The sequence below is a fragment of the Castor canadensis genome, chromosome 11, assembly GCF_047511655.1.
Source record: "Castor canadensis chromosome 11, mCasCan1.hap1v2, whole genome shotgun sequence".
Classification (NCBI taxonomy): Eukaryota; Metazoa; Chordata; class Mammalia; order Rodentia; family Castoridae; genus Castor; species Castor canadensis.
This window is the reverse complement of record NC_133396.1, coordinates 106,954,564-107,236,928: the sequence shown is the minus strand read 5'-3', so window position 1 is coordinate 107,236,928 and position 282,365 is coordinate 106,954,564. Positions and strand designations below refer to the sequence as shown.

Genomic DNA, 282,365 nt, shown 5'->3' with positions numbered 1-282,365 from the left:
GCCAATTTAAGTCCCCACTCCTCAGAAGGATTCTTCTGAGGGAAGGAGACACTCCACCAGTCTCTCCCTGCCCTGAAGGAGGAGATGAGACTGATGGGGAGGCTCTGGGCAGGCACCGCTTAGCCTTCTCTGTGGCTCCCACATCCCCAACAGCATGGCCTCATGAGGACAAGCCCCCTCCTGTGCTTTCCTCCCGCTGATGACCTACCAGCGCAGGGTAGATGAGATGAGATGCGATGAGATGTGGGCAAGGTCTGTTCAGGAAGCAACAGGAGAGGAACATGAAGATCTTTCTGGCCTCAGCTGCAAATGACATTCTCGGGTCCATGGCTGGAATTTGGAGCCCTGCTTGATTTTTTTTTTTTTTTTCCAGAACTCTAAAAGGAAAAAGGTACAAATAATCAGCACCCTCCAAAACCCCAACACTCCAGTCTCTGCCTTCTTGGCCCCTCGGTTACCATCTACACCACTGGTCATTCCTCAGGGGGATGTGGTCAGGAACAAACCACTTTTTGTGTCCCCAACCTCTGACCACCAAAACCACTATTGTGTCCTAGTGAAAGTCAGACAAAGAAGCACCATGGTACTCCCAGATGGCAGAACATACAGAGGTCACTGGAAGGTGGCACACACAGAGGGCATGGAAGCTCTGAGCCCCTTGCCCTATGCATTTCTTTTTGGGGTATTTTGTTTGTTTGTTTGTTTGGGTTTGGGGTTTTGTTGTTTTGGTTGGGGACATTGTCTGTTGGTGGTGGTTTAAAGAGACTCAGGGTGGTCTCGAATTCCTGGGCTCAAGCCACCTTGTCTCAGTCTCTCAAGTAACTGGGACTACAGTATGCACCACCATGCCCAACTGTGCATCTCTCCATCTGCATCCTTTGTAATTAACAATAAAGTGAAGCAAAGGAGAATGGAAGAAGTAGAGAGTCTTGAAAGTATAAAAGAAGAATGGGTTTGTGAAATAGGGTCTGACAAATCACACATAGTGATAATCAACAGATTGTGAATATTTCATGGACCATCTTTTTTGAGGAAGCTCAGAATGCTGGTGCCAAAGCCTTGTTCCCCACTGAACAGAAAAACAGCTAGATGTAAGCATGAAATTATGGGAAAGTGGGTTCACAGTCAACAATGATCTCAGAAGTTATTCCACTTATATAAATCCACAGTTTGTTAGCACCATCAAAAAGGGAGAACTGGCAGGCATAATGATACATACCTGTAATCCCAGCACTCAAGAGCTTGAGAGGAAGGATTCAAAGTTCGAGGCCAGCCTAGGCTGCATAGAGGCCATGGCTCAAAAAAAAAAAAATGGGGAGGGAGAATTACTTTCAGAATCACACAGAATTTTTCATAAAGAGAAAGTGGATGTTACAGCCAAAGATAAGAAAAATGAAGTATGAAGCCAGGTATGGTGGTGCACACCTGTAATACCAGCTACTCAGGAAGTAGAGACAGGAGGATTACAGTTCGAGGTCTGTCCAGGCAAAAGTTATCGAGACCCTATCTCAAAAATAAGATGGGGCCTCCTTGGTGCTTACCACAGGCTGTGTTCTTATGCTGACCGTACAGAAAGAGAAGGCAAAGTATACCTAGCCCATGTGTACCTCAGCCCAGGCCCTGTGCCTGGTCTGTATTGTGAATGGGGGACATGGGGGGATAAAAATAAGATGGAGTATATGCATGCATTAAAAAATCAAAACGAACCCCTTTATACAATTAATATATAAAACAAATGTGTAATATTAATAAATGCATAATATTATACTCACATGATTATATTATACAATACTATGTGTTATATATCATAATACATTATAATATTAGTTATTGTAACTTAGATACAATCGAAATGCAGAAAGGGTCTGTTTTATCCACAGCTATGGTTAAACCTTAAAATGCTCTTGGTTTTCATTCTATAGTGGCAAGAATGTTAATTTGGCTACAGTATCTAAGATGGGTGGGGTTTTTTTGTTTGGGTTTTGTTGTTTGTTTGTTTGCAGTGCTGGGGTTTGAACCCAGGGCCTCACACATGCTATGCAAGCAACTCTGCCACTGAACCACACCACAGACTGAATTTGCACTAAGAATGAAATTGTGAAAAAAAAATGAAATTGTGTAGTTTGGTATGATATCAATATTAACCTCTCTATTCACATTTTTACACTTTTTTTTTTTTTTTGCGTTACTGGGGTTTGAACTCAGGGACTAAACCTTGAGCCCCTCCACCAGCCCTTTTTCGTGATGGGTTTTTTTGAGATAGGGGCTCTCAAAATATTTGCCCAGGCTGGCTTTGAACCAGGATCTTCCTGATCTCTGCCTCCTAAGTAGCTAGGACTGCAGGCATCAGTCAACCACCAGCGCCTGGCTAACATTTCTTTCTTTCTTTTTTTTTTTTTTTTGTAGTACTGGGACTTGAACTCAGGGCCTACATCTTGAGCCACTCCACCAGCTCTTTGTGTGTGTGTGTGTGTGTGTGTGTGTGTGTGTGTGTGTGTGTTAGGTATTTTCAAGATAGGGTCTCATGAACTGTTTGCCTGGGCTGGCTTTGAACCTCAATCTTCCTGATCTCTGCCTCTGGAGTAGCTAGGATTACAGGTGTGAGCCACTGGTGCCCAGCACATTTCTACACTTTCTAAAAGAATAATTGTTTTAATTCTTTTCTCTCCTTTCAATTTTATTTCCTTTCAACATAGGGACATGTTTTTAGATAACATCTGGGGCTAGCCATTCATTTTCTACCATTCACTTAGAACCTAATACCTGTGTTGCCAAATTACTAATTAACCAATATTTTTTAATGTGCCCCATAAAATATGGTTTTCTATGCCACACATTCAAGTAAACTGTGTATACACTCAAGGATTATTATTAAATTCTGGTGTCAACAAGAAAAACATATTTTGTTGCCTAGGCTAAAACCAGTTAGATTTCAATATTTCACTGTCAGATAAAATCTCCTTGCCTAAAAAAAATAGCCAAACATGGTAGCGCACATCTGTAATCCCAGCTACTAAGCAGGCAAAGATTGGGAGAATCATGGCTCAAGGCCAGCCTGAGAAAAAGTTATCTAGACCCCAGTTCAATCCATAAACTGGGAGTGGTGGCTTACATCTGTAGCCACCCAGCTACTATTAGGGAAGCAAAGGTAAGAGGATCTCAGTCTGAGACTGGCCCTAGGCAAAAATGCAAGACCCTCCTTAAAAAAAAAAAAAACTAATTAAAGCAAAAAAGGGCTGGGACATGGTTCAAGTGGTCGAGCCTGCCTCACAAGCCTGCGGCTTTGAGTACAAACCCCAGTACCACCAAAAGAGATGGAGCAGAAGAGGGAAAAAAAAAAAAAAGGAGCATAACCACTTTCTAGACCATTTCCCTATACTGTTTGATGTCAAAATTGGGGACTTGCCAGCCCAGCTTAGTGGTACACACCTGTAATCCCCGAACTGGGGAGGCAAGAGCAGTAAAATTGTGAGTTCAAAGTCAGCCTGGGCTCATAGCAAGTTCCAGGCTAGACTGGGTTATATAGTGAGACCCCTTGTTCAAAAAAAAAACAATTGGGATCTGCCTCCCCAACCGCCACTCCTTAGAGATAGTCAGTGTACAGGGCCCCTACTTCCTAAATTCTGACACCTGGTGCCTGAATCAAGAGCTCGGGATTCTTCTACCCTGGCTGCCAACTCCTCGTGGACTCCCACAGTTAGAGCTGGCTGCCATCCCAGGAAATACATGGGCCTGGGTGTCAGGCAGACTTGAGTCTGAAGCCAGACTCCACTACTTGCCAAAACAGAGGGCCAAGAATGGACAGTGTCACTTGGTAAAACCGGTGCTAACAAGAATTCACATAAATCAGAGTGATTAACAATCTTCCCAGAAACACCCAACTTGAAAAATGTGTTCTGATGTGTTCTAACAAACTCAGAGAGCCTCCTAAATCCCAGAAAGGCAGCTTCAGATAAAGAAAGGTGACTCAGGAGAGGGAGCAGTGGTTTTGAAAATTACAGGGTATTGCTCATGAGGAAGTAATTTAAAGAAAAACATTTCAAGAGATCAAACATGTAATACTAAGAAACAGTTGATGCAGAAGAGTTTAAGACTTTGAGTTCTGGATTTGAATCTTTACCCCACCATATTTTAATTCTATTAATCAAGATCTTTCAGTATTAGATAAGCTCAATTCAAGCTCACTCAAACAAACAAAAAAAGAGTGTTGTGTTACATAGCATAAGATCACTCTGATAACTCATAGGATCCATGAATCAGCCTTGAGGGGCCAAAATAGACAGCACAACACTATTCATTTTTTTTTCCTTTTTCTTTTATTATTCATATGTGCATACAAGGCTTGGTTCATTTCTCCCCCCTGCCCCCACCCCCTCCCTTACCACCCACTCCACCCCCTCCCTCTCCCCCCCACCCCCTCAATACCCAGCAGAAACTATTTTGCCCTTATTTCTAATTTTGTTGTAGAGAGAGTATAAGCAACAATAGGAAGGAACAGGGTTTTTGCTGGTTGAGATAAGGATAGCTATACAGGGCATTGACTCACATTGATTTCCTGTGCGTGGGTGTTACCTTCTAGGTTAATTCTTTTTGATCTAACCTTTTCTCTAGTACCTGTTCCCCTTTTCTTATTGGCCTCAGTTGCTTTTAAGGTATCTGCTTTAGTTTCTCTGCGTTAAGGGCAACAAATGCTAGCTAATTTTTTAGGTGTCTTACCTATCCTCACCCCTCCCTTGTGTGCTCTCGCTTTTATCATGTGCTCATAGTCCAATCCCCTTGTTGTGTTTACCATCACCCATCCGTCCATCCATCCGTCCATCCATCCTTCTCTTATGCTGTTTGGCTCTCTTTGTATATTGGTTTCACTCTTACTGTGGCAAAGCAGGGCCCCTCTATGTAAGGAATGTGACCACATGTTCCTCCAGCTTTGTAAACCCAGCATCTATAGACTAAACCAGGGAAGAGCCCTGATTGGCTCTGTTTGGTTCATGTTCTCTGCCATGAGCCAATCGCTGTTGCCAGGGAGACAGGGTGCTCTGAGTGGCCAGGGGGGATCAGATGCTCAGCCTCTGTGGTTAAAGGTCTCTTGGTAAAGGAAGAAAACAAGGTTTTGCAGTCACAGCACTCACCATGTGACCTGACAAGTGTACTAACTCCCTCCCAGCTCACTAACACAGGCATACCACTGCCCACCTCAGACAAATGAGATAATGTACATGAAGTACACAGCAAGGACTCAGTGGATGTTATCAGATGTAGCAATAGAAAAAGAAACCATGATATATAGTTAGAACCCAATGTCATGATCAAGATGAGGCTATCTCACACATTTTAGCAACATAAAACCATAATCAAACCCCACACATCCACTGAAACTATAATCTACTCCTGATTTCCCTGTCAATATTTATTTATCATTTGATCCCTCTCTTTGTTATCAGCTAGGTGTTAACAGTTTAAGAAAAAATAATAAAGAAGGGCTAGGAGTGTTAGTACATATCTGTAATCCCAGCTACTCAAGAGGCAGAAACAGGATGACCAACGTTCAAGGGCAGCCCAGGAAAAAGTAAATTAGACCCTATTTTAAAAACAAGTCAGGCATGGTGGTACACACCTATAATCCCAGCTACAGAAGCAGAAGTAAGAGGATTGTGGTCTAAAACCTGTCCTGGTCAAAAAGACCCTATCTCAAAAATAAACTGAAGCAAGCTGGGTGCCAGTGACTCACACCTGTATAATCCATCTACTTGGGAGGCTAAACTCAGGAGGATCACAGTTTGAGGCAAATAGTTCATGAGACCCCATCTCCAAAAGTAACCAAAGTAAAACAGACTGGAGGCATGGCTCAAGTGGTAGAACATCTGCTTTGCAAACAGGAAGTGCTGAATTCAAACCCCAGTCCCACCAAAATAAATAAATAAGCTAAAACAAAAAGGGCTAAGGTTGTGGCTTAAGTGGCAGAATAGTTGTAGGCCCTGAGTTCAAATTCAATATTGTCAAAAAACAAAAAGAAGAGAAAAAATAGCAAAGAAAACCTTAAAATGAGAAAATTCTGCTCATTTGCTTCATTCTTTCTTCCAGTTTGGAAATGAGCATATTCATCCTATTAGCAAAATACCTTGGTCCAGCTTCAAAGATAGTGGAGTTTGCCAGGCATTGGTGGCTCTCACCTGTAATCCTAGCTACTCAGGAGGCAGAGATCAGAGGATCACAGTTTAAAGCCAGCCCAGGCAGACAGTTCACAAGACCCTATCTCAAAAAAATCTGTCACAAAAAAAGGGCTGGTGGAGTGGCTCAAGGTGTAGGCCCTAAGTTCAAACTCCAGTAGCAAAAACAAACAAACAAACAAATAAATAAATAAATAAAAAACAAAGATAGTGGAGTTTGGTAAGAACCTGACTTGATCCAGGTTAGTGTCTCCCTGTTTCAGCATATCAATTTAAGGGCAGGCACCAGTGGCTCACATCTGTAATCCTGGCTACTCAAGGAGGCAGAGATCAGAAAGACAGTGGTACCTAGCCAGCCCTGGGCAAATAGTTTGAGAGGCCCTATTTTGAAAATACCTAACACAAAAAAGGACTAGCATATTGGTTCAAGTGGTAGATCACCTGCCTAGCAAGTGTGAGGTCCTGAGTTCAAGCCCCAGTAACACCAAAAAAAAAAAAAAAGAAAAGAAAGAAAGAAAGAAATCAATTCAACTCCCTCTGTGGGGAGAGATACACACAGCTTTATCCAGCTTGCTCGTGCAACCTTTTATCATCATCCCTATGACCTTCCCTTGCTGTCTATTCACCAACCAACCTCTGGCTTGTATTTGCATTCACAAAGGGACTTTCCTTCTGGGAAAAAACAGGACTGATTCCTGGAATGCTGGACTGTTTGGGTTAATCACACAATCGTAAGAATGAGTCTCTCAGAAAAAGATCATCCCCGAGTGAAGGGATGAAGAATGACTTTCTGGCCAGATGAACATCTGTGGCTGAGAAGGAAGGAAGGGACAGGAAGGGAAGCAGGAAGAAACTAAACTGTACTGAGTCTTGACTCTACACCTAGCACTAAATACTCTGCACATATTATCTAATTTAATCCTCCCAACTGCCTTAGAACTCAGGTAGGGTCTGTGACTAGTAGATCAAGAAACAGAAGCTCAACGAATTAAGAGTAGATCCAGGGTTTGAATTCAGATTGGCCTGACTGCAAAGCGCCACTCCTAAACCACCCTGGCTCTGCTACTTCTTTGCCTGGAAATTCCTGTCCTGGACACTTCCCTGGTTCCTTTTCTTCTCCCTACCTCAGCTGGTAAGGCTACCATTGGTCCTCTAAACATTTCTCTCTTGTTTGCTTCCTTCTGTCTCCTTCTCTCTCTCTCTCTCTCTCCCTCCTTCTCACAGCATCGTCACCCCTCAGTTTAGACAACTCCTAAAATTGAAGAGTTTGAGCCAGCCCCAGGCTCTATTGGGGACTTGATTGCTACCCCCCTCTTCACCACCACTCCCCTCGCCGTAAGCCCAGTATAGGCTTTATCTCTGCCTTGTCCTGTAGAACCCAAATCTGACAGAGCACCATGACAACCACAAATCCTCACTAAGCACACATCATGTGCCACCAGGTTTTCCTTGGAGCCTCACCTAGTTGGCCCTTCCTCCCTACCTATTGCCTCGCCCCAGCCTGTCCTGGAACAGCAGCCTTCTAGCCAGTCTCCTCCTGAACTCCAGTCTCTCCCTTATTCCACCATCATGATCAGAGCTGTCCATTCTGTCATTCACTTGCTTAGAAGACCAGAGGGTCTTTTACTGACCACCACATCATATAAACTCTTCAGTGTGGCTTTCAAAATATATCTCTCAGTAGGACACCAGAGGCTCATGCCTATAATCCAAGCTACTTGGGAAGCTGAGATCAGAAGGATCATGGCTTGAGATCAACCCCAGCAAAAAAAAAAAATTTCAAGACTCCATCTCAATGGATGGGATTGGTAGTGTATGCCTTTCATCTCAGCTATAGTGGGAAACCTAAACTTGGAGGATCACAGTCCAAGCCAGCCTGAGCAAAAGTGAGAACCTATCTCCAAAATAACCAGAGCAAAAAGGGCTAGAGGTGTGCCTAAGCAGTAAAGCCCCTGCCTAGCAAGCACAAAACCATGAAATCAAACTCTGGGACCACAAAAAAAAAAAAAAATGCCAGGTGCTAGTGGCTCACACCTGTAATCCTGGCTACTTGGGAAGCAGAGATCAGGAGGACTGTGATTTGAGGCCAGTCCAGGTAAAAAGTTCTCGAAAATACCCAACACCAAAAAGGGCTGATGGATGGAGTGGCTCAAGTGGTAGAGAACCTGCCTAACAAGCATGAGTCCCTGAGTTCATACCCTAGTAACGCTAAAAAAAAAAAAAATGCAATTCTTCAATTCATTCTTTTTTCTCTCTGTGTCTTAAGAGATAGGGGTCTCACTATGAGGCCAGCTTGGTCTCAAACTCATGGGCTCCTGCCCATGGCTACCTAAGTAGCAGGAACTCAAGCACACACCTCCATGCCTGGATCCAACTCATTTTTTATTTATACATTCAACAAATGTACTGACACTGCACTAACCCTTACAGATCGATTGATGAATAAATAAGACAGACATATTTCCTTTCCTGCCAGATCATATAATCAAGAAAGGGAAGACAGGAAATAAGTTTATAACTACAAATTATAACAAGTGCTGTAGGCAAAAACAAATAAGTGCAATGGTAGAGAATCATAGGTGGAGGGCATCCAGCCGTGTGCCACCGTAGGAAAAGGCTTGATGAGGAGGTCTTGCATGTGGGATCTGAAGAATGAGGAGTTACCCACACAGGGAGGGGGGCATGTGAGCCCTCCAGGCAGTGGCTCCAGAGATGGAAGAGTTTGAGATATAAAGGAAGCAATAAAAGGTGGGTGGAGTATGGATGGCAGGGAAGAGAATGGCAGAAGGTAGAATTGGAGAAGTCAGCAGGAGTCAAATCGTGCAGAGCCTTGTGGGCCAATGTAAGGGCTTTGGGTTTTATTCTAAATCCAACAGGAGGCTGGGAGTGATGGAACACACTATAATCTATAATCCTAATTACACAGGAAGCAGAGATAGGAGGATCACAGTTTGAGACCATACCCTGGCAAAAAGTGCAAGACCCTACCTGAAAAATAAACTAAAGCAAAAAGTGCTGGGGGGATGGCTCAAGTGGTGAGCACCTGTCCAGCAAGCTCAAGGCCCTGAGTTCAAACCCCAGTACCACAAAAACAAACAAATAAATGATTAAATAAATCCAACAGGAAGACATCAGAGGATTTTAAGTAATGGACTGACATAATCTGAGTTAAGGTTTAAGGATGACTCTTAAAGATGACTCAGGATTTCCAAACAAAAAATAGTAGAACAGAGGAGTTTGTTTCTCCATTTTTGAACCTCATCAACAATAACCTAACAGAACAAAGTAAAGAGAGGGTAAAAGCTCATGTTTAATGAAACTGCTACAACTTCAAGCCTCTAATCATGAAAAGTATCTGTGCATCTAAACTAGGGTGCTAAATTCAAGCAAAACATGCAACCCAAAACCTTGGGCAGAACACCCCCAAGATCACCAATGTCCCTGTAGCAGAAGCAATAATATTTGAGGTTGAGACCAGGCTGGGGGAAAGTTCTCCTTGGGCAGACCTAGTCTGACACCCCGAGATAGAAGGGAAGGGATAGCTTAAGAAGAAACCAAGTTGGCATGACACTCCTGTTGCCTTATGACAAGGTCTCCTAGACAGGGATGCCACCAGAGGAGGCAGACAATGTCAAACCCTTTCCACCAAGTCGGCCAGTGATACAACTCAATCTACGAAGCACCAAAAACTGAGCAGAGATGTATTCCCTACTTACCTCAGTTACCACACAAGCCCATCCCACTCTACCACACCTGCCTTCAGGATACACCTAGTTCCATTCAAAGTAAAGAACAATAAGAAAGGAACTAACCTAGGAATTTGGCTTTTTTTTTTTTTTAGGGTCTTACTGTGTAGCCCAAGCTGGCCTGAGACTCTCAATGCCCCTGCCTCAGTTTCCCAAATTCTGGGATTAAAGATGGGTACTACCAAGCTTGGCAGGAATTTTGCTTTTATATGCACTTTATAAACTAAGAAGAATGAAAGAAATAAACATAAGTAAAAACTGAAGTATAATTGTAAAAAGAATATCCAAAGAAACTTGAAAGAATTCTTACAAATGTTTCTCCATGATATAAAAAAGACCTCATATAACATGATCCATTTTAAAAACTACAAATTTTTAGAGATGCAAAGTTTTCAAAGAAAAAAATATTGGGGGGATGGGAAGGAGGTGGCCCAAACAATGTATGCACATATGAGTAAATATAAAAATGATAAAAAAACAAAATAAATAAATACATTTAATTTAAAAAATTAAAAAGATGAAGGGAGAATTAGCAAATTTAAGACAAGAAATAAAATGGGAAATTAAAATATTGCAAAGCTGAAGTCTGTGTTTTAAAATAGAATATATATAATGGAAAATAAATCAGGAACATAATAAGTTTTAAAAAATCATAAAAATGGAATGGAAAAAAAATGGACTGGGGATATAGCTCAGTGGTAGGGCACCTGCCTACCATGTGCAAAGCCCTGAGTTCAAACTTCAGCAACACACATACACACACACACACACACACACACACACACACACACACACACAAATTCTGGCATGGTAGTGCATGCCTGCAACCTCAGCACTCAAACCTCAGTACCACAAAAAAAGACCGCTTGGGCAAATACTTCAGAAGACCCTACCTTGAAAATACCCAACACAAAAACAGGACTGGCAGAGTGGTACAAGTGATATAGTGCCTGCTCAGAAGTAGAAGGTCCTGTACCATCAAAAAAAAAAAATTGGCCAGGCACCAGTGGCTCATGCCTGTTATCCTAGCTACTCAGGAGGCAGAGATCAGGAGGATCTTGATTCAAAGCCACCCCAGGCAAATAGTTTGCCAAACCCTATCTCAAAAATACCTAACACAAAAAGAGCTGGTGGAGTGGCTCAAGGTGTAGGCCCTGAGTTCCAAGCCCCAGTACCGCAAAAAATTAAAAATTAAATGGAAGAGCACAAGGAAATATTATGAAAAGAATGAGAAATGTGGAAAACAGAAAAATTCAATTACTATATAATTGGTATTCCTAAAGAAAAGAGCAAAGCATAAAATAATAGAACAAAATAATCTAAGATAAGTAATTCATTCTTCAGGCACACCATAAAAAAAAAATCCAGATTTAACACAACCAAGACATATTCTGAGGAAATCATTTTGTTACAGGAGAACAGTTAGACTTTCATTTCCATCTGGTTAAAACATGATAGTGATTTTTTTTTTTAATTCATAACTAAGCTCACAAGAAAATAAAGGAAATTATCCAAGGCCCAACCAAAGGGGCAAATAAAAACCAAGTTAAGCATGAGTTAATTCTACAGCTGTCTTTGGGAAGGATCAGTTTCTAGTCTCAGGAACAAAGGGCTTCAGTTTTTAAGGGCCAATGGGGAAGAGATGAGTCCTTATGTCCACAGGCAGCTGGAACTGGGAAACTCCCTACATGATGCAAAAATCCTCAACGTTTTAGTGAAAGATTAGATTAAAGGAAAGTCCCCCACCAGCAAGGATGGTATTCCTTGGCCTGTACTGTGGTTGGGAAAGAACAGTCTCCTAGAGATTTTTTTTTTACTATTTTTTATTAGCATACATTAATAGGACAAGGGAGTTTCATTGTGATGATTCCATAAATGTGTACAGTGGATTCCCAGAGAAATTTTAACCATGGACCTGCCTTCATGCAAACAGATTTTTTTTTTTTTTTTCAGACTGAGATTTTAGTTTATGTGACTGGCAGTTCAGGAAACCCTAAACCCAGAAACTAAAGTAAAAAGTGCTGAGCTGGTAGTGACCTTGTAGCACTTGGGAAAACCAAAAACAAAACCAAAATTACTTTGAAGGCCCACACTCCCAAACCAGATTGACCAGTTTTCTCTAAATAAAGCTGAAATTGAAATTGTTTAAATTATACAAAATAAGCCGCTTTGAAGAAAAAAATATATAACTGACCAACATTGACTAACAGAAAATCTGAAGACTAATAACCATTAAAGAAATTAATTAGTAGTATAAGTCTACCCAAGAATGATAAAAATTAAAAATAAAATAGCCCCTGATGGTTTTCATAAACTAGTTTGCCAAATAATTAAGGAAAAATCTTTTATAAACTTATATTTCCAGAAAATAGAAAAAGAGAAATACTGCTCAACTATATTACAGGTAGAAAATGACCTTTGTAGTGGGAACTGCTAATCACCCCATTCCGGTTCTCCCCTTCTCTCTCATAGCAGAAGTTGACCCACAGCTCCAGTCCATTTTGCTCTGATTATTTCGGAGATGGGGGTCTCTCTCATGAGCTATTTGCCCAGAATGGACTCAAACCTCAATCCTCCCCAATCTCAGTTTCCCAAATAACTAGGATTGCAGGCGTGATCCTAGTGGTGAAGCCCAACTTTTAAGTTTAAGTAAAAGCCATACTTTCCAACTTTCCTTGGAGGTAGATACATTTATATGCCTAAATTCAGACCAAGAGAATTTGGTGCAACATTGATTGATACCCTTAAAAGCAAAGGACATGCCTTTCCTCCACCATGCTGTGTAGAAAATAGATGAGTGCTGGAGCATGGTGTGGAACACCTGTACTCCAAATACTGGGAGGCTGAGGTAGGAGAATGGGAAAGTCACAAGTTCAAGGCCAGCTGGAGAAGGGAAAGAAAGGGGAAGACAAAGAAAGGGGGTGGGGTGGGGTGGGGGGAGGGCAGGCCAGCTACAGTAATAGTTTGTGAGACTCCATTTCCAAAAAATAACCCTAGCAAAATGGACTGGAGGTATGGCTCAAGCAGTAGAGCACCTGTTTTGCAAGCATGAAGCCCTGAATTCAACCCCTGTCCCACCAAAAAAAATAAAATAAAAAGGAGGGGAGAGCTCACAAAGTACTAAATAGGGTAACTAAGAAAAAAATGTATTCAGAATCATTATATTGAAATTGAAGAACATCAAAGTCAGATCAAATCCTAAACACTTCAAAAAGCAACAGATTACCTACAAAAGAACTCTGAGCTCTGTAAGCACTGCACTCTGGTTACCAACTTGTCTTAGAGAGACAGAATGTGCATGCACACGTGTTGCATGAAGAGATTTTATTACTTACAGATTGGAAGGAAGCAAAGAACAGCAAAGCCTATGATTCATGGTAAGCCCATCCCCCAAGGCTCAGGAAAGCTACCCAGGGCAGATGGAGTCTGTACTGCCTGTGTCCCACTGGCACTACAGCTGAAGCACCCTAGAAAGTATCCTGTCTTGGGCTTTATACCCCAGGGGCAAGGTAACAGTTGGCTCTTTACAGAGTTTCACTCTTCCAGATGGTGCTGGCACTGACAATGCCACACAGAAGCTAAAGCCACACTACCTGCATAGTCCCTCCTGCCAGCAAAAGCCCTCAGATGAGAGCTGCACCCAAGCTAGCACCAGCAGCATCCCCATCTGCAACAGGTTCTCCTCCTGCTGCAGCCCAGCAGTAAAGCCTGATGGTCCACATGGTGGGCCCTGCAGCTGCCAATGGCTGTGGACTCTGTACCAGCCACACGCTGGGCTGTGCCATCACTGGGGGCTTCAGTGGAAGAGGTAATGCTGAGCCCTCAAGGTCTGACATTATTACCAGGAGTCCCAGGGAACTCAGCCAGCGCAGCAGCAGCAGCTTGGTGGCCCGCGCTTCTATGAAATAAAAAGTTTTTTAGTGTGCCCAGGGTGGTACTGAGACGGTGCAGGCTTGCAAATGGATTCATCTCATCAAGTTCAAGTTGAAGAAGTGGAAAATTTGGCTCTCACAACTAAGTTACTTTAGCATAAAAATGTAAGTGGTAGCCAAGAGCTGGTGGGTCACATCTGTAATCCTAGCTACTTGGGAGGCTGAAATCAGGAGGATCACAGTTTGGGGCCAGCCCTGGCAAAAAGTTCAAGAGACCCCCATCTCCAAAAAAAACAGAACGAATGGACTTAAGGCATGACTCAAGCAGTAGAGCACCTGCTTTGCAGACGCAAAGCCCTGAATTCAAATTCCAGTCCCACCAAGAAAAAAAAAATGTAATTGATGGTGAAAGTATAAAGTCTAAAACCATCAGTGAACATTCTTGCAAGGAAGTTATTAATAGCTTCCTTGCTTACTAATGGCAATGAAAGAGAGTATTCTCACTATATAGAAGTTCATTGAGATCCTATAGAACTTGAGGCTGGGCAAATGTTTGTGTGGCCTCCTAAAACTATCTGCTTTACTGAGCTCAGGTGGCTCACATCTATAATCCTAGCTACTTGGGAAACTGAGATCAGGAGGAATGAGGTTCAAGACCAGCCCAGGCAAAAAGTTTGTAAGACCCCCATCTCCGAAACAACCAAAGTGAAGCCAGGCGCCAGTGGCTCATGCCTATAATCCTAACTACTCAGGAAGTGAGATCAGGAGGGTCACAGTTCCAAACCAGCCCTGGAAAATAGTTTTCGAGACCCTATCTCAAAAAACCCATTACAAAAAAGGGCTGGTGGAGGGGTTCAAGGTGTAAGCCCTGAGTTCAAACTCCAGTATTGCAAATAAATAAATAAAAGAGAAAATAAACATTCTTCTCTAGCACATGTAGATCATGTGATATTGAATATGTTCAAGACCACAAATGAAGCCTTGAAAAATTCCAGACTCACTGTTGAACGCATTATGTTTTTTGACTATAATGAAATAAAATTTTAAATTAATACATAATACAATAGTTATTAAATAAATTACCACTCCCAAATTAAAAACAGACTAAATGTCCATCACAGAAATATGGATAAATAAATTAGGGCATATTCAAGCAATAAAACATGATAGAGTAGTGAAAATGAATGAACTCTATCAGCAAATGGCGAAATTTCATTTTAAACAAGAAAGGTAATAGCAGCCCTTGACAGACTGAGACAGGAAAATCATGAGCTAGAGTAGTAGACTATGTAGTGAGTTCAAAGCTAGCCTGGAGTATATAGCAAAACCCTCTCTTTAGAAGAGAGAGAGAGAGAGAAAGTTGTGCTATGGTATGATATCATTTATAAGTACAAAAACATCCAATGCTAGATAATATATTGCTTAGGAATATGTAAATATGTAATTTAAAAAATTGATCAAGGGAATCATAAGTACCTAACTCAGGATAATAGTGACAGTTATAGAAAAGGTGAGTACAGCACAGAATTGTACACAGAGGCTTTTAACTGGATCTGTGTTTTATTTATTCACTGTAAGTAATCTAAAGCAAATATAGAAAAATGTTCAAATTCAACAAAGCTTGTGTTTAGATATTGTTTTATTTTCTAGACTTTTCTGAATACTTGAAATTTCTCATTGTTAAAATAGTAGGAAAAGAAAAGGAATTTAAGAAAAAATAGAGCATCCATGAAGAGAAAGCAAGTCACATATAAGGGAGGAGATTTTCCCATGGCACACGAAAGGGAAATAAAACAGTGGAGCAATGTCTACAGGACTTGGAGAAAAAAAGGAGTGACCCAAGAATTTTATTCCCTGCCAAGCAGCAAGTCTTAAACTGAAAGAACTCAGGGAATACATGAGCCAAAAGCCTTTTGAAATCCAACCAACCAAATAATGATTCAAATAAAGGATGCAAGAATGAAGAAACCAGGCTAAAAGTCTGTTTGTGAACATTGAATCGTAAGATTCAGAAAACTAAGGTTTAATGTGCTTGGAAGTCATAGTCATAAAACAGAATGTAAATAGCATATACTTCAACACTTTTAAATTAACTCAGATAATGATAAGAACTTGGTAGACTGGAGTGGGGAAATGGGAGTAAGTATAAATGTACTATTTTCCTCACCCTTCTGGAAGAGTCCACAGATCACTGTCTAAAATGAAAACGTGAAAGCTGGAGAAGTGTAGTAGAGGACCTGCCTAGCAAGTATGAGGCCCTGAGTCCAAACTCCAATGCCACCAGAAAAATCAAAAAATGTAAAATGAAAACATGGGCTAAAGGAGTTGTTTTTCATCTGTTAGATTTTTCAGGAATTAATATTTCTCATGATGAAAAAAATATGTGCAGTTCAATAATTTGTTCATTTTTCCCTCTGTCTAGGTACAAGTAAAATTTAAATAGCGCTTTTTTAAGCAATAACATGGATCGTGGTCTCACTTTTGTAATGTGTTTTGTAAATCTATCTCAGGTTTTCTAGTTGTATACACTCATCGCTTGGTACCCTCAGGGGATTGGTTCCAGGACTCCTGGAGGATACCAAACTCCATAATGCTCAAGTTCCATATATGAAATACAAGAGCATTTGCATATATCGTGTATACCTTCACTAATACTTTAAATCATCACTAGATTACTCATAAGAGCCAATACAATGAAAATTCCATATAAATGGTTGTCATATTGTATTGTTTAGGGAATAATGATAAGGAAAAAAGTCTCTACAAGTTCAATACGACAAAAAGAAGCTTTAATACTTCCAATACGTGGTTGGAACCCTAAGAGGACCAACTGTATACTCAGAGATATATCCAAACATAGGACCAAAAGCCTCCTCTCAACCTTACTGGCTTAGGTGTTTAGCCAGAGGGAGGGTCAGTGGGGTTCTTGTCTCACAAACTGTCAGACAAGAAAGGGTGAGCATAAAAGTACGAAAGGTTATTAAGGGAAGGAATGAAAGCTCCCATAGGAAGGGAGAGGTCTGACTGGGTTGCCAGAAGAGTGGTTTGAAGTTTTTATCCCTTTTCTCCAGGGCATTGCCCAATCACTATGCTAATTAGATGTTGCAGAAAGCAGAATTCTGATTGGCTGTGCCTGCAACATTCTGACTGGTCGTGTCCTAATCCTCATATTGTCCTTATTCTGATCTGTCCTGTTTTTTCTTCTTTCCACCTTAAAGGTCACAGGGAGGTCATAACAGAGGTTTTTAGAGACCCTTCTGTCTCATGTCCAGTGATAATGCTCATTTCTGGGTAGTGGGATACCGAATAATTTTTTTCTTCCTTTTCTGTACCTTGCTGGATTGCTTAATTTGTTGCTGCTGCTGTTACTAAGGGACATGGGTCATGAGAATTGCACAGAAAAAGCAGAAAAGGTGATCTTGGCAGTTACTTCTAAGACATTGAAGTAAGCGGTTAGAAATTATGAAAGTGGTCTCTTGCAGAGGGGAAAGACAGTGGTTTAAAATGGAATGGGGACAGTAAAAAGGAAAAGAAGAAAACAGATTTGAGATTTGTTTTTGAAATAGAATCAACAGAACTTGCTGATTGGCTGGATATTGGCAGTGAGGAAAAGGAAAAACCCAGGAAAATTCCTAGGATGTGACTCGAACAACTAAGTAGCTGGTAACCCCGTGAAGGAGTCAGCAAAAAATATCAGAAGTGGAAGCATGGATTTGGAGGGGAAAGCAGGAGTTTGTTTTTTGGACATGGTTAATTTCAGATACTTCCACATGGAAGTTAGTTTATTCAACAAATATTGAGCACTATGTGCTAGGCACTGGCAGCACCACAGTGAACAGCAGAGTGAAATCTTCTCTCATGAAGTCTGAATTGTAAGGAAAAGCAGTAAACAAGTAAAACACATAGTATTTTAGCAGTTATAAGAGCTTGTTAAAACATAAAACAGGAAAGGATAGGTAAGGCATGCCAGCTGGCAGGGAGGTTTTATGTTGTGTGACTTTGTTGTTGTTTTGTTTTATTTTGTTTGTGATGTTGAAGATCAAACCCAGGGCTTCACATATTAGACAAGTGCTCTACAACTGAGCTAAGGGAGGCTCAAATTTAGATAAAGTTGTCAAGTTTTCACCTACAGTAGGTGAAAGAGGGGCTCTGGGAATATCTGAGTAGGAAGGAAGCAGGCAGAAAGAACAAGTGGAAGGGACTTTTAATAGGGCCAAGATGACTGAATGAGGGGAAGGGCATAGGCGAGGAAGCCAGAGATCTGACAGAGGCCGTGGAGCATTTGGAAGGACTTTGGCTTTCACTCTAAGGGAAATGGGGAACCACTGGGAGATTTTGAGAAGAGGAGGGACATGATCTGAGGTACACTTTAAAAAGAATCACTCTGTCTGATGTGTGGTCATGTAAGGTGAGTATGTAGCACATAAATCCCTTAAAGAGACAGGAGAAACCCTGGGAAATCATTAGAAAACTATTTTGAAAATTTAAGTGAGAAATGACCTTGATTCTGATAAATATGGTAGCAGTGGAGGTAGAGAGAAGGAACTGGATGCATTTTGAAGATGTAACTGGCAGGATTTGAAAACAGACTAGCAACAAGGACTAGGAACAAGGGATTACTCCAGGTTTCCGTGCTGAGCAGCCAGGAGAATGGAGTTGACATTGAATCAGAGGAGCAAGAATAGGATGAGGTGCAGGCACTGGTGGTTCACACCTGTAATCCTAGCTACTCAGGAGGAAGAGCTCAGGAGGATCACAGTTTGAAGCCAGCCATGCAAATAGTTCACAAGACCCTATCTCAAAATCCATCATAAAAAAGGACTGGTGGAGTGGCTCAAGGTGTAGACCCTGAATTCAAGCCCCAATACCGCAAAAAGAAAAAAAAAAAAAAAACAGGATAAGGATAGAGAAGGGCCACCAGGAATTTGCATTTGGACATGTTAAGTTTGAGATGCCTTTGTAGACAGAACCTCTTCTCTTCTCACACCATGCTCTGTCCCCCGACAACCCATCCATGTCCAACACCTAGGTGGTTACCATCTAAATGTTCCTGACTCCCAAACTGCTAATCCAGCCCTTCTCTCTGAACTCTTACATGTGGATATGCAACTTCCTTTTTGATATCACCACGTGACCAAGACTAAACTTGCAAAATCTGTACCCTCCCACAAAAAGAAAAGTATCTCAGCCTCTTCTAATGTTGTTTATGTCAGTGAATGGTACTACTATTCTAGTTGTACAAGTCATACACATGGGATCCCTAGACACATTCATCTCCCTGGTCCATCAGATCCATCATTAAGGCCTGCTCATTTTATCCCCTATGTCACCTCTCACAAATCCTTCTCCTTCTCACATCTCCCAGCCAGTCCTCACTTCCATAAAGATATTCCCTGCATCAAGACTAAGTCAGGTTGCTTTGTTAGAAATTCCTACTGGGCTGGCTCAATCACTAAGGCACCTGCCTAGCAAGTGCAAAGCCTTGAGTTCAAACCCTAGTACCGCAAAAAAAAAAAAAAAAATCCTACCAATGTAATCCTTCAGAAGTTATCCACTTATTTGTGTGATCATGTGATTATTTGCTGTCTTCTCCTCTAAATTTTGAGCCCCACAAATCAGGAAACACCTTCTCTTACTCTTTGTTGTGGCCTGTACTGAGTCTGGCACATATGAGATACCATATTCTTACCACCATGCAGGGCCTGGAAGGGACGCTTTTGGCCTTCCATTGTAGGAGGACCAGGACATGGACAAGAAACTCTGGTGACCTAAGTCACCAAGCTCCTGGCCACCAGCAGTGTGTCCTTAGATAAGTCACATCTCTGAACCTTGATATCTTCATCTGTGAAATGTGGGCACTGATTCCTGCCTTACAGGGCTGTCAGGAGGAACTAGTGAGCCTTGGACATAAAAGTGTTTTTAAACTCTTTTAACATTGGACAACAGATTGTTTAGTTTTTTCAAAGGAACTTTACCAGGAATCTAAACAGAAAACAAAAGTACTCCATTTTATATTAAACTTCCCCACTGTTGAAATGACAACAATGAAGGAGATGGAACATCAGATTAGAAACACAGTACTGGTTTTGTTCCGAAAACTCTCCAGATGGCCTCAGCTGTGAAAGAAGATACATGTTAGAAGAGGTAGAAGAGTGGCAGTGTCATACTATTAACTGCTGAGCAAAGAAATAGCTATGCACTTAACAACACAGCTCAAAAACAAGGACGGAGGCGGTATGCAGCCCGGGACTTTACACACTCTGTTCTTTAAGTCAGCTGCTGTCTGAGGTACCCCAGCTGCCACCCTCACAAACTCAGGTCATGATTCCCTTATCCCTCATTCTCTTCTCTCCTTTCATTTATTTATTTTTATAAATGTATTTTAGTGACTAAACAAACTACAAGTCAACAGAGATGCAATGAAACAAATCTGAAATTTAAAAGAAGGAGCCAGGCACCAGTGACTCAGGTCTGTAATCCTAGCTACTTCAGAAGGCAGAGAGCAGGAGGATCGGGGTTTGAAGCCAGCCCAGGGAAAATAGTTCCAGACACCTTACCTCAAAAAAAAAAACTCAACAACAAAAAAGAACTGGTGAAATGGCTCAACGTGTATGCCCTGAGTTCAAACCCCAGTGCCAAAAAGAAAGAAAGAAAATCCAACAAATGTACAAGAACTACAAAAGCTGGCACAAGTGGTTTTAGGTTATTTATCCTCATATAAGCCAAGTTCTCATCCTAAAGAATGTCGAGTCTTGCTGGGCGCCAGTGACTCATGCCTGTAATCCTAGCTACTTGGGAGGCAGAGATCAGGAGGATCGGGTTCAAAGCCAGCCTGGGCAAATAGTTCATGAGACCCTATCTATCTTGAAAAAATTCAACACAAAACAGGGCTGACATAGTGGCTCAAGTGGTAGAGTGTCTGCCTAGCAAGCGTAAGGCCTTGTGTTCAAGCATCAGTACTGCCAAAAAAAAGAAAAAAGAAAAGAATGTCAAATGGATTTGACAGGCACAATTTCCTAGGCACCCTCTATCTGTGAAGACCTGCTGCTGGGCTTGTCTTCTCTTCTCAGCTCAGGCTGTCTGGTCCTGCCCTTCTCTCACCCCTGCTCTCCAGGGAGGCCTCAGCTTGAGCCACTTGACCCTGCAGTGGCTGCTTTTTTGCTTCTCTGAAATCTCCCTGGCACCAGGCCCTGGGTAGCAGTGAAGTTCTCAACCTCCACAGAAGTTCAGCTTCCTTCAGGAAGCTACTCCACTTCCTAGCTCCTCTCAGCTGAGTTTAGATCTCCTTCCCCAGCAACAGGCTAACTGGGGTCCCACCAGCTGTTCTAAAGTTCCAGTGAGGTGGAAGGGCTAGCCTCCACCAACTACAGCAGGCAGTGAAGGAGCAGAGCCCACCATTTCTCTAGGAAACAGAAGTGGTCCTGGGGAACGGTATGGGGATGGCCCTCCTAAGAGACCCTCTTTGGTCTCTGATACTGAGATAGCATCTCCCTTCCTTAATTTCCCTCTCACTTTGGGAGGAAAGATGGGAATTCTGAGTTAATGGTGTGAGGGGAACAAGTACTGTGTGAAAGGTTGAAAGTGACTGAGAAGCTGGTCATTGGAAGGAAAGGACAAGAAGCACAGCTATATTCTGAATTGCCTCTGGGATTTCCCATGAGATCCTACAGCTTGGGCTTTAAGGATTGCCATAGCTTGGATCTAAAATGTGCCACATAGGCCCATGTGTTAAAGATTTGGTCCTCTGTTTGGGACGTGGTAGATACTTTAAGAGATGGGACCTAGTTGGAGGTTTAAGGTCACTGAGGATGTGCCCTTAAAGGGATTTGTGGGACCCCAGCCTCTTTCTCTTTCTCGTGTTCCAGCCATGAGTTAAACAGCTTTAATGTGCCCAGTGTGATGTGCTGCCTTGCCACAGGCCCAAAACAACCAGGCTTGCTGACCAATGCTGAAACCTTCAAAGCTGTGAGCTAAAATAAACCTTTCTTCTTTATAAGTAGATTATCCCAGTTACTTTGTGACAGTAAATAGAAATCCAACTAACACAAAGATCCACCTCCTCTATCATCCCAAGGTCTGACACCTACCGTCATCCCTATTCTATCTTCCAAGAAGCTCTGTGCCCCTTTTCCTCCCTGTCATCACCAGTCCTGCTCCTCCCCTGCTTTCTGTTCCAACTCAGCTCATCCCTCCTCCCGAAAGTTTTCCTAGATAGTACCCAACCCTGTACTGTTGCAACACTGCTGCTCTCTAAAGTCTATCTACAAATGTGCTCCCTGAAGGAATTTTTTTTTAACTCTGTACTGCCTTGCATATTTTTCAAGTCGACAGCTAAGATTTTTCATCATGTTTAAATCATTGCAAAGGGTGTAATTTCTGAAATGTTTTAGATATTATAATACTTCTAAGTAAAATTATTAAGACACTGTGTTTTATTTTGTTTTTTGGTTTTGTTTTGTTTTTTGTGGTGCTGGGGTTTGAACTTAGGGCCTATACTTTGAGCCACTCCACCAGCCCTTTTTTGTGAAGGATTTTTTCGAGATAGGGTCTCGCAGAACAATTTGCCTGGGCTGGCTTCAAACCATGATCTTCCTGATCTCTGTCTCCTGAGTTGCTAGGATTACAGGCATGAGCCACCTGTGCCCAGCTTAAGACACAGTTTTAAATGTGCATATGATGAAATCTAACCATCATCCATTTAAAATATATATGTATGAGTGAACAACCAGAAAGAAAAACGATAAAGAAACAGAGGACTTGAACAACACTACATAGACATTCGATCTGACAGGCATGGTATTAGTCAGCATTTGATAGCTATAAAGAAATACCTGCAGCATCATACTCCATAAAGAGGAAAGGTTTATTTAGCTCAGTTTTTTGTTTTTTTGTTTTTGGGGGTTTTTTTGGTGGTCACTGGGGTTCAAACTCAGGGCTTCACACATGCTAGACAGATTGTTTACCATTTGAGCCACACCTCCAGTCCTATTTAGCTCAGTTTTAAAGGCTCAAAGTCCAAGACTGGATGGAAAGACCTTACTTGTTGGCACCTGATGAGGGCAGGGATAGATGTACATCATGGTGGGAGTTCACATATGGGCAAGCAGTCACATCTCCAGCAGAGGAAAGTATGGGCAGGGGTAGGCTTGCTCCTTTTATAAAAACCCTCTTCTAAGAACGACCAAAAGGGTCATAAGAGAAATTCCTAATGCCCTCAAAAACTGAAGGACCTCCCACCAGGCCCCACCTCCAAAAGGTACTACCACCTCCTTACAACACCAGCACCACCCTGGGGACCAATTCTGTAATACAATAGACCCTTAGGGTCACAAACCATGTTTAAACCATGGCAGACATATACAGGACACTCCACCAACAGCAGAAGAATGCACATTCTTTTCAAATGTTCCCAAACAGAACATTTTCCAGGAGAGATCAGATGTTAGGCAATCTAACAAATCTTTTTTGATCATAATGAAATAAAACTAGAAATTAATAGTAGTATGAAAACTGACCAATTCACAAATATGTGGACATTGAGCAACATCTTTGTACAAGGTCAAAGAAGAAATCACAAGAGAAATTAGAAAATATCTTGAGAAAATGAAAACAAAGACACGTTATACCAAAACTTATGATATTTAGCAAAGATAGTACAAGGAAAGAAGTTTATAGCAGTAAATGCTATGCTTAAAAAGAATAAAGATCTTACCAGGTGCTGATAGCTCATGCCTGTAATCCTGGCTACTTAGGAGGCTGAAATCAAGAGGATCGAGGTTCAAGTCCAGTCCAGGCAGATAGTTCTTGAGACCCCCCTCCTTGTCCAAAATAACCACAGCAAAATAGACTAGAGGTGTGGCTCAAGCAGTATAGCACCTGATTTGCAAGTGTGAAGCCCTGCGATCAAACCCCATTCCCACCAAAAAATAAAAAGAAAATAAGTAAGATCTCTAATCAACAACATAACTTTAAACCTCAAGAAACTAAAAGAAGAGCCAGATGCCAGTGGCTAATGCCTATAATCCTGCTTTCAAGACTGAGATCATAAGGCTTATGGTTCAAGATCAGCCCAGACAAGAAGTTTGCAAGACCCTATCTTGACCAATGATTGGGCACAGTGGCAAGCATCTGTCATCTCAGCTGCATAGGGAAGCAAAAATAGGAGAGCAGTCCACACAGGCCTGGGGAAGAAAGCAAGACCTTTTCTCAAAAATAACCAATGCAAGCCAAGTGCGAGTAGTTCACGCCTGTTATCCTAGCTACTCCCCAGGAAGAGATCAGAAGGATCACAGTTCGAAGCCAGCCCAGGCAAACAGTACACAAGACCACATCTTGAAAAAAAACCCATCACAAAAATAAGGCTGGTGGAGTGGCTGAAGGTGTTAGCCTTGAGTTCAAGCCCCAGTACTGAAAATAAACAAATAAATAAATAAGTAAATAACCAGTGCAAAAAGGACTGGCAGAGTGTCTCTAATGGTAGAGCTGCTGCCTAGCAAAAGCAACACCCAGAGTTCAACCCTCAGTACTGCAAAAAAAAAAAGTATAGAATGTATAGAATTGTCACAATGAAGCCCCTCATAATAATGTATGCAAATTCAAAAATACAATGTACCCCCACCCAGCACAATAAAGAAAAAATTCAAAAATAAGAATTAAAAATTCAAAAAAAAAACCCAGAATATACCAGTGTTGATGAAGATATGGAGAAATCAGAACCCTTATACACTGTTTGTTGATGGGATTATAATATAGTGCAGCTGCTATGGAAAGCAGTATGGAGAGTTCTCAAAAATTAAAAATAGATTTATCATATGACCCCACAATCTCACTGCTAGGCATATATCTGAAATAAGTATAAACAAGATCTTGAAGAGATATTTTTACACCCATGTTCACTGCAGCATTATTCACAATACCAAGAAATGAAAGCAGTCTAAATGTCCATCAGCAGTTGAATGAATAAAGAAAATGCGGTAAGGGCTGGGGGAGTAGTTCAAGTGATACAGTACCTGCTTAGCAAGCCCAAGGCCCTTAGTTCAACCTCAGTACCACAAAAAATAAAATGTGGCATATACGTGATTACTCAACCATAAAATGGAAGGAAATCCTGTCATAATCTATAATATATGGATGAATCTACAAGACATTGTACTAAGTGAACTAAGTCAATCACAAAAGACAAACACTTTACCATTCAACTTATGAGGTATCTAAATTATTTAAACTTATAGAAACAGAGTGTAGAATGGTGATTACTGTGGGGAGGGGAAGATAGAGCTGTAGTTCAGTCAGTATAAAGTAAGAGTTGTGCAAGATGTAAAAGTTCTATTAATCTGTTGTAGAGCACTGTGCATATAGCCAGCCATGGTGGTATGCACCTGTACTGTGGACTGCTTAGGAGACTGAGGCATGAGGACCACTTGAACCCAGGAGTTCAAGGCCAGCCTGGGTAACATAGCAAGATCCCACCTTTTTAAACAAAAAAAATAAAAAAGCAATGTGAATATAGGTAATGTACACTCAAAAATAAGGTAAACTTAAGGATTTTAAAAATCATGATAGATAGATAAATAGATAGATAGACAGATAGATAGATAGATAGAAGACCCCCACAAAAAAAATGTGATCAGATTCTTTAACACTCAGTCAGGGCAGAATAGTAGTACTAAGGACATGCCTTTCATTTTAACTGGGATAGTGTTATTGTGATGTGGAGAAAGGAAAGCCAGTGTTAAGTAGATTCCAGTTAAACTCTGCACCTGTTTCTTTTGTTTCTTAAATCTTAAATCTTGAGTATACTGCTATCATTTGAAAACCTTTGACCCCAAGCTCTGCAGGCTGGGTTTCTTGCCATGTTCCCACTGGGGGCTCACTCAGTGCAAGAGCAGGGAGATTGGAGAAGCTGTCACTGTCCTCTTCAGCAGCTAAGCCATGGTTCCTTTTCCCTCTCTGGCCCCCATATCTCTCTTTCCTCACACTCTTCTCTGTATATTGAACTCATCTATTGATGAGGAATCAGGACCTTAGTGCTATTTATGGCTTGAGATTGAGAGTCATAGCCCATCTCGTAGAATTGCAATGAGAACTGAATGAGACCGATCACGTGTTTGGAAGTTGAATTTGAGTTGGAGTCTGGGTTATGACAGTGCCATGTGGCCTCTGGTCCTTCATAGAACAAGAAGGGGTGGGGAGGGGGAGCTTCTGACCCAGGACTGACAGCACCTTCTGGGATCTAAGAGTTCTTGCTCTGCCTCTGGAGTTGTTTTCCTGTGAGATTCCTCCAGGCCTCAGAGTCCAGTTCAAAGATTGCCAAGGCAGGAGAAGTTTCCCAGGGTGTGAAGGGTTTAATGACCATCACAAAGGGACTGGGTTAGGGGGTACAAACTCTGAATCCAGCTTTTATTGTCATTATTTCAGTGGCTGAGCTGAGGGAGGGGGTTCAACCCAGCTTAGCTCATTCCCAGACAGAGGCAGCTGGAAGGGAGGCCCTGGAAGTGCTTTCCCACCCAGCTGAGGGGCTGCGGAGCAGGGGTGAGGATGGGGCAACTGCTGCTGCTGCTGTTGCTGCTGCTACTAAAAAACAGGGAGACTTCAAGCAACAAGCTGACCTCTGGAGACCAGGACAGACCCAGAATCAGACGGGAGCATACAACTTTGGAAGGAAATGGACTGAACAGGCGAGAAAACTCTTAGGGTTCCCAAACAGCACTGAGAGCTCACAGAGGGGCCCTAAGGCCTGCCTGCTCCAAGGACTGAGACCCTCAGGGAAGCACCCCTAAACTGAGACACTCACAAAAGGACCCTGACATCTCCTCTCTGCTGTTCAGCAAGGGTCAGGAGCAGGTGTGGCAGGACAAGGGAAGAAAGGGGCTGGGAGGGCACAAGAGGCTGAGGAGAGAGCCTGGGAAAGGCACCCAGGCCAGGGTCTGGGTCAGGGCCTGGAAGTGGTAATGAGAGGGGGACCTCTAGCAGCTGCCTTGCTGTTCCTGCTGGCGGACAAGGTTGGCGATAGGGCTGGTGATGCCGCCTATCATGGTCCAGTACTCATCAAAGCTGATGCGCCCATCATGGTTGGCATCCAGGTTCTGAATGAGCTTGTCGGCAGCCTTCCGATTGCCCGTGTCCTGCAGAGGAAAGAGGGGTCAGTGATGTTGAAGGCGACAGCCCCAGAAAATCCCCAGACAGGACTCTAAACAGAGTTCCAGAATAGAGCTTGGCAGTGTTTACCCTTGGAAAATGCAGTCTGCACTGGCTAGGCCTGGGCACTTTGAGAAGACAGAGGCCCGTGGGGGATGGGAAGGGGCTTTGGAGGGAGTGACTGAAAGAGCAGAGGCCTCAGTGGGGCAGGTGGGGAGAAACCAGGCCTACGGGTGGGAGCCGCACCGTCAGCATGTGGTTCAGCTCCTTCTGGAGCATCTTGCGGAAGCTGCTCTTGCTGATTTTGTTCTTCACCAAGCTGTGCTTAGACACATATTTGTAGAAGTTTTCCACCAGGACGACGACTGCCTTCTCCAGCTCCGTGTAGCTGTCAGCCATCTCACTGGCTCAGCACCTCACAGGGCCTGGGCATCATGAAGAAGGGAGATGGGAAGAGACCCCATGAGTCCCCAGTACCCCCAAGCTGCTCATCCTCTTGTGAAGGGAGGAGGCAAAGGGAGGGGAGTGCAGTGGGTGCTGGGGCAGGCCTTAGAATGAGAGCTATGCACTCCTCTAATCCGGTGTTACCCAGCCCAACTGCCTGGACAGGTTCTCCAGGTCCTTCCTCAGCCCCAGGCACCCCTGTCAGAGCCCTAGAAGAGCTAGAGGCTCCCATGGGGAGAGGAGGAGGGTAACTGCCCAGTCTTCCCCATCCTGCTGCACACCATGCATCCAACCCAAGGCCCATACCGTGGAGTTGAGCACAGCTAAGAACTGATGGGGAAAACCAAGGCAGATGGGGACAGGGCTTCTGTCTCCCATCCCCAGGACTTGCTGAGAGGCAACAAAGCAGGAAGTATGCACCTAGGCTCTCCCGCAACCCACCCCCACCACCCCCCACAAGTCCCTTCTGCAGGCTCCAATGAATTCAGTTGCCCATCTCCAAGAAAGGACAAGGTCCTGATCCAAAAATCAGATTTTGTGCAGCTTCTCCCTCCCTGCCACGCACTGCTAGCTTCTCCCCTATATTCACCCCTGATATATACAGCAGGACCCAAGGATACCCCCACCCCATTACCTAAGAAGGAGCCAGGCCCAGTTCTGCTCCAGCTGGAGACTGACTCTGGACACTGCTGCTGCCTGGCACCAGCTACATGCGTCACCCCCTCACCCCAAGACAAAAGACACTCACATTCCAAGCGGATATAGCCTTCTGAATAACAGGATATGAGGGGAACAGGCGGATCTACTCTGTGAGTCGCCGCCCATGCCCAGAGCCCCCCCAAGTCAACCCCGGCAAATCAGACTCCCCTCCCACCCTCAAGCCCAAGAATGAGCTCCAGCCGCCCTCACCCAGCAGGTCGCAGCAAGGGGAGGTGGACACAGCAGAGACACAGTCACCACACAGGCCTGCGCACCCATGGTCTGATTTGGAAGGGAGGTGTCTTCACCAGGCCCCACCACAGTCTCCTGCCCCTCCCACTTGCATTCTAATCCCGCTCCTTGCCATTCCTATTCCCAAGATGGTTGCCCAGTACTCTCCACCTAGCTGAAGCCTGCCCATCACTCTGGCCCTGCCCAAACCGTGCCTTCCACAGGAAGCCTGCCTTGACCCCTGACCTCAGTGCACTCCTCCTGGACTCCCACTGATGTGTCTGTCTTCACTTGTGCCAGCATTGGCTGGGGCCACTAACTGGTTTGGTCACTGTCTCTTCTGGCTCTGGTCTATTCCTTGAGGCAAGAATAGTATTTCTGACATGCAACTGCTGTGTTTCCTGAACCAAACACCAAGATTCATATACATGGGGACAATTCTCTTATGGATATATAACCACCCTCCTTTTTAAATCTCTCTGACTCCCCCAGCCCACATTACCTGGCCCAGGGCCTTGCTCAAAGGAAATATATAATTGTACCATCTCCTTTCAGCTCTGATGCCAGCTCTCCATCTTTCTAAGCTTTTCCTAAAGGAAGGATGTAAGCTTTTTCTAAAACAGGAGGTAGGACAGGATGCAAGAAGGAAGGAGACTTGAGAGGAAGAGGGGTCAGGCTAGGGTGTCTCTGGTGGGAAATCCTGTCTTCCCTCCCTGCCTGACCACTCTGGTCTGTGGCTAGAAGGATGACAGGGATTACAGGAAACTTATTTCTTTCCATACTCTCTATTCGTTAAGTGTGTAACTGTGTGGTTCAATGTTTGTGCCTTTGTAAGACATTCACACAGATTCTCTAACATCTACAAATAAGGAGAAAGAAAATTTTTCAACCCATGATGTATCTGCTCTACTGCCCTTGGGTAGGATTGAGGTGGCCCAAGCCCACAGCCAGTGTTGCTGGGGAACCTAGAAACTGTATCCATTTCAGGAAGGATTGTACCAAGCCCTCTCCCAAACAAGCCATGGCAGTAGAGAGAAAATTTGAGACCTCTCACCCCCTAACCACTCTAGATCTGCATCCTGAGTGAGGAGACCTGTGCAGAACAGGCAAGGAGAAAGAAAGGGAAGAAATAGGTATTTTAGCTAGATATAATATTGCACACCTGTAATCTCAGCTATTCGGGAGGCAAAGGTAGGAAGATTGCAGTCCAAGGCTGGGCCAGGCAAAAACACAAGACCCTATTAAAAAATAACAAAAGCAAAAAAGGGCTAGGGAAATGGCTCAAGTGGTAGAGTGACTGCCTAGTAAGCAGGAGGTACTAGTTCAAATTCCCAGTGCTGCCAAAAAGAAATGGGTGTTTTCAGTGATGTACCTCTGTTTCTTGCCCTGAGGGCCAGCCCACTTCTCCTCCATCTGCCTTCTCAAAGTCTTATTTCTCCCACCAGAGGAGTCTACTCCTGCCCTTCCTCAATTCCATGCTCAACCCCTACCTGGCCTCTTGCAGCAGGCAAGACACAGATGAGCGATTCAGCTGCCTCCGGAGTGCTGGGCAACCCAGAGAGGTAGCTTCAGTGTCCTTCTCTGAGCTTTCTTTCCCAGCCCCTCCTCCCAGGAATCCACCTCCTCCCTACCTTCTTCTTCTAAAATGGACAACTCTGATAATCATCTGGACAAGTGCTTTTCTGAAGCTTTTTCTGAAGGCAGACTATCAGAGTGGGCCAGTCAGGTGTCATTACTGTCCTTCTTCCACCCTACCCTGGAGGCCAAGAGACAGGCTCTGCCACCCCACCCATGCACAGACATCTGTTCTTCCAGCAGCTTCATCATCTCAACCAGCCAGGCTTGAGGACCTCTGGGCATGGAGGAGGGGGCACCCCTTTCTAGGCATGTCAGCCAGGAGGTACTTCCTGCATTGACTTTGCCAAGGGCAGGTCTTGGCCTAAGAAGGGGGTGCTCAATGTATATTGGAGTCTTCTAAAAAAGCTAGAATGAGGGGACCACTGGTATTCCAAAGGGCCTCTCACCTCAGGGCTCCCACCCCTCCCCCAATGTTTTCATTGTCCTCTCCTTGGCTGATTCATCATTGAGCAACCAGGAGGCTCCCACCCCCACCCCCGCCCACCTGAGCACAGCTTGCTGACTTCTCTAAAACCCAAATTGCCCTGACACCATCCCCCTGGATCCCAGCCACTCCAGCCCCACCCTCCCACCCCCAGGTTCTGGGCCCCACCCCCTCCAAGTGCCTGCTAACCCCCCCCCACCTCCCCAGTCTGGAGCCGCCACACCCTTCAAAGTTTACCTTCTCTTCCCCTATCAAACACACTTTGTTTCCAAGTGTTAAAATGTGTCCTCAGACTCCTATCCCTCCTACTCAATGTCCTCTCCAGAGCCCAGCCCATTTTCAAACCTAATTTTGGCATTCTCTGCGTCCCTTCCCTCTACTTCAAATTCATTCCCTCATTTATTCACCGTTCATTTGCTTACTAATTCACTTGCTGCCTGATTTATTCACTCTTTCATTTACTTACTTGTTCAGTAATGCATTCATTCTCTCAGTCATTCAGTAATTCCCTTATTAATTCATTTATTTGTTCCAACTGCCTTCAATATTCAGGGAAAGTACAATCTGAACTGAACTGGTTCTATTTGCAAGAATGTTTCAAATGAATCTCTCCAGGCTCAACAGGCCTACTCTGCTCCCTCATATGCTCTATCCCCAGTTACCAAGGCTAATGGTTCACACAGGAGCTCCTACCTCACCCCTATCTGCCCTCACAGTACTCATGTTATCTCATTCACAAATGAATGAATGGAGGGGGAGAAGAAGAGCTAGGGTAAGGAGACAGGGAAATTAGAAAACATACCAAAATAAGAAGAAGAAGAAGAAGAAGAAGAAGAAGAAGCAGGACCTAAGACAGAACTAGGAACTAAGGCTGAAAAATCACTAGAATAGCAAGGAATTGAATCAGCTGTTCAAAAATGAACAGACCAGCCAGGTGCTGGTGGCTCACACCTGTAATCCTACCAACTTGGGAGACTGAGATCAGGAGAATCAAGGTTTGAGGCCAGCCCCCAGGCAAAAATATTTCTAGAGACTTTATCTCCAAAATAGCCAGAGCAAAATGGGCTGGAGGTGTGACTCAAAGTCACAAGCACGAAGCCCTGAGTTCAAACCCCAGTCCCACCAAAAGGAAAAAAACCAGACAGACCTGCATTCCTTCTATCATGCTCCCTTCTCGCTTAGATGAACAATTGAGTCTGAGATAGGAAGTGCCTGGTTTTTATAAATCTGTGACCAGAAAGAGTAGCTAAAGAAGACCAAAAGAATAGATACCCATGTCTCAAGACCCTTTGATTATAAGGCCAACTCAGCCCCACTGTCTCCATGCTTGGGTGATGGTATCAAACAGGATAATTGGAAAGTTGCTAGGTGACTAACTGGACACCCCCAGGCCAACTAGGGGACAAAGACACCCTGGGATGAAAACTGCCCATTGAGCCTCAGCTCCCATCTTCTGTTTGTCAGAAGGTACTACCTTATTTTCCCCTTACCTTTCTCCTTGTTTTGTCTTCCTACACTAAATAAATATATGCTGGACTGCTATCTTGTGTGCCTCCTTCAAGGATTACTTTGAAATTCTTTTCATCATTAGTACAAGTTCTTGAGTTTTCAGTGGGTAACTAGAAACTGAAGAAAGAGTTTCTCTCTTCTATCAGAGGATATCTCTTTTCCAAATACCCTACCAATGACAAATTCACACAGATCAAGAAATTCTGTCATTCCTGATCCGCTCTGTTTGGGTAACCCATTTACCTCCACCTGCTTTGCTTTCAGACTTCTCTGAAATTTTTTCCAAACAAGTAAAGTTGAAGTTTGTTGTAGATACACACACACACACACACACACACACACACACACACACACAGCTGCCCCTGGCCTCCCCAACACTCAGAGAGCTCTTTTCTAGTCTGTGAGGAAGGCTGAGCCCACCTCCCCATAGCCCCTGGCCTTGCCCCTACCTCAACTCGGCTGGGCAGGAAAATGCTCCTATAGTGCAGGTAGTTCTGCAAAGCAAAGCAAATCAAGCCAGGACCTGTCTGGGTCCTGAAGTGGAGAAGCTGGGCTCTAGGTTAGGCTCCTTTCCCTTTCCCTCACACTCTCCCTCTCCTGGGAAGCTCCCAGGCTTCCCCAGGGCCTCACCCAGGCCACTCCCAAGGAACAGCACCCAAATACAATGGGGCCTGCATCTGGGACCAGGACCTGTCTGGCCCTGGATCCTCAGGTAGAGCGAGAGGCCACCTCAGCCACTGCCTCCTCTTTCTGGGTTCTTGGGCTCCCTGGGCCCTTCCTGGTTCTTCCTGGACCTCATTACCTTTCCCAGGACACAACTCCTAGAGCCCAGTGAGGCCTACGTTCAGGGTCTGACAACCGCAGCCCCTACCAACACACACTTATGTTTTTCTGTTTGAGAGGACTAAACAGCTGTGGGCAAGGCTCCGGACTGCTCTGCCCAGTGTCCTAGGCCCTGGAGATGAGCCCAGTCAGCTGCTGGGCCGGGGAGGGGGGTCTTACTAGCCCATCCACTCCTCTAGAGGCCTCATCCAGTCCCCAACTTCACCAGGACTCCTCATTCCCAAGTTCATAATTAACAAAATCTGCACCTTCTCTGGCAGGTCCCCCTCCCCAGGCCCCCTTCACTGCCCCTTCTCTTGGCCTCCCAAGTCTGCAGGATCCCTCTGGCAGCCCCAGACCTCCTGGGCTAGCCTGGGGTGCTCACCTGCCTTCTCCGTCCACCTTCTCTCCAGCAGGGCTCTGGGGCCTGGGCTCTGGCACTGCCAAGCAGCTCCCCAGCTCAGCTCAGCCAGGACTCCTCCCTGCTGCACTCCCAGAATTTATCCTACTCCCTCCCGGCCCTGCCTGGCTGAGCTGGCTTGGTGGGGAGTTAGTGACTGAGCTCCCTCTTGACTTGGCCCTGGGGTTGGGCCCTTGTTAAAGAGATATACACCTTTTTTAATACCCCTCTATCCCCATCCCAGAGGGAGTGGTAGAAGCTGGCACTCCCCTCCACCCCACCCTCCTAACCCTACAGGGCTGAGCAAAACCTGACAAGGTGGAGAAAGGAAGGGAAGGACTGTCACCTGCCTTCTCACCTGGGTCACTGAGAGCCCAGTTTCAGGGGCCCCCTAACAGACAAGTTCAGTTACCATTCCAGGCCAGTCTAACTGACCACAGAAACTTCCTTGCTACTAGGATTTCAGGAGGAATAGCTGATTTCTGATGGCTTCAGTCAGAAAACAGGCACCAGAAACCAGAAGCTGGTTCTAGTATCCTCCCTGTAGTTCTGGCATTCTGAGCTCTCCTGAGACCCATCCCCAAGATCCTTCATGCACAGCACAGGAGCAATTCTCACCCCTCACCTTTCCCTCAGGTAGCCAAGGAAGCTGACCAGCTTGACCTCTCTTTAATGGGGCCACAGCCAAAACCACAGAAGACCTTGTCACCCACCTCCACAGTGACTTCTATTTCTGGCACTCACAGTGCCTCTGACAAGTATTTCAAGTAGCAGGGAGCCACATCACCCTCCCAACACTCCTTCGAGGGAAGGAATAGCCACATCCCCATTTTACAGATCAGGAAAGATAAGAGCATGTCCAAAGTTTCCAAGATGATGGAGTGGTTCAAGTGGTAGAGCGCCTAGCGAGCATGAGACCCTGAGTTCAAACCCCAGTAAAGCAAAAAAAAAAAAGTAAGTGGAAGAGTTGGGATTCAAACCCAGGTTAGTCAGCCTATTTCTCAGCCCCCATTTCCCTTGCCATTAGTGGGCTGGGCCCCAGGACACCTAGGTTCATGTTTTCCCCACGTGTGCACATGTGCCTTCATCTCCTATCTGAGAGCCAGCCCACTAGCAAGCGAGAGCCTGATCTTCAGAGAGGACTAGGTCCCCCACATTTTAGCCCTGGTACCACCCTCAACCCAAGTCCATGGGAAAAAGTGAACACCTAATCCCATCTACTATCAACCACTCCAACCCTGTATGTCCCACCCACCACTGACTCTATCATTTAACCCCAAAAACCCCTCACCCATTAACCTTGGGGCAGGGGGAGTGTCCAATCAAGACAATCTCTTTTAGGTTTTCCATTTTTTTATTAATCAAATGATACAAAACAACCATCATTCTGTAAATGCCCAAGTACCCAGCTGGTTCTCTCACCCCAAAGTCACTCCCTCTTCAGCCTCTTCCCCCAACCCTGCTCCCCAATCTGCCCTTGCCCAGAGACAGTCCTAAGGAAGAGAATGAGACAGAGCTGGGATGAGACAGTACAGACTTAGTTTAGATTGGAGATTGGGAGGGGTAATTCTCAGAGACCCTTTTTAGTACCAAATATCCAGCCATATTCCCAGCCCCATTCTTTAAATCATTTTCCACAGCCCAGCTCCTATCTGCCCTTCCCCCACTACCATCCTATCTCTCCGGCATCCTCTTGTTCTCCCCAGTCCCAATCCATCCCCTCAGCTTCCCTGGGCTGCAGACTCCTGGACCCATGAGCTCTCCACAGGGCACCCCTGGAGCACCCTGGATGGAGTGCTCAGAGTCCCTGGGGAAGGCCGTTATGAATCTGAGTCTTGCAGAGATGAGGAGAGGTGCAGGCTGGGGATAGGGAGTTGGTGGAAAGAAGTTTTATTTTGGGGTCACGGTCTCTAAGGTCCCCTCTCCCCCAACATCTCCCCAAGAATTTCACAGGGAGGTTTTCAACTCCCTGGGACAGGACTCTCCAGCTTCACACTCTTGGCTGCTTCTCCAATCAGCTCCCAGAAGCTCCCAAACTCCAGTTTAGAGTCGTTACAGTTGCCCAGGTTGGCAATTTTCTCTTCCAGCCCACAGTTGCTCTGAGGGAAGATACCACAGCTCAGCAAGGCAGCACCTTCAGATCTTCCCACCCCACCCTGGCTGAAGGCCAACAGTAGGACTGGAGCCTACTGCACTGTCAAGGGGGCAGGGATGGGGGTTGCCTGTGCCAGTGTGGGTGGGGCCTTGAAGCATGGGTTTGGGAAGTCAGGGGACTAGATGGGGTGGGGTCCACTCCCTCAGTACCGGCATGAGGTGGGGCAGCTGCTGGGTGACCAGGTCCCGTAGTTCAGAGGCAGTCAGCGTCTCCTTCCCACCCTCCACCGAGTACTGGTGGAAGTTCTTGATGAGGGTCTCAATGGCCCTCTCCACATCACTGAATTCCTGGGCATCCTGAGGGCAGGAGACATGACTCACATCAGGGAGGCACCACCACCCCAGGACACCTGTGGTACCAGGAGCGTTGGCAAAGCCAACTGGGCAGAAGACAGCTAGAAGGTACATATAGGCCTCTGCCCACTCCAGAGCCCAGAATCCAGCCCCTCTCCCTCACACCCACCCTGGCCTCTAGGCCACAACAGCCTCTGCCCTGAGCCACAGGTTGGGCAAGAATTCCCTTCCCACCTCCCCCAGGCTCAGGCAGGACAGGTCCCAGCATGTGCCCAGACATCCTCTTCCCAGGACTCCATCTGCATCACCCTGAGTGTGGGGATCAGGAAGGGGGGGGTTCAGGTTTCATTGGCAAGGTCTGGAGGTAGGACAAGACCAAGGTAAGGGGCAAAAGTCAGTAGGAGACATAGAACCTCAGGGTGGAAGAAGGGAGTATGTGAACAAAAAGGCCAGGTGAATGGGCCCACCTCAGCGTTGGCTGACCGACACTGTCCCATGGTGCCTGATGCACTTGGTCCTTTGATGAGAGTTTTGTTGTCCTACAACCTGCCCCAGAGGAGCTGATGGCTCATGATCTGCCTAGAGGAAGGGGAGGCCTGAAGTGAGGGGAAAATTCATCATTCTTTCTCCATGGCCACCTTTGGCACCACCTAAGATCTTTTACCCAGTGGGATGGAGTCAATTCCACAGTCTCAATTTCTGCCCAAATTCCAGGAGCTAAGGCTCCAGGTCCCCAGGCCAATCCTTTTAAAGGGAATCTCTTGGGCCTCATCTCAACCTTATTCCTCCCACCTCCTCCAGCCACCCACTTCACTCGAAACACACATACCCCAAGCTCCAGGACCCAGTCCCCCAGCCCCTGGAAGACTCCAAGAAAGATGGGCACAGGTTGCTCCCTGGACAGGGGCAGACTGTCTAGATGAAAAGCCCTGAGTTTCCTTACCTGCTGGCAGCTGCTGAGACAGGACAGGAGGAGCCAGCTCACCTGAGCTCAGCTCTTATACCTGGGGGAAGGGAGGGGAGACAGCGGGCTGGGCCTCATGCCTCAGCCACCCCTGCTATTGCAGCCGCCTGGGCTGTGAGCCAGCTGTGTGAGCCCCACCCTCCATTGGCCAGAGCCTGTCCCCACCCATGCCATGAGGAGGGAGCCATGGAGGGCTTGGGTTGGGATGCCCCTGGCTCCCAGATCAGCATGCAGAATCAGGGAGAGAAGGGAAGGAAGCTTGAGAAGGGAGGATGAGAGGTTTACAGGCAAAGGGGTCTCGCCTGGGAGGCAGAAGTGCCTGGAGGAATTGTGAGGCAGATAAGCAGAGAGGGATCTGCCTTAGAATAAGGGACTTGGAAGAGGTCCAAGGAGGGGGCTGATGAGAATCTGTTCTCTCGTTCTCTCTCTCTCTCTCTCTCTCTCTCCTTCTAACCAAGGTCAATTTGGATAGTAACGGTCAAGCCTATCCAGATGCAGAGCCCAGACTGATGGCAGACAGATGAATGAAGCGGTAAGGAGGAAGAACCAAAGAAGGGCAACCTGGTAGAAAGCGAGGAAGCCACACAGAGCATGTTGACCTGACTTCCTGACACTCCCAGCAGACGCCCAGAGCGCACATGTGCAAAGCCCAAATGAGTTACCTGGCAGCTAACGACCTCTCCAAACTGGTTGGGCTGCATCTCCTCCCTCCCTCAGAGTCCCAAGTCTTCCCTGACCTAGCAACTACACCTCAGTACCTGCTCTCCAATCCAATACCCAAGATGTCACCCCAGGGAGCCTACACTGTACTTCCTGAGACTGAGCCCAACCTAAGTGACCTTCCGCACCTGCCCAGGCACAGAGGCCTGGAACATAAACTCATGGGGACAGGGTAGAAGGAAGGGCAGTGGAGTCAGCATGGGGTCATCAAGGATAGGGTGAGGCCCAGGAGCAAAGGATCCTTCCCTAAACTCTAAAATCAGAGTGTATGTCCCCATGTCACCTTCTAGGGCTCTCCTATACTTTTGGTTTCAATTAGAGGGTGTCATTCTGAGAGCTCCTCTGAAAGACTTCAATCTGGGGACTTTTCTGAGGAGTTCTCCATATCAGGAATTTTCTAAGTGTCCCTCAGCCTGGGGTCCCACTGAGGACTCTGGGGGCCTTGGATGGGAGGTCTCCATCAGGGACCCTTCCATTGTGTGTAATGGGGAGCTTGTCTCAGCCTAACTGCCCTGGACTGCTCTCTGCCCCATGTGGACACCTTTAGGTACAGCAATGACAGCCCTAGGAAGCAGCCCTACATCGCTGCCCTACCCCTGCTCTCTCTCGTGGCAAGTTGTGTGAACCACATGCCCCTCAGCCCCAGAAGGACAGCAACAGCTGCAGAGCTGTGCACCAAGTGCTGCTCCCTGAAACATCACTGCACCTTCGCCCCACCATCCTCGAGCAGCACCTTCCCAGTCCCTCCTCTTTCTGCATCAGCCCTGCTGTGGAGGAAGGTGCAGAGGAAGGTCTAGTGTTCCCAAATGCACACCAGCAAAGACTCCCCTCCACTCCACAGCCCTACCCCCATAAATTAGAGGCCCTGAAATTTCAACCCAGTTCCAGCTACTTTGTTTGTTTGAGACAGTGTAGCACACACAATCCTATAACTCCTGATTCTTCTGTCTCTACCTCCCAAGTACCAGGATTACTGATCTGAGCCATTGCACTTAGCTCCAGCAGCTCTTGTTTTTGTAACTAAACCACTCTAAAAAATGTTTCCTCATCTTTTGTACAAGACTTAAAAATACTACTTAAAGGGCAGTGAGAATTATCTAAGATAATATAGGTAAAATGTTTAGCCCTGTGCCTAACACATGGTGTGCCCTTCCCCCACTTCCCCTTCGGCAATACTGGGGTTTGAACTCAAGACCTCCAACTTGCTAAGCAGGCACTCTACCATGTAAGCCATGCCCTCAGCCCTTTTTTGCTTTAGTTATTTTGCAGATAGTGTTCCTCGTTTTTGCCTGGACCACAATCCTCCTATTTATTCCTCCTATGTAGCTGGGATGACAGCTACATACCATACCCAGGTTTTTGTTTTGTTTTTTCTTTTCACTTTTGTGGTACTGGGGTTTAAACTCAGGGCCTTGAGTTTGCTAGGCAGGCACTCTACCACGTAAACCCCCCCAGATTACTGATGGAGATGGGATCTCACTTTTATTCCCAGCTGGTCTCAAACTGCCATACTCTGGATCTCTGCCTCCCAAGTAGCCAGGAATACAGATGTGAGCATATGCCCAGCTGTAGTAAACCCTTGAGACATGTTCACTGCTATCATCATCCAGAGGACCAGCTCCAGACATGATAGGAGGAAAACTGGAAAAACTGGGAGGCAGAACCATATAGCCGAGTCCCAGAAGTCACCTAGTGAGGTAGGAGTCACCTCACCTGCCCCAGATTTCTGTATTTTTCACTCATCAACCATTTATTTATTTATTTATTTATTTATTTTTACTGGAGTTACCAGGGTTTGAACGTAGGACCTTATGCTTGCTAGGTAAGTGCTGTACCACCTATGTCACACCTCCAACCCTTCAACCATTTCTTTTTTTTTTTTCAGTATTAGGGTTTGAAAGTCAGGCATATACCTTGAGCTACTCCACCAGCCCACTAGCTCTTTTTTTTTGTGATGGTTATTTTTTTCGAGATAGGGTATCTTGAACTATTTGTCTTCGGCTGGCTTCGAACTTCCATCCCCCTGATCTCTGCCTCCTGAGTAGCTAGGATTATAGGCATGAGCCACCAGCACCCGACTCAACCATTACTTTATTGAGCACCTGAGTAGTACAATATTTAATGCTATGCCTAGCATGCTCAAGACCCTGGGTTCAATCCCCAGCACTGAAAAACAGGGGAGAAGGCTGGAGGCATGGTTCAAATCATACAGCACTTACCTATCAAGCACAAGACCATGAGTTCAATCTCCAACACTGCCCCCCCTCCCAAAAAAAAAGACCTGGTGCTAAATGCTGTAGGATATCTGTACATTCCTTATCTTCAAGGAACTCATAATTTTCACTCACTTCAGTTCAGACCAGTTCACTCCTGGTCTCACAAGAAGAAATCAGTGTGGTGTGTGAATAAGAAATATTTGTGTTTCAAGGGGGAAGCTTTATTTGGGGGGAGTGGGGTTCTGCCTGGCCCTGCCCAGCCCTGCCCTACCCACCCCCATCCTGGCCAGCAGGCTTTACTTCTTCCGGATCTCCAGGGCCTTCTCCTTTCTGATTTCCTTGGCCAGTTCCCCAATCAGTCTCCAGTACTCATTGAACTTGAGTTCCGAGTCCTGATTCACATCCAAGCTCTTCATCTTCTCATCTAAGGAGCCCACATCCTGAGGAGATACAGAAGGAAAGAATAGGGCTGGAAACTGGGGCTCTTGAGACAGGGAGGCAGAGAAGAATTCCCAGTTGCTTTCCCTTAGAGAGCACCAGTACCTGCCCCTTACCTACAGATGAGGCTACAGCCCTTAGAGTGTCTTGCCCCGAGGTCACCACCCCAAGGGGCACCAGCAGACACCATGGCCCATCATGAACTATAAATTTGATAATGAATACAGAGCTAGGAAGGGATGAGCACAATCTGCTCTTACCAGAGATGGTTTTAGCACAGCACTACACCAACCATGAGGCTGCCCAAGAACACTCAAGGAGCCCTTATAGAGATGGATCCAGTCTGACCTCCCCTGGAGCCTTCTTAGGCTACCCTCTTTCTTCACAGTGCTTATCTGTGCACTTGAATAAACCTAAAGACTTCTCTGTATCCAGTTCAGTAACTGCTGGTAGATCAGGGAAATAGCAAACACATAGGGTATCTGATTTTCTAGGGAGCCCTTGATATAGTCTCTCATGGTGGGCTTATGAAATCAAAAGATAATGTAAGTCAGACTTCATGATAAGAGGATTTGTTGCCAGATCAACAATCACAATCAAAAAGTTGATTGTTAGCACAGCACCTTGGCTCAGGCCTGTAATCCTAGCTACTCAGGAGGCAGAGATCAGGAGGATCCAAAACCAGCCCCGCCCACAAAAAGCCATCACAAAAAAGGCAGAGTGGCTTAAGCCCTAAGAATGCCTGCTTAACAAGCATGACCCCCAGAATTCAAACCCTAGTGCCACCAAAATAAAACAAAACAAAACAAATGTTCATTGTTAGCTGGGCGCTGGTGGCTCATAAATGTAATCCTAGCTACTTGGGAGGCAGAGATCAGAAGGACTGCCATTCAAGGACAACACAGGCAAAAAGCCAGACCCTATCTCAAAAATGCCCAACACAAGTCAGGCACCGGTGGTTCATACCAGTAATCCTAGCTACTTAGAAGACTGAAATTGGGAGGATCACAGTTCGAGGCCACCCTAGCAAAGAGTTCTCCTCGAGACTCCATCTCTAAAAATAACCAGAGCAAAATGGGCTGGAGATGTGGGTCAATTGGTAGAGTGCCTGCTTTGCAAGCACCAAACCCTGAGTTCAAATCCCAGTCCCACCAAAATAAATAAATAAATAAAATACACAGCACAAAAAAGGGCTGGTGGAATGGCTCAAGTGGTAAAGTGCCTGCCTAGAAAGCATGAGGCCCTAAGTTCAAATCCCAATACCAACAACAACAAAAAAATCATAATCATGCTTAATTGTAAAATACTATAAGCAGTGCAGAAGGTAAGAATGGCTAGTATAACCATTCCTAATTTCCTAATTCTAGGCATTGCCCTACCTAAAATACATTCTAAGTTTTATTTCATTTGTTTTTCATGATCTACTACAATGAAAGCCTCCAGGAGCATAGGGGCCTTGTCCATCTGCTCACCAGTGCCTGGGAGAAGTTTTGGCACATAGCTAAAGCCTGTCACCACTGTAACTAAAGCCCAGGACAGCATCAGGACAGGGAAGAATAAGTACTCAATAAATATAGGCTAAGGCCAGGTGCTAGTGGCTCACACCTGTAATCCTGGCCACTCGGGAGGCAGAGATCAGGAGGATGGAGGTTCTAAGACAGCCCTGGAAAAATAGTTCAGGAGACCCCATCTCGAAAAACCCATCACAAAAAAGGGCTGGTGGAGTGGTTCAAGGTGTAATCCCTGAGTTCAAGCTCCAGTACCACAAAAAAAAAAAAAAATGAACCACAGAACTGTAAAGGTAAAAAACAAATGTTTTTCTCTCTCCTCACACTCAACACAGGACACTTCTTTGGGTTCTGTTTTTGTTTTGTTTTGAGGTAGGTTCTCACTATGCAGCCCAGGATGGCCTTGAACTCACTCTATAGCCTAAGCTGGCTTTGAACTCACTATGTAGCCCAGGGTGGCACTGAACTCCCAATCCTCCTGCCTCTGCCTTCAGAGTGCTGGGATTACAGGTACTCACTACCACACCTGGATCCAACACAGAACACTTCTTTTTTTTTTTTTTTTTTTCCGGTACTGGGGCTTGAACTTAGGGCTTACACCTTGAGCCACTCCACCATCCCTTTTTTGTGAAGGTTTTTTTCAAGATAACTATTTGCTCCGGCTGGCTTCGAACCACAATCCTCCTCATCTCTGCCTCCATGTTATACAATTAATATATGCTGAGAAATAATTTTAAAAACATTCTCCAAATTTAGCGTATTAAAAAGACGAATTTATTACTAAAATTTTCCTACTGATGCAAAATAGCAGCTTTATTATTTATGTAATTTCCATGTGTATTTTGAGTCTCTGTTTCATTTGTCTATTTATTATTTATCTACAACAAGTTGGCTTAATCACTATAGCTTTATAATATGGTTTAATATTTATAGGATTGGCTCACTCATCATTCTTATATTTCAGAATTTACTAGCAAATCTTACATGTTTAGTTTTCAAGAATTTTAGTAATATTTTATTGTGTTAAAAAGAATCCTGCCAAGTGCCAGTGGCTCATGCCTATAATCCTAGCTCCTCAGGAGTCAAAGATCAGGAGGATCGTGGTTTGAAGCCAGCCCAGGCAAATAATTCAAGAGACCCTATTTCAAAAAAATCTGTCAGAATAAAGGGCTGGTGGAGTGGCTCAAGGTTTAGGCTTTGAGTTCAAACCCCAGTACTGCAAAAAATGAAATTAATAAGTAAAGGAACCTCCTTACTGATTTCCATAGTGCTGCACTAACTTACATTCCTAGTAACAGTATATGAGAGTTCCTTTTTTTTTGTGGGGGGAGGGTCTTTCTATGATGACATAAAACACCCTGGTTGGAGGTATGGCCCAGTGATACAGAATGTGCTTAGCATACACAAAGCCCTGGGTTTCATCTCTAGCATTCCCACACACAGGAAGGAAGGAAGGAAGGAAAGGAGGAAGAGAGGGAGGAAGGAAGGAAATAGAAACTAGTCAGGACACCTAAAAAATTAGCTAGTATTTGTTGCCCTTAACGCAGAGAAACTAAAGCAGATACCTTAAAAGCAACTGAGGCCAATAGGAAAAGGGGACCAGGAACTAGAGAAAAGGTTAGATCAAAAAGAATTAACCTAGAAGGTAACATACACGCACAGGAAATTAATGTGAGTCAACTCTCTGTGTAGCTGTCCTTATCTCAACCAGCAAAAACACTTGTTCCTTCCTATTATTGCTTATACTTTCTCTTCAACAAAATTAGAGATAAGGGCAAAATAGTTTCTGCTGGGTATTGAGGGGGTGAGGGGGAGCGGGAGGGGGCGGAGTGGGTGGTAAGAGAGGGGTTGGGGGCAGGGGGGAGAAATGACCCAAGCCTTGTGTGCACATATGAATAATAAAACAATTAAAAAAAAAGAAAGAAAGAAACTAGTCAGGAAATTTTTGATAGATTTGACTACATGAAAATTTCTTACATTCTACTTGGCAAAAACTAGCAAAACATAAACTCAAAGGACAAAGGGCACTTTGATTTGTAATCAGGAAGACCTGAGTTTAAACCCAAGTACTATAAAAAGAAAATAAAAAAAGGACAAAGGGAAAATCAGAGGGAAATATTTGCAACATATATAATAAACAAAAGACTAATTTCTTATTCTACAAAGAGCTATAATGAACTCTTTGATAAAAGAAACAAACAAAATTGTGGCAACAGGAATGTATTAGTCTCAGAAGCTACTGAGGTGGCCCATTCTATCCTAGTATAGCACAAGCAAAAAAAAAAAGAAATAAAGAAACAAGCAGTTCACAGAAGAAATATAAATGTCCACCAAAAATACTTTTAGTGTAGTATTAAGCCTATAAAATATGATACAAGGCATTTTTTTTGTGTGTGGGGGGATGACCTAGGCTTGAACTCAGGGCTTCATGTGTGCAAAGCAGGCACTCTACTGCTTAAGCCACACCTCCAATCCATTTTGCTCTGGTTATTTTGGAGATGGAATCTCTCAAACTATCTTCCTAGGCTGGCTTTGAACCACAATTCTCCTGCTCTCAGCACCAAGTAGCTAGGATTACTGGCATGAGCCACTGGCGCAGGCTCAGTACACCATTTTTTAAAATGGGAAAATATCCTATATGCATTGCTACTTTTTTTTGGCAGCACTGGGGTGTGAACTCAGGGCCTTGAGCTTGTTTGGCAAATGTTCTACCACTTAAACCATACCCACAACCCACACACTTTTTTTTTTTTTTTAAATTGGTGGTACTGTGGTTTGAACTTAGGTCCTCCTGTTTACTAGGCAGGTGCTCTACCAATTGAACCACTCTGTCAGCCCAACCTTTTTTATTGTTTATTTTTTCAGATGAGGGTCTCTGCTTTGGCCTAGTGGCTAGTTTCAGACCTAAATCCTCCTATCTTGCCTCTAGCTAGGATTACAGAAGTAGGCCACCATACCCAGCTTGTCTTTCTTTATTTCTTGGTGGTTCTGGGGTTTGAGCTCAGGGCCTCATGCTGGCTAGGAAGGCATAGTACCACTTGAGCCACTCCCTCAGCCCTCCCAGCTTGTTTTTCATGATTGGATCTCACTAACTTTTTTGCCCATGTTGGCCTCAAACCAAGATCCTCCTCTATCCACCTCCAGAATAGCTAGGATTATAGATGTGTGATTCCACACCAGCCCAGGATTAGCACCCTTATAAAAAAGACCCCAGGTGGGCATAGTGGTACACACCTGCAATCCCAGCAGTCTGGATGCCAAGGCAGGAGAATATCAAGTTCGAGTCCAGCCTGGGTACCACAGTAAGACCCTATCTTCACAAAAACAAATGTGGCCAGGTTTGGTAGCTCACACCTGTAATTCCAGTTACTTGGAGACAGAGAGCAGGAGAATTGAGGTTCTAGGTCAGGCAAAAAGTTAGCAAGATTCCATTTCAATCAATAAGCTGAGCATGGTAACATAGACTTGTGATCCCACCTATTGGAGGGCATAGGTAGGATCGTGGTCTGAGCCTCAGGAGACCCCATCTGAATACGCAAAACAGGCTGGGGAAATGGCTCAAGTGGTAGAGTGTCTGCTTAACAAGTTGAGGAACTGAGTTCAAACCCCAGTACTGCCAGAAAATAAACAAAGGCCCCAGCATTTTAGCTTTTCCCCCACCCCTAAGGGAGAACACAACATTTACAGCCCATAAAAGGTTCTCAATTTAGCCTAATCATGCTGGTGCCTCCATCTGGGACTTCCAGGCTCCAGAACTGTAAGAAATAAATGTGTGATGTTTATAACCCACTTAATCTACAGCACTTATTTTTTTATAGCCGCCCAAACCAACTAAGACAGTCGCTTAATATTTTACTGAGTACCGACTTACTGCTTCAGACATTGCTTAAACAATGAGGTAAAACAATTAACAAATTCCTTTCCTCATTGAAACATGCATTCCTGGTATATAAGAAAGGTCAAGTTACGAAGGATGAGTTCTGCAGGTAAAGGAAGACAGCCCAATACAGGGGATCTTCGCAGTCAATAGTGAAGTAAGACTATGCTGAGGATTTGCCATTTGAGCAGAAATCTGAATTAAATGAGGAATAAACCCAGCAAGTACCCAGGAGATGAGCATTCTGGACCAGGTGAGGAAAAGTGGAGACAATAAGTATAAATTTCTCTTATTGCTTTTTCAGAGTTTTGCTATAAAAGAGAACAGAAATATATAATATAAATGGAAGGAGATGTAGGGTCAGGGAGTTTTGTTGGATTGGTTGGTTGGGTTTTTTTCTTTTTCTGCAGCTCTGGGGGTTGAACTCAGGGCCAATACCTTCAGCCACTCCACCAGCCTTTTTTTTTGTGATGCGTTTTTTTTTTCGAGATAGGGTCTCTTGAACTATTTTGCTCAGGCTGGCTTCAAACCATAATCCTCCTGATCTCTACCTCCTGAGTAGCTAGGATTATAGGCATGAGCCACTGGCATCCAGCTCTTTTCTTTCTTTCTTTCTTTTTTAAGATGGGAAATACTGAGCTAGTATGGTGGTGGTGCACGCTTGGAATTCCAGAACTCAGGGAGTCAGTCTGAGGCAAGAGGACCATGAGATCAAGGCCAGCCTGAGTTACACAGTGAGACCTTGCCTCAAAAAATAAATAAGATGAGGGGGTGGGGGCAGCGGGGAGAAATGACCCAAGCCTTGTATGCACATATGAATAATAAAATAAATAAATAAATAAGATGAGAAAAATGATGGCATATTTGTAAGTTTATACAAATGATCCAGTAAAGAAGGAAAACTGGATGATACAAGAAAGAGAAGAATCATTGCAAGAGGAAAGTCTTTTAAGTAGGTGAAAGGGGATGGGATTCAGGGCATCAGGAGAGGAGCTGAGACAGATTGATTCATGAAAACAGGAAGGAAGGCAGGGTATGTGCTGATCTGGTTGTAGATTTGGGGGTAGGGGAAGCACAGAGAACTTTCCCAATTGCCTGTATTTTCTCAGTGAGTAAATTCCCAGTGGCAGAGAGAATGTGGAATAAGGTACCAGAATTTGAGGAGGAAGGAAAAGCGGTGAAACGATCATCTAAAAAAGTTGGTCAATACAGTAGAATTGCCAGGCATTGCCAAGGTCCCTTTAGAGTTTGTGGTTATAGATTTAAAATGAGATAAGCCCACATGGCTGTTTGTTTTCCTTCAGCCAAATTCGGCTATCCAAGTGCAGGCATAGACGGTAGTTGTAATCAGCAAGTCAACACAGGTGAAATGTTAGATTTCACCAAGGTTGGGATTCTGCCAAACAACTAGGACAGAGAGAGACAGAATCAAGGAGGTTGAAGGAGCAATTATAATGATGAGTCTTAGAACATGAGCTAAGGAAGAAGAGAAATGAAGAGATGAAGGATGATGATGGAAAATGATGGGGCAAGAGACTGGAAGGTAGGCCAAGCATAGTAACTACATAACAAGAATATGACTCAAAAGAGAGAGCTCAAAAGAAAGAGACAGAGAGAGACTGAAGGAATTGGAATGACAGAAGAGGTCATCTGATAAAAGGAAACTTGACATTGATATGAGATCTTGGTAAACATAAACAAAGGAGCAGGATGCTGAGATGCAGGAGGACAGGTCTTTATAAGTGAGAAGTGTAAGAAGTTGAAATGCCACGTGAAAGCAAAGAGGTCACTTCCTCCTTTTCCAGGCCCAGAGGGATTGAATTTGGAAGAAAACTTAGTCACTCTTCTATGTTTGCTGCAAAAAAAGTAAAGGAGAACTCTAAGAAGTAGGAGGATATAGGGGATTTTGCAGATCAAAGATTATGTTTCAGAGACTCATTTTGTTTTTCAAAAACCCGTATTCACACACTGTTATGTGCCTGTGAATTTTCAAAAAGGATGTAATTAATAGCTGAGAATGAATGCAAACCCAGAGTCAGTGAAATTTCTAGCTCTTACGGTCTGTGAATCTTCTGGAATCCAACTCTGGGTCCAGTCCTGTGTTTGGGAGACCACAGAGGCACAAGCAGACACAAGAATCCAACAGCATCACTGATGGTAGCACAGAGCCCAGTAACACATTCCAGCTTACACAGACAGCATCTTTGCTTACCTGGACACACACACACATGCATGCACTAGTCAGGCAGGAAAACCCATCTATACATCCTCCCATCCTTTCTTAGGGTCACATATTTACTCAGCATATCGCCTCCCACACAGTGTTCCATAATCACTGTCTTACAAAATCTCAGTCCCAGAGACCTCCACCAACCTTGAGCAAGTGCGGCAACTGCTGGGTGACCATTTCCTTAAACTCATTGATGCTAAGGCTGCCCTTCCGGCCTTCCCGCCCTGCAAAAGTGAAGAAGGTGGTGACCACTGTCTCGATGGCTGTCTCCAGCTCTGTCAAAGGCTCGGCTGCCATTAGAACCCTGGGGCTGAAACTGATGTCCTGAGGGCTGACCTGCAGGACAGGAAAGGCAGAGGGGACAAGGGTTGAGCTTGAAACAGGGGACCAGGCAATAATATCTCAGCTTCGTTTCAGTTTCAGAAACCCCTTTTTCACAGTCTGGGTGCCCTTTATAAGTGTCTATCTTAGGTTTGCCTCTGTGGTGATTGCTCAGTGTGCAGACTCCTGTATCTGGGAGGAGGTTTTCAGTCTGGGGTTCATCTTTGGAGTCTTCTAAATATGACAGCCCCACCTCCTCTCCTGTGGAGCTCCTGGGTCCCTCCTTGTTGTCTCTTTCAGTTTCAAAGGGTCAGGAGGTGGTTTGTCTCCAAAGCTTGTTTATGTTGGGACCTGGGTCTCCACCCTCCTGCATTCAGCCCGCCCACACCGACTGCTGTTCCCGGCAGGGCAGAGAAGCCCAGGGTTGGCAGAGACCCAGTGGTCAGGGCTGGCTCAGTCTGGATAGCCCCATCTTCTCTGCTTCCCCACCCTCCTCTCCTCTAGGGCAGCTGAGCCCAGAAACCCACAGACCTTCTCCACTCCCATCTCCAGACAACAGGTCCTGCACTGGGACTTCTCTGACTCCCCAAACCCACAACTGGTCCAGCACTCACAGCCCGAGGGGACAAGGAAAGGCTGGAGGAAGGGGACATGCCCACTGATACCTCTCATTTCCATCCATAGCACCACCACCACCACCACGCGCGCGCGCGCGCGCGCGCACACACACACACACACACACACACACACACACACTCACTCACTCACTCACTCACTCACTCACTCACTCACTCACTCACTCCTGCCAGGACTATCATTTTATCATTTGCTTTCCCAAAGCCACTTCCTGGATCCCTTTTGAACTGGCACTGGGAGAGGGAACTGGGAGCTGAGGGAGAAAAAGGATCCCTAGACTCTCTCCAGGGTCTGGAGGATGCAACTCACCAGGGCAAGGAGATGGGGTGCAGCGAGCAAGAGCCTCTGGGCTGAAGTTTATAAGTGCCAGGGAGAGAGGACAGCCACTCCCAAGCCGAGGTGTCAAGTTCCGCCCGTTGATTCTGAAGAGGGGGACTGTCCAATCAGGCCTCTCCTCCCTGCAATCAGGACTGGAATGCCAGCTGCCCCAAGCCAGTCGCACGCATGCCCCCAAGGGGGCAGGGGCTGCCTGGACGAACCTTGTTCTGCAGGAGTCCTAGGGTTCTCTCCCCCTACAAACACCCACAGCAAATCAGGAGCCAATCTCTTGGGGTGGGGTAAGTACTGACTGAAAAACACAGCCGAGGGAGCTAAGCACTGAGAAGCCCCATCTGAGAAATGCCACAGGGTAATACAAAGGACCCTGCAGACCAAATCCTCCTGAGAACCCCAGACTGAGGCCCCACAAACAGAGGTAGTAACAGCTGGTGTCCCATAAAAAATCCTCAGGGTGAATCCCATTGAGTTCTCAGACAGAAACCCCCTGAGAGAGACTTCTAAAACCAAAGTACTCACACTGAGGAGCCCCTCCCCTGCGCAGTTGCACAACCAGCTTCAGGGGCTGCACAGCAGAGCTGGGGTGAGACATCTCAATGTCCGTCCCAGAACCTCCCTCCCCCACCTCCTTCCTCCTGTGCTCAGCTGCTGCTGTCCAATGGGAGGGGGCGGCAACCAAGGCCAAGGAAGAGACACAAGGCAGCTTGTTCCAGCCCAGGAGACAGAGGGCGCCTCTGTCTGCTCCTGGCCCCTTGCCTCACCGGGTGTCTGACTGTGAAGGGGTGGAGCCGGTGGGGGGGTGCGGGGGCAGGTGGGGGGAAGAACCGCTAAAGACAGGTCTCCCCACACAGCTCCAGGAGCCACAGTTGCAGCCTGTCTGTCTGTCCAGAACCTGCTTCCACCTCAGACGCAGGCCTACTGTGAGTATCCTGCCTAACCTGTGCTAGGTCCCTGACTTGGCCAGCCTGGGGAAAGGGGGACTTCAGAGGGGCTCCAAGATCCAGGGGATGATGGCACTGAGGGTCTGGGAGGAGTTAGTCAGGGTAGGGGCAGTATAGGATCTGGAAGAGACAATTTGGAAGGCAGGAAGGGGAGGCAAGTGAAGGTCAGAGGGAGAGGTGGAAGTCCAGGAAATGAGCACCCCAGTGAGGACCCACCACCCAGCTTCCAGGTCACCAGCCCTCCCACACAGAGCCCCTGTGTGCCCTGCCAAGGCCCCCAGTCTCCCAGGAGTTGGGGAGGGGACACAGCCCTCACTTTACTTCCTTTGGGGTAAGAATAAGAGAGCAGAACAGCTGTTCCTGCCCCCCCCTCCAGCCTCTGTCTCTGTCACCCCCACCCAGCTTTGCCAAGAGCCAGGTCCCAGGAAACTCTGGGGGTGGCAGAGCATGGGCAATATGATATCAGGAAGAGGGGGCCTAGGTCACTGCGCCCCCTCCCCACTGTACCTTCACAGGACCTCCTCTTTCTTTTCCTCCCCTTTCTCAGCCCAGACCCCGACTCCTTTCCCCAAATTCTTTCCTGTTTTCCCATTGCCCAGCCCAGTTCCTCCCAGAACTGCTCCCACAAAAAAAAAAAAAAAAAACCCTCATGCTCCTGGAGGGCTCCAGGGAACCTCCAGGGCCCCTCCTTAACGGCTTTGGTAACCGAACCACGGCATCACCCCCTGGAGCACCGCTTTATCCCTTTCATCAGTGCTGGCTTGAGTTCCATCCCCCTATGTCTCTGTGACAACCACTTCTCATGTCCAGAGTTCAGGTGACACTCACAAGGGCCCCATTGAAGAGCTGGGATGTCATCTGATCAGGACCCATTGTCCGGCCCCCCAGGCCTGGGGAAAGATGGGGACACCTGATCTGAGACACCTGAACTGCCTTCTGGGGCTGGAGAAGGCCCAACTGTCCCAGGGCCAAAGGACAGAGGCCCCCTGACTTGGCAGTCTCCTCTCCTCAACAGACCCCTCCATTCTTCTGCTCTCTCCCAGTCCCTTAAACTCAAAGGCCCTTATGCACTTAGCCCTTTATCTCCCCCAACACATACCAGCCCTATCCTCCTGCTCCCACTGTCCCCACATCAACAGAGCAGCCTGGGGGTGGGAGTGGGCAGCAAGAGGAAAAAGGCCTACAGGTTTCCTCTACCCCCTCCCTGGAAGCCCCAGCTCTAAGGAAACAGCTCAGAGCAGACGTTCCTCTCTCTCTTCTACCTGCTCCTGATGGAAGGGATAATTTTGCAGAAAAGAGGACTCAAATTGGAGGCAATGGGAGGCATAACCCAGAGAAGCAAAATGACATGTTGAAGAGAGAAGGGATTCGAAGAACCAACAGAGGCCCCCAGGCTGCTGGCTAGAAGCTCAGAGGCAGAGTCCCTTGTCCAAGAAGACTTAGGCCTTTCACTTAAGCTGCCACCCTTCTCTCAGGCTCACTACCAGTAACTGACTAACTTCTTACTGAGGTGGGCAGCAGAGTCAAGGCAGTAGAAACCCTGAACCCACCAACCCCAGCAGCAGAGTTTGGCGATGCTAGGTCTAGGGTTAAAAATAGAGTCAGAAGTCCGCCTGGTCCTATGACCACCCCTGCCTGCCCCACCCTCCTCAATCTGCATGCCCAGTCAGCCAGAAGCCACTACAGACATTCACTGCTGTCTTTCTGGAGCCAACCCAGCTCACTCTCCCGACCCAATTCTGACGTCCTCTGGTTAGGGTAGGAATGGAGGAACACAGAGCACAGGAATGGATTTAGGCGTGAAAGATCAAACTGCAGTGGGGCTGCGGTCTCACAGAGCTATGAAACCAGGACCAGGCCTGAGGGGGCTCCCCTCAGCTGAAACCAGATACTCTGTCCTGGACCCCAGCTCACTTCCATGGTGGGGGGTAGGTGTGCTGCTGTGATGGGGTCTGAACTGGAGACTGCGATGGAGACTCTCATCAATGTGTTCCACGCCCACTCGGGCAAGGAGGGGGACAAGTACAAGCTGAGCAAGAAGGAGCTGAAAGAACTGCTGCAAACCGAGCTTTCCGGCTTCCTGGATGTGAGCACAGAATGGGGGGGGGTACAGGATGGAGTGGGCGAGGGGCTGGAGTGCAGGGCACAGTGGGCAAGGGGAGGCCACTCCCTTGTCATTTCCCCACCTCACTCCCAGCTCAGCTCTCCCAGGCTTCTCACCTGGGTTCTTCCAGGCTCCCCTATTCCTCCTGGGTCAAAATGCTGTAGTTTATTGATCACCTGTTAAGTGTTAGGCCCTGTGCAGGTTCATCAATAACAAGACTTACAGTCTAGAAGAGAAATAATGAGTCTTGGAAGTAAACCATGAACTTCAGGAAATATAGAGCCTTAACAGAGGTGCCAGCAAAAGAGTTGTGGAGATTAGTAAAATGACTGAAGTGACATGCTTTTCTGCAGAGGTGGCACTTGATCAATGACTTTCCACTGGAAGATTATGGAGTACATTAAGACATTTGAAGAGATATCTGAATGAACAAACGCATGGGAAAAAGAATGTAGACAATGCCCAGTAGCTTCATTTGACTGGAGGAAGTAAAGAAATAGGCTGCAAATACTAGCAGGGGCCATGTAGTAACGAAACCTTCCAATACAGTAGAAAGCACACTTTTGAGGTTTTAGTAGACTTCACTTAAATTCTGGCCCTGCTACTTTCTGGCTCTGTGATTCTGGGCACATTTATTTAACCACTGTCAATTTGTTTCTTCTTTAGAATGGAAATAGATGCCAGAGTATTTGCATTAGAATTAAACTAGACATGCATGAAAGGTTCCTAGTGTAGTGCTCTTGCCACACTGTAGATAACCAACCTATGAAAACTGATGTTATTAACTCTGCCAAGTTTAGGAGTTTGTTCTGTAGGCAATAGGAGGCCACCAGTTTTGAGGAGGGCTGCAGAAGACTCATACTTACATGGTGCTCTCCTTCTTGTTGATCTCTGACCCACTTTCCTCACCACCCTCCTCACTCCTGACTGAGTAGTGTTTACCTCCCTATATGCCTCCCTGTTCTTCTCCCTCCACAGACCCAGAAGGATGCAGATGCTGTGGACAAGGTGATGAAGGAACTAGACGAGAATGGAGATGGGGAAGTGGACTTCCAAGAGTATGTGGTGCTGGTGGCTGCTCTCACAGTGGCTTGTAACAACTTCTTCTGGGAGAACAGTTAAGCACACAGGCACAGTGTGCAGCGCCCTTCCCCTCCACCCTTCCAACCTGCCTTTCACCCAGCTTTCGCTTCACTCCACCTATCCCTCCCCACTCCCTTTAAAACACACAGGGCGCACAAGTGGCAGTCCAGGCCTGCAGCTCATTTCATTAAAGGCTTCTCTCTCGCCAGCCTTCAGTGTCTGTCTCCTTTGGGGTCTGGAAGTGGTGGAGAAAGGAAGGTTATTCACTCCCAGCTCCCCTTATTTTTAAGAGAATTCATATGCATTACATCTTCCTTCCTGAGGACCACTCAAGGCCCAGAAATGTAGGGGACCAAGGTTCCAGCTGAAAGTTGAAGAGGCATCAGTTTCTCAACGATAAAACCAGAAGAATCTCCTTTCAATCTTCAACCAATGTTTAGTGAGGTCTTACCATGAGACAGATGTTGTGCAGTCAGCTGGGTGAGGTCCAGCAAGGATGCAATACATGTACCCCATACATGTATATTCCCATACATGTAAGTGCCAGTAGAGAAAATGAAAGGGTCCCCGATGCCCGAATGGGGCAGAGGAAAGGTTGAGGATGTCTCCATTCATTCCGTAAACATTTGAACACTTTATTTTATACCCAGCAATAACAAAATCCCCTTTGGGTAGAGGCATGACTCAATTGGTAGAGCGCATGTACTGCAAGTAAAGCCCTGAGTTCAAACTCCAGTACCACCACAACCACCCCAAAAAAAAGGCAAGTGTGGTGGTACACGACTGTAATTCCAGCACTCTTGAAGGCCGAGGCAGGAGGATCTTGAGTTTGAACCAGCCTGGGTACATAGTGAGACCCTGCATTTAAAAAAAAGAAAAAGGAAGGGAAAAAAAAATCCCTTTGTAGGTTTGCATCAAAATCTACATGGTTGGCAGGTGGGAAGGTAATGCACTGGAGGGGGCCAGGGACACAAAGGGTCCCCCTAAATAGGATTAAATGATAGGCCAAGAAGAGGAATATAAAGACGGCTGTGGTGGCTGGTGCAGGATCCGCTAGAGGCGTGAACCCACACTAGCCTCCTGTGCACCTTGGCTGCGGCTTATGCCTCGCACAACTCTGAACAGGGCAAATGGGAATGAAGAGAGAGCCACAGCAAATCACCGAGGTCTGGGAGGTCAGGAAGAGATTGAGGCAAATCCCGCATAAAGATTTTTCAGACATTCTTCCTCAACTTGGGGGTGGGAATACGAGGGAATACATTGTTTTCATCCGGACTGAAGCGGCTTTCTGCAACCCAGATCACGTATACCCCTATCAGGGTGCAGAGCAAACCAGTCTTGAAAGTGAAGCCACCCCAGGAGTAGAGCTACTGACCACGGCCCCCACTGGCGGAGCACATAAGGTAACTTCGAAAGGACACTCCTTCCCTGCAAGGCTCCACCTCTTGCTCCTGCGCAGGCGTAGCACACTTCCCCCGCCCCTAGTTGCGCGTGCATCTGGCGCCTGACGTAAGTACGTCGACGCCATTTTAGCCGGTCCCACTCCGCACTGGGCGTGGCGGCCATTTTGTTTGGAAACCGAGCGGGAGTTGGTGGCGGCAGGTGTGGTGACATAGGCAAAAGCAGAAAAAAGGCAGGCCGGGCAAGTAGGCGGATCGGCCGGTTAGGCACCGTAGCCTACAACAAACGAACCTCGCAATCTACCGCTTACGCATCTAACCAACCGCCCACCTAGTTCACCCGAGTCTCTCCACCGTCAACTCGGGTTTGGCCGGTCCCCGGCCCGCCTGCCGCAGCCGTGGTGGCAGCCCCGGGAGGAGCACTGGCGTCCGTTTCCTTCGGTGCGTTTGGCGGTGAGAAGGAGGGCGACGTGTGGAGGAGCGGGAGAGGCGGCCGGGCGCGGCGTGGGAGGTGGGGGATGTGGACGGAGACGGGGCGGAGCTTGGCGGCGCGGCGCGGCGGGACCTTCGGAGGTGACGTTGGCCGCGGACGCCAAGGAGAGTTGTTAGATGGGCGAGCAACGTCGGGTGTCCTGACGGGGCTCTCAGGACGGTGGGGAGATTAAAGGGAGGCTATAAGAGTTAGCGACGAGTTTAGGGGTTTGTTTTGTTTTGTTTTGTTTCTTCCGGCCTTAAGATTGAACCCAGGGTCTCGCGCGAGCGACGCAAGCGCGCTACCCCTGGGCTACCGTCGCCAACCCTTGCTTACTTGGAGGCAGGGTTTCGCTAAGGTGCGCAGGCCCGCCTCAAGCTTGCCTTTTTTTTTTTTATTTATTTAATGTTTCTACAATTGCGGATCCCTAACCCTCAAGGGAACCAGAGATTGTACTTTAATTGGTCTCAGCCCGGGCTTCTTTTTTTTTTTTTTAATGTTCCTTGGCAAGACCTATGCTGACTAGATTGAAAGCCAGACTCAGACTTCTTTTAGCCGCGTGTAGTTCTGCAATTTTGGAGACTTTGGCAGATTTTTTGGTCCTGTGGCCTTGAAGCTTTTGATTTGAAGCAACTGTCATAAACTTAAAGCACTTGAACTGAATTTTGGTATGCTCTTCAGAAGTCAGTGATACGGACCCTTACATTGATTGTTGGTTTGGGCCTTGCCCCTGATAGAAATGAAATGGCCATTATTTTGAATTGCTCCTTCCACATTTTGATCCTTTGTAGATTCTCGGGATTTGAAGATGGCTGCACAGTCAGCGCCGAAAGTTGTGCTAAAAAGCACCACCAAGATGTCTCTAAATGAGCGGTGAGGCAGCCAACAGCAACTTCAGCTCCTTCCTAAGAAAACATTACTTAAATTGGCCCTGGGGTCCAATGCACAAAAACCAGTTGTAAGCTAATATACCAACAGTAGGCTACAGACCTCTGTTCTTAGTTGCATCTAATGTGGTACACAAAACAAATTGGGCTGTTGTTTCAAAACCCCTTATCAGTAGATTTTTATGTTAAGCTGTCTGAAATATTTGCCTGGTGGGATGTATTTTAAAAAGACTCCTCACACCCTCCCTTTTCTTCAAGTTTTTTTTTTTTTTTTTACATTGATACAGGGGTGGTGCAGCACGGTGGCGTGGTATACCCTGGCTGCAGTAGGTTTGCTGCCCAGTCCAAGGCCAGCAGTGTTGTGTCTGGCCTGTAAGAGGCAGGTAGCAAGCCGTGAATATGTCCAAAGGCCCCCGAATGTCATTCCTGGGCCTTGTAAGAGGCACTTGCTTTGCTCCATTTCACTCTCTTTCCATTCTGCTTTGTTTGTTTTGGATTCTTTTAACAGCTGAATGTTCTTCTCTTTCATTCCATTAAGTTAACAATGACAGGAATAATAGAGGAATGTCTTCACAGGCTTTGAAATCATTAATCTAACTTTCTCAAATTCTCAGTCAGAAAAGGTGATCATTTGAAACTAAGAAGAATTAAGGTATTTAAAGGCAGTTTCTATCTCTGAGAGCTTTGTTCATTTAGTGCTGTTGACCATTGATTTTTATCAAATTGATGTTAGAACTCAAAGAGATCTAATGTCTCTTTTTGCTTTTTCCAAAGCATATGTGCTTATCTCTTAGGATATGATACATGACTTATCTGTATTCACATGTTACTAAGTGACACATATATTTTAAAAGTGATAACACTCCTACTACTTATGTGGGTGTATTATTTCTATGGGCTTTGAAGGTGTTCTAGTCCTTCCTCATATTTGCCCTTAGAATGTGAACCCTTGAGTCTCACAAGGTTTAAGCTTTCTTCGTTTGTCTTTGAAACTACATCTTCTGTCTCTTGTCATCATATCTGCTTATTGCGTGTTTTTCATACTTTCCACCTCTCTTAAGAGCTGTTACCTGAGCCCTTGTTATCACTTTTGATTGAATGTGCTGCACTTAGCTGCATTTCTAAGTTTCTGATTCTTGCAAGTTTGTGGAAACAGAGGAGTCTTTAACCCACATCAGCCTTGATCTAAATGTACCACTTTACTTAAAAGTTCGTGGGATCTGGAGCTCCTGGTCTAGCAAGCCATGAAAATGCCAATAAATGTTTTGTAATAAAGCTTTTATTTAAACATCCATTTTGTTCGACCTTGAAGCTTTACTAATATGCTGAAGAACAAACAGCCGATGCCAGTGAATATTCGGGCTTCGATGCAGCAACAACAGCAGCTAGCCAGTGCCAGAAACAGAAGACTGGCCCAGCAGATGGAGAATAGACCCTCTGTCCAGGCAGCATTAAAACTTAAGCAGGTGAGAGAATGGGTCTTAATGCTCCTGAAGCAGCTGATGGTCTCTGTCAGGCAGTCCACCAAGACTGGCAGGACGTGATGGATGATAACAAGGTGGCTCAGGGAAAAAACTGAAACTTCTCTGAAAGAAAAATTCAGAATTCCAATTTTGTCAGGTACCAATAAGTAACTTTTTTATTATTTTTCTCTTTGCCACCTGTGTGGCCTGATTGTGTTATCAGTGAGTATTAATCTCTCATTTTCTGATCTTTTACCCTTAAAGTAAAGGGATCATTTTCTACAAAGAAACTTTGTTTGGATTGTGAGTGTGACTCAGTGGTGACCTGCCTCACAAAAGAAGGCCCTGGGTTTGATCCCCAGCACTGCCATTTTAAAAAAGGAAACAGAAACTTCGTATTTTTAGGTTTTCAAAGCACTCTTTACTCCCTGTTAAATGATTTACAAGCCAGGGGAATAATTGTTTTTCTTTCTCAGCTCAGGGAGTCTGAAAGCCTTAGTTAAAGGTTTCTGGTGTTAAAATACAGAAAGAGTATGGTGACCTAAAGTTTTATTAGTACAATAGAACAAGAGTGTTGAGTAATCAAGAGTATTTCCAATAAGAGATAATCTTATTCAGACCTGAAATTAAACCTGCTCTTTATTATTCATAGACTTTATATGCAAGTCCGGACAGTGGCTGTGGAAGGATATGTCCAAGCTGTGGCTGGGCGTCTGGAGGGCGATGCCATGCAACTGTAAGGACTTTAACTGGTAGCACTGCATGGCTGTGCATAAATTCAGCAGTTAAATATAACACCCTCCCACCCCCATTCTGAACCATTGGGCTTTCTGACCAAAAATAAACAAGGCTTTCTGCTTCATCTACCTTAAGCCTTGGAGTGACTGGATCCGTCCCTAACTCAGGAAAACAAGCAAAAGACACCACCACTTTCCAAAAGTAAACAAAAACTGCTAAAGATAAATCTCTGGGAGATCATGCCAAAGGACTTTTCAATAAGAAGCTTTTAAGTATAAGGCTATATAGAAAGTCTCTAGAGCAGCACCATCCAGTAGCTGGTGATGGAAACATTCTGTGTCTGCCATCTAATACAATAGCCAGTAGTCACATGTTGCTACTAACTTTAAATGTGACATGGAGGTGTAGCTCAAGTTGTAGAGTGCCCACTATAACTGGGAAGCCTTGAGTTCAAACCTCAATCCCACCCAAAAAAAAAAAAAAAAAAGGCTTTAAATGTGACAAGTACAATTGAGAGGCTTTTTTTTTTTAATTACTTTTAGGCTGGGTATGGTGGCACACACTTGTAATCCCAAACTCAGGAGGCTGTGTGAAACTGTATCAAAAAAAAAAAAAGTGTTTAAATCTTAAATAGCTATGTGTTGCTAATGGCTACCTTATACAGCACAACTCTGGAGTTGAAACTGAGTTAAGGTCAGGATTGGTGGCAATTGGAGATGGAAGAAGAACTCAGCACTGTGTAGTTCTTCCCTAAAGCAAAGAGCTTAGAAGAATTAATATGTTGTACTCAGAATAACAACATGAGGGAAGTAAGGAATGCGATTCTGGCTTCATGATTGTGTGCTAAGGATGTGACTCAGTGATGGAGCACTTGCCTAGCATAGTAGCTATCCCTAGCACCACAAAAATGAATGAATGAGTGCTGATTGGGACAGTGATAGAACAGGCCCTTATTATTGTTATACTTGCCCGTTCTAGGTGTATAATGTTCATAGCCTTTCCTCTGATTAGAAGCAATTTGGTTTTGTGCTAGAAAGCTAATGATGCCTCAGAGCATCTTTTTTGAGGGCTATGATTGAGGGAAAAAATACATACATATACATGCACACACAGACACACATATAGGTGGTCACTTGTGGGTGGAGTCTAAGGACACAAAATTTATTTCCATTCATACTGACCAATGGTTTTATGGAAAAATGGGCTTGCTAGGGCCTTGGTTGTGTTCAAGGCCATTGTCCCTTTTCTTTTGAAATTCTCTGAGGTTTTCAGATTTTCAGAAATTTTTCTCTGAGGAGATTATTGAAAATCTATTTCTGTACTATGTCCTTATTCTCATATGGCCCTTTGTGGTTATAGCTCACCTATCCTAATTCTAACATAAGTTTGGCTGGTTCTCTGAAGATATATTTGAGTTTTATGCTCATTTTCAATTAAAGATCATTATATTGGCTTAAGGGAGCTATTTGCAAGGGTGGACATGGAATTAGGGATTTTTAAGAAATGTAAGGAAAAGAAGTTTGACTTTTTTGTGTTTATTTGCCTCTTAAGGTAAAAACTGGACCATCTGGAGATAGATAAACTCGAAGGAAAAATGGAGCACACTGGCCTCTTGACTGAGAAATCAGTCTTGTTAAGTCACACGAATTCAATGAACTTAAATTTAAATTTTTCCCAGAGTGTGATGAACTTCCTATGGTGTTTGAGTAAGCCTTTGGAGACAGTGGTAGTCCTTGGGCAGGTATGAATTGAGTCACATCATTGTTAATCTGTGGTTCAAACACAGCAGGTGTTCTTAAATCTCAGCTGGCAGTGAATGACTTGTAGCCAGATTAGTAAAGTAATCTGTAGTGACGCTAATTTCATGGGGTCATACTGAAGCTTCTTAAGAGTTTCTGCTCTGGATCAGAATTCATTTATTCCATGTTCTGGGGTAAAGGTTTGTGGTTTATGATCTTTATGATATAGCAGGTTTATTTTCCTTCACACCAGCCATCTCACTTGCTTTTTTCTCTGCACTTTGAATTGCCCCACTGAATTGCTTTTTTGATCTCAATCCTCCAACACTTTTCTTCCAGAAGAGCTTAAAGCAGCGCCTGGGTAAGAGTAATATCCAGGCACGGTTAGGCCGACCCATAGGGGCCTTGGCCAGGGGAGCAATTGGAGGACGAGGCCTGCCCATAATCCAGAGAGGCTTGCCCAGAGGAGGACTACGTGGGGGACGTGCCACCAGAACCCTACTTAGGGGCGGGATGTCGCTCCGAGGTCAGTGTTAAATATGCCTGATTATTATTGGGCCCTACCCCCTTCCTTTTCTCTTGGGCTGCTTATGGACACATTTGTTTAGCATCTTTAATCCGGAATTTGTATTAATATTAATAACTTGAAATCACATTTTTAACGCTGCGTGTCTTTTATCAATACCATTCCTTTTCTGATAATGTGCAATGGTGAGAGGCTATGACTTGCATAACAACAGGTAATTCATGTCATCTCCATTCCATTTTAAAACACCCTGCTGCTGCTTGAATCACAGCACATTTAAGTTCTAGAAGTAAGTCTGAGTAATGGTTAGCATGTGCAAGGCCCTGGATTAAATCCTCAGCACCAAAAAAAGAAGAAAGGAAGAAAAATGTATGGGTCTTTTTTCCTATATCATAACTAGCCATCTCTTGTCTTCCTGATGGTAATGAAACACTGTTTTATCTGGAAGAAAGAGAAGACAAGTTAACCTATAGCACTTACGTGTATCTTACATTTTGGGCACTGTTAGACTGTTCCTTATATAGTTCTTGTTCCCTACAAGAATGTGTTGAGCATTTTAAAACCTACCATAATGCTAGATGTCTCATTATTCAGTAATTACCTATTAAATGTATATACTTAATTAATTTAAATCCCAGCTTTTTTAGTAGATGAATTTGTGTTCAGAATTGTTGAATAAAGAGTAGCTTAACCTGTTCACACTGCCCCACCCAGACTAAAAATTAACTGAATTACTCTTCATTTAACCCTCACCGCCTTCCTTTGGTTAGAATCTACTTTTGTGTCTCTTGGATTTACCTGCATATACATTGTATGCCTCCTCTCCAAGGTCAAAACCTGCTCCGAGGTGGACGAGCCGTAGCTCCCCGAATGGGCTTAAGAAGAGGTGGTGTTCGAGGTCGTGGAGGTCCTGGGAGAGGGGGCCTAGGGCGTGGAGCTATGGGTCGTGGCGGAATCGGTGGTAGAGGTTAGTCAGCTACCAACTTCAGAGAGTAGCTCCCCCTTATTTCCCTCCCTTAAAAACTCAAGAGCCACCTTTCTGCACAGCTTCAAGGCACAGGCAGGCTTGTTTGTTTGTCTTGTTTCGTTTTTTTGAAACTGGCTTATTTTCTAAATTCACATGCTAGTAGTGCAGAAATTTCATGATTTTTCTAAGAATCAGTTGAATGCATATTAGAGCCAGATTTTATGCAGTCTTCTTTCAGACTCTAATGACAAAATGTTCCGTTTGGGATTTTGCCTTTTTCTGTCTCTGCCCCACCACCTCCACTACACACCTACTCCATGGCTCAAAACTCCAGTTTAAGTTAGATAGGAAAAGAGGGATTGGGGATATAGCTTAGTAGTAGAGCACTGGTCTAGCGTGTGCATGGCCCTGAATCAGTTCCCCAGCACCACAGAGAGGGGCGTGGGGAAGCAAAGAATAGAGGAGATAAACGACAGAGGCTGGTGACAGGCTGTGGGTGTAGCTCAGTGGTAGAATTCATGTTTAGCATGCATGAGATCCTGGGTTCAAGCACCAACACAGGCAGTGAGGTATGGGAGGACTTAGAGCCTAGGCATTTGCTCCGAAACCACGTAAATTCAAAATAAAATTTACGTCTATGAGGTACCAAAGACAGTTTTTCTGATCAAGGTAGAAAGTAAGATGGTACTATTGTCAGATAACCAACTGACTCTTGTTGAGAATCTTACCTTTGATGCCTTGATACTTGTCTCGTAACTTTATGACTCAAATTGGAAAAGAGTTTAATGGTGGTGGTGGTGGTAATGCCAAACCTCATGGGAGCTTTCTGGCTTAGAGCTTTAGTGAGAAACTCCCAACAACACCTATTCAGGAGAGGAAAAGAACTATTCTTAACAGCCCCTGAGGAGATTCACTTTAATGCTTTTAAAGTGTATGGTGGGTCTCCCATAACTAACAGCCTTGAAGTTGCCAAGGAAATAAGAACTGTTAGGAAAGCATATTGAATAACCAGAGTTTTTTTCCTTCTCTCCTATTATATGCTACTTAGCTTATTCACTCAAGTGCAAACTAGTCTGGGTTTCAGGATGAAATAAAACGTCTCCAAATTATCTTGACTTGTTTTTTTAGAGCAACAGGGTGAGAAAGACTACAAGTAGCTTTTCGGAAAACTGGATGTATTTTATTAAGTGAATTAAAACCACCTCTCAGATAATCATAGTTGTCTTCAGGTGCCTAGAATCAGAGGTAGAAGTGGCTAGGATGTTTAAGAGATAACTTTCCAGAAGGTCTCCATTAAAGCTTTATTTGAAAACTGTCTTAACTACACACTACTGTTTTCTCTGTGCCCTTTTTACTGCCTCCCTATATTACTAAATGGGATTATCTATAATGTGTTTTAATTGTGAGCTTATAGTCTCAAACTTTAAGTAATTTCTCTGTATGAGGAGAGGTTGATATTTTTAAAATTACATTTGCCAGCTAGTTATTTTTCCTGTGTTGGTAGGGGAAAATTTTTTTTTCTTTTGGCCGGGCATGGTGGTGCATGCCTGTAATCCCAGCAGCTTGGGAGGCTGAGTCAGGAGGATCAAGAGTTTGAGGCCAGCCTGGGCTACATGCTGAGACCCTGTCTCCAAAAAATATAAAAAGAAAAGAAGAAAAAAACAATTAAGTACCATTTAGAGATGAGCATGTAATAAGGGATTCATTATGTGTGCTTTCCATGTGTTGCTTTCTACCCAGTGTGTTTCTTATTTTTCCAGATTTCTCTTTGCCCTGCCCTTCAGCTTTTCTCAGCTAGACCCCACTACTCTAAGGGGCACTTACTCCTATAGCACCCATTAAACCTACTTGTAACTGTTGTCTTTTTTTTTTTTTCTTGGGCCAGGTCGGGGTGTGATAGGTCGGGGAAGAGGGGGCTTTGGAGGCCGAGGCCGTGGCCGTGGACGAGGGAGAGGTGCCCTTACTCGCCCTGTATTGACCAAGGAACAGCTAGACAACCAGTTGGATGCATACATGTCGAAAACTAAAGGACACCTGGATGCTGAGTTGGATGCCTACATGGCGCAGACAGATCCAGAAACCAATGATTAGAGTCTGCCTTGCCTGCCTGACCTCCTGTGAGAGACTGTTAAAGTCACCACATCTGTAAATAACCTTGAGATAACAGACAAGAGGAAACCTGATTTATGCTGGAAGGACCTATCACGATAGGCTGTGGACTTACCTGCCACCAGTTTGTGCATTTAGTGTGTTTTACTTTTTGATACTGTGTTATATGAGACCCTTTTTTCCTTTGATTTGCTTGTTTTTTGGGTGGTTTTCCCTGATTCTCCAGGACTTCTTTTTGAATGTGGATGTGTTGGCTTTGTGGGTAGAACACTTCCTACTTCTGCCTCCCCTCACCTGTCATTAGCTCTGACATTCTAACATTTCCTCTGTTCATCTCTGTGTCCCCATAAAAAGGTCCCAGAAGGAGCCAGTGTTCTCCCTAATGCCTTGGTTTTTAAGATAGAGTTTTGGCTCTACATTCTTTCTAATAGCTTCTTTAGAAGGATTAAGAAAATTTTGGAGCTCAAAAATACATTCTACATTGATAATGTACTATAGTAAATTGGGGACACAGACATTGCTGTAGTGCCACATAACTGGTTACACTTGATGGCAGCTTTGATTTGATTAAAGCTGGTATCATGTATTGACACCACATCGATGGTAACCAGCAATGCTGGGTTGAATGTGCACACATTCTACTCCAAAAGAGACTTTGAAGCTTTCTTCTTGGCTTTGTATAATGGCCACGAAGATTGGGTTGGCTTATATCTGCAATATAGAGGAGGAAGCCATTTGGTTTGGCAGATGGGAGAGTGATGGCAGACCAACTACTGGGAGGGGTTGGGAGCTACTTGTGCTAAAATGCAGTTATCCTCATGTTTGTCCCAAGCCAGTCTTGGGCTTCTTCACTTATTTTACCCTTTTTCCCTTGAAGGTTTAAGTTCAACCATATTGTCAACTGTTCGATTTCAGTGAAATATTGTATTTCTGGTTCATTATAACAAATTGTTCTCTCAAATTCAACCAGGTCTTTTTATTTATTGGGCTCCTTGAAATGTGATGGCCATTTTAATGTCTTGACATGCCCCTTGTATAGTTGAAAGTCCTTGCTCGTATTAAAACTAGAGATGAGGGGTAGGTTGAGGGCAGAAAATGAAAATTTAGCCTTTTTCAGTTAAAATTACAAGATAATCTACCCTTGAAAAGTAATGGGTCAACCTTTTGGCCTCAGGAGGAACTCAAGCAGTATAGCCCTTGGCACTGGTTTCCTTGTGCTGCTTAAGGGAAAAGAAGAACCTAACCCCAACCATCAAGCCGCCTTGCACCCAAAATTGCTGGGAGGTGGTGTGTTGGGGGCCAAGAAGGATGTTTTGGTTGAGACAAAATCTGTTTTGAAGTATGGTATATAAAGGTCCTAGGGGAGATGAGCAGTGGAGGGGTAGCAGAGGTAGTAAAATTGGACAGTGGTGCCAGGCACCAGTGGCTCATGCCTGTAATCATAGCTACTCAGGAGGCAGAGATCAGGAGGATCACAGTTTGAAAGCCAGCCTGGGCAGATAGCTGGTAAGACTCTCAAAAAAGAGTTGGTGGAGTAGCTCAAGTTGGAGGCCCTGTGTTCAAACCCCAGTACTGCAAAAAAAAAAAAAAAAAAAAGATGGGACAGTTATTCAGCAGAGTTGAATCCCCCAGCTCACTCATCCCCCATCTTTTGCAGTGCTAAAGCACAAGGACTTTACCTTCCTCCTCCTGTCGTTCCTCAATTCTAGCAAGCAGCAGAATCCTAGAATCTTCCCACCGCAGAGGAGGCTAACTGATGCTCAAGGGAAAACCTTAGTAAAGTAGGTGACCACCAACCACTGCAGCATTGAACTTGGAATCTTCCTGTCTTGGCCTTCTACATGTCTTCTGGGATTACAGGCATGTACCACTATGTCCAGATGAGCTGGATCTGGAAAGTTTAAAGATAGCAGGGAAGAGTCAGCTGTGGGGGTACAGGCCAGTAATTACAGCACTCAGGAGGCTGAGGCAGAAAGATTGTGAATTTGAGACCAGCCTAGGAAAAAGATGGAGCTAGTATACAGGTGCCTTGTCCTAAAAGGACATGTATGCCAGGGAAAGTGAATGAGGTGGAGCAGAAACAGTTTATTATGTAGATATCCTAGAGCCTAATAGAGTGGTTTGGTCTGGTAGGACTGCAGCCACACTGTTTCAAGCTTGTTTTTGCACAGGCTGGGTTGGAACCGTGATCCTCCCAAGCTCAGCCTCCCATGTAGCAAAGATCAGGGATTGACGAAGTGGCTCAAGTGGTAGAGTATCTGCTTAGCAAGTGTGAGTTCAAATCTCAGTACCGCCAAAAAAGTAAGCAAAATGTGCAATTAAATGATATATATTCAACCAAGTAGCAAGGATTACAGGCTTGAGTCACTGGTACCTAGCAGCTAGCATTTGGATTTTATACTTTGAGCAGTAGGGAGACATTTAAAGATTTTAAGTAGCAAAACACAGGATAGTTGACCGTCCTGGTGGGAGATGGTGTGCTAGAGGTATAAGGCCCCAGCTACCCACTCATACCCTGCTAAGAAGCCTAATGGTGGTGCCTCCTTCCCACCTTGGTTTTCCTGGGGCCTTTAGCACTATCTAATACCCACCTCCTAAGGTGCTAAGCAATACCCAACACTCAGGAAGTGGGACAGGATGGGAGGATAGCAGACTGAGACCAGGGGAGAGCCAGGCCTCTGCTCCCCTTTCATTCAGTCCTCCTACAGCCCCAGGCTTCCATTACCCGGAGCTACCCCTACCATTGGTTGTCCAAGGAATACATGGGAAGGACAAGAGTATCCAAGCCTCATTTCATCCCGGGACCTCTTAATAACTCTTGTTTTTCACCTTGCTGCAAATACATTTCAGAGTTGGTGGTCATAATGAGGGTATATCCTGGCCTCTGACCCTACACCTTTCCCCAGACACTACCCTCTAATCTCCTACTAGGAATTTACATTCCAGACTTGTGATGTTCTGTCTCCAGTTTTAGCTGGATGTGCCAGTGGGAAGAGGTCCAGGTGGCACCTGGCTGCTATGTGCTCACTAGATGGTTGTGTTGACCCACCAGGGATGGGGACAGAGGTTTTCCATTCCTTCTTGGAGTGGGCTCCAACCTGCTCTATACTCTGGCTAGTGACCTGACCTGGGGTCCCCTTGCTGGGGACCTTTACTGATCACATGGCTCAGGGGCAAGGAGGGAGGGATGGTTCTGGGTCCTGTGATGATGGCAGCAGTTGTGGGCCTCACTGTGTCCCTGCAAGTCTGGGACAGGTAAGGTAAACATGGAACCTTTTTTAAGAATTCATTTCATTCTCTAAGGTTAATTTGTCAATCTCCTTACCCTCTAGTCAATTATCAGCTCAAGACATTCATGAGTGGGGAGGGAACATAGTTAAAAAGCTTTCTGAGAGCCGGATGGAGGTGGCTCATGTCTGTAATCCTAGCTACTCAGGAGGCAAAGATCAGTAGTATCAAGGTTCAAAGCCAGCCCAGACAAATTGTTAAGACACCCTATCTCGAAAATACCTATCACAAAAAAAAAAGGGCTGGCAGAGTGGCTCATAGTGAAGGCCCTGAGTTCAAGCCCCAGTACTGGAAAAAAAACTATCTGGAAGCATCTTAGATGGAAGGGGTTCTCCTAAAATGTCCTGAAGCCTTTCGCTTTGTTCTGTTTTTTGTTTTTTTCCCATTAGTACTGGGGTTTGAATTCAGGGCCTCTTGCTTGCTAGACAGGCACCCTTGCCGTTTGAGCCACCCCACCAGCCCAAACCTTTTCCTTTGGATTTCAGCTGAAAGCACATCCTCTAAAGGTCTTTAATTTCAGGGAAAAAGCCAGGCTGAGAAAGAAGATTGGGGAAAGGTAGATGAGAAAGAAGAAAGTCAACCATAGGCCCCCTAATGCTTTCAGCCCTGCCAATGCTAGGACCCCACCATCAGTCTCTGACCCTTTGTGATAAGCAGGAGTCTTGGGAGTCTGACCTGAGAATTCACCCATGGGAACATAGAGGGGTGGCAGCTCTCTAGGGACATTGGTTGATAATACAGCTGGAACAACAGGCCTTCTAACAGCCCACCCTAACCTTCTCCACCCCATCCCCACCGCAGCTCCTGCAGTTCCTCCACTGAAACATTCTAGGGTTCCCCAGTGAGTCCTTGTCTTGAGCAGGATGGATGAGAGATATCCCCATCCCTATCCTTTGGACCTGACAAGTCCAAAGAAGTCTGGTGCTTAAGTCTTCCTCCCCAGATAAAGTTATTTTGAAGGGAACAAACAGAGGGGAATAGATGGCAGAAATGGCTCTGGGAATGTAAAAGAAACAAATGGCAGAAGTAACTGCCTTAGATAAAGGATCATTCTTAAAGACAAACATCTAAAGAGAGAAAATATAAACCCCTTAAGGCAGATTTCAAGGACAAGATAGACTACAAGGCCTTCCTGGAATGCCCAGCCTCATAAGGCAAGGACCTCCTGGAATGTCCAGTCTGATAAGGATGAAGTCAACAAAAAGTTTAATTAGCTGGGCGCCAGTGGCTCACATCTGAAATCCTAGCTGCTCAGGAGGATCATGGTTCGAAGCCAGCCAGGGCAAATAGTTCTCGAGAACCTATGTGGAAAAAAAAATTTTTTAAAAACTGGGCTAGTGGAATGGCTCAAGGAGTAGCCCTGAGTTCAAGCCCAAGTACTGCAAAAAAAAAGTTAATTAGCCAAGTTACAGATCCAGCTTCAAAGTAAAGTAGGGGATGTCCAAATTCTTGGACGTCACCTATTCTAGAGCTTAACTCTTTCACTAAGTCCCACCAGTCAGGGAAAGTTTATCCTTTCAATAAACTTTGTGCTTGCTTTAACTCAACTCCTGGTCCAGTGTCTTCAATCTTCAACTACATCAGGACATACTTAGGAACAACAACAGTATCACTATTACCAGGCATCATTCTTGTGCCCACACCCATACAAAGAAACCTCTGCCATACTCAGGCTCCACAGTGGGTACAGCATGCAGATGGTCTCCAGGCAGAGCGCACCAGGCAAGTGTGTTCCTCCAGAGCTTCCTCATGGACCTACCCAGGAACCCACCTTAAAGCAGAGCACACAGAGGCTGGTCAACATAAGCAAGCACTGTCCCAGGAATGGGGAGAATAAAGCTGGACCAGAGCTTCCAGGAGATGGGGACAGATCCTAAAATCTAGAATAGAAAGGCTTGCAGGCCCTGAAATCCTGACAACCCCAAGAAAATAAGGTGCTGTAGGATTCTGGCAGGGGTGAGGATTGGCATTGTGACTGCAGCTAGATTTGCAGGATATCCTGACTACCAGCCTCCTGCTAGGGGTTCACGTGTGCTAGTTGGTCTATGGCAAACATAGCAGCAAGTGGGCACCATCCCTAGGTCTGATTCTGGGTGAGTTACCCCTGCCATGGTGAGTGGGGAGGGAGGCAATGGACTAAGGTGGTTGGGGGGCTACTTGGGGTACCTGGTCTCATGCAACCAATCAAACAGGAAGTGAGTACTATAAAAATTTTCCTCATGGAGACATGGAAGGAGCAGGGAAATACTTAGACTGGAGGTGGCTTTGGTAGAAGGTCTTGCACCAAGCAGATTTTAGAAATGAAAATACTTATAAATTGCAAAACCCTTATGATGGACCATCATGGGGAAATTGAAAACCAAAGAGGCCCTGAGGACATCTGCAGAAAGTGGGATTGGCTTGCAGAGAACCAAGGAGGAGGCTGTTGGAATGTGAGAGGATCATGGTCTCTGAATTTTCCCATACAACTTCCTAATAATTCTTCCCTTCCTGTCCTTGCCTCGGTACCCTCTTGTCCTTTTGTGAGAGTGTATGTGTGTGTGTGTATGACTGGGATTTGAATTTTGGGCCTCATACTTGGTAGGCAGACTCTCTACCACTTTTTTCTAGCCCTGTCCCCAGCACTTTTTTTTTTCTTTTCAGGTAAATCGTCCTTTTTGCCCAGCACAGACTTGGACCTCAACCCTACCTGTGGCTGGGATTCCAGGCTAAAGCCACCATGTCTAGCTTATTGATTGAGAAGGGGTCTTGCTAATTTTTTTTGGCTTGTGTTGGCCTTAGACTACGATCCTCCTAATCTCTGCCTCTTAAATAGCTGAGATTACAGGCACAATCCACTGCACTGCACCCAGCCTAATTCATTCTTTTTGCCTGTTCTATGAAAATGGTTCTGGGCCCCTTAAATATTTTTCCTTTTCCAACTGGTAATAGAGAATGCTGAAGAAACATTTCAGGAGGAACCATTGCTTTCCAGCTGTGGGTGGATATCCTAGGATTTGACTTCTCCCAATCTCACCTCCTGCAGTGAGGAATTACAAGCAGAACCCAATGGCCAGCAGCTCCTCCTCAGGTTGTTTCATAGCAGGATGCTCAGGTGGACCATCTTCCATAAACAGCCTTCCCAGCATGTATTACCCTGACTTTCTCAGCAAGACTAGAGGGAGGATTCCCATAAACTAAATGCTAGCTTCGCATGCACTTGAAGTTGTTCTGGAAGGCAGTTTTGTTTTGTTTTCCTTTTTTTAGTACTGGGCTTGAACACACGACCTACACCTTGAGCCACTCCTTCAGTCTTTTTTTATGATGGGTTTTTTCGAGATAGGGATTCTCTAACTGCCTCCTGAGAAGCTAAGGTAATCTCCCAGGACCTCCACTACCATGAACACCATCTCTCCTTAAGCCCATTTGGGGTGTTAGAGAATGAATAACTGAACCAGCACTAGCTTTCAACCTATTATCAAAGCTTAGGGTTTCTGAGGCCCTGGCCCAGTTTCCCTCACAAGGATCCAAGGGACAAAGAAGAGATGGATCCCAACCCCCCCACCCTTTTTCTGACTAAAACATTTAATTAACAAAAAATTACAGTATCAGAGAAGATAATAATAAAGAGGAAGTATCAGTAGGAGTCAGGGTAAAAAAGAAATGCAGAGGCCTTGGTCCCTAGAAGACCAGCACTCCAGCTGAGCTGGCCTTAGCCCCAGCCCCTTCTGAATTTTCCTTGGCTGCTGGCTTCTCATCTTCCCCCATAAGATGGAATGTTGTGCTTTTCCCAGGATCATTGAATTGCTTTCTTTTTGCCTGAATTCTAAAATCCTTTTCAATACTAATTTTCCCTGAACAAGGTATTATGTATTCTGGCATTTTATTTGTTTATTTTTGGCAGTACTGGGATTTGAACTCCAGACCTCACACTTGCTAGGAAGGAACTCTACCCCTTGAACCACACCTCCAGCCCCTTTTATGTTGGGTATTTTCAAGATAGGGTCTCAGGAATTATTTGCCTGGGCTGGCTTCACCCAAGTAACTAAGATTACAGATGGGAGCCACTGGCACCCCGGCTCTGACTGGTATTTTAGAGTGTAGATAGACCTGGAAAGAAGACTAGAGACTCAAAGATCAGCCAGGAGCTGTTTGATATGTTTTTTTTAATTTTATTTTATTGTTGTGTTGGGTAGGGGTGCATTGTGGCATTTACAAAGATTCTTACAATGTATCAAATATATCATACTTGAATTCACCCCCTCCACCATTCTCCTTTACCCCTTCTCCCACATTCAAGAAATAGTTTCAACAGGTATCTTTTTTTCGATTTGTTTGATGTGTTTGTAAATAAAGTGCCCCACAAAAAGACTCATGTGTTGCAGGCTTTTGTCCCCAGATGGTAACACTACTGCGAGGTGATTAGATTATGAGGTTACTAACTTCATCAATGGGTTAATCCATTATGGATTCATAATTTGATGACATTATTGGGAAATGTTAGAAACTAGGAGGCGGGGCCTAGTTGGAGGAAGTAGGTAGTTGAAGGGTGTATCTTTAGTTCAGACCAGTCTGTCTCTCTCTGTTACCTGACTACCATAAAGTGAACAGTTTTCTTCCACTGTACCCTCCCACCACAACGTTTTGGTCTTGCCACAGGCCTGAAAGCAATGGAGTGAGCCAACCATGGACTGAAACCTTTAAAGCCATTTAGTGCCATCAAAAGTGTATTCTTAGCCAGGTGATGGCGGTTCACGCCCGTAATCCTAGCTACTCAGGAGGCAGAGATCAGGAGTATCATGGTTTGAAGCCAGCCTGGGCAAATAGTTTGAGATACCCTATCTCAAAAAAAACCTACCACAAAAAAAAAAAAACTGGGCTAGTAGAGTGGCTCAAGGTGAAGGCCCTGAGTTCAAACCCCAGTGCCACACACACGAAAAAAATTAAAATGAATAAAAATAAAAATACATTCTTGGGCTGGGCGCCAGTGGCACACACCTGCAATCCTAGCTTCTTGGTTTAAGAAGGATTGAGGTTCTAGGCCAGCCAGGTAAATAGTTCTTGAGACTCCATCTCCAAAATAATGAGAACAAAATTAACTGGACTTTGACTCAAGTGGTAGAGCACCTGCTTTGTCAGTACAAAACCCTGAGTTCAAACTCCAGACCCACCGAAAAAAAAAAATCCTTGGACTGGGGGTGTGGCTCATAGCAGAGCACCTGTTTAGCAAGTGTAACGCCCAGAGTTTAAACCCCAGTACTGACAAAAAAAAAATTCTTTAAGCTGGGTATAGTGATGTATACCGCAAAAGGTTGAGGCAGGAGGACTGTGAATTCAAGGCCAGCCTGGGCTATATGTGGAGACCGTCTCAAAGGGAAAAAAACAAGATAAAAACCCTGTTTAAAGCCAGAGGTGGTGATGCATGTCTAAAATCTCCTTTAAGTTGTTTTACCCAGATATTATGTCACAGTACAAAAAGGTAACTAACACACTTGCAATATCCTCACAGGAGATAAGGCTAACTCAAGGTGACGAGGAGTAAAAAAGGAGTAAAAAATGAAAGCAAAGCACAGTGATTTTCCTGAGACCTAGCCTTTGTAGTGGGATTACCATATAAAATACTTGTTCTAAAATGTTATTTATTAGCTGGGCGCCCTGATGACTCACACCTGTAATCCTAGTTACTTGGGAGGCTGAGATCCAGAGGATCATGTTTGGAGGCTAGCCCCAACAAATAAAATGAAAAAAAGTGCTCAAAGACCCCATTTTCAAAATAAAACAAAATGGGCTGCAGATGTGGCTCAAGTGCATGAAGCCCTGAATTCAAATCCCATTGTCACCAAAAAAAAAGTTACTGTTTATCTGAAATTCAAATTTACTTGGTGTCCCAGGTTGGTTTTTCAACGTGTTTTCTAAGTCTGGTAGCCCTACTTTAAAGATGTAGGTGAAAGGACTGAAGCCTGACTCAAAGGTTTCTCGTCCAGACACTGGACTACCAACCTCCAGAGCCCGTTTCCAGGCCAGACCAGCCCTGCTCCCTTCCCAGTAGAGGCCACAGGGGCTTGGACCTTTTTCTTTCCTCTTCAGCACTGTCACCACTCTCTATCCCCTGGGCTTCCTCTTCCAAAGGCGTGGCTTGAAGCATGCTGCAGTCGCCTTGGCTACCCCCTTCCTTGCTGATTATTCCCCAAATAAGTCCCCCAGTCTCTCATGAGAGTTTTACCTTTAATCACCTGAGAGAAAGATAAAAATGAAAAACAAACAACCAAAAACAAAGAGTAAGACCGGAGGAGTGGCTTAAGCAGTCGCCTGCTTTGCAAGCGGGTAGCCCTAAGTTCAGACCCTGGTCTTACCAAAAACAAGTACAAGACTTTGCAAGGTCTCCCAATAGAGGACTGAGGTTTCTATCTGCGGAACAGCACGGTGATTTAAAAGTGTTTTCCCTCCTTATTCCTGAAGATAGATCTTTAGACTGCGTGTCCTGTTCCCTTCATTTCTATGGGTCCCTTACTCATCCTCCAGGAGCATTTCTGCACCACACCCTCCCCCATGCCCTGGGGAATTATGAGCGTAAGGGACAGATGCAAACTGGAGCCAGGCCAGTTTTGCTCTGGTTATTTTGCAGATAGGGTCTGGTGAACCATTTGCCTGGCCTGGCCTCAAGCATCAATCCTCCTGCTCTCAGCCTCCCAACTAGTTAGGATTACAGGTGTGAGCCACCACTACTCTTTAGAAACAAAATTATACCATGAACACAATCTAGTTTTCTTATAAATTAACATGGGAAGGCTATGTGCAACTGGGGATATTAGCTCGCACTTCCACTTTTGGAAAAGACAAAAAGCATGCAATTCAAAAAGCGGTTCGTCCAGGGCTCCTGAAGTCTGGGTTTGTTCAAAACCCGGCCCTCAAGGCCTACGAAGAACTACAACTCACAGAGGGCTCTCCGCTAGACCCTTCTTCCCGCCGGCCCTCTCAAAACTCCATTTCCCATCAATCCCGGTGCCACATTTCCCGAGCGCCCCCTCGCGGCGCACTTCGGCTGGCTCCAGTTCCCGGCGGTCTTCGCGGCAGGTTCCGGGCGGCAGGACAGTTCGTGATGGCGGGGTCTGGCTCCGCCGCTGTGTCCGGGGCAGGGACCCCGGTGGCTGGGCCCACAGGCCGCGACCTCTTCGCCGAGGGATTGCTGGAGTTCCTGCGACCCGCTGTGCAGCAGCTCGACTCCCATGTCCACGCTGTCAGGTGCCGGAGAGGGAAGGCTGGGGGCGGGGCCTTTCGAACCTGCTTTGTAGGGCGGGGCTATGGAAGGCGGAGACATGATGAGTTCTAGTTCAGACTAAGAATAAATTTGAAGGCTGGGGCGTGGCTCAAGTGGTAGAGCGCCTGCCTAGCAAGCGCGGAGCCGGGAATCCAAACCCCAGTACCGCCAATAAATAAATTTGAGGCCGGGGGTAACAATGGGAGGCGGCGCGTGGGCGCGTTGAGGCTGGCATGTCCCAGTACTTGAGAAATAAGACTTCGTTTCCTGAATTCCATTAATTGACCGTGTAGTCTTGCACCTCTTTCCAGGGAGAGCCAGGTAGAGCTACGGGAACAAATTGACAACCTAGCTACAGGTGAGTGAGCATCCCTAGATACCCAGAATTCACTTTCAGGACCCTTATGTTCAGGGACCCTCTGGGCCGGGTTTCTCACGTTAGAAGATGAGGACTGCCAATCCATTCTTCCTTCAAGGGATGTCTTAGGACAAAGCACGAGAGTGAAAGACGGGCTGGCGGAGTGGCTCAGGTGGGAGAGTGCCTGCCTAGCAAGCGTGAGACCCTGAGTTCAAACCCTAGTACTGCTTTAAAAAAAAAAAGGGAATGAAGGAAAGGTGTCTGTGACCCAAGAGTGTTTCCCATCCCTTTACTAGCACACTTTCACTAAGAACGAGAAGTAAACCATTAGCTAGATGTTTGTTGCACCTTCTATTCCCCCCCCTCCCAGAACTGTGCCGAATCAATGAGGATCAGAAGGTGGCCTTGGATCTTGACCCCTATGTTAAGAAGCTGCTTAATGCCAGGCGGCGGGTTGTTTTGGTCAACAACATTCTGCAGAATGCACAGGTAAAAAAAAAAAAAGTTCCTAACACCAGTGATTCTTTGCCCTTTATAAATCTCAACACAAAGCCACCCCCCAAAATATTTCGCAGTACTGGGGCCTGAACCCACACAAGTTCTCTACCACTTGAGCTACAAACCTAGCCCCCAAGTTCTTAAAAATGGGGAAAAGGGAGTTGCTAACTAGTATCATAAACTCAATTCTCAATATCCAGTTACTGTCATTTATACTCTTAAATGTACTTTAGAAGACTTAGGATTTTTTTTGCGGTACTGGGCCTACACCTTGAGCCACTCCAACAGCCCTTTTTTGTGATGAGTTTTTTTGAGATAGGGTCTTGTGAACTATTTGCCTAGGCTGGCTTTGAACTGCAATCCTCCTGATCTCTGCCTCCTGAGTAGCTAGGATTACAGGCCTTGAGCCACCAGTGCCCAGCCCTAAAATTCTTTTTTTACAATAAGTCTTTCACAGCAGTTTATTAGATTCCAAATCTTCCTGTCTTGTAGGAACGGCTGAGGCGGCTAAATCACAATGTTGCCAAGGAAACAGCTCGAAGGAGAGCAATGCTGGATTCAGGAATTTATCCTCCTGGTTCCCCAAGCAAGTAACAGAAGATGAGCCTGTGACCTGAGTAGCACAAGTACTGTTCCCAGCAGCTTTGTTTCAACATGAGAAGATTCCAGGAAACAATCCCTATAGACCTTGGGACACCAAAAAGGCAGCCCTATGGTTGGTTTGAAGCACTTCATTCATGTAGCAACCCCAAGAAGCCTGTGTACAGCAGGACTCAGGTTCCTAAAGCTCTTGCTTCCTTCCAAAAATAAGCCTCTGCATTTTTTAAAAGCTGCGTATTTGAGGCCCACCTTTTTCATACCTGATTAACCAGAGCAGAGCATCCTAGTTCATACCTAGTTGTCTGGACTTGGGCAACTTGTCCTCTACCTGTGCTTTCTTTTTCCCTTGTTTACAGAGGATTTAGAGGAGAAGACAAAGTCAAAGTGAATGACTTCTGTCCACCCTCTTTTGTTGATTGCACTAGCTTGAATCATTTAATAAATGCTTAAACAGTATCTAGTATTTACTCTGGTATGCGGAAAGATTTAATTTGAATAGTTTGAGATTATGATCTTAGTATTTATAATAAAATACTCAGACATAATTCTCAATGAAAAGAGTATAGAAAGTAAAAAAGATTGCCACATCCAAGAAAAACAAAACCAGGAACCCTACTAGGAAGTACTTTAATCGTTTTTCTTAGAAAAAAAAATTCCAGACACATAACAGTTCACATTTCAACAAAGTTGAGAGGTTCTTTAGGAGTTGGGAATTCTAGAGGATTAGGAAGAAATGTCAGTATCCTGCTTTATTATCATGGATGGCAGGGGTCATAAATGGGAGACATCTGGCTTCTAAGCCAGTTATCAAAACAGAGGAATGACATTTTTATACAGTCTGTTTTCCTTCTTACTATCTCCACTACCCCACAGAAATGCCACCATATAAAGCCCAGAAGCAGGTGGCTTAGGCTCCAGCCTTCCCCTTGGGTAGCAAAGGGAATGAAGGGAAGGTCACTCCTGAGTCTCCATGCTTTCCTCTTCTTCCCCTTGAGGTGGTTCTTCTGTATTCTCCTCCTCTTCCTCACCTTCCTTCTTCTCAGGGGGCTTCTCATAAGCCTTTTCTGAAGGTGTCACTATCACTCCATCCCAAGTAGATATTTCAGAAGCAAGATCTAGAAGAGAAAAAAAGGACTTCAGAGAAATAGCCCAGCAAACAAGTGATCATATGCACAGTAGAAATATTAAGACATGTGAGTAGTTACAGCTTCCCTATAGATCAGAATAGCTTAAGAAACCCCTGACCCACACCACAGTACTCACAGCTGGCATCACCCTCCTGGCCAAGGATCTTCCTAAAGCCACCATGTGAGAGAATTCGAACCAGAGTCTGAGCTGTGTAGCAGACCATGTCCTAAGGGAGAGCAAGGTGGGCATAAATTAGCAAAGAGAATAAAAGTACTTGACTTAACTAATATCCTTGTGAAAACCATGAGAAGACAAATTTTAATCTCAAGACCAAAGTCCTTGGAGACCTCCACATCTCTGACCCCGTAAGACCATATTCCTTTAGTCTTCTGACCCGGAGTATTCAAGAGTGGGTCTGAACAGACCATTTCTTAGCTGTTCTAATACCTGCTGTTCCAAGGTCATGACCGTGTGTACTCTGAAGTTGCCACTCTCACAGGGATCAGTGATACCCACTGAACCTGGCAGGAACAGTCCTGCAGCCAGAATCTGCAAGCAACGCCTGAAACATAGGGAGGTATTAAAAGTGCACAAAATAGCTTATAGCCCAAATCTAAAGAAGCATGGTGTAGTATGAATATGGAACACTGAAACCTGTTGAAGCCATTTGAAGAAAGAGGGAAAAGGAAGTTGGGAAGGGGATAAGACAAACCGAGTATGTTGTATGCATATATGGGAATGTTAACAAAAACTCCCCACCCCCCACACACATAACTATTACATACTAATAAAAACATTTAAAAGGACAGCATCTAAACGAAAAAACAAAAAAGCATACTGTACCTGTATGCCACATTTAGGGCCAAAGGCTGCCTGGTAGGGTTATTCATCACAGCATAGTGCCCCTGGAAAAGAATTAAGCCTGGTGGATGTGTGGAAACCAAAGTGACAATTCTATCTTCAAATAAACTAAATGAGAAAAATAAGACGTTGAAATACACATTTTAATGTTAAAATTTTCACATTAAAGAATTCTGAGTTGGACACTGGTGGCTCATGCTGAGATTGGAAGGATCACAATTTGAGGACACCCAGGCAAACGGTTCGAGACCATGTTCCCAAAATAACCATAGTAAAATGAGCTGAAAGTGTGGCTCAACCAGCAAAGCACCTGCTTTACAAGGCAAAGCCAAATTCAAACCAGCTGCACCAAAAAAAAAAAAAAAAAAAAATCTGAAATGGCTGCTCATTTCTCTCCAGAGTCACAATAATGAAATTATAACAGTAATGAAAACACACCAAATACTACAAAAATACAATAAATCTTTTTGATTCATTTGAATTTTTTTTTTCTTTTTCTTTTCAGCAGTACTAGGGTTTGAACTCAGGGCCTCACTTGAGGCACTCCACTAGCCTTGTTTTGTATTGGGTATTTTCAAGATAAGGTTTTGTGAACTATTTGCCTGGGGGGCTTCTAATAGATCCTCCTGGTCTCTGCCTCCTGAGTAGCTAGGATTAAAGTGTGAGCCACCAGCACCTGGCCAAGAATTTTTTTAATTTTTTTGGTGGGACTAGGATTTGAATTTAGGGCTTCATGCTTTTAAGGCAGGCAGTCTACCACTCGAGCCACACCTCCAACCTTCATTTGAATCTTACTGAATTACTTGTCTACCAAATTTTTCTTGAGGTATCACTATTTAGCCCAGGCTGGCCTCATACTTTTAACCCTCCTGTCTTAGCTGGGATTATAGGCATGCAGCTTCTAAAACCTTTTTGTTTGCTTTTCTGAGATAGGGTCTTAGTATGTACCCCAGTCTGTCCTCAAACTTAAGATGCTCGTGCCTCAGCCTCCAAGTGGAGGGATGCACAACCAATATCCAGTCCAAATTTCTTTTAAGCATCACCAAATTACTGATTATGGTAGGTTTCAGAGTAACTACTGTCAAGAGGAACTCAGATGTCCTTCTTTACTTACAAGTAGGTCGAGGATCCAAGGAGTGAGGGGTTCAAAGCCAGGAAAACGAATCCTCAAGTCCTTCAGCAATCTGATGAGAACTTTAACTCTAAATGTAAGAGAAACCCAAGGATTAAAAGCAGTGAGATCATATATTTCTAACACCTGAGGAAGAACTGAAGCTGACCATACTATTTATAAAACTATTCTCTTTTGCTCTTAATTTGGATCATGGCCAAAACAGTTCTCTGTTAGAGGAAGTACAGATGCATCCTGCTATTCATTAGTTAGAAAGGTTACCTTTTTCTGTTTGTTTGAAAAAGGTGGGTTTTTTTTGTGGTGTTGGTTTGAATTCAGGACCTTCACCTTGACCCACTCCATGAGCCCTTTTTTTTGATGGGTTTTTTCCATAGAGTCTCATAAACTATTTGCCGGGGCTGGCTTTGAACCTCAAGCCTCCTGATCTCTGCCTACTGAGTAGCTAAGATTACAGGTAAGCCAACAGCACCTGCTTGAAACAGGGTCTTAAGTGACTTGGAACTCACTAAATAGCCCAGGCTGGTCTCTAACTTAAGACCCTCCTGCTTTGGCCTCCCAAGTACTGGAATCACAGGCATGTACCACCACACCCAGCTGTTCAAGGAGACTCACGTAGATTGAGAAGCATTCTCCTCAAACCAGCGAGCATGTCGGATGGCTGCTAAGGCACTCTGCAACACCTTGATATCCACTACAAGAGAAGTATAACAGGCCAAGATGAAACATTCCTATTATTAAGCAAGCAATTCAATCCTAATGCTACAGTCCAAAAACTTGGAAAGAGGGTAGGCTAACAGCAGTTCCTTAAACCATCCCATGTTTTTTACACAAGCAAACCACTTGTCCAAAAACACTATTGCTCCCTCAAACCAAATCTAGAAACACACAAGATCCATTATTTTTTCCAAAAATCTATCCCCTCTACAAGTATTTCTGCAGTCTTTTTTTAAGTCTTCCAACTGTTTTCTTGGTCATCCTATCTTTAAAATTTTCATTACAAAGCTGGAAAATCTTCTCCCAAATATAGGGAAAAAGCAAACCTCAGGGTAAACTTAAGTATTTAAATTTCCAAACAACTAAAGCAAAATCAGCAGCAACAATACATTTTGGGTTTCCCCCATATTTCCCAGCAATGTAAAAAAAGAGACTAACAATGGAGTTCTGGGTCCAGTTTTCGGAGATTGGGTGGCACTGTTGTAATGAGAATTTTCACCGTAGCATCAGAAGAACTGATTTCAAAGCCAGTTTCATTGGTTAGCATGGTCAAAACTGAAAGAACAAAATAATCAAACACTGTTAATTCATTTTCATAAGTTTAAATACAGACAGAGGGAAAACAGTGGGAATTTTTTTCCCCTCTTGAAACATCTCACCATGTAAGTAGCCCAAACTGGTCTTCAACTAGCATTCATTCTGCCTCAGCTCCCAAGTGTTAGGATTGCAGGTATACATCACCACACCAAGCTTAAATGGTTTATTTGTTGGTAGTAGTTTTGTTGTGTTGTTTGTTTGCTTTTTGGTGGGACTGGGGTTTGAACCTAGGGCTTCATGCTGGTAAAGCAGGTGCTCTCTATTGTTTGGCACCACACCTCCACTCCATTATTATCTGATTATTTTAGAGATAGAGTCTCTCAAACTTTTTTGCCCAGGATGGCCTCACACCACAATTATGATCTCAGGTTCCCAAGTAGCTAGAATTACAAGTATGAGCCATCATGCCTGGCTGTTGTGGGCTTTTAAAAACAAAAGGCTAGAGATATTTTGAAAACAAAAATGTACAGAACTTGTCTAGCAGAGAATGGGGGGAGGAGGGACACGACTCAAAATGAGGATTTAGAATAGAACTTTAGAATGAAAATCAAATAGAATTTTGAATAGCTGAGACTCCTGTCAAAAACTTCCACAACATAAAACTCTGCATTTACTCTTCTATCTAGCTTGATTTCACAGTGTATTTATACTGACAGGACCCAGCTTCTTTTGCCGCTAAATGCATATTCAGCAACAAACTCAAACCTTCAGAAGGATCCTGTGCTCTCAGGCTTTCCACAACTTTGTTTCCCAGGGCAGCAACAGCTTCCACTAGATTGAGAGAAAAGCAGACAAAGAATGTTATAATAAATCTATTTATGTAGACTTTCTAAATATCTCTAAGCTATTCAGCATTCTCATTTCTACCCCATATTCAAGAGTACAGCAAAGGCTGTAACAGAATACAACACTTTTTTTGGGGGGGTGGGGGGGGTTGGGCAGCACTGTGGTTTGAACTCAGGGCCTCATGCTTGCTAGGCAGGCACTCTACCACTTGAGCCACTCAATCAGCCCTTTTTGTAATAGTTTGTGAGATAAGGTCTCACAAACTATTTGCCTGGGCTGGCTTGGAACCACAATCCTCCTGATCTCTGCTTCCTGAGTAGCTAGGATTATAGGCATGAGTCACCAGCACTTGGCTAGAATAAACACTTTTACAAGGGGAAGTTAAGGCCTGGGCAGAGGTTCAGGGAATAAGACACCTACTAATCTCTCACATCTTTTTAAAATTTTTTAAAAATACAGAGTGCTTCACAAATTTGTGTGTCATCCTTGAGCAGGGGCTATGTTAATCTTTTCTGTATCCTTCCAACTTTAGTGTAGGTGCTACCAACTTGAGCACTTTTATATCTTTTTTTGTTGCTGTTCACTGTACTAGTGACTGAACCCAAGACCGCACATGCTAGGCAAGCACTCTGATCCCTTAAGCTACACCCTAGGCCCTCAGATCTTTTTTCTACAGCAGGGTTTTTCAAGTCAGTGGCACTTAGGATATTTTGGGCTGGGTAATTCTTTGCAGGGGGTGGCAGGAGTCCTGTATACTGTAGGATGTTTAGTAGCATCTTTGGCTTCTATCCCCTTTTGATGCCAGTAGCACCCCCTAGTTATGACAACCAAAAAGATCAAAGTTTGAGACCAGCTGGGGCACAAAGTTCAGGAGACCCCATCTCTGAAATAACCAGAGCAAAATAGACTAGAGGCGTGGCTCAAACAAAGTGCCTGTTTTGCAAGCGCAAAGCCCTGAGTTCAAAGCCCAGTCCCACCAAAAAATAATTCTCCTGTGTCTTCCCCAGAAGCTGGACTTGAAAGAGTCCTGGGCCCCAAACCAAACTGCAGTGTCAAGACAGATGGGATGTGGGCTAGGGAGTGGTAGAGCACCTCCCTAACAAGCATAAGGCCCTGGGAGGGAAGGTTGGGGGGCGGGGGGAGAAAACTCACATGTTGGCAGAATCTTTAGTATTACCACCAGGTCAGCCACATTGTGTCCTGTAGTCATCGTTCCCTTTTTATATGATCCTACTTGTCGGACTTCTTCAATTTGCTGTCAGAAAGATTCATTTCAGGAAAATATTTAGAAGAATAATGATGTCTAATAATGATGTCGTTTTTCCCAGAACTGTTTCAACAATGCTTTTAATTACCCAGATTTGGAATCAGTAATAATGAAATCATATCCTAAATACAACCACATGAAAGCCTGGTTATATGACAGCTAGCTGACAATGATACAAATCTTGTCCCCAAGATCAGCACTACAAAGGATTCCAGAATTCCTCTGTACATTTCCATTTTAGGTTGGATTTGAATAACAGGCAACTGAAAAGTTAACAGATGAAGTCAAGGATACTTCCACACTACCAAGAATGGCTTTTCTTAGGACATCATCAAAAACTCACCACTTCAAATGTCCCTGGAGCCACAATCAAATTGTCAATCACATTGTTTATTTTTGTCACCAGAGAAAGGATAGAGGCCTGAAAAACATGAAGTAATTATACTCTAAGGTCAAAAATAACATGAAACTTCTCAGACTTTTGAATATTTTCCCTTAATCCTTTCCATACAACTAACTCAAAACTGATGTAGGGCTTTGGAAACACTTCAACACTGCTGATCTTGAGTGTATAACAAGAGAACATGGATAACATGAATAGATTTTCTTATAAAAACATAAATGCATACATAATCATTTATACATTCATCTGCCTATCTCCACCTACAATGAAAAATAAGGAGAATGCCCTATAGAATCTATTCCTGACAACTCTTGCTAGAGATCAAACAGAGGACCTCAGGCTGGCGAAGTGGCTCAAGTAGTAGAGCGCTTGCCTAGCAAGTGTGAAGCCCTAAGTTCAAACCCCAATGCCACAAAAAAGAAAACCAGGGACTCCATGCATGCTAAGCAAGCACTGTGTCACTGAACTGTAACTTCGGGGCAGACAACACTCTTCTTAACCTCACTAATGACTACTCACATTTTTAACTTTCTTAGGAAAAAAGCAAAAAGAACACACCTGTTCAGCAGAATTGGGAGCAAGGTCCTGATTCCTTTTCAGCAAGGCTTCACTGAAGGAAGTTTCATCCGGTGCTGGCTTGACCCGGGGGAAGGCCATTTCACACTAAACCCCAGTAGCACCAAAAAAAAAAAAAACAAGGATACAAGCTAGAAAAAGCCTTAATTTAACTTAAGTTCTTACTACCTTGTATTGACAGAGATACAATTATTCAGAAGATTAAAATCACGTGCCCAGGGAATTATCATTCCTACTCTGCTTGCATTGTTTTTGTATGTAAAGTAACACAGTTGACTCAAAACCCAACTCTAGGGGAGAGGGTGCACAAAGGGAGACTAGATTTGATCAATGCATGCTTCATACATGTACTGAAGAATCACACTGAACCCCATTAATGTATATATGTTAATCAAAAATAAAATTAGGGCTGGCAGAGTGGCTCAAGTGGTAAGAGTGCCTGACTAGCAAGTGTGAGGCCTTGAGTTCAAATTCCAGTGCCATCAAAAAAAAAAAATTAAGGGTTGGGGATGTAGATCAGTGGTACAACCCTTGCTTGGCACATTAAGGAACTTGGTTCAATCCCCAGCACCAAAACTAGCTACAAAAATAAATTTAGCACATATGAATAAAATAAAAATAAATAAATATAAATTTTAAATCCCAACTTCATTCATAAATCTCTTTTCCAAGTCCAAGCACCATCTGAGTTCATTAACAAGGAGAGGTTGGGCTCCATTTCTACTTCTATAAGTTAACAGTAGCCAGGAAACTCATACTAACCCAGGGTACTCACCAAATAGAAATCAAATGGAATATGTGGCACAAAGGGCCTGAATCTGAAACATGAGAAACAGTCCAAATTATTCACCAAACAGAAATCAAGCAAAATGTATACAACGCACCAGCAATTTTGGAAGCATGTCTGTCTCCGGAATGGAAGACCGTTTTCTGGAAGGTATCCTTCTTAGCAAAGTGGAGCCAAATTCACGTAGCAGGGCACCAGGAAAATGTTTCCAAACCATGCTTGGCTCTCACGAAGTCAAGTAACACGTTGCACTTCAAATTCATTTGCAAAGATGCTGAAAACTGGCACTTACCCTCCTCCTGGCCCGCCTCTGGAACCAAAGCGCCCGCCGCGGCCACGACCTCTGTCGCCCCTAGAAATGCAGATTTGAACTTGGTTTTATGGGAGCAATCGCCACCTTACCGACCCTGTCCTTTCAAACTGGCTTCTCACCATTGCTCTCAACCTCCCTACGCCAGCGGGGACCCCACGCCGGCTAACGCTTCTCCCCATTCCAAACGATACCCAGTTCCACCTCCATGACAACCTTCTCAGTCTAGACAGGGGGTGCTCCGCCCGAGCCTGGTGACACCCCCTCATCTCAACCCCAGAGACCGAGGTGTCCAACCCGCCTCCCCACTCCTGGGCCCCAACCATCCCAGGCCCGCTCCCCCGCCATCGCTGGCCTTCAAACTACCTTACCCTAGCAGGCCAGAAGCTGTCAGGTTCTGGACCAGCCGCCGGATGCATGGCCCTTGATCCTACAGCTTTTGGGGAAACCCTTCCGAGCACCTTAATACCCTTACCTCATGGTGTCCTTAGTCCTAAACAATGGAGGCCGCACCAACCGCCCCTTCCCTGCGAAGAGCGGACAACTGGAGAGGCGACTTGCCGGCGCCTCTGCCAACAAAACTCAGCGCGATTGGCTCCCGCCTTTCCCCGCCCCTGATGCCTTGGTTTACTTAGGAACCAGTAAAAAAAGACTACTGTGTCAAAACCAGCCAATAGCAAAGGGCTTAACAGTACTGGCAACAATTTTTTGAGCAAATGCTAGATGGCGCTGGGCTAAGAAGTCAGAACAATTCGGGCAGAGAACCTTCCATAAGAATTATAAGACTCATATTTGCGCGATGAGCAGAGTGGCGCAGCGGGAGCGTGCTGGGCCCATAACCCAGAGGTCGATGGATCGAAACCATCCTCTGCTATTAGGTTCTTTTTATCCTTTGCTTTCCAGAGTAATGCAAGCACCTTACATTTCTTCAATAAATACGTATTTGTTCTTCCTCAAAACTTCAACCTTTAGCAGCTGCTTTTGCCACCATCACTCCCCCCAGAATTATATTCCACTGTTGTGTGATTCATTATTAATGTATAATTTACTACCACAGAATGCATAGATCTTAAGTGTAAATGTATTTCTTCCACGTAATCACAACCCAGATTAAAATATTTGGTTTTATTTATTTATTTTTGCAATAGTAAGGTTTGAACTCAAGGCCTTGTATTTGCTAGACACACACTCCACCCCTTAAAGAGCCAGCCATTACCCCAGCAAAATAATATTTTTACACATTAAAATGTTCACTGGTGGGGGAGGGGGGAAGAAAAGAGAATGATGGAGGGAGTGAATTTAGCTATAATATATTGTTTGTAAGCACTTTTGTAAATGTCACAATGTACTCCCAGTACAATAATGTTTTAAAAAAATTTTTTCTGGTGTTCCTTTGCTTTGATCCTAAAGGCAGTAACTATCGTGATGTTGATCATCACATATTAGTTTTATCTTTTCTTGAGTTTCCATAAATAGATCCAGACTAGCCTTTCTTTTTGTATTGGTTGGGTACTTTTAATATACAGCCTCACTTTTTTGTTTGTTTTGCCTGGGCTGACCTTGAACTGCAATCCTCCTGATCTCTGCTTCTGGAGTAGCTAGGATTACAGACTTGAGCCTCTGGGGCCCAGCTTTGTCTAGCTTCTTTTGCTTGTCCATGTTTTGCATGTATCAGCAATCTGCTTTTTTTTTTCTTCTAAACTGGGGTTTGAACTCAGGGCCTCACACTTTCTACACAGGCACTCCACAAATTGAGCCAGTCCACCAACACAGCAATCTGGTTTTTTTTTTTTTTTTTAAGTAACACTCCATTATATAAATATACCAGTTTGTTTATCCATTCTCCTGTTGATGAATTCAGGACATCTAACTCATTGAAGCATGTGTGTACACACTTGGGTTATTTCCAGTTTAAGGCCATTATGAAAAAAGCTGCTCTGAACACTTGTACACAGTCTCTTGTGATCAGCCACATTCGCTTCTCTGGGCAGGTGTAGGTATATATATGTACAGAATTTAAATTCTTTATATTTTTTAAATCTCACAAAATATTAATGCTAATAGTCATGTAGATCAGGCACTTAAATTTATTACTAATGCTCTTTATTCTTTCCTGAATCTCTATCCTTCTATCTGGAATTATATTCCTTGTGCTTGAGAATTTCATGCCCTATTTCTGGTAGCTGATTCTCTTGGTTTTGGTTTGTCTGAGTATGACTATTCAACTTTTGTGGGGTTTTTTTGTTTGTTTGTTTGTTTGTTTGTTTCATTTTTTTATTTTATTATTCATATGTGCATACAAGGCTTGGGTCATTTCTCCCCCCTGCCCCCACCCCCTCCCTTACCACCCACTCCGCCCCCTCCCTCTCCCCCCCACCCCCTCAATACCCAGCAGAAACTATTTTGCCCTTATTTCTAATTTTGTTGAAGAGCGAGTATAAGCCATAGTAGGAAGGAACAAGGGTTTTTGCTGGTTGAGATAAGGATAGCTATACAGGGCATTGACTCACATTGATTTCCTGTGCGTGGGTGTTACCTTCTAGGTTAATTCTTTCTGATCTCACCTTTTCTCTAGTTCCTGTTCTCCTTTTCCTATTGGCCTCAGTTGCTTTTAAGGTATCTGCTTTAGTTTCTCTGCATTGAGGGCAACAAATGCTAGCTAATTTTTTAGGTGTCTTACCTATCCTCACCCCTCCCTTGTGTGCTAAAGCTTTTATCATGTGCTCAAAGTCCAGTCCCATTGTTGTGTTTGCCCTTGATCTAATGTCCACATATGAGGGAGAACATACGATTTTTGGTCTTTTGGGCCAGGCTAACCTCACTCAGAATGATGTTCTCTAATTCCATCCATTTACCAGCGAATGATAACATTTCGTTCTTCTTCATGGCTACATAAAATTCCATTGTGTATAGATACCACATTTTCTTAATCCATTCGTCGGTGGTGGGGCATCTTGGCTGTTTCCATAACTTGGCTATTGTGAATTCCACTTTCGTTTTTAAAGGACCTTTTCTCTGACTGTGGAATTTTAGACTGGAAATTATTTCCTTTCAGCACATTTACAATACTATTCTACCGTCCATGAATATGCTGTGAATAAAAGTTATCAATGTACTTGTTGCTTCTTTGAGTTAATTGATCCTTTTTTTTTTTCTAGTTTAAAGAAACCAGATTCCTGATCTAAACATCCTACGTTTCACCCTGATGAGTCTGGATATGGCTTTTTTTCCTTTGAAATCTTGCTTGAGGTTTGTTGAGCTTCTTGAATCCATGTCTTGGTGTCTGTCGTCCATTTTTGAAATTTCTTAGCCATTGTTTCTTCCAATATTGGTTTTATTTCTCTCCTTCTTGTATTTCTAACAAATACATGTTAAACTTTCTCCCACAATTCTCTTTGTCTCTTACCCTCTGTTTTATATTTTTCATTCCTTTTTATCCATGCTTCATTCTGGGTAGTTTCTTTCTTTCTTTTTAATTTTGGCCATACTGGGGTTTGAACTCAGGACCTCACACTTGCTAGGCAGGCACTCTTACCACCTGAGCCACTCCTTAGGCCCCTGGGTAGTTTCTTTGGTCTTGTCTTCCAATTCACTACTCAGTACTCAGTCTAGTCTAATCTGCTGGTAAGCCTATGGATTGGTTCTTAACTTTGGTTTTTAAATATTTTGGATCTAGATATTCTATTTATGTCTGGTTTAACTTACTCCCAGGTTTCCCCTAAGAGAATAGTCTTCTGAGGATCCTAATCCAGAACAGGAAAGTGGTTTACTAAGAGTTCTTATCTATGGGGACATGATACGGACTTCAATTTTTGTCTCACTAGCTCCACACAACCTATTTTATGTCACTGTTCAGCAAATAACCCTAGGGTCAAGTCAGCTCTCTGCTTTCCTGTTCTTCACATTCTTACACCAAGAAGTCCTCATTAGTTCTTTTATATTTTATTTTGAGGTGCAGGGGACCAAATCCTGGGTCTTGCACATGGCTAGGTGAATGCTGTACCACTGAGGCACATCCGTACCTCTAATTTTAGATTTTTTTTGTGTGTGTGGTTCTGGGGCTTGAACTCAGGGCCTTTACCTTGAGCCACTCCACCAGCCCTTTTATGTGATGAGTGTTTTCAAGATAAGGCCTCTCAAACTATTTGCCCAGTCTGGCTCCGAACCTCAATCCTCCTGATCTCTGCTGAGTAGCTAGGATTACAGGCGTGAGCAACCTGCTCTTGGCTGATTTTAATTTTTTAAAAACATTTTATCTGGCTAGGATTATAGCTCAGTAATAGAGCATGGACAAACCCTTGGGTTTGATCCCTTGCAACACACACACACACACACACACACACACACACACACACACACACACATTTCATCCAACACTTTAGTTGTCTGAAGTTCTAAAGTGAGTCCACCATTACTGAGAAGAGCTCAATTACCTAGCTATAGTTCTAATCCAGTCATTTATTCTGAGCTTCAGCTCCACCAATCCAGAAGCCTATTGGACACCTCCAATAGGTATCTATAGGCACCTTAAACTCAGTGAACTAAAATTGTCATCTTCCCAAAACCTTCAACTTCTCAACTAATGGGGTAAATGTCACTTAGACCCTTCCATTTTCAAAGTCCAACAGATTCCTCTTACAAAACATCTCCCTATCCCCTATCTATCTCTACATCTGGATGCCACTGTAGAACAAAGTTATTATGCCTGACACACAAAAGCTTTCATGATCTGCCTTTTGTGTGTGTGTGTGTGATGGTTTTTTTCGAGATAGGGTCTTGCAGAATTATTTGTCCGGGGCTGGCTTGGAACTGCACTCCTCCTACTCTCTGCCTCCTGAGTAGCTAGATTACAGGTGTGAGCCACCCGCACCTGACAATCTGCCCTCTTTTGCTCTCTTTCCAGCCTCTCCTCCTCAGTCATTCCCACATGCACACACCTTACATCCCAGATCAGAGTTGAAAACACAAACTCTTACTGCAGCCAGGCAGGTAATGTACCTGTGTGAAGCCATATAATGAACTAGATTTATCTCAAAGAGGTCATGGATGTTTGTTCCGTGGGGTTGAGTGTGTAGTCAAAGTAGAACACTTGCATTGCATACAGAGATCCTGGGTTCAAGCCCAAGCACAGGCAAAAACCCCAGTTGATTGTTCATGGAGGGATGCAGGACATTTACTGCTAGCTCTTCCAATATTTCAAGAAATCCAAATATTCATACACCATCTGCTGATTTTTAAGTTTGGGCAATTAAATAAAATATATAGAGAGAAGGCAAGCCTAGCAAAGAATCTCTGCCATCTAAAATTGACCATTGGGCCATCGGCTCTAGACAGTAAGACTATTAAAACGTCTCATAAAATTCCCTACATAGGAAATATACTTCAATATTCTGTTCTGTCTACACAGAATACCTTTCTCATCCTTCTATCCTTGTTGAATCATTTCTCACTGGAAATCTTCCTGGCCCCCATTCAGGCAGAATTAATAACCCTCATTTGGACCCCTTAGCAATTTATCCATGTCTCCGTTGCAGTACTTAATGTATATTGATGCACTTTATGGCTATATGTCCTCAAAGGCACGGATTATATGAATTCATCTTTATGCTCTTGACAGCTACAGAGCACTTGACGCACAGAAGGTCTTCTGAAAATGTTGGCTGAAGTTAGGTCCGTGTTTGCGCGCGCGGTTGGCCGCGCAATGTGGTCAATGACGCCTGTCTACCATTAGAGGGCAGACTGATCCCAGGGACCAGGGACCCAGAGGTCAAGTGCCCCGAACTCTTTTCGCAGTTTACGCCTTCAAACGGTCGTTCCAACGCTACCTTCCACTGCCATCACAGATTCTATTTCTGTGATGATCTTCTTTGACACAAAACACACTTCTATGAGGATACACCTCTTCCCCCAACTCCTCCTTCTTGGCCAGACACCCGCTCTCCTCACCTTCCCACGATTTTGGGCACTAACGAGTTAACTCCGCCCTCCCACCTGGTCCTTTTTCCAGGCTAATGCGCAGGGTCTGGGAGGCCAAGAAGAGAGAAAGGGAGGGACATCATGGATGGACTAGGTAACCAAGCCTCTTGCTCGCCTCTACTTCAATGCCTCTTCCAGAAACCCGTCACCTCCCGCCTCATCCCCCAGACATAAAAGTCCACGCACTCACACCTTTTCTTGCCAAGACTCCAAACCCGCACCTCTTTTCCTTTTCCCCAGAGATCCAGGTAGGAGGTGGGGTGCCATCGGCCCCTTGGCAGGTCCCCCCACTCCCCATCCCGGCGAGGGCGCCTCCCCCGGGGAGGAAGACGTCGGGCGACAGAGCTGCGAGAAGAGAGGCTAAGCGATCAGCTTGCGGGCAGGGGCAGAGGCGAGCCACGAGCCGCAGACTTCGGACAGGGAAGAAGGAGTTAAAGATCCAGGATTGGCTCTTCGGGCTCCTGGGTCACCGAGTCTGGGAGGGGAAGCAGCTGGGAGGGAGGGTTCGGAGCTTGGCTTGGGTCCTCGTCGGTACCCCTCCCCCGCGACAGCCGTAGACTGGGCCGACCAGACGCCCCCTCTGGCACACTCCCTGGGGCAGGCGCTCACGCACGCCCACGAACACACACTCCCCTTTCCTGCTTCTCGCGCCCTCTCCCATCCTTCTTCCCTAGCGCTTTCTTACTCTCTCTTTTTCTCTCTCTAGCTCTTCCTTTCGCTCCCTCGCTCGCTCACATCGGATCGTCTCCGACCAGGCGCTCTCCTCACGCCCACCTGCTCCGTGGCGCCCTCCGTTCACCCCTACGTCGCGCGCCCAGCCTCTCGCGCTCTCCGCCCTGACAATCGCAGCCACGGGGAATAGCGTATCCCCGGGGAGCGCCCCCGATCCGCTCCTGCTCCTGTCCACAGGGGCGCGCCTGATGCCCAGAACGGGCCGCTAAGCCCGAGGACACGGAAGAGACCATGGTGGGAGCGCTCGCCCTCCGCTGTGCCCACTGAGGCCATGCTGGGGCCCCAGCGCTCCACCGGCGCCCGCCCGCGCCTTCTTGTGCTCCTGCTCCTGCTTTTGCCGCCGCTGCTGCTGCTGCTCCGGGGTAGCCATGCGGGCGACCTGACGGTAGCCGTGGTGCTGCCACTGGCCAACACCTCGTACCCGTGGTCGTGGGCTCGCGTGGGACCGGCCGTGAAGCTGGCTCTCGCTCGAGTGAAGGCGCGACCCGATTTGCTGCCAGGCTGGACCATCCGTACGGTGCTGGGCAGCAGCGAGAACGCGCTGGGCGCCTGCTCGGACACCACTGCGCCCCTGGCCGCAGTGGACCTCAAGTGGGAGCACAACCCCGCGGTGTTCCTGGGTCCTGGCTGCGTGTACGCCGCCGCCCCGGTGGGACGTTTCACCGCGCACTGGCGGGTGCCGCTGCTGACCGCCGGCGCCCCGGCGCTGGGCTTCGGGGCCAAGGAGGAGTACGCACTGACCACCCGCGCGGGGCCAAGCCACGCCAAGCTGGGCGACTTCGTGGCTGCGCTGCATCGACGGCTGGGCTGGGAGCGCCAGGCGCTTGTACTCTACGCCTACCGGCCGGGTGACGACCAGCCCTGCTTCTTTGTAGTGGAGGGATTGTACATGCGGGTCCGTGAGCGCCTCAACATCACAGTAGACCACCTGGAGTTCGGCGAGGGAGATCACGACCACTACACTATGCTGCTGCGCACCGTGCGGCGTAAAGGCCGAGGTGAGAGTTCTTTTTGACCTGTGCAAAGCACTAGCTTTCCTCTCCCTCTCCTCTAAACAGTCTTTTTCCATCTCTTTATCCCTGTCCCAGCCTCTCTAACCCTTTCTACCTCTGAGTTTCTATTTTGTTCTCTTCCTCGCCCCCCACCCCAAGCCCTTTCACCTCTCCTTATGCTCCCATCCCTTTTTTCTCCCATTTTCTCTACCCTACAGCTTTCTCCCCTCCTCCACACCCTCTCACCTATCCCTTCTCCAGCTAGCCCTTCTTTCCCTCTCCTTGGACTCTTAGTCCCACCCTCACTATCTTGTGCTCTCCTTTCCCCCTCTCTCCAGCTCTGCTTCCCCTTCCACCTCTACACGTCCTGCTCCAACCCTTCTTCTCTTTCTCCTGACAGTGCCTAGTCTTGAGTCAGAGTTGCTATTTAACTGCCACCAGCTTACAACTTTCTCTCCCTTTCTCCTTTTCTCCCCTTCTCCCCAACATCCTACCCTTCTCCCTCTCTCTGACTCCCTCTTCCTCCCCAGTTATCTACATCTGCAGCTCCCCAGACACCTTCAGGACCCTGATGCTCCTGGCCCTGGAGGCTGGCCTTACTGGGGAGGACTATGTTTTCTTCCACCTCGATGTGTTTGGACAAAGCCTGCAAGGGGCAAAGGGCCCCGAACCACCTAGACCCTGGGAGAGACAGGATGGGCAGGATGTCAGTGCACGCCAGGCCTTTCAGGTGAGTACCTGGGTTTGAACCCCAGGCTGTGGGACTCTGAGCTGGTGGTATATAGTTTCCAGGCACTGTGCCCCTAAAGTGTTAGCAAGGATTGCAGAAAAAACAAAACAACTTTTTTTTTTCTTTGAGACAAGGGGTTCCTTTGTAGCCCAGGTGGCTTTTAACTCTCAATCCTCCTGCCTCAGCTTCCCTAGTGCTGAGTTTACATGCGTGCACCACCATGCCCAGACAGAAAAGAGGTTCTTGATGTTCACAGGGAGTTAGGCAAAGAAAGGCATGGGACTTCAGAGTCAGAAGGCTAAACAGATAAGAAAACAAGCTTGAAGTGGGAAGACTGGACAGGACTTGAATCCCTTGCTCAAGAGCAGACATCACCTCATGCAGGACAGAGTCCAGTTTGACCTTGACCTAAGCAGAGAAGCAGGTCTGGGAGGTGGAATCCCAGGCAACTGGGGCCAGTACTGGGAGAACTGAAGTCAGCTCCCGGCATTTCGTCTCTCCACTGACCCCTCACTTAGGCTGCCAAAATCATTACTTATAAAGAACCGGATAATCCTGAGTACTTGGAATTCCTGAAGCAACTAAAACTCTTGGCCCAAGAGGAGTTCAACTTCACCATGGAGGATGGTCTGGTAGGAGGGATTTTGGGACCCTCCAGTGTGGACCTCCAGCCCCTACTCATGGACCTCTGGGCAGTCTCCGTCCCCTGTTCTCTCAACCATCTCAGTATTCCCTGGTCTCCCCTTTTCTCCCTTTCTGTTGTTTCTGTATCTCGCCTATTGCTGGAAGGGGATAATGGCAAGCACAACCCTGAACCTGAGGTCCTCATCTATAAAATGGAGATAATATGCCCTGACCTATCTGCCTAGCATTATTCAGAGAGAAGGGATATATGTGAAGGCATCTTTTAAGTAGTCCCATCTCTTGTAATGTGGGCATTTTCTGCATCCCCTCCCAAGCTCTCAGTACTTCCCATTCCCTTCTCACAACACTGCACTCTGTGCCCTTCATCCATCCCACCCTGGCTGAGATCTGCTTGCCCCACAGGAGAACACTATCCCAGCATCCTTCCATGATGGGCTCCTGCTCTATGTCCAGGCAGTGACAGAGACTCTGGCACATGGGGGAACTGTCACTGATGGGGAGGACATCACTCAGCGGATGTGGAACCGAAGCTTCCAAGGTCAGGGCCTAGAGGTAGCTGGAATGGGCTGCCTTGGGGGAAGGGGAGGAGTCTCAGGTGTGTCAGTAGGAGGCCACAAGAAGTCTACAGCCCCACAGCACAGATAAACACTTGCCCACACATCTTTTTCTTTATTCTCTTCGGTAAGAAATTTCCATAGCTTCTATCAGGCCCTGCTCCCCTCATCTCCCACTTCCATCAAGTCCTGCCCAACTTGATGCTGCCAACACAACTGTCCTTTTCATTACTATTCTGCACATATACATATATGTTGAAGGTCAGGGAGTGGAGAAATGAAGTGGGTATCGCTAAACTTCCACTTTCTCAAAACACCCATCTTCTCCCATGCCCACAGGCGTGACCGGATTCCTGAAAATTGACAGCAACGGAGACCGGGAGACTGACTTCTCTCTCTGGGATATGAATCCCGAGACTGGCGCCTTCAGGGTAAGTTTGTGCACCCAGAAGACTAAGAATAATCTCTCATCAACCTACCCTATCAATACAGCCCTGCTAGGGCATCTGCTTATTCTGTGGTCACCCTGCGTGCCTGGATACCTATGAGGGCCCTGGACAAGACAGATCCAGCTCCAGTCTGGGAGAGAAACCAGAATGATAGGGACTCACAGTCATTGTCCTTGGAGAGCTCCATATTTGAGGAGGAAGCAGAGTCCTTCCCTTAGGGAGTTCCTAAGGCAGGTAGAACTTCCCCTCTCAACAAAACAGGGACTCAGGGCCACGAGGAATGCATAGGAACAGCTCTCTAAGTGCAGTGAGGGACCAGGGTGTGACCCTAGTTGTAAAGTGCTTACCTAGCAAGTACAAGGCCCTGACTTCAATTCCCAGTACCGAAGTGCAGTGGGCACAGGAAAAGGCTGAGGTCAAAAGCACCACGTATCAGCTCATCCAGGGTAGGCTTCCTGGACGAGGGGTACATGGATTAGGCTTGGGAATGTGGACTGCGGTACTGTTTTCTGTGCTTCAACCAAGATCATAAACTCCCTGGTTGAGTGTAGGAGTAGGGTTCTAGATGGAGGTTTCTCTATAAAGCCCTTGATACATGGGCATGTGTGTGAGATCTCTGCACACAGTCACACCAGGGGCCTGGTGAATAGCTGACAGCCCAGATACTGGTCCTGGAAGCAGAGATGGGTAGCGGCGAGGCAGGACTGCACCACTGCACTGACGGTCACTTTGCCAAGGCCCTTGCTATCCAAATTCCTGCTCTCCCATAGGTTGTACTGAACTACAATGGAACTTCCCAAGAGCTGGTGGCTGTGTCAGGGCACAATCTATACTGGCCCCTGGGGTACCCTCCTCCTGACATCCCTAAATGTGGCTTTGACAATGAGGACCCGGCCTGCAACCAAGGTGACTGGCCCCTGCTTTCTGACCTCCATTCTGGAGATGCTGCCTCCTCCCCAGGGGCATTAAATAGATGCTCCTCTCCCACCTGAAGCTTTCCTCAAGACAGGGTCTCCTCCTACATTTTCTCCCTTCATCTGTTATCTCCGTTCACCAGTTGACTATTAGAGGGCTGTTCCTCCTTCTGCCTAACCCAAATCTCTCTTGTCACAACTTGGACTCTCTCTGCAGACCACTTTTCCACACTGGAGGTGCTGGCTTTGGTGGGCAGCCTCTCCTTGCTTGGCATCTTGATTGTCTCCTTCTTCATATACAGGTAAGTTGTGGCATGGGGACTGATTGAGACTGGGGAGACTTGGAGAACCAACTGCAGAGGAGGTGGCAGGGACCCAGAGGGAAGGGGGAAGGGATGAAAGAACAGTAGGGGAAAACCGAGGTAGGTGGGGAAAGAAAAGACACTAAAAAGCCTTAGGATACAGAGAAGGCAGCAGGAAGAGGGAATGGAGTGAGAGCAGAGAGGGATGTGGATAAGAATGGCCTGGGAGGGTCAGGGAGATGCAAGAAGGAGCAGAGAAGTTGGGAGTGACATAGCAGAGTGGATTCTGGAGTGGAACTCATTTTCCTTGCTATCCTGAAGCCAGATGGGAAGCAGTAGATCAAAACCGTTGGGAACTGGACCCATGATAAGACGTTCTATGTACCAGGTGCTGAATCTAGAGTGGAGAAGAGAGATGAATGAGCCCCATTCCTGCCTTCCAGTGGAGGCAGACATGAAAGAACAGGGCAAGTGAATGGTACAGGAAAGAGGAAGGAGGGGAGAAAAATCAATGCTGACTGAGCATGTACTTGTGTGCCAGGCACTTCCACACATGGCATATTTTCTCACTCTTGTAACAGTTAAGAATGAAGTAGATATGGAGCCCCCCAATTTTCCAAAGGAGGACATTGAGGTGACTACTCCAATGTCCTCCAGTGAAGCAGAATTTCACCCAGGCCTTCTGACTCTCAACCCAGGAAATAGAATTCCCCCACTCATCTCTTAGCACATGGAGAGGTTCCAGGGCTCTGGAGGGGCTGATGAGCACCCCCACCAGGGTCCGAGTTTCAGATGCAGGCTTCATGCCCCAGGAAGATGCAGCTGGAGAAGGAGCTGGCCTCAGAGCTGTGGCGGGTGCGCTGGGAAGACGTGCAACCCAGCAGCCTTGAGAGGCACCTCCGGAGCGCAGGCAGCCGGCTGACCCTGAGCGGGGTGAGAACACTGGCATCTGTGGGGGGCTGGGGAGGAGCACTGGTGTCTGTGGAGACCTGGGTACCAAAAAGCAGTGCCTAACGGGCAGGGTAGAGAGCAAGGTTCTACTCCCGGCTCTGCCTTCCCTTGCTGTGTGACCTTGAGCAAGTCACATTCCTTCTCTGAGACTCTTGGATGATTACAGAGAGAGATCCTCCCTCACAGGGCTCTTTCAAAGGTCAAAGGAGATATAGTCCATGTGACTATACAACTACAAACAAGTTAATAAGGAGAGGATTTCATGATGTAGCACATCAAAGAGGGTGACACAAAGATAAGGCAGGGTAATAGAGATGAAAGCTCAAGCACCCAGGATGCAGACCTTGAGCTGACCATGCCTCCTGCTCTCCATCCCTGCAGAGAGGCTCCAATTACGGCTCCCTGCTAACCACAGAGGGCCAATTCCAAGTGTTTGCCAAGACAGCATACTATAAGGTGGGCCTGGGGAAAGAGTGCTGGTCCTCGGGACTGGGGTGAGGGTGTGCTCTGAGGACTGAGGGAGGGTTCTGTTGGAGCAGGTGGAGTTCTCAGGTCACCAAACCATGCCCTGCACAGCAACAGTTTCCATTCTTTTTTAAAATACATATGTATAAATTTTTTATTAGGAAATACTCATTATACAGAGGGGATTCATAGTGACAATTCCAATTAGACTTATATTGTACATTATTTACATTGGCCCCATCATCTTTTGCCCTCAGCCCCCTTCCTACCCAACAGTCTCCATTCTTTGCCCAGGGCAACCTCGTGGCTGTGAAGCATGTGAACCGTAAACGCATTGAGTTGACACGAAAAGTCCTGTTTGAACTCAAGCATGTAATGTGGGAGAATGAGGCGGTGGCCTGGGGAGGGTCCCATGGATGCAAGGTGGAGTTGACCAGCAGAAGTGGTTATGGAGGGACCGCAGGATACCCTAGGGTCTTGCATCTTGTTTTTGGGTGAAGGGGGATCAATCATAAGATGGACAAGGAGATCACTGGAGATATCCTGGGAAGGTTCTTGAGAGGCCATATGTGATGCCCCCTGGGGACGGGGGATGTGGAGGCTGAGGGAGCAAGGAACAGATTCTGGGGAGGGCGTGTTGGCAAGCACAGGTGGAAATCACCAGGGAACATCCCAGCAGAAAATGAAGAGGGCATTAGGAAGAATCCTAGGAAGGGTCCCTTAAGGCTAGCAGGCAATTTGGTGAGGAGTGAGGTCTCTGCCAGGCCCCTGATGCTGTCCCCCACCTGCAGATGCGGGATGTGCAGAATGAACATTTGACAAGGTTTGTGGGTGCCTGCACTGACCCCCCCAACATCTGTATCCTCACAGAGTACTGCCCCCGTGGAAGCCTGCAGGTGAGGGGAGCAAGGGGTGGGTGGTGGGTCAGGGAACCTGACCTGGCTTTGCTCCTGACCTGTCCTGTCAGCCCAGGCAAGCCTCCCTCTTTCTGGCCTTTATTGCCCTATCTATAAAATGGGAGTGGGGGAGGGTGATGGCACTACCAGTTTAGGTCAGTAGGACCCTTGAACCCTCCTCCTACTCTCAGGGGGTCTGCAGGGTACAGGTCTGACTCTCACTGCCCCAGTAGGACATTCTGGAGAATGAGAGCATCACCCTGGACTGGATGTTCCGGTACTCACTCACCAATGACATTGTCAAGGTAAGTAGAGAGGAGCCCCTTGGATGGGGGAAGGGGTAATATTCTCTTGGCCATGCCCAAGATCTCTGCCTCTCCAAACCTCCCAGGGAATGCTGTTTCTACACAACGGGGCCATTTGCTCCCATGGGAACCTGAAGTCATCCAACTGTGTGGTAGACGGGCGCTTCGTGCTTAAGATCACCGACTACGGATTGGAGAGCTTCAGGGACCCAGAGCCAGAACAAGGACATACTCTCTTCGCCAGTGAGCCTGACTCTTGATTCCTAATGCCCACTGCCAGCACAGCCCAGTAGGGACACTGAGGCTTGGCCTCTACTGGGTTTGGGTATGCCTCTCCTGCCTCCGACTCAATTCTTATTAGTAAACAGTGGGAGGTGCACTGGGGGTGTAGCTCAGTGGTACAGCACTTGCCTAGCATGCATGAGGCCCTGGGTTTGATCCCCAGCACCATATGTACAAAAATAAATGTAAATAAAAACAACCACAAAAGGGAAGGTCAGGTTAAATTGTCTCTAGGCCTGCTCCAGCTCTCAAACCTATACAATATGTGCAGACCAGTCCCAGCCACAGTCTTGTTTAAAACTTTTTTGTTGTTTTGGTTTCTGTTGTTGTTTTGTTTTGTTTGGGTGGTACGGGATTCGGCTTTGTGTTTGTGAATCTGTGTTCTACTGCTTGAGCCACGCCTCTAGCCCTCAAAGCTTATCCTTTGTTTTTTTTGATGGTCCTGGAGTTTGAACTCAGGACCTTGTGCTTACTAGGTAGGCACTTTATCCAACACTCAGCCCTTTTTTTTTTTTTGCTTTCGTTATTTTTCAGATAGGGTTGTGAGTTTTTCTCCTAGGACCTGCCTCAGACCATAGTCCTTCCTATGCCTCCCACATAGCTGGAATGACAGGCATGCACCACCACGCCCAGCTTGTTGGGATGGGGTCTCACTAGCTTTTTGCTGACTAGCTTTGAGCCACAATCTTCCTGATCTCTGCCTCCCAAGTAGCTGTGATTATAGGCATGTGCCACCATGTCTTGTCAAAACTTTTCTCAACCCCCCATCTGATGCTCTTTTCCCCAGCATTATCACACTATAATGTTTTACTTTTATTATTGCATTGTTTTGCAATAATAAAAGGATAAAACTGTTATATCTGTTAGTTTTTCTTTTCCACCAGAATGTAAGGTCCCTTATCGCTTAGCTTTGTACCTCACTCTGTGACTCCTGATCTTTGATCCACAGAAAAGCTGTGGACAGCCCCTGAGCTCCTGCGAATGTCTTCCCCCCCATCCCGGGGCTCCCAGGCTGGTGATGTGTACAGCTTTGGGATCATCCTTCAGGAGATTGCCCTGAGGAGTGGGGTCTTCCATGTGGAAGGTTTGGACCTCAGCCCAAAAGGTGAGAAGAGCACACTGTCCCTACCCCTGCCAGTTTTGACTAACCCTAGCCTCAGGGACAGGGAGCCCTGGAGACATCTCTACCTATTCCTTCTGGAGTGGAGCCCAGGCACCATCCTTTGCTCCACTGCTGCCAGCTCCCCCCACCCCCTACCCTAGTCCTTAGTGTCCCCAACCTACCCCACCAGCTTGGCCCATCACTCACTGGGTCCTTGGGTCACCCCAGTCTTCAGCTCCTCTCCTCCCAACACAGAGATCATTGAACGTGTGACTCGGGGTGAGCAGCCTCCTTTCCGGCCCTCCCTGGCTCTGCAGAGCCACCTGGAGGAGCTGGGGCAGCTGATGCAGCGGTGCTGGGCAGAGGACCCACAGGAGCGACCACCCTTCCAGCAGATCCGCCTGACATTGCGCAAGTTTAACAGGTCACTGGTGTTAGTCATGGACAGCCCCCTCCCCACCTCTCCCCGCCACAACCACCATAATAAACGCCACACCTAAGTCTGTCCCTGCAGTGGCAAAGGAAGCCCACTCTAGCCCACCAAGGCCCTCTGCAAGTACTATATGACTTGGCTAGCCCCCCACAGTCCCCCACAATTCATACTCTTTTCCTCCATCAACATGGACTCGATACCCTTCCTGCTCACTCCCTGCACTGGCCATTAAACTCTTCAGTGGTGTGCAGAGTAAATGGACCCCACACGCCTGTCCTCCCATCTCCTCCCCATAGCCTTGGCCTTCCACATGAGCTCAGTATAAGTTTACCAGTGTGCCCCCTGGGGTCCAGTTCTCCTAGACAGCGCCCCTCTGCTGCCTTTGTCCTCAGCTGATCCTTGCCCCTCTCCTCCTAAGTCATGTTCAGCAAAGATGAAGAAGATGATATCTGCAACTTCATACTTGACCCTAAGGTCTCGGAGATGCATTGAACTTCCCTCCTGCCCCTTTCCTCTGTGCACGCCTATCCTCCCATGTCCCTATCCCTGACTTTCTCAAGGGATCTGCTGCAGCTGGAAGTCTGGATAGGACAAGTGCCTGGGGATGGTCACTGTCAGGAACACGTAGCTCCTCTCCCACCAACTCCACCACTGTCCCATGGCCCTCAGGGAGAACAGCAGCAATATTCTGGACAACCTGCTGTCCCGCATGGAGCAGTATGCCAACAACCTGGAGGAGCTGGTGGAGGAGCGCACACAGGCATACCTGGAGGAGAAGCGAAAGGCTGAAGCCCTACTCTACCAGATTCTGCCTCAGTGAGTACCTTTTGCGGGGACCCCTTCACACACAGCCTGTCTCCACCCCACCTCACCCTCTTACTCCTCAGCTCAGTGGCTGAGCAGCTGAAGCGCGGAGAGACTGTCCAGGCTGAGGCTTTTGACAGTGTTACCATCTACTTCAGTGACATTGTGGGTTTCACAGCCCTGTCAGCAGAGAGCACACCCATGCAGGTAAGCTGGAGCTTCTTCACAGGTGACGGACCAGATGGGTCAGCTTGGCATCACTTCTCCATCCTTCAGCTCTGCCTTCTGGTTTGCTTTGCCCAACCAACCCTCACTCTCCACCCCTCTTGGCTTCTCCTGCCTTCCAGGTGGTGACCCTGCTCAATGACTTGTATACTTGCTTTGATGCTGTCATAGACAACTTCGATGTGTACAAGGTGAGGGTGTGAGTAGGATGGGAAGGAACAGGCAGACAGATATGTACAGGGACAGAGAAAAGGTCCCCACGGGAAGGCAGAATGTGAGAGGAGACAAAGGGACATGGACAGAAAGTGACACAGGAAGACGGAAGAACAGGCAAAGAAACTGTGGAGGTGGCAGATAAGCACAGACAGAGACAGGGAGGCTGATGGGGAACAGAAAGACAGCGCACATGGTGGGGCAGGCTCGTGGCTCGGGAAAGATAGTTCCAGTCCTCCTGTCCTGGGTCCTTTTGCTCCTCCCACAGGTGGAGACCATTGGTGATGCCTACATGGTGGTGTCAGGGCTCCCAGTGCGTAATGGGCGGCTCCACGCCCGCGAGGTGGCTCGCATGGCACTAGCGCTGCTGGATGCCGTGCGCTCCTTCCGCATCCGCCACCGGCCCCAGGAGCAGCTGCGCTTGCGCATAGGCATCCACACAGGTGAGGCCAACAAAGACATGAGGAGGCTGGTGCCGGAGGTTGGAGCCACAGAAGAAGATCTTGTCCCTTGGCCCAGCCCCTCACTCCCTTATTACACACACAGACACACCGACACACACACAGAGCTGGGACCTCATATCCCATTTCCTGCCTCTCTTCTGGATCACTCATCTACCTTTGTGTGTGTGTGTGTGTGTGTGTGTGTGTGTGTGTGTGTGTGTGGTACTGGAGTTTGGGCTCAGGGCCTACACCTATACCTTGAACAACTCCACCAGCCCTTTTTTGTAATACGTTTTTTTTGAGATTAGGGTCCTGTGAACTATTTGCCAGGCTGGCTTCCAACTGCAATCCCCCTGATCTCTGCCTCCTGAGTAGCTAGGATTGCAGGTGTGAGCCACCAGTACCCTTCCCTCTTCAGTGCTGCAAACTGGCTCTGTTCCCTCCCTTTTCCCTCCCAGGACCTGTATGTGCTGGTGTAGTAGGGCTAAAGATGCCCCGATACTGCCTCTTTGGGGACACAGTCAACACAGCCTCAAGAATGGAGTCTAATGGAGAAGGTATGGTGGCCGTCCTAGAGGGAATAAGGAGGACCAGGTCACTAAGTGAAAAGTCACCTGGTGGCATCTTGTGCCTACCCATGCCCTGTACCAGCTCCTAGCCCTCTCTCCTCTCACTTCCCCTTCTCATAATACAGATGCTCCTCTGCTTATGATGGGGTCACCGTTGCAAATTGAGAACATCACGAGTCAAAAATACATTTAGTACAGCTGACTTACAAACATCATAGCTCAGGCCTAGCCTATCTTAAGCATGCTCAGAGCACTTTCATTAGCCTACAACTGGGCAAAGCCTATTTTACAATAAAATGTTGAATATGTCATGTATACACATAGATGGGTGTTTTGTAGACATGATAGGATGTGAAAGCAAAACACAGTCTCCAGAAAATGCTGGCAACACAGTACACTCTAGAGTATCGGTTGTTTACTTTCATGATTTCATGGTTGACTGAGAGCTGCAGCTCACTGCTACTGCTACTGCTGTTGCCCCAAATCATAGGAGAGCATTGTACTACACTTCATCAGCCCAGGAAAAGAACAAATCTGAAGAACACTTTCTGTTGAATGTGTGTAGCTTTCACACAATCACACAGTGGAAAAATAGTACATTGGGCCATCATAAGTTAGGGACCGTCTGCAGTTCAGCCTGAGCTCATCACCCTGAATCTGAGTGACTCAGGTTCCTGCTGCTGCCTCTTGCCAAATGATTTAGAAGTATTTCCAGGTCAATGTTTTACACTTCTCAGTAGGTATCCCACCTTTAAGGTGGTGTCCCATATTGGGAACCAGCCCCGGAAGCCTACAGAGGTCAGCAAATACTCCTTGGCCCTGTGTTTGGAACTGTGAGGTAGGAGAGAGCCTCCTCTAAGGTCCACTCTTCAAGGAACACATTCTCAGAAATGGCTTAATAACATGAGGCCACCATGATGCAAATTCCAGGAGATATCAGACAGTGGCACGTTCAGACAGTGGTTACAGACAGGGTGTGGGAATAGTGAGCCCCACTTGACAGCTTGGGCAAACCTCCTGCCCTATGCCTCCATTGCTTAGCCCTAAAGTGAGAGTATTGAACCAGGCATTGTGGTACATGCCTATAATCCCAGCACTTAGGAGGCTGAGGCATGAGGACCATGAATTCAAGGTTGACTTGTCCAAAAAAAAAAAAAAAAAGCCAGGGACTGGTGGCTCACGCCTGTAACCCTAGTTGCTCAGGAGGCAGAGATTAGGATGAGGTTTGAAGCCAGCCCAGGCAATGGTTTGTGAGACCCTATCTCGAAATACCCAACACACACACACACAAAGTGGCTCAAGGTGTAGGCCCTGAGTTCAAACTCCAGTATCGAAAAAAAAAAGTATTGAGTCAAAGATGACGATAACAGCAACAACCTATATAGTGCTTCCTACGTGCCACATTCTTGAATACTTTGTGTTATTTTCACTTATATTGTTTCAGTGGTGGGGACTGAACCCAAAAGAATGTGAAATTTCAGCCTATCAGCATTTTATCAATTAAGAAAATAAAGCACAGTTTGTTACTTACCCAAGCAAGGGTCCAAGCTGAGATTCATACTGAGGCAGAGCTCCTGACCACTATACTGAAATCCTCGGGAACTAGGTGACATTCCTGAGCAGTGCTGTACTATTATCTGTAGTCAGGAAAATGTTCTGTAATCTGTACAGTCCAATATGGTAGCCTCTAATCACATGTGGTTATTGATGGCTTGAAATGTGTCTAGTGGAACTGAGGCACTGTATTTTTAACTGTGCTTAGGTTTAATTAATTTAGCCAGGCACATGTAACTAGTGGCTACCACATTGGACAACACAACTCTAAAGTTCTAAAGGAGTCCATATGGCCGCATATTACACGCAGGGGATAGAACTTCTCTGAATTAAGAGGTTTTCCAGGCCAAAGGAAGGTCGGAGAGCCGATGTCTACTCACACAGTGCCTGATCTCTTCTGCCTGCACTTTCCTGCTCCCATCCCTCGCACCTCTCACCCTTCTTCTCCCCTGTTCTACCCAGCCCTAAAGATTCACTTGTCTTCTGAGACCAAGGCTGTGCTGGAAGAGTTTGATGGTTTTGAACTGGAGCTTCGAGGGGATGTGGAGATGAAGGTAAAGAAGAAATCCCTTGCCTTCCCCACCCCTTGGTCCCAGAGGGTCCCAAGGTTGCTCCCATCTCTAAGCCTTTTGTCCAATTTAGGAAAGTGGGTATGCTTCCCCACCCCCAACAGTCACCTCTTCTTTCCTCCAGGGCAAAGGCAAGGTTCGGACCTACTGGCTCCTGGGAGAGCATGGGAATAGCACCCGAGGCTGAGCTGTCTCCCCTGCTGTCCCTCCACACCTCACTTTCCTGTGCCAGAGGTGACAGTGCCAGGATTGGAGAAGTAGTTTAAACAGCTCAGGTGTGCCAACCCAAGCTGTCTTCCAATGGAGGCACCAGATGTGACCTCTGAGAGAGGGGTGAACTCAGAGTTCACAGGACTGACCAAAGCATGTAGTCACACACAGTGGTGCACATCTGCACATGCATCCCCACTCCACCATGACTAGGGCCAGGCTGGAACATGGATTCCTGAATCCTCTTCCTCCACTTTTCTATACTGTGACTTTTTATTGGAAAGGGAAATTACTACCTACGGGAGAATATGACAAGAGACTCTAGGTGAAGGAAGGGGGTGGGGGAATCCAGATCTGGGCCTAGTCTACAAGGCCACAAATACTACCCAACAGTGGACACAGTGCACAGGGGAAAAGAGGGGTGGCAAAGAAGGGGTGCAGGTCTGTATGCCTTGCTCCTCCTGTGAGCAAAGATCATTAAAATCTTTCTTTCACTGACAGTGTCTCTTCTTGAGGGAGAAAGGGTTGCTAGAAAACAGCCATGTTCTCCACCCTATGCTACGGAAAGACTCTAAGCTGGAAAGGCAGGGTTTGAACAAAGCTGTACTCACCTACAACTTTGAGAAGACCATGGGACATCCAATGAATTTCCCAGCATAGCTGAAACTGTACTGAGATCTCCAAAGAGTTTTTGTTTATGTGGCTTATATTTATGAATATTGGCTGTATTAGAGATGAAAACAACCAAAAAAATGAAATTGAATTTTAATTTATTAACTCATTTAAGATAATAATAAACCCTTCAATGTTAATAATTTTTTACTGCTTTACAAGGACATTTTCATGAGTGTCTGGCCTTTTTTCAGTGTGTGGTAGTGAAGAGCATGACTAGTTTGGTGCCATTACCTTGGTTTATGCTAAGTTATGGGGAAGTTTATTCCTATTGCTTTTGTACTTCTGATGCACATATCAACAGTCAAAATGACAAATAATGTATTTGGTATCATGACAATCATTTGACCACATCTGTCCCCTAAAAGAGTTTTGGAGACTCCCACACTCTGAGAACTACACTATCACTCAATGGCTGGCATACAGTAGAAATTATAATTGGTGGTGACTGGAGAGGCCAGGAAGCCAAGAAGTGTGGATCCTTTTTAAACTCAGTTGTTATTTGGAGATCGTCCACCTACCCCTCCATTCCCCATTGTCAGTGGACAATGATATGATAGTTTGAAAAATGCCTCTCCTTTCCCTGCTTGAGCCACCGCACCCCCACCCCCTTCCCAGGCAGGCGGCAGGAATGTGGGGGAGAGGTGGCTGCAGCTCCTCCTCCCCCACAGGGAAGGAAAGTGCCAGACATTTCTTCAGTACCATCCATCAAGTGCAGACAGGCCTCTCCCCTGACCTCTCCAGGCCTCTTCCTGAAGTCCTTGCCAAGTGGGACCTAGAGGTAGGGGTGGGCTATACAAGGCAGTGTTCCCTGAAACACTAGTGGTGGTTTGGGGGTTCCTCCTGTCAAGTCACTCTTCTAGATGTTCTGTGCTTTTTTTTGTGCTTCTACCCACCGTTTTTGGCCCCCATCAGACTTTATTTATTGGGAGAGGGAACTTGCATGGTCAAGTCCTTCTCACTGCCCAAGCTGGGGATGAAAAACACTGAGAAGGTCTAAGGAAAGATGGTTACCCTGGTAACCACAGAACACTTAATTTCCTGTGGGCCCTGGTGGCCTTGTTGACTTCCATGCCCCAATTCCTCCTCCCAGAAGTGGTAGACAGCCCCAGAAGAGAGTAGCTATGACAAAGAGAACCGTGGGGCCTAGAGCGCTTGCCTAGATTAGGATGGGAGCTGGGACATCTAGAGGGGTTTGGGCTTTGGGGAAGGGAAACTGAGATGAGGTGAGGAAGGGGGTGGGGAGCTGGAAGACTGAGGAGCTGCAGCAAGACAATTCTAGGAAATCGCCGGTCAGATCCTTCCGGGGCAGCCTGGCTCCACTGCGGGCATTAGGAGGGGTCTGGGCTGGGAGGTGGACCTGAGGGAAGGCCCAAGGAGTAGATGATTTCAACAGCTCGAGAACTTTCACTGGAACTGAGATTTCCTTCCGGAATTTGGCCCCTGAAGCCAGGAAGAACTGGGAAAGCCATTACTAGGGGAGGGTGTCAGGAACGCCCCTCCCCCAAGTAAGGGAGATCAACCCTTGCCAGGAACCTCCGCCCATGAGGGAAGGGCAGTGTAGTCTCAGAGTTTCCCGGCTGTCCTATCTAGTGGGGTTGGGGTTGGGGTTGGGGTGGAGTGGGGTGGAGGGAATAGGGCTTCCCTAGAGTGCGATAAGAGTAATAGCAACAGGAATAATTGGCATTCAGTTGTTCCTTGCAGTTGACAAAGGCTTTCACATTATCTCATCAGCCCACATGACACCCCTGGAAGAGGAGGGCCCAGCAGAGGTCCAGCTAGGGGTAGGTGGACCCAGTGGGGACCTTGCCAGCCCAACTGGCCAGCACAAGGCCAGAACCTGGAAAAAACAGAGCTGACAGAAGCGAACAAATATCCTCCTCCCACCCCCAGCCCCTGTTTTCTCTACGTCAAAGTGCTTGGGTAATTTATTTATCATAGCAGTACACTTAGTAATTTTTTTTTTTAATGATTTATACCTTTCAGGAAAGATCCATGGAATCTAATTAGCAGCAGAAGCCAGTTTTGCAGCCTGAAAGTAATTTTTTAATTACATTGCAGGAGTTATAAAAATATTTTAAAAATTAACATCAGAAAAGAATTAGTGCTGTCCAGAGAGATTTAATCTCATCAAGTCAGAACACAAACGATATTCCAGGTGTGATATTTATCCCAAAATGAAGGGTGGGGTTTAGGAATGTAGCTCAGTGGTACAGCACTTGCCTAGCATGCATAAGGCCCTGGGTTTGATCCCCAGCACTGAAGAAAACCAAATGAAAGGTTGCAATGCTGATAAATTTAATGTTGCACAAAGCAGAGGTGAGGATGCTTTGGAAGAGGGTGAGACCACACCTTGTGCCTGTCCCAGACCCCATTCCACTAGGAAAAGGGGAAGTGGAAGGTAGGAATCTACTTGACTTAAATCCAAAGTTAGAGAAAAAGCGGGGGGGTCCAGATAGGGGAAAAATAAGCCCCACCAACTTGCATACCACATACATTGGCTCCATGAGTGAGTAGTTGGGATAGCTGCTGTTTAAGACCTCTACAAAGCAAAGACTCCATATCAAGTATGTGTGTTGGTCACTGCAGCACCACTTCTGGCCCTGATGAGCTATCCATGTTTCTGACTGTCTTCGACTTCTAAGAGTGGACAGCATATGGTATACCTTGGCTGCTTTATGCCTTCTGATCAGGTCAGCTTGTCATGTCTCAGCCCACCAACTTCCAGCAGGCAAAAACTAGACCAAAGAACCATGTAGATCTCAGTGTTCAGAAGTGGTGTAATTATACACCCCTGACAAGTATTAGCAGTATGATGTCACTAAGGAACTGGATTCTGGAAACAGCCCACCTGGATTCAAATCCCAGCTCTGCCAGTGACATTCCACATAGACATGGGCCAACTACTCAGCCTTTCTATGCTGTCAGTTTTCTTTTCTTTAACATGGGAAGAATCATAATAAAACCTTCCTCACAGGTTTGCTTTGAAGAGTGTGGGAGTTGATTCCTCCTGCTGCATGCTTAGGACTCTGGCTCGCACGTAATAAGACCTAGACAAGCATTTGTTAGTTAGTGTGATTAGAGTATACATTACGAAAACTATAACACCAAATACAAGGAGCTCCTGATGTCCAGGAACCTGACTGGAGCCCTCAGTGAGAGGCATTAGACAGGTCTAAAAATCTTAGAGTTAAGGAAAAGCAGAGGTTATAAACTCTAATTTTACACCCAGCTATTTTAAAATAGCTGTGATCTTCCATGTTCTATTGGAAAATTTTCAGAGACTTGGAACTAAAACCAGGCTATTTTTAAATTGCTGTAATTAAAATATTCTTCCTGATAGAAGAGGATGGAAAGCAGGGTACAGTAGTTCACAGCTATTAATCCCAGCTACTTGGGAAGCAGAGATTGGGAGGATAGTGGTTCAAGGACAACTCAGGCAAAAATAAAGCTAGCAAGACCCCATCTCAACCAATAATTTGGGCATGGTGGTACATGCCTATCATCTCAACTACTGGGGAAGATAAATAGGAAGATTTCAGTCCAGGCTGGCCTAGGAAAAAATGCAAGACCCTATTTGAAAAACAACTAAAGCAAAAGGTCTGGAGGCATGGCTCAAGTGGTAGAGCACCTAGCTCTGAGTTCAGATCTCAGCACTTCCAAAAAAATATTCAATATTTCAATCATCACAGTTCTTTTTGAGGGAATCCTTTTGTTTATGGAAAAGGGGACTTGCCCCTTAAACTGCTCTCTAAGGAGGGTTTTGTTGAAAAGGGATCCTTTGATTTGTTGAGCTTGGAGATGAGTATTTTGTTTTGTTTGGTTTTGGGTTTTTGATGGTATTCAGGTTTGAACTAAAGTCTCAAGACCTCACATTTGCTAGGCTGGGGCTCTACCATTTGAGCCACCCCTAACCCCTTGGAGATAAGCAAATGGATAATGGCATATCTATCACCTTAAACATTTATCATTTCTTTGTGTTTGGAAGATTCAAAGTCCTCTCGATTAGCTATTTTGACATACTCAGTTGATTATCGTAAACCAGTTATCCTACTGTGCTATATAGAATATGAGAAGTTATTATTCGTATCCAACTGACTCTTGTACACATTAACCATTGTCTCCCATCCCCTTCCCTCACATCTTTCCCTGGTTCTGGCAACCACTATTCAATTCTTTTTGTTCAGTTTTGAAACAAGTCTTGCTATGTACCCCAGGTTGGCTTCAAACTCACAATCCTCCTGCCTCTGCCTCCTGAGTACTGAGATTACAGGCTGTGCCACCAGCCCTGGGCCTATCCTTTTAGATTAATAATTAATTTGTTTGTTTATTTTTCAGCACTGGGGATTAAATCCAGGATGTCATGCATGCTAGACAAGTGCTCCACCACTGAACTACACATCCCTAGCCTCACTATTCTATTCTAACTCTATGAGGTCAACTTTTTAGCTCCTACATATAAGTGAAAATATGTCTTTGTCTTCCTATATCTAACTTATTTCACTTAACATAATGTCCCCCAGTTCTATCTATGTTGCTGCAAATGATAGAATTTTGTTCTTTTACTGATTGAATAATCTACTCTGTGTGTGTGTGTGTGTGTGTGTTTCTCTCTCAGTGTGATCAATCACATTTTTATTCATATATCTGTAGGTGGGCATCTAGGTTGATTCCATATCTTTTTTTTGATGGGGGGAAGAAACTGGGGTTCAGCACTCTACAGCTTGAGCCACATCTCCAGTCCATTCTGCTCTGGTTATTTTGGAGATGTGGTCTCAAGAACAATTTTTCTGGGATGGTCTTCCTGATCTCAGCCTCCCAAGTGTAGCTAGGATTACAAGTGTGAGCCACCAGTGCTCAGTAGATTTCATATCTTGAGTATTATGAATAGTGCTGCAATGAAAATTCAACAGACATTTCTTCAACCTACTGATTCCATTTTTCTTGGGTATATGTCCAGTAGTGAGATTGCTGGATCATATGGCAGGTTCCTTTTTGTTTTTTTGATACAGGGTCTTGCTATGTAGCCCAAGTTGGCCTGGAACACTCAATCCTCCTGCATCTATGTCCTAAGTGCTGGGATTTCAGGAATGCACTGCTACACTCAACAGTTCTATTTTTAGGTTTTTTTGTTTGTTTCTTTTTGGCGGTACGGGAATTTGAACTCAGGAACTCATGCTTGCTAGGCAGGTGCTCTACCACTTTGAGCCCTCCATCAGTCCTATTTCTAGTTTTTTTGAGAAATCTTAATGTTGTTTTCCATAATGGTTGTACTAATTACATTCCCACCAACAGTGTAGAGTTCCTCTTTCTCCACATCCATATCCGCATTTAAAATGCTTTTACCCATTGTTGTTGTTGAGGTAAGGTCTTGCTATGTATACCAGGCCAACCTTGAACTTGCAAGATAGTCTAGGCTGGACTCAAAGGTGAACTCAAGATTTTCTTGCATTAGCTTGGCTTTATTTTGTCCTTTTGATAACACACGTGCTAACTGGAGTAAGGTGTTATCTCATTGTGGTTTTGATTTCCATTTCCCTGATGATTAGTGATGTTGAGACTTTCATCATATACTTGTTGTTGGCCTTTTGTATAACTTTCTCTTGTTTTTTTTTTTTTTTGTAATGTTAAGAATTGAACCCAGAGCCTTATACATATTAGGTAACCACTCTATCACTGAGCTGTACCCTAGCTCTGTATGTCTTTTGAGAAATGTCTATACAGGTCATTTGCTCACTTTTTAATTCAATTATTTGGTTTTTGTTGTTGTTCTTTTACTGTTGAGTTGTTTGAGTTCCTTATATATTCTGGGGTGGCGTGTGTGTGTGTGTGTGTGTGTGTGTGTGTGTGTGTGTGTGTGGTTCTGGGATTGAACGAAGCCACTTATGCATGCTAGGCCAGTGTTCTACACTGAGTTACCACCCCCACCCCCAACCTTATATTCTTCACATTAATCCCTGTCAGGTGCATAGTTTGCAAATATTTCCTCATATTTTATAGGTTGTCTCTTTACTCTTTGCTTATTCCCTTTGCTGTGTAAAACTTTTTTAGTTTGACATAATCCCATTTGTCAATTCTTCCTTTTGTTGCCTGGGCTTTTGGAGTCATATCCAAAACATCCTTGCCCAGACCAATGTCCTGAAGCATTTCCTCTGTTTTTTTCCGAGTAGTTTCCTAATATTGGGTGTTATATTTAAGTCTTTAAACCATTTTGAATTTTGTACTTGTGAATGGTGAGAGCTTTAGATCTGTTTTTATGCCAGTACCATGCTTTTCAGATATTACAACTTTGTTGTACATTTTGAAGTCATGTGGTGTGTATGATACTTCCAGCTTTGTTTTATTTGCTCAGAATTGTTTTGGTTTGGGGAAGTCTTTTTTGGTTCCATTTATTTGTTGAAGTTTTATTTTTATTTATTTATTTATTTGCAGTACTGGGGCTTGAACTCAGGGCCTCACCTTGAGCCACTCCACCAGCTTTATTTTGTGAAGGGTCCCTATTTCACAGAGCTGGCTTTGAACCGCAATCCTTCTGATCTCTACCTCCTGAGTAGCTAGGATTACAAGCGTGAGCCACTGGCACCCGGCTAGTAGGGACATTTTAATAATATTAATTCTTCAAATTCATAGACATTGGATAGCAGTCCATTTTTTGGGTGCCCGCTTCAAATATGTAGTTATATTATTATATAACATGCTGTAATATTTAATCTCTCACCTATCTCCAAAGTGTAATCTCATGTTTATCATGTTCTAAACAATATATTGTCACTCCTCAAAGTGGGATTGCTGAGTCAAAGGATGTAATATGCATTTGTAATTTCTTTTGTGGAACTGGATTTTTGTTGTTGTTTTATTTTTTGGGTTTTCTTCTGGGGGGGAGGCAATACTGAGATTTGAACTCGGGACTTTGTGTTTGCAAAGCAGTCACTCTACCACTTGAGTCACAACTACAGTACATTTTGCTCTGGTTGCCTGGGTTGACCTTGAGCTACAAACCTCCTGATCTCAGCCTCCCAAGTAGCTAGGATTACAGGTGTAAGCTACCAGTGCCCTGCAGACCTTTGTTTTTCTAAGACAGGTTCTTACTAGGCAGCTCAGGCTAGACTTGAACTCACTATATAGCCCACACTGTTCTTGAGCGCATAGAGGCAGATTCCCCTGCTTTTGTCTCCCAGTGCTGAGATTACATATCACCACACCTGGCTGGTCTTGCTCTTATTTTATTTTATTTATTTGTTTGTTTATCTATTTCTTTCTTTATTTTTTGGCAGTACTATGTGGTCTCATGCTTGCTAGGCAGGCACTCTACCACTTGAGCCACTCCACTACCCCTGTTTTTATGTTGTTTTTTTTTCTAGATATGGTGTCAAGAACTATTTACTTGGGCTGGCTTCAAATTGCAGTCCCCCTGATCTCTGCCTCCTGAGTACATAGGATTACAGACATGAGCCTCCAGCATCTATCTGCCTGGCCCTGCTTTTGATTAAAGCATATTTCTGTTACTGGACTTAGGTCTGGAAGTTCATCCTATAGAAAAACTAATGTTGAGAAATAAGAATTGGGGAAAAAGAAATGCTTTATTCAATGGTTAAAAAATTGAGAAAGGAGAACTTTGCTCACAAATTAACTTCTTCACCCCAGCAGAGTTGAGAGTTACAGATATAAGATAAGAATAGTGAGGGAGAGTTAGGCTAATAAAGGAGAGGAATATTCTGTCTTTTCTTGGAATAGGCAGAGATCTACCTATTGGTTGTCACCTCTTTTCACTCATTTCATGGTCTTGTGTTTCTGATCATGGTTGCTGGCAGGTATCTTTAGCCTTGACATAAGAGAGAAAAAGAGAAACCAGGCAAGACTGGGTCAAGATAACTCTGTATTTTAATTTTGGACAAAACATTTCTTTTTTTTTTTTTCATTTTTTCTTTTATTATTCATATGTGCATACAAGGCTTGGTTCATTTCTCCCCCTGCCCCCACCCCCTCCCTTACCACCCACTCCACCCCCTCCCGCTCCCCCCCCTCAATACCCAGCAGAAACTATTTTGCCCTTATCTCTAATTTTGTTGTAGAGAGAGTATAAGCAATAATAGGAAGGAACAAGGAGTTTTGCTGGTTGAGATAAGGATAGCTATATAGGGCATTGACTCACATTGATTTCCTGTGCGTGGGTGTTACCTTCTAGGTTAATTCTTTTTGATCTAACCTTTTCTCTAGTTCCTGGTCCCCTTTTCCTATTGGCCTCAGTTGCTTTAAGGTATCTGCTTTAGTTTCTCTGCATTAAGGGCATCAAATGCTAGCTAGGTTTTTAGGTGTCTTACCTATCCTCACCCCTCCCTTGTGTGCTCTCGCTTTTATCATGTGCTCATAGTCCAATCCCCTTGTTGTGTTTGCCCTTGATCTAATGTCCACATATGAGGGAGAACATACGATTTTTGGTCTTTTGGGCCAGGCTAACCTCACTCAGAATGATGTTCTCCAATTCCATCCATTTACCAGCGAATGATAACATTTCGTTCTTCTTCATGGCTGTATAAAATTCCATTGTGTATAGATACCACATTTTCTTAATCCATTCGTCAGTGCTGGGGCATCTTGGCTGTTTCCATAACTTGGCTATTGTGAATAGTGCCGCAATAAACATGGATGTGCAGGTGCCTCTGGAGTAACAGTCTTTTGGGTATATCCCCAAGAGTGGTATTGCTGGATCAAATGGTAGATCGATTGGACAAAACATTTCTTAAATGTTCAATATGTCTATATATGGACGGAGTAAAATCTGACCCAAAGGTTAAGGCAGCAAAGGAGATGGACACAATAAGAAAACAGATACCAAGCTTTCTCATCCCATCCTAGTCACCTATAGGACATTTGTAAATCCAATGAAGTCAAGGTTTTCATCAAAAATAGCCTTCAAGTCTCTTAAAAGTAACTCAGGTAAACTGTTATCATAACCCATGTAGAAGCCAGATGTGGTGGCACAGACTGGTAATTCTAGCACTTGGGAGGTAGAAGCAAGAGAATCTTGAGTTGAGTTTCAGGCCACCCTGGGCTACATAGCAAGACTGTTTCAAATAACTAACAATAAATACATTAAAAAAAAAATAGCCAGGTGCCAGTAGCTCATGCCTGTGAGCCTACCTACTTGGGAGGTTGAGATTGGGAAGATCACTATACAAGATCAGCTTGGGCAAATAGTTCACAAGACCCCATCTCCAAAATAACCAGAGCAAAATATACTGGAGGTGTGGCTCAAGTGGTAGAATGCCTGCTTTGCAAGAGCAAAGATCTGAGTTCAAACCCCAGTTCCACTAAAAATAAAGATATAAACCAAAACAACCCACATGGCATAGGTGATACCTATAGCAAAGCTAATGAGAAACCAATAATGTAAGACCCAACTGTATGACCTCCAAAATCAGTGTCCTTAGTCAACTAAGAGCCAGTGAAGCTAGAAAGCCTAACTTAAGCTTTTCCTCAGGAACATCAAGGGAAGAGACTCATTATGAAGGGACTCTGATTCTGCTCTGACAGACTGTCAGAGTCTGATCTGAGTTGATCCTATGGGCTTCCAGAGGGTATTTCACTGGATGAGGTTTTTCTTCCATAACATCTCCATGTTTTGAATTGTGTGTGTGTATTTGTATTTGTTCATTTAAAAAAGCACAGTCCAAGGGCTGGTGGAGTGGCTCAAGGGCTAGAGCGCCTGCCTAGCAAGCATGAGGCCCTGAGTTCAAGCCTCAGTACCATCAAAAAAAAAAAAAAAACCCACAAAGCAGCCAGGCATGGAGGCATTTGCCTGTAGTCCTCACACTTGGGAGACTAAGGCAAGAGAATCGAAAGTTTGAGGCCAGCCTGGGCTATAAAGGGAGAACTTATCTTGAAAAAATAAAATAAAATAAAATAGAAAAGAAAAAAAAGGCAAGAAGCAGAATATATACAGCATAATATTACTTAAAAAAAACTGAACAAAACTAACCAACAAAAGGAAAGAAACCAATGTGTTTGAATATGCATTTACATGTTTGAAAAAGTAGAGAGAATGATATATTGCAAATTGATGATACTGTTAAAAGTGAGATTGGATGGAACAGCCAGGGGGAAGGAAAAAGGTTAATTTTCTACTTTAATGTTGGCATTTTATAAATGTTCATTCCCTGAATAATTTCTTAAAATTATAAAAGTTTAAAAAATAAGTCATGAGAAACTATGTTAGTTAAATAGGTGTGGATGTGAACAATACCAACAACAAATGTTGGTGAGGTTGTGGGGAAAAAGGAACCCTCATACACTGCTGGTGAGAATATAAGCTAGTACAACTGCTCTGGAAAACAATATACAAACCTCTTAAAAAACTAAACATAGATCTGCCATATGATCCAGCAATCCCACTCCTAGGGATATACCCAAAAGAATGTAACACAGGTTACTTCAGAGGCACCTGCACACCCATGTTTATTGCAGCACTATTCACAATAGCCAAGTTATGGAAACAGCCAAGATGCCCCACTACCGATGAATGTGGTATTTATACACAATGGAATTTTACTCAGTCACAAAGAAGAATGAAATTTTGGCATTCATAACTAAATGGATGGAACTGGAGAACATCATCTTAAGCGAAGTTAGCCAGGCTCGAAAGACCAAAAATCGCATGTTCTCCCTCATATGCAGACTATAGACCTAAAACAAATGCAGTAATATTATTGGACATGGGTCACACACTAAGGGGAGAACGCACACGGGAGGAATAAGGAAAGGAAAGGAAACCTAAAACTTGACTGTGGTTGATATGCACACTGTAGAGGAGCAAATAAACTAATCTTAGACTGGCAGAGGCCACTATGGGAAGGGGATCAGGAAGTAGCAAAGAGGTCTGGAAGAGATGAACCAATGTGGGTTCCATACACGAGTGGAACACACAGGAGCAGTGCTAGGAATCTCTCTGTATAGCTATCTTTATCTCAAACTAGGAAATTGCTATGTCTTTCTTATTGTTTCTCTTTCTTATGTTTTTTCTTCAACAAAATTGAAGAACAAGAGGACGAAACAGGTTCTGCCCAGAAGCAGGGAGTGGGATGGGGAGGAGAGGTGGTCCAAACAATGTATACACATAAGAGTAAATGTAAAAATGATAAAATCAAATAAATAAATAGGTGTGGATGTGACCAGATAAGATTATGGAGGTTTTTGGAGAATGTAGAAAAGAATCTGAAAAAGTAGTTTAGACAATTAAAGAAGTGCCTGGGTTGGGTGTGGTGGTGAATACTTGTAATTCTAGCACTCAGGATTATGCAGGAGGATTATGAGTTTGAAGCTAGCCTGGGCTATATAGTGATACTCTGTATCAAAAAAAAAAAGTGGCCAGATATTGAATGTAGTATATTATAATCCCTAAGGAGACCTCTGGATTATGGATAGATAGATAGATAGATAGATAGATAGATAGATAGATAGATAGGAATCTATATCTATGGCATTGGTAGACAGGAAAGAACAAATTCCAAAGACATTTCCATTTCTTTTTTCCTTTTTTTTGGTGGTACTGGGGTCTGAACTCAGGGTTTCACAATTGCTAAGCAGAAGCCCTACCACTTGAGCCACTCCACCAGCCTAGGTTGACAATATATATATGTATGTGTATATATACATATATATATATATATATATTTTTTTTTTTTTTTTGTGGCACTGGGGTTTGAATTCAGGACCTCATGCTTGCTAGGCAGGCACTCTACTGCTTGAGCATTCCACCAGCCTCCAGCGACATTTCTAATAAAAAAGTCAAGAGATGCCAAAGACATGTAGTTCAGTTCAGTGGTACAGCATGTGTTTAGCATGTTTAGCATGCCTAGGGCCCTGGGTTCAACCCCTAACACCAAAAAGTCAAGAAGACGTTATTCATTGAATCTTGGAGGAAAAAAAGGATGAATATCAAAAATAAGCTTCAGCAGTTGAGTTTGTAAGGAAGTTTCAAATTTTCTCTTTTTCCTCTGAAGTGTGAGGTTCTGAGTTCAACTCCAGTACTACAACAACAGCAACAAAAAACAGGGGCTGGGAATGTAATTCAGTAGTAGAGAGCTTGCCTAGCACGGAAGGAAGGAAGGAGAGAGGGAGGCAGGGAGGGAGGGAGGGAAGGAAGGAAGGAGGGAAGGTGGGAAGGAGGGAAGGAGGGAGGAAAGAAACATGAGTTGAAATTTATATACCCTACAAATATAAATTTAGGACTCTTGGTATGAGGTAGTAACAGGTTATGGGAGGGTGAGGGGTGGAAAATGCATGGAACAAAGGTTGTCTTTAAGGTTGCAGATAAAGTCTCCCTGGTGACAGTCATCAGAAGGCTGCCTGTGGTAATCTCTGTCTGGGCAGGGGTCAGACCCCAATCTCTTCTTCCCATTGAAGGATCTTTCCTAGATAGAAAAAGGAAAGATTCCCAGAGAAAGCCTGCTTGCCTTGCTGTTTACTTCTACTACATAAGTAATCTCCTCCAACAAAAGAATAGCTTTTCAGAGCTATCCCATGTCTCCAGCCCCTCTGAATAACCATCTCGAAATATGCTAAAGAAGTGTATTTTGGGGTGGTCTAATTTGATTTCCCTCATGTTGCTGGAAGCTAATGATGACACTGACATAGGTAAATTAATTGTGAAGATAATGTAGAGCTTACAGAAGCTTTTCTAATAATGAATCAGTAAATCAACCATTCTAAAATGCCTATTTACCTTAATTTATTAGATTATTTAAGATTTCAACATGTGTTACAAAAATAGGTGCTTTGAGTTAGAGAAAGATGTTATCAGCTTTTACAGGAGAAATGCTTTCATTTATCCATGACTCTTTTTTGAAGGGTTGTTTGGTCCCCAACATGCTAAGCCAGGGCTCTTCCACTGAACTATACCCCTGCCCCATCTTTTTTCTTTTCAAGAGGGGGCTCTCATTACGCTGTTCAGACCTCAAACTCTTGGAATCAATTGATATTCCTTCTTCCCTTTGCTGTATAGCTGTACTACAGGCACGTGCCATTTGTGCCTTATTATTTTTTGAATGGAATATATTTTAATACACTAAAGCTCCCAATTCAATTCAGGTAACCCAATTAAATTCACATAATAATTTGAATACAGTACATAAGGTATACAAAAAAAAGATGAATTCAACATAGCATATATTAATCTCAAAACAAAAATTCTATGTACCTTCATTATCATTTTAGTTGGTGCTCATCTACCTGTGCTAATAAGTGCATCCCCCAGCCCCTGCTTTAAATTCTTCAGTCATCTCTTGTTTAAATGAAACTCACCTTCTGGTACATTACCCAGGAACTGCTTACATACACTGTGAATTTAGCCATAATTAAGTATAGTTTTTTAAAATTTTTTATTAGGATATGTTCATTACACAGGGGGGATTCATAGTGACAACTCTGATTAGATTTATATTGTACATTTTACATTGCCCCCATCAGCTCTCCTCCTCAACTCCCTTCCCACTCCACTTAAAACAATTGCAAGAGGTTTCTTAGCTCTGTTTCATAATAGGTACATGAAGTCCATCTACCATATACCATTGCCTTAATCTTCTTCATTCACCCTCCTCCCTCCTACTAGTATTCCCCCTACACACTGTACCTATTTTTACAGTCCTGTTTTTCATTATTAATATTTAAGTTGATATTCAAAGAGGTGTCTCAATGTATGTCCACTATGGGGTATACTTTACTTTGGTTCATTCAACTCCTTCCATTGCTCTCCCTTACCCCTTTACCTCCCATCCCCCATTTTTCAACAGCTTTCAATACACATCCTTATATCCATACCTTCACATCTTATGCAATATTACTGATGCGCTATCATTCTCTTTTACTTTCCCTCTTTCCCAAGATTCATAGAGTAGTTCCACTATTACAAACATGTTCTACATCTGAGTTTGTATATGATCATGCTTGGCTTTTGCATATGTTTATCTTTGCATTTATCTTCTACATACATATGAAAGAAAACCTGCAACTTCTGTGGGTTTTTGTGGGGGGGGGGCTTCCAAAATCATGAATAATGGGATAAGTTCTGGGGTTAGTTTTTGTAGCCTCGGCTGGCATGTCGGCCTCTGGCTCGCTTGAACTTCCGGCCCTTGGAGCGGACACAGGGTTTGGTGTGGCTGTGTGGGGTTCCTGGGGCCTTGCCAAAATGCCGGTATACCTCCCGGCCCTTGCGGGGACCAGAGAGCACGATGGTGCCGCGGCCCTTGGGGGAGTCCAGAGCCAGCTGGTCAAAGGTAAGAATCTTGCCCCCAGCCTTGAGGATGCGGCTGTGGCCCGGCTGCTTACACGCAGTGCACACACCTTCAGCTTGGGCACCATCGGTGCCGGTCCCCACCACTACAGCTGTCTTGTTCTCGCGGCCAGGAAGCTTCATCTTGCGGATCCATCCAGGAGAGGGAGAGAGGCGGCCGGTTGGTCCGACTCATGAACAACCTCTTCAGCACAACCTGGTTGAAGGTGGAGTTGGTCCGTCTAGCCAGGAACCTGTACAATTCACCAACAGCCTCAGGTAAATGTCCTGGCTCTTGGGCTCCTTGCGCCTAAACTTTTGGTCCTTGTTGTGGCGGATGTCGACTCCCATGATGGTGCCTCTTGCTCAGCCACGTCCAGGGAACTTTTGTGTTTTTTGAGCCTGGCTTACTTCACTTAACATGATGTCCTCCAATTGCGTCCATTTACCTTCAAACCATGTCACTATTCCTTATGACTGAGTAATACTCCATTGTATATATATACCACATTTTCTTAATCTGTTCATCAGTTGTAGGGCACCTGGGCTATTTCCAAAGCTTGGCCATTGTGAATAGTGCTGTGATGAACATCGGTGTACCGGTGTCTCTACTGTATTCTGTCTTACATTCCTTTGGGTAGATTCCCAGGATCAATATCACTGGATCATATGGCAGTTCTAGCTTTAGCTTTTTGAGGAATCTCCATACTGCTTTCCATAGTGGTTGTACTAATTTGCATTCCCACCAATGCAAACATGTTTGCCAACATGTTGTCATTATTGCCCTTGCATATGGCTATTCTAATGGGTGAGATGAAATCTAAGTATTGTTTTGATTTGCATCTCTTTCATAACCAAGGAAGTTGAGCACTTGTTCATGTATTTACTGGCCACTTGTATCTCTTCCTCTGAGAATTCCTTGTTTAATTCATGTCCCCATTTCTTCATTGTGGTGTTGATTCTTTGGGGGTTGAGTTTTTGAGTTCCCTGTAGATTCTGGATATTAGTCCTTTATCGGATGAGTAGCTGGCAAAGATTTTCTCTCATTTTGTGGGCTGTCTCTTGAGTCTGATGACTATTTCCCTTGCTGTGCAGAAGCTCTTCAGTTTGATGAAGTCCCATTTGTTCATTCTTTCTCTTTGATGCTGAGCCTTTTGAGTTCTGTTTAGGAAGTCGTTCTCTGTACCTGTCTGTTCCAGTGTATTTACTACTGCTTCAGGGACTTTTTTTTTTTTTTTTTTTTTGCTTTAGTTTTTGTCTGGGTGGGCCTGGACCATGATCGTTCTATTTATGCCTCCTTTGTAGCTGGGATGACAGGCGCACATACCACACCCACCTTATTGGTTGAAATGGGATCTCACTTTTTCCTCAGACTGCCCTCAAACCACTATCCTCCTGAGCTGCACCTCTTCAGTAGCTGGGATTACAGGCATCAGCCACTGTGCTAACGTTAAAAATGTTTTTGTAAGAAAGTTTACTTCCCCCCTTTTTAAAACTTGTACTTTGGTTGGGAAATAAGTTATAGTTGGAGCTAGTGTTGACAAATTTCTTTTTTGTGTGTGTGGTAGGACTGGGATTTGAACTCAGGCAAAGCAGGCGCTCTACCATCTGAGCCACACCCCCTAGTGTTAACAAATTTCTATTTAATGATTTGGTTTGCACTAGAGGCCAATGCACCTTTTTTTTTTTTTTTTGCAAAGTCTGATAGTTGCACAGGCATGAGCGCACACACTTGCTCAGGTGAGGGAGCTGGCTCATCTGATGACGTTTGCTCTGGTACTGCCTAAGGGTTGGCACACTGCTTCCTTCCCTGCACTGCCAAATTGTGTCTCCTCAGACTACCCAGGGACAGCGCCCGAACAAGCATCCACCCAGGCTGTAGGAGGAAGGAAATAGGGCGGAAGGAGATATGGCGCATGCACCTTGGTGTGCGCAGGCGCAGTCCGTTTTCTTCCTGATGGCCTCGCACACCCACCTTAGTCGTCACGCCCCTTGAGCGCAGAGGAGAGATGCGATTGGGCAAACTGCTTGTCCATCAGACTAGGCTTGCTTCTCCTCAATACAATTGGCTACCGGGGAGAAGGGCAGTCTGCAGTCATCCGCTTACTCCTTGGCCTCCCAGCGCCACTGCGGAAGCCACTATTGGCGGATGCCCGGGACCGCGACTGCTCACTTCCGGAGCGGGCCGCGACGACTCCTCCTTCCTCCGTCTCCCTCAGCCCTCCTACCCCCCGCCCTTCCACCATGGCCGCCTCTGTGTGGTGTGGGGAGAAGCTGGTCCTCCGTGTGCTCCTATAGCGCTACTGCCTCACCCTCACCCCCTAGGGCTGGATCCAAAGAAGCCTCAATCCCCAACCCTTAGAGCATTAGCCGGGAAGGCTTCCTACCCCCCCACTTCAGAAGCAGGACTCCTCTCCCCCCTTTCCCCTCCAGAGACAGAAACTTAGGGTTTTTCCTCTTTCTCTTAGGGTCAGAAGCCAGAAAGGGCTCCCCTTCCACTTCTAGAGGGGCGAAAGCTTCGCCTCCCTTTCCTCAGGGGCACAGATCCTTACTCTACCGTACTTCCGAGCTAACGGCTTTGCCTCGGCACCGCCACTCGAGAGGCAGCACCTAGAGGACGAGTCGCCTTTGCCGCTCCGCAGGCGCGACCTTTTGCAGAGGAGGGAGGGGTGCAGAGGCTAGCAGCCCGCGCCCTCCCCTCCCCCACTCGTTCCTCTTGCACCTGGTCCCTGGCACCCCAGAGTTCCCCATACCTAGGTCTTTCCACCTATCCACTCCCTGACCTTTTCCTGTCTCCTGGCTGTAGCCATGGAGTTACCGAAGGGAAAGGGAGCAGCAGCAGCAGCTGCTCCGGGAGCAGCGGGAGGTGGAGGAGGAGGAGCGGGAGCAGGAGCCCCAGGAGGGGGGAGGCTGCTACTTTCAACCAGTTTGGATGCCAAGGATGAGTTAGAGGAGGTAGGTGTGGGGGTTGGGGAAGGGAGTTAAGAAATTGGGTTGAGGAGGGATACTGGAGCAGATAGGGGGTGGGGGTGGGAGACAGGCCTTGAAGATTTTCCTAAGGCAATACAAACACTGCTGTAGCTTCCTGCTCCTGAAAGAAGTGTGGGCCAATTTCCTGGATAGGTTGTCATAGTAACAGCAGCCACTAGTATGAAAATGGGGTGTGTGGGGTGGGATGTTGGTTACAGAAGGAATATAGCATCCAGATTTGACAGATTTATTTGTTTGCATTCCTTTCACATACACACCATAGCTGTCTTCAGGATCCACCCTATTCCAGAATTAGGACATACGTTGAGTTGAGAAGTAAGATGTACGTGTTGTTGTCTGAGGACTGTTTGGAGCTTATAGCAGACCTTAGTACCGTCCTGTTAGATTGTATTATTGACTTCGTTTAGACACAGCCAACTGCCAGTAATTTTACCTAAGCACTAAGAATGAGTGAAGACTTAAGGAATTAAGTGAGTAGTGCTTAGATCGGTAGCATCAGCCAAGGGAGTGGGGTGAGCTGGTGAATGGGACATAGAGAACTAGCTTCAGAAACAGCACACACAAAAAAGAGCATGGATTGAGTGCCAAGCACCTGGATGGGAACTTTGGGGGATTTGATTGTTGTCACTGCCCCCTCCCTCCCCCACTTGTTCTTGTCCCTATCCCTGATCTTCCAGAGTTGATCGTGTGTCCCTTTCCACTGCTTACATTCAAGAAGGTTTAGATATGAGTCCCAGAACTGAGGCATGAGTGCAGAACTGTTTAAAAAGCCTAAGACATTTAACTCTGGTTTTCCAGGGTCAGGGTGAGTAAATTAACAGGTCCTGACCCTTCTCTGCCTCTTGGTCACAGCCCTTATCAGATATTAGATGATGGGCAGGCAGATTGGAGAAACTCATTGTTTATTTGAAAAAATGTTTAAATCATATACAAGATGGTGGAACATATATGCAAAAATGAACTATGTTTACTAAAAGGTGACTGGATAACAACTTTGTGGGTTATCTACCAGCAAATGTCTATGCACAGAATTGCTTTCCATCATATTTTCCCCTCATAATTTTTTTTTTTTTGTGGTACTGGGGGGTTTGAATTCAGGGCTTCACACTTGCTAGGCAGGCCCTCTACCACTTGAGCCGCTCTAACAGCCCGCTTCCACCAGCCCTAAAGGAAGTTTTGTTTTTTTGGGTTTTTTTGGTGGGACTGCTTCATGCTTGCAAAGCAGGTACTGTATAGCTTGCCACACCTCCAGTCCATTTTGCTCTGGTTATGTTTTGGAGATGGGATCTTGTGACCTATTTGCCTGTGACTGACCTCCAACGACAGTCTTCCTGAGCTCAGCTTCCCAGCTAGGATTAGAGGCATGAGCCACTGGTCCCATGGTCAAGTTTTTTTTGTTGTTGTTTTGGAGGTGCTGGGGTTTTGAACTCAGGGCCTTGCACTTGCTAGGCAGGTGCTCTGCTCCTTTAGTTATGCCTCCAGCCCTTTTTACTTTTAGATTATTTTTTAGATTGGATCTTGTTTTGGGGTTTTTTTTTTTGTCCATGCTTTTTTTCCTCATTCTGTCTTGGACCACAATCCTCCTACCTATAGCTTCCCCCTACCACAGGTGCATGCTACCACCCCCAGCTTATTTGGTGTTTTGGTTTTTTTTGCTGTTGTTGATGTTTGTTTGTTTTGTTTTGGTGTGACTGGGGTTTGAACTCAGGGCCTCACGCTTGCTAGGCAGGCACTCTACCACTTACCACTTGAGCTACTCCACCAGCCCTGGTCTGGTTATTTTGGAAATAAAGTCTCTCCAGCTATTTGCCTGGACTGGCCTTGAACTTACTGATCTCACCCTCCCAAGTTGCTAGGATTATAGGTGTGAGCCACTGATAGCTGGCTACCAGCTTATTTTTTGAGGTAGAGTCTTTGCCTAGTCTGGTCTTGAAAAACTAGTCCTCCTGATCTCTGCCTCCTGTGTGGCTGCGCTTACAGGTATGAGTCACTATGCCCGGCAAAGTTTGCTTTCTGTTATTTCTGTTTTTATCAACTAATTAAGAATGTAAACAATACTTCTAAAAATAATATATTGTCTGCTGAGTGTGGTGGCGTACATCTGTAATCCCAGTACTCATTAGGATGAGGCAGGAGAATGAATAGTAAGCTTGATTCCAGCCTGGGCCACTACATCCTGCACATTAATCACTTTTTTTATAGAAATGGCCATTTTCATTGTCAAAAAGTATAAAGTCCTGTGGTCTAGCACAAGAACTCTAGGGTTGTAGAAAGTTAATAGTTGATAGCCTTTGATCCCTTCACCAGTTTAGATGCAAAGGAGAAGACTCCAGGGGTTGGATGGAAATCTGTTGATTTGCCATCCTGATTCCTACTGGGGTCATCATGCCTCTGATTTAATTTGTACCACAGGGTAATACAGAATCCTGTTTTTTTTCTGAGAAGTAAATGAAATGATATGGCAGGAAGAGACCACAAAAAAGAGGAAGCATTTATTTTCTCGCTTTTTTAGATTGTCTGAGAATGAACTTTCAACTGTTGCTAGGGAAAACAGGGATAGAGTGTCAGTCTTTTTCTGTTCCTTTCTGTTCATTTTTTTTCTTTTCCTGAACTCTTCATAGTGTAGATGTTTGCTGGAATGTCTCAAGCTCCTCACACTACATTTTCCTTTTTCGCCCTTTGTCCTTTGCATTTGAATTTTCCAGCAAGCCTTACCACACTATTTTTCCGCCATGGGTGTGTGTCTGTTATCCCCACTAGTCCAGGGTGTCTCTAAGAGCAAGACTGCCTTCCTCCTCTGGATCTCTGTACAGATCTCTGCACACAAAAGTTATCAAACCCTGGTGTTGACTGACTGACTCTGCTTGTTCTGGCTTGGTAATTTTCCATCCCAGACCTGCCTATTGCCCAGGAACACAGGTTAGCTCTCTGACTGTATATGGTTACTGTGTGTTGAGTCTAATAGGAAAATAGGATGGTGAGATGAAAATTCTGCCTTCCAGAGCTTATTATCTAAAGACTTGAGCTAATACACCTACAAGAAGATTTCAGAAAAACACATTAGAGGAGTGAAGCGGCAGGGATCATTATAGTTGGTGTGATTAATAAAAGGAACTTTAGAGATCTGGAGAATGAAACATTGGTCAGGAACATCGGGGCAGGAGTTGTGACTCTTTTACCCTAGGGACCATTTGTTTTATCCTTTTTGTCTTGGCCCCATCCTTTCCTTTGAAGGAAGGAGTTTTGCCTTTCCCCATCCCATTTGGGGGGCAGTGAGATAAAAATAGTGCCAGAGACTGGAGGAGTTTAGAACATGTAGTTCCTAGTCTCATGAGCCTTCACAGCTCCTGGTTATTCCTTTGTCAAGGAGGGACCAGTCACTTTGAAGTCGGGCTGAACGCTTTCTTGAAACTGGGTAGATCTTAGGGTTGCACTTGGTTGGAGGTGTGTCCCTGCTATGTTCCCTGAGAGGAATAATTTGTATCCTATCTGAGGAATCTCCAGGGAATGGGTTTTGAGTCATTTCTAATTTTTTTTCCCTCAAATTATTATTTCACATACAAGTGAACGTTGGTTGTGGAGCATAGGTCATCCCTCAGAATATATAGGAGATTGGCCCAGGTCCTTGAGAGGATTCCAAAAATTTGAGCTGCTCAGGTCCCTTAAGTCAGCTGTCCATATGCATGGTTAGGAGGAAGGCTAGCTGCATTTGGTATTCAGCATCTGCAGTAACTCCTTACTGATGTGAGTCTTTGGGGATTGTGATCATGTCTTCCTTTTCTGAAGACAGTAGAACTTAGTTCTTCAAAGCCACCAACTTCCCATAAAGGAGTAATATGTACTTTTTACCAGGCTGTATATTCACCTGGCTGAGGAGGGAAAATGGAGAGGTTAGAAAGATCCCTCTAATTGGATGGAGTTTTCAACTTCAGTCTTCAGCTTCAGTGTATACTGGCAAATAGAAAGGCCTCCCCTTTTCCTCCCCTAGTCCATCTACTGCTGTTGTCATGGTCAGGTAGTTTTAGTACTAGAAAAATTAGTTCAGGAGCTCCTGGAGATGATAAATATTTACTCAGCTCTCTGAGGTGCTGTCATAGAGAGCTTATTCTGAACAGAGCCATTCTGCCAGCAATTGTTGGCAGCGGCATATATGATTTCATTTTTACTAAGGGCTTCCAGAGACTGGGGGAAGAGGGGCACAATTACTCAGTTGTAGAAATCTGGTTTCCTGTGGCCCTCTTTGAGGAGACATGGTTCTTTTGTAACACTAAATCATTTGTAATTAATTCTCCCATCCTGTTTGGACAGTAATTTCTATAGTTCAGGAAGAGCAGTGTCTTCTGTACTTCTGTTGCCTGGAATGGACTATCTGTCACATTTCTTTCTTCATTGAGTTTATCCACTCATCCATATTCCAGTCTCTCCCACTTTCTACATTCTTAGCTGGGCCTCCCTGTTTTAAGAGGCCCCTTTTCTCCTTGACTGGGCAGTGACCCATGGAATTAACTCAGGCCTCTGAACAGAGCGTAGAACATCAGGGAGGGGTCTAAAGAAACTGTTCAATCCAAGGTCTCTCGAGTGTTAAATCACAGCCAGAGACTCAGCCAACACATAGAAATGTGTAGTCAGCTTTGCAGGATCTTGGTACAGGGTCCATCAGTCAGGCCTTCTCTCCTCTCCCCTCTTCCTGTCTTAGAAGGCAAAAGTTTACAGAGGGTAAATAGGAAAGGAAGCCTTTCAGCCTGGTCAAGCACTTAACCATGCCCTCTGGTAGGGGAATAGTTTTCAGGAGTCTTAAAAGACATGCCATTAGAAGCAGTTGCTGAGTTTCTCCATAAATTGAATAGATTCTAATTCAGCTAACACTGAATGCCAGGTGTTTTCACATAGATATTTAATTCTTAGCACAATCTTGTGATATAGGCATTATCCCTGTTTTTCAGATAAGAAAACCAGGGTTTTAGCCAGGCGCCAGTGGCTTATTCCTGTCCTAGCTACTCAGGAGGCAGAGATCAGGAGGATCACAGTTCGAAGCCAGCCTAGGCAAATAGTTCATGAGACCGTATCTTGAAAAACCCTTCACAAAACAAGTCTGATAGAGCGGCTTAAGGTGTAGGTCCTGAGTTCAAGCCCCAGTACCACAAAAAAAAAAAGAGAGAAAACCAGGGTTTAGAGAGGCTCTAAGTATCTTACTCAAGATGAGCCCAAAGTTAGCTAGTAAGGATGGGTTCCTTTTATCCTGTGGTTCCTGTCAGTTTGCATTGGCTACCTACTGCCTGACTTCTCTTACCTCTAGTCTCTGTTGATTGAGCAGAGATTTCTTCCTGTGATAGGAAGCCATACCTAGAATTTTTTTTTGAGCTGTTACTTATTCACTATCCCCCTCTACTCTGAAATTGCTTGTTAACCTTGGTGGGGTGCAGGGGTCCCAGCAAGAACAGGCTAGACCTAGTAACTGGAATAAGTGACCCTCCAGTCTCTGATAACTATCTTGGATAGAAAGGGTAAGATTTCAAAAGAGAAGAACCCCAGCCTGAGGTTTTTCCTTCCCTCCCCTTCTCATACAGGAGCTGTACTAAGTAATGATGGGTCTCAGAGCTTGTGGGTCATGAGAGTCACAGCTCAACTTTCATGTGATCTCACAGCTCTTTTTCACAAGTATGCAGGTGCTGTTTATTAAGGCTGAGCCTGATGATCTGACCTAATTTAGGAGATAGACCTGATGTTGCCAGTAAAGTTGTAATAACTTTAAACTCAGGCAGCTTTGTCTTATTTAAGGTTGATTTTTTTTTTTTTTCCTGGTGGGTCCTAGGGTTTGAACTTAGGGTGTCAAGCTTACTAGGTAGGTGCCCTAGCACTTGCCACACCCCCAGCCCTTAAGTTGAGGTTTTGCAGCTATCAGAACTTCTTGCCTTAAGATAAATTCTGCTGTCTGCCACCTTACGCTCTTACACAGGAGAGGACGTCATGGAGAATCTCAGGATGATGGTCAATGGAGATTCATGGTTGTCTTTCATGCTTAGACCTTTCCCATTGCTTTATTTGTCAGTTCCTCAGAACACTGCTACAGCTGGGCGCCAGTGGCTCACGTCTATAATCCTAGCTACTCAGGAGGCAGAGATCAGGAGGATTGAGGTTTGAAACCAGCCTGTGTAAATAGTTATGTGAGACCCTATCTTGAAAAAACCCATCACAGGGGGTGTGGTTCAAGGGATAGAGTGCCTGCTTTGCATGCAGGAAGCCTTGAGTTCAAATTCCAGTGCTCCCCCCTCAAAAAAAGAATTTATTAGGAAAAAACCCATTACAAAAAAGGACTGGTGAAGTGGCTTAACGTGAAGACCCTGAGTTCAAACCCCAGTACTGCCAAAAAAAAAACCAAACCACTGCTACAGACCACTTCTTAGCAAGTGTTTGTTACTAGGGATTGAGCCCAGGCTTCCTGCTTGGTAGGCAAGTACTCTACCACTGAACTACATTGTCAGCCCACCTCAGAAAAACTATTTATTTATTTATATTTTTTTCAGTGCTGGGGCTTGAACTCAGGGCCTATACCTTGAGTATGGTGCTTGGCTTTTTTTTTTTTTTTTGGCAGTACTGGGGTTTGAACTCTGGCCTCACGCTACTAGACAGGCACTCTACCACTTGAGCCATTCTGCCAGCTCATCAAAAACCAATTTATCTGGGGTGGGGGGAGGTGGCCCAAATAATGTATGCACATGTAATTAAATGTAAAAATGACAAAACAAACAAAAACAATTTATCTTGAGACAGGGTCTTACTAAGTTGCCAAGACTGGCCTCCAACTTGGGATCCTCCTGTCTCCGTCTCTTAAGTAACTGGGATTATAGTTGAGCACTCCCACCTCTTCACCTGTATGTTTTGTTATAGCCTCTAAAATCAAGTGGATCTTAGAAGTAAACCAGTGTGCCTTTGTCCTAGTTTTGCCATCATCATAATCACTGGAAATTGGTTTTCCTAAAGGACTCAGGAAATAGTTTAGATGTTGATAACAGAGAGGCTCTGGTTTGACATGAGATACATTTCATCATTATCTTATCAATATGTAGTTTTTTGTGTTTTTTTTTTTTTATCAGTATATGGTATCAAATGCTTCTTCAGAATAGGGACCAGTGACTTAAGACCTCTGTAGAATATTGAGCAGGGTGCCATGTTAAGGTGGCCTTTAACTGAGAAGGGCCTTTGGGTTGGCTTTAATACAGCTGTTTCCACCTTTTTTTAACTGAAGACCTTTAGGTTTTGGTTTGGCCTTTTGTTCTCTGTTGCTCCTTTCTTTCCTCACACTCATTGTTTGTTTGTTTTTTTTTTTTTTTTTTTTTTTTTTGTGTGGCAGCACTGGGGTTTGACCCCTGGGCTCACGGGTGCTCTTCCATTTGAGCCTCTCCACCATCCCTGTTTTAGGTTGGGTATTTTCAAGGTAACTCTCTCAAGAAATGTTTGCCCAGGCTGGTTCCCCTCAATCCTCCTAATCTCTGCCTCCTCAGTAGTTAGGATGCAGGAGTAAGCCACCAGCGCCTGGCTCACACTCATTGTTTTCTAAGTTTGTTTTTAACATTGTAGGGATGGGAACATTTCAAACATGAAAAAGTAAAGAGACTTTTCTAGAAGCCCATGTTCTCATGGTTATCTTTTTGCCTCCCCACTTCTTTCTTTTGTTTTCTGGCTACTGCTTTCTATTTTTGTTTTTTTTGGGGGGGAGGGGTGTGACTGGGGTTTGAACTCGGCTTCATGCTTCCTAGTTTTTGCTTAAATTTTATCATACTGTGCAAAAAAATAATATAACAATAATTCCTTGATATAATCAATACTAGGTCAGCATTCAAATTGCTTTTTCTTTTTTTTTTGTTGCACTGGGGTTTGAACTCAGAGCTTTGAGCTTACAAAGTGGGTGGTGCTCTATTGCTTGAGCCACACCTTCAGCCCATTTTGCTTTGGTCTTTTTGGAGATAAGGGTCCTTTTTTGTGTGTTTGTGGTACTGGGGCTTGAACTTAGGGCCTACACCTTGAGCCAGTCCACCAACCCTTTTTTCTGATGGGGTTTTTGAGATAGGTCTTGGGAACTATTTGCTCTGGGCTGGCTTTGAACCTTGATCCTCCTGATCTCTGCCTCCTGAGTATCTAGGATTACAGGTGTGAGACACCAGTGCCCAGTCTCTAAATTCTTTTTATCATTGGTTTTTTTCAAGTAAGTAATCAAGATCTATATTTTATATTTAGTTGATAATGATTCTTTAATATATATATATTTTTTTTTTTTTTTTGGTGGTACTGGGGTTTGGACTCAGGGCCTCATGCTTGATAGGCAGAAGCTCTATCTTTGTACAACTCTGCTAGCCATGATTCTTTAATTTTTAATAGCAATTTAAAAATAATTGCAAACTAGACCAGGGGCATGGCTCAAGTGGTAGAGTGCCTGCTTAGCAAGTGTGAGTCTGATACCCCAGTACCACAAAAAAAAAAAAAAAAAAATTAGAAAAATTATTCAGGGCCTCACTGTGTAGCCCAGGCTGAACATCTCTTTCTGCCTCAACCTCCCCAAGTGTTAGGATTGCAGGTAAGCCACACCACACTTGGCTATTCATTTATTTTGAGATGGGTTTCACCAGGTTAGTATCATACTTCTGAACTTAAGTAATCTTCCTACCTCAGCCTCCTGAGAATTTGGGATGGGCTATCTTCAGTGCATTGTAAAGGCATGTGGTGTCAATTTGTCTCACTGTTGGTGATATTAACTCTTGGTTAAGGTAACATCTTCCACATTTTCCCTCATTTATTTGCCTGCATAAACTATTACTCCTGCCATTGCTTCTACATTTATTAGTTGCCCTTCTACTGTAAGAGTGCTTTTTTTTTTTCTTTTTCTTTTTTTTAATTAACTGTTTTGGAGTCAGAAGTACTTCTTAGATGGTGTTTATGACATGACATGCTATTAATTTTCTCTCACCTCTTCCCAGAGACTGGAAAGGTGTATGAGCATTGTGACGTCAATGACGACTGGTGTCTCCGAAAGAGAGGCCAATGATGCCCTCAATGCCTATGTAAGTATTGTGCTCTCACATCTATTTCTGCTTCTAGGAAAGCTCTGGCACACAATCAGAAACATGGAAAGACTTAAGTGGCTAGGAGCTAGGAGGCTGATGTTCAGGTCTTGGTTTCTGATCCAGATTTCCCAACTGCTCTCTCACTGCAGGACTCCATCTCCTTGAACCTTAGGCATCTTTAAATTAAACATCTTTAAATTTTAAATAACAACAGGTTCAGGCTGGCATTGAACTCATGATCCTCCTGCCTTACCCTCCTGAGTGCTGGATTTACAGGCACGTATCACCATTCCTACCTTAAATAATAACCATTTTTGGTAGTGCTGGGGTTTGAACTCAGGGCCTTCACCTTGAGCCACTTCGCCAGCCCTTTGTTTGTGATGGACTTTTTTCAAGATAGAGTCTCATGAACTATTTGCCTGGGCTGGCTTGGAACTGCAGTCCTCCTGAGTAGATAGGATTACACTCACTGGTGGCATGAGCCACCAGTGCCTGGCTCAATAATAACTTTTTAAAAAACTTAGTTCTGTAATAGTTTTTTTTTTTTTTTTTGCGTGGACCTGGGGTTTGAACTCAGGGCCTGCTTGCTAGGCAGGTGCTCTACCACTTTACCTGCTCCACCGGCTCTGTAATAGTTTTTTTCTTCACAAATCCTTCTCAAAAGTATTTTATTTTTTACATTTGTATTAATCTGTGTGGATGAATTTTGTGTGTGTGTGTGTGTGTGTGTGTATGTGTGTGTGACTCGGGTTTGAACTCAGGGCTTTCCACTTGGAAAGCAAGCACTCTACTGCTTAAACCACACCTCCAGTCCATTTTGCTTTGGTTATTTTTGGAGGTGGGGTCTCTCCAACTATTTGCCCTGGTTGGCCTCAAACCTCTATCCTCCCGATCTCAGCCTCCCAAGTAGCTGGGATTATAGGCATGAACCATCGGTGCCTCATCCCTTTTAAGAGAAGGAAGTCATGAAATTTAAGAGTTGATCATTCTTCATTGCATGATACCCAGGGGTCCCAAGTATTCTGAGGGAAACTGTGCTTGAACGTTGTACTCATGAATGACAACTAGTTTTTTGTTTTTTTTTTTTTTTTTCCTTCCTCACCTTCCAGGTATGTAAAGGTCCCCCCCAGCATGAGGAAATCTGCTTGGGTCTGTTTACTCTTGTCCTCACTGAACCTGCCCAAGCTCAGAAGGTAAGATACCTGCCCTGGACCCTCTTCAGACATGATCTGGGAATATGGTGGAATTTACCATTTAACTGGATTTGTATCTGACCCTTTGACTAGAGCTGAATCACCTTGTTCTTCATATGTAATTTAAACTCCCTTATCTTATTCTCAGTGAATTGATTTTTCTCTGACTGAAGTCCTTTCTGTCCCCAGATTCTGAAGCTAAAAGGCAAGAAAAGGTAGTTGTGAAAGTGAAAAAAACACTTCCAGATTTAAATTTCAGGTGTATGTTGCAAGACTCAAATGGCTGGGATTTATTTTGGGGAAGAGAAGACACCAAGTATAACCAGCTCTGTGAGAATTCTTACTCTGAAGGGCAGTGCTTGTAGTTTGCAAGTTCTGTCATTAGCAGGTGAATAGAAAAAGGGCTTAAATGGCAGCAAGTTGCTGGGCGCTGTGGCTCACACCATAATCCTAGCCACTGAGGAGGCAGAGATCAGCCACTGAGGAGGAAGAGATCAGCCATTGAGGAGGCAGAGATAAGGAGGATCTTGGTTCGAAGCCAGCTCAGGCAAATGAAGTTTGCCCTATCTCGAAAAACCCTTCACAAAAATAGGGCTGGTGAAATAGCTCAAGGTGAAGGCCTTGAGTTCAAGCCCAGTACTGAAAAAAAAAAAAAAGAAGAAAGAAAGAAATTGCAGCAAGTAATTTAGACAGCTTAATATTATATACCTTATGCAGTAACAGTAACAAAGCACTGGAGTGTGCTGGAGTCTGACCTCCTAAGGAATATTGCAGGAAGCCTAGTCTGCAGCTTTTCACAGACAGAAGAGGCTCTTCTATGCAGAATGGTTTAAGTAGATTCCTTTGTTGAGGGACCAGGCAGGATAATTTCCTTGGATTCTTTTTTTTATGATAAAGTGGCAACATTTAGTCTTCTGCCTCTCCAGATTTCCCCCTACCAGTTTTGGCATAATAATTTAAAGTATGTCTGGAATCTGGCTTGAACTGTATGACAGGAATAAGAGAAGAGCTCAGAATCAGGGAAATTCAGTATCTCCTTGGCTTTTCCATGAACAAAGGTGATGTAGAAGGAAACAGACATACTCTTTGCATAGCATTCTTTTGGGCTCTATCCATAGAAGATCTCATTTGATGCTTCCAAAAAAACCATGTGAGTTTGATACCTTTATCCCCTCCCTGCAAAACAGTTGCATTTACCTGTAAGGTAATGTGGATGTTAGACATGTTGCTTGTTAAGTGATAACCAAAGGAAACTCATTCCCAAGGATGAGAACAGGATGCTTCATAGTCTCTGGCATAGTTGCTTGAATTAACTTCAGGGGAAGGATTTATGGGCATGGGAACCTGGTGTGTTTGTATTTCTTATGGCAGCTGGAATAGAATCTGGGGTGAGGGTAAGATGGTAGGGCAGCAAGTATCCAAATCCTTGGTTTCCCAGGAGAGAGTCCAGGCCATTTTGGGCTGGGACATTGTAGAATAAAAATCACTATTTCATTTTCTTTCTTCTTTTTTTTTTTGTGGTACTGGAGGTTGAATTCTTGAACTTGGCCTCATACTTGCTAGACAAGTGTTCTACCACTTAAGCTGCATCCAGCCTTTTTTGCTTTAGTTATTTTATTTATTTATTTATTTATTTTTTGCAGTACTAGGGTTTGAACTCAGGACCTCATGCTTGCTAGGCAGGTGCTCTACCACTTGAGCTGCTCTGCCAGGCTGCTTGCCTTAGGTATTTTTCAGGTAGGGTCTCACTTTTTTTTTTTTTTAACCTGAGCTTCAGTCCTACTGATTCATCCTGGGATGATAGGTGGGTGCCACTAAGCCCAGCTTTTCTTAGTGTTGTTGTGGGACTGGGTTTTGAATTCAGGGCTTTGTGCTTACAAAGCAAGTGCTGTACTGCTTGAGCCTCACCTCCAGCTCAAGCCCAGCTTTTTTGTTGAGAATGGAATCTGAGTAACTTTTTGCCTGGGCTGGCAAGAAGATCCTCCCCATCCCTGCCTCCCAAGTAGCTGGGATTTAGGCTATTTCTTTTTCACATTGAATTTATCATTAAGATCCTTGGAAAGATAGGAATGTCTCCAATTTGGTGGTGTTAAATAGTGTTATGATCCCATTGGTTTTAAATAAATTGTTGGCAAAGGTGAGGATAAAAGGATTGGGGTTAAGGTTTAATTTTCTCTTGTATGGATTTTTATAAACATTATAATTAAAATCTGATTCAAGAGCTGAGGATGTACCTCAGTGATAGAATCCTTGTGTAGTATATGTGAGGCCCTGGATTTGATCCAGTATCACAAAACAAACAAACAAACAAGATAAGAACAAAGTCTTATTTAGTCACCACAGTGCAGATCAGTCTTGCCTGGAGGAAAGGCTTGTTTGTTTGTTTCATGTGAGCTCTGAATCAGCCAGGATGTATTAGTAAACCTCAGTGAAGAGCCAGGGTGTGTATTTCCGGTTCTTTGCCTGGCTTGTCAGATTCTGCATTGTAAACGTTTATTATGTCATGAGTTTGGCCATCCTGACCCAGCAAGGGCCAGACCACTCCTCTTCCTTTTACACTGTGACAGGCCTGTGAGGGAGGTACGTGCTCTCTGGGGAGATAAAAATACCTCATCTTGGGTCTTTAAGTGATTGACAGCTGTGCCAGAATTCGTGTTCACATGCTAAAGGTTTCCAAGTAAATCCTCTGCCTGTGAGCCTGGTTGTACTGAGTCTCCAGGTCAGGCCTCTTCAGACAAAGCTGGCGGAAAAAGAAATTAGGAGAAACATGGTTCTAGGTGAATAAAGAGCTATCAGGTAGTGACTCACTTGGAGACCTTGAACAGGGTCAGAGTGTGGTAGAAGAATTAATGATGAATCTGCCTAGTGTTTTGATCCTTCTATGTAGCAGGGTAATTATCTTTTGAAATAGTTCTGTGCTACAGAAGTTTTGGGTGGGAGTTAGTGATAAAGACTAATCAGCTTTAAGAAGTGAACTGTTTTCTAAAGGTTTATTTGAGGTTAATAGGATGGATTTGAGATTCGGTTATTCCTCAGTCTCCACAGGCGGAAAGACAAGAGGCAGATATGATAAAGAGGGTAGTAGGAAAACTGAGTTTTTAAACACGTTAGAAACTTGCCCTGGGGTGACTTAGGCCTGTAATCCCAGATACTCAGGAGGTGGAAATTGTGAGGCCAGTAAAAGATTAGCATGACCCCATCTCAACCAGTAAGTTGGCCATAATGGTTCATTCTATTGTCCTAGCTATGTGGTAGGTATAAATAGCAGGATCAAGGTTCAAGGCTAGCCTGGGCAACAAAGGCAAGACCCTGTCTCAAAAATAATCACAGAAAAGAGCTGGTGGAATGGCTCAAGTGGTAGAGTGACTGCCTACCAAGAGTGAGGCCTTGCGTTTAAACCTCAGTACCACCAAAACAATAAATAAATAAAGCAAGACCCTAGAGCAAAATGGAATGGAGACATGGTTTAAGTGGTGGAGTACTTGCCTACCAAGCATGAGGCCCTGAGTTCAAACTATAGTACTGCCAAAAAGAAAAAGAGAAAGAAAGCATGAGCTGAGAATCCTCTGCCAGTACTGATGGACAGGTTCAGGAGTTAAGATCAGCTTTGGACTTCCTAGTGAACAGGACTGGGTGGATTAAACAGGTGAGCAAGAGGACGCAGTTAAAGAAAGAGCAGCTAAGGTGTTGGAAGAGTAAAATATGTAGGGGGTGGATTTTGTCCCAGTTGTACCTTCTTGATTTGCTCTTCCCTCTTGGCAGCTCTTATGAATGTTTATATTCTTTGAGTTACTTATTTCCCATTTGGTGTCTGAACTAAACAGCCAGGAGTAGAGGTGGTTTGGGAACTGTGGTAATGAGAGAGGCTGAGTTGGAGGCCTAAGCTGTTCAGGCTGTAGCAGTTAGTAGGTAGATAAAGGTAATTGGAAAAGATATAAGTAACATCTTTGTCAAGGTCTCTAAGGGTCCTGGATCCAGGCCCAGGCATTTCTTGGTCTAGGTGCTTCTTCCAGCCGAGAGCTCCAGAAAGAAGGCTGGAGGCTTATGGAGGCCTGGATTAGAACATCACTCTTCTCTCTTAATTTGCATCTTCTCTCTTGGCAGCTTGATGAGGTTTTTTTTGTTTTGTTTTGTTTTGTTTTTCTTCCCATCTCTTTCTCCTCCATACCAGTCAGCAGACTGGCACAGAACTTATTAAAATAGCTGGCAGCATCAGAAATATGATACCCTTGGTACCCAGATGCCATGTGTTACCAGCAGTTATGGTTGATAAAGGTCCCAGTGGAGCATGGAATTAGGCAGAGAGTATCTTTTCTCTTCATCTGAGCCTGTATGGCCTCAGATATTTGTCCTCCTTCTCCATCCTGGGTGTTTCCCAAATATCTGGGATTTCTGCTTTTATTTGAACAGATGAGGTTCCTCTGAGGTTAGCAGTGTCTCTGTCTTTGGTTTGACACAGATTTTTCTTCTATCTCTTGCTCCCTTATGCTCTCTACCCATTCTGTGACTTACCTCTGAGGAGGCTACAGGGTATAACTATCTAATTTGCTAACCAGCACATTGGCAGTAGTGACACTGGGCTCTTTATCACCTGCTTGTTCTCTATTTGGTTTTTTGATCTCTCACCATGAGAGGATAAATTCTCCTTTGGGTATGAAAAGTTTATGGAGGAACCTCTTAACTTTTGATATTTTTGTCAGATCATTTGGTTTGGCTTAGGGACAAAAGAAGCAGGAGGAAGGGACAAGAGTCTCTTAGGAGACCCTCATCACACTTAAGCCAAAGAATGGCTAGTCTTGAGGATGCATCTCCTGATTGCTTGGGATGACAGCATTTATATTTTTTTCTTTCTTTTTTTTTTTTTTTTTTTTTGTGGGACTAGGGTTTGAACTCAGGACTTTGAGCGACAGCATTTAGAAATGTAGTTGCTTCAAAGCCATCACAAATTCTTACCTGCATCCCCAGCAGTCTCATTTCCTTTTGGTTACTTCTAATATTGATATAAGAGGTAGTTAAGCATGGAATCTGGAATTAGACTGTCTGAATTTTAATCTTGGTTCTTGTTCTACTTTCATAAGTGACCTTTAATCCCTTTATGCCTGTTTCCCAATCTGTAAAAATAGAGATAGTAATAAATTGTACCTATTTCAAAGGGTTGTGTTTTATATATATATATATCAAATGCAGAACTATATATAATGCGAAGTTTGTGCCCAAGAACAAGGAATGTTAGCTATTATTGTTGTTCTTTTTTTGTTCTTGTTATGCTTTACCACTGGAGCCACTCTGCCAGCCTTTCTTTTTTGTTCTTGGTGTTTGCTTTTTGTTTTTTGAGACAGGGTCTTGCTATGTAGCCCAGACTGGCCTCAAACACTCGATCCTCCTGCTTTAGCCCTCCTCCACAGGGCTGGGATTATAGGCATATGCCACTATACCCAGTTTATTATTGTTACTATTCTTAGTGTCATCTTTGTTATTGGCCTTCAGAAGTTTCTGCCTAGGAAGCTACCTATCTGCTTTTTATCCTTTTACTTGAGACCCTTACAGACTAGAACTCAGCAGGCTAAGGAGGCTGCCAGTGAGATCCCCTAAGGTATTCCTCCAGGAGTCTGATTTCACTGGAGAGTCAGGGTAAAAAAAACTTTAAGGAGAAGGAAAGCAATGACTCTTACAGAAAAAACTGCCTGTCTTTCCTTACCTCCCCCAGGGATATGAGTGAGGCTCCCTCCCTCCCTTCCTCCCTCTCTCCCTCCCTTCCTCCCTCCCTCCCTTCCTCCCTCCCTCCCTTCCTCCCTTCCTCCCTCCCTCCCTCCCTTCCTCCCTTCCTCCCTTCCTCCCTCCCTTTCTCCCTCCCTCCCTTCCTCCCTTCCTCCCTCCCTTCCTCCCTCTCTCCCTCCCTTCCTTCCTATTTTGTTTTGTCTTGTTTTGAGACAGGATCTTAATATGTATTCTAAGCTGGCCTTGAACTCACTATGTATCCCAGGCTCACCTTGAACTTAAAGCCTTCCTCTTTCCCTTTCCCAAGTGCTGGGATTATAGATATGCACCACCACACTGGGTACCCTTCCTCTTTCAGTACTTGGGAAAAGTAAATGGCATCCCACACCAAAGAAGACATTTAGGGTTGGGGATGTACCTTAGTGGTAGAGAGCTTGCATAGTGTGTGCAAGGTCCAGCAATACTTAAAAGAGAAGAAGAAAGTTGTTTTTTAGGAGAGGTCTCACCATGTAGCCCAAGCTGACCTTGAGGAAAGACTGTTGGTCTTTCCTCAGTACCGGAATGCTGAGATTACAGACATCCAGCAGTTTGAGTTTGGGTTTTGTCCTTTCCATCCAGGGCTCTGATCCATTAATACTCCCTTTGCTGCATTTGTCTGGGTCAGAGCAGATCTAGAAACCTCTGGGTTCCTTCTTGGCTTGTTCAACCAAACCCATTCTGCAGTGACCTTTTACTGGCAGATTAAAAGCAGATGGCCTCCACCTGGTTTTGCTCAGCTTGTGGCATCAAACAGTGTGACACTTCCTCAGAAGGGAGGTGGGGACAGGGATAGGAGTAGGAGCTTTGCCCAGCAGGGTTTCCTTCCTTATTAGAGAATAGTTCAGTCCTTTTTTCCTACTCTCTGAGACAGAGCAAAGAGTAGGTTTAGGCTAGAGGATCCCTATGGAAGGAAAGTATCCATAATAGAAAGTATTTCATTGCCATTCAGTATACCATTGGTGTTATTTAATTTTAAGAGGGGGTCCACTATGGGTGGGGTCAGGAGCCTTGTTCTCAGCTTACTGGCTGCTTACTCACTTCTCACAGTGTTACCGGGACTTGGCTCTGGTGAGTCGTGATGGCATGAATATTGTCTTGAATAAAATCAACCAGATACTTATGGAGAAGTACCTGAAGTTGCAGGATACCTGCCGTACTCAGGTAAGGCCAGAAAGAAAAGAGAAGATCCAGGGGCTGTGATGGTGTATCTCATCAGTAGTGTGTGTGCTCGGCATGCACAAGGGCCCTGGGTCCCATCACCAGCAAAAAAAAGGAGAGAATTCAGTTCAAAGTCTTAACAATGAGGATGGATCCTCTCACAGTGAAGGGAGGGAGGAGTGACTGGGGTTAAAAGGGGGGCCGTACACCCTACCCCTACCATTGCGTACCTAATTGTAATGTGATTGAATTAGCTCCTTTTTCAAACTCACAGGCACTGCTCTTCATGTCTTTTCCTCTCTCCTTTAGTTGGTGTGGTTGGTACGGGAACTAGTGAAGAGTGGGGTTCTGGGAGCTGATGGTGTTTGCATGACATTTATGAAGCAGATTGCAGGTGAGTTTGATGGCAGGAGCATAAAGAAGAAAGCGGAGGAGCCAAAGAGTAGGTGGAGGTGGAGGCAATGGAAATGACTAAGGAACTTGATTCCTTGTTGCTTAGACTTTTTATCTTTCTTTTGGTGGTACTTGCTAGGCAAGTGCTGTTAACCACTTGAGCCAATCCTCCAGCCCTTTTTTGTGTTGGATATTTTCAAGATGGGGTGTCTTGAACTATTTGCCTAGACTGGCCTGGAACCTGTATCCTCCTGATTCTGCCTCTTCAGTAACTAGGATTACAGGCATGAGTCACTGGTGCCTTGGCTTAGACTCTGTCCATCTGATGCAGACATCTCCTGGCCACATCTGTCATAGGAAGAAATTGAAAAAATCACAAGGGGCCTTTGGCAGCAATAAATCTTGCTTCATTTTCTTGCTTGACAAATCCAGACTTAACAGAATATTTGACCTATTTTAGCTGGTCTTCTCTCTAGGGTTTAGTGCCATTCTGAATCAGGAAGGAATGGGGAGAAGTGAAGGAAAATACTTTGTTCCCATGTTGTTTTGCATTCCGAAATCCAAGTACCTTAACTGGCTCCAAGTCTCTGTTCTAAGCATTTGCTCCCTAATAATTGTGATATCTGACTGGGGCCAATCTGAGAGACAAATGATGTCACAGAACAGACCCTGACATTTAGACTTTATTATTATCTTGGCATCCGTGACATCTGTCTGAGCCACTGAATATAAAAGAGGCATGCCTGAACTACCTTTTCTACTCTTGAGATTACATGTGTTTATTTAAAAATGACCCCATTGCTTTACCTCACCGTTTACTCATTGGTGACTTACTTTTTTTTTTAGTTTGGTTTTCTTGTTTGTTTGTTTGTAATACTGAGGTTTGAGCTCAGGGCCTACACCTTGAGTTACTCCACCAGCCCTTTTTTTGTGATGGGTTTTTCAAGATAGGGTCTTGAGAACTATTTGCCCAGGCTGGCTTCCAACTGAGATCCTCCTGATCTCTACCTCCTGAATAGCTAGGATTACTGGTGTGAACCACTGGTGCCCGCCTTTTATAGGATTTTATGTAACATCAGTGCCCCTGTTCTGATGTATGATTGCTAATCTATGTGATGTGTGACTTACATGAACATTGAGTTTTTTTGGGGGGTGTGGTACTGGGGGTTGAATGGAGAGCCTTGCAGTTGCTAGGCAGGTTCTGTACCAGTTGTGCCACTCCACCAGCCCATAACATTGAATTTTTTAATTGGTACCTGGGGCAAGGTATAGCATTGTTGGGCTGGATATTTTTTCCTCTCTCCTGACACTTTCTTCCCTGTTTGGCACTCCCAGCCCCCACTTCTCATCCCAAGACTTTGGTCTGACATCACTGCATGTTAATTCTGCCCCGGGAAGTTCCATAGCAAGAACTGAAGACTGATGTCTAGAAACAAGAAACCCTTGGCCTGATAACAGCCTAAGCACAGGACCCAGGATATCCAGATAGTGGACTATAGTTACTGCCAACTACCTGCACCTCTCAGGCCCTGTTTGAGATGTTATCCTTGCTTTCCATTTGTGGTGTTCTCATGTCTCCTTGTCTTGGATATACCTTTTGAAGGGGCACGATGTTCCTAGTATTAGCTCTGTTTTCTGGAAAAGTCCAGAACATTCCCTTTACTTCTGTCTCAAGGCAAAGGGGGAAAACTTTAAAGCTGAACAGAAGAGAAGTTAGTTTATCCTAGTATTCAGCAGTGATGGGATAATGGGATGGACCAGAAGGATGAGCAAAGAGATATATTGGGTTTGTTGAGTTACTAATCAGAGCTACTGTATTCTGATTCTCTCTCTCCCTTCCCCCCTGCCCTTTGAAATTAGGTGGAGATGTTACAGCCAAAAATATCTGGTTGGCAGAAAGTGTTCTGGATATCCTGACGGAGCAGAGGTAGAGTCTACCATGAAGGGTGGGACAAGACTCAGATATGGCCATAAGGGGTATGATTATGGAAAATGAGGAAGAAAGAATTATGTGGCCCAACAACCTCTTAAGTTTGAGGGGAGGGAGGGGCAAGTATATTGGTGGCAAATGGAGTAATTGTTATAGTATGCCCCCAAAGAATGAAAGAGTGGAAAAGAAGGCCCTTGCTAAAATATCTCAGAGCCCAGGAAAAACTGGTTTCATCTGATAAGGGTTTATTTTTGATCCAGACCTCCTTGGAATGTTTATCTTTGGGGGGGAGGTGGAGGGAGAATGAGCTCAGCAGAGTGGGGCCAGCCAACCGCACAGGCCTGGCAGGTATCTCTCCTCCCAATCCTTTCAGTCCATACATGTTCTTTTTTGGAATGGTCCAGGGATAGTCGGGGGAGGAGGCATAGAGATCAGTAAATCCTACTAGAGTTTGCATATAGGGCTTGGAGGCTTCAGTGGTAGAGAGAACATAATGGGGTATATGGGATCTCCTGACTGATTCTTTCCCTTCCTCATCAAAGTAAAGGACCAGAAATGATATGTGGGCTTTTCCGTATCTGAATTTTGGTGTAAGGCCTTCCCCTTTGGTCCTGTAATTAATTTCAGAGGCCCTTTGGGTAAGGACATTTAATAGTCAAATGATTGAAAGGGCTATAGTGTCCATTTTATCTTCAATTAGAGAAACAGACCTCCACCCATAATTCACCCTGTGAAAGGGCCAGCTGTGTATGCTATGTTCTGCCCAAGCCTGAGAGCCAAGCAGGCCTGCTGTGCAGTGCCACCTAGTGCTCTGAATGTGTTTGTGCAGCTGCAGTAGGTCTGGTACCAACACGGGAGAGCCTAGCAGTCTCTTATCAAGTCCCTGCTTCTCTTGCGTCTCTGTGTCCTGAAAGTAGAGGACCTCACTTTTATCCCTCTTTTTCTTCATTATGCCATCCTGGGGTTCAGATTATTCATCACCTTTGCTAGCAATCTTCCTAAAAAGTGTTTTTTTCTCATTTTGTTCCTGGTGCCAGATATTTTCTGTCTCCATACTTTCAAGCTGAATTTCCCATACAGGTGTTAAATAGTAACCATATAGCTTCCCTTCCCCACCCTTTCCATCTGTACCCCCTCAAGTTCACATGTTTTGGTGAACAGAGTACCTCAAAGTTTTAAACTGTCTTATCCACACCCTCCTTCTAACCCCCTTCCAAGTGTTTCAGGGCTGTGGGAATAAAAAGTAGCATGTGAGGGGAGAGAACCTGCCCCAGTGTTCTTGGCTAGTGTTTTTATTTTGTGAAAGGAAAAGGCCAGGCCTTTTAATTAGGTGGCTTGAGCACTTTTCCGGAATCAGGATGTTGCCTGGTTGGATTAATTAAGCTCCCTGTCTTCTCCTTCCAGTTCCCTGCCTTCCAGCAGGGGTGCCAAAACCATTAAAAACTATTATATGGGGGGACTGCTCCCCAATTTTCATACTTGGAGACAGCATTAGGATTTTAGGACTCCTCCTGCTATGTAAAAAAATCCTTTTAAAGCGCATAATGGGGTATATGGGAGCAAATAATTTTTCATTACACTATTTTCCCTTGGGAAATTCTAAAACTCCTGGGGAAATGGGCTTTGCCATCCAAAATCAGATTCTCTTTTTCAGAATGTGATTTAGGGCAGGTGACTCATTGTCTGAGGGTAGCATCACTGGTTATAGAGCTAGGGAAAGATTTATAGCATGGTAGGCTGCTACAAGCTTGATAGAAGGGCTAGCACAATGTGTTCTAAGAACTCCATGTCCCAAAATGGTCTTGGGAATCCCCAGAGGTCCTTCTACCACACTTAAGAGCTACTGACTTACAAACTTTCCCCCATAACTAAGTCAGGGAGAAACTGACATTGCTGTTCCTAGTACCTCACACATTACTTGGCACATGATAGACACCTTGTAAATGTTTCAATCAGTGCAAAAACAAACAAAATTATTTTATTGGAAACTACATAAGTAATTCTGTGTGAAGAGGGATTATTTTCATTCTGTACCTATCTTTTTTTTTTCTTTTTTTCCTGGTACTGGGGATTGAACCCAGTGCCTCACACATGCTAGGCAAGCACTCTAACACTTGAGGTGTGCACCAGTCTTTGGCACCTAGTAGAGAAAATTAGTAAGTTATCCTTACCTTAGCTGGTTGGTAGTTGAAGATAGATAATAACAGCATGAGTAATTAAGCAAAAAAAAGTACCTTCTCCCAGTCTCTGATCATCACACATTTCTGAGGCACTAGAGCCAAGTCCAGGCAGGTGAATTGGGAGGATGAGTGGGTTTAGACTGACTATAGGTATAGTATCTTCCCTTCCTGCAGGGAGTGGGTGCTGAAGAGTAGCATCCTCATTGCCATGGCTGTTTATACATACCTCCGCCTCATCGTGGACCACCATGGGACGGCCCAGCTCCAGGCCCTGAGACAGAAAGAAGTGGACTTCTGTATCTCACTGCTTCGGGAACGGGTGAGGGAAGAGGACAAAATCAATATGGAGAAATGAGACCCAGGATGGGATACCACTATAGATTTTATCCACTTGGGCCAGAGATGTCGTGTTAGAGATGGAGATAGTTCAATATCTGGTGTTTTTTCACTATGTTTAGACAGGCAAGGGGAGAAATGAAGAGGAATCAGTGTGGAATAGCCCTAGTTACTAGAAATGCCACCTGGCATTCTGGAAATTTTTTTGGTCAGTTTCAAGAACATTGCTTACGATAGACACATTTGTGTGTCTACTGTTATGGCAACCCCCACTTCCCAACTGAGTGTCATGGCTGATAAGATTATGGTTATCTACTATCATATCTCCCAAGAGAGACATCCTAGAGCTACACTAATACGGTAGCCAGCCACTGGCCGCATTTGTTGGCTTCAATTAAAATTAATATCAGATAAAATTGTAAAATTCAGTTTCTTATTGCATTAACCACATATTGCTAATCAGTATTGTTTGGATTGCACAGGTATATATCATTTCCATTACCATGAAATGTTCTATTAGACAAGGAGTTTGAGGTAGGGTGTCTGAGGCTTGACTTTCCAGTCTCATCCTTTTGGAATTTTATTTTCTTTTGAATTGGATGAAACAGTTCTGTTTGGAGAGGAGAGTAGATTAGAGTGAAAGCAATAGGACTTCAACACTTCACAGTAACCTTATCCTTGATTCCTTGTATCAGTCCTCAAATAGCCAATCCCTTGATTTCAAAAGAAATCATACAGTCCTTTCAATCCTCTTTCCTTCCCTCTTAGAACATATTGTTCCTTCGTTTTCCCTCCAGAAGGTATACAATCTTTGTTTTTATTCTCTTTCCTGTTCCCCTGCTTCTACCTCCTACCCACCCCCCACCTCCCCTCTGCCCCATCAAGTTCATGGAATGTTTGATGATTGGTCGGGACCTTGTGAGACTACTTCAGAATGTTGCTAGGATACCAGAATTTGAACTGCTTTGGAAAGATATAATTCATAACCCTCAGGCCTTGAGTCCTCAGTTCACAGGTAAGTAAGAACCTGGGCATTCTATCCTTGAGTTTTTTTTTTTTTTTTTTTTTTTTGCGGTACTGGGGTTTGAACTCAGGGCCTCATGCTCTCTAGGCATACACTCTACCACTTGAGCCACTCCACCAGCCCTTCCCATTCTATCCTTGAAAGGGGGCAGGTCAGTGTATATATCCTGTGTGAATCAAGAGGGCAGAGTTGGTGGGTAAGAGCTTTGGGAGTCAGCTTAAGATAGGACAGGCTTTGCCAAGTATAGCTGGATGTGGGAATTGCAGAGGCACAGAATAATTCATGTGGTTCCTAGACAGACCCTACTTGGCTGGCACCAGCTGTCATTACTCCTAAGAAAAAAGTAAGATGGGCTGGCAGAGTGGCTCAAGTGACAGAGAACCTGCCTAGCAAGCTCAAGGTCCTTGAGTTCAACCCCCAGTACTGCCAAGGAAGAAAAAATTGAGATAGTGAACTGTGATCCTCTTCCCTTTCTAGCTGTTCTTGGCTCAGGAGGTAAGCTGATGACCATTCTCCAGCTTTACTGACTCAGGCAGGGAGTTAAAGGTCAACTCATGAGACTGAGTCAGCAGACAGTCTAGAATTAGTCCAGTAAGAGATGGCCCCCTGGATTAGAGATGTAGCTCAGTGGTAGAGTGCTCGCCTAACTTGCATAAGGCCCTGGGTTCAATCTCCAGCACCAGAAAGGGGGAAGGGGGAAGAGAGCTGGCCTCTCCCTGGGATCAGTCTGGCCTTTAATTCCAAGGTTCCAGCTTGGCCAAAATTCTCTTTAGGGGAGAGAAAGAATCTCTGTGCTCCCCCCTGACAAGGTCCTTATGATGTCCCTTTCCCTTTCCCAGGGTCCTGCTATAGTCTGAACAATCACAGCTTTGCTCTCCACCACTATCGCTGTATCTCACTTACACACACACACACACACACACACACACACACACTCACACTCACACTCACACTCACACTCACTCATCCAGGACCTAGGAAATAAGGAAAGAAGAGAGGAATGTGCTACCTAATATTGCACTGTTACCTTGAACATATATCAAGTTCTTCTGAGTACCTCTTCTGTGTTAGGCTTACATATGTTGTTAATTCATTTAATCCTCAGGACAGCCTTGTAAGATGGATATTTTATTTTGCCCATTCACAGATAAAAAAACTGAGATTCAAAGAGATTAAGTAATTTGCTCAAGGCCACACTGTTAGTTAAGTGACAGGCAGGATTTGGATCCAGCTCTTTCTGAATTCTGAGTTATGGTTATACCCTATTGCATTGATCCCAGAATCTAATAGTGGAACCATCAGGAGCAATAAGCCAGACTAGGGTTTCCCATGTATTCTTAACTTTTCCACCTATTGACAACTGTAGTAATGTGTATAGGGGACTCCAGAAGGTCAGCAGAAGAGAATTAATGTAGCTGAGATGTGGTTGGGTAGCCATGGGTACCTAGGCTTGACCTCCTTTGATCTGGTTTTATTTATTTATTTATTTATTTATTTATTTATTTATTTAGATCTGGTTTTAGAATTGCCCCATGAGCAAGGACTATTGTCCATCAGGACCTGGCTCAGGTTCTCCACTTGTCTTCCAGTTTTGTCTGGTCCTCAGGCTTCTCTTTCCTCTTCCCTTCCTCACATGGTTCAGGTATTCTACAGCTTCTTCAATCAAGAACATCCCGAAAATTCCTAGCATGTCGACTAACTCCAGACATGGAGACAAAGCTCCTCTTCATGACATCTCGGGTAAGCTGACCTTTTTTGCAGCAGGAAGAGGAGATGCAAGTGCTAGTTGAGTTTCTTGCATCTGTCTTCAGATCTGTTACCACTGAGTACTGACCCATGGAGTCACCAGCCTAGCTGCTGGCTGCTTTCCTTTATTCATTCTGTGCCTACACATTGCACATGGTGCTATGGATTTGAGAGTACATTGTTGAGTAAGAGAAATGGAATTCTAGCTCTTTTGAAGCTTTCAGTCTTATCTAAAGGAGTCATACCAAACTGTATACAAATGATATCATTTACTAGTATAAATTGTGGTTTAAAAGGGTAGAGTGGGAATGTTCATTCTGCCAGTGGTTCTTCCAGGGGACCATGCAGTGTCAAGAAGAACTCATTGGCCTTTTGGTTTCTAAACATGGCTGAATAGTGGTAGAACTGCTTGCAGAACATGTTATAGATAAGTCCCACTCTCTCAGAGAATCTGACTGAGGAATCTGGTTTTAGCACTTAACAGGCACTGGCTATTGTTAGTGTGACATTAGAGAACCACTACCCTAGCTAGTTTTCAGATTTCCAAGACTTCCCAGAGAGTTGACAAGACCTGGGCTGTCCTTTGTCGTAGCCAATAATCAAGTGTTATAATTTAAATTCAAGTTAAAATTGCTGGGCGCTGGTGGCTCATGCCTGTAATCCTAGCTACTCAGGAGACAGAGATCAGGAGGATCACGGTTCAAAGCCAGTCTTGGCAAGTAAGTTCTCGAGACCCTGTCTCGAAAACACCAATCACAAAAAGAGCTGGTGGAGTGGCTCAAGGTGAAGGCCCTGAGTTCAACCCCCAGTACTGCCAAAAAAAAAAAAAATAGTTTGAGAAACCCTATCTCGAAAGTACCTAACACAATAAGGGCTGGTGGAGTAGCTCAAGGTGTAGGTCCTGAGTTCAAGCCAAAAATAAAAACATTGTTGGGTGCTGGTGGCTCATGCCTATAATACTAGTACTCAGGAGGCAGAGATCAGGAAGATTGGAGTTCGAAGCCAGCTCAGGCAAATAGTTCACAAGACTTTATCGCAAAGAAAACCCAATACAAAAAAAAAGGGGCCAGTGGAATGGCTGAAGGTGTATGAAGGTGTAGGCCCTAAGTTCAAGCCCTAGTACCACAAAAAAAAAACCAAACAAACAGGGTTTGTAGAGTCTGTGCCTTGAATAATGTTCTTGTTAGGTCACTTAGCATCAGGAAGCTTTTCAGTGCATGCTAAGTGATGAATAGACTCAGCCTTTGCTCTCGAGAAACATTCCTTGTTGACCGGTGATCCAATAAAATGAGAAAAGATAATTGATGTTTATGATGAGAGAATCAGTGACTAGCACAGGAGTAAGGAGCCAAGAGTGGACTAGTTGCTGTTGTGGGTATTGTGGTGTCAGGTTGGCAGGAGTGAATGCATCACCAACATGCAAGGCAAGCTAGAAAAACTATTTTTTTTTTTTCAGCTGGGACTGGGGTTTGAACTTGGGGCTTTGTGCTTGCAAAGCAGGTGCTCTACAGCTTGAGCCACACATCCGGTCCATTCTGCACTGGTTATTCTGGAGATGGGGGGCTCAAGAACTATTTTCCCAGGCTGGCCTTAAACTTTGATCCTCCTGATCTCAGACTCTCAAGTAGTTAGGATTACAGGCGTAAGCCACCCACACTTTAATAATTTTTAAAATCAAGGGGTACCCTCAAAGGAGAGCAGATTTGAGAGACAGAATGAGCTTATGAATAAGCTGTGGAAAGAAATGGAGGTTTAGGTCAAGTCTAGAGTTGAATGGTGCTTATTTTCCTCTCCTCAGGGATTCCACTGCCCCTTCCAACTTTCTTTTTCCAACTTCTTCCCCAGGTGCGATTTGGTCAGCAAAAGCGATACCAAGATTGGTTCCAGCGCCAGTACCTGTCAACCCCAGACAGTCAGTCTTTACGCTGTGACCTCATTCGATATATCTGTGGAGTAGTCCACCCTTCTAACGAAGTACTGAGTTCGGATATCTTGCCCCGATGGGCCATCATTGGTTGGCTCCTAACAACATGCACAGTAAGCAGCTAAGCATGGGATAGAGGATATTGTGTGGTGAATGATGCCTTTTCCATCGTGTTCCCATGTTCTCATAATCCTTTGTGACTCTTCAGGGACATCTGAACCCTAAAGGCCTTTCACTGTGGTCCCTTGAATGTCTCAGACTTTTGCCTTGCCTCCCTTTGTGTCTCTAGAAATTTTCTTAACTCATTCTCATCTGTGTTTGGGATTGAACAGGCTCATCTACCCCTGTTGTCAGCTCCCCAAAGCCTAGATTTCTGAGGCATTTCTGCCATTTTCCTTTTAGCTTATCTAGAAATCACACTTATTCCTTTGAATTGTTCCTTATCCAGGGTTTGCATTCTAGATGTGTGTGTGTGTGTGTGTGTGTGTGTGTTTTGTTTTTGAGACAGAGTCTCACCATATAGCCTCAAAGCTAACAATCCCCCTGCCTCAGCCTCCTAGATGCTGGGATAGGGTTTGCATTCTTTAGACCCTCACCTTCATGCTTTTGACATTGGCATTAGATACTTCCCTTCTCCAAAGTATGAAGCCATTTCCATCCCTGTGTTTTCTACCCTGTGCCTGGTGGGAAACTGTCCATTCTCTGACATGTAGCTGCCCCCTGAACTCTTCTAAGCAGTTCCTCCTCCCCTATCTAACTAGGTCTTTGGAATGTGCTGATTCAGATATGACAACAGGCTGTTCCTAGTGGGTTTCTTCTTCAGGAATGTGCCTGGGAAGGGCAGCCAGGCACTAGTGCTGAAGGTTGCCTCAATTCAGAGTAATCAGTGAACTCTTAGATATTCTTTGTATGGGAATTAGGGGTGTGTACTCCTGGATGTGTGAAGAATTCAGGCCAGTCCTTATCCAGTTGGTTGGTACTGTAGGGTACTCATATGCACAAGGTAACACAAACTTGTGTGCCCCTTTACCCATATGGGGTTCCACCCTCTTCCACTGGGAGCTGAGTTTCATAGATGGAGCAGCCAAATGGGCCCTGGAATTTGCCCTGATCCTCAAAAGGAAGGGAACTGGCAGATAAAACTAACCTTTTTTTCCTTTCTCCTTTCCAGTCAAATGTTGCTGCTTCTAATGCCAAACTGGCTTTGTTTTACGACTGGCTGTTCTTTAGTCCAGACAAGGATAGCATTATGAACATAGGTATGTGACTGAGACCAGGCAGCGCCACTTCCCCATCCCCCAACCAACCCCCCACTGCCTTGTTCTGGTGACAGCAGTCATAAATCTCAGGGCAGTGTGGAGTGGAGGTGGCTTATCTGTGAGCAGTTCCGTTGTTCCTCCTCCATTCTCCCTTGACCTACAAGAAAAATTGCTTTGATCAGGCCATGCAATCACACCACCCCCTTCTTCCCATAACCTTATGCTTGGGCTTCTGATGGGGAGGGTCTGGGCAGAGGAAAAGGCTGTGCTATGTCCTGTTTTTCCTTTCTTCATACCTCCCTTCTCCAAGCTGAATGCTCAAGACAAGAAGAGAGAACAGTGGTGTTTTTTGGGGGGGACGGGGGTGCTGACTGTTCTTGGATCTGCTTAGTGAGAATGTGGGGAATAGACACAGCACTCCCCAGAGTCACTCATGTATACTGATGTGTGTTTTTTGGAGATGGAAACAGTGTTTGATCCTTTAATTCCATATTCTCTAGAGCCAGCCATCCTGGTCATGCATCACTCCATGAAGCCCCACCCAGCCATCACTGCCACACTCCTGGACTTCATGTGCCGTGTAAGTGCTATGGCCCTTTCTCTTTCCCATTCCTGGATGAGCAGAGGAAGGTGTATCTCTGCTGGTCTCCCAGTGATTGGGTCTTCCCAATGTGCCTTGACTGTGGGAAGTCAGGTGGTCATGAGTCCTACTCCCCAAGTTAGTGAACATCCCTTCCATGTTCCTACTATCAGTAGATGGATCGGCCTTTGTTTCCCTGGTGTTTCTCAACCACAAGATGATGACCAAAAGTAGAATCTAGTCTCCTTGAGGAGCAGATGGATCCACTAAGAATGTCCTGTCTTTGTAGCCTATGGTCAAGAACACTCCAGTCCTCTCCGCATCCATACTATCCCAGTGTCTCCTGACCAAAACTAAAGAAACATTTTGGATCTAGTCCAGCAGAACACTGTGGATGGAGTCCTGTGCTTATTCTCTCCACTTCTTCCCTTCCAGATCATTCCTAACTTCTATCCACCATTGGAGGGCCATGTGCGACAGGGTGTCTTTTCCTCCCTCAACCACATTGTGGAAAAGCGGGTGTTGGCGTAAGGAATTTTTGCGAAGGGCCTGGGGAGTTGGGAAGAGGAGGTTCTCCCATTTCTCATTGGCTCCAGTCCCCTCTAGGTCAGACACATCCAGATACTGCCATACCACTGCTAACCCTTTCCCTGACAGGTTTAAAAAGTAGGGGCACATGTTTTCTTGACTCTTAAAGGAATTTCTCTCTTCATCATACTCTAAAGGTCTTCAGATACCTTCCTGTCCCCTTTGGCCCCTATGAAGGATCTGAACATGACCTAGTTGTAGTGATTGGTCTCTCTTTGTCTCTGTGTTGAGTTAGAAATGAGGAGCTCTGTTGCTGACCTTCATTTGTGTTCCCTATTAGACACTTGGCTCCTCTGTTTGACAACCCAAAATTGGATAAAGAGCTGAGGGCCATGCTTCGAGAGAAATTTCCTGAGTTCTGCAGCTCACCCTCCCCACCTGTGGAAGGTATGGAAGCCCTTTCACCCTGTCACCTGTGTCAAAAGACAGAGGGAGATATATCTAAGGTGCAGAGTAGAGCTCTGCTTAGGATGTCATCCCTGGGGCGTTCTCCCTTCTGTGGGAAAAAAAAAAACAACTGTCCATTTCAGTTTTTTCTTCCCCCAACTTCTCAGCTATCCATTTTTTTGTTGTCTCCCTTGATTCTCTTCATCTATTCTTACTTTTTTTATTCATTGTTCTGGCTCTCTTAACTCTTTTTTTTTTTTTTTTTTCTTGTTAATCCCTTCTTGTTAAGCAAAATGCTTTCATGGAATGTTTATCTCACTTTAACTTTGTCCATCTCTTCTGTCTTCCCACCCCTTGGTTCTGGCCCCTGATGAGAGGTTGTCACATTGGGTGTCAAATTTTGCTTCTGATTCTAGGTTGCTATCCCTTGGCCCCCTCCCATACTTTTTTTGTTTTTAGATAATGGCTTAAGCCAAGCACTACTTACCCATTTGGTTTTACATTAAAAAGAGCACTAGGTCTTATCCATCCTGAGCCAAGCTCTTCTATTCCTGATAGCATCTCCCTGCAGGTGATGAAGGGTTGCAAAGACAAGATGTTTGTCCTTCCAGGATCAGTAATCCACTTATGCCACAAATTCCATATTCTCCCATTGCCCTTTATTTAGTCTCCCCTTCCCAGAAACACAGGGCATATCAGAGGACACAAGAGGCCATCAGGGGTCTTTCTCTTTTCACTCCCAAGTCAAAATTGAGGAACCAGTTTCCATGGAGATGGACAACCACATGTCAGATAAGGATGAAAGTTGCTATGAAAACGCAGAGGCAGCCTTCAGTGATGATGAGGAGGATCTCAATAGCAAAGGTGAGGCTGGCAGCAGGGGTGGTTTGGTTTGGCAGCCCAAGAGGACTGTTACACAGGAGCAGCCTGCCTACAGTCTTTTTATCCTACCATATCCCTTTCAGTTAGTTTTGTTAACAGGATTATTGGGTGAGACTCAAGGGTGCAGAGCCTTGCACTAAGGGCAGGAGGGTAAAAAATGTGGTTCCTGCCCATTTGTGGGTAAGAGGTGGGGCACGTGCAGTCAGATACTCACCGCATTGAGTGAGCAGCTGCATATCAAGAGCTCTGAGGAAGGGACAGATACTTCAGGGGGATGTCTGGGCAAACTGACTTCTTTCCTCACCCCTCCCTCAGGAAAGAAGAGAGAGTTTCGCTTCCACCCCATCAAGGAAACGGTTGTGGAGGAGCCAGTCGATATCACTCCTTACCTTGACCAGCTGGATGAGTCTCTAAGGGACAAAGTGCTCCAGCTACAGAAGGGAAGGTGGGTACAGACCCTGCCCCTCAGAGGTCCAGTTCAGGCTCTCCCTGCTGCCTAGTAGGTGTAGCAGGGTGATAGGGCGTGGAGAGAAATAGGATGGGGTGTGTGGAAAGGTAATCAGAGCTTCCTGTAAAATGTCTTTAGCAATTTATGTTGGGGAGTCTGGGCTAGTTGTGGGTGGCCCTGTTCCTTAACACTTCAGGTTCCCACTCCCTAGATTCTGGGGATAACAGCCTCTGAGAACTGAAGCAGGATGGATGGGGATTTCCCTTTTCTTTGAGCCTTTGTCCAGAGAGCAGCAAATGCTGCCCAAAAACCTCCCCCACCCAAGTGGGAACTTTACACAGAGCTTCTTTGTTTTGTCTCAGTACATGTGAGTATGTGTGTGTATATGCACACTGTTAGGAGAGTGTGTCCTGCCCTCTGCTATCATTTAAGTCCCTGAGATTTCCTCTCACTTCTGTACTGCAGTGATACGGAGGCCCAGTGTGAGGTCATGCAGGAAATCGTGGACCAGGTCCTGGAGGTGAGGAGGAACCCGGTCCCTTAGGGAGGAAGCAGCCCAGCCTGCCCTGCTTAGAGCTTCCCATCGCAGATGTCTTCCTGGAATCTGACTCCTTCCTTCCCCTTCCCTAGATGTCCCCTCTGATCGGGGTTAGGGAGTTTCCTGATACCGGAGGTGGCAGCAGATGAACTCAGCAACTCTGGGGCAGTAAGGCTTGAGTATAGGTCATGATACCCTCCTTTCCCTTGTCTCACCAACCAGGAAGACTTTGACTCGGAGCAGCTGTCTGTCCTTGCTTCCTGCCTACAGGAGCTCTTCAAGGCCCATTTCCGAGGGGAGGTGCTACCTGAGGAGGTCACTGAGGAGTAAGGCTCATCTTCCCTAACCCCCTGGGCCTCAGGAGACAGAAGTGTGCTCTTATGGCCTGAGTCCAAGAGGCACTTTGCTGTGGATTTAAAGAAAATAATCTGTTCACTTGTTTCAATTCTTAGATGTGCTGATTTGTTGAATGAAGGTTTATTTTTGTCTGTTGGAACTCAGATAGATTAGCATCCTGCCCTGCGTTTTCAGCTCTGCTTCAGGGCCAGTAGCTCCAACCTTTGCTGCTTCAGGGTGGGATTGGACCATGGTCTGTACTCTTCCTGAAGGGCAAGAATCTCACCTTCAGTGAGGATGACAACCTCAGATTGTAGTTCCATGTTAGGAGCCTGTTTTCTCTGTTACCAAGCCTTAGGGCAGCAGGAGGTATGCCTTTTGGATAGGAAAGGAGCAGGCTAGATGCCTCCTCCTCCATACTACCTGCCTGCAGCCACCCTTTTCTCACGAAGAGTCTCACATGTAACCTTCCTCTTGTAGATCCCTGGAGGAGTCTGTAGGGAAGCCTCTCTACCTAATATTTAGGTAAGCACCCAACTGAGGAGAGACTGCTCTGCCCTCCATCCTCCCTAACAAAGCACATAACAGCCCTGTCCTGAGTCATGGGGCTCCCTTTCCAGGGAGGAGGAGGAGGTATGCAATGGGAAGCAGCCCTTGCCACCGAAGCTTTTGGGAAAGCCTGCCCTGAGTAATGTCTTTCCTCCTACCTGCCCCTAGGAACCTATGCCAGATGCAGGAAGATAACAGCAGTTTCTCTTTGCTTCTGGACCTTCTCTCTGAGCTATATCAAAAGCAGCCCAAGATAGGCTACCATCTGCTTTACTACCTGAGGGCCAGGTGGGTATGGTCCCCATGTTCACAAGGTGTCAGGGAGCATCCTGAAAAGCTAGTCTCTCTCATGCACACTGATTCTCCCATCATTGGCTGTCATCACCAGCACAGTCTATGGTGTTTGTTCTTTTTTTAACAATAAATGTTTATTAAAGGTTAGGGGAAAGAGTTACAAACAGCCATGATGGGCCAGGTATAAGGCAGAAGGAGATTGGGGAGAGAGGGAGAGAGAGAGGGAGAGAGGGAGCTATGGTGTTTGTTTTGATGCTGGGATTGAACCAGAGCTTCATGCATGCTGTGTTATCATAGAGTTCTCACATCACTCTGACAAATACCTGAGAGAAACAACTTACAGGAGGAAAAATTTGGCCTGTGGTTTCAGAGGATTGAATTTAAGGTCAGCTGGATCAATTGCTTTGGGCCTGAGGTGAGGCAGAATATATGGCAGTGGATATGTGGTGGAGGAGGCTGCTCAATTCATGACAGCCAAGAAAGGTGAGGGTGATAGGAAGGGACCAGGTATAGGCACGATACTTTTTTTTTTTTTTTTTTGTGGTACTGGGGCTTGGACTCAGGACCTTCACCTTGAGCCACTCCACCAGCCCTATTTTTGTGAAGAGTTTTTGGAGAGAGGGTCTCATGAACTATTTGCCCAGGCTGGGTTCAATCTGCGATCCTCCTGATCTCCACCTTCTGAGTAGCTAGGATGACAGGTGTTTGCCACCAGTACCTGGCGCACAATACCTTTCAAAGTCATATCCCCAGTGATCTACTTCCTCCAAATACGCCCCACTTCCAGAAATTTCCACTGCTTCCCAATAATACCACACCTGGAATCTCAGATACTTGCAAGGCTGATGAAAGAGCATACAGAGATTGAGGCCAGCCTGAGCTGGACATGGTTTGGACAACTTCCAGGATATGTGCTTGTTCCTTGAGGGTGGTGCACCCAGAAAGGCCATGGCAGCTCGCATCCCTCCCCCATACTTTACCTTATGTATCTCTTCATCCCTTTCCTTTCCTTTCCTTTTTCCTTTCCTTTCCTTTCCTTTCCTTTCCTCTTTCCTTCCTTCCTTTCTTTTTTTTGTGGTACTGGGGATTGAACTCAGGGCCTCATGCATACGAGGCAAACACTAAACCACTGAGCTATATCCCCAGCCCCTGTTTTCTTTCTAATACTTTTTTTTTGGGGGGGTGGCAGTGGGGAGGACCAGTACTGGGGTTTGAACTCAGGACTTCATGCTTGCTAGGCAGGCACTCTACCATTTGAGCCACTCAACCAGCCCTCTAATATCTTTCATAATAAAACAAGTATTTCCCCAAAAAAAAAATTATGGGCCCATCAGTGGATTAATCCATAGATTAGGTCACAGCCCTCTTGATCCAGTTGCCTCTTAATGATTGAATCCACTTGTAGGGGACTAGGTCTTCAAAACGTGAGCTTTTGGGAAAATACGTCATATAAAAAGCATGACATGATAAGTGTGTGTATATTTGTTTATTTATGGTACTGGTGATAGAACCCAGGGTCTTGTGCATGCTATTTTTTTAAATAACATGTTTATTGAAATAGAATTAGAATATCATAAAATTCACCCTTTTAAAATGCATACACAGTTTTATTATATTAATACAATATATAATATATATTATAATATATATATTAATGTTTTTAATATATATACAAAGTTATACAAACTTCACTGCTGTCTGATTTTAAATACTTCATTGCCCCAAAAAGAACTTCACCCAGCCTTTGGCAACTAGTGTTCTGCTTTCTGTCTCTTACCAATTTATAGAGAACATTATTCTGAGCATTTTATATAAACAGAGTCAGAGAATGTGTGATCTTTTGTGACTCACTGTTTTCACTTAGCATGTTTTTAAGGATCATCCATGTTGTAAATGTATCCATTCATTTCTTTTTATGGCCAAATAATATTCCGGTATTCATTTATAACACAGTTTTTAATCCATTTTGTTTGTTGATGGACATTTGGGTTGTTTCTACTTTTTGGCTATTGTGAATGGAGTGTCTGTGATCGTTTATGTAAAGTTTTCAAAATCTTAGTTATATACCCCAGGACATCAAAACAAGAGCAGCTTTGTCTGATGGGTCGTACATGCAGTAGCTTTATTTTTACATTGGCCAGGAGCTGCCAAATTGTTTTCCAATATGCAACTATTTTACATTCCATCAGCAATGTGTGAGTTCCTCCCCAACCCCCACCCCCGAGTTTGAACTCAGTGCTCTACCCCTTGAGCCACACTTCCAGCCCTTTTTGCTTTAGTTATTTTCAGAGAGGGTCTTGTGTTTTTTTGCATGTGGCCAGCCTGAAACCTTAATCATCCTATCTCTACCTCTTGCCTAACTTGAGATTACAGGTGTGTGCCATCATACCGAACTCGTTTCTTGAGAAAGGGTCTCGTTAACATCCCTGTCCCCTCCCCCCACTGGCCTCAAACCATGATCCATCTCTGCCTCTGATGTAGCTGAGATTATAGGCATGTGCTGTCATGCTTGGAGAGAGTTCAAATTTCTTATCCTGTTCCCAGTGTTATTCTTTTTTGTGAGGGAGTGCAGGGTCTCCCTGTGTTGCCCAGTTTGGCCTAGAACTCCTAATCTCAAGCAGTCCTCCTGCCTCAGCCTCCCATGTTATGGGGTTACAGGTATGTGCTATCATACCCTTATAGAAACAGGGCCTTTCTGTATAACCCAGGCTGGCCTTGAACTCAGGATCCTCCTGCCTTGGCCTGTTGAATCCTAGAATTACAGTACGAGCCACCAGACCCAGCCTGTCTTCTCACTTTTTTGATGATGGTAGCCTTTAAAACATAAAAGTGGCTGGAAACAGTGGTACTCATCTGTAATCCCAGCACTCGGGAGGTGGAGGCAGGGGGACAGGAATTTGAGGGCAACATGGACTACATCAAGACCCTATCTCAAAAAATTTTTTTAAAAAGTGTTAAATTGTTATGAAGTCAAATTTACTTACCTTACTGTGCTTTTGGTGTCATAAAGATGCTCCTGTGTCTTTTACTAAGTGTTGTAGTGGTTTTAGATCTTACCTTCAGGCCTCGGAGCCAGTTTAAGTCTTGTATATAGTGTGAGGTTTTCCTTCCCTCCTGGCTAGAGCCCAGACAGTAGGCAAGCAAGCTTTCTCCTGACCCGAGCTTCACTCTGAGTAGTCAGTAGCTTCACAGATGGTGGTCAGAGCCCTGTCTGGAGCACCAGAGGCATGGGGAGAAGGAAGTATCTCCTGGCTCTTAGGTTGCCAGGCCCTTGGGGAAAGCAGGGAGAGACGTGGGATGTTAACACAGAACCTGCGGGGCAGACAGGTGATCCACAGTAGGAGTCTGCTCTGGGGCTTTCAGGGGTCTGGTGCTGGAGTCAGGCTGTGGCTAAAGCCAAACTGGTCTTACAGCAAAGCTGCCGCAGGGAAGATGAACCTGTATGAGTCATTTGCCCAAGCCACTCAGCTGGGTGATCTGCACACCTGCCTAATGATGGATATGAAGGCGTGCCAGGAAGACGATGTGCGGCTGCTGTGCCACCTCACGCCCTCCATCTACACAGAGGTCTGTGCTTCCACAGCACGTGTCCATACTGGGGTGGGGGGTGGAAACAATGCAGGGGGCTCACAGGACACAACCCACCTGAGTGTCACACACAACCCCACCCACCTCAGTGGCCACTGCTTCCCTCACCACAGCTGTCTCCTCCTTCCGCCTCTTTATTAAAGGTTGAAAGTTTCCTGAAGCACCCTACAGCCCTATCCTTTGGTTCAATATTGTGAGAGTTGGGATCTGGATCTATATACTTGGCCCCATGGTTTGAACCCAGGACAGGCCCCAAACCAGATCCTTATTCATCTCTCCCAAGTCCTCCTGCCCTGTGATGGCTCACCCGTCGTGGTTCTGTAGCAGAGACTCACTTTCATTTCCCCTGATTGGTTGGAAGTCTCTCAGAAGTGGGACTGGGACAGCTCTTCCTCATTTCCAGGAATTGGGAAATGAGGGCCTGGGGTGTGGGCATGACAGGGAACTGTGATCTCAGCCACGCCTGGAAGGGGAGGGGCATAGGGACCACACATAAGATCCCTCCTTCCCTCTCCCACTCCAGAGGGAGACCTGTGTACCCCACACACTCCACATACATAGGGTCTCGCCTTCTCTTCGGCTGAGAGTATGCATAGGTTGGATTTCTCTGCTGCCAAGGATTTAAATGTTTGTTTTATTGCCACTCCCTCACAGAAATACACGTCCAATCCCTGTCAGCTCAGGCTTTCTCTCTCTCAGCCCCCATTCCTCTCTGTATGCACCCCTTGTGGTACACACACACCCCTTGGGGGCTTCAAAGGTTAAGAGTCCAAGCTTGACAGCTGTTGGATCTGTTTAGGGATTTGTATTAGGACTTGTGCCTGACTGACTCAGCCAGACCACTAGCTTGAGATAAGTTAGAGGAGGGGTGGTTATAAGGTGAAAGCCAAGGGGTCTACCCTAGTTTCCCTGTCTTTATCTAGTTTCCAGATGAAACCTTGAGAAGTGGAGAGCTGTTGAACATGATTGTGGCTGTTATTGACTCTGCACAGGTGAACCTTGACTTTGACATCCTCAAAGAGGGCTTGGAAGGTAGCCCTGGGGCACCCAGGGCTTCTGCTTTCTCTCCAGGCCTACAGAAAATAACTCGTGCCCAGCAAGTACTCTGCCTCCTGGCTACAGTTGGGTGCACATTAGGCCATGGGGGTTGTGAATAAAGAGTGGAGCCCAAAGGAGGCAGGAGGGTCAGGCTAATCCTGCCAAGTTTCCCTTATTTTCCATATTCATTGGGTAGTTCTGTTTCCACAGGGAAAGGTAGGGGATGGGGGGACTGTTGTGTTTTTAGCTCTCAAATGACCTTCCTCTTGGCTCCAAATGAAAATAGTTGGGCCATTTCTACTTGACCTTTCCACCATGCATGGAACTCTAAGAGATTATTGTAGGTTTGCTTAAATCCATCTCAGGCCTGGACTAGGTCTTCTTTTCTATTCCTGTCCACTCAGTTCCCACTCTCTAAAGAGAAACTTAGCACCAAGAGTCCTTCTTTTGCTTTTCCTTGCCCACACCTAGATTCAAGTCCAGTCTCCTTAGGCCCAGGCTAAGGCCAGGGAGAGAAGTTGCCTTTTCTCCTTCTAACATTAGGGTGTGTCGGTCCCCATAACTACTTTTGTCCCAAATAGGCTTGTGGTTCCCACTCAGACCTGTTGCTGTCTTACCAGCCCCTTCATCTTTCAGAGACTTCAATTTTCATTGTGTGCCATGCTGTACCCTCCACACCTTTAGTCTCTTCTAGAGCTAATGACCTGTCTTTTCCTCTTGCACAGCTTCAGGAGCTAGTCTGCCATGTGATGATGGGGAACCTGGTCATGTTTCGAAAAGACTCCGTCCTCAACATACTCAGTAAGGGACCAGGCTTTATAGGTATCTGGGAGAGGAAAGGGGCATCAGCCCTGTGTTTTTTTTCCACAGTAACAGGAAAGAGGTTCTGGGGCTGGGAAATTATGGGGTAGAATGTCATCCCGCCCTGCTGTGTGGTCTTGGGCCAGATCTACTTCTTGATCTGTAAAATGGAAAGGTTTACTCTTTTTTTCTTTGGTGGGACTAGGGTTTGAACTCAGGGCTTTGTACTTGCAAAGCAGGTCTTTATCACTTGAGCCACACCTCCAGTCCATTTTGCTCTGGTTATTTTGGAGATGGGGTGTCATGAACTATTTGCCTGGGCTGGCCTTGGGAAAATCTCAGCCTCTCAAGTAGCTAGAATTACAGGCATGAGCCATTAGTGCCTGGCTAGAAAGGCTTACTCTTGCCCCTCCAACCTTAAGGTTGGTGGGAGGGCTGGCGGAGTGGCCCAAGCAGTAAGAGCACCTACTTAGCAAGTGTGAGGCCCTGAGTTCAAACTCCAATGCCACCAAAAAAAAAAAAAAAAGGCAATTAAAGTTGGTGGGAATATGGAAGCCCTGTGACAACTTTATATATGTATTGTGTGGAAAGGGAAAGGGTCTAGGTTTAGGATCACTGTCTCTACCTCTCTACCAACCTTGCTGATATATTAGTAGATTAGTGCATGTGTGTCTGTGTCTATGTCTGTCTGTTTATCTGACAGAAGAGAGAGAAGTCTCTTCTCTGTCTCTTTCAGTTCAGAGCCTGGACTGGGAAACCTTTGAGCAGTATTGTGCCTGGCAGCTCTTCCTGGCCCACAACATCCCCCTGGAGACTATAATCCCCATCCTGCAGCACCTCAAATACAAGGGTAAGTAGAGCTGAGTGCTGGGAATATGGGAGAGGACACCCCAGTCTAGCTGGGCAAGGCTAAGGCCTCTAGGCTTCTAGGATGGGCCAGAGCTCTGCTCTCCCACACCAAGGCACAGAAGCTCTGCCAGTCACTTTTGCTCTGTAGAGGAGCCTTGTAAGCCTACATCTGACTGGGGCCTCAGGTGGCTCCAGGAGATTTTTCTTGGCTCTTGATCAGATTATCCTTGTTCTTCCAGTGGCTGTTGGGAGATAGGGAGGTGCCAAGATTCCATCCTGGAATGATGCATTTCCCTGAACAGCCTGTCCCCTTCCCTCACAGAGCACCCAGAAGCCCTGTCCTGCCTACTGCTTCAGCTCCGAAGAGAGAAGTGAGTTCTACCCTTGGATGCTCTTTAGTCCCTGTCCCAACATTCCAAGGGAATTCCATAAAGGGCTCCTGACCTGCTCCTTGTGTTGTTTGTTCCTGTCATTGACTTCTGCTATTCTGCCCCAGTGTGACTTACAAATAAGCAGCTCCCCTGGGATTTGGCTTCCTCTGACTTTACCCACCCCTGCCCACCAGGAGCTGCCCTCAGAGGTGGAGGGGTGGGGACCGGACATCCGTATTTCCTGCTGCCACAGCAATTCTAAACCTGGTGGCTCCTGTTCCCCTCCCCTATACTCCTCAGGCCACCACAGGTTCATCCAAGGGGAGAAAGGGTCAGAGAAGAGGGATCACACCCATTCAGTCCCTCATCCTGCACAGAACAGAGCCAGCTGGACCCATTACCCTGTCTGCCAAGGGTGGGGGTACACATGGAGAGAGGGCAGAAGACCCCTTTCTGTCAGTCAGGTTAGCAACATCTCCAGATAAATGGGATAATAGCTGTATCTTTTCCTTCCACCTGTTTTCCTGCCTGAGACACTAGAAATGGTACAGAATCCTAGAGGAAGTGGGAAGTTTTGAGGGCCTGTGGGGACTGTGGCTTCTAATCCTCCCCATCCCTCCCTTAAGCTAGATACCAAGCTGGCCTGTAGCTCCAACAGGGCCAGGCTGGAGAGTCTCCACACACTACAACCTGCCCTCCGTCCTCGCAGGCCCCTTCCCTGGCTGTTCTGGGGGAAGTAAGGGATTCGGTGGGCCTCCTTCCCAACACACAAGTGCCCGCCTACCACCACAGAATCTTACTTCTCGTTTCCTAGCTGCCACAGAGAATGAAACCAGGCATTCTTTGGCTCAGAAAGAAGGCGGGGAGGGGTGTGAGAATAGGAAGCCACAGTGGGACTGGGGTAGAGCCAGGCTGGAGGCTGGAGTTTGGGAAATAAGTGGGAGAGATCCAGCAGTTCCTGAGGCCAGCTTTGTGTGCACGGCACCCAGCACCCCCTTACCCACAGGCCCAGTGAGGAAATGGTAAAGATGGTGCTGAGCCGGCCCTGCCACCCAGACGACCAGTTCACTACTAGCATCCTGAGGCACTGGTGCATGAAGCATGACGAGCTGCTGGCCGAGCACATCAAGTCCCTGCTCATCAAGAACAACAGCCTCCCTCGAAAAAGGCAGAGGTGGGATGTACTGTTTCCCACGCATTGTCAGCAGGCATCAGCAGGGCAGTCTGACCCTACCCAGGGATCGTCCCAACCTAGTTTGTGGATGACATCTAGTGGCTTGAAGATATGTGGCATGCAGGACCACTGTGGTCTCTGCTGTCTCTCTGCAGTAGCACATCTCCCTTAACCTACCCCAGCCTTCTGCCTTAAGGAAGAATCCTGGTGGGTAGAGAGTGCCTCCAACTCCTGGAGGCCTCCCCCAGCTCACATACTGTCTTGGCCCCTGTGCAGCCTGAGAAGCTCCAGCAGCAAGCTGGCCCAGTTGACTCTGGAGCAGATCCTGGAGCACTTGGACAACTTGCGGCTCAACCTGACCAACACCAAGCAGAACTGTATGCACCCCACTCTGGTCTACTGTGGGTGGTTGTGCCCTGCTCAGACCCCTTAGGGCCAGGAGGGGGTGGGGACAGGACCCCTTGGACCAGAACTCAAACCTTTGGGAGAAAACAACCTTTAGTGCCATTTAATAAGCTCCCAAACATCTAATTATTCTTTCTGCTCTCCCTTTTCTTCTCTGCCTAGTTTTTAGCCAGACCCCAATCCTACAGGCACTGCAGCATGTCCAGGCGAGCTGTGATGAAGCCCACAAGATGAAGTAAGGCTCCTTTCACTTTTGGCCTTGAGAAGGAGTGGGAAGAAGGCCTAGGGTAGAAGAAACCTGGTGGGGACATAAGCTTAATGGCCAGCATGTCCCTGAGGTCGAAGAGAAGAGACTGAGACCTAAGGCAGAGAACAGGATGGGAAAGGGCCACAGGACCAGGATGCCCCCACTCTTTAGAGCTTCCTGCTTTTCCCTTAGATTCAGTGATCTCTTCTCCCTGGCGGAGGAATATGAGGACTCTTCCACTAAGCCACCCAAGAGCCGGAGAAAGGCAGCTCTGTCCAGTCCTCGAAGTCGAAAGAATGCCACTCAGCCACCCAATGCTGAGGAAGAGTCTGGCTCCAGCAGCGCCTCTGTAAGACTTGCACCCAGTGCACAGGAGGGAGGGAGCAGTGGGTGCAGGGGTCAGGGCCCAAAGTTAGTAATTGTTCTCCTCCCACCCCATCTCTTCCAGGAGGAGGAAGACACAAAACCAAAGCCCACCAAGCGGAAACGAAAAGGATCCTCTGCAGTGGGTTCCGACAGTGACTGAGGCCCTGTGTTCCCATCCCACCAAGCTGGACTGCCCTCTCCTCCCTGATGAACCCAAGGGTAACAGGGCTGGGAGTTGCAGGGAAAACACCTTTCCCCAGTCCTGCTCACCAGGGAAAGGTGGCCCATCCTGAAAGCTGCCATGCAGCCTCTGCTCTGCCCCTCCTGTCCTGGGGCATCCAGCACCCCCCTTCAGCTGTTCCCACTGATATTTGGGTTCTTGTGGTAGCCAGAGACTGTGTAAAACCACACCACAGTGGAAGTCCTCAGCCTCTGTCCCCCCCTCAGCTCCTCCTCCAGTCTCCAAAGAACCATTTGGACAGAGAGGGAAATGTTGGGCAGAGAATCTGGGATGAAAGCAGATGCTCAGTGTGTGAGTATCCCTTCTGCTCCCCCCTCAGTCTTGATTTGCTCCGAACAGACGTTCTGTAGTCACCGTGCACATGACAGTGTGAAACAGGCACCTCACCTGGCATGGTCAGTGCCTATCCACACAGATGCCACAAGCCTTCAGGAAGGAACCTGACAGGGTGATTCCCAGCACCACATGTTGTGCCCAGAAGCTTGGGTTGGCCTGAGGTTGACACCTCAAGCTGGGCCAGAGCCCAGGGGAGTCCCAGAGGCAAGTCCCTCAGAACTGTCAAATGGTCCATTTCCTTGGTTCTGTTTTTGCTTTTTTTTTTTTTTTGGCAGAGATAATCGAGTTTTAAAAGTTGTTTTTAAATGACAATAAAGCAAGCCAGAAAGTCTTTTGTGCAAGAGTTGCCATCTACCCTTACCTGTGTGTGTACAGGTGGTCTCAGTTTAATTGATACTGCTCCTTGAGGCTTCCCAACTGCCTGCCTTTTGTCTGTAGCAGGAGAGACTTGGCTTTGCCCTCCCCCAAATCCTTCCCACTACCAGTGGAGGTGTGAGCCAGGCACTGACCTGTCCCTGGGGAAACTGATTGCCCTGTAGGCAGATGTCTATCTTTGCCCATTGCTTATCAAGAAACTGCTCCTCCAAAAGTTAGTATTTGTCCAGCTCACTCCAGTTTATTAAGTCTGCTTGCTTACCAACTGCTCAGCAAGGAGGGAGCTTCACCTTGTGTTTAGAAGGAAAAAAGTGTGTCTGGGGGGGAGACCCTTTTCCAGTCTGGCCACTTGTTGGTTCCCGAGTACCCCCAGAAGAATTCCTTGGCTGTGCTTTTTGTTCCCCTCCTGTCCAGAGAGATTGGAGACCTGCTGAGGAGAGAGGAGTGAGTTGGGCTCAATGCAGATAGCTCCTTTCATTCAGCCTGCACTGCTACCTGTTTAGCGAGCCAGGCTCTCCACAACTTCAAAGCTGCTACTCCTTTGAAAACCTAAACTATCAGAGGCCCCTTTTTCCTTCCTTTCTCCTTCCCCAGTTTCCACTGCCTCAATTAAAGCCAGCATGGATGGATGGCCCAATTACTGTACCCTTGCCCAAAGGGTGGGACTTCCGTCATGGCCCTGCAGAAATCTAGCAGTCTGGGCCTCCATCTTTCCCCTACTTAACTCTGGGGCCCCCACCCACCTCCTGGAGGTACTACTGCTGCTGGGAGCTGGAGGGAACGCATGGGTCTAGCTGTCATGCTGGGACATGCAGAACCGATGGGCCAGGGGCCAAGTTTTTCAGTTTCCTTTGAGAGAAAGCAAAAGAAACCCTCCTATCACGGGTGAAAATGAAAACTTGAGGGAAAGATGGACTGCGGCCCAAATGCCCTGGCTCTTAGACCGGTACACCACAGTCCAGCCAGAAGCCTAAACCTCCCAAGAGGAGAAAACTCAAAGCGGGACGTGCACGACCCTGGGATTGAGAAAAGGCTTCAGCACGCCCAAGACATGACAAGAGTGCAGGCCGCGAGCTGCCGGAGAAGTCCGGGAGCGAATGCCTAGGGCGGGGCGTAGGCAGTGGGGAGGGCCGTGAGGCTGAGCCGCCCCCCCCGATACACACTCACTGGTGGGGGCGCTGGGTGGGAAGGGGCGTGTTGCCAGCGCACGCGCGCTCCCGCGGAGGCGAGATCTCAAGAACGAGCGGGCCGTTTTTCAAGAAGGGTCACTAGGGTGGTTTGCGTGTATCGGGAGCCGAACGGTGCCGAGCGGAGGAGGGCACCATGGCTGCCCTCCTTCTGCTGCCCCTGCTGCTGCTGCTGCCCCTCCTGCTGCTGCTGAAGCTCCACTTCTGGCCTCAATTGCGCTGGCTCTTGGCGGACTTGGCCTTCACGGTCCGCGCTCTCCGCTGCAAAAGAGCTCTTAGAGCTCGTGCGCTGGCCGCGGCTGCCGCCGACCCAGAAAGTCCCGACGGGGGCTGCAGCCTGGCTTGGCGCCTTGCGCAACTGGCTCGGCAGCGCCCCGCACACCCCTTTCTCATTCACGGCACGCGGCGCTTCAGCTACGCGGCGGCGGAGCGCGAGAGCAACCGGGCTGCGCGCGCCTTCCTGCGCGCGCGGGGCTGGGGCCGGGGCTGGGGCGGCGGAGAGATAGAACAGGAGGCGCAAGGCGCCAGAGACGCAGCGGCCGGAAGCGGTGCGGGGCTTGCGGAATGTGAAGAGGATGGGGCGGCCAGAGGTGGAGGAGCTGCGACCCCTCTGGCACCCGGGGCGACCGTGGCGTTGCTTCTCCCCGCCAGCCCAGAATTCCTATGGCTCTGGTTCGGGCTGGCCAAGGCTGGCCTGCGCACAGCCTTTGTGCCCACCGCCCTGCGCCGAGGTCCCCTGTTGCACTGCCTCCGCAGCTGCGGCGCGCGCGCGCTTGTGCTGGCGCCAGGTAAGATTGGAGCGACAAACTGACCAGGGCGGGGCCAGCCTTCCCCCACCCCCAGCTCCGCCAGAGATGTGTGTCTGGGTTAGGAAGGGGCCTGGGCTAGTCCTGGGCCTCGGGAGCCGAACTATCTATCTTCCTGAGGGCAGATAGGAGTCTTTGAGTTTGCGAAGGGATGGTGCTGAATCTGGTCCCCCCAAGGAGTCGGGCTCCAGGTCCCAGACCCTTGATGGAATGTCTATACTCTCCATCCTCATCCAAGAGCAGTGTGGAGAGGCTCGGGGAACTTGGCTAAGGGATGAGAAAGGTTTCTGGGTGGGGCAGAGCCGCAGAGCTGTGCTTGCCTACCTTTCTAGAGTTCCTGGAGTCCCTGGAGCCCGACCTGCCCGCCCTGAGAGCTATGGGGCTCCACCTGTGGGCTACAGGCCCAGAAGCACAATTTGCAGGAATTAGCGATTTGCTGGCTGAGGCAGCAGCCCAAGAGAATGGGCCAGTGCCCGGATACCTCTCTGCCCCGCGGAGCATAACGGACACGTGCCTGTACATCTTCACCTCTGGCACCACGGGTAAGGTGCTTCCCAGAAACTAAGGTAGAGGAAGGTGGGGTCTGGGAACAGGAACTGGGACCTCTTCAGCTTCCAGGCCACTCTTTCAAATTTCCAAGGAAGGATGCCCATCCCAGACACAGCCTCTCTCTTCAGTCCTCCTCTCCACCTCCTCCAAAGTAACCCACATTTCCAGGACAGCCTTGCCTTCCTCCTTCCTATGTCAGCTTCTGTTCTCTTTCTTCCTCTCTCTATGGGATCCCTGGCAGGGGACACAGACCTAGGGCTTGGGGCTCAGACCCTCCCCCTGATAGCCCTCCTTGTGCCACCCCACAGGCCTCCCTAAGGCTGCTCGGATCAGTCATATGAAGATCCTGCAGTGCCAGGCGTTCTACCAGCTGTGCGGTGTCCACCAGGAGGACGTGATCTACCTTACTCTCCCACTCTACCACATGTCTGGATCCTTGTTGGGCATTGTGGGTTGCTTGGGCATTGGTCAGTCTCCCCCATGCACCTTGACTCATCAAGTACCCACTGTAGCATGATTTGTTGGGGATTTGTACTGAGTTCTTAACGGTAGAGAGGAGGCAAGCCCTACTCTCCAGGACCCCCTGGTACGGAGGTACCCCCTCAGGTCCACAGACTGAGCAGTCAGGGAGGCTTGCAGTTCACACAACTCCAGGCTCAGCGACAAAGCAAGAGTCAGTCTAGGAAGAGGCAGATAGAGAAGGATGTGGGACTTGGGAACCAGGGTACCAGGATGGAATAGTTGGGCTTGAGAAGCAAGAGAAGGGCATTAAAAGAAAAGGAAGCCAGCATGGCCTACTGAAGGTGTGAGTCTGCCAGCAGGTCCTTCTCAGAGAATAGCACCACAGGGAAGGCTGGTGTCTGGGAAGGTAAGGTTGAACTCTTAACCTCATCTCCTTCCTCCCACCCTCCGCACTTCTGACAGGGGCCACCGTAGTGCTGAAGTCCAAGTTCTCAGCTGGCCAATTCTGGGAGGACTGCCAGCAGCACAGGGTGACTGTGTTCCAGTACATCGGCGAGTTGTGCCGATACCTCGTCAACCAGCCCCCGGTGCGTAGGCAAAGCTGCTGACACAAGGCTGGGTCACAGGGAGCAGGACAGATGACGGAGACAGTGAGGCCGTTGTCTGGAAGTTGGAGGGAGAGGAAGCATGGAGTCTGAGATGGCATAGGCCATCTGATGCTTGGGGTGTGTGAAGGAGGTGACGGTGGGAGGGTCCCAGGGGATGAGGAATAGGGGCAGTCACCTTGGTGTTGAAGCTCCTGCCTCTCTCCCATTCATCTCAGAACAAGGCAGAACATGGCCATAAAGTGCGGCTGGCAGTGGGCAGTGGGCTACGCCCAGACACCTGGGAGCGGTTTGTACGGCGCTTTGGGCCCCTGCAGGTGCTAGAGACATATGGACTGACAGAGGGCAATGTGGCCACTTTCAACTACATAGGACAACAGGGAGCTGTGGGACGTGCCTCCTGGCTTTACAAGGTGAGGGGCAGACAGGAATCTGAGAACCCATGGAACTAAAGGGCTGGAACAAAGTGGGGGCTCATCCCTGCAACCAAAATGACCCGGTGCTGGGTCTCCCTTCCCCTAGCGTGTCTTCCCCTTCTCTTTGATTCGCTATGATGTCACCACAGGGGAACCAGTTCGGCAGGCCCAGGGGCACTGTGTAGCCACATCTCCAGGTTTGTGCTGGTCGGGGGAGGGTTATAACCAGGGTGGTGAAGCTGGCAAATGAGGATTAGAATTGGTGATTAGGATGGAGTGGGTACCAAGAGGCTCTGGGTGAGGTAAGCAGCCATTCCTGACCCCAGTGACTCTGCCAGGTGAGCCAGGGCTGTTGGTGGCCCCAGTGAGCCAGCAGTCCCCATTCCTGGGCTACGCTGGGGGGCCAGAACTGGCCCAGGGAAAGCTGCTGAAGGATGTCTTCCAGCCTGGGGATGTTTTCTTCAACACCGGGGACCTGATGGTCTGTGATAACCAAGGCTTTCTTCGTTTCCACGATCGTACTGGAGACACCTTCAGGTACCTGCTCATAACTTTCTAATTTTTTTTTTTTTTTGAGGTACTGAGTTTGAACTCAGGGCCTTGCACTTTCTAGGCAGGCGCTCTACCACTTGAACCACTCCACCAGCCTTGCTGCTCTCGTTATTTTTGAGATGACGTCTCATTTTATGCTTGGACAAGCCTAGACCACCATCCTCCTATGTATGCTTCCAGTGTATCTGGGGTGACAGGCATGCACCACCACATCCAGCTTTTTATTGATTGCCATAGGGCCTCTCAAACTTTTTGCCTGGACTGGCATTAAACTGTGATCCTCCTTGTCTCCACCTCCCAGCCACCTAGGATTACAGACATAAACCCAGACATCTGATCCCTGTGACCCAAGCCTGTGCTTCCTAATTTTCCACCCAGGTTCATGTCCGTGTCTTGTTCTCAGATCTCATAAATATCAGTCCCTATGACAGTGGCATTTCTCCCCGCTAAGCTCCCAAGCCCTGGACCCAGTCCCCCGTTTCAGATGTCTCTTCTCCAACAGGTGGAAGGGGGAGAACGTAGCCACCACTGAGGTGGCCCAGGTCCTTGAGGCCCTGGACTTCCTTCAGGAGGTGAATGTCTATGGAGTCACTGTGCCAGGTGTGTAGGCATGGAAGGTGGGAGAGGTGATTGGCCCGCCATCCTAGATGGGAATGCTTGGGCACAAGGAGCACAGGGCTTTCCGGGGGTCAGCCACGGAGTGGTCACGCTGCTGCTTTCCACACCTGCCAGGGCACGAAGGCAAGGCTGGAATGGCAGCCGTGGTTCTTCGTCCCCCCCACGCTCTGGACCTTGTGCAGCTTTACACCCATGTTTCTGAGAACCTGCCACCTTATGCCCGTCCTCGGTTCCTAAGACTCCAGGTAATTGATTCTGCCCCACCCCTCACCCCACAGATGTACAACAGTTCTTCAACTCCACGAAGGGACCCCACGTAAAATACTCCGTGAAGAGAAGGAACAACTCCTTCCCAGCCAGGCTGTCCATGCCCTGTTCTCTGCCCTGTCATCTCTTCCTCCCCTTAACTTTACCTCATGTCCTTTCCCCAGACTTTCCCCTTAACAAAATTCTTGGGCAACTCATCTGAACCAGCTGGGCCTACGGCTTTTGTTACCCCATCCTCTCCCCAGGAGTCTTTGGCCACCACTGAGACCTTCAAACAACAGAAGGTTCGGATGGCAAGTGAAGGCTTTGATCCTAGCACACTGTCTGATGTCCTCTACATTCTGGACCAAGCTGTGGGTGCCTACCTCCCTCTCACACCTGCCCGGTATAGCGCCCTCCTGGCTGGGGACCTACGAGTCTGAGACCTTTCGTACCCTATGGGAGGTACTCTGAGGGGTACAGGCCATTGTGGGTGATATTAGGGGTGGCAGGGATGTTTTATATATCAATTGTCATTATTTTGTAATAAATGGGGCCAGAGGCAGTCTGGATGTCTTTCCAATCTGCGGTATCCTTCTCTTGAGTCTGTGTATGGAGCTGCTTTCTCCTTGGAGCCACAAACCCTGATTTTATGTGGGCCTGAGCCTGAGGTCTGGACCTTGCTCTCTCCTCTCAATGTGACCCTATCCAATCCAGGTTCTGGGAAGGGCCCTAGTGAGTGATATTTGTGCTCTGGTGAATCCTATACACCCTCTCTTGAGGGCAGGGCCCTCACTGCTGTCTGGGAAGCTGGAGGGTCCTAAGGTTTGGTTCAAGAAGGACAGAGGCACCCAGAAATGCTGCCCCCTATCACCAGCCCACACTCCTCCACAGCATCAGGTGTGGTTAGGGCCTGGGGAAGTCCCAATCAGGCAAAACAAATTTAAGATTAGGGGTGTTGGATGGCCTCGAGTCTCCTCCCCCTCACAGCTCTCTGAGAAGCCAGTCAAGAGGGAAAGGGTGGAGTCTCTCAGTCTTGGAACTCCAGTGTCCCTGTTCCTGGCCAGTCATGGTCAGACAGTAGAATTGGAGAATTTGACGGTAGCCCCTAGAGTAGGGCTCTGAGCACCTGCATGTATGCATCAGCCAGGGAGATGGTAGGAAGCAAAGAAAAAAGGCCTCTCTTTGGTCTCTGAATGAGATGCCCACAAAATTCACCATTCAAAAGGTTTAAATAATGAAGCACCTGTATCTTCTAGGAACTACAGTGCCTCTCGGTTCTGAGCTAGCAGGGAGGGGGCTCAAAATGTTCTACTTTCCTTTGGGTTGTCACACCCTTCTCCCCAACATGGGTGGTCAAAAGACACACCTCTGACCAGCCCTCCTGTTCCAAAACTAGCAGCTTGTTAAGCCTCCAAGTCCAGTGCAGCCTCACTGACAATTGAGCACATGCTAGTTAAGATATAGGTGACATCCTCACACTGACCACCTTTCAACACTGGCCTAGGAAGCATGCAACAGTAAGGGTATGCCTGGGTGGAGTGGGCGGGGAGGTGACCAGTTGGCTTGTAGCTGGGCCTCTCCTCTTTTTTTGGCGGGACTGGGGTTTGAACTCAGGCCTTCACACTTGCAGAGCAGGTGCTCTACTCCTTGAGCCACACCTCCAGTCCAGAAGGGCTCTCCTTTGGCTGTCTTCTTATAACCTAGGTCTCCCAGGCCCAGAAGCTAAGCAACTGTCTCCTCCCTTCTGGAATCACACACAGATATCATCACACTTCCTGTTTCATTTGATCTAAATCTGTACTCTCTGATGTGGGAGCTGCTAGGCACATGTGGCTACTGAATGCTTGAAATGTGGCCAGTCAAGAGTGGAATGCTGTAAATATGCAGTACACACGGGGTGTAAAAGATTTTGTAGAGATGCCTGTAATCCTAGCTACTCAGGAGGCAGAGATCAGGAGGATCGTGGTTCGAAGCCAGCCCAGATAAATAGTTTGGAGACCCATCACAAAAAGGGCTGTCAGAGTAGCTCAAGAAGGCCCTGAGTTCAAGCCTCAGTGCCACAAAAAATTTTTTTACATTTTTGTAGAATTAAAATAATTTATTAATTACTTTATGGCCAGCAAGGTGATACACAGCTGTAGTCCCTGCCACTCAGAAGGCTGAGGCCAGAGGATCACTTGAGCCTTGAGTTCAAGGCCAGGCTGGGAAACAGCAAGACCCATGTCTCAAAAGCAAACAAAAATATATATTGCTTACATGCTGAAATACTCCATAGGATAAATAAAACATTAAAATTAATTTCTCTCTTGCTTTTTAAAATGTGGCTACTAGAACATCTAGAATTACATGGGTCACATATTTGCACAGAATGGTGCTGACCTAGATCCTGACTTCACACCTCACGGCAAACACCACATACCAAGTGTAATGTGGGTTGTGCCATCTGATGTCTCCACTTTAGCAAGTCCAGCCTGTCAGAAGGGGACTCCACCACAGTGGCCCAAGCCAGGAACTGGGACTGGCACTCTCCAGTCCTGTGTTCAGACATGGCCCTGCTCCAGTCACAGAGGCTACAACTAGAGGTACAAGTGGAGAGTTTGCAAGCAGGTGTTCTGCGGTTTCTTCAAGGCAGGGGTTTTATTCTCAAGTGTTTAAGGACCAGGCTGACTCATTGCAGAACAATTAGATTTTTCATCTTACCACAATTAAAAGTAAATTTTAAAAGAATTGTTTTCTCACCCAAACTGAAATAAAATTAAATAGGATTATGAGATAAATTGCAGAGAAAAACTGAGCTGGACTTAAGATAGTTCCCTTTTTCTGGAGGTGAGTCAACCACTGAAACACTGCAGTGGAAAAACTGGGACGTCTGTCTCATCGGGTCTTCGAATCACTGCAATGTTCCTAGTCCTGTCTGTGAAGTCTTCCCTGGGAGACTTAGGGTCACGTGTCCTTGGCAAAAAAGGGAGTAAAGGAACACCTCCATCCCAAACCTGTCTTAAGGCAGGAGCTATGCTGCCTGTTTTTGTAGAGCCAGTGGACTAAGAAGGGCTTTTATATTTTTAGGTGGTTTGAGAAAAATCACAAATTGTAAGGGTTAAGTTTTCAGTGTCCATGAACAAAGTTTTACTGGAACACAGCCACCTTCATTCCTTTGTAATTGTCTGTGGCTGCTTTTGTGCTACAATAGCAGAGCCCAGTAGTCAGGGCTGAGACCGCATGGCTGCAAAGCATAACTATTTACTTAGTGGCCTTGACGAAGTTGGCCGACCGCTGCTCCCTGGCGCTGTCCCTCTACCCGCTGGGCTGCAGCTTTACAGGCCCACGGGAAAACAAGCCCAGACGCCCGGGGGCGCCGATGGAGCCCCACCGAGCAGGGAGGTGGCTGGGAAAACCAGGGAGGCCCCCTCAGGTGACAACGATACCGCTCTCGGTGGGTCTCGGCAAAAACTTCCCAAATTGGGCGTTGTCGGAATAGAACACACCAGTAGGACCCGCCCAGGTGGTTCTAGGAAAGCGCATGCGCAGACGCCCGGCCGGCTCGGCGCTCGAGGGAGGCGGGGCAAGCAGGGGAAATGGGAGGGGCCATCCTGCGGGGGCGGGGCGAGCTGCCCCGCGCCGCAGACCCAGGAAAGGCTCCTTTCCACTTGTGCGCAGCCGCGGGAACCCGAGGACCAGGTAGAAAGACAAGCTGCAGGGCGGGGCTGACGTACCAATGTTGTTTTCTCTGAGCCTCTGTGAGCCTCAAACAACCGAGAATTATTTTTCTTTGCTTGGCTGGGGATGGAACCCGCGAATTCACAAATGCTAGGCAAGTGTTCCACCACTGATCGTCACTCCAACCTAAGAATTTTTTTTTTTGGCAGTGGTACTGGGGTTTGAACTCAGGGCCTCGTACTTGCTAGGCAGGCGTACCACTTGAGTCACGCCCTCAGCAGAAAGTTTAAAAGTTGAACTACAAGCTATCCTTTATCCAGTCGTGCAGTGCGCGCCTGTAGTCCCAGTTACTCCAGATGCTAGGCGTGAAGATCCTAGACCTCGGGTCTGGAAGACCAACCCTCGGCAAAACAAAAGAGTGTGCTCCTTTTAAATAGCAAAATTTCAGTGCTTTTAGTACATCCACAAAGTTGTCCAACCACAACAACTCTTTAACTGAGACTATTTTCATCATCCCAGAAAAAAATCCCTATCCATTAGCAATCATTATCCATTCCTTTCTCACCCTTGCTAATTACTACTTTCTGTCTCTCTGGATTTACCTATTCTAGACATTTCATGTAAATGGAAGCATAGAATAGATGGTCTCTTGTGGCTGGCTTCTTTCACGTAACATAGTATTTTCAGGGTTCATCCACGTTGTAGAGTGTGTCAGTATTCATTCCATTGTATGGCTGAGTAATGTTCCAGTGTGTAGATATACCACATTTTGCCTATCCATCCATGTGTTGCGCTGTTTCTGCCTTTCGGCTATTTGAATAATAATACTGCTTTCCGTGTGCATGTACAAGGTTTTTGATTCTGCTTTTTGAGGCAGGGTCTCATTATGTACCCCAAGCTGGCCTCAAACTCACAGTCCTCCAGCCTCCTCCTCCACAGTGCTTGATTACAGATTGGGCCACCACCCCAGGCCTGGGAATGTTCATTTTTTTTAATCATTGAAGTTTACGTTTTTTTTTCCTTTGGACACATTCTGTAGGTTTTCTTTTTTTTATTATTATTGTTTTATTATTCATATGTGCATACAAGGCTTGGGTCATTTCTACCCCCTTCCCCCACCCCCTCCCTGTAGGTTGTCTTTTTAGTTCCTTATGAAAAGTATCCTTTGAAGCACAAATATTTTAAATTGTGATAAAGAACAGATTTTTTGTTTGTACAGTGAGATTCTTGCTGGAGTTAGCATTTCCCTACAGAAAAATAAAGGTACATTACATTTCACTGGGTATTGTATGTGTAATATTGATGTTATTGTTACAACATATTATACAACAACACACATATTAAGAATCAATATTTCCAGAGCAAACAATATTAGAAGGAACCAAGTGGTGGTACAGCCCTGTAATCCCAGCTACTCAAGAGGTGAAGTCCAGCATAGTACAAAGCCAGCCCAGGGCAAAAACAAGAGAGTCTTTCAGAAAAATAACTAAAAAGCCAAAAAGGGCTGGGGGCATGGCTCAGTGTGGTAGAACACCTGCCTAGCAAATGTGAGGCCCTGAGTTCAAACCTCAGTACCACACACACAAAAAAAGATACAAGTATACAAGTATAAAATAGGTAAAAATTCTAGCCCATGACTGTGGTCCCAGCTACTAAGCTACACAGAAGGCTGAAGCAGGAGTATTGCCTGCATCTAGGAGTTCAAAAACCAGCCTTGGAAACATAGCAACCCTATCTAAAAAAAAAAAAGAAGAAAGAAAAAACTCCTTGCCTAGCATGCATGTGTGAGGCCCTAGCATGAGAGGGAAAGGTAGGGAATATTCTGCAAAATGTCACCCAAAAAAAAAAAAGCCTAGAAGCAAAGGACAATGAAGTAGCTGTGAGCTCTGAGAACTGGCATTCAGCTCCTTGGAAGAAGAGTTGATTCCAGGTCAGGGGCAGGAAATACTTGGAATGCACCTGGAACATACTGTGCCAGAAAGCAAAGATACCAAAGAATGGGGTAGCAGCGAAAAGACATCAGCAAGATTAATGAATGCATTGAAACATTGAATATTAAAAAACAAAAAAGGTATCACTAAAGAGGATACTAAAGAGGAAGTTCGAGAGGAGCTAGAGGAAGAGACAGCATTGCCTGCTGTCTCCCAACTGAAAACCAGCAGGAGGCATTTGCCCCTCCTTTCTGTGCAAACTCGGCTTTCTCTGCTTTCAGAGTTGCCAGATTATTTAGCTGGTAAAAGATGTTTCTTTTTTTGTTTCTTTTCTCTCGCTCTTTTTTTTTCTTCTTCTTCTTTTTGGTGGTACTGGGGTTTGAACTCAGGGCCTCATGCTTGCTGAGCAGGTGTTCAACCACTTTTGTTATTTTTTCAAATAGTATCTCACTCTTTTATGCCAAGACTATGATCCTCCTGATCTCTGCCCCACAAGTAAGGCCACAAGACATGATACGTCCCCTGCAAGGATGCACCATTTATGTTTCTACCTAGAGGTGGAACCTGACTAAACCCAGCTTCTAGAGCCAGCACCCATTTGTACAGGAGTGAATTTACACCCAAGCAAGCCAGCACACAGGTTCAGAGTGCAGGAGATTCTAGTGGAACATTCACCTAGTCTCTTCAACTGCTCAGTGATTTATCTGGTAGGGGATGGGGGAATATTGTTTACTTTTGATTATATCCTTTTTTTTTTTTTTTAATAAGTGGTACTGGGGTTTGAACTCACGATAGGCAGGTGCTCTTCCACTGGAGCCACTCTGCCAACCCAATTAGATCCTTAACAGAATTAACAACCAAATGTAACCAATGGACCTTGATTGAAAAAAATGAAAGAAGAGAAGAAAAGGGAAGAGAAAAAGAAGGGAAGCAAAGAAGAAAAGTGGGGGAGGGAAAAGAAAAAAAACAGTAAAAGATTTTTGAGGGCTCAGGGATAGCTCAGCAGTAGAACACTTGTTTAGCATGCGGAAGGGTTCAATTCCCAGCATAGAAAAAAAAAAATTTTTTTGAGACAGTGAAATCTGATTATGGATTTGGTGTCAGATGATATTAAAGAATTGTTAATTTTGTTAGCTATAATAATGACATTAGGGTTTTGGAGGTAAAAGCTCATAATTTAAGTTTAAAGACACATATAAGTATGTAAGTTTGAAATGACATGATGTTCTGGGTTTACTTGAAAATGTGTTAGCCCAGCTGAGCAGGGTGGTGAATAGGTGGGGAGTAGGGACTGGCTGGTGAGGCGGGGTCCTGCACAGCCTTCTCAGAGCTTTTGGAGTTGACACTTTGTTCCAGGTTATGACTGAGCTAGAGGCAGCCTTCAAAAGAGAGTGTAGAGTGCACGCCAACATTGGGGCAGTGTCGTTGGAACTCAGGACAGGGGTGTGCTAGAAGTGAAGTTCAGTGGTAAAGCATTTTCCTAGCAAGGCCCTGGGTTCAATCTCCAGCACTGCAAAAAAAAAACGAAAGGAAAGGAACAAGGACCAAAGTGAGAGAGTTCTGGGTACAGGTATATACAACCAGTTGGCTTTGTTGTTTCTTTTTTGTTTGTTTGTTTGTTTGACACAGGTCTGACGATGTAGCTCAGACTGGCCTCCAACTTGCTGTGTAACCCAGGATTGCCTTTATCTCATGCCCCTCCTGTCTTAGCCTCCTGAGTGCTGAAATTACAGGTATGTGTCACCATACCTAGCTGACTTTCTTTCTTGCTTACCTTTTTTCTTTTTCCTTTTGGTACTAGGGTTTGAACTCAGGGCCTTGTACTTACTAAGCAGGTACTCCACTACTTGAGGCACACCTCCAGCCCTCTCTCTTAGCCAATATTACTTGCAAGCCTGTCATGTGGTAGACTCTGCTCTGGGCTTTAGCCATATACCAGGGGACACAACAAAGTCCCTGCCATCATGGAGCTGTCAGCCCAGTGGAGGAAACACATGAAAAGCAACTAGGTTGGGCTGGGGATATGGTGTGGCTCAAGTAGTAGAGTTCCAGCCTAGCAAGCACAAGGCCCTGAGTTCAAACTCCAGTACAACAAAACCACCACCACAACAGAAGAAAATAAAAAACAATATAAAACAAGCAAGGGGAAAAAAAACAACAAACAAGTAAGGGGGGCATGAATATAGTAACAGTATCAGGAATTGTATGTAGACATGAATGCTGTATTAGTTTCTTCTTTTTTTTTTTTTTTTTTTTGTGGTACTGGGGCTTGAACTTAGGGCCTAAACCTGAGCCACGCCACCAACCCTTTTCTTGTGATGAGTTTTCTTGAGATAGGGTCTCACAAACTATTTGCCCAGGCTGGCTTTGAACTGTGATCCTCCTGATCTCTGCCTCCTGAGTAGCTAGGATTACAGGTGTGAGCCACCAGTGCCCAGTGGTATATTAGTTTCTTATGTCTGCTGTAGCAAATATAATGGCTTCAAACAGGCTCATTATTATCTCACAACTGTAGGTCAGATGTCTGATGGGGGCATCACTAGGCTGAACGCTAGTGTGGGCAGGGCTACATTCCCTTCTGGAGGAGAATGTGTTTCCTGGCCTTCTCTGGTTTCTAGAGAGTATTGTGTGCTTTGGCTGTGATCTTCATCCTTTAACTTCTCTCTCTTTTTTTTTTTTTTGGCAGCACTGGAATTTAAACTCAGGATTCAGGGCCTCATGCTTGGTAGGCAGGCATTTTTACTGTTTGAGCCACTCCACCAGCCCCATCCTTCATCTTCAGAGACAGTAATATGAGGTAGATGCCTTCACACTTTATGCCACTGTGACTTTTTTTCGTGGTCACATGTTCCTCTACTGTCCTTTGCCTCTCCTTTCCACTTTGAAGGATCTTTGTGGATACCATTGGGCCCCTTGAAATAGTCCTGAAAAATCTTAGTTTAAGACCAACTGATTAGTGACCTTGATTCCCCAGGCCATGTAACCTAGCTCCTGGGCCCCGATGATTAGGATGTGGGTGCATCCAGGGACCTGATTCTGCCAAGCACAGATGGGGACAGAGCCAGGAGAAACAGGTGGGAGTGAGATGCAGAGCTTGATGTGAGGCTGAGAAGGAGAAAGTGGCCCAGGTGTGCTGTGGGGGTCCCAGGGGGACGCGCTGGGACTGCAGAGAATCTATGCCAGAAAACCCTGGGGAGGCTGTGAAAGCTCAGATGCATCCTGAGGCCTGGTTGGGGTTGGCCAAAACTCAGATGTTATGAAGGGGAAAAAGAGGGGCAGCACTGAGCAAATCAATCCTTCCAGCATATTTTTTTCTTTTTTGGGGGTACCAGGATTTGAACTCAGGCTCTCATGCTAATAAGCATGAGAGCCACTCCACCAGCAAACAGCATTTCTTGAGCGTCAAGGTTACTAGGTGCTCTGCAGCACAGGATGGGGCTGGGCTGCCTCACTGGGGCATGGGTCTGTCTGCAAACGTTCAGGGTATGGGGTCTGCCCTCTGAGGTATGTTTGTTTGATTTTTTGCAGTGCTAGGGATTAAACTCAGAGCCTTGCGATTGCCACATGAGTCATGACCCCAGTCATAATACAGTTTTTCTTTTTCTTTCCAGTACCGCAGAGGAAACTTTAATCAAATTCTCAAAAGGTCTTGGAACCTACAAAAAGTTAAATGTTAGCTGGGCATGGTGGTATATGCTTGTAATTCCAGTATTCAGGAAGCAGAGGCAGGAGGATCACAGTTCAAGACCAGCCTGGGTTACATAGTGAAACTCAGCCCCAAAATAAATTGTAAAAGGGCTGGGGGGGGGTGTAATTAGTGACAGAGCACTTGCCTGGCATGCGCAAGACTCTGGGTTCAACTCCCAGTACCAGAAGAAATAAAAAGTGCTTGGAATGTAAATGCTGCAGTGGTTTTGGGTAAGAGTTTGACAGTTCCCCAGGGAATGGAAAACATGGGCATACAAAAACTTACACATGAGCCAGGCACAGGTGGCTCAAGCCTGTAATCCTAGCTACTAAAGAGGCAGAGATCAGGAGGATTGTGGTTTGAAGCCAGCCCGGGGAAATAGTTCCTGAGACCCTATCTTGAAAAAAATCCATCACAAAAAGAAAAGGGCTGGCAGAGTGGCTGAAGTGGTAGAGCACCTGCATAGCAAGCATGAGGCCCTGAGTTCAAACCCCAATACCACAAAACAAAACAAAAAAAACCTTACACGTGAATGTTCACAACAGACAAACTATAAGCTATCCAAATGTCAATATCTCATGAATACATGAACAAAATATTCCATACAATGAAATATTTTTCAGGCATATAAAAATAATGGAGTTTTGTTACAAGCTGTTGCAGGGATGAACCTTGAAGTGAAATGAGCCAGACAAATATATGAGGCTGATACTGGATTGCTGATCCCAAGTTTGTGCTTGGCAAAAGATGCCAGACCAGTAGTTAAGAGTTAAGCAAGCACAACGTTTATTGAAAGGACAGAAAAGCTCCCTGCATGGGGGGACTTAGTGAAACAAAGCTACACCTTAGTATAGTTTAAGTGTAGGAGTGATAGAAGACTCTGCCTGACGTAGGTCACCTCTTCTACCTTGAAACTGCATTTGAGATTGGATGTCATCTAGTTGACTTCGACCAGCTGGCCACCCCTCTCCTTATCGAACTGGAAATTCTGGGAGGGTCTGGTCAGCTCCCTTGGCCTTGAGGCCCACCATTTATACCTATAGCTACCGTTTGCTATCTTGGTGGGAGGTTTGCTGTGTTACTTTTCTTGAGGCGCCTGCTTCTCATCTCTGTAGATGTTTGTTTTCAAAGATGTTTTCCTGCCTCCCTTATCTAGGATAAGACAGCTGTATTTCATTATCTTGGTGAGAGTCCTGCTTCACTCCTCAGAGGAGCCTGCTCCTCATATCTCCTTAGATGTTTACTTTTAAGGATGCCTTCCTGTCTCCTTTATCTAAGACAGTCACTTCTGTTATTTGCTCCCCTCACAAGTCCACAAGTCCACTTCTAGGAGGTGCCTAGAGAAGTCAACTTCCTAGAAACAAAAGTAGAATGGTGGTTGCCAGAAGCTGAGAGGGGGAAGATGAGAAGTGAAAATTAATGGGTACTAGGTTTCTTCTTGGGGTAATGAAAATGTTCTAAAATAAACTGCAGGGTGAGGGTCTAGCTTGATGGTAGACCACGTGCCTCGCATGTACAAGGGACTGGTTTGATCCCCAGCACACACATACAGACACACACACACACACACACACTGTAAAATAATTTTAAAAATAATGCCGGGTGTCAGTCATTCCAAGCTACTCTGGAGGCTGACATCCGGAGGATCTCATATCAATGAGGCCAACCTGGGCAAAAGGTTTTCATTACCCTCATCTCAACAGAAAAAAGCTGGGCATGGTGGCGCATGTCTGTCATCCCATCAATGGCAAAAAGCCATTGATCAAGGTCCAGGCAGACCCGGGCAAAAAGTGAGACCCCATCTCCAAAATAACCAGAGCAAAAAGGGCTGGAGGGGTGGCTCAAGTAGTAGAGCACCTGGCTAGCAAGTGTGAAGCCCTGAGTGTGAGCCCAGCCATAACAACTGGGGTTTGAGACTGGGTGGCTTAAACAACAGGAACTTATTTCTCACTGCTCTGGAGGCTAGAAAGTCCAAGATCAAGGAAAGGACCGGGGTGGGGGGCTGGAAAGTGATGCTGCTGTGTCCTGTGGCCTTGGTGCATGCGTAGGAAGAGATTTCTCCCTCTTCTTCGAAGGCTTCAAATCCTAGCACATTAAGATTTCACCTTATAACCTCATTTAACCTTAGCTCCTAAAAGCTCTACCTCCAAATACAGTCATACTAGGAATTAAGGACTTCAATGTATTAATTTCAGGAGGAGGCCATGATTCAGTCACTAGCAGGGATCATAATCAAATATCAAAACATATTCATAGCTGGGCACCAGTGGCTCAAACCTGTAACCTTAGCTTCTCAGAAGGCAGCAATCAGGAGGATCTCAGTTCGAGGCCAGTCAGGGCAAATAATTCAAGAGACTCTAAATCAAAAATACTGAACCCAAAAAAGGGCTGGCAGAGTGGTTCAAGTGGAACAGTGCTTGCTTAGCAAGTATGAGGCCCTGAGTTCAAACCCCAGTACAAAAACATATTCAGATAATCCAGGTGTAGCTATTCAGAAGGCAGAGGCAAGAGGATTGAGAGTTCAAGACCACTCAGAGTAAAATTTAGCAGGATCCTGTCTCAAAAACAAAATACAAACAACAGGATTGGAGGCATGGCTCAAGTAGTAGAACACTCATGCATGACACCCTGGGTTCAATCCCCAGTATCGCAAAACAAAAACAAAAAACCCCATGTGAGCCACACACACCTCACCTCATTATATCTGTTGAGCCCTTACTTCATTATATCTGACCTCTCAGTCACAGAGGAAAGTGTTTCTATCACAAATGCACCCCCATTTTCAGATGAAGCAGGCTCAGAGAGGTCAATTTGCCTATCTAAGAACACACAGCTAGTGAGTGATTTGGACCTAGTCTCCCTGGCCTGAGGCCCTGTGTGCCTTTCCCTGTCCAGGCTACTCTGACTCATGAGGTCCCTCTGCAGAGGGGTGGGAACTCTCATCAGAAACCCAGGGACAATGTTTATTGCGGCACTATTCACAATAGCCAAGTTATGGAAACAGCCAAGATGCCCCAGCACTGACGAATGGATTAAGAAAATGTGGTATCTATACACAATGGAATTTTATGCAGCCATGAAGAAGAACGAAATGTTATCATTCGCTGGTAAATGGATGGAATTGGAGAACATCATTCTGAGTGAGGTTAGCCTGGCCCAAAAGACCAAAAATCGTATGTTCTCCCTCATATGTGGACATTAGATCAAGGGCAAACACAACAAGGGGATTGGACTTTGAGCACATGATAAAAGTGAGAGCACACAAGGGAGGGGTGAGGATAGGTAAGACACCAAAAAAACTAGCTAGCATTTGTTGCCCTTAACGCAGAGAAACTAAAGCAGATACCTTAAAGCAACTGAGGCCAATAGGAAAAGGGGACCAGGAACTAGAGAAAAGGTTAGATCAAAAAGAATTAACCTAGAAGGTAACACCCACGCACAGGAAATCAATGTGAGTCAATGCCCTGTATAGCTATCCTTATCTCAACCAGCAAAACCCCTTGTTCCTTCCTATTATTGCTTATACTCTCTCTACAACAAAATTAGAGATAAGGGCAAAATAGTTTCTGCTGGGTATTGAGGGGGGGGGAGCGGGAGGGGGTGGAGTGGGTGGTAAGGGAGGGGGTGGGGGCAGGGGGGAGAAATGAACCAAGCCTTGTATGCACATATGAATAATAAAAGAAAAATGAAAAAAAAAAAAAAGAAACCCAGGGACAGAGAGGCAGGCCTAGAGGAGGAAGGGGCAGTCGGGAGGCTGCAAGCTGTCATTTCCATGGCAGTCCCTTGGCCAGGTGGCCTGCCTGGGAGGAGGAGGCTGAGCTGAGAGAGCCAGTGGCCTGTGGGTTTATGGGGAGGTGGGATGGGCCAGAGAAGCTGCTGACCAAATTGGCCGAGGATGAAGGGCAGCCTAAACCAGGCAGGGCAGAGTCTGACACAAAAAGCTGGTAGAAAAGAGTGAGGGCCTCACCGGTGTGCCCCTGTCCTGCACACCTAGACCCTGCCCCTCACATTTACCCTCTATACTTCCAGGAACCTCTCTCATCTCTCTGGAAGTTCTGCTTTATTGATAGAAGCCTTGACCTCTGTGAATAGGGGCCCCAGAGAAATAGCAAGTCTCAAAAGCCGACTCATTTGAGTCGCAAGCTTGTTTGGCAAAGCTTTTTCTTTTCTTCTTTATTTTTTTGTGGTACTGGGGTTTGAATTCAGGGCTTCACACTTGCTAGGTAGCTGCTCTACCAGCCCTGTTTTGTGTTGGGCATTTTCAAGATAGGGTCTTGCAAACTATTTGGCTGGGCTGGCTTTGTCAAACTGCTAGAATTACAGGTGTGAAGCACGAGCACCTGGCTGAAACTCCCCTTCCTGAACGTTTTGGGTGATCAATCTAGCAAGGGAAGGGAAGCCTTGGCTTTATTTCTTCTCTTTTGGATGGGGTGGGTGGAGGCCTGGTCCCCCACCTCCCCCTGGCTGGCGGCCTCAAGGCTCCTGGTGGCCCCAACCCATTGTCCCAGTAAGAATAGTGAAAACAGCTTTGGAAAGCAACACTATGAACGGTGAGGGGCTGCTGGGGCTGTGACTGAGGTAATGGAATGAGGTCCTCCCCCTCCCCCTCCAGCCCTTGCTCTGCACCTGGGACAGCATTTCTGCTAAGCAAGTGGGGGCTCTGTACCCCTCCCCAGGACCTCCAAACTAGACTCCAAGGCGCTCCTGTCCAGGCTCTGGATCCCCAGAGATGGGTTTGGGGAGCAGATGCCCCAACTCCCCCTTGATCTTCTCTCATGGGATACATTTGAAAGGCAGCAGGCCTGGGTCTGATGCTCTGGACAGGATTCTGGAGACTGGGAAAGGGGCGGGTCTGACCCCCCCCAACTTTGCCCTGCTCCCCTGCCCCCTCCCCTTTCCCAGGTCCCAGTTGTCTCAGTGTCTGGGTCCTGGCCCTGGGAGGAGGGGATAGTGAGGGTAGGAGTGGGGAGGGGCTCAGGCTGAAAGCAGAGGAAAGGATTATAGCCTCCAGTCCCAATCCCAGGGCTTGGGATGGGGGTGAAGCAGGCTGGGGCCAGCAGGGTCTGAGGGGGAGCCAGGTGAGTGTGGGGGGGAGCAATGGAAGGAGGCAAGGAGAGAGAGGGAGACGGAAGAGAAGAGAGAGACATAGAGGTAGGAGAGTTGGGGGTCACATGGAGAGGAAGGAGCAGAGGACAGAGGTGGCAGGAGTGTAGGGGAGCAGTTGAAGGGCTTCAGGGAAGGGAGGAGGACGGGAGGCAGGGGGCTGTGGGACAGAGCCATGGGGAGGAAGGCCTTCTGTCTGGGTACAGTCCTGGAGCCCAGACTGCTAGATGCAGAGCTGGAGGTCACATGGGGTAGACAGAAAGAAGCAGGACAGGCAGTGGGTCCTGAAGAGGCAGGGACCTAGATGTGTCCCTGCAGATGTCTCTGGCTGAGGCCTGCACTGTAGGTCTTCAGAGGCCACACTATCTGTTCACTCATTTGTCCAGTCTCCTGGGCTGCCCCATTCCCGTTGCAGACTGAGCTGTATTTGCAGGTGTGAAGGACTGTGCATGTGGGTTCATGCCTTTGCTGTGCGTTTCTGGCCCTGTGACGTTGGTGTCTGTTGCCCTGTATTTGTGTGTGACTTTTAATCTGTAGGAACATCTTTAAAGATCTATGTCTGTGGCCTCTGTGAGGGTGTGTGTCTGGGATAATCTGTGCCCTGGAACATGATTCATGGTGTGAACATGACTCATGGTGTGAACATGAGGTGGTGATTTCTAGTTCGACTGTGAGAGTGTGTGTGTAAGTATGTGTATATGTGTGTGAACGTGGGTGTGTGTGTGTATATGTGTGTGAGTGTGTGTGCGCGCGTGTGTGGGAGTGTGTGTGAGTGTGAGTGTGAATGAGTGAGTATGAGCCTAAGCGTGTCCTTTTCCTATTCAGGTCCTGGTGGTGGGAAGGGAAAGGGGTAAGTCAGGAGTCTTGGGAAGCTGACCCCTTGGACAGACAGACAGATGGGCCTGTGCAGAGGAAGGAGGGGCGGACAACCCTACTGTCCCCTGGGGAGCACAATGGCCATGACTCAGCCACTGACCTCATCATTGTCCTGCCCCATCCCCTCCCCATTGCCAGGGCCTGGATGAAAGATGCCATCAATCATGCCAGTGACTGGACAGCAGTCAGCCAGGCCCGGCTCTCCCTCCCAGATCCTCCCTCACTACCCGAAATCTCCCAAAGTCAAGTTCTGCCTCCTTGTCCCCTGCCCAGGCACAGGGGTCAAAGCTGAGGGGAGGAAGTGAGCACAGGGTGGGCCACAGAAGGCCACATGTCCACGCTGTGTTGGCTGTCCCTATAGGCCATACTACGGGTTCTGAGCTGGTCTTCGTTTGTGAGCTGGAAGACATGGTGGCTGTGTGGGGACATCCACTGGTGCTACCCTGTCAGGTGGATGGGGCACCACCCATGGCCATCTCCTGGCAGCGTGATGGACTAGCCCTGGCCAACGACAGCAGTGCCACCCTGAGGCCAGATGGCTCCCTGCATCTGGTTGCCCTACCCTCCCACCGGAGTTCTCTGTGCCAAGCCCACGAGTACCACTGCGTGGCCCAGAACCGCTCTGGGCAACTGGTGAGCTGGCGGGCCAGGGTGCAGCTGGCAAATAAGTGACAGGGCTGCTCTAAGGTGAGGGGATGAGAACACATGGCAGGGATGAGAGGACACCTATGGGGCACAGGGATGCCCACAGCAGCTGTGGCCAGCCCAGCCATTAGACACTGTGCCATATCCTCTTGGGCTCAAACTTGTCAGTCCCATACTTGTATTTTCTAAAATAAGAATAAAAAAATGAATAGAATAATGAATGTGTAATAATGAGTCCAGCTTAGATTGTATTTGTCTTTATGCCAACACAATTGTAAAATGTAATGTTATTTATTTGTGGTGCTGGAGATTGTGAACCTGGGGTCTGGCACATATGAGGCAAGTGCTGTACCACTGAGCTAAACTGAATGGAAGAAAGCAAAATGCTTATGGCCCACAGAAGTCATAGCCAGGAGACTGCAGGGCAGGGTAGGGAAGAAGTCAGCAGGAAGTGGCAGATGTGGGGACAGAAGTGGAGCCAGCCCTGGGACATGTTGCTAGCAGCACAGCCTTGGACTACTCTGTGTGTGGCATGTGATCACCTGGCCCCAATTGCCTTAGGTCTGTCCTGCTTGCATCAACATCCTGAGTTAGTGGAGGTGGAGCAAGGTGGAGTAGCATGCTTCCAGTGCCTGATCTGGGGGTGCTCAAGCCCTCCATCTCCTGGGAGCACAACAGCACAGTCCTGAACACTGCTGACCACTGATGAGCACTAGCCTGGACTGTACTGGGGGGCTGGCTGGGGGAAGGACACAGACTGTGGATTTGTTACTTCTGTACCCTCAGGGTCACACTGCTACCTGGTGGCATCCTCCACATCACCAGCGCGAGCCAGGCTGACGTGGGCACCTACCACTGTGTAGCACAAAACATGGCCAGTACCTGCCATAGCCAGGATACCCAACTGACCCTGAAAGCAAGGACCAGGGTGGGTGCTGGGCAGAGGGAGGGTGTGGATACTCTGATTGTTTGTGGTAAGACACTGTAATTTTGAGCACCTATTATGTGTTGGGCATAGTGCTGGTGGGTGCAGCAGTAGGGCCAGAGCAAGCCCTCCATCACGGGCTTCCTGGAGCCTGCTATGTGGTAGAGAAGATATGGTGGGAGCCCAAATTTGGACTTGAGATGGTCAGGGGCTTCTGGACAAAGCTAAGCCAAGCTATAGGTTGTGGGTGAACAGAGAGAGGTAGGCTGAGGTTAGGAAGATGGGGAGGGAGCATTTCCTTGTGCAACTGCGTAAGAGTAGGAATAACACAGTTCACACAGGCAATTGGGTGTTTCTAGACCACGGAGCAGGTAGAATTCAGAGTAAGAGTTGGTGCTGGAAAGTAGGAAAGGCCCATCATGAAGAGCTCAGAATTGATCCAGATGGTGGTGAGAGTCCCCAGTGGGTTTAGAGTGAGGGGTCATGGATGTGTTTGCCATGTACCTGTGTGTGTGCACACTTGCACATTTCCTACTTTAAGGATAAAAAGCTTTCTAAATGAGAAGAAATGCCCAGGATGCCCCCACTTGCAGACTGACTGGAATGACAAAGTTTTGTGCCCAAGGTGAGGACCTCAGCAGGGCCTCAGGTGGTGCCTAGTGAGAGAGACCAGATTAGGCCTTGTCTGAAGGGAGATGCTCCTGGTGAGGGGAGATCATACCTGAATCAGCCACTAGAGGGCTCCAGGGTATAAATAAGCAAAAGTAGGTGGGAAACTATGCTGGAGCCTGGACCACAGACTTCCAAAACATCTGACAAAAATTCACCAATTAATACATAATTTTTAAATTGGAGATTGAAAGGGGAAGAGGGAAATGTTGTATTTCTGATCTGGAACTGACTTAGAAACTCAAAGCAAGGGGCAGGAGCTCAGAGCTTCCTCTGAAAGAGCCAGAGAGAAGCCCAGGTGGGGGTCCTCTGGCCCCCTACTCCCATTCCCACGCACCACCTTACAATCCTGGGCAGGAAAGCTGGCCAAGGTGACAAGATTCCATGATATTGGGTGCTTGTGGCTAATTGCCAGGCTAATAGGAAGGGAAGGGATCTGCTGCCCGCAGAGCCTGGGAGCTTCAAGGAGGTCAGGAGGAGGCAAAGGCATCTGTTGGGGGACAGAGAAGAATCTGTAACCAGCTTTCAAAGGCTGCCTAATTGTCAAGGAAGAGAGCTGGTACAGACATCCCCTGAAGCAAGAGCAGGGACCAAGCCCTGACACCAAAACATTCACTCCTGAAGCATTCACCTGGCATGGGTCCTGAGCGGGACCAGGGTGAGACAGATTTTCCCAGACTGAATTTGCTCACAGTGGCTCCTTGTTAATTGTCCAAAACGACCAAAGCCCAGGATGGAGTCCCAGCTCTGGCAGTTCCTCTGTCAGGGGACAAAGTGCTTAACCTCTCCAACCCTTGCTCTGACCATATAAACTGGAGAAAATGGAAAACCTCACAGGTTGAAGTGAGGATTAAATGAGGTGATGTTGATGGCCACAGCACAAGACTAGCAGGTGGATGTGTTTGGTCAGTGGTGGTGGCTACAGGTTCCTCCCGCTTAGTCTGACCTTGAACGAGGCCCAGGTATTCTAGGCCAGTCCACAGCTTACACTGAATGGAGCTTGAGAGCAGCAAACTGAGGAGGCCCAGGCCTAGACTAGGTCCTAATCCACACTCAATGAATGAGGGGATGAAAAGGTCTTCTAGACCCTGAAGGAGATTTCAAAATATGAAAAACTTTACACTAGCCCTTGAAAACCTTTCATTTTAGGGCCCAACATTTCATCCATGAAGTTCCTAATGAAGAGCATTCATGAAAAGTTACCAATGTATTAGAGCTGAGCACAGTGGCTTACTCCTTTAACCAGTTTCTTGTGGATGGAGATAGGGAGGGTGGTAATTTGAGGCCAGTTTGGGGGAAAAGTTAGCGAGACTCCATCTCAACAAAGAAAACTGAGCATGGTGATGTAACCTGTGGTCCCAGCTATGTGGGAGGTATAGATAGGAGGATCACCCAAGGCTAGCCCTGGGCAAAAGTGAGACCCTATTTGAAAAATAACTAAAGCAAAAAGGGCTGGAGGTGTGGTTCAACTGGTAGAGTGCCTGCATAGTAAGCATGACACCCGGAGTTCAAACCTCAATACCACCAAAATTAGGTGTATTAGAAATCAAGGTGGTACCTGGGTACCAGTGGCTTTTACGCATGTAATCCTGGCTACTCAAAAGGTAGAGATCAGGAGGATCGAGGCTTGAACCCAGCCCAGGCAAATAGTTTGTGACCCTATCTCAAATACCCAATATAAAAAAAACAGGGTTGGTGGAGTGGCTGTAGTGGTACAGCACCAGCCTATCAAGTGTGAGGCTGTGAGTTCAAACCCCAGTACTGCAAAATAACAATCCAAGGTAGCAAAAATAAAAGTGATGTGACGGCATAAGGAAAACCAAGGTCTGCCTTTACACTGTATTATTCACAACTATACGCCCAGTGTGAGGATAATGCCTGGCACACAGTTGCTCCTTTGATGGTTTGTTGAATAAAGTAATGAAATGGGGGAAGGTGGCATAAAATAATGTGGTTTAGACCCAAAAAGGTGTGCACTTTGCAAAAATTTCTTTCCTAGGCCACCCCCTGGCATTCTGTCTGAGGGACAAAGCAGCTAGATCCCTGCCCCAGCTGCCCCACAGTGGAGGCATTGGGGGGGTGGGGCTGGAGGTAAGACTAGCTAATGGCCTGACACTTCTGTGGCCGTGCACAGGACACAGCATGCTCACTCTCTCCTCTCCCAATTCCCACCCCCTCTGCTTAGCTTGCTGAGGGTTTTTTGCCCTGATAGTCAACTGCCCTGAGACTTTGGGCAAGTCATTTTCTTTACCTATAAATGATGGCTGAAACAGCAAGGTCTTATTACCCATATGAGCTAGAAAGGGGCTCTTGGAGCAGAAGTGACTATAGGGAATGGGAGAACGGTTCTCCTTTCCTGATCCATTTGCCTTTTTTCACCACACAGTGGGACCCCCGCAGCTGCTGCAGGAGCCAGAGATCCTGTCTGGGCCTCAGAACCTAACCCTCATGGTACACCAGACAGCAGTGCTGGAGTGCATTGCCACTGGCCACCCACGGCCACTGGTCTCCTGGAGCTGCCTGGGTGTGCAGCCACCCCCTCCCCACCTCACCCTAGCCTGGCCCTCGCCCCTTCCCAGCCCTGACCTTCGCATCTTCCGCTCCATTGGCACGGAGGGTATCCAAGTCCTGGGCACCAGGAATCTCATGATCTCCAGTGTGTAGGTCCTGTACTCAGGAGTCTGTCTGTGCTGCTTGTGCAGGATGAACCCTAAGGGCTGGGTGGGGAGGGTCCTGGTTCCAGTTCCCAGAACCTGAGCCTGGGTGGAAGAGGGGAAGTGGCTGGATCTCAGAGTGCCTTCCTCCCCACCTCGCCTGCCTAGCTCCCCGAGTTTGTTCAGTGGCCACAGTCCTTCTCTAAGCCCCCAGGTAGCAGTGCCATCTTCACCTGTGTGGCTCAGGGCGTCCCTGAACTCAGACTGGTCTGATTGAAGAATGGGAAGGTGCTGAGTCCTGGGGACAGTGTCCAGCTGACTCATAACAGGTACTCACATCCTACCCCTCCCTGCTCTCTGACTGCCCACAGGTGCCCCCACTCACCCTGGGCATCCACTCTTTCCTACATGCAACTCTGTGCCTCATTCTACACACATACAGCAAGTTACCTTGTGCCTCCAGCAAGTCCCCCCATCCACAAGAGGCCCTGCCCTGCTCCACTAGTTTATGTTCCACACAGGCAGTGGCTTAGTACTCCTGGGCAGGTTTGTGGGTTTCTGAGACAGGCAGCCTCCTCCTTTAGGGCAACTCCATTACCATGGGGGCTTGGGCTGTGTGTTTTTGTCTAGCACACTGATGCTGGTGGGTGTTTCCATTGAGGATGAGGCCATCTACCAGTGTGTGGCAGAGAACAGCGTGGGTTCCAACCTGGCCAGTGCTCCCCTGGCTGTGACAGGAGGCCCAGAGCCACCTCCTGCCCCCAGGAGCCTTCAGGCTATGGCTCTCTCCACCTCTGCCCTCCGAGTGTCCTGGGAACCCACCCCTTCCAGCAGAGACATCATTGGCTATGTTCTGCACCTCTGGGCAGTGTGGCAGGTGGGTGTGGGTGGGTGGGTAGGCAAGAATTTGAATCAGAATTTGGGTCAAGAACCAGGACTCCCTGGCTCCAGTCTACCTCTGCTCAACTGGTAGAGTCCTGGGAAAGTTCTTCTCACTCTTTAGGCCCTCAGAGACCCCCAGAACCTTCTGGACTCTTCCCAGGCATCTGGGTCTGTGGTTTTCTGGGCTGGTTGTTTCTGTCCATAATCCTCTCAGGCTTTCCCACTGCTCTTCAGTCTGACATTGGAGGCCCTTTCCTCTGTCCAGCTCCAACTCCTGAAGCCCCATTCCTGCTCTCCTTGGAAGCCTGGTTAGCCCAGCCAGGCACCAGGAGGGACTTCATCTCCAATTTATGGGGCTAGGGGATGTGGCTAATGAGAGAGAACTTTGAGTTGCCAAGCTGCTCCACTTCTGAGTCAGCCAGCCCGGAGCTCCAAGAGGCTATGAGCAAGGGCATCTTTGAGCATGTCTTCTCCAACCTGGAGCCTGCCACAGCCTACAACATCCACTTGCAGCCCCACTCGGCAGAGGGCGCCAGTCAGGACTCTGCCCACATCCTTGCCTCCACCATGGGCAGTCGTGAGTGACAATTGCTCCAGTTTTATTAGAGTCCCTGGCCTCAGGTGGGCAGGTGCTGCCAACCCTTTCTCCTCTGCAACTCCTGCTGCCTGGGCTTCCCCGCCAAAGTACTCCCTGCCACCTCTGTGCAAGCCTCCTGGGAGCTGCCACCCCAGCTGGAGTCTGTCCAAGGCTTCAAACTCTTTCACCAAAAACTACCGGTCACCCTGCTCCTGGCCGGCAGTGTCATCTCCTTCCTCTACACAGACCTGGGTGAGGCCCTGAACATTTTACTTATTTATTTATTTATTTATTTTGAGAACAGTCTATGTTGCCCAGGCTGGTCTCAAAACCTGGGTTCAAGCAATCCTCCTGCATCAGCCTCCCAAATGGCAAGGATTAAAAGCATGCCACAGTGCTCGGCATCCCTACACCTTCTTATATGACCCTAGACCTCCTTTCTGTGTGATCTCATCCCCAGGCACTGAGCTTCCTGGTCCAGAAGGACCTGTTCCCTTCACATTCCCCTGTTCCCTGCATACCCAGCAGCCCTATATGAAATCAAGCTCCAGGCGTTCAATGGCAATGGGGAGGGAACAGCAGTGCCTGCTTGGTCTCTTTGCGTGGTGTGCCCCTAGTCACTCCTGGTGAGTGGGTCCAGGAAGGTAGTAGGACTTGGGTCTAAACAAGCCCCTTCAACAGAACCCATGACTCCTAGTCTTCAGGGAGGAAGGGGGCTAGGCTTTGCCTCCCATCTTCTGACAAGTGGCTCTATGTCCATAGAGTCCAAGGCTGGCTGCTTTTGCAGCAAGGGTGAGAGTAGCTCACTGCCTGGGGTTGTGGTGGGCATCCACATGGGCTTGGGTGCCCTCATCGCTTGCCTCTTCTGCTTCTTCCTTGGCTGGAGACACAGGTAAGGGTCAAGTAAGGGCTAATGTAGAAAACTGCTAGGGAGACACGCTGCACTTCTGTCATTGGGCAGAAGAGCAGGAAGGAGGCCTTCTCCATTACTAATCATTGTTACCCATGAAGTGACTGAGAGCAGAGTGAGGAGCCAGTTCTCTTTAGAGCCATGTGGTATGAGTGGAAGGAGGCCTGGTGAGCTACAAGAACAGGAAGGGTTCCAAGGCATAGGGCAGAGATGGCAGAAATGGGCCAGAAACAGTTTTCCTACCATCTGGAGGAAGGGGCCACCTCTGGGGATTGAAGGTGCCGGGTAATGAAGGCAGAAAGAGTCTACTCAAGTAATAGTGCTGACCTTTCTACACAGGCAGTCTCCTTTGCAGACAGAGGACCCGAGAATGCTGGGCAGCATCTCAGTCTGTCTTGGATAGAGCTAGGGCTCATGAAGGTCAGGCTCAGAGTGGAGAAAAGCCAGGGAAAAAGATTGAGCTCGTCACCTAGGTGAGGGGGTTCAAATGGGGAGGTTGTGGGGGGGAATCCAATGTGCCTGATGCCTTTGGACAGAAGCCTGATGACTCTCACTTTCAGGTGAGCCTGTAACTGCCCTTAGCCTAAGACCTTCCATGTTGGCTGCCTCCCAGATGCCACTAACTTGGGACCCACCAAAGAATCTACCTCACCTCTCCCTGTCAGGAAAGAACCAAAGGTCCCTCAGCCCCTCTCTGGGGAGGGACAAGCCTGGTCATAGGGGGAACATCAAGAAATGGCAGAATGTGTGCTTCCCCACGACACACCAAATAACCTCAAACTTACCTAAGTTTAGCTGAGTTATCCCCAACCAATTACTCCTGCCTCATAACCCCTCTTTATCCAAATGTGAACCTACCCAAAGATTTATAGCTGTAAGAGTCTCCACCTATTCAGCCAGGGGGCAGGGCAAGGGTTCTGTCACTAGCTCCAACTTACATCCAGAATGTCTAGTCTGAAATGTTTGTCTCCTCATACCCAAGCTGCAGTTTAACCCAGGGACAGGCAGTCTGCACTCCTGTGGTCTGAGTGGGCAGGTGGGTACTGAGGGAGCTGAGTTCTTTGCTTCCCTCCTCTCAACATCATGAGTCCTGAACAGTGAGCTGATATGAGCTTCTCTGAGCAACCAAATTCCCACCTTCTCTTCCCAGATTCAAAGCACTGGCCTCTCCTCAGGGGGCATCCCTCCTGCTTGACTTCGATTTTTAAGAGAATAGTGTGATTTGGGATTTTGGTAGAACTGAATTCCTTTAGAATGAGTAGAGGCTGTGGGCCACTCCACCTATTTATCCCCTCAATTGTAGGGGTTTCAAAGAACACTCTTTCCCACTCCTGCCTGTGGCACCCAACACCCCATGGTTGTTCCTCATCCAACTCTATCATGCCCTAAAACCAAAGCCTCAGCCACTCTCTCAATCAACCTGTCCCACGCAGTGCCGAAAAAGGTGGGCAGTCTTGGGGGAAGAAAAGTCCAGGGCTTAGGGGACCCCAAATATAGTCTCCTTTGTGCTCATGTAGAATAATGCTAGTACCAATGAAAGGATTCCAGTAAGGCTGGGCTCTGCTCCTCCACATCAGCTCCTCTGCACAAAATGCAGAAGCAGTTTTTAAACTATGAAATGCAGAAGGGAAGCAGAAGGGCTAGGAGCTGCACTGAGCCTCAAGTCCTTGAGGAAATGACATCCTCTCCTGAGGTTAGGCCTGGTTTAAGTGCTTTGTTAGAAATTAAAAAAAAAAAAAAAAAGGAAGAAAAAAACCTGGTTAATGCTCTGGGCTCAAAGGAAAACTTGGGGGAGAGATGAGGCACAGTGGTTAAGACAGTAGTTTTAAGTCTTTGCAAGGCTGATGCATTCAGATCACTAAGGAATCATAGCTTGCAGTTTGCTAGGAGCACAGCACTGTGAGTCCTATTTCTATAAGCCCCCCCATCTGAAGAAACCAGTTACAAACAACTGTGTTAAGACACTAGTGCAGCGTGACAGAAAGGGCCAAGGCCAGCCAGGGGACACTTCTCCATAGGAGAGAATGGAGACCAATCTTCTATCTCTAATAACCTTTGGACTTTTTAAGTCAACAGGAACTAAAGTGGGGTCAGTGGCTTCCAGAACATTTGAGGTGGAGGAGAATAAGAAGGGCCTTAATTAATCACAGTTAAAGGGTATAAACCGAAGGTACCCATATTGTAGAGAGTACAAACCATACTTCATCTACCAATTACCCCCAGAACTCTTCCACCAAACTACCACCCTCCACACCCTCCCCACAACTAAAAAGCACAAGCCACAGGGAAGTTTAGAAACCATTCCTTTCTTTATTAAACATAGCTTGCAAGTGATAAATATTACAAAGTTTTTTTTCTTTTAATCCTTTCTCCAAAAATTAGCTTATTATTTGAATCTGTCACTGCTGAAATGCTCAGCAGCATCTGAAACAGATGGGAGTGTATTTGTCTTTTTGAAAACCAGTTTCTATTGGTCTTAGTTTTTTCATTTTATTTCCCGAACACAATGCAGAAAATTAGAATGAGTTAAAAAAGAAAAGGAAAAAAAAAAAAAAGGAAACTTAAAAAGAGTTGTGCAAAAGGGTCTTGTTCCCCTCCCACCCACCCTAGTCAGGGAAGGCCATTCCCCATCCCACCTCCCTGTGCCCCACCCCACCCCAATCTATCCTTCCACCTTCACCAAGGCCTCACCCATCATCCTGTGTCCTCTCCAGGCTTTGCCAGCCAAGAACCTAAAGAGAGTGGGAATACTCAGCCAGGCTATGGGGAAATAAATTGGGTCCCTTAAGAAGACAATCGGTGAAATAGCTACCTTTAGGGGATTCTGATGAGCAAAGGAAAGATGTGGATTACATGTGAGTTCTCCTCTTTTGTCACCAAGATGAGGGAAGTTCTACATCCTATAGCTCACAAAAGTAGTAACTAGACCACCAACCTGGGGTGTTCATTGGTCAACCACCTTTATGGGCTCTGTGGCTGGTTGTGAGGTGGGGCATAGGGTCTGGTCCCTGCCTTTAGATGGCTAGAAAAATAAGGGCAAAGATGTCACTGTCTAACTGACATCCTAGACATACCACTGCCGTCTCTCCCAAATCAAGGTTAAAGTAGGGGATTTGCAGTTCTCCAAAGGCACTGTAACATAAGTAACCACTTTACTAGTCACTTTCATTTCTTCCCTGTTTTTTCAGCCTAACACTCCCCTCAGATCAAGCTGTTTGTTTTTGTTTTTGGTAGGGGAGGAAGGAAACAGAATTTTGAAGTTAGTGGCCAGATGATTTTCCCCCTTACTTCACAGATTAAAAAAAATTGAGACCCAGAAAAGTGACTCTACCCAAGATCACATAGCAAGTCAGTAGGTGAACCCAGGTCTCCAGAATGTACCTCCCTTTTTACTGGTGGTAGTTGTGTTCTCCACAGTCCTGGACCAGGAGCCCTGGCCTTCAAAGGATCCCAGTCTCACCTCTATTCAGGCAGCCTACCACTGTGCAGGTGGATGTGGTTCTCTTTAGGTGAAACTTCCTTAGGATGACTTATTAAAATCCCTTCTACCGTCCCCTGACAATCCACCCTTAAAGGTTAATGAAACTAGGCTCTTTCTTGGGTTAGGGTGGGGGGAAATCCCTTGCATAAGAAAGCTTGACACTGAATTTTGTTATATAGGTATATTGTATATATGCTGATGCAATCAGAGGGAAAAAAAACAGTGCAAATACAATTACAATTCATTAATAATACTTGGTTTCAATGCCCCCGGGAACTGCCACATTCCTCGGCTACCTCCCAACCCCCCCGGCACTTCCCCACAGTATCATCCTAATGCTGGGGGGGGGGCGGGTAGGGAGGGTGGGCAGGTTAGGGTAGGGAGTGGGCTCTGCCAAGGCAGTGCTGGTGACCCGGAGGGACTACTCCAGGGTGGGGAGGCAAGGCACAAATTAGGGGTGGGTGGTGGGGGAGGTGGCATCTCTAAAGAGGGATAGGGTTGGAGCAGCTGCCAGTCTCAGAATGCTGGGCCCAGCCCACTCCTCAACCCACCCTCCACAGCCCTGCCTCCCTACCCCCTCCCTTTCCCCAGAAACCCTTTTGCACGGATCATACACAAACGGGCACATTACAAAATGACATAACACAGTTTCACAATATCCATGGCTAGGGCTTTTTTTTCTCTTTTTTCAGGTTTTTTTTTTTTCTACACAATGTACAATTCCTTTTAAATGGATCAAGAAATAGCTTATATACATGAATGAGTCCTTGTTATAACATCTCGGCAGCAAATATCATAAGCTAATGAAGATCTTGATGGAAGGGAAGGGAGCCTAGGACTGGGGTGGGGGCAGGGGGTGTGGAAAGAAGGTTATGCCTTCTGGAGGAATGGGGGGAGAAGGAACAAAAGTAAAATATCAAGAAGCATCTTTACAAAGCAGTTCTATAGCTAATTCCTTTTAAAGGGGAAAGGAAAGGTAACCAAAGCAGAAAAACATTTATCTCTGTGTCTTTAAGAAAAAAAATTGTCTACCATACATATATCCAAAAATGTGGGGAAAATACTTATTCCAAAGATGGAGAGAGTTCAGATGCTGTGGTCAAGTGACAAAATAAAGCTGACAGATAAAGACCTCTGTCCCCCTAGTTTTACCCAAGCCTTATCACTAATCCACTCATTTCAGGTTTCTATGGAGTAAGACACCATCCATGAATGATTGCTTTTAGTGCCTCTGGGTCTGGAGGAAGCCAAGCAAACCTGTTGGGATCCTCACTCTGTTAATACCTTCAGATTCAGGGCGCCAGTAAAATAAATCTCTGAACAAGGGTCTTTCCGCCTATCTTTAGGGCATGAGGGTTAGTGTCTATAGGGCCCAAGGCCAGGGAATGATAGTAACAACAGACTTGAAGGGACACAAGGCAATCAGTGATGAAAAAGCTGAAACTTGAAGAGAGAAGGATGGTAGAGGGAGGGAAGGGAGAAGGTGGAGGCTAATACTTTACCATGATTAAGGAGAACTTACCCCCATCACAAATCCCTGGGAAAGGTATGAAGATGGGGAGAAGAGAAGAAATCAAACCTCAGCAATTAAGAAAAGGGTCATGGAACTATATTAGTTAATAAGCAGCTTCTATGTAATTGACCCAGAAGGATTAAAAACAGGGAAGATTCTACCCTCTCCCCTGTGGCCTCAGCACCTAAGCAGGAACTGAGCTATGGGCTTTCCTTCACCACCATTCCCCATCTCTACACATTTTACTTCCAAACCCCACTCAAGGTGGCCTGGCTCCCAGGGAAGGGATTTAGCTCAGGGCAGGGACAGCCCCCAGCCAGACGGTATTGCACATTCTCTGTTCCTTACTTTTAATCTCAACTGACAAACTTGGGCACCTTGTACCTCTGAGCACCTCTGAGCTGGGGATCAGGGAGACAACAGAAATGGCACTTCATGGGGGGGGGGCGGGGGGAGGGATAAGGAAGGCTAGACAGACATGCCACAAGGCAAGATGACTTGTAGGAAAAACATAAAAAAAAGAGCTTCCAATTTTGTGGAAGAGAGAAAAGCAAAACCAAACAATTTATCCAGTGCTTTCAAAGCACAGAGGGCAAACAAAAGATGTAAGAATATATCTTTATATATATATATTTATATATATATATAAAATTTTAAAATAATCACAGACCCAGTTCCATTAAACCCCCCCTCCCTCTCCCACCACTTACACTCAGGGGTACCACACTCCCCCCACCCCAAATACTCGAAACAACCCGATCACACTACTTGTTACTAGTGTCTAGCTCCCAGATCATTTCACCACTTGGGGAGCCCAGACACTGGCTGCATCTCTGCTCCTTATTAAGTGCTCAATGAATATGGAGGATGGGAGGAAAGAAAACAAGCCAGGAAGGCCCGTAGGGCCAGTATAATCACCCACAGTGGCACTGGGGTATGGGGAACAGAGGCCAGAGTAGGGGAACTGAGCTCCTTTTCCCATCTCACCCCAAATTTTATAGGGAAGATGTGCAGTTTGTGTGTATTAATTTTAAAAGTGCCTTATTTTAAAAAAAATTATTTAATTTTTAAAAATAAAAATTAGGAGACTTCCTCAGGTGACTTTCAAGGGCAAAATATTACACAACTCCTCATATCTCTCTACTAAGAGAATCCCCAGTGCATCCTGGCAGCTTCTAGAGCTGTAGAGGCAGGTACGTGTATATACTACGAGGAGAGCAGAAACCTTTTCCTTTTAGGGGCTTCCCTTACCTCAAAAACAGCCTGGTCCCCCTCTTCTTTCCCCCATGGTGTGGGCAAATGGGATGCTAATCTCCCTAATCCCCAGATAGCAACATTGCACAATTCAATTCATTCTCTACATTAGTAGCACTGAAAGAAAAAAAAACAAAAACAAAAACAACTCTGGGAGGGAGGGAGTAGGGAAGACAACAATTGTGTAGCAGAGGACCAAAGTGGGTTTTACATGAGTTGTTTGGCTTTGAGCAGTTGGTTCTGCAGTCAGTGCAGCAGAGTCAGGGAAGAAGTGCAACCTGTTAGGGGCCCTTACTCTCATCTCCTGGCACACAGAGGGCAAAGGGATAGACAAACATAAGAATCTCAACTGTTGGGAGAGAAATCTCTTGTTCTCTAAGTCTATTTCCTTGTTTTGTCATTTGATTCACTCATGCCTATTCCAACTTCTAGGATACCCAGCAAACTTCAGCCTGGGAACAGCTAATCCTGTATATAACAAATGGGGCTGTAGTTAGAAGAGGAAGGGTAGGAAAGGGGGTGAGGGTGGGATGGGGAACAATTTTACAAAGAAAATAAGACGAAATAATCTTGGGTTAATTGGCCTGGAATGTACTTCTGTGCCCCCACTGGGCTCAGGAGACCAATCTTATTTCCCCAGCATCTAGAAGGCCAGGGAAGTCTCGGACTTGGTCTTAGTACTCCTTGGCTCACCATTCTTTTTGTTATGATACCTCTTTCCCACTCTTCCATGGGTAAAAAAACTCCAGGGTAGTTGTTTTAAAGCTTCTCCCTCCAGGCTCTCTCCCCTCATTCTTAGAGATCAACTCAATACTAAAATACTGCTTCCCGAACTGCTTGGCCACAAAACATACACACCTAGGATGCTGCTCCTCCTAGTTTGATGTCACCCACCCTACAACTCTGTTTAAGTGGGTCCCTAACACTCTGTTATGTCCTACTCAGCAGCTGAGGACCCTACTGCAATCTGCAATGCTCCTATCATTGAACTGAATGTCATTTGAGTTTATTAAAGAATTAAAAAAAGGAAGGGAGGAAGAAGGAAGGAAAGAAAGAAGGAAAGAAGGGAGGGAGGGAAGTAAGGGAGGGAGGGAAGAAAGAAAATGAAAAAAAAACTGAGGGGAGAGGTTTAACCGTTCACTGAACAAAGGGAGGACACACAATATAATTAAAATGATAATAATTATAGCATAAAACAAACTTTAGAAACACAGGTCAGAGAGCTTAAATTCTCCCCAGGATCTCCTTCTGACCTCTATCAGAGGCAAAGATCCACCTCACTTAAGAAAATTGAAGAAAGAAGACAGAGTGGCAGGAGAACAGATTGCAGCAGTGTAAAATAAAGGGGAGGTGATAGGGCAGGGCGTGTGTTTTCTTGTTGATTTCTATTTTTTTGTCTTCTGTTTTTTCAGTTTTGCTTTCCGTGTATGGTAGGCACCAGTACAGGCACTGCATGCGACGGAAGTTGGGGGCAACTGGAGAGGAAAGGGGTAAAAGGATTCAAGGTTGGGCAGTACAAGTGGATCAGGCGTTATTTCTGTCCACTAATGGACTGCGATATAGACCGGGGAGGGATCATGTCTAATAGGTATTCACGCTGTCGGTCTGCCAAACTGGGGGCTTTGTGTCCTCCGATGCCAGTGTTCAAGTATGCAATGTTGACACCTAGACCCAGGAGACAAAAGTGGAGGGCAGGTATTAAAAGAGGAAATGATACTGCCTTCTGAACTACCCTGGAATGGCAGAGTTGGAGATGGGGAGGAAACATTAAGTTGCCTGCCTCTGTCCAGACTTAGTTAGTAAGTACCTTCTTACTCTCAAAAGTTTAAGGAAAAGAGTTCTTCCTCAAATTTCAATGCAATCAGGAATGATGGACACTGTCCTGATGGTATAGGAGAGACAGGTTAAACAGTGGTGACAGAACAATGATAAAAGACAAAAATAGAAATCAATGAATCTGCTGCAATTTTGGGGCCACTGAATGTACAGAAGTATCCCTGGATCATTTAAACCGGACAGTTGACTCTGCTGAGCTAGTCAAAAGCAATCAATAACCACAAATTCAATGAAGACACATTAGTCTGTAAATGTATAATTTAATGGCAGGGACTGTAATTTTCACCACCAAAATCCGATTATACTTTAGCTAGTATCTAATATGATTCAGCAAACATTTGTTGACTAATGAGAGTGAGCCCAATGGAGGCTAGAAGCATGGCTCAAGTGGGAGAATACCTGCTTATCAAGCACAAGATCCTAAGTTCAAATCCAATTTCTGCCCCACGTCATCCTCCCCACACCTCCCAAAAAAAGCCCTATAAAAGAAAAGAAAGCAAAGGAAAGAACAATTTGCCTAAAGGGGCTGCTTAAAGAATTGTGTACTACTAGCTGGAGATGATGATGTGTAATTCCAGCTATTCAGGAAGTATAGGTAGGAGGACTGAGGTCCAAGACAGGGCCCAGGCAAAAACCACAGGGGAAGTGGCTTAAGTGGGAGAGTGCCTTTCTAGCAAATGCAAGGTCCTGAGTGCAAACCTCAGTATGACCAAAAACACACAAAAAAATAAAAAAATAAAGAATTGTGCACTAATCAGTTGATTGCTAAGCAAAGCTCTCAGATCAATCCCTCTTACCTGGCATACCAAGGAGGCCACCTGGCACAGACAATTGGGGTGCCTGTGCAAAATTTGAAAGCATGGAGCGGGCAGATGTGGGTATACCACGCTGGAGGCTGCTCTGGGGTTGTGGAGCCTGCAATAATAAGGAGACAATTGATACAATTTTGCAGTGGTGGAAAGTTAAGTAGAAGTAGAAAGATACTGGAGTACAGAAGAGTATATGGTTTCCTGCAAAAGGATACATTGGGATAAATGGATGACTACCCCTCAAGAGAAATCAGGGTCAGGAGGAGGTTCCTCACCTGCCGAAGTGTATGATGTCTCATGATAGTCTCTTGTTTACTGACACTGGACACAGCTGGAGCCGTAGTAGGGGAGAGGGCTGCCTGCTGCTGTAATCGCTGTTCAATTTCCTGTGGAGAGTCATCAAAAATCAGGTTGGGCAGGAGGACACAACCCAATTTCCTAACCAGAAAACATAAGTGTATTATCTCTAACGATGCCATCTAGTCAGAGGAATATGACAAAGCAAAAAGAGTTTGGTGGGATAGCTACATTGACGTATCTGGGTATATGTCAATATGCTCCACTGATTAAAGGGACTTCCTTCTTTCTGTACAGAAAGAGCTCCTGAAAAATGACTGGAGAAAAATGGGGGTGGTGATGAATTGACTGATATAATTAAGGCTGATGAATTACTAGGTTTTTACTTTTGACTCCTGTCTATTTTCCAAAAGGTTCATGATGCTACCCAAAAGATGGGTGGTAGAGTAAGAAATGGGATAGAGAAAAGGATCTGAGGATGGTAGGCAGAGGAAGGAGGATTGTCAGCTTGAGGCAAAGTTAGCCAGTCCCTATCTCAAAAAACAAAATACAAACAAAAGGGCTGACAGCATAGCTCAAGTGGTAGGGCCCTTACTTTGTATGCAGGAGACCCTGGGTTTAATCCTCAATACCACTAAATAAGAGAAACGGATTCTGATTCTGAGCTTCCTAACATTTTCCCCCCTCAAAGATATTCTGATTCTATAATTCCATAGGAAATGTTCACACACTCTAGTACTACTAAATATTTGCTGGGTCACTTTTTTCCTTTGTGGTACGAGGGTTTGAACTCAGGGCTTCATGCTTGCTAGGCAGGTGCTCTGCTTGAGTCACTCTGCCAGCCCTTTTTTTGTTTGTTGGGTATTTTCAAGATAAGGTCTTGCTAACTATTTGCCTGGGGCTGGCTTCGAACCTCGATCTTCCTGATCTCTGCCTCCTGAGTAGCAAGGATTACAGGCGTGAACCACCAGCACCTGGCTTTACAGTGCCACTTTCTAATCTACTATTTTGTCAAGTGTGGGCCACAGACAATTGCTTCTCTCAAAGAGATTTCCAGCACAAATACAAATATTTCATATCCAAATCCATCTGTTTGAGAAAATGAAGTCAAGAATAAAGGAATTTCTTTAGTGCTATTGAAAAACCAAGACTCTCAAGCCTTCTTTCTGTCCTTCTCCCTTAACCTCAGCCATATATGTTACTGTATTATTATATTCTTTCTTAATCAGAAATAGTCAAATGAAAATAAGAAAGACAGAATGATGGGGGAGGGGTAAGTAGATGGAATCTAGACCAAAGAGTCTTTGAGAATCACAAGGATAACTCCTCCAAACTAGAAGCAAACTTTTGGGAAAGCCAAACCTGTACAGATGGCTGTGGAGTAAAAGTCAGAATTCTTACCTGTTCTTGCTGTAGGGCTTTAACAAAAGCGTTTTTCAGTCGATTGGTGTGTTCAGCTTTTAGAGCCTTCTTCTGGTTGGAGGTCATACACTGTTCACACAGAATCTTACCATTCTTTTCTTGTTTCCAGTGAGGGGTGAAATCTGTGCGGCACTGGGCACATACAAAGGGTTCGACCCGCAGAAGTGAGGCACAGCTTTTGCCTAGATAGCAAGAAAAGTAATAATCAGGGGCTTCACATTTCCTATCTCCTTTGTTTCTCCTTCATTGACTAGATCTTTTCCATAAGTTTATTCTGAATTAAAAAAGATACTCTACAAAAAAGAATGTAACTTACAAAATACATTTCACTTGATTGTTGTATCACTTTAGGGAATTCAGATAGTACCACTGTCATTTACAAACAAGAAAACTACTAAGTTTAAGAAACACAGTTCCTTTCTTGAGATACTCAGGCTTGAACTCAGGGCCATGCACTTGCTAGGCAGGCGCTCTACCCCTTGAGCTATTCTGCCAGCCCTTGGTTTGTTTTTTTGAGGCAGGGTTTTGCCATGTAGCCCAGGCTGGCCTAAAGCTCATGATTCTCTTGCCTCAGCTTCTCAAGTAGCAGGGATTAAAGGCATGTACCACCATGCCTAGCATTAAACATTAACTGACAAAGCAGGGAAAAGAATCCATGTTTTGAAAACACTGTGCCAATTCAGAGTCAAAGGATTCTATTTAACTTAGCCAATACTTTTGCTTCTTAGATCTCCTTACCTTATATTGAACTTATTCCTGTTATATACATTTACATTATTGATTTATTTATGCAGTACTGGGGTTTGAACTCAGGTCCTTCACCTTGAGCCACTCCACCAGCCCAATTTTTTGTGATAGAGTTTTTCGAGATAGGGTCTCATGAACTATTTGCCCGGGGTGGCTTCAAACTGCAATCCTCCTGATCGCTGCCTCCTGAGTAGCTAGGATTACAGGTGTGAACCACCGGTGCCCAGCTACATTTACATTTTTTTAGTTATCAGTGTCCATATTAGTCATTTTGTGATTTGTTTGCAGCTAATTATGAGTCCTGTAGGCACTTTCCTCTAAGGTATTCCCATAAATCCACATCTGGAAATTGGTAAGTCTGAGATTGTACTGGTAAAGTATGGTATAAGAGTTTGGTTCAACTTTGTTATCTACATCAGTATATACAGTTCTTTAACGTGAAGCATTCAAAGGGCAGCAACTATAATAATTCAGCACAAGGTCACATAAATAGAAGTTCTATTCATTAAATTATGCATGTAACATGCTTGGTACCTTCTTTTCTTTTCTTTTTAAAATGTGGTGCTGAGGATCAAACCCAGAATGTGGTACATGCTAAGCAAGTGCTCTAACATTGAGCTGAACTCCTAGCCCAACTAGGCACCATTTAAAAGAACTACACAATACACCAAAAAAATTACACAAAATGGAGCACACACACACGCAATCACACAGCTCCACCTATATGTTGTTCCCAAACAACCTGTATAAATAAGCGATGGAATGTAGGTGGTTTGGCAATAAGGAGCAGTTATTGAATATTGCACAATGACCTGTGATACGCTGCCTATGCCAATTAGGCTTGGCAACTTCCTGTTTAAATAAAAGAGACTGACTAGAAAAAGTCTTACCTTGGCTGTCAATGACACTCTGTACAACTTCTTCCAAGCCTACCATGTAGATGAACTCGCTATTGGCTGCACTAGGCAGGAAGTGAAGCAAGGGAGCAGGAGGTTTTGGAGGTGGGATCTCCAGGAGTGTCTTTTCCAGTTGTTTCCGAAGGGCCAATTTGGCTGCAGCCTGTGAGTTGGCAGCATCGGTCATGGCGCTGGGGCTAGGAAGTGGAGAAGACACTCTGTTCACAGTTCCTGGCTGGATATGGGAGGCAAGGTTCATATAGATGGCAGAGGATGTTGTACGTTGACAGGGAACAGAAGAACTTGACTGCTGAAAGAGATTGGGAATAACATCAGTGATGGCTGGTATGTGGAAGACAACCAATTATTGCTTTTTTTGGCAGAGGACACCATCTGATCCTAATATGGACAATATAGCTTCTTCAAAATAGGAAGTATCCAACTTATCAATTAAAAGGGAATTTTGGTACACAGGAAAAACAATGATGGAACCTATAAACTAAAACTGCTGGGAGGAAAAAAAAAAAAAAAGATTGGGGATGCTTTCTCTATCTCTATGCTTCCTATTACCTGTATTTGTTTCTTTTTCTTTGTGGTACCTGGGCTTGACCTCAGAGCCAACTACTTGAACCATGCCTCCAATCTCTTTTGCTTTATTTTTTAGATAGGGTCTGGCCCAGGGCCAGCCTCAGACTACAATCCTACTACCTATGCCTCCTAGTAGCTAGAACCACAGGTGCAGGCTAGCATGCCCAGCTTGTTGGTTGAGACAGAGTCTTTTTTAACTTTTTGTCTAGGCTGGCCTCAAATTGTAATCCTCTCAATCTGCCCCCTGAGGAGCTGGGATTAGAGGCATGGCCATCTTGCTTGGCCTCATCCCTCTCTCTCTTTTAGGCAAATTTTAGTTTATTGCAGCTATGATATATAACCTACTTCTTTTCTCAATTGCCATTTTCATATAATTCCTCAAAGCTTCTACTTTCTGGAATGGTCTTTATTGAAAACGCCACCCAAATCACCCTCAACCTAGTTTTTGCATATACACAAACTTAAAACCTTTGGCCCTTTCAACAAGAAAAGCAAATAAAGGATTTCTCTGTTTTCTGATTAGGGCTCTCTCTTACTGGTTGGTAATTGATGGCAGGATTCATGTTGGGTGTTGTGGTGCGTACAATGCCAGGCTTAGGTGGGCCTCGTTGACCCTGTAGTTGAGCTGGATTTGGTGCAATAACACGTTGAGACATTAACATGTGTGGTAAGGTAGTATTGGTCGCAGAACGGATAACGCTGTGACCCTGAAAGAGAAGAAGAAAAGAACTAGTCACAGGTAGTATAATGCCCATAAAATGCAAAAAGAAAAACATAGTGCACAGCTGAGTAGGCCTACAGGAACAGTCAGACTTAGTAATTTCATCTAATGATCTATGGGAAAAATCTACCATTACTCTAAATGCTGGTCAGTGGCTAGTAAGTCTCTGGCTTTTTTGGTATAAGCTATCTAATCCTATGTGTTTATAGAAAACTATCTATCTAGATAGTGCTCCACCTAGAGAAGCTAGAAACCTTCTCTAGAGAATAAAAACTACAATGGAAAAATAAAGTTTATTCATTTATTGCAAACTAAACCATGCCACAAAGGACCAATAGGACTATCTGGAGTAGTGGCACCTCTATCATGACCATATTCTTCTGTAATCTTCACAGTAGTTTGTACAGATACAATAGATAAGGCCTTCTAAGATCCCATTATGAGTCACATACCTGTAATGTTCTTAAATTTTGAGGTTCAACACCTTGAGCCCCAGGCCGGGAAGGAAGCTTGGATAAGCCCTGCTGTCCCACATGAGCAGGAGATGGTTGAACAATGGATGCTGCATTCTGTACAACTGGAGTCTGGGAGAAGGAAAAGAAAATAAGGCTGTAGAAAAGGTCAGTAAGTCGGAGGTGAACTGTATGGTAATTTCTAAACCTTTAAATTTCCTTGTCAGTGTGAAACTCTTGTTGGTCAAGAAGAAAAACAAGAAAAATAGAATCAAGGATTTCTTGCTTTAACACCTAAGATTAAAAGAAAAAAATGTGGTGATGCATGCCTGGGAAGTGGGCAGGAATATTGCAAGTGTGAGGTTAGCTTGGGCAAAGGTAGCTAGAAGATCCTGTTTCAAAAAAAAATAAAAACAAAAGGCTTGGGGTATAGCTAAAGTGGCAGAGGGCTTGCCTACCATGTATAAGGCCCTGGATTCAATGCCCCAAGTACCAAAAATAAACAAACAATGTAATCAAAGAAAAATGAGCCCCAATGTTGAATCTATCTATAATAGTTCACTCTCACAGATAGTTCTTCTTTCTTTTCTCCTAGTCCCTTAGTTCTAGGGCACATTACCTTTTGGACCACATTTTCTTTCTGTAGCTGGCTCTGTCTTAGTTTTTTTAATAGCACCAGTCGGGCTTCTTCCAATCGTAGTTCATCCCTCAGCTGTTTGATGAGCTGCTGCCGTTCCTCAATACCTTTCCCCTAAGGAAACATAGAAATTATCAGCTATAACAGCAGGTACCCAGAATCTCTTCATACAAGAGATATGTATTACTTAGATCTGAAACTTTCATCTTCCGTAAGAAACAGAAGTAGTGATGAGACTGTTATAGTTGTATCCCTGGGGCATGGCACAGTGCTGGCATTCAGAAGATACTAAAAAAAAGTGCTTATAGAATGAAAGGAGAGTATAAATGCTACTCATTTAGATCCTTGACGGAATAGACTGACCAAAGGGAGACACTGTTTTCTTTTAAAATAATGTTTCTGAATCTTTAAAAGTCAATTTGCTGTAGCTGTATGTAAAAACTGAATTGTTTTCATTTTACCAAGAAAGTTACATGGAGTATAATTGCTTATATACATACATTTTCAAACTATCTTCTCTGCTAGTTCCTTCTAAAAGGGCATACCCTTGAAGTTAAGAATCACCATGAAGAATAGTTTTCATCAACAGGTCATTATTTAGATCCAAAAAGAGAAGCAGGACGCTTAGAGAATTAAAGAGAATAGAGGAACATGAAAGGAAGAAATCTTTCTTTTTACCTTAAACATCTCTAGATTGGCTGCTTTAAGTCTTTCTTCCATTCGGGAGCTGGAACGAGGACTGGAAGCCTCATTGTCAGACAAAACAATGATGTCTGGGGAGGGAGTTAGCCTTCCTCGGTCTGGCTCACTAGACAAGAAAAGGAAAAATTATGGTATTTCTAACAGTAAGTGTTCATAAAAAGTTAAGAAAAAGAGAAAGTCAAAAAGTTAAGACAAAATCCTTTTTGCACTGAACAAAGAAATTGAAGAGAACTTTAGGTCTGTTTTTCCATCACACAGGGAAAAACAGCCACACTCAACCTCTAGGATAAAGAAGATACCAAGATGTAAGTGATGGCAAAACCCCAGTAAAATATTTCCTCATTTAAATTCCTTACAGAAGATGCAAGAACAAAGGTACAAAGTAATGACTGGCTTTAGGAATGAGAGATGAGTGTTTTTATCAGACAGATTATTATTTTTTGTGGTACTGGAGCTTGAACTAAGGGCCTACACATTGAGCCACTCCATCAGCCCTTTTTGTGATGGGTTTTTCAAGATAGGCTCTCACAAACTATTTGCCTGGGCTGGCTTTGAATTTCAATCCTCCTGATCTCTGCCTCCTGAGTAGCTAGGGTTACAGGTGTGAGCCACCAGTGCCCGGTCCAGATTTTAATTCTAAATGTATTTTCCTATATTGCTCCGTTGGATTTGTCCTTAGTTATATGGGGGCTTGTGAAGAAAATGACTAGCTCTACAAGTGAGAAAGGGCAAAAAGCAATAGAGATTAGTCATCCACTCTGGATAATAGCTGTGAAGAGGAAGCTCATTATGACAATAATACTATGGTAATGGCTATCTGAGGATTTATAAGAAAGGAGATTAAGTGACAACTCCAGTAACAGTCTACCCTGTAAAGAACAGATACTGAAAAATAGGCAAAAAGTTCAAACCTGGGCTGAGTGGTGGTAGCTCACGCCTGTAATCCTAGCTACTCAGAAGGCAGAGATCAGGAGAACTGAAGTTAGAAACCAGCCCGGGAAAAGAGTTAGCGAGACCCCATAAAAAAGGACTGGTAGAGTGGCTCAAGAAGTAGAATGCCTGCCTAGCAAGTGTGAGGCCCTGAGTTCAAACCCCAGTACTGCAAAAAAAAAAACAAGAAAAAAACAAACCAACACAAAAACAAGGCTGGTGGCGTGGCTCAAATGTAGGCAAAAGAAGATAGAGACAGGGGCTTGAGGAAACGGACACTGTCAATTATAAAGTCTACAGCCTTCTGGAGGACTGAACTTCCAGAATGAAAAAGTCACACTGACTTGCCATAGTTTTATGTAACACTTTTCCTCAGAAACACTGTCCAGAAATACTCTGACATCTAAATCTCCCACACTGGCTCCTCTTCCATTCCTATTTATTAGACAACCCTTGTTTTGGTATTTCTAAGGCTATCCTTGTTTCTGAGCAGTGATGAATAATGGCACTCACTGCTTGAGACCTAGATAATGAGAATCCTGGAAACTCTAATTGCCTTAAGGTTCCAAAATCAATGACTCTTATCTTCTACTTCTCCTCTGATTTCAGAGATATCTTCCCAGACTCTACTTTTTGAGACAGTCAGAATAGCTGGGAGTATATAGGTCTAGATCAATGTGTTCTTAGGTCTTATTTAAATGTGTAACTTAAAACCTTAATGCTCTCAGATCATTAGTTGTAAGAAACTATCCACCATTTCTTAAGGTTTTTTGTCTCAGCTGCTTTTGGGACATGCAAATTTTTTGTTTTGTTTTTGGTGCGGAAATCAAATCTAGGACCTTGCACCTGTTAGGCAAGCACTACCACTGAGCTACATCCCCAGTTCAAAGAAACATTTTGAAAAACATTAGTAAAATTAACCAAGTTTAGCTGAGGAAACAGAATAGGGGAACAGAGTGAAGAGAATGACTACCTTGTTAACTATTAAGCTTCCATGGAATGCTCTACAGCCACAGCAAACAGAGAATGTGGTATTACAGAAAAAGAAGCCACTAGAGGGAAGAGCCTTTCATTCCTTAATCCCCCAGATTCCTAGAGTAATGGTCAGGCCTAAATAAATTGCTTGAATTTTTTCCTCTGTGTGTGTGTGATTTATTATCATTTTTGTATTCCTTCCTCCTTCTCACTTTAAGATTAGTTTGAGCGAAAAATTTTGAGGTCGGGAAAATTTCTCATTCTTTCCTTAACTCACCAAAGTTTTGCATCACCAGTGAGAAGTTTTTGGTTTTTTTTTAAGTTCTGGGAGTGGCTCAAGTGGTAGAGAACTTGACTACTAAGTGCAAGGCCCTGAGTTCAAGAATCCCATACAACCAATACCCTCTGCCCTGCTCCCTGCAAAACCCCACTACCACCAAAAAATATAAAAATTCTGGCCCTGGTTGGATATATACATTACAGAAGGCTGTTTCTAAGGTAAAAGTTCTAAAAGTTTTTCTTTGTTCAAATGAGTGTCATCTGCCACTTAGGGATTGCATTTCCAAATATAGATTTTGGAACTGTATGACATCATCAAGAAGTTACAACTGAGAACAACCCTAAACGATATTTTTATTCCCAGATACAATAGATCCACATTACATAGCTATCAAAGCCCAAACCAACTTCTGTTCCCCAATTTTTTTTTTTGCCTGTACTGGGTATTAAACCCATGGCCTTGTGCATGGTAGGCAAATGTTCTACCACTTGAGCTATACACCCAGCCCATTTTGGTTTTATTTGGTTTTTCAGATAGTCTCACTAACTTTGCCTCATACTCAAAAATCTCTTGCCTCTGCTTCCCAGATGATGTGGATTATAGGCATGTATCCCATGCCTGGCCTTCAATTTTTCTTTTTAAACTTTCAACCAAAACAAAACCCACCTTGGAGCTAAGGAGAAAAAGCTGTTAGTATCCCTGGTATTTCCAGCTTTTGAGGGATTGTGTTTCAAAAATTTATTATCATAAAGTAATAAAAAATAAAATGGTATGACTTCAGGACAGTCTTTTTGTTTTTGGGAAGGAGAGGGGTGTGGTACTAGGGATTGAAAATATGGTCCTGTGCATGTTAAGCATGTACTCTACCACCCAGATGCACCCAAGCCTTGCATTCTCTCAACACATATGGTATATGTATGGTATAATTCTAATAGTACTATGATATTATCAGGTATGTAAAATGAAAAATGTACTTAAGAGTTACAATTTGGGCTGGGCACCAGAGGGTCATGCCTGTCTGTATATAATCCTAGCTATTCGGGAGGCAGAGATCAGGAAGATCACAGGTCGAAGCCATCCCAGGCAAATAGTTAGAGAGACTCTCAAAAATACCCAATACAAAACAGGGTTGGCAGAGTGGCTTGAGTGGTTAAAGTGCCTGCCAAGCAACCGTGAAGTCCTGAGTTCAAACACTAGCACTGCAAAAACAAAAACAAAAAATCCAAAGAGTTACAATTTGGGATGAGTGGAATTTACCTAGCATTCCCCCTCCTTTTTTTTTTAAGGTTTTAGCAAGAATTTACTTTAGTGTAGCAGGATAAATAGGGAGAAATGGAGGGAGGGAGGATGGAGAAACATACCCTGATCCCCACTAGGAAATGGGATTATTTTATTTTAGGGTAAGAACTAAGACTTTTAGCATTTTAAACATCTGATGGGCTGGCAGAATGGCTCAAATGGCAGAGCACGTGCCTAGCAAGCATGATGTCCTGAGTTCAAGCCCCAGTACCACACACACACACCCTCCAAAACAACATTAACAACAAAAACCACCTATCTAGCTTCATTTGGAGGAAGGTCATCCCAGATGACACAGATACATCTTCTTTCAAGAAGGTTTAGGATGAAAAACACCCTTCTCTCATTGGAATTCATTCCACTTTCATAGACTTAGTTAAAGAGAAGACCGTATCCCTGGAGGCAGCTAAACTAAGCCATACCTCCGTCTAGCACTCATATCCACAGGCTCATCATTGATATTTTCTTTGCCTGGCCTTCCAGCAGTCCTGTTGTCTCCATGAGGCCTAAGATTTCCATTGAGTTTCTCTTCATAACCCTTGACACCACTGCCATCCTGTTTGGTGGGTAACTCATGTGACACCTCAAGATTTGCCAAATCCTTTCTTTTGAGCAATGCCAACATTTTCAGACGTTCCATGGCCTCATGCCCCTCCATTTTGAGTCGTTTTGCCAGGACATCATCTCGTTCATCTGCTGGGTCCAAGCTCCGCTTCAATAGATTCAGGCGAAGAGCATCTTCTGTCATTCTATCCATTCTGTGGAAAGAAAAACACAAATAAGATCAGAATGAAGTCTCTTAAATAGTCCATAGAGAAAGAGAATGGATTGTGTTAAAGTTAGTTATTAAGAATAATCATTCATTCATGCATACATGTATGTATATGTAAACATACATAATTTTCAAAGATTTCTGTAGAATATCTACATTAAAGGTTTTTCTAAAGTTGGCACAGTGGCTGAAGTGGTACAGCTCCTGACTAGCAAGTGTAGCAAGTGGGAGGCCCTGAGTCTAAACCCCAGTTCAACAACAACAACGACAAACCTCCTAAAATAAAAAATATTTTTCCAATCAACCTCAGCAACGAAAATAAATTTCAAACACATTATACTCACCAAGGCCCTCACTGTGAAAGACACTTGAAATCAAACACACCATTCTCATCAGGACCTTTCATTAGGAGCGTACATCTCTCAAAAAAGAAATACTGAATCTGGGTGTGGTGGCAGATGCCTACAATACCTGCACTCAGGAGGCTAAGGGAGAAGGACTGAGTTTGATGTCAGCCTGGCATACAATGTGAGACCCTGTCTCCAAAATTTTTTTTTAAATCAGATAGAGGTGAGGAGGATGGAAGTATAATGGAGGGGATGAACTTGTTCAAGGTACACTGTCTGCATGGTATGGATTTATCACAAGAAATCGCCTCATATTAATGTAAGCTAATTCAAAAATAAAGCAAAAATCAAAAAAAAAAAAAAAATCAAAGTGACTGTGCATGCCTACTCAAAATCAGATGCTTCTTTTTTAGCTATCATGCCAAATTCCTCTCCTAGGAAAGGCTCCTCTATGAATGAGAAGTTCCTTAGGTCATCCAAACTTTTTTTTTTTTTTTTTTTTTGCTTTTTTTGTGGATGGAGGGGAGGAGTGTGGTATTGGGGTTTGAACTCAGGGCTTCATGCTTCCTAGCCAGGTGCTCTGCACTTGAGCCATGTCTCCAGTCTTTTTTTGCTCTGGTTATCTTGGAGATAGGGTCTCACTTTTAGCCCAGACTGGCCTAGAACACTATCCTTCTATTTTACCCTTCCCACCACAACTGGGGTGACAGGTGTGCACCACTGCACTCAGCTCTTGGTTGAGATGGGGGGGGGTGTCTTACAAACCCTCCACCCTTGGGGCTGTCCTTAAACTGTGATCTCAAGTAGCTAAGAAAACAAGTGTGAGCCACCAGCGCCCAGCACCCATACATATCTTTAATTGCCCTATCTTATGGGGGAGAAAACTGGCTTTTAACAGGAAGCCTCAGTTGTTTAGATCAGAAGGGCTGAGAGTATGGTTCAAGTAGTAGAGTGATTGCCATCAAGTGGAAGGCCCTGCGTTCAAACTCCAATACCACAAAAAAAAAGGGCAAAAAGGGCTTTGTTATATGACCTCAATTCTATATAGATACAGATTCAAAATCTTAAGGTTTCAGTTATTTTTTTCTTTCTTCTTCTTTTTTATTTTTTTTGGCAGCACTGGAGTTTTGAACTTACAGCAAGCACTCAACCACTTGAGACATGCCCCCAGTTCCTTTTTCGTTTGGTATTTTTCCTATAGGGTCTCACATTTATGCCTGGACCATTATCTTCCTTTTATACTTCCCATTTAGCTGGAATGACAGGCGTGTACCACCATGCCCAGCTTTTCATTGGTTGAGATGAGGTCTCTCAAAGTTTTTTTTTTGCCTGGATTGGCCTCCAATTTCCATCCTTTTGGTCTTTGCTTTCCAAATGCTGGGATTAAACATGTGCTCCAACATACTTTGCAACACTAGCTTTTCTTAATGAAGAACTCCCGTGCTTAAGCATGTAAGAATATTCTTTCTACTCACAGTAAAATTATTAAAGGCAAGTTAGCCACCATACCTGTTTTGATTTTTATACTAAGAAAAGTCTAAATGGAAATTTGGATTTTCTCCAGGACTGTTTTCCTGATAGAAAATAGCAATAATAAACTTCTTGGTTTATTCTAAAATTCTTTTTAGAATTTTTTTTTTCTTCTTTTTGCAGTACTGGGGTTTTAATTCAGGGCCTTGCACCTGCAGATGTCTCTACCACTTTAGTCACTCCCTCAGCCTCTAAAAAAAACTTTTTGAGTTATAGAAACACAGGTTCTAATGGTTACTTATTTTTAACCAAGTCAAATATGTAGTAAGTTACGTTACCTCTTTAAGTATTAAGTTCATCTACAAAAATGGGGACCTTAAAAGATACTCAATAAAATTTATTTATTTTATTTACTTTTTTTGGCGGTACTGGAGTTTGAACTTGGGGCCTCATGCTTGCTAGGCCACTCTAAAGCCCCAAAATTAAAAAGAAAAAAATTGTTTTTGAACTAGCATAAACAATGTAAAAGGGGTTTCATTTTGCAAATTCCATAAAATTTAATTTCTACACTCTAGGGCCATGAGTCCCATACCAAAGGTATGAGATTTGGGCTCAATAATTTATACTCAAATAATAAGACAGGAAAATGACCAACATTAATTGGTTCTCTTGCAAAGAAACTATATACGTGTTTGAGGCATCTTTCTGTAGTACTGACCAAAATAAGGGCTGATTTCTTTTTCTGGTTATAATGAAAAAGAGTGAATAAAAAGAATTTCTAATAAAAGGAAACATACCTTTTAGAGACCAGAAAAAAAGTTAAAATACAGAACTCTGAATTTTGGGATTATGTTTCTTATTTACTCCCTACCCCCTTCTCTTTTCCTCTTCCCCTCCCATCCTCTGTTTCTTTTTTTTGGGCAGTGCTGGTATAGAATTCCGGGCCTTATACAAGGACTATACCAATGAGCTACATCACTAGCCCCTCCCTCTCTTCTTTAAGGAAAAGCTTTATCAAGACATAATCCTATACAACATTACCCCCCTATTTAAAGTATATAGCTTAGTGGTTTTTAGTATAGTCACAGTTGTGCAACTATCACAACTAATGTTACAATATTTTATCATCCCTGCCCTAAACAATCCATATCAATTAACAATCACTCTCCTTTGCACCCTCCATTCCAGCCTGGGTTAAGCATGAATCTAATTTCTGTCTCAGGACTCTTCATATAAATGAAAACATATAATATCTGGTTTCTTGTACGTGGCTTCTTTCACTCAGTATTTTGTTTTCAAGTTTCATTCATGTTGACATGTATCAGTACTTCATTTCTGTGTGTGTGTGTGTGTGTGTGTGTGTTTCTGGGGATCTACCTCAGGGCCTCACACGTGCTAGGCAAGTATTGTACAACTGGTCTCCAACACCAAAAACCTTCATTTCTTTTGTATGGTTGAAATACACTCCCTTGTACGAACTTACCACATTTTGTTTATCTGTTCATCAACTGATGGACAACTGAGTAGTTTCTACCTTTTGCTATTCCTAGTAATGTTATGAACATTTGTGGGTAAGTTTTGCTTTGGAGATGTTTTCATTCTCTTGGGTATACATACAGGGGAATTGTTGGGGCCTATGGTAACTGTCTAATAATCTGAGGAATTACCAGGTTGTTTTTCAAAGTGGCCATACCATTTTTACATTCCTACCAGCAGCATATGAAGGTTCCAACTTCTCCATATCCTCTTACTTCTCTTTCAACAGCTTCAGATGAGACATATTATACATATGTTAACATTCTTTATCCATAGATCCTCCAAAGATCTGTTGTTTTGACATTTCTAACAAATGTCAAAATGAAGTGTGTTACCTAGGAAAAACAGCACTAGATGGGAGTAATGGGCAAGCTGAATGCTAAGGAACACAAAAAGTTAAGCCTTAATTCCAAAATAACAACATCTAGGGTAAATTCAACCAATACTACATATTGAGGATATCACTGAAAACAGCAGCGAGGGCACACTATGCTCCTGTGTGTAGCTGCCCTCTATTATCTCCCCTTTTAATGCCATCATAATAAATCTTTGCTTTTTCCTTAAAAAAAAAAAAAAAAAGAAGGAGCATGAGGAATTACATAAGGTGAGAAAAGTGTGACACTCAAATGATTATAGACATAGATGCAGAAAGTATTTTAGAAAAGTACATAGCAAGATATACAAATGTATAATGTTTTAAGTTTTGCTATAAGTTATATTCATGAGCATGGAAAACACTAAAACAGTAAGATCTAGAACAGTTTGGGATGCCATCATTACCTTATACAAACAGCTGAAAGCAGTTCAACTCATTTACCTTTACTAGACTACAATGATGCAGGAAGAAAGCTGATGTATTAGAGGTGGAAAGAAACCAGAACCCAGATATTTCAATGTGTGAGATAAATACTGTTTTCCAAAAGAGGTCTAAAAACCCTGACCAATTTGCTCATACCTATTCTTGTCTTTACTAATCTATAAATCTCAACTTTATGTACTCAGTCATGCCTGTCTCAAAATCCAATGTAACATTAAAAAACCTTGAAAACATTATGCCAAGTATAAGTAAAACAGTTACAGAAGAACACATATTGTATGGTTTCATTTATATGAGGTACCTAGAGACAGAAAGTAGAATAGAGGGTGATAGGTAAGGAATAAGAAGTAATTGTTTAATGGAAACAGAGTCTCTGGGGTAGAAAAAAAAAGTTCTGGAATGGATAGTGGTGATGGCTGCACCACACTGTGAATACACCTAAAGCCATTGAATGGTGTATTTTTAAATAGCTAAAATGATAAATGCTATGATATATATTTTTTTATCACAGTAAAACTGAAGAATAATCCAATATAACAGAGACTGATTATAAATGGGCACAAGCAATCTTTTTTTTTTTTTTTTTTTTTTTGCAGTCCTGGGGCTTGAACTCAGGGTCTTCACCTTGAGCCACTCCACCAGCCCTTTCTGTGATAGGTATTTTCAAGATAGTATCTCACGAACTATTTGTCTGTGCTGGCTTAGAAACATGATCTTCCTGAGTAGCTAGGATTATAGGTATGAGCTACTGGTGCCTGGCTGGCACAAACAATCTGTTTAGGACAAGGAAAATATACTAAAACTGGATTATGGCGATAGTTATACAACTCTGTAAATGCATTTTAAATGTGGTGGCTCACATCTGTAATCTCAGCTATATGGGAGGCGGAGATCAGGAAGACTGCCTGAAACCTGAGAATTTCATTCCTGTAGGAGATAAATACAATGAAAATAAGTACTTGGACATTAACATGACCTCATTTTCTTTGCTTTCCTCTAGAGACGGCTCTTTGACTTACAACAGGGTTATGGTCCTGATAAACTCAACGTAAGATGAAAATAAAGTCCAAATTGCATTTAGAGTGGGAGTGTAGCTCAAGTGGAAGAACATTTGCCTAGCCCTGGAATCAACACCCAACTATGTGCACTAAAAACAAACAAACAAACAACAAAAACCAAACAACAACAAACATTTAATATACCTAACTTACCAAACATTGTAATTTAGCAACAGAGTATTGGTTTTCCCCCTGTGATCTCATGGTTAACTGGGAGCTGTTGCTTGCTGCCATTACCCATAATTTCAAGAGTATGGTACTATATAATACTAAATCCAGAAAAATCAATATTCAAAATCTGAAGTACCATTTCTACTGAAAGTGTATTGCTTTTATACTATTGTAAAGTTGAAATCCTAAGTTGAACTGCTATAAATTAGGAACCATCTATATACTGCTTTTCATCTTCATATTTCAGGAAACAGAACTTAACTCACCAAAAGGCAAAAGTTGAAGCCTGGAACCATCCTTCCAGTTTTTCTCTTAAAAATGTAAGTCACTCAAAGGCGCTAAAAATATACAATGGAGAAAAGACAGCCTCTTCAACAAAAACTGCTGGGAAAACTGTTTACCAGTGTGCAAAAAACTGAAACTAGATCCATGTTTATCACCCTATACCAATATTAACTCAAAATGGATCAAGGATCTTAATATCAGACCCCAAACTCTAAAGCTGGTACAGGAAAGAGTAGGAAATACTTTGGAACTAATAGGTATAGGCAAAGACTTTTTCAATGGAACCCCAGCAGCTCAGCAACTAAGAGATAGTATAGATAAATGGGACTTCATACAACTAAAAAGCTTCTGCTCAACAAAAGAAATGGTCTCTAAATTGGAGAGACCACCCACAGAGTGGGAGAATATATTTGCCAGCTACATATCAGACAAAGGACTGATAACCAGAATATATAGGGAACTCAAAAAACTAAATTCTCCCAAAATTAATGAACCAATAAAGAAATGGGCAAATGAACTAAACAGAACTTTCTCAAAGGAAGAAATTCAAATGGCCAAAAAAAACACATGAAAAAATGCTGACCATCTCTAGCAATAAAGGAAATGCAAATTAGAACCACAGTAAGATTTCATCTCACCCCTGTTAGAATAGCCATCATTAGGAACACCACTAACAACAGGTGTTGGTGAAGATGGGTGGGGGGAGCGCTTTCATACTGCTGGTAGGAATGCAAACTAGTACAACTACTCTGGAAAAAAATTTGGAGGCTTCTTAAAAATCTAAACATAGATCTACCATATGATCCAGCAATACCACTCTTGGGGATATACCCAAAGGAATATGACACAGGTTATTCCAGAGGCACTTGCACACCCATGTTTACTGCAGCACTATTCACAATAGCCAAGTTACAGAAACAGCCAAGATGCCCCACTACTGACGAATGGATTAAGAAAATGTGGCTGCACAATGGAATTTTATGCAGCCATGAAGAATAATGAAATGTTATCATTTGCAAGTAAATGGATGGAACTGGAAAACATCATTCTGAGTGAGGTTAGCCTGGCCCAAAAGACCAAAAATCGTATGTTCTCCCTCATATGCGGACATTTCATCAAGGGCAAACACAACAAGGGGACTGGACTTTGATCACAAGATAAAGCGAGAGCACACAAGGGAGGTATGAGAATAGGTAAGACACCCAAAAAACTAGATAGCATTTGTTGCCCTCAATGCAGAGAAACTAATGCAGATACTTTAAAGCCACAGAGGCCAATAGGAGAAGGTAACCAGGAACTAGAGAAAAGGTTAGTTCGAGAAGAATTTAGAAGGTAACACACATGCACAGGAAAGCAATGCAAGTCAACTCCCTGTATAGCTATCCTTATCTCAAGTAGCAAAAACCCTTGGTCCTTCCTATTATTGCTTATACTCTCTCTTCAACAAAATTAGAGATAAGGGCAAAATAGTTTCTGCCTGGTAGCAAGGGGATGGAAGGGAGGGGGGGGGTAAGGGAGGGGGCGGGGGAAGGGGGAAGAAATGACCCAAACATTGTATGCATATATGAATAAAAGAAAAAAAATGTAAGTCACTAAGTCCTGTCAATTCTATTGTCTTCCTCTGAACATGAATGAGAAAAAAATTGGTCTTGGTATGTTGTTGCCAGCAGCCTTTTTGTTATAATGAAAGAAGGGAGACTGTTGATGACAGAGTAGGCACCGTGTTACATAGTTGTGTCACCATATTAACCTATCTGAAGCTTGTTTCTGCATTCCTGCAATAGAGGCCAATAAACTCCCTTAAGATAATATGAGCTAGATTTTCTGAACGTAAACTAAAACCATCTCATGGAGTCAACATGGAGATATTAAATAGTTGGATACACAGTACACAAACAAAAGACAAAAGAGTCACAATTTAGAGCAGCACTATAAGCAGGTAAAAGAGATAACTGAAGTAATGTGAAGAGATAAGTGAAAGTGCCCAGAAAGAATGTATAGTTAGAAGAAAAAGGATCAAGTATAGAACCTAAATTTAAGAATTAGTTGGTCAGAGGATACTAAGTAGTTGTCAGAGAGCTAAGGAGAAAACTAGGAAAATAAGACATGTCAACAAATTAAAGTTTTTAAGAAAACAGTAATTAAGTGTCAAACAAATGCAGAAAAATGCTTTAAGTTGTTGACTATTATAAGAAACAACAGTCAGATAAATAGTAACACAACCCTAGATCCATGCATGCCAAGTTTATAATTCCTCTCCAAATCAAAATCCAGGTATGCAGCCAAAACCCAAAGAATTCAGAGAGCCGAAGAATGAGGTGATGAAGGTGAACAAACACCTTCATCAATAAATACCATTTATTGAGTATCTGCACTGCCTTGTACTATTTGTTCTTCCATTTAATCACATCAAAAGATTAACAGAAAAATATAAATTGTTAGGTAGATTAGATAATCTCTAATTCTCAAGAATGATGACATTTAAAGCCTATTATTTTATGTTTGTGTATTTATGTATGTAGGTATTTACATATACACATTATACACATACACATCTCAGGACTTTAAAAGTTTAAGGTAGCAACAGTCTAAACATTGTAAGATGATTATGTTACTTTATGAAGAGTTTTGGGTATTCAAAATGAGGAAGACACAAAACTCATTACAAAAGTTTTCTTTCTTTCTTTTCTTTTTTTTTTTTTTTTAAAGATATTGGGTTTGAACCCAGGGTCTTTTTACTTGCTAGACAGGCGCTCTACTGCTTTGAGTCATGCTTCCTGACCCAGTCCTTATAAAACAAAATATTGTTTAACACATAAAAATTAATTTTAAGATCTAGAAGTGTGGCTCAAGTGGTAAAGCACCTGCTTTGCAAGTTCAAAGCCCTGAGTTCAAACCCCAGTTCCACCCCCAAAAAAATTAAAAAAATCATTTTGATTTCAAAAATCATAAATGAGAATAAATACACTTTCTTCAAAAAACAAGATCTTTCTTTCAAAGAGATATTTACCTTTTTAAAATCTAAAGACTTTTAAATGAATATTGAGTAAAATATTTTTGTTTTCACTATCTTTCACATACTATTTCTCTCCCTCTGACTCACCTTCAATCAGGCACAATATGGAGCCAAGAATTTTATTATTGTACACATTAAAGAGATTTCATGTTTTATTATGAAATATTTCAAACATGAAGATAAGTACACAGGATAAAAGGTTGAGTCTTAATATTTTGCCCTCAATTTATTTCTTATTTAATTTTTTGAGATAATTTTGGCTTCACATGAAGTTTTAGAAATAATCTAGAAGACTGGAGGTGTAGCTCTGGTAGTGCGTGTGCTCTAAAAATAACTAATTAATTAATTAATAAATCTAGAAAGATCTCATGTACTATCTAGGCACAGAGGCTCATGCCTCATATCCTAGCTAATCCAGAGGTGGAGCAGGACTTTGGTTCAAAGCCAGACCAGGCATAACTTCACAAGACCCTCTCTCAACCAACTGGGCAAGGTGGTGCTTGCCTGTCATTCCAGTTATGTGGGAAGCATAAAAACGAAGATCACAGACCAGGTCAGGCCAAGCACAAATGTGAGACCCCCATTTGAAAAATATCTGTAACAAAAAGCCCTGGGTGTATGGCTCATGTAGTAGAGTTCCCGCTTGGCAAGCACAAGGTTCTGAGTTCAAACCTCAGTACCACAAAAACAAACACCTCGTGAACTATCTTTCATGTAGTATATGTAGGTGTTCAGACAAGGTCTTGGTAGGCAGCCCAGACTGGCCTTGAACTCACAATTCTCCTGCTTCCTCCAATGCTGGGATTACAGCCATGTATCACCATGCTCAGGCTTTCATGCACCCTTTCACTTCATTTTCATTGATCATAACATCTTTCAAAGTTATAATATATCATAACCAGAGTATCAACATTAATATAATCTACACATCTTAGTCAGCTTCCCTCAGTTTTACTTACACTTATTTGTATATCATTCTATACATTTTTACCAACTTGTAGGGTCATGCACCCACTACCACAATCAAGATACAGAACAGTTCCAAAACCTCAATGATCCCTCATGTCACCCTTTTATAGTGATTACCCGCCCCCCAACACACACACCAAATTCCTGCCAGGTCTCTAACCTCTTGTGACCAATTAATTTTGCTTTCCATTTCTAAGATTTTGGATTTTCAAAAACATTATATAGGGCATGTGGTGGTATGTACTTGTAGTCCCAGCTACTTGGGAGATTGAGGCAAGAGAATCATTTTATCATTATTTATTCCACGAATTTGAGACCCTGTACTGCCAAAAAATTTTTTTATTCACCAACTATTCTCCCCCTTCAGTCTACAAGTACTATGATTATAAGCATGAATTACCATATCCAACAATGAATTTTTTTATAAAATTAGAATCAAAGAGAACCTAACTTTTGGGACTGGCTTTCTTCTCACAGGATAATTGCTTTGCAACTCACCCAAGTTATTACATGTACCTTTACTTATTCCTTTTTGCTGTTGAGTAATATTTCATGGTATGGATGTACCACATTTTATTCACCATCTCAGTTGTCTCTGGTATCTTGCTAATATAAATAAAGCTTTTATGAACATTCATGAACAAGTTTTGTAGAATCATAATTTTTTTACTGTTGTTGTTTGACAGTACTGAGGTTTGAATTCAGGGCTTCACACTTGCTAGGCAGGCAATCTACCACTTGAGCCACTCCACCAGCCCAGGATCCTAAGTTTTCATTCATCAAGCAAATGGCTCAGGAGTGCAACTGTGGAGTCAAATGGTATTGAATGTTTTATAAGAAATTGTCAATCTGTTTTTCAGAGTAGCTGTCGTATCATATAGTCTCAGAAGCAATGTATGAGAAATCCTGTTCTTCACATCCTCATCAGCATTTAGTGGTATCATTTTTTATTTAAACCATTCACATAGGTGTGTAGTAGTAATTCATTATGGCTTTAATTTACATTTCCCTAATGGCTAATGATGTACTTTTTATATGCTTGAAATCTGTATAATTCTCTTTTATGAAACTTCTATTCACACATTTTCTTTTTCTTTTTTTTTTTATTCACATTTGCATGCAATGTTTGGGTCATTTCTCCCCCCTTCCCCTGCCCTCTCCCTTACCCCCACTCCCTCCCTCTCCCTTCCATCCCCTCGCTACCAGGCAGAAACTATTTTGCCCTTATCTCTAATTTTGTTGAAGAGAGTATAAGCAATAATAGGAAGGACCAAGGGTTTTTGCTACTTGAGATAAGGATAGCTATACAGGGAGTTGATTTGCATTGCTTTCCTGTGCATGTGTGTTACCTTCTAAATTCTTCTCGAACTAACCTTTTCTCTAGTTTCTGGTTACCTTCTCCTATTGGCCTCTGTGGCTTTAAAGTATCTGCATTAGTTTCTCTGCATTGAGGGCAACAAATGCTATTTAGTTTTTTGGGTGTCTTACCTATCCTCACACCTCCCTTGTGTGCTTTCCCTTTATCATGTGATCAAAGTCCAATTTCCTTGTTATGTTTGCCCTTGATGTAATGTCCGCATATGAGGGAGAACATACGATTTTTGGTCTTTTGGGCCAGGCTAACCTCACTCAGAATGATGTTCTCCAATTCCATCCATTTACCTGCAAATGATAACATTTCGTTCTTCTTCATGGCTGCATAAAATTCCATTGTGTATAAATACCACATTTTCTTAATCTATTCGTCAGTAGTGGGGCATCTTGGCTGTTTCCATAACTTGGCTATTGTGTTCACACATTTTCTAACTGAACTGTCTGCTACTTTTTTATTATTGAGTTTTGAGTTTTTTGCATAGTCTAGAAACTAGTAATTTGTCATGTATGTGGCTTCTTTCTTTTAGTGAAATAATTATAGCTACAATTGATTGATGCACCCTCTTCATTCCCAATCCATTCTTTATCCTCCCTCTTTCCCCTCTTAGAGAAAGACAAAAGGGTGGATTTGTTTTTTACCATTCTCATGAATATTTTATGTTTATTGCATATACAGTACATATACCTATAAATAATAGATATAGCTTATGTGTGTGCGTGTGTGTGTATTAGTAATTGCTTTTTATTTTTTTTTGAAACAGTGTTGCACAGGCTGGGCTCAAATTCATGATCCTCCTGCCTCAACCTCCTGGGATCATAGGCCATGCACAGTTTTAGAAACTATTTCAAAAGGTAGCTCTTATATATATTTTTCTTTATTTTTCATTATTCAATATATTTAAGGTTTATCAAAATAAACACATAAAGTTCTAGTTCATTTGTTTTAAATGCTATATAGAACACCACAATCCAAATATATAGTTTCCAATCCCCCATTTCAACATTTAGTATCAACAATTTGTTGATCCTAAAACCAATTCTACAATTTCTACTTCTGCCTGAGATGATTTAACAGGGGCTTAAAATAACAACAAAAACATACAAAATCTACCTTAAATAGAGTTCTCAAGACAGAGGACATCAGCAAACAGAGGAAAGTAGTCGTAGAGCAACAAGAAACAAATGAAGTGGACCCAACAACTGCACTCATTTAATGACTTAAGAGAGTTTCAAGGTTCAGGGAGGAAAATGTGAGACAAAGCCTGACAGACTCTTAAATTAAAGAGATGGAAGTGAGAATAGATGAGATAATGGCAGAGTATAGTGAGTATCACAGAAGAGAGTTGCTCAGATCTGCAAAATGACCCTTTAAGCTCTGAAGGAATCAGAGAATTAATTAGCACATGCATATGAGGACATTATACAAGAGGGAGCAAAAACACCATCTGAAAGGAAAGGAGGGAACACTGCCCAGCACTCACACAAGTCAGAAACAGTGCTTATTCTCAACAACCAGATTGGAAAAACTCAATTTACAGGCCAGTTGGATAGAGTACTCAGGAAAGTGTTACCTTAGTAGTGGGGAATTTTTACTACTGCTTTGAACTAACATAACAAATCATAAGAGAAAGACCCCAAAGGACCAGACTGTTGACAGCCACATATCTAAACTGCAAAACAAATGCCAAGAAGACTTACAAGGGGGAAAAAAATGGCACCCAAAAATAAAAAATGTGTGAATCTGATTAAAGATTACCAGGTATGCAAAGGAGCAAGAAAACATGACAAATGGGAAAAATTAAGTAATATATACTTACCCAAAACTAATTCTTTAAGAATTGACAGACTTTAAAAAAGATATTGTAACTGTATTCCTTATGCTCAAAAAGTTAAGAGAAACGGGAAGACATACAAAATCTTATGTCAAACCTCTATATATGAAAACTAGTGTCTGAGATGAAAAATACAATGATATAAAGAGTGTGATACTGTCATAAAGACAGACATATATTCAATGGAATAGAATTTAGAGTTCAGAAATACACATTAATACTTATGTTCAACTGATTTCCAACAAGAGTGCCAAGACAATTTAATCAGGGAAAGACAGTCTTTTCAACAAATTATTCTGAGACAACTGTCTATCCATATGCAAAACAATGAATATACACAAAAATTAAGTAAAACTGGAGCAAAGACCTAAATGTAAGAGTTAAAGCTATAATTTTTTGTACTGAGATTTGAACTCAGGACCTACACTTTGAGCCACTCTATCAGCCCCGCCCCCCTTTTTGTATAGGGTCTTGCAAACTTATTTGCTCAGGCTGGCTTCAAACCACGATCCTCCTGATCTCTGCCTCCTGAATAGCTAGGATTACAGGCATAAGCCCGTGTCCAGCTGTTAAAACTGTAATTTTTTTTCTTTGGAGGTACTGGGGATGGAACTCAGGGCCTTGTGCTTACTAGGCAGGTACTCTACTACTTAAGCCACACTGCCAGTCATTAAAATTCTTTTGTTTTTAATTCTTTTTTATAAAACTTAAAATAGCCAGGCACTGGTGGCTCCTACCTGTAATCCTAGCTACTCAGGAAGAAGACAGCGGTTTGAGGCCAGCCTGCCTATCTCAAAAATACCCAACACAAAAAAAGGGCTGGCAGAGTGGTTACAAGGCAAAACCCTATCCCCAAAACCTAGGACTAAGGAAGCAGCTCAAGGGTACAGTGCTTACTTAGCATGGTTAAGTTCCAGGATTCAACATCTAGCACTGCAATCAATAATAAAAAAATGGACAAATGATTTAGATATGTATTTCTCCAAAGAAGATACACAAAAAGGCTAGTAAGTACAAGAAAGATTCTCAATTTCTGCCAGGTATGGTGATACATACCAGATATCCCAGCACTTTGGAGACTGAGGTGGAAGGATCTTCAATTCCACGCTAGCCAGGAGTACACGGCAAGTTCAAGGCCAGCCCGAGCTACACAATGAGACCCTGTTTCAAAAACCAAAACAAGGAGATGGGTAATCCTAGCTACTTAGGAGGCAGAAATCAGGAGGGCCACTGTTTGAAGTCAGCCTGGGCAAAAAGTTCCTAAGACCTTATCTAAAAAAAAAAAAACAAAAAACAAAAAACAAAAAACTATCACACACAAAAAAAAGGGCTGGTGGAGTGGTTCAAGGTGTAGGCCCTAAGCTCAAACCTCAGTACAAAAAAACAAACAAACAAAACAAAGGTTGAGAGTGCAGCTCAAGTGGTAAAAAACTTGCAAGGTCCTGAGTCCAAACCCCTAGTACCACTAAACACCACCGCCACCACAAAAAAATAAATAGAAAGGTTCTCAATGTCATCAGGGAAACAAAAATCAAAACCAAGAGATCCAACACTTCACACCCACTGGAATGGCTATAATACAAAAGACAGATAATACATAGTTATCACATATCCCAATAATCCTATTGTTAGGCATATTGCCCAAGAAAACTGAAAACAGTATCTTCACACAAAAATGTGTCTACAAATGTTCACAGCTGCATTATTCATAATAGCCCCAAAGTGAAAACAACCCAAACGCCCATCAATTAACACATAAACAAAATGTGGTATTATTCATACAGTGAAATTATAAGCCCCCCCCCAAAAGGAAATGAATACTGATAATTGTTACAAAATAAATGAATCTTGAAAATATTATGCTAAGTAAAGAAAGCTGGTCACAATAGGTTATATATATAAAATTTCATTCACAGTACTTTTTTTTGGTGGGACGGAGGTTTGAACTCATGGCTTCACCCTTGCAAAGCAGGCGTTCTACCATTGAGCCACACCTCTAGTCTAGTACTTCTGTCTTATCAGTGATTTCGCTTCCTATGATTTCAGTTACCTGCAGTCAACTGTAGTCTGAAAATATTAAGTGGAAAAATTCCAGAATAAACAATTCATAAGTTTTAAACTGGATGTTGTTTTGAGTAGTATGATGAAATCTCACACCAGTGTAACCTCAATAAATACACTACTCACCTGTTAATCACTTTGTGACTACTCTTCATTGTCAGATGAAGACTACTATATTGCAGTGTTTATATTCAAGTATCTTTATTTTACTTAAAAATGACCCCAAGCACAAGAGTATAATGAGGCAAAGGAAGCACCAAGGGCATAAAACAAAGCCAGACAGATTAACTTTGGTATTATGTGGCAATGCTGCAGGGCATATAGAAAAACCATGTAATACATAGGGTTCAGTATTACCCAGTTTTAAGCACTCACTGGGGGGTCTGAGAACATATCCCCTATGTACATGAAAAGCCAAAAATAGACTATTTACACAAATCTGTGTAAACAGAAAGATTAGTGGTTGCCAAGAACTATGAGGAGAGGCAAAATGGAAAGTGGGGGGAGGGGCTCATTTAGAATGATGAAAAAAATTCTAATCTTATAGTAATGGCTGCACAACTCTGAATATACTAAAACCAGTGAATTGTACATTTGAAATGAGCAAATTTTGTTGTATGTGAACCTCAATAAAGATGTTTACAAAAGATGTATGATAGCAGATTAAATATTATGGAAATACTAGCAAAAACAGAAAGCATAAAAATCATCCAAAATCAGGGAAGTAGGGATAACTTTAAGTAGTCTAATATAACCCACAGATGCAAGAAGCTCAAAAACTCCTAGCATTTCCAGCACTTAGATGGCTGACGCAGGAGGATTAACAGTTTGAGGTCAGCCTGGGCTATACAGTGAGACTGTCTTAAAAAACCAAACCAAACAAAAAAGCACCCCCCAAAACAAGAAGAAAATATCATCACAGCATATTATACTATGAAATTGCTTAGAATGACTATAAAAAGCTAGGTGTGGTGGCATGCACCTGTAGAGTCAGCAACTTGAGAAACTGAGGCAGGAGGATCACTAAGCTCAGGAGTTGGAGGTCAGCCTGGGCAACATAGCAGGATTCTGTCTCTGGAAACACCTAACAACCACCACTACCTCCATGAACTACGATAAAATCTTAAAAGCAGCCAGAGAAGAAAACATGTAAAGATGTGATATAGAAAGGTAAGGACGATATTAGATTTTTCAATGGAAACAATGAAAAAGGACAGTGACATAACTAAAATACTGAATGAAAATAAAGGCTAAAAACCTAAAATACTGTACCAAAATATATTTTTCAAACACCAAAAATGAAAGATGTTTTTAGCAATCTTAAATTTTTCTTACAAACTTACCCTTTACTATTTGTATACTAAAAGTTACCATGACAGTGCTGTCCAAAGGGAGATCCTCCCATCTCTTCCAATTTCCTCACAAACTATTTGCCTAGGCTGGCTTTGAACTATGATCCTCCTTATTTCTGCCCCTTGAGTAGCTAGGATTACAGGCACGAGCCACCGGTGCCCAGCTCTAATAGGCGTTTTAAAATCTTACGTCCAGCCAGGGGCCAGTGGCTCATGCCTGTAAGCCTAGCTACTCAGGAGGCAGAGATCAGGAGGATCACAGTTCAAAGACAGCCTGGGCAAATAGTTCATGAAACCCTATCTTGAAAAACCCTGTTACAAATAACTGGGCTGGTGGAGTGGTTCAAAGTGAAGGCCCTGAGTTCAAGTCCCAGTATCGCAGGAAAAAAAAAATCTTATGTCCAAAACTGAATTCCTGAAATCTAGATAAAAACTTTCTTTCCCTTAATGTCTCCCATCTCAATAAATAATACCATCATCAACAAGCTGCTGAAACCAAAATACTTGAGTCATTCTTGGTTCCTTGGTCTCACACCTTACATGCATTCCATCTGTAAACTCTATCAGTACTACTTCCCAATGTACTTCAAATCTGACCCCTTACATTACTTTCATATTATTACCTTATCCCATTTTTTTTTTTAATATGAGTGTCTCATTATGTGCCCAGGATGGTCTTTAACTCCTGGGCTTAAGTGATTCTCTCACTGCAGTCTTCGGAGTCAGAGTGGTCAGACAACAGGACTGCACCACCCCACCCAGCCTGCAATACTTTTCTGGGTTTTTTCTGGAATCAAGTCTTGCTAGTACAGCATGACCTGTGATCCTCCTGCCTCAGCTTCCTATAATCCCAGCACTTGAGAGGCTGAGGCAGGAGGATACTGAGTTAAGAGGCCAGCCTGAGACACACAGAGAGACTATGCCTGGGAGGGAGGGAAGAAGAGAAAAACAGCAGTAGGGAGAAAAAAGAAAAAATGTGTTTCCTCACAGAGCAAGAGAACATATACTTATGAAAAGTGGTGGGGTCTGTGTCCACATCCCTTGAATCTGAGTGGTTCTGTGACTGCATAGCAGAAAAGTGACTGTGTGATTTCTGCCACTGAGTCATAAAAAGCAATGCAGCTTCTGTATTATTTGCTGGAACACTCAAGTTTAGAGCCCTGAACTGCTAAGAAGTAGGTAACCCAAAGGATGCCATGCCGCAGAGGAATCAAAGCCTCAGGGACAGGCCACATGTAGACACTACAGTTGTTAGTCCTGCTTTCTTAACCATCTCAGCCCAGGTACCAGACTTGTTGCTATTCTTCATGGTAATTATTACCAGCTGGTATATTACGTTTTTATTTGTTGGGTCTTTCTCACCCACTAAAATGTAAGCCTATTCGAGGTGTGGTTCATGAAGTAGAGAGCCTGCCTCACAAGTGCAAAGCCCTGCATTCAAACTCCGTAGTACTGTCCTGCTCCCCCAACCCCAAAATAAATAAAATGTAAGGCTCTTGGGACAAGATTTCTTCCTCTTTTATTCAGTGTCCCACCTACAATATGTACTAGATAAATACCTGCTGATAAAAGATCATATTCTGCATTTTGGTTTTTGGGCTTTTTTTTTTTTTTTTTTTGTGGCATTAAGGATTGAATTCAGGCCTCCCACATGCTAAGCAATCACTCTACCACTTGAGCCATACTCTTAGCCTTTTTGTTTTTGAGTCAGGGACTCCCTAACTTGCTAGGTTGAACCTCAGCCAGCTCTGAACCTTGATCTTCCTGTCTCCACCTTCTGAGAAGCTGAGATTGCAGATGTGTACCACCATGCCCAACCTAAATACATTTATTTTATGGTCTGTAGTCAACAGATCTATTATCTCTAGTTTTCAGAGATCTACTCCTACTGTATATTGTAACTGTGATTTTTGTTCATGGAAAGTGAACTACTATTCTTATACAGATTTCGTTGTTGTTATTTTTCATCAAGTCCTGTCTTCAGTAGGACTTTATCTGTAGGAATCTTGTGTGGCTTGGATGGTGGACCTTTTCCTCCACAGTTTTTAATTCAATTCTGACAGTTTCCCTAGGGTATAAAGGTTCCTGAATATTTTTGTTTATTTTTTGTTGATGCTGGGGAATCAAACCTAGGACCTCTTCTCATGCTAAGCATATGCTTTTACCACTGAACTACATCCTCAGCTCTTGAATAAAATTTTACATTTATCTCTCAGCATACCAACAGAGTATATAGGCACATGGGTTCTAATTTCTCCATGTCCTTGGAAACATTTATATATTTTTTAAAATAGTCATTCTGACAGATATAAGATGTTGTCTCCTGATGGTTTTAATTTGCACTTTCCTGATGCTTAATGATACTGAGCACCTTTTCAATGTATCTATTGGTCATTTGTGTGTCTCTTTTTGAAGAAATGTCTATTTAGATCCTTTGCCCCCTTCCCCCATCCTTTGTGGTACTGGAGTTTAAACACAAGGCCTTGCTCTTGCTAGGCAGGCACTCTTACAACATGAGCCACACCTCAGCCCTATTTCTTTCTTCTTTTTAAATAAAGAATAGTGGTGGTACACAGCTATAATCCCAGCAGGAGGACTACTTGAGGCTAGGAGTTCAGAGCCAACCTGGGCAACAAAACGAGACCCTGTGGAGGGAGAGGATGGGAAGAAGGAAAGATGGAGGGAAGGAGGGAGAAAGGAATAGGGAGAAAGATAGGAAAAGAGGAAGGAAGGAAGAGAGGGAGGGAGTAAGGAAGGAAGGAAGGAAATTTCAGGTCTTATATTTAAGTCTTTAATCCATTTTGAGTTGATTTTGTGTATGGTATAACATAAAGATCCAGTTGCATTCTTTTACCTGTGGAGATACAGTTTTCTCAATCCCATTGCTGAAAAGATGGATTATCCTTTCTCCATTGTCTTTTCTTTTCTTTTTCTAGAGACAGAATCTCTCTACATAGCCCAGGCTGCCTTAGAACTCTCAATTCTCCTGAGTCCATCTCCCAAATGCAAGGACTATAGACATTCGCCACAATGCCTGGCTCCAATGTACACTCTTGAACCAATACATAAATTTCATAGGATATTTCCATCCATTTCCAGCCAGAGCTCAGTCTGAGACAGAAAAGTCTCCTGTTTCATTGAACTAGTGGACAGAATTTTTTGTGGACTCCTTTTCTTATGAACCTTTACGACTTGCTGCTTTGTGTATTTCTATGCATCTCTAACTCTGCAATACAGGCCCAAAGGTTTGTCTTGGGACCCCTCACAGACATTAAAAACCAAGTCCTTAGATTACTGAGACTAGCAAAGCACTCAGAACTCCAATAGCATTAAGACACAGGCATAATAATAATTTTCGGCTACTCTTTCATCTGTGGTCCCTGAGAATTTTCCTTATAGTCTTTCAGGCTCAGCTAGTTATATTTTTTGTTTGTTTTAATTTTTTGGGTGGTTTTCTTTATTTTTTTGAGACAGGGTCTCACTGTGTAGCCCAGGTTGGCCTCAAACTTGATATTCAGACAAAGCTAACCTCAAACTCTCAATCCTCCTATCTATACCTCATATGTGCACCTCCTAGGTTTATAGATATACTTCACTATGCCTGGCCTACTTATGCGTTTAAAATGAAGTTGTATTTTCCATAGCATTAAATGTGTTTTGTAATGAAACTGCAGAAGATTTTTAAGCCTATATATATGGTTTGCCATACTGCTACTATAAAAACTATTCTGAAAGTTTAAAATTTATTTTCATAATAATTAGTTCAGTTATCTTTCAGAGCAGATAGGACACCCAATGTCAAATAAACAAAATTCCACAGGTCACTAATTGCAAATGGAAAACATACCTTAACAATTACAAGACCTTACTTTTACCTTACTCTAGGAATTAGATTTGGTGCTGCAAACAATGAGATAATCTGTGTGCCTCTTGATTTTATGCATTATGAAACATACAGCATCTACTATGAAATACTTTTACCTATAACTTATAACCTTTACAATGAAGTCATTTATAGGAAATAGAGACAATCAGTTAAATAATACCATATGGAAACAATCCAATAAATCTACAATTGTAGAACATACTCCAAATCAATGAGCGTCCCCTATGAAAACAATGGGAGGGAATACAGACAGTTCTAGGTTAAGAGGCTTACAGAAATACCCTAACACACTGTATAATCTTTAAATGGATACTGGTTTTAAACAAACAAACAAACAAACAAAAAACAAGCTGGGCATGGTGGCTCATGCTGGTAGTACCAGGACTTGAGAGGCTGAGGCAGGAGGATCACCTGAGCCCAGAAATCCAAAAACAGTCTGGGTAACATAGTGAGACCCTATCTCAAAAATAAATCAATAAGCTAGGCTGACGCCAGTGGCTCATGCCTGTAATCCTAGCTGCTCAGAAGGCAGAGATCAGGATGATCGTGGTTCAAAACCCAGCCCAGGCAGTAGTTCTCAAGACCCTATCTCGAAAATTCCCAACACAAAAAAGGGCTGGCGGAGTCGCTCAAGAGGTAGAGTACCTGCCTAGCAGTAAGCGTGAGGCCCTGAGTTCAAACCTCCAAAAAAAAAAAACTACGCACAGATGGCTCACACTTGTAATCCTAAAATCAGGAGGATCACGGTTCAAAGCCAGCCCAAGCAAATAGTTCTCAAGACCCCATCTCCGAAATAACCAAAGCAAAATAGATTGGAAGTGTGGCTCAAGCAGTAGCCCTGAGTTTCAAAAATAAACAAACAGCAGTCCCACCACAAACAAATAAATAGGTAGGTAGGTAGATAAGATAGATAGCTGGGAGCAAGTACAAGGCCCTGAGTTCAAACCCAGGACTGCCATAAATAAATAAAAACTTTTTTTTAAATAAGCTGTAGAAAATATTATGGGCAAAAATTGAGTAAATTTCAAAATGAACTGGAAACTAAATATTAGGATGAATTTTATTAGTTATGATAATGGTATTGTGGTTGAATAGATTGTCTATTTTTGGTGGTGGGGAGGGACAATACTAGGGATTGAACTTAGGAGTTCATGATTGCTAGGCAGGTGAGCTACCATTTGAGCCATGCCTCTAACCCTTTGCCCTTATTTTTTTGAGAAGCATTTTGAGAATTTTTCTGTGGCTGCTGTAATAGATTACCACAATTTAATGACTTAAGCAATATACATTTACCTTTTGAGTCTGTATTTCGTAAGTTCAAAATGGGTCTAACTGGGCTAAATTCAAGCAATTGGTAGGGTTCCTGCATTTCTTCTGGTTCCTTAGAGGAAAATCTATTTTCATGCTTTTCCTGGCTCGAGTCAGCCGGCTTTCTTTGGTTCAGGGCCACTTATTCCATCTTTAAAGCCACCAGTATCTGGCCTTTTCCTTCTCATGTTGTCATCTGTCTCTCTCCTGTGTCTGTCTCTCTCTCTTTTTGGTACTGGGGTTTGAACCCAGGGCCTCATACTTGCTAAGCAGGATCTTCACCACTTGAGTCATGCTAACTTGCCCTCATACTGCCATCTCTTTAATTCTCTTCTCTCTCCCTCTTTTCATTTTAAGGACCCTTGTGATTACATTGAGCTCATGTGGAAAACCCAGAATAATCAGCTGATTAGCAGCCTTAATTCTATCTATTTTAATTTTCTTTGCCAAGAAACTAAACATAGTCACAGGTTTTATATGCTTACTCTATCTACGAAACCTTCCCTGTCCCCCCAGGCAGTTTTTCCTTTCTCTGTGCTGTCAAAACATTTTAAACATGTGTTATCAGTAAATTATTTGTCCATTTTCTTTGAAAAACTGTGAGCTCCCAGAGGTCATAACACACACACACATACACACACACACACACACACACAACACACACACACACAAACCAGAGACAACTTAAAAGGATTTATGCTTCCAAAAAGCTCCAAGCTATTTGAAAAATGTAACATTGACCTTCAAATAGCTCTTGTTTCAGACATTATCAAGAAAACATCACAAAATTACATATTTTAAAATATAAGCATACTACTGAAGTTCACAGGACTGCCCAAGTCTAGGAAATTGCTTATCAAACTGAGAATTTAATAAACTCTGCATATTGCCAACCTTATGACAAATACACATCTGAATAGTAAGTTCCTCGTCATATTTCTTTATTCCCTCAGTTGTCTAGAATCCTCGCTCAATAATATTTCAATGAATGTTTATAAGGATTAATATAACTTTCATTAGTTTTTTTCAGTGTACAATGTACTTTTACATATGTTATATCTTATGTGATTGTATAAGATAAACAAAGTAGTGAAACTGTTGATTTTATAGATGAATAAATCAGCTTTCCTGGGACTTGTGGCAGAAGATGCTAGGTTTCCAGATTGACAGTAAACACAAAATCATTTTCACTTTCTAAGAGCAATGCTACTTAAAAGTAGTCCACAGAGTAGTGCTGGTATGTGAATTGTCTGTAATCTCTCTGCAACAAGATAGGCACAGAAATTGAAAGTAAGCATTTAGAAACTTTTGTGTTAATTTGACAGAGTAATTGGGAGGGCCAGACTTGGGGGGTGAACTCAGGGCCTTACTTGCTAGATAGGCACTCTACCACTTGAGCCAAATCACCAACCCTTTTTGCTTTATTTTTGAGACAGGGTCTTGCTTTATGCCCAGGCCAGCATGGACCACAATACTCCTATTAATGCTTCCACTCATAGCTGGGATAACAGGTGATGCCACTGCTCCAGTCATTGGTTGAGATGGGGGTCTTACAATCTTTTTATCCAGGGTGATCTTGAACTTTGATCCACCCAAATCTCCATCTCCCAAGTACCTTTACATCTCCTAGTAGTATTACAGGCTTGAGGCACTACATCTGCCCTGACAGAGTAATTTTTATGCCTGTCAAATATGGAAGTAAAAAAAATATTACGTTTGGGTTTTGAGTTACCTCTTTTTGTTCTCACAGTATTCATTCCATTGTGTTTATAATAGTATTAGTTCATGCCATAATAAAAAGCAAAATAACAAGGAAATAAAAGCTGGTCCTTCACCTCAGAAAGTTTGGAGAATTATCTCTATAGAAAACAATGTAGCCTGAGCATGGTGGCTACATTGTGGATACACATCTGTATTCTAACTACTCAAGAAGATGAAGCAGGAGGATCCCAGCCTCGAGGTCAGCCTGGCCAATTTAGCTAAACCCTGAAGCAAAGTTTACAATTTTTTAAAATAGCTGTGGGGATAGTATAGTGTAAGTAGTACAGCACCTGCTTAGAATGCAAGGCCCTAACTTTGATCCCTAGCACTGAAAAAACAGGGGTGTGTGGAGGTGGGGTAGGACAATGTACACTGATGTGGAACGATTTTTTTTTTTTTTTGTCATTTTTCTTTTACTTTAAACAAGTTTTTTTTTCTTTTTTGTGATACTGGGGTTTGAACTCAGGGCCTATGCTGAAGTACTCCACCAGCCCTTTTCTGTGATGATTTTTTTAAACATAGAGTTTTGAGAACAATTTGCCCAGGCTGGCTTCAAACTGTGATCCTTCTGATTTGTGCCTCCTGAGTAGTTAGGATTACAGGCATGAGCCACTGGCGCTGGGCCAAATGTTTATTTAAATGTCATTTTAGATCACCTAACATCACAGAAACTTCACCTATGTGTTTAAAATACAGCTTCCCAAGCCCATTTCCTAGTAATAAACAAATTTCTTAAAGTGGACCAAATAGCCTCCATTTTACCAAGCTCAACTGGTAATTATTAGTCACTGTATACTTTTAAGAATGATTGCTTTAGGAGTTGGTGGGGTGGCTCAAGTGGTAGAGTACCTGCTTAGCAAACATGAGGCCCTGAGTTCAAACCCCAATACTGAAAAAAATGACTGCTTTAAACTTTCACAAAAGAAATAAAAAGTAAGCAATCTAGGTATATAGTAAGAATAAAGGAATAGAAGTTAGCTCTATTCTTCCAATTTCCTCCAGCACTTATTTTTCAGCCAGGGGTGAGGCTTAGTGGTAGAATACTTACCTAGCATCACTCCCTCACTGCCCCCCAGCCTCCCCAAAAACGTTAAAGTCCTGTTTTTCTTCAAGCAAAACATAAGAGATGTACGCATTTTTTAGGATTTTTTTTTTTTTTTTTTTGGCAGCACTGGGGTTTGAACCTCAGAGCCTCAAGCTTGCTAGGCAGGTACTCTACTACTTGAGCTCTACTACTTGATGGGTTTTTCAAGTCTCACAAACTATTTGCCAGGGATTGGCTTCAAACCATGATCCTCCTGATCTCTGCCTCCTGAGTAGCTAGGATTACAGACATGAACCACCAAAGTCTGGCTTAAATTTTTTTTTTGACATAAATTCTTTCTGTGTACCTTAGGCAGCTAATAACTGTGATCCTCCCTCCTCAGCTTCCTGAGTGCTGGGATTACAGTTGTGCGCCACCACACCCAATTAATTTCAAAGGTAAACAAGATATTCTTTTTTATGCTTTATGCTACGGCACTAATAACAATGGATACTAGAAGAGAAGAAGAATTCAGAACAGTTGAGCTCTTTTACATTGCTCTTGCAAAGGACATTCTCCTAGGTATATTTTGTGCACAAGTACACAGAAAGCCTTCTGATGAAGTTCATATTATCAGCATCTTATAAAAAAGAAACTGAGACTCAGAAATACTAAATAAACCTGCCAAAGATCAAACAAACAGGAGTCATGATTAAAATTTATGTCTACTTCTAATAACCAGAACATTCCCCTTCTACCAAGGATGGTAAGTGAGTTTTACCTTAGTCAACTGTTGTTCATGCTATTGATGGTTTCACCTATAATACTGTCATAGCAGTAAAAACCTTTACTCAATTCTTATTTGCCATAGGTATACCATATGAAGATAGTAGAATACATGTAAACCACATATTTCTCTCATAATCAGACTAAGAATGCCAGAGGAATTTGAATGCAGCAGCCTATGAGGGTAGGCATATTTTCACCATAGGGAAATAAGAGCTAGAAAGTGGTCATGACAGGGAAACAGCAGTCACTTAAACCTTAGAAAAGTCTCACAAAAATTTCTCCAGAATATACCTCTAGAATAATAATAGTTCTGTATACTAAATTAGTTGTAATAGAGAAATATTATAATAATGTTCTAAGTATAACTACTTCAGTAGCAGCGTAGCTAAATATGTATTCCACAAAGAGTAGACCTTAAGATTTCTCTAATCACAGCTCATCTATTTTAAAAGGGTAAACATAACTATCCAAATAAATTCTGTCTCGAATGTTTCACAGATTAGTAGACCTGTGACCTCTACTTGCACCTCTACTTTCAGGTGAACAAAAGAGCATTTTTCTTTAATCAAATGGAAGCAAAATGCACTTCCAAGTCCTACCAAAGATCATAGAACAGTCCCATAGTGCACCATCTCCCACCTACCCTAATGCGAACCAGATAGCTGAGCTCCTTCCAAGCTACCTAATGTTTTCTACTGCCAATCATTCCCTACAATTAACTTGGCACTTCCCAAGAATAACCCCTCCATTTCCCTAAAGGAATGTAAACAAATACAAACAAAACTGCAAAACAAATTCCTCAAATGGTGGCATAAAAGCCCCCAATGGAAAGCAAATTTCGTTTCAGAACAAGTTTCATTTTACATACTACAGAGAGTAAAATTATCTCCAGAAGTATCACTCAATTGTAAAGGCTGTTTCTATACAGTCCTAGAAGTAGTGAGTGATTTCTGGAATTTCATAATTGTCAGAGTGAAATATGGACGAGGACTTAAGAAGAACAGGGAATCAATGTGGGTATGTAAGTGCTACCATGTCTCATTAAGAGATTTCAGCCGGGTGGCTCATGCTTGTAATCCTAGCTACTCTGGAGGCAGAGATCAGGAGAATTGCAATTTGAAGCCTGCCTTGGGCAAACAGTTCATGAGAACCTATCTCGTAAATAGCTAACACACAACAGCGCTGGAAGAGTGACTCAAGCGGTAGAGCATCTGCCTAGCAAGCATGAGGCCCTGAGTTCAAACCCCAGTACTTTTCCTCTCCCTACCCCCTAAAAAGAAAGATTTTGGGGGGCGACTGAGATCAGGAAGATTGAAGTTCAAGGCTAGCTAGTACGCGCAAATAGTTCCTGAGATCCCATCACCAAAATAATCAGAGCAAAATGGACTGAAGGTGTGGCTCAAGTGGTAGAATGCCTGCTTTGCAAGTATAAAGCCCTGCATTCAAACCCCAATCTCACTACAAAAGAGAGAGAGATTTATACACAGAGAAAAAATGACTGTAATAGTTGGTCTGTCAGAGACTGAGAACTATGGAAAGGCAGGAAAGGAAAAAGAATGGTAGAGTTAATAATACTGAAATACACTGTATTTGTGTATGAAGACAGTGTAACAAAATACATTGTACCTGTTGAGTAATAGGAACTTGGGTGATAAAGAGTAAGTAATAGAGGGGGTTAATGTGAGTAAAGCAGGATATATATATGCGTGAAGTACCAAGGTGAACCCCCCTTGAAGAATAAAAATGAAGGACAGTAATTTAAAACAGGTCCTGTCTGAGGGAGGGTATCACTGGGAGGGGTGAGGGGAAATGGAGAGGGTGAGTAAGAGCAAATATGGTCAATGTACTTTGCATACATGTATAAAAATTGAACAGTGAAACCAGCTGAAACCATTCTAAGAAGCAGAGGGAAAATGAAGGAAAAACGATGGAGGGAGATCAATCTAATTAAGATACATTATAAGCACATATGCAAACAGTCACAATGAAACTCCCCTGTAATAACTAATACATGCTAATAAAAAATTTAAAGAGCTGGAGAACTGACTCAAGTGGCAGAGCAAGCCCTGAGTTCAAAACACAATACTGCCAAAAAAAAAAAAAAAAGAAAAAGAACAGATTTAAGACTCAGGACAGTGGCTCATGCCTGTAATGCCAGCTACCTGGGAAGAGGAGATGGGAGAATCGCTGTTTGAGGCCAGCTTAGGCAAAAAGTTAGCAAGATTCCATCTCAAAGAACAAGCTGGACATGGTGGTGATGCCAGCCACTAGTGAGGCATTGTAGGAGGACTGTAATCTGAGGATGGCTCCAAGCAAAAGCATGAGACCCTACCCGAAAAATAACTAAAGCAGAAAAACATAACCAGGGTGGGGAGGGGGCCTCAAGGAATGGCTCAAGTGATAGAAAGTACAAGGCCCTGAGCTCAAAGCCCAGTACCAGCAGAAGAGAGACAGACAGGCAGAGAGGTTAACACAGAAACCACTGTGATCTCTGTGCAGGAAAGTAACAAAACATAGTAGACTCAAAAGTGCCTATTATAATGTACCTGGCAAGGTATCAACCAGGATGTCAGAAATAAATTTGGTAGTCTAAGGGTTGTAGCTCAGAGGTAGAATGCATATACCTATGAGGTCTTGGGTTTGATCCCTGGGATCAAAGAAAATAGCTGGGCCCAAAGGGAAGTGCAATTCACTTTACCAACTTTCCTCTGACCCAAATCATACTTAGCCAAAATAAAGCTGCAAAAAATACAGCTGTTGAATCAGAATGTCTCAGGCTCTTCTTAGGTAGAATATAATGGGTCCTACTTAAACTGATTTACACCAAAAACGAAGGCTCAATGACCCTTCACATAAATGTTGCTTTTGTTTTTCATGTTTTTCTCACATACTGTATACATTTGCTTGGACTGACTGGGATCATAGTGTTTGGGTAGCTAACCTGAGGGCATGAAGAGCCCCTAAATGATTTTTGTGATTATGATTCAGGTAGAAAAATAATCACGTAGAGCATCATCAAAAAATAAGAGAGAACAGCTTCTCAGTTGGCTTTTCCTTGCTGTTTCAATTTATCAAAACTAAAGCCTTCTTTCAAGGAATTTTAATAGTTTTCGTAAGACTCTCTTCTATATTTGCATATACCACCACCCTAGACCTGTCCTTTATCTGATAGAACTTATTCCCTAGTTAAGCAATCCTATCAAAGTGTTTATTCCCCCAATGTCTTTATAATGTTGCTTACTGCCCATCAAACTTAACTCCTACAGTTTTTCAGCTACATCACATTTCCTAGCTTAGGTTAAATTTTTGATAATGGAATAAAGAGAAGTGATGTGTGCCACTTCCTGGCTGAGGACTAAAACAAGTGACCCAATTAATTCCTCCATGTTCTTGCCTCTTCCCATTTGGCTAAAACCCAACTTTGACCTTTTAGAAAAGGACAATGCCCTAGAATGTGATCCTTCTACTAGCATCAGCATTTTCTGGGAACTCTGTTAGACATACACATTCTTAATTTCTGACACACTAAAACAAAAATTCTGGAAACAACTAGGAATTATGTTTTAACAAAGACCCCTTCCCCCCATTATTCTCTTAAGCACTGAAGTTGAGAACCACAGTTGAGTGACTAGCAGAAAAATCAGAGCACAATAACTGGTGTCTCTGAATTACTACACGAAACAATAAAACAGAAGAACTACTCACCTTGGGTAATACATGAAAAAATATTTTCTCTCATTTGAGCCATTGCATTTTTGGGTCTTTGTTGCAGTTATTAAGCATTCTCTAATGATTTTCAAAACTTTGTGGTCTCAGGATCCCTTTAAAAGGCCACTTAAAAAATCAAGGATATGCTGGGTGCCAGTGGCTCACGCCTATAATCCTAGCTCCTCAGGAGGCACAGAACAGAAATATCTCAGTTCAAAGCCAGCCCAGGCAAATAGTTCCAAAGACCCTATCCCAAAAAAGTCCACCACAAAAAAGGGCTGGTGGAGTGGCTCAAGGTGTAGGCCCTAAGTTCAACCTCAGTACTGAAAAACAAACAAACAAAAACCCCAAAATCAAAGACCGAAGGCTAGGAATGTAGCTCAGTAGTAGAGAGCCTGCCTCACATGGATACATTTGTGGGTTTGAAACTCAGCATGGGAGGGGGAAAAAAAAAATCAAGGATCTCCAAAGGGATTTTGCTTGTGGACTAAAATAATAACATTAGAAAAGGAATTAAAACAGAATTCTAAAAGTATTGATTCATTAAAAAATGATAAACTCATTCTTTTTTTTTTTTTTTGTGGTACTGGGGCTTGAACTCAGGCCTTCACTGCACTTTGAGCCACTCCACCAGCCCAATTTTTGTGAAGGGTTTATTGAGATTAGGGTCTCTCAAATATTTGCCTGGGCTGACTTCAAACCTGGATCCTCCTGATCTCTGCCTCCTGAGTAGCTGAGACGTGAGCCACCGGTGCCAGGTTCATTCCATGTTAACATAAATAACTTATTCTTCATTGAAAATAACTATTTTCTGAAACCAGAAAAATTTAGTGAGAATAGTGGCATTACTTTACATTTTTACAAATCTAATGTCTGGATTCTCATAGCTGCTTCTGCATTCAACATGCTGCTGTATGTTGTTTTGGCTGAAATATTTGAAAAAAAAAAATCTGGTCGCACTCAGATACATACTTTAAAAGGAAAAAGACTTAAAAAAAAAAAGAAGTCCTTTTTTTTGGAAGGGGGGCAGTACTGGGGCTTGAACTCAGAGCTTCACACTTCCTTGGAAGGTACTCTACCTCTTGCGCCACTATATCAGCCCTAAAAAGTCTTTAATGAACTCATTTTTAAAAATTTTTCACAATCTTGATTTTGGTGTACTAGGGTTTGAACTCAAGGCCTCAGGCTTACTAGGCACACTCTTTAAAAGTTTTTTACGTTTTGAAAAAATTTTACACTTACAGAAATCCCAAATGTTCTTCATTCTTCACCCACACACCACCCCAAGTTAGCATATAACCATGGTACATTTTTTTTTTGAGACAAGGTCTATTAGTTTGCCCAGGCTAGCCTCAGATTCCTGGGCTCAAGTCCTCCCACCTCAGGCTCCCTGAGTACATGTCTGGGACTACAGACATGTACTACCATGCTTGGGTAACAATACAATTACTGAAACCAGGAAACAAATAACTTAAATATCTTAATATTAACTACTCAACAGATCTTATCAAATTTCACCAGTTTTCTTACTATGCCCCTTTCAGATCCAGGCTATAACCCATAACCTCACATCTTATTTAGCTGTCCTCTTGGTATATTTTTTGGTAAGAGTGGGGTTTGAACTTAGGGTTTCACGCTTGCAAAGCAGGGGCACTACCCATTTGAGCTATTAAGCCATACCTCCAGTCAGCTGTATCACAAGGGTAAACTACCAATACTCTACAGTATACTATGTTATTGCACTGCTAAGCTATGATGTTCAGGTTATGTGTATTAAATGCATTTCTGACATGGTATTTTGAACTAATGATGGATTTGTCAGCACATGACCCCTTGAAAATTGAGGAACATCTATATGTTGTATTACTGGTGAGCTTTAATCACTTGATTAAGGTGATGTATGATGAGTTTTCTACTGAAATATTATTATGGAAACTTACAAACTACACAAATATCCTACCTCCCATCAAACTTCTACCCACTTATTTTAGCATCATTTAGCACCAGTACTGCTTGCAACATTACTATAGTATCTAATGCTTCCATCATTCCTTTTATATTTAGTAATTTGAATTTCACTTTAAGAAACAACAATCCCTCTTTCCCTCCTTAGTTGTTTATTTAAGCATGCATTTATAGCAGTTACGGACTTGTGGATATTTTATTCCATGGGTTAAAATCGGTTACTAACAATATTTATTTTGTTCTTCGAATTGTCCCAGACCTAGATATTGGAAGCTCCTTCAAGTTGGCTTCTCATCACCTTTTTAAGTTAGTTTCTGGTAGCACAAGATTTTCCAAGTTCATCTCATTTCTTCTCTGCCCTAATCTTTTTTCTAAGGAACACTGGTTCACTTTATTGGAGGAAGGGTATTTAGAAGTCAAGATGTGTCAGGTATGCTTATTGCTTTAACAGTGTCTCTGCCTCCAGGCCCTCTCAGACCAAGGAAAATATATGTATAGTATGCACACACACAGGCACATCCCTATCTATTTCTATATCTATCTGTATATACGTATGTGTGTATATACAGTTATGTGTCATTTAATACTGGTAATATGTTCTGAGAAATCACACCAGGAGATTGCATCATCCTGTGAACAACACAGAGCATGCTTATACAAACTAAGATGGTAACAACATCACTAGCTTACAGAACCACTGTTGTATGTGATCTGTCCAAAAGACCAAGACATCATTATATGGTACACGACTGTGTATGTTAACATTAAAACCTATGAGTTGAGTTGGGCTTGATGATACACGCCTGTAATCCCAGCACCTGGAAGGCTGACACAGGAAGATCACAAATTCAAGGTCAACCTGGCCGGGATTTTACTTTCTCCATTTTATTCATTCATTCATTCATTCATTTTGGTAGTACTAGGGTTTGTACTTAGGGCCTCACGCTTGCCAGGCAGGCACTCTACCACTTGAGCCACTCTACCAGTCCCCCTTTTTTGTGTATATACATATCTATATATATTTTCAAGACAGAGTCTCAAGAACTGCTTGTCCAGGCTGGTTTCAAACTCTGATCCTCCTGATCTCTGCCTCCCAAGTAGGTAGGATTACAGGCGTGAGCCTCAGGCTCTTGGTTATAGATTTTCTTTTGGGGTGGTAAGAATGTTTTGGAATTTGATAAAGATGGTGGTTGCACAACACTACTAAAATGCCACTGAATTTTATACTTTTTACTTTTTTTTTTCCTTCCCCTCCTACACTTTACTTTTTTCTTTAGTACTGTTGTCGATCGAAGCCAGAGAGCTAAACAAGCATTCTACCACTGACCTAGAGTTAACCCAACCTCAATCCAATAGTCTAATGGTTAGTTGCAAATGTGAAAGTCAACACCCTATCAATGTATCATTTGTACTGTCACAGTATTTTACACTTTGAAAGGATCTTTCACCCAAAAGTGATTTTGTCATATGCATTTGGCCATTTTGAAAACTCTAGATGACTAAGTCATGCAGATCTTTCAAATGTTGACACATTTCATTATATAATATAAAAATATCACATTTTTTAATATCACCACTATTCTCATCAAGAAGTACCAAGAAACTGTTAAACTCATGGTGGAGTACATAAACTTTACAAAAATCTAATTTTTTCTCAAGTTTTGTAAATGGGCACAAATAAGTTGACTTCCTTGAAATTTTTAATAAAATATCAAATTCCCAAATCTAAATACCATAGTTTGTCAATTATTCTTCATCAAGTAAAAAACTATATTCTGCCAAGCATGATGGTACATACCTATCTCAGCACTGGGGAAGCTGAGGCAGGCAGGAGAATCTTTCAAGCAAGCCTAGCCTAGGTACATAGTAAAACTCTGTCTCAAAACATAAACAAAAAAACTCCACCCCACAATGGTGTTGTATGAGGCAGCTAGTTAGTTTGCAACCAAAACACTGTACAAATTCTTTTCCTTTGGACAACCATTGTACTCTGATGAATAACAGAAGAGTTCCCAGTTTATCATACAAAATATGAAAAAGCCTGGAAGAGTAAGATTTAATTTTATATCATCAAGAATATTCTTAGGTAAACTTGGATCTTTTTGTTTTTTAACTGCAGGTTTAAATTGCATAGCAATGAAGAATACAATGACTAGTAGCACAGTTTGGTGCTACTACTTTGAGTCTCAGTAAGGTGCCAGGAGTTTAATCACCATTGCTTTTGGATCCAACAAAATCTCTACCAAAAATAAAACGAAACAAAAAAAAGCAACAACAGGTAGCAACTGTAGTTAACTGAACTGATTCTTTTGATGCAGACTCTTCCTACCACCTACAGTCCATCAACGCAGTCTAACACAAAAGATCTGCCAAGAATAAGAAAATAAAAGAAGGTACCCACAGACTGGCTAAAAGAAACCAACAACACTGAAAACAAACCCAATACATACGAACATTAAGAACAGTGGCCTGGGTTGGCAGAATGGCTCTAGTGGGAAAGTGCCTGTCTACCAAGCCTAAGGCCCTGAGTTCAAACCTATTACTGCTAAAAAGAAAAGAAAAGAAAAGAACAGTGGGTAACACTCACTGAGCTCTTATTACTTGCTACTCACTGTGCTAAAGTGCTTTACAATGCAGTGTCTCGTTTAGATAAAACTAAGTAACTTTCTGAGGCCTCATAGTCTGTAAGTGGGGCCAAGCCTGGTTAAAACACAGGCCAATGATAAGGTCAAGTACTCGCTTAGCAATCAGGAGGCCTTAAATTCAATCTCCACTACTACCAAAAAAACCTCCACACAGGCCTTACTGCAGAGTCCATGTTCTTAACCATCACAATACATTTTCTATCTATACTATCATTTTTGATTGCTTGATCAAATCAAACTGGTAAAACAGTAATTTTAAATAAAAATCAACAGACCGTTGTTGTTTCCTTGCTTTTACAGTGCTTTTTCTGTATCACTGAGTTTACTATACAAACCTTTGGCTCATATCCTTGAGTGACTTTGCACTAGGTGATGTGCTGTTTATAGAAATATGTACCAAGGATTATGAAGGCCCCTACACTTAAATACAACAAGCCATGACGTACAGCCTAAAAACTAATGCACAGGAGGTCAGTAGCACTCTCCCACTGTATAATAAATTGACATAAAAGTTTTGACATTGGGGGGAGGTGGCCAAACAATGTATACACACGTGAGTAAATGTAAAAACGGTAAAGTAAAATTTAAAAATAAAAAGTTTTGCTATATCCAAAAGGAATCTGCCAGACATCAGACACCATTTAGAACAGGTGGTATCAGAATGAAGGGGGCTGACAAAGTCCAAGAGGGCAGATTTCGTAAAACCTTCAACACTATTCTTCAAAGCTGGGTGTGGCGGTGCATGCTGGTAATCCTAGCACTCAGGAGGCAGTGGCAAGGGGATCTTGAATTTGTCTCCAAAAAACCAAAAATGAGCAAAACAAAACAAAAAAAACCCTACTCTTCTTATATTCCAAAATAGCAACCAAGGGAATATTACAGAGAAGCAAACAAAACAAGCAAACAAAAACCAAAAAACCATGAGTACTGATTAATAGAGTGCAAGCTAAGATTATCTTTACTAATCTGGTTTCAGCAACCAAGAGAAAAATTAAAAATAAAGGATGCAAAAGTCTACTTTGGGGTTGGAGGCATGACTCGAGCGGTAGAATGTTTGCCTAGGAAGAGTGAAACTCTTTTGAGTTCAAACCCCAGGACTAAAGGGGGTAGGAGAGGGAGTTCTACTTTGAAACCTTTAGGACCAATAAGCAAGTATTATATGGGCAGAAACTTACAGAAGATGGTAAGGAATAAAATAAGCCTCACATCTTCTCCTCCCTTACATTTCATTTAAACCAATATAACAAGTAAAACATGACAGTATCACACAAGCACACTTATAAATGGCTGGTTCCCATGCAGACTATTACCAAACAATACTGTAAGGAAAAATACTGACTTAAAAAGATAAATGATCAGGCAGCCATTGTGGTAGTTCCTATCCTGAAAGCCTAAAAGTACAGCCTTCCATACACCTCCTAACAAAAGGAAACAAGCATAGAGATTTCTACCAAAATTCAAACATCAAAAAATGCAGAGTTTTGGGCTGGGTTGTAGCTCGGTGGTACAGCGCTTGCCTAGCATGCGTGAGGCCCTGGGTTCGATCCCAGCACCAAAAAAGAAAAGACAAAAAAAAAAAAACCAGACTTTCATCTATACTCCTAGCTACTTAGGAGACAGAGATTAGGAGGATCAAGGTTCGAAGCCAGTCCTGGCAAATAGTTCTCAAGACCCTATCTCAAAAATACACAACACAAATAAAAAAGGCTGATGGAGTGGTTCAAGTGGCAGCTGAATTGAAACTCTAGTACCACAAAAAAAATAAATAAACAAACAGGCCTCATGGAGTGGCTCAAGTGTTACAGTGTCTGCCCAACAAGTGTGATACCCTTAGTTCAAACCCTAGTACTACAAAAGAGGGAGGGAGGGAGGGAGGGAAGGAGGAACAGAGGAAGAGAGAGAGAAACATTAAACAATTGTTGCTTGTGAAGATGTGGCAAGAGCACAAGCTCATAAAGCTGGGCATGGTGGCACACACCTAAAACCATAAGTTTGAGGTCAGTCTGGGCTATATAGCAAATTTTTTTCTTTGCAATTTTTCTTTTATATTTCTTTTTCTCCCTTTTTCTTTGGTGATTCTGGGGATTCAGGGCCTTGTGCTTGCTAGGCAGGTGTACTACCCAGCAAGGTACACTCAAAGCCCTCTTACTTTTTTGAAGCAAGGTATCCCTATGTAACCCAGGCTGACCTTGACCTCAAGATCTTTCTGCCTCAGGCTCCCAAATGCTGGTAGATACAGGCATGTACCACCACACTTGGCTAAAGTAGCAAGTTTGAAACCAATCTAGCAAGACCCTGTTGCAAATTAGTTGCTGCCCACTTCAAACTTTCCCTATACAACCCTTGTGCACCTGAATGGTCAGCTAGTAGCAAAAGTAAACTCACATAAAACCAACTGTAATATTTGCTAACATTACCTTCTCACTTCCACCTAACACAAAAGTTGCTTCATAGAAACATTACAAATAGGAAGTAGAGAATTAAGAATGACAGTGAATTGAGTGACAGAATTGTAACTTCTAAATGAATACAGAGCTCCCAATGATGGATGATACAATTATTCCAACAGAGCCCCAAACTGAAACACTTGGAAAGTTTAGATGCTTAGAACCATCTCTAATTTTTCTTTCCTCCACATGCTATTTGATTTTTCCTTTTATACAACTCTCACTCTGTAGCAGAAGGCAGGGAAAGAATACAGCATTTTCATAACATACTAAATAAAGCAACAAGAATAAATAAATTAAAAAAGGAGGGAATTCAAAGTGGCAGCTAATAGTTACTACTTTATCATCTGGCTTTTTGCTCCTCCTTAAGAGCAATCGCTTCCACCCACCCACCCTGGAACCATGGCAATTCTAAATAATTCGAAACAATAGGAGACATTTCTCTTCTAGTTACTCCCTTTTCAGGTACACAAGCCTCTGAATGGGGGCAGAAAGAAGAGATCCAGAACAAACTGCTTCACTTCTCCTAAGAGTTACTATTTCCACTAGGAACATGAACTGACACTGCTATTGACCCCTCACAAGCACTCTCTCATTTGCTACAACACAAATACGTGTGTGTGTGTGTGAAGTCAGCAAAAAGAAACACTTGTGTGAAAAAGGTATTTTTTTTTTCTTGCTCTAAGCCTCCACCCTTTCCTTGTCCATCAGCCCAAGCAAGCAGAGGACACAGACTTCCTTATATAATAGCCTGTGATTTCCTAGACTGCAGGCCTTTCCCTTTGTGTTCTGTATACACTTACACACACGAGCACGCGCACATTCTCATTGCTTTGCAGCCCCTGGCACAATGCCAGCACTCAGTCAGCTGGTTGACTCCATTCACATAGCAGTGTTGGAGCTGACATGGAAGGAGGGGGGAGTAATAAGGGTACAGAGGAACTAGAACCATCACTGCTACAGACAAAAGAAATTTTAAGTGAGGAGAAAGAACCTTAGTACAACACTCTGCGTATATCTTCAGCTCAAAGACTGGAAGCCGGAGTCCTTTGCCATTACACCAAATGGATGAAGCAGAGAGGAAGAGAATACAAACCAATAGGAGCTTTGTATGAGAAACAAAGCTATGTATGTATGTTATTCCATAACAGATTTTTTTTAAAACAACAGTTTATTACTTTAATTCCATAGAAACCTCAACATATCAGTTTCTACATATAGTAAGGAAACTGTTCTTAAGAACTCAAAGCAACTGAGTTTCTGCTTTTAGATAAAGAAAAAAGGTGAGTGTGGGAAGAGACAGGTAAAAATACTCCCTCTGCAGCTGCCAGGAAAACTGGAGACGAGAAAAGAACAAACAGAAAAACATAAAAAGGAGACAAGGAGGAGTAAGAGATGGATTTAGTTTGCCAGTTTCCCCAACCCCCATCGCACCCCACTCCACCCTGAGGGAAGGGTCCCTTTCTCTTTTCTATCCTAAGAAAAGCTCCTCTGTAGCCCAGGGGTGGCCACATGCATGCCAGCCTCCTTGAGAGACCTACACAAACCTGGTCTCCAAGCGGGCACTACCCTGCCAATCACATGGCGTACTGTTATATTAAACAAAAGAAACAGGGGGATGCTTACTTTTACCCATGATGCCTAGCGGGGGCAGGAGGAGGAGGAGGGAAACCAGTCATAGCCGGTTTATAACCTCAGGACATGAAATTATCTCTTAATTTTTAAAAGTCGTTGTAGTACAAAAGTCCCCCCCATTATTCTGGCCTAGTGCCAAAGTCTGCCTTCATTCATGAGAGCTAGCTTCCTTTCAAATCATGATGCTTTAACTGTTTAGTTTCCAAAGCAAACATCCAAGACAAGAAATCACAGTATGAATATCAAAGCATACCCCAAATTATAACAAAACAAACTGCATATCAAACTACTTTATTATTGTTGTGTTTTTTTGAGATGGGTCTGCTAATAGCCCACGCTGGTCTCAAACTCATCCCCCAGCCTCTGCCTCCAAAATGCTGGGATTATAGGCCTGTGCCATCACAGTGAGGTTTTGTTTTTTTTTAATTTGTTTTGGTTTTTTTTTTTTTTTCTTTTTGAGAGAGAGGGCCTAGCAATGCAGCCCAGATTGGCCTGGAATTCATGATCCTCTTGCCTCAAGCTTCCCAAGTACTGATTACAGAAGTGCACCACCATGCCCTACTCAAGCTATTTTTCTTTATCCCTTATTGCTAGTGCTATGGGAGAGATGCTTGTAAGACAGTCATCAAAGACTTTTTTCCTGCCAGATAACCAGGGGCTCACGCCTGTAATCCAAGCTACTGAGGAAGCAGAGATCAGGAGGATCATGATTTGAGATCAACCTACGCAAAAATCAAGTCCCTATCTCAAAATTACCCAACACAAAAAAGGGTTGTCAAGAGTGTCTCAAATACTATAATGCCTTCCTAGCAAGCATGAGGTCCTGAGTTCAGACCCCAAAATGAAAACAAAATAGAAGTTTAAAAATAAAAATCTTTTTCCTAAAGCTGTCCCACAGGCAGTATCTAATTTAACCCTCTCAACTGACATCATTCAGGACTACTGAATGCAAACCTAACACAAATCATACATAGCAAAGTTTCACAGCAAAGTAGTCATGACAGTACATGCAGGTTGGGTTTTTTTTTTTTTTTGCTGTGCTAGGGCTTGAACTCAGGGCCTACAACCATGAGCCATTCCACTAGCCCTTTTTTGTGATAGATTTTTTTCAAGATAGGGTCTCTTGAACTATTTGCCCAGACTGACTTCAAACCACAATCTTCCTATCTTCCTATCTCTGCCTCCTGAGAAACCAGGATTACAGGCATGAGCCACCAGCACTTAGCGTTTTGTTTTTTTTAAGTGGTGTTGAAGATGGGACCCAGCACTTTACCACTGAGCTACACCCTTATTTCCTACCCCCTTTCTGTGGTAGTGCTGAGGACTGAACCCTGGACCTTATGCATGCTAAGTGCACACCAACTAAGCATCTTCAACACTAAATGCACTCTAAAACGGCTTACACAGAGCTGGGAGTATAGCTCAGTGCCAGAGCTCTTAGACCTGATATGTACATGGCCTTGCATTTTAACCACCAGCACTGGGGGTGTGGGAGGGAGGCTTAGGCCTTTGTTATGGATTCTACCACACTCAAAAACTAATTTTTTAAGAAAGATGTGCAGTCACCCACAGTATGTTTTTTTGGTTTTGTTTTTTTGGTGGAATGGGGTTTGAACTCAGGGCATCATGATAAAAAGCAGGTGATCTACCACTTGAGCCACACCACTAGCCTGTATGTTTTCTTTATTATTCTACTTGCCTGTATCACACCTAATATACTCTTACCTCTGCATGCCAACACCACCTTGCTCAGATCATACTATTTACTATACACATTCTATGTAATTCTACAGACAGATCCAGATAACAGATATGAGTCTGATTACCTGATTAACTTTCCTTTTTTTATTTCACAGCAACTGTTTCTAATCATCTTACGAGGCATTTTTATTGTCCCAAAATACTGATAATGGGTCAGAAAATGGTGGGGAAGAAATTCAAGCAAACCAAAGAGGAGAGGGCATTAAAATTATTTCACTGGAGATCTATTAGCTAGTAACTTTTGTTTTAGGATCTTCGTTTATCTGAACTAAGATTTTTGTGAATAATGAGTAAAAACAGGAGGAGAAATTTTACTTTTAAACTGCTATCTACTATGAATATACTATCCAAAATGCCTGCCTGATTTGAATCTTTGAAATTCAAGTCACTCTACAGTGCCTCCATTAGCATCTCTCAAAAAGCCATTATTTCTCACAAGTATTAAACTTCTAGAGAATAGAGATTATATAGGAAAAAAATCCTATAATCTACTCAAAGATTTAATTTTTAAATAAAAGTTTTTCTGAGCAATATAATATTAACTTCAATTTTCAGAAAACTAGGGCTGGAGATATAGCTCAGTGGTAAGAGTGCTTGCCTACCATGTGAGAGGTCCTAGGTTCAATCCCTAGCATGGGGCTGGGATAAAGAAAAAGACAGCGAGAGAGTGAGAGAGACCCCGAAAGAAATGGGGGAGAGAAGGAAGAAAGGGGTGGGGGAAGAGAGATTAGAGAAGAGGAAGAGAGGGGAGAAGGGGAGAGAAGGAAAAAAGAGAAAGAAAAGAAAGTGAAGAGACTCCCACAGAATGGGAGAAGACATTTCCAAATCATGTATCTGTTGAGGAACTTTTATCTAGAATGTAAAAAGAATTCATACAACAGAAAAAAAGTTAAATAATCCAATTTTATAATGGGCAGGGCTGATGTAGATCAGCGATAGAGAATTTGCCTATCATTCATGAGGCACTGGGTTACAAAAATTAAAATGAGTAAATTATCTGGATAGTATTTCTTCAAAGATAAATAAATGGCCATTAGTATGTGAAAAGTTTCTAATGTCAGGGATGGGAATATTGCTCAGTGGTAGAGTGCTTGCCTAGCATGATGATCACCAGCAAAACAAAAACAAAAAACTAAAGCCGGGTGCCAGTGGCTCACATCTGTAATCCTAGCTATTCAGGAGTCAGAGAACATAAGGATCACTATCCAAAGCCAGCTCCGGCAAATAGTTTGAGAAACCCTATCTTGAAAAACCCCATCACAAAAAAAGGGCTGGTGGAGTGACTCAAGGTGTAGGCCCTGAGCTCAAATCCCAGTACTGCCAAAAAAAGGAACAAACATGAGCTTCACAGAACCAAACACTTAAAAATAAAAAGTATTATCAGAAACAAACTGCAAAACTCAGTCACCCATCTTTGCTCTTCACAAATTAAGTAACTTGTTAAACTTCTTGTGTCAAATTTAACATATATCCTTGGACTCAAAGAGAAAGGTGATCAAAGTTAGAATTACGCCCGTCCTTTGTGCTCACACCTGTAATTATGTTACTTGGGAGACAGATCAGGAGGACAGCAATTCAAGGCCAGTCTAGATAAATAGTTCAAGAGAACACCATCTCAACCAACAGCAGGGTGTAGTGCTGCAGTCATCCCAAGCTATATGCAAGGCTGAGATGCAGAGGATAGCCGTTCTAGGCCAGCCCAGACAAAAAACCCCATGAGACTCCATCTCAACAGAAAACAATGCTAGGCTTGTTGAGGTGTACCTGTCATCCCAGCCTCAGCCAGAAGCATAAAATAAGGGCCAGAGATGTAGCTCAAATGGTAGAGTGCCTGCCTAGCAAGCAACCGGGAAGCTCTGAGTTCAAATCCCAATATCGCCAAAAAAAAAAAAAGAACTACTAAAGCTGATAAAAATACTTATTTTATTTTCTTTTATCTTTGAGACATGATCTCTCTATATGCCCAGACTGACCTCTTGCAAGCCTCCAAACTCAACCTCTCCAAGTTCTGGGATCATAGATATACATCACCTCACTCAGCAAAATACTACTTTTAAAAGTGAACTTTATGCTAAAATATGGCTAAGTTTTTAAAGTACACAAATCGTTCTGTAAAAAAACTCAAAAGCTATTCACTGGATTAAAAAAAAAAAACCAGTTTACCTCACTATTGTGTCCTCTTCTGCTAACTCTGCATGGTCCTGTTTTGAAAGGGTCTAGTCTCAAAACCCCAGTCACACAAAACAAACAAAAAACAAAAACAATGGGGAAAGGGTCTAGTCCATTTGGAGAAATCAGATCATGATATACTACTACAGCAACAAATCAGATCATACAATAGCAAAACCTCATATGGGCAACAAGCCACATTTTTCTTTTTTACAGTTTTTTTCATAAGTACAAAATAATTCAACTTGTCTCAAAAGGAAATTTCAAATCTTGGGAGGTAAGAGTTGTTCTCAACATAATTAGAAATGGTAGACCATTCAACCAAGCAGTAATAAAAAGAAAACAATTTTGTTTTCACAATCCTGATATACAAATTAGGAATTACATCCAAACCAATACACTGGAAAATGGAGTTGTGCTCATTAGCTAACATAGAATAATTTCTATTAATAGGGGAAAAACTCAGTTTTCAATCACCTGGGAGTTACAAATGAGTAACTGATAAGTCTACCTATAATTAGAAAGACATAAATTAAAATTTTGATTAAAATCAAAACTAAATGCACTGCCTTAATAAAGTATACTAGGTATTAATTACAAAGGTACAAGAAGAAATGAGACTCCCAGTCCTGATACAACATTTAAATTAGGGAAGGGCTATGGATATAACTCAGTGGTGGAACACTTGCTTATTAGAGTGTGTGTCAGGCCTTGGGTTCCATCTCCAGTGCTTTGAATAAGTATATTAAAAAAGGAGTACTCTTAATGTGCCAACTCATTAAGGATTTACAGTCTTTTCTGTGAGGGTAGTTTAGTTTCCCAAGAGCACTGGAGAATTCCACGGCCTACTCCTAGAAAAGAGGACAAGAAAATAATCTAGTGTTAAATTAGTATGTAATACCTACAAAATTATAAATTCATCTCTTCCAAAAACAAAGCAACTCTAATGGAGTCCACAAGATACCTAACTAGGGCAAGTCCTAAATTCCTAATTTATTCTCATTTTATATTAGCAGAAGGGTACTGGTCGTGGGAGAACAGGACCTTAGGTTTGACCTTGTTACCTTGCCCCCCCCCCTTTTTATTTTGGTGCATGGTATTGGAGGTTGAACTCAGAGCCTCAAGCTTTCTAGGCAGACACTCTACCACTTAAGCCATGCCCTAGCCTCTTTGCTTTAGTTATTTTGAAATAGAGACTGGATAATGATCATCATATTTGTGCTTCTAGCATATTGGGGTGATAGACAGGCACATGCTACCACACCCATCTATTGGTTGAGATGGGGTCTTGCTAACTTTTTGCCTGGGTTGGTCTTGAATCACAATCCTCCTAATCTCTGCCTCTCAAGTAGCTGGCATTATAGATGTAAGCACCGTACATGGCCAAATACCTCATTTCTTAATGCAAGACTGCTGACTTGCTTTCATTCTCTATTTATACCTCTCCTCTACCTTTAAAAAGGCATCATGTTCTATTTTTTTTTTATTTTTATTTTTCGCAGCGTATGGGGCTTGAACTCAGGGCCTCACACTTGCCAGGCAGGCACTCTACCATCTGGGCCACTCTGCCAGCCCCAAGTTCTACTTTAGACAAGTCACAAATGTTCATATTTATCTGACAAAGAAATTCAACTCAAACACACTGAATGAAACCTGCTGAAAAATAGGAGGGTGAAAGAGCAAAGAGAAAGAGAATGTAATAGGGGGGGTTAAAGTGATTTAAAGTATATGTTCATGTGTGAAATACCATGGTGAAACCCCTTTGAACAATGAATATCACTTTTTTAAAAAACTAAGGACAGAAATGTAAAGCAGTTCCTGTTATGGAGTGGATACTAGTGGGAGGGGCAAGGGTGAATGGAGGAGGGCAAATATGGTCAATGTACGTTATATACTTGTATGAATATAGAACAATAAAATCTGCTGAAATTGTTTTAAGAAGGGGAATGGGGGTAAAGGAGAATGATGGAGGGATTGAATCCAACCAAGGTACATTGTAAGCATATACAGAAATGTCACAATGAAACCTCTCTGTACAACTAATACACACTAATAAAATGTTTTAAAATTTTCAACTTGAACATCTAAATGTCTTAACATTTGTCATCAACTAAGTACGACAGAGAAAAGTAATCACTTTATTCCCACAGGTTTTTTTAAACATTTGGATTTTACTTTGACCTGGCACTATTCTGTTACTAAATCTGTGTGTGTGTATCTCAGTACAATTCTGAATCTATGAATAGCTTAATTTAGAACTTCAGACATCTTATTCTAGTTTTTAAGCCTCTCTCATCTTTCACTTCAGTTGTGAGGGTTGCTCTCATCTTTATCCTCTCTGAAGTTACAAACACGCAAAAAACAAAAAACCTCCACCTTCTGTATATTGATGTTTTACATGGAAGTTAATTACTCTATTTGAAGTTCTTCAAAACAAAAACTCAAAAAAAAAAAAAGGGGGAGAAGTAAATCATTTTAAGTTTATAAGTGTCTAAGACTATCAACAGAAAGATTCCAAGAAAGAAATGTTCTCCAGAGAGAGATCTTTTTTTTACTATAAATCTTTTTCTGATTGTGAATTCTCTACCATATGTAGGCACACCTATCAAAAACTGAATAGTTTAAAAGTGAAAATGGTAGAATTTAATACAATTAAGACATATATATACAATGAAAGTAAAGAGTTCCCAGGTCTAACCAAAAAGGAGATAAGCCATCAGCAAAAATTGACACGAATATAGGTAACAAGCCCTAGTTCAGTAAAGACAACTCAAAAGCTAAAGATCACAAACCTAGGAAAAATGATGTAGCTGATAAAATACTAAATATACTGATAAGTATGAGGGGTCTTTCAGGGACAAAGCAGTTATCACTCAGTAGAACTCTCAAGACTATGAAGGGTTATGCTAATACATCATCTGTTCATACCAATTACCTTGTAAATGGTCAAGAAGTTTAAAATCACAAATGACAGATTGAATATCCCAATGAGGAACTTTGGACATTCACTACTGTTCAGCAACATTATAAATAAGAATCTGGTCATGAAAATGGATCCAACGGGTTGGGGGTATGGGGCTCAAGTGTACAGAACTTGTCTAGTAACATTCTGAGTTCAAACTCCAATACTGCCAAAAAAAAAAAAAAAAATAGGATCGAACATTAGACCTATATTTTATCCAGCAGTCTTGTCACAAACTTTCTGAACCTTCTTTACTGAAATGTAATGAGACCGTATTCATGCAGAAGTAGATCATGTACTTGAAGCTGTACATGATCTAAGTCTAAGAGAAAAACCTGGTCTACATTTCACCTAAAGAGAGCTTCTGAGAGTCTATTAACTGAGACTCGCCTATAAGCTCTACGAAGCACATGGAACCTATAGGACAAGAAGTGTTCCTTTTCTTCAATTTAGTGACACAATGTTAATTAGATATGGTATACTTGGCAGATAATTATCATTTTACCAAAATAAATACTCACCTTAAGATGTTTACCCTCGTGCCAGGCACTGGTGGCTCTCACCTGTAATCATACCTACTCAGGAGGCAGAGACAAGGAGGATCTCAGTTTGAAGCCAGTTCAGGCAAATAGTTCTCAAAAAGACCCTATCTTGAAAACACCATCACAAAAAAAGTGATGGTAGAGTGGCTCAAGGTTTAGGCCCTGAGTTCAAGCTTCAGTACCACACACACAAAAAAGTTTATCTTTGGGCTGGTGCATGTCTCAAGTGGTAGAGTACCTGCCTAGCAAGCACAAGGCCCTGACTTCAAACGCCAATACTATCCCCACCAAAAAAAATTACCATTAAAGAGTTCCCTGCAAGTTGAGATTTTTTTTTTTTTATGGGACTGGGATTTGAACTCAGGCTTTGAATTTGCAAAGCAATTGCTCTAACACTTGAACAAAGGCATCTGACGGGCAGGGACACAAGCCACTAAACTGGCCTGGAACTGGCTATGTAGTCCAAGCTGGCCTTGAACTCTTAATCCTCCTGCTTCCTGCTTCTCAAATGCTGAGATTACAGGCTTCCCACTGAACATTTCTGGATGAAATGATTTAAGCTTGAATTCAGTGGTAGTAAATATTCAGGACCTCCGTTTAGTCATATAGCTCTAGTTAGCCACTCCTTTTTACCTATAAAGCTTTCGAAGAGGTCAACTATCCTGTTCATTGACACTTTCCTATCTTTGAAAGAAAGGCTCTCCAAGCCCACCACCACCACCAAAAAACAGGAAATCTCTGAACGCCATTAAATGCCTGCATGAGATCAGGCATGAAACAGTTATTAGGTCCTAATATGACAGTTGCCTATTCCCAATCAAAAGCACCACTCAAGCCAAGCTGGTGGCTCACACCTATAATCCTTGCTACTCAGGAGGCAGAGATCAGGAGGATTACAGTTTGAAGCCAGCCCAGGCAAATAGTTTGTGAGAACCTATCTCAAAAAAACCCACCATAATAAAGGTGGCTCAAAGAATGGCTCAAAGTGTAGATTCTGAGTTCAAAACCCCAGTACTGAAACAAACAAACAAAAAAAAACAAAAAAAAGAGCACCATTCAAGCCAATGTTGTGGTCCATGCCTTCAATGGTAGCACTTAGAAGGCTGAAGCAGGACTGTCCGTTCCAGGTCAGCCTGAACTACATAGCAAGACGCTATCACAAACAAGATCTGGATTCTACACTCTAACAAGTAGGGCAGATAAATGGTATAGTCTAAATAGAAAGTAGTGGGAAGAATAAAAACAGAATGGCTTGAGGGCCTTTAAGAGTGGGTAAGACACAGGTAAGTAATGTAAAAATGACAAAATAAAAGGAGAAAAAAAAAAAAAAGAATGAGTAAGAGTCAGGCAGTGGTTCATGCCTGTCACCCCAAGCTACTAAGGAGTCTAAGATCACAGTTTTGGGTATGGTAGGGCATGGCTGTCATCCCAGCAAAAACTGGAAGCATAAACAGCAGGATCACAGCCCAACTGAGATCCTATCTCAAAAACAAAGTGAGCTGGTGGAGTGGCTCAAATGGTAGAGTACCCACCTAAAAAAGTGTGAGGCCCTGAGTTCAAACTCCAGTGGGACCTCCTTTCAAAAAAAAAAGGAGTATATAGGAGTATTTTCAGGGCCAACAAATTGAATATTGAATTGAAATATAAACTACAGAGTAGTTCAGAAGATCATGCCATGTTCTACTAATACATCCATCAATTTGGTAGGTTAAAAAAATGCCATCAGCCTAGACACTATTTTTTGTAATGCTGGGGTTAAACCCAGAGCCCCAACATGGTAGGCCAAGAGCTCTACCTAAAGCTACATCTCTAGCACTATTCATTGCTTTTTATACTCAAGACAACTTTGTAAAACTCTGGAAGGCTCTTGTAGAAAGAGAAATTGGTTAAACACTCCTAGTTAATTTAAACACACACACACACACACACACTTTGTTTTTTCCCCCCGCCATACTGGAGATTGAATAAACTCAGGGCCTCAGCAAGTGCTCTACCACTTGAGCCACCTCCCAACCCCCAGTCTATAGGCTAAGACCTTTAAAACTAAATTAGCTCCTTTTTTATGTGTGGTACTAGGGAATCAAACCCAGAGCCTTCAGCATGCTAAGCAAGCACTCTCAGCTATTCCCTAAAACAGCTCCTAAGACACATTTAAAAAAAAAAAAAAAAGAGCACTCAAATGTAATTTTGTCTATTCTATTTTTTTCTAATATGATGAGAACAAAATGATTTTACAATCTGGTAAGAATGTGAAGAAAAGACAGATACTTCAGATACTACTACTTTTGGTGTTAAGTGTCTCAGACTACCCAATAAGGTATAAGGAAAAGATGAGTGCTGCTCGAGTGAATAAATGATGACTAAGTCAATATTTTTCTACAAATAGTCAAAGCTAAATTAAGGGCTGGGGATATAGCTCAGTGCTAAAGCACTTGCTGAGCATGCACAAGGCCCTGAGTTTGATTCTGAACACTACATAAATAAATAAATAAATAAATAAATAAATAAATAAATAAATAAATAATAAAAACTTCTTGTCTGACACATGGCTGATAGTTTGCATGACTTCAGGAGGAAGAGGGGATAGGAAAGGATAATAGAGGAGGTTATATGATCAATTACATACATGTATGGAAATAAATATAATGAAACCTCTTACTTTGTACAATTAAAACTTTTTATTTTAAAAAAAAACTAATCAATTATATTGCTCCAAAGTTGTTTCTGCTTAAGAAAAATTTCTTCTGTAGGAACTCAGAATTTATGCCTTCACAAGGCCCTGAATTCAATCCCCGACACCATGAATGAATGAATGAATCAATCAACTAATGGCATGGTATACACACCTATAATTCCAACACTGGGTAGGTAAGCTGAGGCAGGAGTATCAAAAAATCAAGGTCAGCTTAGGTGAGACCTTGACTCCAAAAACAACAAAAACTATCAATTATTGGAACTGGAGGTGTAGTTCAGGGGTAGAGCACTTGCCCAGCAAGCACAGGTTGAGTTTGATCCCCCCAAGCATCATAAACACCAACTATATTGTAATGGATTCAAATCACCATTACTCCTATAAAGGTTAAATGCCCAAAAGTAAACACAGCAAAGTTAACTACACCTTAAAGGTTGCTAAAAATGATGCATTTTATACTCAGTGACTATGTGTGCTTGCATATTCCTCTGAATTGCTGGTTTACTGAAAATTGTTGGAAATAAAAAAAACAACGAAACTGAAGTATTAAAAAACCAATCTCAAATGGCGTAGCTCTGACAGGTATTCAAAACTGTCCAATCTCCAAGGTGAAATAAGAACCAGGTATTTTAATATAAAAAGTGATTCATAGGGGGAAATGCATTAGATTTAGACTTACTCTACAAGATGAGATAACTACTGGACAACCATTTTGAAACTTTCATGAAAGTCAATTACCTAGTTGAATGAGTTTCCTTTTTTAAAATGTCCCTAAGCGATGGGGGCATGGCTCAAGTTGTAGAGCATCTGCCTAGTGAAGCATGAGGCCTTTAGTTCAAACTCCAGTATCATCAAATAAATAAATAAATGTCCAAAAAGCACTCTCTGGGGATAATTAACTGTAAGTTATGACAAATATTGACTAAGTAACAGCTCACATTTCCAATTATAGCACCATTACTCTAGGACCAGAAGTCATCTACATCATAGATTGGCAAGCCTTGTAAAGAGCCAGACAATAAATATTTTAGGGTTTGGGGCTCTTTCCATCTTTGTGATTATTTCTAATAAAACTTTATCATCATTGAAATCTGAATTTCATATAATTTTCACATCATTGAAATAATGTTGGAAACCATTCATAATTATGGACAAACACAGACTGCAAGCAGAATTTGTCTTACAAATCTACTTGTTGATCCCTGTCTATATCTTTTATTGTTTAGTATTTCAAACTTACAAAAAGTGTAAGTAGCTAAGTGCCAGCAATCCATGTCTATAATCCTAGCTGATCAAGAGGATCGAGGTTTGAAGTCAGTCCACTTTTATGCTGTATGTGCAACAATATCTATATAAAAATGCTATATAATTCCACAATTAAAAAATATGATTTATCATACACATTCCTTTTAACCTTCATATTACCTGCAGTACCAAGTTGATACATTTAACTAGATCACTTCTCTAGAATGTCAACTAGAAGTATACCACAATTCATTTTCTTTTTTTCCCCCCGACTTCGCTCAGACCCACCGTATCAACATTTGTTTTAAGGGAACTCTGTTGACTCATTTTCTGTTTTCTGATCACAACAAATTAGTAACTTATTATGTGGTAGGAATTTTTCTAGGTGCAAGAGTTATAATACTAAGTAAGTTAAATGTTTTCCCTTCTTGGAGTTTACTCTGGTAGACACCAGTTTTGGTGGGGGGCTGGGAAGTTGTTTTGCTTTGTTTTGGTGCTGGGTATTGAGCCTTCATGCAGCTAAGTTAAGCACTCTACCACTGAGTCACATTCCCAGTCTAGCACTTTCTCTTTATATGGATATTATATCCCTTTCCCAATCAAGTCTCAAAAATGGCCCTATCCTAATTTTATCCAAAAAATGAGGAATATGAAGAAGATGGCAGAAAAGCCATCAATTTAAGTAAATGGAAAAAAATATTTTCCTCTTCTCTGACGTTTACAGATGCTTCTTATTAAGGTAAAGAGGGAAAACAAAACTCCAGGAATAAATCTAACCCCAAATACCAAATCATTAAGCTTCAACATTTTACTTTTAAAATTTTCTGTCTTGTTTCTTTTGTGGCACAGGGTTTTGAACTCAGGGCCTCATGCTTGCTAGGCAGGTGCTCTTACTGCTTGAGTTACACTCCAGCAGTCCTGAGCTTCAAAATTTTAAAATTAGAACACACTTCACAGTTGCCTTTGTCAGGCTAACACTACAAAATAGGGCACTAGTGATGATAAGTTTCTTCATTTCCAAATTCCAGTGTCAAGCAGTAAGGAGAAAGATTGACAGTGGATCTACAAAAAATTAATCAACTGACAAAAGGAAGTAATCTTAATTTAAGAAAACTGATCAGAAGCTTTGTTCTTTGAAAGCAAACTGACAAACTTCATCAATGGGAATCAAGCAAGAAAAATACCACCACCACCACACTGATAATGAAATAGTCTCCAATGCTCTTCTAAGCTCAAAGGAGATGGTAACTGATTATTTCATGCCTTGGAATTGTCAAATTTCAAAATATGTTTTTTCATTAAAAATATGTTTCACTTTATTCCAAACAGTAGGTCCTACGAATAGGATAAAGCAATATAAATATGTGTATTTTAGAGTTGTGTCACCTACCCCCAGAAAAACTTAGTAAGTTCTTAACTCGAAAACTAGTTAGCAAAGAAACCCAAGTCTTTTAAGAATTTCATCTTAGCCAGGTACCACTGGCTCATGCATATAATCCTAGCTATTCAAGGGACAGAGATCAGGAGGATTACAGTTCAAGGCCAGCCCGTGCAAATAGTTCCAGAGACCCTTTCTCAATAAAGGGCTGGGTGGAGTGGCTCAAGTGGTAGACGCCTGCCTAGCAAGCATGAGGTATTAAGTTCAAACCCCAGTATCACCAAAAAAAAAGGAAAGAAAGAAAGAAAGAAAAAGAAACTTGATCTTATCCTTCCTAATATCCCTATTCCCTGAAAACAGTATGACCCTGCAGAGATAGCTCTTTGCTTCTACCCTACATTCTTCATACTCCTGAAATTGCCCCTGATTGTGAGGATGAGAAATCAATTTATCAAATTTCACATTTAGGGTAGGGCTCTCAGCTATTCTGGTGGCAGAGGCCTGGAGGATCATGGTTCAAGAACAGGCTGCAAAAGTTATCAAGACCCCCATCTCAATAAAATAGCTTGATGTAGTAGTGGATGCCTGGAGGATTATAGTTTGAGGCAGAGGGGTTGAAGGATAAACACAAGTCCCTACATGGAAAAAAAGACCCTAAAGCAAAAAGGGATGAAAGTGTGGCATAAGTAGTAGAGCACTTGTTACTAAGTTCAAACCTCAGTACTGAAGAAAGAAGAAAAAAGAAAGAAAAAAACCTTTTACATTTAGATTTAAATTGGCAATTGGAAAGTTTGAGAGACATTTTAAAGAAGAAAGTTTTCTTTAAAATGCCTACTCCTCTTTTTGTAATAACTAGGCTATATCCACATAGTCAGTAATCAAAATCCAGAGGTATCTGCTTCTTAGAAAGGAAATGCTAGCTGGATCCAGCGGCTCACTCCTGCAATCCTAGCTATCTGGTAGGCAGAGATCAAGAGGACAGAGGTTCAAAACCAACCTGGGCAAACAGTTCTGGAGACCCTAGCTCAAAAATACCCAACACAAAACAGGGCTAGTGAGTGGCTCAAATGGTAGAGTGCCTGCCTAGCAAGTGTGAGGACCCTTAAGTTCAAACTCAGTACTGGCAAAAAAAAAAAAAGAAACGTTAGCTAGGCAACAGTGCCTCATGCCTGTAATCCCAGCTACTCAGGAGGCTAAAATCCAGAGGATTGCTGTTCAAGGCCAAGCCAAGCAAAAAGTTCAAGAGACGCATCTCCAAAATAACCAGAGCAAAACTGGGCTGGAGGTGTGGCTCAAACTGTAGAGGCCTTACTTTGCAAGCACGAAGCCCTGAGTTCAAGTCCCAATCCCATTTTTAAAAAAAAGTGTTTCCAAAGATGCCTGAAGATAAGCAGTTCTCGTCACTGGCCAGCCACACTATTTCCTTAAAGTCTAGATTTCAATTTAGTTGCTTTAGAAACTCTCCATAGCCTATTGATGTGAATATAAATTGTTATAAATTTTGGGAGGATCATTTAACAATATTTTAAAAAAATTCTAAAGAAGCATGCCCTTTGGCCCAGTAATTACACTTAGGAATTTTTAACCTATGGAAATACATAAATGTAGAAAGATATATGTAAAATGTTTCACTGGAATGCTGGTTATCACCACATACACAAACTCAGACATAAACTGGTACCATCTTAAACATTCTTCAAAAGGGGACAGATTAAGTAAATTAAAGTATATCCATACAATGAAATATTACACAGCCACTGAAATGATGACATGTGTGTCATATATGTGTGTGTACACACTGAGAGATGAAGAGGAACAGAGAATAAGGCTTAAGAATCTGATCTTATGAGTTAGACTTCCTGATTCTGTTATTCCAGCTCCTATACTTACTAGATATGTGATATTAGGTAAATTTTTTAACTTCTGTGCCTCAAATTTCCTTTGGAAAATGGGAATAATAATAGAATCTAACTTTAGAGTACTGTGAGGATTAAACAATTTAAATTTAAAATGCTTAGAATAGAAAAGCTTATGAAGAAAACCTCAATAAATGTCAGTTATTTAAAAGATATTTAGGGTATTAAATGGGTAAGGGCAAGCAATCACAATGGTTAGAACCAGGGCAACAAAAGCTGGGGTAGACACAAATAAATCAAAGTAGAACTTTCAGGATTTGGTAAGCTTAGTTCACACTCAGACCCAAGGTGTAAAAACTATGAAATAAATTGTAAAAAGTGTGAAATGATGGGGCGCCGATGGCTCACACCTGTAATCATACCTACTCAGGAGGTAGAGATCAGGCGGATCACTGTTCAAAGTCAGCCCAGGAAGAATTCCGTGAGACCCTATCTCAAAAAACAACCTTCACAAAGAAGGGCTGGTGGAATGGCTCAAGATGTAGGCCCTGAGTTCAAGCCCCAGTATCACACACAAAAAAAAAAGGGTACAGTTCCTACCTAAGAGGCACTCGTGGTGGGGAGTGGTGACACACCCCTCCAATCCAAGCACTTGGGAAGCTGAGGCAAGAGAATCAAGTTTAAGGCCAGCCTGGGCTACACTGTAAGACTTTGTCTCATAAAAAGGGGAGGGAGAGATGGAGGGAGGGAGGGAGAGATGGAGGGAGGGAGGGAGGCAGGGAAAGAAAAAAGGAAGGAAGGATGGGGGGAGGAAGGATGGGGGAAAAGGAAAGAAAGAAAGAAGGGAGAAAGGAAGCTTGTTTCTAATGCTGGATACTTAAATTATAAGTATATTGCATCTAGTATTGTGCTTATTCTAATACATGTCTTCTTCACTGATTATATCAAGAACTGAGATTGTGTCATTTATCTTCATATTCTTTACAAGATCTACATATATATCTTTTACACAGAAAGTGTGTAACAAATGTTCTGTAAATACAGAAATTATCAAGTCTTTTCAATTCCTCACTACTAGCAGACTTAAATGGTTATAAAGAAAACAGCTCTGACCGGTGGGACAAGAGATCACACCTAAGTTTTCTCTCTATTAGAATGATTTAAACTGTCATTTTGCAACACTGAACCAGTCTAGGTCAGAAAAACACATGTGAAGCATATATTTCAGAAAGTGGAAAAAAAATGACCCTGTATCACTGATTCAGACCCTTCGATTTTCTGACATAGTTTGGAATTTAGGACTATAGGTGAAATTTTAAAACAGGCATTGAGAATGAAGCAACAAGCATTCCTAAACCAAGCTCCTGACTTTTTCGTTTATTGCTTTTACAGTGCTCTACTATTGAGCTATACCCCAACCCCTACACTAAGTTTAATAATCTAGTACTACTAAAATTGTTTGTTTGATGCTTACCAAAAGAATAACAGCAACGAGGGCTGGTGGAGTGGATCAAATGGTAAGAGTGCCTGCCTAGCAAGTGTGAAGCCCTGAGTTCAAATCCCAGTGCTGCCGAAAATTTAAAAAACGGAGAATAGAGATGAAAATCATTAAAAAGCAAGATTTGTAGGTAACAGGAAATTTATACAGCCAATTTCCTTAACAGGACATATTACAGTAAGTCCAAAATTCTTCCTTTTTTGGTAGCAATGAGGTTTGAACTCAGAGCCTCATGCTTACAAGGCAGGTGCCTCTACCACTTGAGCCACTTTGCCAGCCCTTTTTTTGTGTTGGGTATTTTCAAGATAGGGCCTCCCAAATTATTGGCCTAAGGCTGGCTTTAAACCAAGATCCTCCTGGTCGCTGCCTCCTGAGTAGTTAGAATTAAAGACATGAGCCACTGGTGCTAATAACTGGTTCTAATAACCACGAAAGGAGTTTTATCCTTAAACTTTTCATGTAAAGGACAAGTAAAAAATTCTCTATGTAAAAATTTGAAAAACAAAACCCTCATATCATGTGAAAGAAAGCAGTATGTGGAAAACTGATAGCTTGCATAAAAAGAAAACTAAGAATAATTTGACATATATACATTAAAAAAACCTTTGAAATGAAAGAAAACAAAGGTACTAGTGATTGGGTTTAACTAAACAGGAAAAACTAAGAAAATTTTCACTCTGTACGTATTTTTAATTTAAAGCAAAATTTTAAAATAAAGTATTACACCCATAGTAAAATGGTTTGTTTACAAGAGCAAAGATTTTGGAACAACATTACTTGCAGGCAGTTGTGGTGGCATGCCTGTAGTACCAGTTACTTGAGAGGCTGAGACAGAATTCTTTGACCCCAGGAGAGCAAGACAAAGATATAGACTACTCAAACAGAACAGAGTGCCCAAAAATAAGCCTGTGCATATGTGGTTCAAGGATGACAAGGATAAGATCATTAAATGAAGACAGTCTTCAAATGGTACAAGGAAAATTGGATATTCACATGCAAAAGAATGAAGGTGAACCTTTATCTGACATCATATACAAAAATTATTACAAGGACTGGGGATGTAGCTCAATGGTTTAGTGTTTGCCTAGCATGCATGAAGCCCTAGGTTTGATCCCCAGTACCACCAAAAAAAAAAAATTATCACAAAGTCTCTTGGCATGGTGGCAAGTACTTATAAATTTCAGCACTAGGGAAGAAGGATTGAGAGTTCACAGCCAGTCAGGACTACATAGTGAGACCCTATCTCAAAAAAAGCAAAAACACAAAATGGGCCAGGCCTGTAACCTCAGGTACTCAGGAAGCAGAAACCCAGAAGATCTAATTTGAGGCCAGCACAGGCAAAAAAAAAAAAAACCCCATCTCAAAAAAACAAGCCAAGTGTGGTACACGCCTATCATCCCAGCTACGTGAGAGGCCATAGGTAGGAGGATGATCATGGTCCAAAGCTAGTCTCAGGCTAAAAAATAATCTAAAGCAAAAAAAGAACTGCTGGTGTAAGCACAAGTTCAGAGTTCAGTTCAAACTCTGGGAGTGGATATCTCAAAGTCTATATGTAAAAGCTCAAAACTATAAAATCCTTAGAACACTTCATGATGTTGGATTTGGACACCAAAACCACAGGCAAATACATAAAAAAAAAAAAAAACAGGTAATTCCTAGGCACAGTGGTATACACTATAATCCTAGTCTATAATTCTAGCTCTTGAGAGGTTGAGGCAGAAGATCTCAAATTCTGTCAGCGTGAGCTACATAGCAAAACCCTGTCTTGGAAGGAGTGAATTCAATATGATACATGCGATATATATCACAAAAACTTTCATAAATGCCACAATGTATCCCCACCCAGCACAATTATTTAAAAAAAAATAAAAACAAAACTCTTATAAAAAAAGATTTGAATAGACATTTCTCTGCAGAAAATATGCAAACGAACAAGAAGCACATGAAAAAGTTCTAAACATCAATGAAGCACAGCAAGGCAGAATGTGCCTATACTGGGGAGGTTGAGACAGGACAACTACTTGAATACTGGAGTTCAAAGCCAGGCTGTGCAACACAAACCCTGTCTCTCTCTCTTATTAATATTTTTTTATGGGACTGGGCTTCACACTTTGCAAAACAGGTGCTCTAATGCTTAAGCCACACCTCCAGTTCATTTTTTGCTGTAGTTATTTTGGAGAGGTGGGGGGGGGGGTCTCCCGAACTATGTGCCCAGGCTGGCCTCAAACAGCAACCCTCCAGACCTCAGCCACCTAAGTAGGTAAGATTACAGGCATAAGCCACCAGTGCCTAGCCAAGACCCTGTCTTTTAAAGAAAAACAAAACAAAAATCCATGAGATATTATTTCACACCCATTAGGATAGTTATTACAAAAAAACTGGAGAAACTAACAAGTATTGGCAAGGAAATAGAGAAATTGGAACCCTAAACACTGTAGATGGAAATGTAAAGTGATATAGTCATTATGGAAAATAGTATGACAGTTTCTCAATAACAGAATTAACATTATCTAGCAAGCTTAGTTTTGGATATATAGATATATATACAAAAAATGAATATCTTATATATATATATATAAATTGTGCATACATACACAAAATAGAAAGCAGAGACTCAACTGCATACTCATATTCATAGTAGCATTGTTCACAATAGCCAAAGGTGAAAACAAGCTGGGTATGTTGATACATGACTGTAATTCCAGCACTTGGGAGGCAGAGGCAGGAAGAGCAAAGAATATCATACAACTTGAAACAAGGAATAAAATTCTGACACACACTACAATTTGGATGAATCTTGAAGATATCACAGGTTAAGTGAAATAAGCCAGACAACAAAAGGACAAATACTGTACTACTACATTTATGTTAGGTACCCAGAGTAAAATTCAGAGAAGCAAAGTAGAATGGAATTTGCTAGGGGCTGGAGTAAGGGGAAATTGGAAGTTATTATTTAATGGGTATAGAGTTTCAGTTTGGAAAGATGAGAAAGTTCTGGGGACACACAGTGTTAATTACACAACAATGTGAATGTACTTAAAACACCATTGAACTATTTTAAAAAGCTAAAATAGTGAATTTTATATTATGGACATTTTACCACATACTGACAAACTGGTTTGCCATTACCTTCTCTCTCTCTTTTTTTTTTTGAAAACAGTCTCACTAGGTAACCCAGGCTGACCTAGACTCACCATTCTCCTGCCTCAGCCTCCCATGTGCTGGGATTACAGGCATGCACCACAATGCCTGGTTCAGAGCTATATTTTTAAACATTATACTACTATGAAAGAGATTTTTTTCTGTATTTTTTCAAATTTTAAAAAACAGGTATTACTTTTTACAGTAAAAAAATGTTACATATAGATATGCAAATTGTCTAAAATACTACTTAGCCTAAAAAGGAAGAACATGCGGGTACAGGTGGCTCATGACTGCAATTCTAGCTGATCAGGAAGGCAGAGAGCAGAAGGATCAGGGTTCGAGGCCAGCCCAGGCAAATAGTTCACAACACCCTATCTCGAAAATACCCGACACAAAAAAAGGGTTGGTGGAGTAGCTCAAGCAGTAGAGCACCTGCCTAGCAAGGGAGAGGCCCTAAGTTCAAGTCCCAATACTGCCCTCCCCCCAAAAAAAGGAGAACAGCTTCATAGTGAACTGGTAGACTACTAATGATTTTTGCTTCTCGAGTAGGTAATACCATGAAAAGTACTCCTACAGAGAGTAGAACAAAACATCTCTAAAATATTTTGATTTCAGAGTCTGAAAGAGTCACAGAAATGTAGTAGCTTTTAAGAAAAATGGAATAGAAGCACATTCCCTGAAACAAGGATAGTGTAGTACATTCCCTGAAACAAGGATACTGTAGGGAATACAATGAAAAAAGTATAAAAGTTATTCTACTTTACTCAAAGTAGGAAATCTTTCAAGAAATTGGGTGATGTAAGAAGGAGAATATAGTGCAAATATTGTGTACACTATATGTAAATGGAAAAATGAGAGCTGTTGAAACTATTCCAGGTATGGGGAAAGGGAGAATAAAGAATAATGGAGGAGGTGAATTCAAGCATGATATATTTGTTAAATTGTAAGAACTTTTGTAAATGACACGATGTACTCCCCCAGCACAACAATTAAAAAAAAAAAAAAAAGAAACTGAGCAAAAAATACTAAGAGCAGTACCAATACTCAACTATTTTCTCATGTCCACATAACAGAATTTGATTTAAGGACAACACTGACAATGTTGGCTTCTTTAAGAGACAAAGGTCGGCCTGATGGTGCATGCCTGTAATCTCAGCCTTCAGGAAAATGAGACAGAAGGATGGCCAGTTCCAGGTTAGCCTGGCAAGACAATGACTCAAAAACAAAAACAATGAAAAAGACACACACACAAATGTACAAAGCATTTCAGAAAAACCAGCCAAAAAAATCCCAGAATAATCAGCAAAAGAAACAACTAAACCTGACACTGGTGGCTCATGCCTATAATCCTAGCTACTCAGGAGGCAGAGATTAGGAAGATTTGAGGTTCAAAGCCAGTCCAGGCAAATAGTTTGTGATACTGTATTTCAAAAATACCCAACACACACACATACAAAAGAGGCTGGCAGAGTTGCTCAAGTGGTAGAGCTCCTGTGCAAGTGTGAGGCCCTGAGTTCAAACCCCAATACTGAAAAAAAAAAAAAAAAAAAACTTATGTTTCAGTCCATGGAAGATGTGCTAAGCCACATATCACTGACAGTTAACAACACAAATTAAAAATGTCAATAAAGCTGTAAAACAATGGGCAAAAATCTCACTATCCTCCTCTAATACTTTCTTGAACCATAATAATATCCTTTATTCAGTGTTTTCAAGGTCCTCAACCCAACTAAATCCAGAACATAATACAAAACACACACAGCAAATGGCTCACACCTGTAATCCTAGCTACTTAGGAAGAGGCAACCAGAAGGATCATGGTTCAAAGCCAGCCCCAGGCAATTAATTCAGGAGACCCTATCTCAAAAAAAAAGACATCACAAAAAAGAGCTGGTAGAGTGGCTCAAGCAAGCATGAAGCCCTGAGTTCAAACCCGAGAGAGAAAGAGAGAGAGATTATGAATTAGAGTAACATGTTACTTTATTTACAGCCACTTATTACAGGCAAAACTTTAATACATGACACTCTTTCGAGTGCCACGCTGTATCAAACTCTCATAGAATCTAATAGCTCCAAGAATCTTCTAGACAATCTGTCCAACCTGTCCATGGAAGTAGCAGCAAATATGATCAACTGTTTCAATTCCTTGGATAGCAACATATCTAGCCACTTAGATATTAAAGTGTTATTGGAAAACTGCCCTGCCTTCCAAAAAATGTTATCCTATTAAGGCACTCCTTATAATGTTTTAACTGGTTGGTAAAAAGATTCATCCTACCAGATCAAAGTTTAGAATCTAGAGGTGAACACCATACAGGTAACTTACACCTTTAAACAATACAGGACAAATTTCTTTAAGTTGTGTTTTAATTTCAATACCAACCTGTCAAGCTTTAAAATACTAGGAGAGAAAAAAAAGTTTTGTTTCTTCTCTCCTCTGATACCCATATCTGTCTGTATGCCTTACAGAAAAGAAATAATGGGGCTGGCGCTCAAGTGCAGGAGCACATGCCTAGTGTGAGGCTCTAGGTTTGAACCCCAGTACCACCAAAAAAGAAATAATGGTGGGTTTATAGTATGCTTAAGGTGACTCTACAGAGAAAGTAACTTTCTTGTTCCTAGTTTAAGAGTTTCTGCTCAGTCACAAAGTTGAAACTTTACTCTCCTGTTTCTAGCATGTTAATGAAAGGTAGAGGCAGCAGCTCAGTTACAGTTATCTTCTGGGAACAAATTGAATGTGAAGGCCAAGTTGGTTGAGCTGCACCAGTTGCCCTAGAAGACTCATGGTGGGAAAAAAAAGTCAGTCCTCATACCACTGAAGTTTCTAAAAAATTTCTGTGGGTGTTGGTACCGGGGGAGGGGAAGAATGTAACGAAAGGGTAAAGGAGGGTGAATATGGTAGAAATATTATGTACTCATGTATGAAAATGGAAAAATGAGACCTGTTGAAACTATTCCAGGAATGAGGAGAGGGGATAAAGGAGAATGATGGAAGAGGTGAATTTAATTATGATATAGTGTAAGAACTTTTGTAACTATCACAATGTACCCCCAGTACAATAATATGGTAATAAAAAAAAAATTTGGCCTTATTAATGCCACCATACTATTTCTCTGAAAAACCAGCACACAAGAGTAGTTAAGTTCCCTCATTCCAGTGACAACCCCCAAAAATTCAACACATAACCAGGCATGGTGACTCACACCTATAATTCTAGCTACTCAGGAGGCAGAGATGTGTGAAGCCAGCCTGGATAAAAAATTAGTGAGACTCCATCTCAACCAACAAGTCAAGTATGGTGTGGTGCACCTGTCATCCCAACACTGCAGGAGGTGTAAACAGGAAGACTATAGTCCAGGCCAGCACCAGCGATAACAAAAGACTATTTGAAAAACAACTAAAGCAAGCCAGGTGGCAGTGGTTAATGTATGCAATCCTAGCTACTTGGAGCCTGAAATCGAGGAAGGTCACAGTTCCAGGTCAGCCCACGAAAAAAGTTTGCAAGACACAATCTCAGCAGGAAAAAGCTGAGCATAGTGGTGTGTGATAGCTGTCAGCCCAGCTACATCAAGAAGTGTCAAATAGGAGGATCACAGTCCAGGCTGGCTTAAGCAAAAACTGAGATCCTATCTCAAAAATAACCAGAGCTAAAAGAGCTGGAGGTAAGGCTAAAGTGGTTGAGCACCCACCTAGCAAGTATGAAGCTGAGTTCAAACTTTTTTTCAAACTACAGAACCATAGGAAATACTCTCAAAGTATCAGGAACATCACTACTATGCTAAGATGCTCTTTTCTTTTTTTTGGCGGTACTGGGGTTTGAATTCAGGGTCTCCACTTGTTAGGGAGGCGCTCTACCACTTGAGACACTCTGCCAGTCCAGATGCTCTTTTCAAGGTCAAATAATTTTAAGAAGCTCTGAATCCTTTAACCATTTGCTTACCATCTCTAAAGCACAATGAGTATATTTAGATGTGCAGGGCTCTGGGAAATCATATTTTGTTTTTGTGGTGCTTGGGGAACCTTGTATATGCTACTCAAGTGCTCTACGACTGAGTTACATCCCTAACCCTGGAAGTCATGTCTTCAGAAATCTGTCTTTCTGGGTATGGTGACATACACCTGTAATCCCAGCACTCAGGAGGCTGAGGAAGGAGGATGGAGTTCAACCTGTCTAAAAAAACAAACAAAAATTGTCTTAACCCAATTTTTGAAATCCCTATTTGAACATGTAACGTTTCTCACATAAGACCTATCGAAAGAACCACTGCTTTAAAAAGAAAAACAAAACTCTATTAAGAAACACTAGTCAGACACAGTAACTCACATATGCAATCCTAGCTACTCAAGGTACAAATCAGGATTGTGGTTTAAGATGGTTTCAGTTCCAGGCCAGCCATGGCAAATAATTTGTGCAACAACAGCGCCAAAATAACCAGAGCAAAATGGACTGGAGACATGGCTCAAGCAGTAGAGCACCTGCTTTGCACACATGAAGCCATGAGTTCAAATTCCAGTCCCATCCCACCAAAAAAAAAAAAAAAAAGTTCTTGACATCCCATCATAACCAATAAAAGCTGAGCATGGTGGTGACTACCTGTCATCCCAAATACATGTGAAGCATAAATAGGAGGACCAAAGTCCAGACTGATCTAAATAAATATTTACTATGTGTACTAGGGTTTGAACTCAGGGCCACATATGTGGTAGCCAGGTGCTTTGCCACTTCAGCCATGCTTCCAGCCCTTTTTGCTCTATTTTTTTTTTTCCAGATAATGGTCTCATTTTTTTGCCCAAGCTGGCCTAGACCACAATCCTCATATTTATGCCTCTTACAAAGCTGGGATGACAGACGTGAACCACCATACCAAGCTTACTGATTGAGATGGAGTCTTGCTAACTTTTTGTCCAGGCTGGCCTCAAACCCCAATTCTCCCATCTCTACCTCCCAAGTAGCTGGGATTACAGGTGTCAGCTACCACACCCAGCTGTAATAGTTTTCACTAGAATACACAGAAAACGTGTATTACGCCTACTGATAAAAACAGATAGGAAGGGCTGGTGCAGTGGCTCAAGGTGTAGGCCCTGAGTTCAAAATCCAGTACTGGAAGAAAAAAAAAAAAAAAAAAGAGTTTGAAGCCAGGCTGGGAAACACAATGGGTTCTAGGCTAGTCTGGGCTATGAGACTGTGTGTGTAGGGGAGTTGTATAGGAAGTTCAGCTTGTGCCAGCATGTAATAATTAACAATTGCAGAGTGCTTTAAAGTTTATAAAGCACCTTTACACACATATTTTCTTTGATTTATACAGCAATCTAGTAAAATAGACAAAGCTCTGATTCTTACTTCTAAGTTGAGGAAACTAAGGCCCAAAGACTTCAAGTGACTCAATCAAGATTACATGGATTACAAATTGCAGAACCAAGACTCCAACCTTGGGGGGTTTTTTTTGGTAGGACTGGCATTTGAACTCAGGACTTTGCACTTGCAAAGCAGGCACTCTACTGCCTGAACCACACATCCGGTCCATTTTGTTTCTGTAAGATCAGGGCTTCACACTTGCAAAGGAGGCACCATACCACTTGAGCCACATCTCCACTCCACCTTGCTCTGGTTATTGTTTGGAGATGGGGTCTCTAGAACTATTTGCCCAGGGTGGCCTCACACCACAATCCTCTCAATCTCAGCCTCCCAAGTAACTAGGAGTATAGACATGAGCCATCAGCAAGCCCCCAACCAACCTTGTTCTTCTGTTCTCAAAACCCAACAGAAGGAGCATCTTCTAAATTTATGCACCATTTTCTCAACCCACAGTAGTATTCATTTATTCAAAATATATCTTAGGTGCGAGGCAGTAGAGATACAGTGATAAAAAGACATGGTATCTTTTGCTTTCAGGATGCTTATTATAAACTGCACAGAGTCAAGAAATATAGTAAGATCAAAGAAGAAAATATATCCAAATCTTCATGTGCAACTAAGGATAAGCTTTCAGAGGAAACAGAATTTAAGATATTTGGAAACTTATGTGGGAACTAAAAGAACTATATTTGCTTATGTATTAGCTGTAAGATACAAAAGTAAGGTAGATAGGAACGTAAAGACCAAGATCACAAAGGGCCTTAAATAATATACAAAGTTTAAATTTTATCTTTAATGATAAGAAACTATTAAATATTTTCAAGAAGGGGAAGCAGAATAATCAATTATCTGTAAGACCATTTTGAAGACAATATGATGAGAGTATAAACTGGAACAAAACTAAAAACAGAGCTATAAAAGGGCATGGCAATATTCCAAGTAAGAGTTGTTGTGGACCTGCATCAGGAGATTCAGAAGAAACTATAGAATCAGAAAGTAATGGATAACAGAAAAGGAAGTGGTAACGATGCTCAGATTTCTGATTTAGAGTAGTCGATAAATCATGAATGGGGATGAAATGTTGAGAATGTTGAGTTTAGAATAATTGTGGAATGTAGTGGTGGGTATGTCTAGCACATAGTAGGAAATTGGAAACAAAAAAAAATTGGAGTTTAGGAGATGTAATAATATTTGAATGCATGTGAAGATTGCTTTCAATAATTATTATCATTTCAATGGGAAGACATTTCACCACCAATATTTGTGCAATGCTTTAAAATTCACAAAACATTGTGAGACCCCATGTCATGCTTAAAATATTTCATGCTTTATTTGCTATAACAAACATGAGATTAGGAATACATGTTATTATTCCTATTAGACTGAGTATTAGCCATATGCCAGGCATTATATTTTAGGCACCGACCAAAATATAAAAGTACCATAGACATGAATTTATGCCTTCAAAGATCTTACATCATAGAAAGAGAATCAATAAACAACAAATGTAAACAATAAAGATGTTATTAAGTTGTTAAGTGTAATAGAAAGTATTAGGTGCTAGGAATGGGGCTGTAGGTACAATTTTAAAAAGAAGTACAATAAGACTTTATTGAAAAAGTGACATTTAAGCAAAGATTTTGGAGGAGGTGTAGCCACTTGTATTACCTACATGGAAAAGTAGCTACTTTCAGCCAGTACTATTTTTCAGCCACTCAGAAGGCTGCAGGAGGATCGTAAGTTCCAGGCCAGCCTGGGCTAATAGCAAGACCCTCTCTCAAAAAAATCAAATCATGCCAGGAACCAGTGGCTCACATCCGTAATCCTAGCGACTCAGGAGGCTGAGATCAGGAGGATTACTGTTTGAAGCCAGCCTGGGCAAACAGTTCACGAGACCCTATCTCAAAAAACCCCATCACAAAAAAAAAAGGGTCTGGTGAAGTAGCTCAAGGTGTAGGCCCTGAGTTTAAGCCCAAGAACCGCAAAACAAAACAAAACAAAAACAACATACTGAGTGCCAGTGGCTCACACCTGTAATCCTGGCTACTCAGGAAGCAGAGATCAGGAGGATCATGGTTTGAAGTCAGCCCTCAGTAAATAGTTCTGGAGACCCTATCTCGAAAAAAAGCCATTACAAATAAGGGCCAAAGTAGTGTCTCAAGTGGTAAGAATGCCTGCCTAGGAAGCGTAAGGCCCTGTCATGAGGAAAAAACTAGGTCTTTTCTGGGCGTGTGTACCAGTGGAAGGTGGATAGGCACAAGGAAAAGAGGAATGAGAGTGACCATGAAGGGATTTTCTTTTTGTTGTATCATATATGAAAACAGAAGAAACCTGTTGAAATTGTTCTAAGAAGGGGGAAGGGAGGAAGAGGGAGAATGATAGAAGGGGGTAATTTAAGATATATTGTAAGCACATGTGTAAGACATATTGTAAGCACATGTACAACTATTATGTGTTAATAAAATTTTTAAGAAGGAAGCATAAGGCAGAATGACAGAGTGGCTCAAGTGGAAGAGCACCTGCCAAGCAAGCATGAGGCCCTGAGTTCAAACTTGAGTTCAAAAAAAAAAAAAAAAATTAAGAATCTTACCCAAAGTCATAAATAGTTAATAAATGGCAAAGCTAAGCTTTAACCCAGGATTTGTAGACTATTTACACCGATGTTCCACTATTCCAATCTGCTGCTTATTAGTCTATTCCCTCCCTTTCAGAAAGTCAATTTAAATACTGTCAAAAAGCCAATTTTAGGGACTGGTGGTGTGGCTCAAGTGGAAGAGCACCTGCTTTGCAAGCATGAAGCCCCGAGGTCAAACCTCAGTTCCATCAAAAAAAAAAAAAAAAAAAGAAAGCTAGGAGCAGGGCTCAAGTGGTAGAGCACTTTTGGAAGGCCCTGTGTAGAATCCCCAGTACCACCAAAAAAAAGTTTAAAAAAAAAAAAAAGCTAACTTTATAAATTTCTGCATAAGAGATGCACAAGCCCTCCAGTTAATATTTGCAATCCCTACAATAACACGAGGAATTTATTAATTCTAGCATCGAATATAAATCCTTCTTACATCCCAGCCCAAACTCTACTTTCCTCACAAATGAGACAAGACCAATAAAGCTTCCATCAGGAGACTTAAAGTAAGACTTTCAGATTCAGGTAACAGAAATCTGAATTATTTAAAAAAATGCATATGAGCCAAGCACAAAAAGCAACAAGAAAATATTTCAAAAATATGGAATTATCATTTTCCTTAATTTTCTTAGGAGTCCACTGATTAATATTAAAATTGGTTGCCAGTAGGGTGCTGGTGGCTCACAACTGTAATCCTATCTACTTGGGAGGCAGAGATCAGGAATATCGAGGTTCAAAACCAGCCCAGGCAAATAGGCAAGACCCTGTCCTGAAAAAGCCCAACATGGAAAAAAGGGCTGGCAGAGTGCTTAAGGTATAGGCTCTGGGTTCAAACTCACAGGGAAAAAAAAAAAAAAAGTAAAACTGATTGTAAGTCGCCAGTGGTTCATGCCTGTAATCCTAGCTACTTGGGAGGATGAGACCACGAGGATTGTGGTTTGAGTCCAACCCCAGGCAAACAATTCACAAGACCATCATCTCCAAAATAATCAGAGCAAAATAACTGACTAGAGCTGTGGCTCAAGCAGTAGAGTGCCTGCTTTGCAAGGGTAAAGCCCTGAAAAAAAAAAAAAATTTAAAGATTAAGTTCACGTGTTGTCAAAAATGCTTCCGTGGTTACTGTGACTCTTGAAATCTGAGATTTGAACACTTCACACCTCAAAAGTAGTAAAATGTATTGTTATTCACCTGCTGATCTTTGTACCTTCATCCCAAACTCTAATAGGTAACAATTTAAGGCAGTGGCAAAAGTTAGCGGATTTTGAGGATACATCAAAGATTACCAAGCTACCATTTAGAAGCATCTCAGTAGACAGGGTAAATCCTAATGATCATGGGTAATTCCTACTTGATGAATATAAGCTATATGGGAGTATTTCATAAATCTGTAAGATAGGAAGTTAAAAACATCAAACAGGAGAGGTCCATTTCAAATAAGACCTACTGAGCTGGTATGGTACCTACCCAAAACCCCAGCACTTAGGAGGCTAAGGCAGTAGGATTGTGAGTTTGAGTTCAAAGCCAGTGTGGAATAAATACATGGAGAGACCCTGACTCAAAAAACAATCAAGTCAGACCTATTTTTCAGAGGCTTTTTATCATACTACACAGAGAAGAGCCTTCCAGCTTTTAAAAATTCTACAGCCTTCCCTGTGCAAGTACAAAACCAAGTTCAATCCCCAGTACTGTGCAGCACCCCCCTCCTCCCAGCACCAACCAAACCCCTCAAATGCAAAACAAACAAACAAAAAAATTCTGCACCCTCCAAAATTCCCAACTGATGCATAAAGAAAAAGCTTCCCAGATTAACCAAGATAAACCAAGCAGGACTAATAAAATCTTTCTCCCCCAAAGTCAGTCCTTTCAACAGAAACAAATTTCGTATCCATCTTTTCTCACGCTTAGACAACCAGCAAAGGAACTACAACTTTGTGTGGCATTGTCTGATAGGTTAGATTCTTCCCAAGCAATAGGTGAACAGCTTTATGCCAGAGCTAGATTTATAGTCAATCTGAAATGTGTCATAGTCTTCTTCCTTTCCCTCCAAACCACTTCGGAAAATGTCTGGCTATTGTGCCTTGATATGTAATGATGCTATGCTGGGCTTTAAGTATTGTAAAGGTCTGGAAAAGAAAGTCCCTTGGACCCAGTTATGGCCCAAATCTTACAATTTCTCTTAACAGTTGTTTTAATCAACCAAAACTGGTTTGATTTTTCTCAATTAGCCAAGCAATGTGAGCCTTCTGAGCTAAGAGCAGAGGGGCTGCTTATCAGCATGACTCCCAATGGGGTGGCTAACATGGAATATGCGCCAGAGTCTAGAAAATAGGACAGTACAGCTGTTGTTTCCCTAACTCAGACACCTCCAGGTTGTTCAGGGAGTGGGGAAGAAGGGAGAAAAAAAAAAAAAATCAATACAGAAACCTGCTTTACATAGAGCACTGGTGGCTCACACCTGTAAATCCTAGTTACTCAGGAGGATCAAGGTTCAAAGCCAGCCTGGGCAAATAGTTCATGAGACCCTATCTCAAAAAAAAGTCACAATAAAGGGCTGGTGGAGAGGCTCAAGGTGTAGGCTCTGAGTTCAAACCGCAGTACTGCAAAAAGAAAAGAGAGACCTGCCTTATATACAACATGTAATAATAGTCCCTGCTTAAAGTTAGGATGAATCCAGAGGTCCCAGCATTGATTAGAATACCTTTATTGACACATTGACACCTCTACCTTCCTACTATTCTCTAGCCAAAACCCAATCTGAAGGTTCAGTCTGGGCCAGCTGCAACCAAAAACAGAGGGAGGAAGGGAACAAAAAAGGAGGAAACAGCACACAGGCTTCTCAAAGAATTTTAAGGCTGCGCGGTTCAGAACCAATTCCTCATAATCTCTCCTAACGCCCTGTGGCCCTATGCTAAACACAGCAGTAAAAGTTACTGTCAGAACTTAGATTTAAAGGACTGATCAGGGAACTTGGTTAACATCATTTCTGTATTTGAATATAGCTTCTATTCAGAATACCTCTAAACCGGAAGTTAATAGACATTACATACAGTCAGAGGAGGCAAACCACAGCGTCATAAAAGATGGATTCTGCTGTCAACTACAAATCACTCTCACTTCATCAAGAATGTTCTCAACTAAGAAATAATTGGAAGAACAAAAGTCTATAAACCTCACCTCTCCTCAAACTGGGTCACTCAGCCTACAAGGTTCAGCCTTCCAATTCCTGATTAATTCTTATCTACCTCCTTCCATGATGACTATCACTGCACCCTGACTAAAAATTATATTCCTCCAAAAACAGGTAAGAGCCCTACTAGAGAATACTTCCTGTTAACTAACTATTCATACAACCTATCTGCTTAAAAAGTCCAAGGAACGTCTATCACTAACCCAGTCCATCCCATCCCAAACAGCCAGGGACTGAGTATCAGTCACAAAAGCAGGAGCACCATTTCCAGTAAGTGTGACCCTTCCATCAAAATGTTCTGAACTCCTCCACAGCACCACCTTAAGCACCTCCGGAAGTTGCTCCTCCTTCCTAAGCAACTACAGAGGGAAATGCTTCTCTAGGACAATACAACTCAAAACTGCTTCAGCACCAAAAGTATGAATCCAAGTGGTCAGCAAACTTCAAGAAAGAGTTTGGGTCAGTGTATCAAAGAAAGAGCAGTAGGTTAATCCTCAGCAACATTAGACACAATACTGCTGTCAGAAAAAAAACAACAATATATTCTAGGAGGGGGACTGGTTGGCTGAGGACAAGGTGGAAGGGAAGATTTCTTTTGTACCACATGCATTCATGATCTATTCAAAATACGAATTTTATTAAAGAAAATATCCTAAAACTACAAAAGCATTAGTTCTTCAACACAAACCTGTAGAACCTGCTTTTACTACATCAATTACTAGTCCAAATCCCTCTTTTACAGGCTGCCTGAAAACACGGCTCTTTCTCTTCGCTGAACTATATTAAGCATTCACCTCTCTCTTACAAAAATCCTCCACATTGTCATTCATCAGATGAGAAAACTCGGGAGGCCACCTGATTCTCCAGAGAACAGAAGAGAAAAAGAATGATGGCTAACTCAGCATCCACATGCCAGCCACCATTAATTCTCCATCTCCACCTCAGGGCCGGCCCTATGAGCTCACATCTTGTGTTTGAAGGAAGTTGGCGCTGGGGATGAAACCAAAGAGGCTACCATACCTTTTTGAAGGGGGATAGCTGTCCCAAGCGCAAATGACACCTAAACTTGTGCACTTGCAAGAGTGCAGAAGCTCTTCAGTGTAACTGAGAGCAGGGAGACAAAAAGTAGTCTAAGTCTCGTTTAGTTGGGAAGGGTGAGTTCTAGCTCCATCAACCCTCAGTCACTGAACTGGGAAACAGTGTGTCCCACAAGCCCAGCTGGAAAAAAGGGTGACTTAAGTCGCCATAGAAGACAAGTTCCCACACAGGCTGAGACAATTCCCTTCTACGGGAGGGCGAGGGAACCATGGACGACGAAATAAAGGGGTAAGGTTCTGCACTCCTGCTCCTTTCCCTGAAGAAAGATAATTACCCTTGGCTCCCTTCACTCTTAAGGAGCCCGCATTTGTCCCATCCGCCGTCAAACACAAGACTGAGCGCTGGGAGCGGCCCCCGCACCCTGAGGGCACCACTGTGGGTGGGGGGTGGAAAGAGTTTAAAAAGGGGGGGCGCGCTAGAGAGAAAAGAAGGGGAGCATGGCGGGCCTGAGGTAGTGAGTGAAAGCGGGGATGGCGGGGAAAACGGGGCGCGAGGGGAGAGAGTAAAAGGAGAAGAAATGAAGGGACATGAACGGGGGGGGCGCGCGAGGCCGAAGTGAAAAGACAGGGGCGCGCGCGCGGAGGGGGGGAGGGGATGAGGTGAAGGGGGAGCGCGAGGCGGGGGCGCGCGGTGCCGGGGTGGGGGGAGGGGGACGCAAGGCGGGGGCGCGCGGGCGGGCGTCGGCTCGCGGGCGCTTCCCCTCCCCCCGCCCCTCCACCTTTCCCTTCCCCCACCTCCGCCACCACCGCCTCCTCCCAGCCTCCCTCCCTTTCTCGCTCCTCACCGCCCCCGGGCGGGCGGGCGGCCAGGCTGGCCTAGGCCAAAGCTCCTCACCTGGCGGTGGCGGTGTAACTCCCGGCTAGCTCGCCTCCTCAGGCGGTGGCGGAGGCGTCGAAAAAAGAAGAGGCGACGGCACAGTGGGCTCCAGACCCCACTGACGGGACTGGGGGCGGGGGTAGGGGAAGGGGGTGGGCCGGACCGGGGCGGGCGGGTGGAGCAGACACTGCGGTACAGACGGGGGCAGCGGCGGCGGCGGCGGCTGCACCGGCGGCGGCGGCACCACACAAACAAGGACGCTGATTGGGCAGCTGCCAAGCGCCTCGACTCCGCCTTACCCACACGCCACGACGCCCATTGGACGACCTAAGCCGGCCACCCCGCCCTCTTCTTATTGGTCCTACCAATAGAAAATGGGATACCGAGACTTCACCCCGCCCTTGGAGAGTGAGTGGTCGGAGAAGTGATGATTGCCGTACCTAAGGCCCAGTCCTGAACGAAGGAGGGGGATGGTCTAGCGGGGGCGCGTTAATGGGTACCTCGGCCAGTCCCAGACACATCCGGGTCTTCGACAGCCCATTAAGTGTCGGGGGTCAAAAAATCGCTTCAGGCTGCGGCTTTACCTTAGAGACGTTTTGGTCCCCAGGCAGCCGCCGTACCCCAGTCTTCCAAAACCGGGATTCCCCTTTGGGCCAGCTCTC

General features: G+C 44.0%; 11 protein-coding genes, 3 long non-coding RNA genes, 3 other non-coding genes and 2 pseudogenes across 38 annotated transcripts in view; 10 read left to right on the top strand and 9 right to left on the bottom strand.

The window, feature by feature from the left end:
• Nucleotides 1–4,357, bottom strand: part of LOC141413912 (uncharacterized) — an 8,011-nt gene extending 3,654 nt beyond the window's left edge. Inside the window, exon 1 of the long non-coding RNA XR_012438933.1 lies at nucleotides 209–4,357. This is a non-coding gene — a long non-coding RNA (uncharacterized lncRNA). The remainder of the gene's footprint in view (nucleotides 1–208) is intronic.
• LOC141414485 (small nucleolar RNA SNORA51) lies at nucleotides 1,524–1,655 on the top strand. Its single transcript, XR_012439512.1, has one exon. It is a non-coding gene; the product is annotated as a small nucleolar RNA SNORA51 (small nucleolar RNA).
• Nucleotides 4,358–26,155: 21,798 nt separating the features above from the next.
• Nucleotides 26,156–33,269, bottom strand: S100a16 (S100 calcium binding protein A16). 6 transcript variants are annotated; one of them, XM_074048064.1, is made up of 4 exons: nucleotides 33,075–33,269; nucleotides 29,459–29,534; nucleotides 27,169–27,347; nucleotides 26,156–26,909 (listed from the first exon to the last, which is right to left on the bottom strand). In XM_074048064.1, the coding sequence occupies exons 3-4, from the start codon at nucleotides 27,319–27,321 to the stop codon at nucleotides 26,751–26,753; spliced, it is 312 nt and encodes a 103-aa protein (XP_073904165.1). In that variant the 5' UTR covers nucleotides 27,322–27,347; nucleotides 29,459–29,534; nucleotides 33,075–33,269; the 3' UTR covers nucleotides 26,156–26,750. The 6 variants fall into 6 exon arrangements, with proteins under 6 accessions (XP_073904165.1, XP_020021718.1, XP_073904166.1 ...); XM_020166129.2 differs by lacking the exon at nucleotides 29,459–29,534 and having other exon boundaries at nucleotides 33,075–33,266; XM_074048065.1 differs by lacking the exons at nucleotides 29,459–29,534; nucleotides 33,075–33,269 and adding an exon at nucleotides 32,317–32,458.
• Nucleotides 33,270–34,963: 1,694 nt separating this feature from the next.
• On the bottom strand, nucleotides 34,964–36,547 carry S100a14 (S100 calcium binding protein A14). Of its 2 annotated transcripts, none has more exons than XM_074048062.1 (4): nucleotides 36,481–36,547; nucleotides 36,005–36,133; nucleotides 35,394–35,540; nucleotides 34,964–35,188 (listed from the first exon to the last, which is right to left on the bottom strand). In XM_074048062.1, exons 2-4 carry the CDS (start codon nucleotides 36,032–36,034, stop codon nucleotides 35,051–35,053), a joined length of 315 nt encoding a protein of 104 aa, XP_073904163.1. In that variant the 5' UTR covers nucleotides 36,035–36,133; nucleotides 36,481–36,547; the 3' UTR covers nucleotides 34,964–35,050. The 2 variants fall into 2 exon arrangements, with proteins under 2 accessions (XP_073904163.1, XP_020021726.1); XM_020166137.2 differs by having other exon boundaries at nucleotides 36,005–36,116; nucleotides 36,481–36,537.
• Nucleotides 36,548–39,636: 3,089 nt separating this feature from the next.
• On the bottom strand, nucleotides 39,637–49,442 carry S100a13 (S100 calcium binding protein A13). Of its 3 annotated transcripts, none has more exons than XM_020166127.2 (3): nucleotides 49,303–49,442; nucleotides 47,635–47,826; nucleotides 39,637–39,877 (listed from the first exon to the last, which is right to left on the bottom strand). In XM_020166127.2, exons 2-3 carry the CDS (start codon nucleotides 47,785–47,787, stop codon nucleotides 39,734–39,736), a joined length of 297 nt encoding a protein of 98 aa, XP_020021716.1. In that variant the 5' UTR covers nucleotides 47,788–47,826; nucleotides 49,303–49,442; the 3' UTR covers nucleotides 39,637–39,733. The 3 variants fall into 3 exon arrangements, with proteins under 3 accessions (XP_020021716.1, XP_073904168.1, XP_020021717.1); XM_074048067.1 differs by lacking the exon at nucleotides 49,303–49,442 and adding an exon at nucleotides 48,757–48,869; XM_020166128.2 differs by lacking the exon at nucleotides 49,303–49,442 and adding an exon at nucleotides 48,065–48,170.
• Nucleotides 43,566–43,653, top strand: LOC141414403 (small nucleolar RNA SNORA66; annotated as a pseudogene).
• On the top strand, nucleotides 48,937–53,119 carry S100a1 (S100 calcium binding protein A1). The gene is made up of 4 exons (XM_020166125.2): nucleotides 48,937–49,064; nucleotides 49,635–49,703; nucleotides 51,657–51,810; nucleotides 52,807–53,119. Exons 1-4 carry the CDS (start codon nucleotides 48,952–48,954, stop codon nucleotides 52,948–52,950), a joined length of 480 nt encoding a protein of 159 aa, XP_020021714.2. The 5' UTR covers nucleotides 48,937–48,951; the 3' UTR covers nucleotides 52,951–53,119.
• Nucleotides 53,120–54,450: 1,331 nt separating this feature from the next.
• Nucleotides 54,451–63,508, top strand: Chtop (chromatin target of PRMT1). Of its 9 annotated transcripts, none has more exons than XM_074048056.1 (7): nucleotides 54,452–54,764; nucleotides 55,575–55,656; nucleotides 56,983–57,136; nucleotides 57,786–57,869; nucleotides 59,950–60,136; nucleotides 60,966–61,103; nucleotides 62,989–63,508. In XM_074048056.1, the coding sequence occupies exons 2-7, from the start codon at nucleotides 55,592–55,594 to the stop codon at nucleotides 63,192–63,194; spliced, it is 834 nt and encodes a 277-aa protein (XP_073904157.1). In that variant the 5' UTR covers nucleotides 54,452–54,764; nucleotides 55,575–55,591; the 3' UTR covers nucleotides 63,195–63,508. The 9 variants fall into 9 exon arrangements, with proteins under 9 accessions (XP_073904160.1, XP_073904157.1, XP_020021884.1 ...); XM_020166295.2 differs by having other exon boundaries at nucleotides 54,453–54,752; nucleotides 59,953–60,136; XM_020166294.2 differs by having other exon boundaries at nucleotides 54,453–54,752.
• A 10,021-nt stretch (nucleotides 63,509–73,529) lies between these two features.
• On the top strand, nucleotides 73,530–75,649 carry Snapin (SNAP associated protein). The gene is made up of 4 exons (XM_020166293.2): nucleotides 73,530–73,721; nucleotides 74,049–74,095; nucleotides 74,466–74,584; nucleotides 75,086–75,649. The coding sequence occupies exons 1-4, from the start codon at nucleotides 73,579–73,581 to the stop codon at nucleotides 75,185–75,187; spliced, it is 411 nt and encodes a 136-aa protein (XP_020021882.1). The 5' UTR covers nucleotides 73,530–73,578; the 3' UTR covers nucleotides 75,188–75,649.
• A 152-nt stretch (nucleotides 75,650–75,801) lies between these two features.
• Nucleotides 75,802–84,346, bottom strand: Ilf2 (interleukin enhancer binding factor 2). Its single transcript, XM_020166292.2, has 14 exons — nucleotides 84,230–84,346; nucleotides 83,737–83,796; nucleotides 83,433–83,475; nucleotides 82,640–82,744; nucleotides 82,022–82,099; nucleotides 81,564–81,666; nucleotides 80,331–80,396; nucleotides 79,467–79,583; nucleotides 78,927–79,005; nucleotides 78,297–78,384; nucleotides 77,165–77,226; nucleotides 76,769–76,883; nucleotides 76,457–76,547; nucleotides 75,802–76,308 (listed from the first exon to the last, which is right to left on the bottom strand). Exons 1-14 carry the CDS (start codon nucleotides 84,232–84,234, stop codon nucleotides 76,148–76,150), a joined length of 1,173 nt encoding a protein of 390 aa, XP_020021881.1. The 5' UTR covers nucleotides 84,235–84,346; the 3' UTR covers nucleotides 75,802–76,147.
• Nucleotides 80,861–80,967, bottom strand: LOC141414284 (U6 spliceosomal RNA). Its single transcript, XR_012439346.1, has one exon. It is a non-coding gene; the product is annotated as a U6 spliceosomal RNA (small nuclear RNA).
• Nucleotides 84,347–84,556: 210 nt separating the features above from the next.
• On the top strand, nucleotides 84,557–84,628 carry Trnam-cau (transfer RNA methionine (anticodon CAU)). Its single transcript has one exon. It is a non-coding gene; the product is annotated as a tRNA-Met (tRNA).
• Nucleotides 84,629–90,094: 5,466 nt separating this feature from the next.
• Nucleotides 90,095–104,907, top strand: Npr1 (natriuretic peptide receptor 1). Its single transcript, XM_020166290.2, has 22 exons — nucleotides 90,095–91,460; nucleotides 91,985–92,184; nucleotides 92,703–92,816; nucleotides 93,232–93,367; nucleotides 93,723–93,814; nucleotides 94,603–94,738; nucleotides 94,964–95,048; nucleotides 95,861–95,981; nucleotides 96,381–96,455; nucleotides 96,759–96,836; nucleotides 97,256–97,360; nucleotides 97,594–97,665; nucleotides 97,752–97,908; nucleotides 98,897–99,052; nucleotides 99,305–99,473; nucleotides 100,152–100,298; nucleotides 100,370–100,493; nucleotides 100,634–100,702; nucleotides 100,993–101,167; nucleotides 101,626–101,724; nucleotides 103,753–103,844; nucleotides 103,984–104,907. Exons 1-22 carry the CDS (start codon nucleotides 90,734–90,736, stop codon nucleotides 104,044–104,046), a joined length of 3,192 nt encoding a protein of 1,063 aa, XP_020021879.1. The 5' UTR covers nucleotides 90,095–90,733; the 3' UTR covers nucleotides 104,047–104,907.
• A 13,901-nt stretch (nucleotides 104,908–118,808) lies between these two features.
• LOC109687988 (large ribosomal subunit protein eL18 pseudogene) lies at nucleotides 118,809–119,373 on the bottom strand (annotated as a pseudogene).
• Nucleotides 119,374–121,156: 1,783 nt separating this feature from the next.
• On the top strand, nucleotides 121,157–164,272 carry Ints3 (integrator complex subunit 3). Of its 2 annotated transcripts, none has more exons than XM_020166286.2 (30): nucleotides 121,157–121,962; nucleotides 130,971–131,054; nucleotides 132,167–132,250; nucleotides 139,055–139,168; nucleotides 139,475–139,559; nucleotides 141,419–141,485; nucleotides 143,825–143,987; nucleotides 144,890–145,019; nucleotides 146,671–146,768; nucleotides 148,620–148,811; nucleotides 149,870–149,957; nucleotides 150,458–150,537; nucleotides 150,973–151,064; nucleotides 151,406–151,512; nucleotides 152,257–152,376; nucleotides 152,710–152,839; nucleotides 153,308–153,362; nucleotides 153,603–153,706; nucleotides 154,197–154,241; nucleotides 154,434–154,553; nucleotides 157,973–158,126; nucleotides 159,071–159,139; nucleotides 159,911–159,986; nucleotides 160,723–160,836; nucleotides 161,158–161,206; nucleotides 162,213–162,380; nucleotides 162,657–162,757; nucleotides 162,948–163,020; nucleotides 163,225–163,381; nucleotides 163,481–164,272. In XM_020166286.2, exons 1-30 carry the CDS (start codon nucleotides 121,816–121,818, stop codon nucleotides 163,556–163,558), a joined length of 3,144 nt encoding a protein of 1,047 aa, XP_020021875.1. In that variant the 5' UTR covers nucleotides 121,157–121,815; the 3' UTR covers nucleotides 163,559–164,272. The 2 variants fall into 2 exon arrangements, with proteins under 2 accessions (XP_020021875.1, XP_020021876.1); XM_020166287.2 differs by having other exon boundaries at nucleotides 121,158–121,962; nucleotides 143,843–143,987; nucleotides 163,481–164,271.
• A 297-nt stretch (nucleotides 164,273–164,569) lies between these two features.
• LOC141413911 (uncharacterized) lies at nucleotides 164,570–165,650 on the bottom strand. Its single transcript, XR_012438932.1, has 2 exons — nucleotides 165,518–165,650; nucleotides 164,570–164,780 (listed from the first exon to the last, which is right to left on the bottom strand). It is a non-coding gene; the product is annotated as an uncharacterized lncRNA (long non-coding RNA).
• Nucleotides 165,521–170,374, top strand: Slc27a3 (solute carrier family 27 member 3). 2 transcript variants are annotated; one of them, XM_020166289.2, is made up of 10 exons: nucleotides 165,521–166,325; nucleotides 166,676–166,885; nucleotides 167,201–167,359; nucleotides 167,817–167,941; nucleotides 168,178–168,372; nucleotides 168,482–168,572; nucleotides 168,714–168,912; nucleotides 169,430–169,527; nucleotides 169,660–169,790; nucleotides 170,058–170,374. In XM_020166289.2, the coding sequence occupies exons 1-10, from the start codon at nucleotides 165,674–165,676 to the stop codon at nucleotides 170,232–170,234; spliced, it is 2,037 nt and encodes a 678-aa protein (XP_020021878.1). In that variant the 5' UTR covers nucleotides 165,521–165,673; the 3' UTR covers nucleotides 170,235–170,374. The 2 variants fall into 2 exon arrangements, with proteins under 2 accessions (XP_020021878.1, XP_073904155.1); XM_074048054.1 differs by having other exon boundaries at nucleotides 165,976–166,325; nucleotides 166,654–166,885.
• Nucleotides 170,375–173,406: 3,032 nt separating this feature from the next.
• LOC109688005 (uncharacterized) lies at nucleotides 173,407–179,283 on the top strand. Its single transcript, XR_002212539.2, has 4 exons — nucleotides 173,407–173,472; nucleotides 177,012–177,115; nucleotides 178,069–178,179; nucleotides 178,994–179,283. It is a non-coding gene; the product is annotated as an uncharacterized lncRNA (long non-coding RNA).
• A 17,151-nt stretch (nucleotides 179,284–196,434) lies between these two features.
• Nucleotides 196,435–281,863, bottom strand: Gatad2b (GATA zinc finger domain containing 2B). 4 transcript variants are annotated; one of them, XM_074048051.1, is made up of 12 exons: nucleotides 281,722–281,863; nucleotides 225,854–225,958; nucleotides 211,573–211,908; nucleotides 207,643–207,772; nucleotides 206,947–207,078; nucleotides 206,328–206,459; nucleotides 205,691–205,861; nucleotides 204,561–204,876; nucleotides 202,903–203,105; nucleotides 201,480–201,590; nucleotides 201,193–201,310; nucleotides 196,435–200,224 (listed from the first exon to the last, which is right to left on the bottom strand). In XM_074048051.1, exons 3-12 carry the CDS (start codon nucleotides 211,905–211,907, stop codon nucleotides 200,091–200,093), a joined length of 1,782 nt encoding a protein of 593 aa, XP_073904152.1. In that variant the 5' UTR covers nucleotide 211,908; nucleotides 225,854–225,958; nucleotides 281,722–281,863; the 3' UTR covers nucleotides 196,435–200,090. The 4 variants fall into 4 exon arrangements, with proteins under 4 accessions (XP_073904152.1, XP_020021874.1, XP_073904154.1 ...); XM_020166285.2 differs by lacking the exon at nucleotides 225,854–225,958; XM_074048053.1 differs by lacking the exon at nucleotides 225,854–225,958 and having other exon boundaries at nucleotides 204,561–204,873.
• Nucleotides 281,864–282,365: the final 502 nt, after the last annotated feature.

Coding starts and splice junctions, on each gene's coding strand:
- S100a16 (XM_074048064.1), bottom strand. CDS start 27,321: ATGGCTGACAGCTACACGGAGCTGGAGAAGGCAGTCGTCGTCCTGGTG. Junction 26,910..27,168: donor AGCTGAACCACATGCTGACG/GTGCGGCTCCCA, acceptor TTTCCTCTGCAG/GACACGGGCAATCGGAAGGC.
- Ints3 (XM_020166286.2), top strand. CDS start 121,816: ATGGAGTTACCGAAGGGAAAGGGAGCAGCAGCAGCAGCTGCTCCGGGA. Junction 160,837..161,157: donor GCAGCACCTCAAATACAAGG/GTAAGTAGAGCT, acceptor CTTCCCTCACAG/AGCACCCAGAAGCCCTGTCC. Junction 162,758..162,947: donor GACCAACACCAAGCAGAACT/GTATGCACCCCA, acceptor TTCTCTGCCTAG/TTTTTAGCCAGACCCCAATC.
- Npr1 (XM_020166290.2), top strand. CDS start 90,734: ATGCTGGGGCCCCAGCGCTCCACCGGCGCCCGCCCGCGCCTTCTTGTG. Junction 97,909..98,896: donor AGGACATACTCTCTTCGCCA/GTGAGCCTGACT, acceptor TTTGATCCACAG/AAAAGCTGTGGACAGCCCCT. Junction 101,168..101,625: donor GCGCATAGGCATCCACACAG/GTGAGGCCAACA, acceptor TTTCCCTCCCAG/GACCTGTATGTGCTGGTGTA.
- S100a13 (XM_020166127.2), bottom strand. CDS start 47,787: ATGGCAGCCGAGCCTTTGACAGAGCTGGAGACAGCCATCGAGACAGTG. Junction 39,878..47,634: donor AGTTGCCGCACTTGCTCAAG/GTTGGTGGAGGT, acceptor GTATCTCCTCAG/GATGTGGGCTCCTTAGATGA.
- Ilf2 (XM_020166292.2), bottom strand. Junction 77,227..78,296: donor CTTGGATCCTCGACCTACTT/GTAAGTAAAGAA, acceptor ATTCTTTTCCAG/GGGCACTATGCTGTGATGAA. Junction 76,884..77,164: donor GCCCTAAATGTGGCATACAG/GTACAGTATGCT, acceptor CCTATGTTTCAG/GCGTTGCTTGCAGATTCTGG.
- S100a1 (XM_020166125.2), top strand. CDS start 48,952: ATGCCCCCAAGGGGGCAGGGGCTGCCTGGACGAACCTTGTTCTGCAGG. Junction 49,065..49,634: donor AGCCAATCTCTTGGGGTGGG/GTAAGTACTGAC, acceptor CTCCCCACACAG/CTCCAGGAGCCACAGTTGCA. Junction 49,704..51,656: donor ACCTCAGACGCAGGCCTACT/GTGAGTATCCTG, acceptor GGTGGGGGGTAG/GTGTGCTGCTGTGATGGGGT.
- Snapin (XM_020166293.2), top strand. CDS start 73,579: ATGGCGGGGTCTGGCTCCGCCGCTGTGTCCGGGGCAGGGACCCCGGTG. Junction 73,722..74,048: donor TCCCATGTCCACGCTGTCAG/GTGCCGGAGAGG, acceptor ACCTCTTTCCAG/GGAGAGCCAGGTAGAGCTAC. Junction 74,585..75,085: donor ACATTCTGCAGAATGCACAG/GTAAAAAAAAAA, acceptor CCTGTCTTGTAG/GAACGGCTGAGGCGGCTAAA.
- Slc27a3 (XM_020166289.2), top strand. CDS start 165,674: ATGGCTGCCCTCCTTCTGCTGCCCCTGCTGCTGCTGCTGCCCCTCCTG. Junction 168,373..168,481: donor GTGCCTCCTGGCTTTACAAG/GTGAGGGGCAGA, acceptor CCCTTCCCCTAG/CGTGTCTTCCCCTTCTCTTT. Junction 168,913..169,429: donor CGTACTGGAGACACCTTCAG/GTACCTGCTCAT, acceptor CTTCTCCAACAG/GTGGAAGGGGGAGAACGTAG.
- Chtop (XM_074048056.1), top strand. CDS start 55,592: ATGGCTGCACAGTCAGCGCCGAAAGTTGTGCTAAAAAGCACCACCAAG. Junction 60,137..60,965: donor GGGCGGGATGTCGCTCCGAG/GTCAGTGTTAAA, acceptor CTCCTCTCCAAG/GTCAAAACCTGCTCCGAGGT. Junction 61,104..62,988: donor TGGCGGAATCGGTGGTAGAG/GTTAGTCAGCTA, acceptor TTCTTGGGCCAG/GTCGGGGTGTGATAGGTCGG.
- S100a14 (XM_074048062.1), bottom strand. CDS start 36,034: ATGGGACAGTGTCGGTCAGCCAACGCTGAG. Junction 35,541..36,004: donor GTCGGTCAGCCAACGCTGAG/GTGGGCCCATTC, acceptor TCCTGCCCTCAG/GATGCCCAGGAATTCAGTGA. Junction 35,189..35,393: donor AGCTGCCCCACCTCATGCCG/GTACTGAGGGAG, acceptor ATCTTCCCTCAG/AGCAACTGTGGGCTGGAAGA.
- Gatad2b (XM_074048051.1), bottom strand. CDS start 211,907: ATGGATAGAATGACAGAAGATGCTCTTCGCCTGAATCTATTGAAGCGG. Junction 207,773..211,572: donor GATATGAGTGCTAGACGGAG/GTATGGCTTAGT, acceptor TTTCTTGTCTAG/TGAGCCAGACCGAGGAAGGC. Junction 207,079..207,642: donor CCAATCTAGAGATGTTTAAG/GTAAAAAGAAAG, acceptor ATGTTTCCTTAG/GGGAAAGGTATTGAGGAACG.